This window comes from Lepisma saccharinum, chromosome 6 (genome assembly GCF_977018435.1).
Source record: "Lepisma saccharinum chromosome 6, izLepSacc3.1, whole genome shotgun sequence".
NCBI lineage: Eukaryota > Metazoa > Arthropoda > Insecta > Zygentoma > Lepismatidae > Lepisma > Lepisma saccharinum.
This window is the reverse complement of record NC_139234.1, coordinates 9,539,988-9,828,345: the sequence shown is the minus strand read 5'-3', so window position 1 is coordinate 9,828,345 and position 288,358 is coordinate 9,539,988. Positions and strand designations below refer to the sequence as shown.

General features: G+C 38.7%; 4 protein-coding genes and 9 non-coding genes across 15 annotated transcripts; 2 read left to right on the top strand and 11 right to left on the bottom strand.

Moving 5' to 3' along the window:
- Nucleotides 1-15,017: 15,017 nt before the first annotated feature.
- On the bottom strand, nt 15,018-68,033 carry LOC145988551 (piwi-like protein Siwi). The gene is made up of 18 exons (XM_083123484.1): nt 67,955-68,033; nt 60,448-60,581; nt 57,897-57,972; nt 54,905-55,021; nt 52,255-52,469; nt 45,724-46,080; nt 42,666-42,821; nt 38,538-38,680; nt 31,283-31,391; nt 29,949-30,111; nt 28,799-28,940; nt 27,743-27,897; nt 23,618-23,745; nt 21,131-21,299; nt 20,322-20,446; nt 18,610-18,755; nt 17,024-17,171; nt 15,018-16,013 (listed from the first exon to the last, which is right to left on the bottom strand). The coding sequence occupies exons 2-18, from the start codon at nt 60,544-60,546 to the stop codon at nt 15,897-15,899; spliced, it is 2,565 nt and encodes an 854-aa protein (XP_082979610.1). The 5' UTR covers nt 60,547-60,581; nt 67,955-68,033; the 3' UTR covers nt 15,018-15,896.
- A 52,239-nt stretch (nt 68,034-120,272) lies between these two features.
- On the top strand, nt 120,273-132,990 carry LOC145989228 (dynein regulatory complex subunit 10-like). 2 transcript variants are annotated; one of them, XM_083124535.1, is made up of 5 exons: nt 120,273-120,413; nt 122,675-123,742; nt 128,829-128,978; nt 130,466-130,595; nt 132,377-132,990. In XM_083124535.1, exons 2-5 carry the CDS (start codon nt 122,694-122,696, stop codon nt 132,593-132,595), a joined length of 1,548 nt encoding a protein of 515 aa, XP_082980661.1. In that variant the 5' UTR covers nt 120,273-120,413; nt 122,675-122,693; the 3' UTR covers nt 132,596-132,990. The 2 variants fall into 2 exon arrangements, with proteins under 2 accessions (XP_082980661.1, XP_082980662.1); XM_083124536.1 differs by lacking the exon at nt 128,829-128,978.
- A 7,152-nt stretch (nt 132,991-140,142) lies between these two features.
- Nucleotides 140,143-268,530, bottom strand: mip40 (Myb-interacting protein 40). The gene is made up of 8 exons (XM_083123483.1): nt 268,460-268,530; nt 260,764-260,880; nt 158,958-158,972; nt 147,957-148,098; nt 147,170-147,385; nt 145,901-146,090; nt 143,726-143,874; nt 140,143-140,278 (listed from the first exon to the last, which is right to left on the bottom strand). The coding sequence occupies exons 2-8, from the start codon at nt 260,834-260,836 to the stop codon at nt 140,257-140,259; spliced, it is 807 nt and encodes a 268-aa protein (XP_082979609.1). The 5' UTR covers nt 260,837-260,880; nt 268,460-268,530; the 3' UTR covers nt 140,143-140,256.
- On the top strand, nt 187,585-284,179 carry LOC145988549 (facilitated trehalose transporter Tret1-like). Of its 2 annotated transcripts, none has more exons than XM_083123481.1 (4): nt 187,585-187,691; nt 271,285-271,417; nt 272,550-272,716; nt 282,059-284,179. In XM_083123481.1, the coding sequence occupies exons 2-4, from the start codon at nt 271,387-271,389 to the stop codon at nt 283,433-283,435; spliced, it is 1,575 nt and encodes a 524-aa protein (XP_082979607.1). In that variant the 5' UTR covers nt 187,585-187,691; nt 271,285-271,386; the 3' UTR covers nt 283,436-284,179. The 2 variants fall into 2 exon arrangements, with proteins under 2 accessions (XP_082979607.1, XP_082979608.1); XM_083123482.1 differs by lacking the exon at nt 187,585-187,691 and adding an exon at nt 199,391-199,474.
- On the bottom strand, nt 209,658-209,866 carry LOC145989517 (small nucleolar RNA U3). The gene has a single exon (XR_014441878.1). It is a non-coding gene; the product is annotated as a small nucleolar RNA U3 (small nucleolar RNA).
- Nucleotides 212,737-212,945, bottom strand: LOC145989503 (small nucleolar RNA U3). Its single transcript, XR_014441864.1, has one exon. It is a non-coding gene; the product is annotated as a small nucleolar RNA U3 (small nucleolar RNA).
- Nucleotides 220,759-220,967, bottom strand: LOC145989504 (small nucleolar RNA U3). The gene has a single exon (XR_014441865.1). It is a non-coding gene; the product is annotated as a small nucleolar RNA U3 (small nucleolar RNA).
- Nucleotides 223,703-223,911, bottom strand: LOC145989500 (small nucleolar RNA U3). The gene has a single exon (XR_014441861.1). It is a non-coding gene; the product is annotated as a small nucleolar RNA U3 (small nucleolar RNA).
- On the bottom strand, nt 226,646-226,854 carry LOC145989499 (small nucleolar RNA U3). The gene has a single exon (XR_014441860.1). It is a non-coding gene; the product is annotated as a small nucleolar RNA U3 (small nucleolar RNA).
- On the bottom strand, nt 229,588-229,796 carry LOC145989518 (small nucleolar RNA U3). Its single transcript, XR_014441879.1, has one exon. It is a non-coding gene; the product is annotated as a small nucleolar RNA U3 (small nucleolar RNA).
- On the bottom strand, nt 232,532-232,740 carry LOC145989502 (small nucleolar RNA U3). Its single transcript, XR_014441863.1, has one exon. It is a non-coding gene; the product is annotated as a small nucleolar RNA U3 (small nucleolar RNA).
- LOC145989501 (small nucleolar RNA U3) lies at nt 235,468-235,676 on the bottom strand. Its single transcript, XR_014441862.1, has one exon. It is a non-coding gene; the product is annotated as a small nucleolar RNA U3 (small nucleolar RNA).
- On the bottom strand, nt 243,641-243,849 carry LOC145989516 (small nucleolar RNA U3). Its single transcript, XR_014441877.1, has one exon. It is a non-coding gene; the product is annotated as a small nucleolar RNA U3 (small nucleolar RNA).
- Nucleotides 284,180-288,358: the final 4,179 nt, after the last annotated feature.

Here is a 288,358-nt window from a genome sequence, read left to right as displayed (position 1 = left end):
GTAAATTGAGGAGTTTGTGCAATAAACGTTCCAGTGAAAAGTTGGTGATGCATCAAAAGAAACACTTTGAAGTGTTTTTGAGGATATTGTTCTGGAATGAGAGTGGATAGAGAATCTGCTAGTGTTTCTTGTGCTTTGTGATTTAAGTTAGGAATATATTCGTATAAACTGAGAGTTTAAAAGGTAATATATAATATAATAGTAAATTTCTCGTATCGGACAAATGGATTTCTTCAAATTTACAGGAGAAATTACTTACCGAATGCAGTTTCTTTAGACTTGTGGAAGTTCGGGGAAGTGTTTTCTCGCATCTTTCATTGATTTTTGCCGGTAAATCATCTATTTTTCGATATAAATGTGTGACCGATGCACGAAAGCTCTTGCATCCATTTCTTCCAGGTGGCTGTAGCCTGTGTGTGATGACGTAATCCCGGTCAGTGTTTCCAAACACGCGTTTTTGTAACTGAAGAAGGTACGTTTCCGCAAATGGTTTGTGGGGCTATGTGTCAATGGTTCGTGGGGCTATGTGTCAATGGTTCGTGGGGCTATGCGTCAATGGTTCGTGGGGCTATGCGTCAATGGTTCGTGGGGCTATGCGAGAATGGTGTGTGGGGCTACGCATATTTTTTTTCGAAACCAATTTTTAACTATTGTAACCTATAGTGACCATACTTAACCTAACATTACCGGATATGGTTCGTGGGGCTATGTATCAATGGTTCATGGGGCTATGCGTGAATGGTTTGTGGGGCTACGTAGGTATTTTTGGGTGCAGTGGGGTGGAGACACTGCATGCCGAGTACGGTAGTGAAACTGTGACCGCCATTTTGCGTGTTACCGAAGGCAAAAAGAAACAAAGAAAACTTACTAGATATGTTGCAAATAGAGCTTATTTCCGTGATATAAGCGAAGTGCCACATTCAGCAATGTTTCTCAATGCAGAATACGTAAGTACGAATATTCAAATTAAATGAACTAGCAAATTTCAGCCGTTTGTCCGATACGAGAAATTCACCAATATAATAATTGTATGAACAAAGTGAATTGATAGATTAAGTGAAGATAAAGAGATTAATATGATACCGTGCGTCCATTTCGATCTGCAGCCGAGAGATCGGGAGAAGCGTGGCGGGCAGCGCTGACGGAGGTGCCGACATTTGCGGCCTGTAATGCCCGCATATTTTTATGGACATATGCAGACATTTATATAAATATTGCAAAACTAGCACTAACCTGTGTTATAAGAGTTGTTCAAAGTGATGTCCACCTACATTCACACATTCCTGGCATCGTTTGATGAAATTTTGATTCACACGCAAAAGTTCTTCTTCCGTAATTCTTCCTAGTTCTGCCCTTATATTGTCTTTTAGTTCGTCGATGCTATGAGGGTTATTTCGGTAGACTCTATTTTTCAGTTCCCCACAAATAATAGTCACATACGGTAAGATCTGGCGAACGTGAAGGCCATAAACCTCTTGAAATTATTCTGTCATCAAACACCTCCCTTATAGCATCCAAAGAATCAGCGGCAGTATGGGCTGTGGCCGAATCTTGTTGAAAATACCCATATTGTCTCTCATTATCTGATAACAACTGAAAAAACGGCGCGAGTATTTGTGTGCGGTACCTCTCTGAATTTTGGCCGCAGTGGCTCAGTCGGTGACGCGTCTGACTACCATGCTCAAGGTCCCGGGTTCGATCCCCGGCCGGTTCAAATCCGAGAACTTTTCTAACGGTGGAAGCGGCCCCGGCGCCCACCCAGCGTCGAATAACATGGGTACCTGGGGGAAACCCTGGGGGGGTAAAGGCGGTCAGGGGCGCGATGCTGATCACATCACCTCCACTCACGACCGGATCAAGAAAGTGTGGGGTGTTACCCCCACACCCCCTATACGCCTTCATGGCGTGGTGCTATGCACAAGGGAACGCTTTACCTTTTTTTTTTTTACCTTTTTTACCTCTCTGAATTTATTGTGTCTTCAAAAAATATAGGCCCTATTATTCTATTGGCACTTACAGCACACCACACACCAATTTTTGCATCGTGTAACGGAACTTCGTGTATTATTCGGGGATTTTCAGTGCTCCAGTATCTATTGTTCTGTGAACAAACATGACCACGCAAGTGAAACCATGCCTCATCCGAAAAAAATATTAACTGTGGATCAACAATTCCATCTACAATTTTCTGCAAAACCCAATTACAGAAATTTACTCTACTTACGTTGTCAGAAAGCCGTAATTCTTGCACTATAGAAACTCTGTACGGTTTTAGTAGCTTAGTGGCTGTATGTGCTGATGATTTTGACACGCCCATCTCCTGTGAAACACGGCGTAGAGGTTTGTTTGGAGAACGTTCTAACGCTGCACCAATTTCATCGAGTTTTGCTTCGGTTAGGTTTTTGCTTAGGTGTTTTAAAATTTAACGATCCAGTTTCTCGTAATTTAAGGACAAGACGTCTAACCGTATCTCTATGTGGAGGTGAAACGCCTGGGAATTTCTGTACAAATTGCCTACACACGTCTCGACACGAGTCTGTTTTCACGTAAGTGTCATACATAAAAATTCTTTGTTCTAACGTGAACTTTGCGGCTGGCATTCCAATCGTCTGACTGACACAACACACATACACACTGCAATAACACAAACAAGTAACGGCAAGTAACCAAGAATAACACTCTTACGCACAGTACGAAATTAACACGCTCTTGGTTTACATCTGCCTGCCACTATATTCACAGCTCTGTAGTCGCGAAGGAACAAAAAACTTGAGCTAGGAGATTTCGGATTGCAAGGAAGCTCACGAACACCATTAGCTTTTAACGGTTCGTCTGCAGCGTAATCTTGATACAGTGTTGCACATTCGAAACCTCCAAATGATCCCCATCGACACAAAACTCTTTCAAGGATATAAACTTAAGCAGGACGTTACTGGTCAAAACTATGATTAAAATGTTTTACAGAGTATTATCTGTGGCTCTTAACATCATTTCTAAAGCGTATTTATTTGTGTATATAAGGGTGGAACTTGGAAGAATTACAGAAGAACTTTTGCGTGTTATAACACAGGTTAGTGCTCGTTTTGCAAGATGTCCACAAAAATAAGCGGGCATTACAGGCCTCAAATGTCGGCATCTCCGTCAGCGCCGCCCGCCACGTTTCTCCCGATCTTTCGGCTGCAGATCAAAATGGACACACTGTATAAGTGTTTAATATGGCTCGATGCCATTAAACAAAATGAATACCCAAGTAAGTGACACAGACACTTCGGAATGTATGGAAGTTTGGGTTCCTGCTAGTGTAGCTAGTCAAGACAAAAAGTGATGTCGCTCAGAAAAACCTGTCACAGGATACAGTAAATACATATCAAGTTAAAATATATAAAGATCATGAAACAATTACATACAAAAATACTCAATTGGTGCCTTATGATATATTTGCAAGAAGTGCAAATGAAATTAATGGAACAAATAGAAGAAATATTGGACAGCTACATATACTAAAATTAGGGAAAAAACTTCATGAAACCAAAATAGAAGGTCTAAAGACAATTGAGACTATGGGGAAAAATCTGGCGAAATTGGAATTCAAATCTGCGAAAAATGCTAACAACTTTCTCTCTCATCCAGTTCTAATGAACAATAACTGGTTTGCTTATGTACCAGCACATAAAGTGAGGAGAATGGGTGTAATTAAAGGAATAGATACCTCATTTACAGATGATGAGTTATTAGAAAACATGAAACGTAATGTTTTTAACGTACTCAAAGTGAGACGAATAATGAAATACAAAATTGACAAAAATGGAAGTCGAATTGCTGAGCCAACGAGATCAATAATATTGACATTTGATGCCCAAACCTTACCAGCATATGTAACTTTATATTATTCAAAGATTGATGTAGAGCATTACATTCCCATGGTAAAGCAATGCGCAAACTGCTACTATTATGGGCACTTCAAATTTAACTTTATAAGAGTAAATTGAAGTGTAAACGTTGTGGGCAAAATCATGAATTCTCAAGCTGTAATAATGATGTCATATGCATTCACTGTTCACAAGAACACTGGGCAACAGACAAGGACTGTCCAGAAAAACAGCGACAAAAGGATATAGTCAAGACTATGGCACTTGAGGGCATATCTTATCATGAAGCTGTGAAAAAATACCCAAAAGCTACTTTAACTACTGCATCAATAGTACCAGGCCCGTAGCTAGAATTGATCTCCAGGGGGGCTCACAGGTTATCAGGGGGGCTTTGTAAACCAAGACCATTTTTTTAAAAAAAATATTAAATTAAGGTAAATTATGTGTGTGGGGGGGGGGCCTCATTCATTTATAAATATCATATACTACACAAATACTACATTTTTCTACATCTTTTAAAACATCTCTTGAAGTGTTATTTGACTGATACTGAAATTATCCCTTACACACCCCACACTATTTTAGATGATACAGATATGTATATCACACACAAAGAAGCACAATATTTAATCACAGTGCCTACAGTATATTCCACCCCAGGCCGAAGCAATTAAACTCCTCTTCCTTCCCAAAACTTGGGAGCTGTTGTTGACCTTTGACGCAGATGCGGAGGGAACTTGCATGGTGACATCAAAGTCACAGATTTCTGTCTAAACGGGAGGTTGCAACAGGGACAGTGAAGGTACAGATAAAGAAGCTCCCATATGAAAGAAGTTTCTGAAGTCTAGAGAATATTCTAAATACTTGCAGCTACTTCTGCTCATAAACAAAATGAGCGAATGTAATAGATACTGTTAATATTCTGTGGATTTATCCTTTTGTGAGTTGTCTACATTTTCACTCTTCACTGCAAACAAATTATGCAAAATAGTTTACCTAATGTAAAGGGGGCTGATGGCAGTTCCAGGGGGGGCTGAGCCCACCCTTGCCCCTGCCTGGCTACTGGGCCTGAATAGTACCGAGTGAGAACAGAATATACAACATGTCCTACGCATCAACATGCAAGGAAACAACACAGACCCAATATAATATTAATGCAAATACTTATAAACAAGAAATCCAATACCAAACGCTTCATCACCAACTGCCTAACAAAAGAGCTTTTAATTACGCTCAACAAGTGGATCGTAACCAGGAAACAACAAATTTATCGCAGGGAAAACGTCCAAAATCATCAGAAACATCTCAAAATCGAGAACAAAAAGAAAGACAGAAACCAGCGACAATTGACAAAACAAAACCACATTGGAAAGAAAAGCAGCAGAGTGGTTCAATGAACTCGGCTATAGATCAAAAAGACAAATTACTTCCACTATCGCAGAAAGTGCAAGCGAGTTCAGATTGTGGATCATCAATGAATGGCCCTTTTTTAACAAATTTTTCTAAGTATCTAGCAGGAATATGCAACTTCGCCAATACCTCGTCATCACATAACATGAAACAGGATTGGTCTGTTGTAGCATCAAGTATAATAAATTATCTAATTCATCACTCAGAATGCCAGGCAGGATAAAGAGAATTATACAATGGAATATTAGAAGCATAATTCCAAATATACACAGTCTAGAAAACATTATCCACTTTTACCCAGGAGACATTTAATTCAAGAAACGTGGTTGAAACCTATGGATACCACTGGAAAAAGACACAACAGAGATGATGGATATGGTGGAGTGGCCATAGGGATTAAAAATAATTATAGGTATGAAGTAATACATTTAAGGAATATGCCTGATAATATTCAAATAGTTGGAGTAACAATAGATAGTACTACATTTGTTACACTATATAATCCACCTTCATCTAAATTACTGTATTCGTTCTGGTGTAATCTCTTCCAACAACTTCCGGCAAATACTTCTATTATAATCGGAGGGGATATTAACGCACATCATCCATTGTGGGGTTGTTATGATTCAGATATGTCAGGGAAATCTCTGTGCAGATACATTCAAGAGCCAAATGTAACAATACTAAACGATGGCACTCCCACATATATCTCGAGACCAAATGAAAATCCTAGTGCCCCTGACGTAACACTCGTGACAGAGAATATAGTTGCTGATATTAACTGGAGAGTTCTGCAAAATCCATATAATAGTAATCATCTTCCAATTTTGATATTGATTCAAATATAGATACAACACTTATATCTAGTAATCTTCCGGAAAGACCAACATGTCCATACTATTCTAAACTAAAATGAATTTTCAAGACAAATCAATCTCTCTACTGAAAATTACCAACAACAAAGTTTAGGGAAAGATTACGAAAACTATTCATCACTAATTAAAGAGAATTTGAACAGATCTACAATTCCCCGTCAACGTGACTCGAAAAGAAAGATTGATCCGTGGTGGACGACAAACTGCCAGAAATTGATAAACGCTAGACAAAATGCATTCATCAAATATAAAGAAAACCCAACAATGAACCATTTCTTGAAGTACAAAGAAACAGCAGCCAAAACTCAAAGGTACTTAAGGCAAATGAAGGCAGAGTTTTGGAAAAAGTTTTGTTCCTCATTAACAAATTAATCATCCTTAACCACAATGTGAAAAGTTATTAACAGAATGTCTAATGCCAATAATATTAGTAGATATCATGGAGGCGACATATGCAGTAAATGGATAACAGCATTTCATCAAACCCTAACACCAGACTCCAGCGACTGTGATTTTAATGCCATATTAAATTCAATGAATGAATCCACACCATCAACATTGGAATGTCCATATACCAGTGCAGAATTTAGAAAAGTTATAAGTGAAAGGAAACCTTCGTCGTCACCAGGAATGATAGCATATCATATGAATGTATACAAAACTTACCGCAACTAGGGATAGATAAATTATTAGAACTTTATAACGTGATATGGAATAGTGGATAAGTTCCCCTTCAATGGAAGGAAATTGTTATAATTCCAATCCTTAAACCAGGAAAAACACCAGGATGTTCTAAAAATTATCGTCCAATAGCACTAGCATCATGCTTATCAAAAATTTATGAACATCTTATACTTAATAGAATTACTTGATGGATTGAATATAACAATATATTACCAAAATGTCAAATGGGATTCAGAAGAGGAATGGGGACAATAGATGTTTTGACTACACTTATTTTAGACATATGGTTGTCATTTGTTTGTTGCGAATTTTGTATAGTTGTTTTTCTGGATCTTTCTAGTGCATATGATGCAGTCCTTATAGATTTGCTTGTTAAAAAACTAAAAAATCTCAATCTTGCTAAGCAATTTATTAAAAGTATAGTTGGATTATTACTACAGAGAAAAAATTATGTTTGTTACGGACATCAACTTTCGAATGCTCGCACAACTAGTCAAGGACTTCCGCAAGGTGCGGTGTTAAGTCCAACATTATTTAATTTGTATACTTATGATCTTGGTAAACAAGTATTGAAGTATGCTAGATTATTGCAATATGCAGATGATATTGTTATATACAAAAGCAGCAAGAATCTATCTGATGGTATAGAGAAAACACAACTGGCTTTAAACGAATTATGCACATGGTGTGATAACAATGGCATAAACATTAACGTAGAAAAATCATCTGTAATTGTGTTCCATAGAAAAAGATTGCAAACTCCAGTTGTGTTAGACATTAATGGATCACACATAAAACAAAGTAGGACACACAAATTTCTTGGTATTATGTTGGATGATAAATTGAAATGGAAAGCCCAAGTAGAACACATGGAACAAAAGGTGCTTAAGGCGTTTAACATTATAAAATGTCTCACAGTCAAGAAAAAGTGGGGAGCAGATCCTAGACTACTACACATTGTTCACAAGCAAATGCTAAACTCAAGATTAGAATATAGCTCTCTTGATTAACAATAATCTAAATTGGGCATTTGGGAAAATATCTTCAATACAATATCATAGTTTATGTAGAATCTTTGGTCTATGGAAAGGAACACCGAAACATGCTATGTTTGTTGAAGTAGGAGAACCACCATTTCATCTACGGGCACAATATCTTGCGAGAAAGTTCTTAATGAAAAATATGATTGATTGATATCACTTTTACAAGCCTTAATGTCATCAAACCGTACAGCTAAATATAAATTAAATCTTCCAATCCTATTCACAGCATACAGGTTGATTAAGGATATCATACCGAAAGTTATTAGATTTTCAACCTCTCCGTGCTTTACGACATACTATTTTAAATTAGCAACAATACTTCCCATTCACTTTCTTCCATATCCAGATAAAGATACACGAACGTCAATGCCAAGTATGGTGAATAACATATTCATGGAATATGTACACTCTGTAGTGCATGAAGATTTTTACATAGTATATACAAACGCATCAAAGTCCGCAACTGGTAACACTGGAACTGCAATATATTGCAATACTCTAAAGGAACACAAAATCTACCCATTACCAGCAGAATTTTCAATATTCACGGCGAAGCGTTTGCTATTCGTCAAGCATTGTTGTATATACAGGAGAAAAACCTCAAGAGGGTAGTAATCGCCACTGATTCAGCATCAGTCTTACACTCCCTGGGATCGATAACAGCTGATTACTATGTAGACTGGTACATTGTTAACATAAAAATTTTGTATCACAAACTAACCAACTCAGGATACAGTATTTCTTTTGTCTGGACTCCTGGGCATACATCCATAGAAGGGAACCACATAGCAGACACATTAGCCAAGTACGCAGCTGAAGAATCAAGTCACCGATCGCTTCGGATAAAATTTTCTGCAAAAGCGCTAGAGTCGCATGCTAAAACAGAATTGTTGAAAAGTTGGCAGAAACAATGGACAATTACAGGGAAGACTAATGGGAAAAAATATTATTCAATTCAACCACTTATACCTAAAGAACCTTGGTATCAAGACATTAACCTTTCAAGAAACTCTTTAACAAGTCTTCTTAGATGTCGGCTAAATTACACCCTAGCCCCTAAAGACCTGTACACTAGGAAGATTGTGCAATCCCCAATCTGTCAGTGTGGTGCAACTGAAGGAACACCTGATCATATTATATTTGAATGTCATCTTAATGCAACTACGCGTGATTATTTCTTTAGAGACCTAAAAGAAGCAGGATATAATGTCCCATACACCTTGTCAACACTTTTGAGGAACCCAACGAAGAAAATAATATATGTACTTACCAACTATATTGTGAGAGAAAATATTATATTATAAAATTATGAAATTGTAAAATTATGATATGTAAAACAAATGTAACTGGTGCATAGCAGCCAAGCTACAATCAAATACAGAAGGTTGTTCGCTTTATATCTGACCATTTTTGACGGGTACTCACCTTAAGAGATACTGCGCCGCCACCACCAATCATGTTCTATTGGACCCCCAGCATTGTGGACTATCGCCCGGCATCGCAGTTTCCATTGCAGCAAGCTCCGGCGCAGGACAGGCATGGGAATTCTGTTCCACTCCTCCCTGCAAGCTTTCCATAGACCATCCAGGGTGCACGGGCAGCGATGTTGAAGATGTCGTTTCAACAGTCCACATGCACAAATATCCATTGGACTGGCATCTGGGGGGCTTTTCGCAGAAATGTCTTCAAACGGAATGACATGAATTCCTAATTCCTCTGACATTTCCTGATAAAAATGTAGTGATGTTCTGGCAGTATGACTCGAAACCTTGTCCATATGGATCATCACCTGGTTCGCGTCCATTCCATACAATTGTGGGATGTCTCTCCGATAGATAGGTGTCAGAATGGAGTCTTGGAAGTATCTGGCATTCACCTTCACGTTTCTGTCCACCTTGCGTATCATCAACTTACCCTCATATCCGAATCCCGTCACAACCATAAAGCCATGAGGGAAACTTTCCCTGCACTGAGGAACAAAGTTGGTGCACTCCGTGCTGTCAATGTCACGGTATGTGACACTTTGCTTGCAGCCCTTCTCCTGGTGGTTTTCGTGGGTGAATGTTTCGCAAGGAGAGCCTGTTGTGTGTAACAGGCCACAATAGCTTTCGCAGTAGTCACCCGAGTGTTAACCCATTCTCCCTACACTGTTTCACAATGCATACGTATGAAAACTTAGCATGGAAAAGGACCATTATGTAACCCTACCAATACCGGTTGATTTTTGGCGCCATTTGATAACATTCACTACCAACACTCACGCACCTACAAGATCAGACACAACACTGCTCCCGCCAGCAGACCCATAGTTCCAGCATGATACGCCAGGTGGCAGCACCGAATCGAAAATGGTCGGATATAAAGCGAACAATCTCTGTATACATTAAAAAAAAAAATGTTTTTGAGAGATAGAAACAGATCCAGAAAAAAAGTTTATTGCTCAACAGTGGCATAGCAACATATCGCAAGGCTCTGGGCGAGATCAGAATGAGAGATCCCGACCAGCTTTTAAATTCGAAATCTCAATGTGAATTGATACAAAATCTTCAGTGATACCTCAGCGAATTATCATATTTAAACAATAATAAATTACTGAAGAAAATGATATTTAATAATTTCACTCACCCTAAAAACGTCTTTCTTTGTTTTCCGGGAACTGAAATATGAAGCTGTAGGAAGGAAGTTAGAACTGCTTATATTATCCATTCCCTTCTTGAGTTGCAAACCCAAGCATTTAAATGCCTCACACTTGCTTTGTAGCAGTTGTGGTTGCTTTATTGTTAACATATTAAAATCGAGAGTGCAAGGCTAAGAGAAAGAAGAAAAGACAAGACAAATTGCTTCTTATTCAAGAAAATAATAAATGGGTAAAAATGTCCACGCAAGAAAAAATGGTGATTTTTTTGCGTAAATGTTTCACATGAGAAATATGACAATAATTTTTACTTTTTCTGTGCCCCCTTAGGTTCATAGCCTGCCCGCCTGTTTGTTACACCTCTGATTTGACGTATTATAACGTTTAACTACAATTTAAAGCCAGATAAAAACATAATGTTTCATTTTATTGCTTACAAAAATTATCCTTTTCGATCTTTCTTCCCCCTCACTTCTATTTAATACATTTTTTGTATCAACCCAATGAGAGGCGGGGTCCTGGGCAGTCGCCCACTTCGCCAACACCTTGCTACGCCACTGTTGCTCAATGCAAGTAGTGGCCTATTCAAAGTATTTTTCCAAGTTTTTCATTTTTAGTATTATTATAGTTATTGGACAATTCACAAGAGCCACATCAACAAGAAAATAAAATACGAGGGTGGTTTGAAAAGTTCTCGGAATGGAATAGATAGAAACGACTTACAACAGTGATTTTTTTTTTTTTGATTTTTCAATGTAGTCTCCCTGTACACTAATGCACTTGGTTCAGCGATGTTCCAATGCCTTGATCCCATCTCGAAAATTAGATTCTTCCAGGCCTGTGAAATACGTGTCAACTTCGGCTATTAGTTCTTCCTTTGAAGAGAATCTCCGTCCACCGAGGAAACCTTTGAGTTTGGGGAAAAGATGGAAGTCTGAGGGAGCCAAATCAGGCGAATAAGGCGTATGTGGCAACAATTCGTAACCAAGTTCATGAATTTTTGCCATGGCAACGACACTTGTGTGAGGGTGCGCATTGTCCTGATGCAAGATGATTTTCTTTCTTGCCAAACCTGGCCTCTTTTCCCGTATCTTATGCTTTAGTTGGTCGAGGAGATTAGCGTAGTATTGTCCCGTAATTGTTTGACCAGTGGGAAGATAATCGATCAATAGAATCCCTTTCGCATCCCAAAACACTGACGCCATTACCTTTCCGGCCGACCATATTGCCTTTTTCTTTGGTGGTGGTGAATCAACATGTTTCCACTGCTTTGACTGTTGTTTTGTCTCTGGGGTATAGTAGTGGACCCACGTTTCATCTGTTGTCACAAACCGGCGCAAAAAATCTGTTTGATTTCTCTTAAAACGAGTCAAACATTGTTTGGAAATGTCCACTCTGATGCGTTTATGGTCCTGTGTTAAAAGTCGCGGCACCCATCTTGCAGATAATTTTCTTATATCCAATTCAACTGTTAAAATGTGATACGCCCGTTCGGATGACATTCCTATAGCTTCAGCAATTTCACGCACTTTCAGTCGGCGATCCTCCATGACCAATTTATGCACTTTTTCAATAATTTCTGGGGTAGTAGCACATTTTGGGCGACCACTACGTGGATCATCTTCTAAGCTGTCCCGACCAAATTTAAACTCGTTTGTCCACTTTGCAACAGTTGAATATGAAGGAGCAGAGTCCCCCAGTGTGTTCAGAAAATCGGCATGAATTTCCTTTGCTTTCATACCTTTCTTTACGAAGTACTTAATCACCGCTCGAATCTCGATTTTTTCCATCTTCACAAAGCACTGCAAGGGAACAACTACAAAGTGACGTCCGCACCACAGATCTCTACCCAGAACACTGACGCGCCATGTGTTTATTAATAAAGGATGGCCTATTACTATGCGGGAACCTCGTTGTCCTAGCACTGACATCTGGTGGTGATTCCAAGAACTTTTCAAACCACCCTCGTACAACAACATACTGTACTGTAGTGTATAAAATACTTATGTAGCAATAAAGAGCATATCTTAACCAACAGTACTCTACCATCAATGGCATTTGTTTCTTTAAGGCCGAGTCAACTGAAAGTGAGCCAACCTTCCTCTTTAGTGAATGGTTTTGTCGTCACATAGCATTACTATAGAAATTTTAAGGTAGAAATCTTTTGTACTTACCCTGAAACACTGATTTACATTACATAGATCCTCTTGCAAATATTGTGTGAATTTTTAGAACTGTATTAAATTTTTTTGACACAGAACAAACAAATAAGTACACCTTTATTAATGAATGATTTCTTACGATTAGTATCATAGAGGATAATTTTGCATGTTGTTTAGCTTATGCAACAAAGGTTCCTTAATGACTGTAGTACTAAACCAACCATTCAAGGGGTTCCTTTTAGGGCCAAGCCGATACCACTATTTGCCAATACTGATACCAATACCCTGACAGATTCCTACGGATACTGATGCTGATACCTGTATGCCAGTATAAAATAACAAAGGCTACTTACTGAGTCATACTAACTCATCACAACATCAGTCACAAATCAAGAAATATATTTGGGAGGGGTGGTCCAAAATAATAATACATTAATATATGTATTAGTTTTTCTTGTATGTACGCATTGCTTGCATGATAAAATTATTTTCCTGTAGTTTACGTAGTATCTTTAGTCAAAATGAAAATAAATGTCTGATGAAAGGAGCGTGTGTTCTCCTGAAACGTCACAAAGGAAAAAACTGTTTTTCTTATGCTTGTAATAACCGTAAACTACAGGAAAATAATTAATATATGTAAATGAATTAATATTGTCATTATTAAATGAAAAGTAAAAATTAGATATGACAGCAAACATTAATCATCTAGCTCTTGTCATGAAGATCTCAAACATTTGTACCAAGAACAATTGTCCTGGAAAGGAATGTTAAAAAAGTAAAAAAAATTGAATATTTATTGATTAAAAAAAAAATTGTTAGGTCCAGTTGATGAAAAGGAAAGCTCCAGATTAATATTTTATGCATATTATTGTAAGTAGTAGTGTGCATAATTTTCTTTGGTACTGTCATTCAAAGCTGTATCATCCCAATCTAATCTCGACAGAAATAAATAACCCTTGATTAGCAGCTAACAGCAGTCACACAAAACACTTACATAGAAGAGAAGAGCACAAGAAGAAATTGCTGAATCCAATTCCTGTTTGAAATTAGAAAGAACAAAGCTGATTTCTGCGTTAACGCAGCATGATAGTAATACTGGTTTAAAAACGTCCCTATCTTACTCCCATGAGTTTTCGAGTAAGAATTGGCAATGGATGGATTCTTTTATTTCCACATAGCATTTACAAGGCAGTTACATGCCCTCACAGTCATGTTTGGGTTCAGCTTTCACTTTTACCCCAGCCTTTGATCTCTCAACTGCTTCCCAGGGAGGTGGGGGTTTATTCAGTGTTTCTAGGAAAATTTTTGGAATTTCTAGTACTGGCCTCCCACCCAACCTGTTACAAGAGTAAACAAATTTTTGAAAAGGACAAATGTTGCTCTTGGCCGCTCTTCTAGCCACTCAAAATCCAGCGCTATTCCCAACATCAAGGTCTTTCTGCAACTATATGGATTCTGCCAGTCACAGAATGGCTTGGAATAAATGAATAGAAACAGAAATATCCTCTTCACAGTAAACGAGTTCGATAGATTTCTTTTTATCAAAAGTTTAGGAGGTTGAACCTGAAATACATTTGAGATACTTGAACATCATGAATAATCAAAGTAGCCCTTGTTTGGGGAAGAATGCCAGGCAGCTGATGGAAGCTGTGAGAAATAATGCCCTACCGTATAGTGTGCACCTCTTGTTTTCCTTGGAGCTTGAATTGATGTTTTAAGTCCACTTTATGCGCAGATAGGCTAATTGGGAATAGATCTACAGTTTAAAGTGGGATCCGAATCACTGTGCAATGTGCCTCCACCAGGAACCCGGGGCCCCTTGATTACAAGGGGACGACGTTACCACTATGCCATCTTTTGTTCCTGAAATGCTCAGGTATGTTTTTTGACTAATAAACACATGTAGCATAATGCTGGCTTTTATGGTTGTTTGTTCACTTTCTCTCCTGCACCTGGTACACATGAACTGCATTGTACACACATTTCGAAGTGCCATGTACTGCCACCTTCCATTTCAAAAAGTTTGAACTTTCATGAACATCCCACATTCTAGTGAAAAAAAAGTTTCCATGATTGTACCAGAAACACAAATAATGTTCAAATATGTATTTTATATTTGTATGTTCATTATTTGTTGTTGCTTTTCTGGAATCTTTTGCCTAATTGTGATAATGAGATTGAGTAATATAAATTGACGAAGGGACAATCACGAAGAACCCCCCCATCTCCAGACCAAGATCGAAAGTGACCACTTAACCTGCAAGCCAGTAAATAACATTCAAATATATAAAATTACAAATGTGCATGTGGGAAGTTAAGCATAAAGTAAAAACTTAATATTGGGGTAGAAAAACCTTCATTTTCTCATGAAAGTACATGTTTCTAAACAGACATTTCTCTAACTTTGTATTAAGAAGTCAACTTTGTATTGCACCCCTCCAATATAAAAAAAATACAAGTTATGACAGAAATAGATATTTTACTGGCACATTGTACCAAACAAATAAGCATTTTTTTAGTAAATCTAGAAAACTAACTGTTTCTAGGTCACCATTCTTAAAACAGCTTGTCTTTCTTTTTACCTTGGCTGTTATGCATTCATATAAACAGTGACTGTATCCTATAGAATAATACAAAAAAATAGTATAAAAATACAAATATAGCTAAACTTCCATCAGAGTCCAACACAACCATAAAACACTCATGCTTCTTTTTCTTGACATCTTCTCTTATACATAAAACAGTAATAAAATGTGAAAGATAAAAAGATAAATAATACTGCTAAAATGCCAGCAGGTGGTGCAATCTTTGCTCTCCTCTTACTGACTAGATTTAAAGTTTCCTCTTACTGACTAGATTTAAAGTTAGAGTACGAAAACAATAATAAAGCTACATAATGCACAACGTTCATTGTGCATGATCACTAAGTGACTTCCAATTTGTACTGACTTATATTTGTCTCTCGAGACTAACAAAACTCTTGACCAAGTAATTGTACATATATGTGAATTATTACTCTATAACAATTATAAACATGTAAAAAAAAATAATACATGTAGAAATGTTACCTGTACAATCTTAGTACATGCTGTCTCGCAATATGTTTTGGCACATTTCATGTACTGAAATATAAAAATTATTCAAACTATAAAACATACAAGGAACATTAAACCTTCTTGTCACATCTTCCATTGGACCTTCTTGACACATCATCAGGTTTAGAGAAAGTACAGAAGTTCTTCTAGCATAGTGCTAGGATTTCGGTGCAAGGACTGCCCAACCAAATATGCCAGCTTATGGGCATACTGGCAAGGTGCTGGTACTCGCACAGTTCCCTGAAATAAAAATTTACATTGTACAAACACATATAACTAAAAAAAATAATTGATTTCATAACACTTAGTTTGTAACTAGAGCCTGGACAAAAAACTGCCTAAAGAGCAGTAAAAATGCTAATAAAGTTTCTGTACCATTAACAATAGTAGCTGAAAAATTATACAACCACTCTCTTCTACAACACTCTGAAATAACAGAAAACTTGAAGGGTTTATCACGATTTCTGAAACCTTTGCAGTTATTAAACATTTGTGTTTGAATATGTGTGTTTCTCATTTGCATGACACTATAGCCTCATCTATGCTGAATGAAACAAGGTATCATATGTGACTACTATCCTAGTTTCCAAGACAAAAATTTTATTTAGACTAGAACATAATTTTAAATTTCGTGCTGACAACAGCCTTGCTAATGAGGCAAATGAAGAAATATAGCCTCTCCCATGTGTTAGCCTCTCAGGATGGAACTTTTTCAAGTGCGTGCTTTTCAAACATGCTGCGATGTACAAAAAAAAATCATACCTTGAGAAGTAATTGCCATAGAGAGATGAAATATATCTCCCCAGAATCACATGGCTTTTAGCAAAGGTGTAATTCATACATTGTACCTCCCAATAATGCATTGTACCTCCCTTACTATTTAAGGGAATAAAATTTATTCAACTTGAGTGTAAATAAATGGAGGAAAATAAACTATAAAAACTATTTATCTAGAATATCTCCCACCAAGAAGCTGGTTCAAGGAAATGGAATTGGTTTTCATTCCAAATCTTCGCAAGTACAGAAAACAATTTTCAGGTCAGTGGGGACCCTGCACATGCTGATCCACCACTGCATTTGGAGTCTGTCCCATATGTACAAAGATGGGGAGCAAGGGGAGCAATATGTACCTTTCAAGATGGGGAGCAAGGTTCAAATTTTGCGAATACACCACCAGCCTAAAAATAGGCCAATCTGGACATTCTATTTATAAACCCATCTGGAGTCAAAGAGAATGGTTGCATACTTACCGACCAGTTGTAGTAGAGGTGGGTGAGCTTGTATGTTAATCTCTGCAGCTTGTCAGGATCAAGTCCAACATTGTCAGCAATAACATTGTATGAGGTCGGGCTGACGGTCCCTTGGCGCACGGACTGGGAGACCAAATAGAAATCATATCTGAAAATAAAACAATGTACATCAGCTCAATGCAAATCATTATGATTACATATAATTGTATATCATTTCGTGCTTGCTAATTTAAAAGCAATAAATATAATAGGAAAGAATCTAGGTTCGCAATTATTAATATTTGGGACGGACTGATATGATTTTTTTGCAGATACCAATAAAGTACTAATATAAAATTTAGTGATATAAAATTTCAAAGTTGTTTAAAAAACATGAATGATTCATTAACCTCCTTAATTAATGTATTTAACCAGGTGACTGTAATGGGAACTATGTAAGTAGACATTTATTTTTCAAAACCACATGTGATATGTTCATATTCAAACAGTAATAAAATGACAAAAACTTCCATTAAAATACAAGTTATTTATGGGAATTATTAGTAAAGTTATCAGTGCTGGAGTGACGCAACAAGCTGCACGTGTAGCTTGTCACATGCATGTTACTTGGACTGATACAGATAAAATAATATGCAGTTATCGGCTAATAAGGACACAGTACCAATTAATCTATTCCATAATAATAAAACAAGAAAGGCCCAGTAGATAACGAAGGTTGATGGAAACCCCTGACAACAGTGCTTACGACTGATTAAGCATTAACAATACCTATTTTGAGGACAACTTTTGTTGCAATTAATACTTATATTCAGGGGTGATGGTGGAGAAAAGTGTTCCGAGGCAATTGTCTGTTTGGTACCACAATTTTATTATAGATATATATTACATAAGGAACTTCATACTAATGTATAAATAATGTGAAACATTAACGGTAAATAAGGATAACTTTTCTAGAAAGGGAGCTCTCTGATCGAAATGAAAAAGCAATGAATGAAGCAACAAGCGACATGCAACATGAAAGTTTTCACATCGAAGAAACGCACCTCCAATGTGTAAAGCATTTACTGAACATGTGTGACCAACAGACTTGAGGCACATTGTGGAGAAAACAGCCCAGCCCAAGTAACATGCATGTGACAAGATACACACGCAGCTTGTTACGTCACTCCAGTACCGAAGATAACCTTATTTCTGAGGATTCATTCCCACCTGACACATGTTGCTTGTTGTTTGTCACTTCAATCTGAAAGGTTCCTAAGTGAGTGGCATAGGTTTCTGATATCTAACTGATATAAGCCTTCTATGTGTATAAGACTCTAACAACAACACTAATAACACTTCAATCATTTTCACGCATAAGTAGGTACTTTATTCCAGAATATTAACATTACCAATATTATTAAATTATTAAAGTACCACTTATCTTTTGTTTTTTCTAAATCACTATTATTTTTGCATTGCTGTGTCTGCAAGTATTGGTTTAAAATTGCATCACCTTGGCCTAATCATTGCTGTAAAAGAAAAAAAAGAAATAGATTTTCCTCTTGACAAAATACAGTACAGAAATCACTTAATGTACACTGTACCTTTCTGGCAGAGTGATGCAGTCGTCAACAACGGTGCCTGGCAGTGGGTTTCTTCTATCCAGGAAGAATCGGGAGTTGATGCGTTTGGTCACAATGATGAAGGCCATCTTGCATTTGTCACCTCCATAGAGTTCCATCAGTTTTCCCTGCAAGGCACAGAAATTTTAGTATTGCTTTTAGTTTACAGTTTCATGTCTTCAGGATTCATAAGGTTTAATATCATAACAGAAAAACAGAACAGTGGCAGCGCCAGCCTGAAATAAGTGAGGGGGCTTCTAACTAATATCAGGTAAAAGTATTTACTAAATGCTTTACTATGGTTAAAGTTTACCAGTGACGTATTTTAGTCAGATGCAAAAATAAATCACCGAGATGTTGCATTTTGTTCCATCATAAACAAATGTATTTTTATGTCAAATAACATGCAATAATTATATTGTTCTCTTTTCCTAAAGTATCAGTAAGTGGAATAATATCACATACATACTATTCATATGAACAGTAAAAAATATGCATAAAAACTACATATAACAACAACCAGTAAATTCTAAACGGGTAATCCACAATATCCTTATTCAGACTAATGGCTAGTTACATAGTGCTCAATATCTTGAAACGTCCTCCCGGCCTGAATTGATCTCTCACTACCGTCGTCTCAAGTTTACCCATAATGCTAAACTTTTAACTGGTCAGGGCATGAGATTCCATTTATACTCAGGGTTTGGGTGTATGTTGCACATTGTAAGGCCTACCCAAGGTTAAGCCAGAGCGATACAGTGCGTACATCAGGGTTAGCCTATACATATCAAATTTTATTCATCACCAAGGCTTAGAAAGAAACTTAGACCATTACAGAAAGGTTATGAGTTTAAAGTACGGTTACAAAAGAAAAGTACAATACAATTGATAAACTTCGTCCATACTCAAATTACCATAATACATTTGAAAACCAACCCATTACTAAACTATCTCCTAAAATAATATTCCAATTAACGTTTCCTAAAATTCATAAGCTGGAGGTAAACATTCGAGTCTCGTTAAAGAGATAGGGTTCAAAAAGAAGGAATGAAGTGGGAAATGGGGGGAAGAAGAAGGAAAGCTGATTAGTCACTTCTCTCACTCGAAAGTGGAGCATGTTCTTAGCAGTGCCAAGTTCACTTCTCTCGTCCTAAGACGGAGCGTAACTTCTCTCATCCGAAGATGGAGCGAGGCTATCTCTCATCCGAAGATGGAGCGGATTCTCTGCCTAATGGACAGAGTCCAACCTCTTATCTCTCGTCCGGAAACAGAATTCAGCTTCTCTCATCCAAAGATGGAGCCATTTCTACTCTGGGTCTCTCGCTGGGAGGTCAGAGTGAGTCAGTCTCCTTATAGGTGCTTGGACTCTCGCCAGAGCGGAGCACACCTTCTCCCCTATAGGTGCTTTGACTCTCGCCTAAGTGGAGAGCACCTTCTCTCGCCCAAGGGCGGAGTGGAATTAAATTGCCAGCCAGGCTTTTGCCTTTATATGGGGACGGCGATGCTAGCGTATGCAAGCGGAGAAAAATAAACTATTAAAAGTATATTTTTAAAGTAAGTTTACCAATTTAGAGGTGGAACTCATTTTTAATTTTATACAATTCTCAAATTCTTAGTTTCTTAGAAAGGTCATAAAAATAGAGGTGTGACTCGTACAATTTGCGACGAGATGGGTTCATTACAATCTGAATTACCTGCAACAACTTCACTTCATGTTCAAACACATAGCTAATCTGGCCCTCTCCAACCCCATCACGGTACAGCACAATTCTCTGTGGCAGGGCACCTTCGTTGTACTCCTTGTATTTGTGAAGTGCCTCTGAAAGAAATCAAACAAAAATTACTAATGACCTACTGTAGATTAGTGTTTTCCTTAACATTAATAACAAAAACAACACATTTTGTGTTTGTGTTGCAATCACAATATTTCAACTATTGACAAGGATCATAAACCTGAAAATGCACCAGAAAAACTAATTAAGTGTAAAAATCATATTATTTATTCATGCTTCCACGGATATCTCTTCTCATATCACCCAACCAAAAATGCGCAAGTATGAGTTTTTGTTTAAGTCCACTTTATGCACAGATAGGCTAATTGGGACCAGACTTAGAAATTAAAGTGGGATCCGCACCATGTGTCTTCACTAGGTATCTTACCTGGGACCTCTTGATTACAAGTCGACAACGTTACCACTACTCATCAAGATTACTAATAATTCTTTTTCTAGCCATAATATGTGAAGAATAATTTTATGCTCAACATGAAAATACAGTGGAATCCCGATTTTTTTTATTTTCCCGCATTATAAAATCAGCCTGGGTGGTCCCAACATAGCAACATGTTATAAAATTTTCATAGATTTTACATTTTCACGTATATTAAGTTGGTCCTTGGTCCCCTGAAAAACATAAAATCGAGGTTTCAGTGAATGAATAATAATGATATAATATGTAATAACACATATTTAAGGTTACATTTTACGCAAATAAAGGAACTTACTGCAAATGTTGACTGACAGCTCATTGGAGAGCTCCTCTCCTGTCTTGTGATAGCTGACGGTGCTGAAGTATCTGGTCATGGGCTTATCCAAAGAAGCAACCAGGGCTCCAATAGACATTCCCTTTTGTGTGGTGTCATGGTACACATCAAACCCAACAACCATTAGACCCTAAACAGAAGAGAAATTTACTTCAGACTGTATATGGTATAGGTGAAAGTAATACAGTAATTAAGTTCCATCTGCAAATATTTCCGCTGCATGGCTGCAGTCAAGATGGTGTGACTGCATCCTGAAGTCCACCACATGTGAAATGCAGAATGTTATCTCTTTCTTGAATGAGAGGAACAAGAAACTGGCAAAATTTACTGTCAACTTCGTGAGGTCTATGGAAAACATGTGATGAGCAATTCAATGGTGCGAAAAGGGTGCAACTCTGTAATGAAGCATGCAGAATTGTGCATGACAATCCGTTAAATGCTTGTCATGCACTTGGGGTGCATAGAAGATCAGAGAGAGCAGACAATTCACCATTATGTCACTTCCCCTGCATTTCCAGCAAATTTCAGTCACTTCTTCAGGAAATTAAGTCTAATAAACTTACTGGAGGATGGTAATTCCATGACAACAACGAGGTGAAAGAAGTCATTACCAAATGAATTGCATTACAGGTGGCGTCATTCCATGATGAAGGGACATCAAAACTAGTGCCCCTTACGACAATAGTGGGTTAACTATGTTGAAAAGTAATGTGTACGGTATGTGCATCAAATGGAATGAGGTATGATTAAATGTAATTGATGGACAGACACTCCCAAAGGACCCCATGGCCAGGTCTTGACTCATACCTGGAAACAAGATCGAAAATTAATTACTTAATGTGCTCGACCACTAGCATTGTTAAGAACCATAGGATAGCTCTCATCTCAAAAGTCCAAGAACAGCTATGATGGGGCACTATACACTGACATGCATCATCCAACAAAAAAACAACTTAGGAGGCCTGCTGTGCCATAGAATTTGCATTACTAGATTTCTGTTCTTTACAGAAAGGTTTTACATCCTAATGAGCAACTGTATTGCTAATTCCCACTTGATGTAATGCTATCACATCAACAACAAATATGTGTTGTTCTTTGCACATTTCGCTCAAAGCAAAGTTGAATCCGTATAGGCTATTTAAATATTTTGGTTGTTGCTCAGAATTCAGCGCACATCCACCAAAACCAATAACTTTTCAATGGTGTAAAGCCATGGATACTTATAGATTGTGGCGATCTCCTTCACTCATAATAAAATCACTTACAACCCAGAAATGTATATGACTGTACAACTATCACTTCCCAACTCAAAATCAAGTTATAACAAAAAGTTCTGAATAATAAAAAATAACTATGACAGTACACACATTCTCAAAGAATCACCAATGAATGCCGGAAAAATATTCTACAACCAGCTGCCTCATGACATAAAACTGATATCTCCAAAAGATAAACAAATACAAACAATAAAAAAATATTTGACAGAGAGAGCTCTCTACAGTATCAGAGAATTCATGGAACAAGACAATACAAGGCCAATGTACTAAAAAATATGTATTTTAATTGTATTCCTATTTCAATCATGCAACAATGATAATGTGTTTTTATTTTTATTGTAGTGTAATGAAGTGTATTCTTTAATTTTTACTTTGTTGTAGTGATGTAATGAACTACACAATGTTTCTTCTTTTTTGTTATGATGTACTTAACTAATTATTATTTCATTATGTATCTTGACGTTTTCCATGCCCTTTAATCAAGGGTCAACGGAAGAAAAATAAAATTCAAATTCAAATGTACTGTTGCTAAATCCAGAGGGGAGGTGTAATTCAAACACTGGCTTCTTCATAAAATAAAGGCACAAAAAGAACACAAAACACCGTATTTCACCACATAATCGTTGCAGATATTATACCAATTCTTTTTTGTAAGAAAGTGGGGTGCACCCATTATGTGAAGCTTTTTTTCTGAAAAGAATGTACTGGCGTTACTGTTTACAGGTACTTAAAAATAATTTATTACTAGATAAACTGTCTTTGGTATAAAGATTACAATGCATGGAATACTCATGAATGTATGTTGACATTGAAAAGTCTAAATTGATGAACATCATTTCTTCGTGACAGTTTAGGGAACATTTGTCCAGTGTGGAAAAAAAATTAGCACATTAGTTGTTATTGATTCGTGCATTATAGTCAAAATATTGCACTTCATAAAATCAACTAGTGTTGAGAAATTCGGGCTTACAAAATTGAATCTTCTGTGTCCAAAGATTCTGCACCGCTATCATTGGTTTTGTTATCTGACATGCCGATGCGACTATTATGCGGTGACCGCACCTTCCTGTTGAAACGAAATTTGTTTTACGTCATAAAGTGGTATCCTAAGGGAATCATACTACAAAGGTAACAGCATAAAGGGATGATATTTAATGAAAACTGTACTTACCTGAAGAGGCATGTCAACTGTCCATGGAGCTCCTCCGATCTTGCAGTTCAGCTGAATTGCCACTTTCGTAGCAATGGACATCACCCCTTTGCTTGTCAAATTCTTCGCCAGTATCACTTGGGTGGGCACTGGAAAGAATCACAGAAAAAAAATCATAAATGTCCTCCCAATTATAAACATCACACACAATTATAATTCATTTGGTTTTTCTGCAATAATGAGGATGAATGTTAATCAGATGAAATTGATTAAGGCACTTGCAAAGTAACATCCACACACTCAAAATGCCCAACCCCTGAAGCAGTAATCTTCAAAGAGATATGGTATCAGAATTATTTATAACATCATATTTTTCTTTGAAAATATTACTCCCGCTGTCGCATAATTATTGTCCGGGACACCTTTGTTTGTTGTCCCATAATAATTGTCCGAGATTTAAACTGTGAAATTGGTGTATACAGAAGAAAATGAAACACGGGAATGAGTCATACAACTTTATTACTCAAGGATCAGTACAAATTGGCCGATCAAGTATCCAAAAGAACCTAAATAAAAAGTAATCAATACAAAGTGACCAAGAAGTTCGACTAAATAAATCATCAAGACGAAAGAGGTTGTCCAGGAAGGTTGTCATCCCATGAACGACCTAGATCTAGTGCTGCTGCAGCCTCGTCGTAAATGTTCCGAGGACACTCCAAACGAGATGGCAGGACGTTGCAGCGGTTCAAGTGTGCTTTTTGCATATGGGGAATCCTGTAGTTGTTCCCACCTTGGATGAGCATAATTTCAATGAGACAGGACTGCAAAGTGAGAAAGACGTTGTTGAGCTTGTCGCATGTCAGATCAGAGAAAGATGTTTCAACGGCGACGATCAACTCATCAATAGTTTGTGGAGCTGCCTGATGCTGGAGACTGAATTGCCCGGAAGTAGCCCAGATCTAAAACATTCATGTCCGGACTGTTTGGCAGTTGTCATACGAGATCCAAAGTGATCCCACTGGCCACTGCAGAATCCATCCAGGCACGGTCATTGGTAACAAAAACGATTCCTGCTGTTCCTCTTGGCAGGTTCCTTGCTGACGAACAGCCAAATGCCTAACTTACCATTAAATCACTGCTTGTGACCAAGATCCCAACGAGACAGGTCGACGGTAGCCAGAAACATGATCTTGGGAATAAACAATTTGCTTTTACATGTTTGCTGCGGGTCTGGTTCGTTGGGCAGGAAGTACAATTTCTGACCGTCCTTCATCAGGTTGAACCATTTTTCATCCACATGAACTGTCTCCATCATTATGTTGAACTTCGGATTTCCGCTTTCAGGACAAGTGACTGTGGTATGATCAGCATTGTCAAGGCAAATTTTAGACATTCCGTCTTGTTGCTATCAGTCAATAATGGCTTCAGCGCATTCGTATGCACTCTGATCTCTCCTGCCTTCACAAGCCTGTGTAGGGCACTCTTAGCAATGTTTAGCGCCACTGCCATTGAACAAATATTCTGCTGATTTCGCAGCGGTAGTTGCTGTAGTCCTTGTAGGGCGAGATCCTTCTTCTTTGGTCCGACTTTGCCTTTCATCCGAGATGCAACCGCAGCACAAATGGCCCCATTTTTCAATGATTTCCACCCGTTGCCAAATGTGACATGCTGTTCTCGTACTTACATGAAATTTCTCGGCCACACTTGTCATGGCACCTTTCTTCACTACGCCAGCCGTACTGTTTTCCAACAGAAACTCGTACACTGCCTATCGTTCACTGTCCGTGAGGTTCTTGCTACCCCTGTCACTTCCTATCATGGGTTGTGTGTTCATGGCTGTTCTTCTCACATGTACTCACTGAAGGAGTACTCTACTAACGATTTGCAGCGTGCCTTGCTAGACCGGTTTGCATACAGTGCCACACCGGTGTGTTGCAAACCCAATGCCCCCTTTTGGTAATCGTCTGGGTGGTATTTGTTGCTCGTTGCGATAAGGTCACGTTGTTCCTCTTCACAATCTTGACGACTGATCTACTGTGCCTCTCCTCATGCGTGTGCTTTCCATCTGCCTCTTCGTCTGTAATTCCTGCACTACCATTTTGGCATACCGGACTATAATAATGGGACAGAGAGAGTATTGGGCAGAGCCAATGCAGGATTCCCACTAATTTTGCAAAACCAAATTCCCTGATCTTCATGTTCTTCATGTGATTTAAATAATCTTCCAGACTCTATAATGAAATAACTTACTAATAGGTGTTATTTTTACAAAGAAATGACAAAAAAATGGTGGAAAGAGTAGATTGATTTTTCAATTTCCAATCTTGGTAAGGTTTTTGAACACTTTTACAAAATTTCATGACTTCCCAAGACCTCTTCACTTGATTTCCCTGATTTTTCCAGTTGTTTACACATTACTGAGAATCCTGTGTAACAAGAGCACTAGACTACATTTAGTAAAGGACTGCCCATACATTTCTCAGATATTAAATTCTATCCACCTGTTGTTCAACAAGAGAGCTTCCCCGACTATGTAGTGATAATGTGATCGCCTTATAATCAAGGAGTTCTGGGTCCAATACACAGTGGAGGCATATAGTGGTTCAGATAACTTTAAATTGTAGGTCCAGTTCTGATTAGGCTATCTGTGAATCAAGTGGACTTAAAAAGAAATTCAAACTTCAACAAAAAGATTCAAACCCATAACCGTTACTCTGTATGAGATCAAAATAAAGTGCAAAATTTAATTTCCGAGAAAACTGTATTTTATTTTTCATGCTCTTCAATGGAAAAATGAAATTTATATCAAAATGTAAGCTATTTAGAATTCGAAAAATATATTGTGCTTTTGATCTGATAACATATCGACTAACAACTCAAGAGTACAGTCAGGTAAAAAATCAAACGTGCACGTATGTGCATTTTTGGGTGCACTTTCTGACAAATTCTCTCCTGAAAAGTTTTCTGCGACTCAAAAAGTTTGGAAACCACTGCCTTGAGGTAACAATACCAATGAATCATCCCTATTTTGTAGAGCAGCAACCCTTTGAGAACCAAGGCTTGCAAAGTGATTTTCTGTTGGGTGGCTTGTGGAGTGGTCAGAAATCTCAATGTGTGAGAGAGGAGGCAGAGACTTTTCTTTAAATAAAAGCTGGGCTAAAAGCGTGGGTGGATAAATCCGACCCACATACCCTGTTGGGCACATTACTATTATTTGGCTTTCACAGCAGAATATTAACTTCTTACCTATATAAAAATATGTATACATAAAAATATTAAATTTTAAGTGAATACTCTATGCAATATGTCCTGCATACATATTATTAATAAAAAAAATAGGGATTGGACATATTAATTGGTAGTCTATCGTTATCAGCCAGTATAGGCATATCAGTACAATTACTGAATACTTTTACCAATCTGGTTGTCTACAAATAGCCTGTATCTTAGTTCAAAATGTTGCTATTTTCTTATTACTATTATTAAAGGAATAATTCCTTTCCCCTGGTTTTGTAAAGCAAACATCTGAATATGTTATTTCTCTTAGTTACCCACACTAATTAGAGAATTATAACATCATTAAGCCTTGTTTGCATGATATGAAATAAATTTCTGCCTTGTCAGCATATTGAGTTTTTCATAATTAGAGAAGTAAATGAACCAGTCAAGTTCTTCATGGAACATTTGCAATTAAAATTGGATTGGTAGAATATTGGTAAATTCTGTTTCTACTTTATCGGAACTGGTAAAAATTCAAAGTTTATTTCAAATCCACTTGATGCTCTGATAGGCTAATCGGGAATGCACTTTCAGTTTAAAGTGAGGTCCAAACCACTGTGCAATGTGCATCCACTGTGAACTGAACTGGATGCCCCTTGATTGAATTGTTGTTTTAAGCCCACTTTATACACAGATAGACTAATTGGGACGGGATCTACAATTTAAATTGGGATTTGAACCACTGTGCAATGACCTCCACCGGGTATCGAACCTGGGACCACTTGATTACAAGGCGACAACGTTACCACTATGCCATTGGAAGAGGGACGCCCCTTGAATACAAGACAACATCACCACTATATTATCAGGATGGTCCAGGGATTGTCACATATTTACGATGACATGCTGCATGGACACATTTCTTACCTGCTCTATCCACACAGCACTTCTTCTTGATGGCACTGTAGCGATCAAGCCTGTTGTTGGGAAGGATGCACATGATAAGCTGCGGGTTGACAGAGCAGATGACATTTTCAATTGCTTCAATGTAGTTGCCTAGGCGGTCTTCTCTGATTTCGACACTGAAGGGATAAGCAATCAATAAAATTAATGTGCACTGAAATTACATATTATACAAGGTGAAACTTGTTCTAATGGGTACCTTTAAATAACACAGTTTTAAATTCCCCAGCAGAAATACAAGGGAAGGTATGGAGAAATTACTTCTCAACAACAGACGTGGACACTTTATGCCACCATCAATTCAAAAAAAACTAACAACTGAACTGAACTCCAAGGTGGAACAGCTCTCTAAATGCCAGGGCCCATCAGAGTGGCTTTTTCATTGGGTGACATGCAGTCAGCTCATAAGAGTCCTATTGGGTGCATTGCCATCCAATTAGGAAATATCCACTTATCTAAAACCCTTACCGTAAAGTAAAAAAGGGGTGTAAAGAGCCGCTTAAGAAAGGTTACAAGTGCAAGGTTGTACAGGGACCTGCACAGGACATACACACTAAAAAGATAAGGAGAGACCAAAAACTTCCTCAGAAACATTGTAATGGGCCTAACTGCTCTTTAACAAATTACAAAAATACTCCATTGTTATCTCCATGATAATCGATTGTTAAGCAATGCCCAACCAATATGCATGTTCATAGCAAAAAATCTAGAGGATATAGAAAAGTTATAATACATAAGGAATGTTATTTTTATTAAAAAATAAAAGCTCATAAAATGAATCCTGTGGCAACAGCAACAGCATTTTTTTAAATAAAGATTTAAAGATTAATGAATATATTAATAAATATGGCTAAGTTCAACAACAGAAAACTAAGGAAGAAAAACTTATAATGACCCATTAAAATGCATTTTGAACTAGATTAGCTATTAGAATGTCTTACTGATACATGAGTCTCATAATTTCACTATTTTTCATTAGGTTAAAAAAAATCAAACTGAAATAAAAAAGACACCACTTACTATTGCGGGTTGGGGATGTTGAATTTCATAGAGCCACCGGATTTCTGCACAGCATTCACAAAAGACTGGACATCTCTGATGTTCTTGTTTGGAGTGATAACAGCCCACGTCTTCAGGACAGCAATCATCAACATTGAATTGTCTGGGGGAGGAACAAATAAATGTTCAGATTATTATAGAGAAAAAATGTTGTATGCGCACATTTATTTCATTAGAAGCAATTATACATTGGGTTGAGTTAATAAAGTGGCACATTTGGAGCATGTCCTCTATTCACTTAGAAAGACTGAGAACCTGGGCACAAAAGGAGCACAGGCTTCCTCAGCGAGCACATGCTTACATATGGCTGAAAAAGATGTTTGTCTCAGCAGCAGGTGCACAAATCTTACCACGTGAATGAAACACATAACACACAATATGCAGATACTATTTTGAACCGTCATGTCCCAGCTTTGCCTATGTGTGACTGATGAGTTTCAAATTTTGTTAAAAAATTAGAAACGTCCCGTGAAAAAATGCCTGGTTTTGCGGCCTACATTGAGTAAAATCAGCCATGGCAAGGGTTAAACACATGTGAAAGAAGGTCACTATATTTTAGCATCATACTTAGAATATCACTTAATGAGATATTAGAATACTCACTTTACAGTTAAAAATTAATAACAGCAAGATAGACTTATGGTTAACAAAAAATTATTTTTACAAGAAATCATAATTATACCAAAAATAATACATAATTATAGTAATAAACTCTGTATCTACCAAATGCAACCCAAAAATTGCAACAATAAAGTGGAGAATTCAAATAGTTACTTACTGTAGTATAGTTCAAAACATGGCCTTTTCCTAGAGTATTTAATATGCAGTTTTTACTGTAACCATCGGTAACAGCCAGTATATCGAACTGAAGTATAGTTTGTCCACAACAAATTTAAAAATTCTTGCGTCTCCTCTTTCCGTTGTTCAAAAACTTACTTTTAGTGTACTATTACACAAATGTTGATTTTTCTGTAAAGTAAATTACCCCTACATTTCTATGACTTTTCCAGAAAAATATAAATTCCATGACTTTTCCAGAAAGGACATTATTATCACCACCAGCACTATCCGTAAACTACTTACAAAGCATCAAAGGGTCTTAAGAACTTACTGCGCAGCTCTCTAGTCCAATCAGTGTTGGCTCCTGCATCATATTTCACTTCACACCCTGGCCTTCCTCCTTGGATGATCTTCTCCTGGGGGAGGATTCTTGCTGGAAACTGGACCAGTTCCTCTCCAAGTGTCATGTTCCATTCTTTGAGATCAGTTATGACCTGTGAAGCAGTTACAAGTTAGCTTTAGCGTTCGATTGTTGTGAAAGTTTCACTGATAGCAATGGAGTCCTGATATTATCAAAATTATATTAGCGTTCCACAAATAAGCTAAATAGCTCTTTCACTTACTAATTAATGTACGTAACCAAGTTACTACAATGGATATCACATGGGTAAAAGCTACTTTGTTCTTTTCCCTTATAAAACCAGGGTACATGAATAATAGGGATGGACCAATGCGAAAATTTTGCAAATTGTGATAAAATAATGATATAAAATTTACTAACATATTATGATACGACGTAAAATTGCCAACTGAATGGTACATTAAACTGCTTAATTAATGTTTGTAATTACATGACTACAATGTTTGTTACCTCTGAAAAACAAACTTAATGCATAGTTTTATTTTACCAAACCAGGGTATACAAATTATACATTGGCATTCACAGAAATAATTGCAAAACTAATAATTTCTTAAAGCTTCACATAACTGCAGCTTATAAATATTAAAAAAGCATAAGTTGCTTCCTACGTTGTGCCTGCAAGAAACATCACAATGAAGGATTAAAAGTCTGGGCCCTGAAGAGGTGGTCTGACACCTGTACTTTACACAACGTATTTGTTTTTGTTGGGAGTAATATAGTCAAAGAGAAGGGTCAACAATGCAAAATCCAGTATCCTCAATCTTAGCCAGTACATTTGTCCACTACATCGAAAAGGAGGCCCTATAGAGTATATATTATGAGGTAGTCATGTATAGGAGGTATGCAGATGACATCCTTGCATTTATAAAAATGAGCAGACTAAACACCAGGTCTTCTCAAAATTATATCAAGGTCAATTATCTTGACCTTGAAATAAGAATTCGTGACAATAAAGTAAAACTGGAGTGCTCCATAAACCTTTAAACAGCGAAGCCTTTATACACAAATGATCTGTGCATGAAGATAGAATAAAAAACAATTTTATATTGAGGGCCAAGAAGTTGTGTAATAGCCCAAAACAAGTTGAAATAAAAATAAATAAAATGGATGATTGATAAAGCAGAAAAGAGCAGATATTCAAAGGATAAGGTTATGGAAGTTGCAAAATCAGAATACCAAATGACATATGAGCTACAAAATACAGAAAAAATATAATGTGAAAACCAAATTAATGTAAGACTTACATTCTCTTCCTTGTGCAGCCTCTTGCTGAACTGATACAATCTCTCCATCCTCAGATCTGGGCTCAGACGAGTGTGGTCAGCCAAGGCCCTCATCAGAGAGAAGTTTCCTCTGTGAAGAAATAAGCCAATGATATCAATGAATCAATACCATATGTTGCCATATGTTGGAATATAAAGAAACCCACACAAACATTCATAGTTATCTTGAACACTATCTCTCAATTTGGTACATTATTTTATGTCCTGCATTCCAATCAACTACCGTCATGTTAGAAAAGTCTATTCTATGGTGATTGCACAGCAAAAGGTATTTATGAATTTCTGCCAGAAATATAAGAAAATCCCATACATGAATATATTAGACTGTATTAATTCTACAGATTGAATAAAGATTTCAATGTTTCTTAAGAACCCAAATGGTTCGTTTGCATTCTTAACTACCTCCAGCAGGCCACTATCCAGCACCATGTGACAGCAATTAACATGTAATTTTCCCAAAACAAGAGATGATATTGTGGTTCTACTATACCAAGAGAACGTAAACTGTCCTATGATGTTCATCCACTGAGACCAGCAACTTTATCCAGAATGCATATGGGTCAGTCCATACCAGGCGTGGTTGACTGTATAGCGCAAATGTGCAGTGAACCCCCAGTAATATACAAAATAAACAATAACTGAGATGTTCATAACCGTAGAGTGCCAGAAACCGTAGAAACCGCGGGCCAGAGCACTCAGCTCCCCTCTAGTTCCGTTTCGTGATAAGTCTCCGCTGAAACTCCGCAAGGCAACCCCTGCCATGCTAAAAGCATAGGACGGCTAGCAGAAGCTCGACACGTACATATGGCGAAAATACATGCAGTCTGATACTCCAGGAAGGTCGTCTCGTCAAAACGGACATGCGCAGTTCGTAGGATCACCAGCGAGCTGGAGTGAACCACACTCTTCTCTCTTCCAGTGTTGCACTATGTGTTTCAATTTGAATTCATTTGGCATTCTCTTTGTATTATTTATATTTTACAAGACTTATTAGATTAATGAAGAGGGTGTAATATAAATGTAGAGGTGACCCCAAACGAAAGCTAGAAGTAAAGATGATGGGATAAATAAGATAAATATGATAGAAAACAACTTGCCTACACATTCAGTTTTCTTCTTTAAGATGGAAACACTTCAGGTGGAAGGAGCCGAAAAGTCAAAAATAGGGCGAAGGATCGCTTATCGGACAAGACTTAAACAACCTTTTAGTCTTCTTACGTCAGACTAAAATGCTTTCGTTGACATGTTAGGCTTTTTAGGTTTAGTTGTCTTAGTATATATACACTGCAATTTTCGGGGCTTTACCGTGCTTGACCAAAAATGTAGTATTTACTCTTTATTCAAGCCTAACCTAACAATGAAGGCATTTCACACTTATGTCAGAAGACAACCAAAAAGTTGTTTGGGTTTCGTGCGATCAGTTATACTCTAGCGCGAGAGGGTGTTCGAGGGGACGCGTGCGACTGACTTTGTTACGTGTCATTGTCTCCATACTTGTTAGTTTGTTTTGAAGTGTGTGGCTGGTGATTGAAATATATTTGGCGTGGTGATATGTTGAGTGGAGTGAGGTGGATTGTGTATTGGAAAGAGTGTAGTTGTTGCTGTGTGAGAAGTTAACATATTGCATAGAATAGAATAGAATCGCTTTGATTTAGTGATATACTTTCTAATAGTTATATAGGAATTATTTTGTAATCAAGGGGTCTTGGGTTCGATTACTGATACATACTCATTTTAGCAGGCAGAGATTTGTATTTTTAACTGTAGGTTCAGGATCCAGTTCCAATAATATAGTCTATTTGACAGTGGTGGGACCAGAAAAGAGTGGAAGAGGCAAAATTGAGGCGAGAATATTTTCTGAATTCTGAGATACCCCTAAATACAATACCATACGAAAATCTTAAATTAAAATGATCGCCCCCTACACACACACTTCTTGGTGCTGTCACTGTTATCTGAACATAAAGCAAATTAACTTTGTCAGTAATCTACCGGCCAAAATTTGATAATTTTCCCAGTACTATCTCCACGAACCAAAGCGTGTAGTGTCTCAAAAGGTTTATATAAGTCCACTTTGATTAATTTTGGTGAAGCCCCAGGAAAACTATGCACGAGCCGCGCCTGGTCCATACCGAATGTTCCAGCACTGATTGCTTGACCACTTTAAAAATTTTCAATGTTTTTGTTGTTCTAACACCTATGCAGGAATAGTTCAAAGCAGGTATTATTTTTTTAAAACTTGACTTTGATTAAAAATGTTGGCCATTTTTTGTTTCATGACTACGGGTATTTTTGGTGTTTGCAGACATTTGCGATAATTATGATAACTCGGCTAAGAAAAATGATAGAAAGCTGTGGTAAACAACATTGTCTTCAGTACATTTCAAGCATTATTTATGTTCTGTGCCTTTTTGCACCATCTCTAATACCTGAAATTTAAGGCCAAAATTGGATTCCTCTTAGTAGGGAAGTAATATATCAGAGCTATATTTTTTTAGATGAAACATATGCATCCAAAGTTTTGGCAGGAAATATTTGAGCTTTGCTACTGGTTTCTTCATCTAACTAAAGCTCTTTGAAAATGCTCAATTTTCATTTTTTTAAGAATTTCAGCCCCTATATTCGAGACCTAAAAAAATTGACATTTAAAGTATACTCTGAGAAGTACCTGTAAAAAATTTTGAGATTGATATTTATTGGATAACAAAATTACAACAGGGGGAAATTCATCAAAATCCTTCAAATTTATGTTATTAGTTACAAAGAAATATTTACTTTTCAATAAACTATCATGTAATTATAATTATTGTATTTACTAATTACATAATGGAAATGGCATATTAAGTCTGTTAGTAGCTATTATGAATGAAAAGGTGTGTAGGGCAAAGGTCTTTTCTGAACAGGTTAAGACATTCAAGTTGAGACCATTAGTGGAAAGCTGCAACTACTCCAGTACCAGCCTTGATCCCTTGATTGATCTGAATTGTTCCAAGTGCAGTGAATTTCCAAATTAACGTTTTCGGCAGGACTAGCAAAACAAAAGTTAGGGTTTCGGGAAAAACTTGAAATCTGATATCTGAATTTTCACAAGATATCTTTGTGATTGTGTAAACAAACATATATCCTAAGAAAATACAAACTACATTTAATGACAAGAGAATTAATAACCCTTTACCGTCAATACCTGAACCTCAAATGGAATTCATTACCATGCCACTAGCTTTACGTCATCATTCAAAATGTCAATGCCACACAGCTTGGAAAGTAAGCAACACATCTACATCTCTGTGATATTTCTAGTTGTGAAAGGGATTCTCTCTTCAATTGTACACATTGCTTGTTTTAATACTTAATGGAATCTTTTGAAAGAAAATCAATGTGAAAACAAACAAAATTAGTTGTTTTCTTTTTGTTTTTTGGGAAATGTGGCTTTTCTAATGTAAAAAAAAAAGATTTATAAAAGAGAAAGGATGCTAGTTGGCACAAGAGGGAGAGAATGAAGCACTAATGGTATTACTCTTGCATGTCTAAACCTGTTGAGAAACCTCTGCCTTACACATATGTTCATTCAAAATAGCTACTAATGGACTTACTATGTAATTTGCATGATGTAATTAATAAATACAATAATTTTCATTGTATGATAGTTCATTAAAGGAAATATTTATTTGTAACCAATATCGTAAATTTGCTTTTTTCACAAATTCCCCATTATCCATGGAATATCAATCTCAATTTTTTTACAGGTACTTCTCACATTACACTTTACGCAGTAAATATCAATTTTTATAGGTCCCCCATCAGAGATACAGGGGCTCATTTTTTTTAAAAAAAATGAAAATGGAGCATTTTCAAAGAACTTTAACTAATAGAAGAAACCAGTAGCACAGCAAACCTTTTCTGCCAAAACTTTGAATGTATATTTTATCTTTAAAAAAATATAGCTCTGATATTATATTACTTCCCTTCTAAAACAATCCTAAACTTTGATTTGTGTTCAAAATTGAATATTTGTCCTTAAATTTCAGAAATTCTCATTCGAGATTATGAAGAAAAAAAAAGGCACAGAACACAAAATAAATCTTGAAATGTACTGAAAACAATGTTGTTTACCACAACTTTCTATTATTTTTATTAGCCAAGTTAACATAATTATCCCAACTGTCTGCAAAGGCCAAAAATGCCTGAAGTCATGAAACAAAAAATGACCACCATTTTTAAACAAACTCTAGTTTTAGAAAAATAATGCCTGCTTTGAACTATTCCTCCATAGGTGTTAGAACAACAAAAATATTGAAAACTTCAAAAGTGAGCAAGCAACAAGTGCTGGAACATTCGGTATGGAATGACCCATATCCATTCTGGATAAAAATGCTGGCCTTAGTGGATGAACATCATAGTAATGCTTCTCCCACTTATTCAACATTTCTAACAATACAGGGTGTCCATAAATTATCTTCACAACTTTAGACTTAAATAACTTGAAAACTATACTAGATAATGACAAACGGTTTTCAACATGTGACAAGAAAACTTCTAAAGTTTTATTATTTTCCAGGTGACACAGATTTGACGAAAAATGTGGACGCCACAGGAAAAAGCTCAGTGTGTAGCCTGGTTTATAGAGACAAAGTCCAATACCCAAGTGCAACGAAACTTTCGGACACAGTATGGAAGAGAACCACCGTCCCGACCCACCATTCGGGCTTGGCATACGTCACTCATGGAAACGGGTAGTGTTCTCCATAAACAGGGGGCGGGTCGGCCATCTGTGTCAGACGCCAACGTGGACAGGGTGCGGCAGGCATTTGCAAGGAGTCCGACAAAATCCGTGCATACAGCGGCCAGAGAGTTGGCAATGCCACGGGCAACAGTACACAAAGTCTTGTATAAGAGGTTAGGTCTGTGTGCCTACAAGGTGCAGCTGCTTCAGGCACTAAAGCCTACGGGCTTCATTTCTATAAACCAGGCTACATTGAGCTTTTTCCTGTGGCGTCCACATTTTTCGTCAAATCTGCGTCACCTGGGAAATAAAAAAAACTTTAGGAGTTTTCTTGTCACATGTTGAAAACCGTTTGGTCACTATCTAGTATAGTTTTCAAGTTATTCAAGTCTAAACTTGTAAAGATAATTTATGGACACCCTGTATTATATGTACTCATATTAGTGGTAATTTGAGAGTATTTTAGGGTCATTTGTGAAAAATATAGATGTATGCCAGTGGAAAATTGGTTCCTACACCCCATACTGAAACCTGTGATAATTTTACTATGAAAAATATTACTTTCTGATATTTTAATATTATGTTTGACATGTATTGATTATGCTGTGTAACAATTTTCATTGTGGTAAAACCTGGGACTCCCTATCAAACAATTACCCAAGGTGGAGTGTCGTCTTCATCACAAAATATTATTTTATTTAAATATTTTTTCTACTTTCTGAGTAGGTAAGAGTTGTAATGTAGTCATTTGCTGTTAGGACTGCCCTTCTCCTCTCCAACAATACCTAAATCATCACAATACTCCACATAGTTTCCGAGATATGACATGTTGTGTGTCACATGGTGCGTTCATTCGTCCACCAATTTCTGAAAATCTTCAAAAATTTGTAACTTTCAAAATATTTGTTGGACAAGTTACACATTTGTCATATTGGACCAAGCATCTATCAGTAAAGAACAAATTAAGGAAATCCATGACTATGAAGCAACTTTTTGTCTTTCAATTGGGTAATTTCACATGGAATGACCCTTCTACGAATCATAACCGTGGGCCACAGAAATTGACAGGCAATATATTAAATTTTTCTCAAAAGTTGAATGGAATTATTATATGGTTGTGTAAAAAGTAACTAGTTAGCTATTTGAAATGTAGCCTGTTACTTCTCAAGAGTGCATTAATACAGCTTTGATACTCTTTAACACACTAATAGCATGCATCGCGGTGGCTCAGTCGGTAACGCGTCTGACTACCATGCTCAAGGTCCCGGGTTCGATCCCCGGCCGGTTCAAATCCGGGAACTTTTCTAACGGTGGAAGCGGCCCCGGTGCCCACCCAGCGTCGAATAACATGGGTACCTGGGGGAAACCCTGGGGGGTAAAGGCAGTCAGGGGCATGATGCTGATCACATCACCCCCACTCACGACCGGATCAAGAAAGTGTGGGGCGTTACCCCCACAACCCCTATACGCCTTCATGGCGTGGTGCTATGCATAGGGGAACACTTTACCTTTACCTTTATGACAAAACCTTTAGATACAATTTCTGTCATGTAATTTGAATGTAAGTAAAACCACTGATTTTGTTACCAGAGCAAGCAGTTGTATTGTAGAATTACAAGAGAGACAGAGGCAAGAGGTTTCATTGGTCACATTTGTGCTGTGGGAAATCTCTCAACATATCATTCCCGAGTAACGGTGCTTTTTTTTATTTCTCAATGCACGCAGCTCCCTGCTCCTGTTGTTGCTTACTGACCTTGAGGTGCAGATGGGGAGTGCTTGCTAGCCTCCAAAACAAAAACTGCAAAACTTCATAAAAGTATGTAGGAAAAAGTCTGTTATGACTAGGGAGCGGAAGTTGATGACCTAAAAAATATACGTATATGACCTATAGAATGTCCTAAAAAATGGAAAAAAAATGACATAAAAATGACCATTAAATTTGTTAGTTTCAGGTTAAAATTTGAAATGAAAAGGAATAAACAAAATGCAATCTTGCTTTCAAGGCCCCCCCCCCCCCTCCCCTGCTCGACCATCGCAGCTTTCTCCAGAAAAATTTCCCTGTGGGTTTCACCGTCTGGCCAGGGTATTTCCAGCCTCTCCTTATCTGACCTAAAATTTGAGTTTGCCCCAGACAGGCACCTGGTGGTTTACCCCGACACAACAAAGACTGTCACCAGTTCAGCATTTCTTTTGCTCGTAAATTGCAATCCTGCGAGATATATATATAGGCCTATGTTCACCTTGGTGAAAAGACTCAAGAATATTACCAAAATGAAAGAAGTGAAAAAATATGACGAAACGATACACCAAATATTGCAAAAAATGCCGAAAATTGGGGGAAATGACCTGAAAATTGGCAAAAAATGCAAAAAAAAATGCACTTTAAAATTACCTTTTTTGGGTTCTAGACAAAGTGCAATATTGTGTATATTTAATGTCCCTAGTTGTGCCTGATGAGAAGTAAATTCATAATTTGCATCCTGCAAAACTCACCTCATATCGTCATTCAATCCTGTCATTCTGCAGAGTTCAGGAACAAGGTAGATGGGCTCCTTCACCCCTCGGCGACGGTCCCTCTCTTTTGGCATGGAAACCAACATTGGCTGGTCGTTATGCTTTATTTCAATTTCATAACGCTAGAAGATAAGAAAAAGCAGTTTGAAATGCATGCACTTGCATGGCATTGACAGTTTAACATGTTTGATGCTGAACAGTATCTGGGGCACAAATACATATTTCTGAAGCGGAAGTAGGAAAGAAACTCAATATTATAATTATATGCACAAATTACATGTTTTATTATTTTTTTGCCAATACTGATAAAGTACTGATATCAATAACCATCCATAATTGATTAGATTATTCAATTAAGTCCTAGAATGAGCTTTTATGGTGAGCTGGCAATTGTGATATTACACACGATTTACAAAAAATCACAGATAGAAGTTGTTGAACTATTTTCTATTAATGAAGCTCAATATATGTTCATACAGAACTGAATCTTATCAGTGTAACTCAATTTATTCAATAGCCAATGTCTCCCATTACTGACAATTCCTATTGTTTTTACATCTCTCTATGTTATTGTTTTACTATTTTAATAGATATAAGTATGTGTTAATTCCTTTGTATTCAAAATTAGACATTAATGTAATTGACCTATCCCACATCATTGCATGATCACTTGCATGATCAAGTGGATTGAAATAAATCAAATCAAACCAAACCAATATGTTACAGATCCAATACAAAATTACAGATATTTAAACAAATAACCTGAATTCTTCATTCACTCCCTTAATTAATGTATGTAATGAAGTGTCTGTAATGGGTTTACTAACTGCATATTTAACCATTTACTGAAAAAAATAGAGTATGTATGAAAATAATGGTATAATTGAGCATCTCGGGAGTAAAACTTGATAACCCACACTCCGTTCAAAATTGAGTTAACATTGGATTCATTTGCTACAGGGAACACAAGCTACAATGCAATGGACGAGCATTCACCTGCATTTTTCTCAGATACTTTCTGTGGGTTGAGTTTTCCTCAGAGATTATCAATTTTTCACTATAATGAAGCTATCTGTAGAAAGATCGGATTGGTGAAACAATTGACAATACCATTACTCTGCCTCCACTGCTGCGCCAGAGAAAAAATTCTGGTGCTGTTGTTGAGTTTTCATATCTATGGGAGTAGCAGAAGAGTAGACGATGCAATCAACTGCTGTCTCTGCATTACCAAAACGTGCAACATTCTCAAAAGCTCATAGCATTTACCTTTATTCAGTGTCAATTTATCCAGTTATTTATTTATTTACAAGGAAGGAGAGTTACAAATATCACACAGAAAAAGCTACAAACCATGCAGTGGGTTGAGTTCAAAAATTGGAAAGTTTTATCAAGAAAATCAGCTTCACCTTCGTGAAAGCCTGACATTATTAAGTGTTATGTCAGTCAGGGTTTTCCCCAATGGCACAGTGGTTCACACCCCACTTTAAACTGTAGCTCAAGTCTTGATTAACCTATCTTAGTGTAAAGTGGCCTTACAAAAGTCAACGAAACATAAAAACTGAGTTACTCATATTGCAAGGGGGATGAAAAATCTTACTTCCAAGTAAGATTCAAAGTCATATTGCATATTCAGACAAAACTGCATATTAAGATATGTGGCAGAAATTGCGTACATGTTTTGAGCCTGTTTTTTTTTCTTGAATGAACATGCTTTGTGTACACATCCAAAAAATATCCAACCAATATCAATCCAATTTAAATGCAAGTACTATCTTTAACAGACACAATAATGAAACAATTACATCCTAATTATCTCTATTTGCTACTTTCATATTCAGTCATCTGCTCCACATTTTTACAGAACTTAATAATCAATTCTACTCTTGATTCATCATTTAAGATAGAAATTTATGGCAATGCCTGTTTTGGTAATAATTATAGATGTTCACTATTCAACCAAATTATGCCTACCGGGAGGATTTTATAGTACCATAAAATAGCAGTTATAGCCTAATTTTGCCTTTTTAGGCTAAAATTTATTATACTTCTTTCTTCCTACCTATTCCTCTCCATGTAGCTAGAATTGCAAGTGTGGAAATTTTCCTCCTCCCCCCCATACACAGTACAGTAGTCAATGCTGAAGCCTCCTTCGATGACCAGCTTAAAAGGTTACTGTAGGCTTTGTGTCAACTGTTGTTTTGTGATGCCAACTAAGATTATACATGACAAATACTGCCTGCTGGCACTAACTTACATCATACTCTGTTGACAGATATTTTTGGCCTTTTAAAATGATTCTGACAGATAAAAGGTGCAGTTAACTGTGGAAAAAATTCTCACACTTCACTGTGTTGCTAATTAAGAAAACTAACAAGGAGTGAAATGAAATTGATGGATTTGCTTCTGAATTGCTGTAAAATGTTTTAATTTAAAATATGTTTGAAACATTAACATTTGTGTAAGAATAAAACTACACTTAATCTGTAATTTTTTAAAAATTACAACTTTATAACATTATGTAAAAAACACTGCTTCAGGGCCTAATTTGATATTTTTGAAGCCTAAAATTTCCAGGTCTACTTATTGTATATTTTTTTCATTATTATAACAGTACTATATTACGTACCATTATAAAAAATAATGCAATTCGTATAAAATCTGTTATTCGAACATATATATATCTATTGTTTAGAAATATTCAAATCTAAATTTAAACTTTCTATCTTTGTTTAAATAGGTGTACACATCTGTACTTCAAGTATTTAAAAATAGTAAAGCTTGGCGAAGTAATTTTAGCTGTGATAAATCACCTATGTACTTACGATAATATTGCAATGAATATAAAAAACATAGAAAAGTTTCATTTTACTAGGTTATTTGATATTATATGGGTACGCACACGGAATCCATACAATTTACTAACACACACAAGCAAAATTGAGATGTTTTAATATTGAAATGTGGTTAAAAATTACGATTAGATGTAAGAAGCGCCACAACTACTAATCTGAAATAGGTAAAGTTGATTAAAATTGCCAACTCTCGTAGGGAAAAACTAAAATCTACGGGAAAAAAAATTTGTGTTAATTTTCATGGCTCAGATAAGTATAATTTTTGATGTGCCAAAGAATAAAATATGTGATAGTAACATATTGAACATTTTGCATATCAATATTTGCACATATCAACTGAACTTTGATAAAGTATGTGGTATTGTTACTCATATACATTCATCCAGAATTATTTATTGAATTTATGGTCAAGCTATAGAAGCTAAACGATCGTACAAGTGAATGGATACGCATTTCGGAAAAGTTTTGTAAAGATGAAAGAATCATAAACTCATGTAAAAACTGAAAAATGTTGTAATATTTGACAATATTGCAAAGCATAAGGCTAATGGCCGCGGTGGCTCAGTCGGTAACGAGTCTGGGTTCGATCCCCGGCCAGTTCAAATCCGGGAACTTTTCTAACGATGGAAGCGGTCCCGGCGCCCACCCAGCGTCGAGTAACATGGGTACCTGGGGGAAACCCTGGGGGGTAACGGCGGTCAGGGGCGTGATGCTGATCACATCACCCCCACTCACGACCAGATCAAGAAAGTGTGGGGCGTTACCCCCACACCCTCTATATGCCTTCATGGCATAGTGCTATGCACAGGGGAGCACTTTACTTTTTTTTTTTTTTTGCAAAGCATAAGATGTATAAAACATAGATGTTATTTTCCAATGTAAATTACTTAGTTAATACATGATTGAATAGAGGTAATTACATATGGAATATTATTATTATTTGCATGATTTTTTTAAAAACTTGCTATTCCTAAAATATTAAATATTATTTGGTAATGCTGGATAATTCATGTTACTTATTGACGTAATTCATGTGATCTACAAGTATAAAATAATTTCTAATTTATTTTCATATTATTAATTTGCCACAATATTTTGCATTACAGTAGATTGAGTGCTGCAATTTTATCTAGAACAAGTAATATTCCACAAATCAATTTTTAAGTTGCATTCTGCTTTCTTGTGAAGTTAAAATTGTATCTGCTGTATTATCCGAGGGCCTTAAATTATTAATATATGAACTGTTATATATTACCTTTCTGTAATAAGCCTTGTATGTTATTGCATTTCCATCCTTCATGTCGAATCTGGAGTTGGGAGTCACACTGAAGTCGACATCATCAACTCTGTAGGTTTTGTTGCTGTAGTCAGTCAACACAATGGCTCCAAGGATGGACTGTTTGAACAATCTCTGCAATAAACAAGGTGTTGGCAGTTATTTCCAATATATAAATAAACATTACTTTCATAATAACACTTTTATATGTAAACCAATGATTATTCTGGTCTCCAAATAATCAATAATCATTGTTCATTTTTCTGGTATGATATTAAATATTAATATATATATATATATATATATATCAAAGAAGGTAAAAGGAAACACTCACCGGACAGTAGAAAAATTCAATACTGTCCAGTGAGTGTTTCCTTTTACCTTCTTTGATTTTTACTTAGCCCTTTTGGCCCTCCTTGCTTTTATCCATTATATACATTCCGGTATAATATAAGGCACCGTGACAATAGCACATGCCTCCAAATGTATGCAGGTCGAGGTATGCATTTTTCAGGGGTTTTAATATTAATAACAATACTCTAACATGGTAAGAAATACATCATTAAGAAATTTCCTGGACCGTCTCTGTACAAAATAAGATATGATACTGAACTTACTAACTAATGGCTTCTGCCCCCTTCAAAGTAGGTACCTACAGTGGCGAAGCGTCCTAAGAGGCCCGGAGGCTGAGCCTACCCTAATATATTTGTCTATTACGGATTATTTTATTACTTATAAATTTCATTAAACGACGCTTAATAAAAAAAAACAAATTCTAGGTCTTCTGATAATCACCGCAAGTTTGCAAACCTGCCTGGAACCGTATCTGCGCATTCAGCAAGGCCCGCCTGAGAGTGCCTCAGCTGGTCCCATAACAACCAATGTGATTCTTGCGGGGAAACATAATTTCAGGGGCGCGTTCGCCTGTAATGTAAACTGAGAGGCCGGCCTCTTTTCTCTCTCTCTCTCCCTCTCTCCCTGACTTCCGAAGAGTGCCGATCGTGTGTGAGCGCGTGACGAAGCAGGCAGTGGACGCACAGAGCTTGTTGAAGCAGTGTTTCCATGGAAGATTCAGAACTGTGCCGGGAGCGGAGCACACCCAGCTGCTAACACATTGCGAAAATGTGTTGCTAACACCTCTAAACCTATTAAAGTAGCCATTATTAGAATTCTAACTGCAAATAATGCGTGCAAGTTGGTTACCAGTGTTAAGTTTGGTGCTTTCAGCTCTTTTGAGGAACCGCTTTTCGCGAAGTGTTAGCTGCTGGATGTGTCCCACACCAATCTCGAATCAGAGAGGGATAGCATTTTATTTCTTTGAGGAAAGGGATATTGAGGCGAAATTTCCTTTCATGATTACTGACATAACTGAAAACGTGCTACTTTTAAAATGAGGCAAAGTACAATGCAAACGTATAGAGAAAATCCATGTTACTGAAATTTTTCTGGTCTGTGTGTTACACAGAAAGGTGTCCGTGTTCTCATTTAGCATTTCATCATTTTCTAAATCACATTATAATTTTTAAGAAAAGTCGCATGTTGAAGATGAATTATATGCATAAAAAAGTTAAAAAGAAATGATTGATAGATTTAGTTTATTTTACTTGGCTTTCTGCCATTTTTGGCTAATTGGGAAGATGAGAATGAGCAATAATATGATGACATTAACGAAGGGACACTCACAAAGAACTCCTATGCCCAGGTGGGGATTCAAACCTGAGGCCCTTGTCGTAGCACGCTGTTATAAGCAATCCGCCGTGGAGGTCAGCATTAATAAGAAATAAATGCTAAGTGACGCTCAAGTTATCCATTTCTCTAATGCGAGAAACATTTACAATACTGTTATTGAAGTAGCAAATATTTTTTACGAGCAGCTTTAATATAAGAAATGTAAGAGGGCTAGGGCCTCACAGAACGGCTTTTTCATTGGATGACACGTGGTCAGAACATCGAGTCCCATCGTCACTGTTTTCTGACCTTCGAGACAGAAGCGCCTTTATTCTCAGATATCTAATCGAGACTAGATTAAAGTAGAATCTGAACCAATGCCTCCAGGGGGAATCGAACCTTCTACTTCTTGATTATAAGGCGAGAGCGTTAATCACTACATTATCTTTTTCAATCCCTATCCCCAGTTTCTCGAACAGCAGAAGTTGAGATTCAGGCAATATGTTATATGTATTTTATTTTGTAGGGGCTATATTTTAATATACTACTGTTAAAAAAAATTACACCCCCCCCCCCCCCCCCGGCCACAATCCCTGCTCCGTTCTGTGCCTATCCTTCCAGAGACAGCATGCTTCACCACTGGGTACCTCCACTGTCTACATGCTGCTACCAGAGTCTCTGGAGCTTTTGGAAGCAACTGGAGAAAGCTTCTTTTAATGGGCTTAACTCATTTGTTGCTGCAACTTTGCTGAAATGTCACCAAGTTGCTTTCCTCTCAATGTATTTTTCAGTCGGGGAAACAGAACACAGATATTGATAAAAGTAAGAAGGCAAAATATTTATTTCTGGTTAATCCTAGAGATGGAAAGAGTTCTAGCTTGTTTGCACTGAATGTCAACACATTGGTACTTTTATCAGTATTGGAAAAAAATCATACTGTTCCATCCTTATATAATAATAGCCCAATGATGTAGCAGCCCATGAAGGCTTCTCACTCCCACCTCAGGGTGACGTGTGATCAGCACAACAAACCCCATAGTCATTGTTGTGACCAGTTTACGCTACTCATTTATAACTCTCCAATTTCTTCATGATGGTAGGTAGCCACCAGTCCCATACTCAGTCCGAAATCTCGAGAGAAATGTTGTCACGCTTTCCCTAGGAGACTCGAACCTGCGTACGTTCCATAGCCAGAGCCCAAAGCTTGATCCTTGGACTGTACGACCATGGTATGGGACTATATAATAATCACACATAATAAGCTGTGAGCAACCACGTACGAAACTAAACACATGTTTAATCTTAATTAAAAACACTACAAAATAAGAAAAAAAATTAATCAAAGGTACCAGTCATTGATGTCTCTTACCTGGAAATTCTCAGGAGACTTGTGCACACACTCAGTCAGCTGATCGAGCACAGAGTCTTGCCTCATCACCTTGTGAGTTATTTCAGAACAGAGCAGGATATCTTGTTCGTGCTGCCGAATGGACGTGATGTACCCGGGCCACAGTTCCAGCTTGAAGTCACTCACGTCGACTTTGTTTCGTGGATCAAAGTAGTTCCTTCCGACAAGCTGCAAATTCAGGTAATCAAGGCACTTTCTGAGCAGAATGTTGAAGAACTGAAGGTAATGGTGGTCGCCAGGTGCAAGATCACCTACAAGTCTGATGGTAATTCTGATCTTCAAGTCATCTGACTGTCTGGTGGTTATCACGTCGAGGGGCTGCAAATAACCATTTTTTACAATTAGAATCAATTCTTAGTGTACATAAATACAATCACAATAAAAGCAGAAGGATCACAATGTTGTTGCATAATTGAAAAATAAACCCAAAATGGCTGCAAATAAAGATAATCAGGGACAGAAAGATGAAATGTGAAATTAACAACTGTAGTGTTCAATTTATTGGGTTCCCACTTATTTCGGTAAAACAAATTCCCAGACTATTCCAGGTTTTTCAGAATATTTTAAAATGAATATCTCTACCATTCTGTAGTGAGCCTTAACCTTTAGCTGCCTGACGATCGAAATTCCAACCACCACATGTGAACCCCTTTAACACCGGATGGTCGACATTTTGACCAGCAGCGCGCGGCAGCAATTAGCATGCAATTTCTCAAAAACTACACACGATATTTCAGCTCTGTCTTTTTTTATCTTTAGTATACATATGAAGGTATGACATACTTGAATTACAAAACAATACATCCATTGTTACTACCTTTAACAGGCGAAGTTTGAAAAAGTACATTGTTTCCCTTTGTTACCACCATATTACTATGGGATAGATTTCTAAGTGTCTACACTACTGCATCTTGTTGAAAAAAAAAAATTCTACAAGCGAAAATGAGCAAAAAGCAACATGTTAAGCTATGTCCGACAATTAAAGATTCAGGGGGTAAGTGGGGGCAAAGGACAGATTGTCAAAATTTGCCCAGACTACGTGTTAGCACACGGCGAGCAATTACCACGTCATTTCTTGTAAACTATACAATTCATCCATTGGTACTATTATTAACAAGCACCGTTTGGAAAAGCCCTTTATTTCCCTTTTGTTACTAAAGGATAAATTTAAGATAAAAAGCTGTAACTGCTGAATGTTTTTCAATTTAAATTCAAAATGTAAGAATGAGTAGAAAGCAACATTTTAAATAACATCCGAAAATTAAGGAACCACGAGGGAAGTGGGGGCAAAGACCCAAAGCTCAAAATTTTCCATAACTGCACAAAATTTCCGAACCCCGTAATTTCCGCTTTGTTTTCAAAGTTGCGGCATGTGCATGACATATGCTTATAGAGTGGTCTTTTGTCGTGCTTTCCTCCAAATTTGGTCTAGCCAGCAGTGGCGTAGCATGGACATTTCGGGTGGGAACGCCAAGTTCGAAGTCGGCCCTTTCTTGCTTAATAATTTACTTATGGTATTAGTTGCCACGGGTATTGTTTATTTGCCTGAAGTCAGCTGGGTTTTCAATAAAACATCATCCATGCATGTTTTAGCTAGAAAATTAGATGCCTCACTATGCCACAAATGTTTTGAAGTCTGGTGTTTTATACCTATCTGCATGACGCAAGTCATTAAAAACCTACCTGAATCACAAGCGCCTCTGCACAACAGTAGACGTCATTGTTGTGGATGATCCAACACCAACTACTGATTGATTTGGTTTATTTTACTCCGCTTTTCTACCACTTTTGGTTAATTGCGAATATGAACATGAGTGATGATATTGATGAAGGGACACTGACAAAGAACACACGTGCTCATGCCGGGATTCGAACCAGGGACCTCTGTCGTCTTGGCGCACTGTGCAAAGCACTCTGACACGGAGGTGGGTGGATGATCCAAATATTGTACACTCTACTGACGTAACAGTGCTGATTAGTAATTCAGACCACTGTTTATTACATCTTGAGAATGCTGATAAACATTTTAAAATAATTTTGTCCAGAGACAATTAAGAGTTTTCAAATGAATGCTAAACATTTCCATTGACACAATATTAAACAGTTAGATAATAACGAAAAAATAATAACAATAAAAAAAAATAATACCTAGTTTTGTGGGTTAAGTGGTAGAGCAGCTACAGGCTGAATTTCTACCACGAGGACTTCACCAACTTATTTGACAAAAACTGTGTTGATCTTTTAGTTTCTAATGCACATCGCTGTTCGTGCGATAAATTATACAATGCAGTGGCCATTAAGAAGCGGTATATTTGAGATTGGTAAAGTTACGTCAGTCAATATTGCGTATTGTAGCATCACATAGCACGAGTAGCATGAGCGCGAAGAACCAGGTAGGAATTCTACCGCTGTCGTCTGCCTCAGAAGGCTGGAAGGGTCAAATGAACCAATCACGGTAGACCTCTGCTGCTCCGTACGCTGGCGTATGAGAGAGCATTTACGCGCGTGCTGTAGACATCGAAGCTTTCCCTCCAGATAGACAGCAAGGAATATAGAGTAGGAAAGGCATTGAAAAAAGATGCTAGAACGAGTGTTGAGAGTGGAGCCTTGCAAGCGGATCGCCAAAAATAGCTATTATAATGCCATGAAGGTCAAACATATATGGAATTAGTCAAGTTTTACTTTATATTCACAGCATTTACGCATTTTTGAAATGTTAATTCTGGGAACGCCGGGCGTACGGGCGTACTATAACGCTACACCACTGCTAGCCAGCGTCCATAGGGCCGATTCTAAAGTCGGAATCACGAACCTTCCGACCCTCTGTAAACAAAACGTCTCACTTCGAGTAACGTATCACTCTGCGTCAGCTGTTCGTGAATGCCATGGCCATCATATGTTGTTCACTGGCACTTCACCCGATCTTTAATTTTACATACCATGAAAAACCATTTCCTATTTTAACTTATACACATTGTAGTATAAGAAATTTTCGAGAAGTGATTAAATACGTGTTCTTGTTCAAGAATGAACATATTTTTCTACGCCAAAAGTTCCATTTATCTGACACTGGGTTAACAGTTCCCCTTCCCCCTCCTCTTTCAATATGACAGCACCAAAGTAAAACTTACAAAAGAGTGAGAGAATCGTTTCAGTAAATTGAAGCCTTTTGGTTTTGTTGCTGCCCCTTCCACCAAATTATTGCCCAACATTGTTGACGTACAGTGTATTGTTTTCTCCTATATGCAACAAATATACTGCCAGTTTTAGCGGAAGCTAAACAAAGATAAGTCGAGGAATAAAAAGAGATTGTTTATATTTATTTCTTTCTGTTTCTCGTGAACTGGAAAACAATAAGACAATAATTATCACATTATTTACCCACGTCTCATGCAAGTAATGTATTTTCTTACCTTGATTTAGCAGTTCCATTTTGAAGTGGAGGCATTTTCGGCACTAGACAACAATATCGTCCCTGTCAAATTTGCTTTCCCAAAACAAACTCAACGTGCCACAAAAGGCGATTTAACGTGGAACGGGAGATTGTCATCATCACTATTAACATCCACCAATATTTTCTTCACATTGGACAGCTCTTCGATTGAAAAAATACGAATGCACCTTGCGCCGTATTGCGCTTATCTCAAAATCGGTGTACTTGTTTATGCGAACAACAATGTGTTTCTTCACGGTATTCACAACTTGACCGGTGGTTTTCCTTTCTTACACCAGACCGAAAACAAAAGACGCAGACACACAACTACACTCAGACATTAACTTCACTGCTTTCTCGGGATACCAGCTATACACATTAAGATCAACCTGCTGCTCGCCACTTTTCAAATGGCTGTATATCCAAAAGAAACTCTGAGAACACGGAGACCTTCCTGCATGCATGGAAGTCAGCATGTTTGAAACTGGCGCTATTTTCTTGCTGCTCACGTGATCGGTTGTAATTTATACGATCATCATGTATTATTATTATTATAAAGAGAAACCTTAAATGAAAATATATTTTAAAATGTATATCCTATGTAATTTACACATTTTTCTTGCATTAGCGTACTTTTATAAAACGGACTACATGCTGCGGAAGAAATTAGTTATTAGGCTGTTGCCAACCTCAATACTTCTCACTAAGTACAAAAACGGAAGTGATATGTCGAATGTCAGCATGATAGTGTGATTTCACATTGTCAGCGAGGATGATGATGTGGGTGGGAAGGGGAAGGGACACAGAGGTGTTCACACTCCGGAATCCTTTTGCAGGGTGAAGGAGATTGAATTAAAAGGAACACCTCTCAACAAGGGAGAGAAAAAAGTGACAGTATTCAAGAATTCACCCCAGAATGTGCATCTTATTTTGTATGTAGGGTACAAGAAAATGTGACTGCCTCAAAATATTTGTGTATCTTATCGTCTTCTTTCCCCACTTTTTTTTTTTTTTTTGCCAGGGACAATGCTTCACTAAGTTGCCATTTAGTTTCCCTTGGTGTTTTTGCTGCATAAATCAGCATTTTCGAACGGGGTGACAAGGAAAGGACATACGAGTGTGTTTTTGGATGAGGTACACTCTGGAAGATACTGTAACGTGTGGCTTTGAGATGTAGATCGTCCACGTTGTGACATGCACATTTGTCATTAGTTGTATTTTGTATTTGATTTTTGTTATTTAGCGTCGCTTTTCTTCAATTTTTGGCTAATACCGACGATGAGGATGAGTGATCGTCAAATGAAATTGATGAAGAGGCACTCACAAATAACACCCATGCCGGGATTCGAACCAGGGAACTTCGATGGCGAGTCCGAAAGTCGGCCACCAGAGAAGATGTACATTTTGATTTTTCATTTTTTACATAAGTACATTTTTAACTCCTAACAGGTCATCAGTGAAACACTGCTTATTCCGCATCGTTTGACAAATGGTATATCTTTGAACCTTACGGCTATGTGGGGTATTTTGTTTTCATAAGTTGGCAACACTGTTAAGGTAGACATGCTTTTGTTTACAGAAGGTCTTAAGTTCTATGATTCCCACTTTACAAGTGAAATTCTGGACATTGTCCCGAAGCTGGCAACACTGCCACTTTATATAAGGTTATTATTTTTCTTACTCAAGAAGTATCAGTCTGATTTCAACGAAACCTTACACGATTGTAGGAATGTACCACCGCTACATACTACATTTTTTCATTCACTTCGATCTATTGAGGGGAGCACAATTCAACTTTGTTCTTTTCATCTTTGCTTAATACTAATTATTGGGATGCACAATGTATAAATTTTACCTCCGCTCAAAGTCCTCTCCTTTAGAAAGAAAACAAAAGCAATTTCATGTGTCTACGACAATTAGTTCTTGAGTTACAATTTTTTTTGTACTTCGCGGCAAGTTTGAAAAGCGTGTGCTTGAAAATGAGCTGGCGTGAATGAGAATACAGGTGCGCAAAAGCTCCGGCGGCTAAAGGCCATCCTGTTAAAATAAATTAACAATAACAGACTATAAAAATATTTTACATATGTTATCTCCCAACAAGATACTGGTTAAAAAAAAGAGTGGATTTTTTTTGAAAAACTAAAATATGCTGACCAAGGCAGTAATTTATTTTATTAAAAAACATAAACTAACGTAACGTAATTTTTTTTCATTCCCAAATCCTGGCAAGTGCAAAAAACATCTGATTATCCCCAAGTTTTTGAGGTGTTAGGATATATTTTCAAAATTACTTCACTTTTCCAGATTGTTTACAATTACCAGGTCAGTGGGATTGGTATCGGCTCAGCCCTATTAAATATATGAGTTTCCCATTTGAACTGTATTATATCCAGCTACCCAAGTTTTGTTTTAACCTTTAGGTGCCCAAGCATCTCGATCGAGATACCCAAAATAACCCTCAATTGCCCAAGCGTCTTGATCGAGACGCTGTGTCAAGGTCGTTTTGAGAGTTAGCCCCCTCCCCCCGCCACATATATGCCGAATTTGCAAAAAATTCATATAGTCTGAATCTCTGGTTCATTCCGCGTACAACAGTATATCACTCATCTCTCTAGGGCAATTAGCTTCCGAACTACACTCATTTAATTGAAACTCTGCATTTTGCTCAAAATCGGCTTGGGCAACCGAGGCTTACTATTGAAAAAGGGCTTGGGCATCAAAAGGTTAATATCACATAAGAAATATAATTACAATTATTACAAAATTCATGTCTTCCCACAATGCTGCCACAAAAATAAAGAAAATTATGCATTTTGAATATTTTCCAGGGGATTTAGACTATCGCGAAAATGGCATTTTGTAACTTATATACAAGCTTTATTTGCAAGTTTTTTAATGGAAGCAAAACAATAATCAGAGAATATGGTACATGCTTTGAAGATCTTCACAAAATCACAGCTCATTTATTTATAATAGTAAAAGCATCACATATATTTAACTTAAAAATGGGTGCAAAAGTACAGTTTGGCCTTCCAGGTATAAATTAAGAAAATACTTACATCCGGCTTGATTCTGTGAGAGGTGAACATCACTGTTCCATCAAAAATGTAGCCTCCTCCAATGCTCTGTCTGTGCTCCTTCAACAGAGCTCGCTTGACTGCTGTTCGGTCTTCCTCTGGTGCAAAGTCGACTCTGTACTGGTACAGGCACCAGTTGGTGTGGGTGAGGAGCTTGAAGTAGTTAGCAGTCAATGTGACAGGATGGCCTGAAGATCCTGAAAAAAGCAATACATGATTCTGTTAGCATGTATTTGGGGAAATCGAAGTTATATTGTACATAGTATTAAAATTTACACATCCGGCATATAATAAAAAAAATTGGAGTAAATATACAGAGATTGCGGTCGCTCATATCAAATCTTAGATGATGCAAGAGATTCCATCCAAACTAGTCCACCCTCCCTCGAGCGTATACATTCCAATATCATCTTAATGTGACAATAATCGTAGGGACATATGTGTAAAATATCCACCTTGGTAGTTTCAGTCCATAATCATCTATTTTGTTTTCATATCACTGTGTATTGGTAAGATAGACTAAACTACATTTTAATATTGAAATGATGACTATGTTCACATTATTTGAGGTCCCACTACCACAGACAAATTACGGTTATATGTGCACTACCAGGCTTCAAGTGTATACCGCTTGTTTTGACTGTTCGAGCGAAGAAACTCTAAATTTTGTACACTATCTTGCATCGTCCGCACAAACTGTTTGGCGCTCAAGCGAAATTCTCTCCCAGCAGCACGTGAGGATGTCACCAAATGTGGCAGTTAGCCTTAAATTACAGAGATAGCAGGTAAGTAAAATTTCTGGCTAATCAACAATATAAGCCATTACTGATAACTAGGGGTCGGAAGTTGAAGACCTATAAATTGCCAAAAAAAAGACCTATAAAAATACCTAACAATATCAAAAAAGGACCTAAAAATGGAAAAAAGGATGTTTAAATGTGATCCAAATTAATTAATAGCTTCAGTTTTAATTAGGCTACACATTTGATGAATAAAAAATACAAAATTCTGGTGGTTTGGAACACACAGTGCGAGAAAAATATATGAATGAAATGCATCTTCTTTCAAGACATTATATATTTTTTAGATTAACATAATGTGAAAATCATATTTGAAGAATCATATTTGGCCTAACCAAATATATTTCTCTCTTTTTTTATTTCCTTACTGCAGAAAGGATGTTTAAGAGGTGATGAACTGATGACGATTCGAAGTGTGAATGGGCAGTAAAAACATAGTCGAAAGAAGGTGAAGTTGCAAAAAAAAAAAAGCCATTAAGACCTAAAAAAAGGCTAAAAAAGGTCCAATAAGCCGAAAAAGGAAAAATAGGACAAATAAAATCCACCTTTTTCTGGCCTACAATGACCCGAAATGAACATATATTATGTTGGGCCTCATCTTTGGTCACTAGGGGAAAAAAAAGGATTTTTCCTCAACTTCCGAGCCTTACTGATAACACTTCGAGCAGGTATACAGTATTAGTATTGGCAAATTGTTCATAATTTTACCAATTCAAATGTTGGTTTCGTAAAATAAATGCCTAAACATACAGTCTCTTTTCCTAAGGCAAAAACCACTTGAGTCAAAAATATAATAAATAAAGATATGAACAAATCATCCAAGTTTTTTCACTGTGTTTGCCGCATCACACCGTCAAATGGAATGTTTAGCTTCAAGTTTTATTTGATGATTGATAGAAGCTAAGCTGCCAGTGCCATGAAGTTATGGAATACCCATTCAGAAAACACCCTCAATTCCACCTCAGAATGATTTTTCAAGGTCTTTCTACACATGTTGCAAATTATGTTTCTACCACAAATGTTTTCATATTCATGAAGAAAACACACTGATTCCACATGCCTCCTGTATACAAGTTCCTCTCAATTGGTCCCTGAATAAAATCAACTCAGGGCGAGTAAATACCATTTCAAAAGCAATTTTACTTCTCTAAAATAGCTTATCTGCCTGCATATGCTAATTGAAACAATGAGGATGACAACTAATGAGATAGTCACAAAGGAACACCCATGCCCAAGCTTCCATTCAAGTACATGCTGAGAAAAAACATGAATCAAACTGAGGTAAAGCTACACATTTGAAATGAGACCTTACGAGACACTTATTGAAAGAGCACATCAGTCAGCTCTCAATCATCCTTACGAAATTGCATAATGTGCGTGCATTTGATTTTCCACCAAAATACAGGAAAAACACAAACAAAAACATATACTGTACTCTGTCAGGGTCCTGAGGTCAAAACCCAGCCTGAGCATGAGTGTCCCTTCATCAATTTCATCTTGTCATCACTCATCCTCATCATCGAGATTAGTCAAAAGTGGCAAAAAACAAAGCAAAGTAAACCAAATCAAATACTGTACTCGTTATTTTTTAAAAAAATTCCAAACGCAAACTCGAAATATAAAAAAAATATTTTTAGAACTAAATTTGAAAATTTAGACACCAGGTAAAAATTTTCAGGTGAAATGGACACTGGTTGCTCTGTTTTTTTCTACCCTGCCTGGAACCATCAGTTGTGATATAGCATTTGGCCACCGAGAGTACCACATTTGCTTAATAAGTTAATGCAGTAAATCATGCAGAATGAAAAATAAAGATGAATAAAAAAAATTACCCTTCTTTGTCAACATCTGGCTCGGTTTTGTCTGCACCATCAAGACCTCTCTCTTCAAAGGTGTTCGTGGCACTGCTCCTGTGGATGTCGCTGCAGCACCAGAAGGACCTGCATCACCTGCAACAAGAAATTCAGCAAAAAGGCTGTGAGTTTCCTCAAATATCCTGTAAATTATGCATAAATCTATTTATTATTAAAATTTTCTACCAATATTGTGTGGAAAAACGGAATTTCATAATTTAATGAAACAAATATTTAAATAATTAAAACATTTTATTATATTCCAGCTTGTATTTCTTGTGTAATTCATCAAATATTTTAAAGAAAAATTCCTGTAGACTGATGCAGTTTAATTGGCCGTCAGTGCAACCCCGATTTTATGTTCCTGTTCATTATACATGCAATCCTGATGGTCTCAACATAGCCAAATGTTATAAAATGTTCCTCGATATTACATTTTTCCACATTTTAAGTTTTTCCAGCTTGGTCCCCTGAAAAACAAAAATCACTGTACTTATCAGTGGGAATCCCCCTGAAAAACAAAAATCGAGGTTCCACTGTACTTATCAGTGGGAATCACTAAGTGCTGCACTAAGTGCTGACATCACTTTAAAGTGGAATCAGATCAGGCCTAGTTTTTCCCTTTGTAAAATAAATATTTACACATATCCTTTACAAAGCTATGACACATAATTACACATTTATATTCATAAAGATAACAAAATTAACAAATTTTACTCTAAGTTTACTGGGCAACCTACATGAAACAAACACAAAATACATTACTGTTGATTGTTGATTTGGTGTTTTAAGTCCACTTTATGCACAGTAAGGCTAATCGGGACTGGACCTACAGTTTAAAGTGGGATCCGAACCACTTGTTCCTCCACCGGGTATCGAACCCGGTACCCCTTGATTACAAGGCAACGACGCTACCACTGCGCCATCGGGGAGGCCCCCAAAATACATTACAATGGTATGGAAGTACTGAAAGATATCCTAAAGTTAGATAGAACTCATCTCATCTCAAGAAACTAAAAATGTGGTCATCTCCCAACATGGATGACAGTGGTTGGGAAGTTCAAAATAAAAATTCTGGAGGACAAACTGTGAAAAACTTGCTTCAGGGCATTAATAAATATGTATAAATACAATGGGATTTGGATTAATAAAAGTTGCTATTTTTCACGGAGAAAAATTCATGCATATTCCCGTCAATAATTCATGCAGAATTCCTGGTGAGTAGTCACCCTGATTTATGAATAAAAATGTTCGTATTCACAGGGTGCAGAATATTCCAAAATAATATTTGTGGGTGTGGAACAGCTAACGCAAAGTATGCATCTTTACTGTTTCCTTCTTGCCAAAAGCTGAGATATGATTGCAGAATTAGGGGTGCTGTGCCATAAAGGGAACAAACAAAAGACTAACATGAAGCAAGCAATGTAGGTAAACATTTTCAGGGAAAGAAAAGAGTGAAGCAAAGCACAGTGTAGATACGAGCAAGGGAAGCTACAGTCAGTGGCGTAGCGTTATAGTACGCCCGGCGTTCCCAGATTTAAAATTTCAAAAATACTTAAATGCTGCGATTATAAAGTAAAACGTAACTAATTTCATATATGTTTGACCTTCATGGCATTATAATGGCTATTTTTCGCGATCCGCTTGCAACGCTCCACTATCAACACTCGTTCTAGCATCTCTTTTCAATGCCTTTCCAGGCCGGACGCCGAGCAGGTTCGGCGTACAGGACTCCTATATTCCTTGCTGCCTTTCTGGAGGGAAAGCTTCGATTTCTACAGCACGCGCGTAAATGCTCTCTCGTACGCCAGCGTACGGTACGGAGCAGAGAGGTCTACCGTAATTGGTTCATGTGACCCTTCCTGCCTTCTGAAGCAGACCACAGCGGCAGAATTCCTACCCGGTTCTTCGCTCTTCGCGCTCATGCAACTCGTGCTGTGTGATGCTACAACACGCAATATTGACTGACGTAACTTTACCAATCTCAAATATACTGCTCCTTAATGGCCACTGTATTGTATAATTTATCGCACGAACAGCGATGTGTATTAGAAACTAAAAGATCAACACAGTTTTTGTCAAATAAGTTGGTGAAGTCCTCGTGATAGAAATTCAGCCTGTGGCTGCTCTACCACTTAACCCGCAAAACTATTATTTTCTTATTGTACTTTTTCGTTATTATCTAACTACTTAACATTGTGTGAATGGAAATGTTTAGCATTCATTTGAAAACTCTTAACATCGAATGGTCTCTGGAGAAAATTATTTTAAAATGTTTATCAGCATTCTCAAGATGTAATAAACAGTGGTCTGAATTACTAATCGGCACTGTTACGTCAGTAGAGTGTACGATATTTGGATCATCCACTCTGCTTTTCACAGTGCGCCAAGACGACAGAGGTCCCTGGTTCGAATCCCAGCGTGAGCACGGGTGTTCTTTGTCAGTGTCCCTTCATCAATATCATCACTCATATTCAGATTCGCAATTAACCAAAAGTGGTAGAAAAGCGAAGTAAAATAAACCAAATCAATCAGTAGTTGGATCGCCTACAACAATGACGTCTGCTGTTGTGCAGAGCCGCTTGTGATTCAGGTAGGTTTCTGCATCATGCAGAAAGATATAAAAAAAGGTATAGAACACCAGAGTTCAAAACATCTGTGGCATAGTGAGGCATCTAATTTTCTAGCTAAAACATGCAATGATGATGTTTTATTGAAAACCCAGCTTACTTCAGGCAAATAATACCCGTGGCGACTAATACCATAAGTAAATTATTAAGCAAGAAAGGGCCAACTCTTCCTTCGGACTTGGCGTTCCCACCCGAAATGTCCATGCTACGCCACTGGCTACAGTGAGTACTGAGTGTTGCCAATATTAAGAATGCAGGAAAGAAGAACAACTTCTTCACACTTGCATCTCGGACATGTAAAAACCATGCATAAGAAGGACAATGGGATTTATAACACTTACGCAGACTCATTTTCTCCATTGCAGCCGTGGCATGAGGCTCACCAGCTTCTTCTCTTGGCACCCGCTGTCCAGATGCCTTAAAGAGAAAATAAGGATGCAGAAGAATTTCTAATCGTCAACAATATACATCACACAGCTCTCTATCTCTCTTAAAATTTAATGTAAGTAGCATGAAATCAATGTAACCAAAAACAAAAATTACCAAGTAAGAAGTAGCACAATGAACATTAATTACTCTTCTATTTTTATATATCTCACATATCTCATATAATGCCCACATTCAATGAAGAAGAAATACAGTTAACAACAATCAGGTACAAATTATAATATTATACACAATATCTATAAGTTCGAATGAAGAAAATGGATAAATCAGCAGTAATTGATTGATTGACTGAGTTGGTGTTTTAAGTCCACTTTATGCACATTAAGGCTTATCGGGACTGGACCTACAGTTTACGGTGGGATTCGAACCACTGTGTGCCTCCACCAGTTATCAAACCCGTGACCCCTTGATTACAAGTCAATGCAGCTACTGGGAGGCCCTAAATCAGCAGTTATTGTATGTATTCATTGATATAGATAACTAACTAACTAACTCTCTAGCCTTCTTAAACCCGAAGGTTCATGGCTGCAGCAACACAGGCCTTCCATCTGTCCCTATCTTGAGCAAGATCTATATACTCTTTTCCATCCCTACCGATTTCCCTTAGGTCCATCTCGACGTTGTCCCTCCATCTTCGTCTTGGCCTTCCTACAGGTCTCTTACCATCAGGTTTCCCAACAAGAATCCTGTAAACTCCTCTTTCCTCTCCCATTCGTGCCACATGGCCTGCCCACCTAAGTCTTCTTGATTTAATTATCTAATAATGTCTGGACGTGAATACAAATTATGTAGCCTTCTCCACTCACCTGTCTCCTCATCCCTTTTAGGTCCAAATATTTTCCTAAGGATCCTATTTTCAAATACTCTCAATTTATGTTCCTCTTTCAATGTAAGGGACCAAGTTTCACACCCATATAATACTACAGGCAAAATTACGGTTTTGTATATTTTAACTTTTAGTTTCTTAGATATTAAACGAGAAGACAAAAGTTTATGAAGAAAGTAGTAACATGCATTTCCTGAATTAAGCCTACTTTTTATTTCCTCTTTAATATAATTTTCATTTGTTAATATTACTCCTAAGTATTTGAATTTGGAAACTGGTTCAAACGAGTTGTTATCAATAATTAGATTTTGATTATTACCTAACACTTGGTTTCGGCCTGTAAGCATATATTTAGTTTTCTCTTTGTTAACTTCCAAACCTATCTCTTTAGCAGTTTTGAAAAATATTTTAGCATTATTCTTAATTGTATTCACATCATCCCCCAGTAAGTCTACATCATCTGCATATGCTAACAACTGAGTCACATATCTATATCATTGATATAGATATATTTTAAAAATATATAGACATGTAATTAAAAAACAACTAAATACGAAAAATGAAATACACATAAAATGATTAAAATGTAAAACTAATAAATGCATCCCTATGCCAAAACTATTCAACAAAAGAAATCATCACATAATATAAAATAATTTCAAATTGTCAAAACATGTGCAATCAAACAGAATAATCTATGCTCTGCAAAAATGTCAAAGAAAATCCACAGTTATTATATGTTTTTCTTTATATATATAAAAATGTCAAAAAGTAACTTTGCAGGTAATAAAATTCCATAAAAATATAGGTAGGTCAGCAGATACTACAAATAATGCATGTTTATTAGATTGTGAATAATGTATGTTGAATTAGATTACCGTATAAGCGAAACAATATAGAAAGTGTGTGATATACTCCAAAATACGAAAAATAAATAGTATAGTTATTGCGCATATAACTTTCAAAAGACATATTTTCAAAAATTGAATGATCTTTTGATTATATATATATTCTGCCCATGCCCTCCAAAATGTTACAGAAAAATCAGCTGCAATTATACGTATTCATTTCTTGAGATATACTTGAAAACCATAAATAAGCATGTAATTAAATCAAATTAATAAAATATATGAGAACAAATACAGGGTGCCACATGAAAAATAGCCCAGGTCAGCTACGTCTATGCTACATGAAAACTAAATATTTCAAGGAAAAAAAATACAAAAAGGAACTACAATAAATATAATGAATGTTGCATGTTCTGCCCCATATCCCATCCAAAAGACAATGAAAAATGCAGGAAGTTATTGCAAATATGCATATCTTCATATTTATTGAGCAAATAAGCATGTGATTAAATAATTTTAAAATGCAACATATGCTCATTCCCTCAAAATAGGTCACAGACAAATCAGCATTTATTATTGATACTAATTTCTTTAGACATATATTCAAACAGAAAAATAAGCATATGATTAAATACAAATAGCAAATAATAAAAATGTAATAAAAATGTTGCACTCTCGATCCCATCTAAAACGGGGGTTAAGTACACATATCAAACATGATAAAATACAAGTAAATGAGAAATGTAATAAAATATAACATAATAACAATACCTGTTGTGTTGCAGGAGCTTGACCTGGTCGCCTGACATCCTGCTGTGACTGGGATGATCGAACACGGCCTCTTGCTCTTGCACGTGGCTGATCAGCCATGATGACAAGCAATTACGAGTTTTCCAAGACTCAACCTAAAAAAAGGTTACCAAATTAGCTCTTTGTACCAGAATTCAGATACAGCCTGGAATGTTCAAAAATTTTCATGAAAACAGACTAGTATAAAGTTTACAGCTAGGTAACCAATAATCCACTGATTCAATAAAACAACGCAACTTTGACATTAAAAACTGGAATGGTTTATTCACATCCCTATTTAATGTATGTAACCATGTACTTAGTCTTAGAAAAAGATGTCTGTACAAAACCAGGACAAAATACATAAAAACACTAGGAAAATGTCATAATTTTGCAAAATGTTACAGAATCAGAAATCTTATGAAAAAGTAGGTCAATCCACTTTATGCTCAGATAAGACAATCAAAACTAGAGCTACAGTTTAAAGTGGAATCTGAAACAATATACACTGTGACTCCACTGAGGTTTGAACCCTTGACATCAAGGTGACAGCATTAGCCACTACACTACTGGAAACAGGGGCTTCCCTGATGGCGTAGTGGTAGTGTTGTCACTTTGGAATTAAAGGAGTCTCGGGTCTGATACCTGGAGGAGGCACATTGGACAGTGGTCTTGATTCCACTTTAAACTGGAGGTCCAGTCCCGATTAGCTTCTTTGTGCATAAAGTGGACTTAAAACAACTACCAGGAAGGCCATTAGTAAATTTATCAAATGATACATTTTTATGCTGAAATCAGTTGACACCAATTGATCTGTTCCCTCTCTACAAAACATACAGAGCATTCCCTGACATTCGCTAGGAGACTCGGCGGTAAGCGGCCCGGCATCAGCGCTTGTCTTTCCCGGTGAACGGGTCCGCGACAGTCGCTTATATTAAAACTCGTAAAAAACTTTAAGAGTAACAGGGTCAGTTCTGAATAAAAGTGGAAAGAAAAATTGGGAAATAAAGTATACAAAGACAATCCGCACACCATCCGTGAGTTAAAAGAGAGTATTGTATGAAAAATCGGGAGAATTACAGTAGACGAACTTGCACGTGTAAATGGCAATTTCCTTCGGAGATGCCAGGAATGTGTTGCAGCAGAGGGACATCATTTTCAACACCTTCTGTAGTCAAGGTTAGTACACAATATGAAAACTGTAATTTTAATAGCAGACTCTAGCGACTGTCGCTGACCTGTTCACCGGGAAAGACAAGCGCTGATGCCAGGCAGCTTGCCGCACAGTCTCGTAGTGAATGTCAGGGAATGCTCTGTATTATAAAACACCTAAAATAAAGACACACCAGAAAAATTCAAATCCACTTCTGCTTCTGTTTATCTTTGGACTAGTTGCAATAAGATGACATTGTTTGTAATGGCAGTACTACACAAAGTCATCTGCGTGTCCATGAAGTTTTAATTAAGATGAATTCGCAGAGTGAACGGATACCGAGGATGTCTCATAAGATATAGATTCAGAGAATTTATAAGATAAAACTTTTCACTTTCATTCAATTTTTATTTTACCTTGTCGCATACTATAAATATGTACAAATTGCACCAAGTAGTCTTCATGCTTACGTAGCACATCCATATGTGGAATTATATGACATGGACCAGATGTATGTGTAATGACAAGATTAGCATCCAGCAAACGGAAGTTGGCTTCAATCAAACACATGAACAATTACAACAAAAGTAAAATCACTGATTCATTAAATTGTGCAGGGAACACATGAGAAAATACTGTGTCCTCCTTGAATCTTTCACTTATCAAGTTCCTTAAGTTTAAAACTCAGAATTGTGACAAATAATTAAAGGTAACAGTTTTGTATGGGCACAACATATTTCTACGGAAATGAGTTTCTGTAGCATTTTCAAAGTTCGTGCCGGTATTTTCTTTCATCTTTGAATAAATTTCACCGGGAATTCATGTATTTTTCAAGAGAAATATCTCTCCGATGCACAATTGCCATTGCTTTCATCTCCTTCCTCTATGTGAACCGGATGTAACCCCCTGTCAGTGTTTCCAACCATGACATTGTTTCGCAAGAAGACGTAAAAACGAAATATACTTTACTGATATTACTATGACCCCAAATTTTAACTCTTTGCCTAACCGAACCTTACTGTTAATGGTTTATGGGGCATTTTTCAGTTAAGAAGGTTGGGAACACTGCATACCCACAACGCTAGTCAAGCTGTGCCCGTCATATTGTATGTTACACAAGCAAAAAAAGGAAGAACAATAATTACTCATAATGTGAAAAATTTAAATTATTTTCGTGAAAAAAGCATAATTCTACCTTGAAGAATCTTTCGCAATGCAGAATACGTAAGTACGAGTGAGAGGTGTTGTGTCCATACGAAACTGGTACCATAATTAAATTTCAGAAGTCAAACCAACAACTGCATGCAGTTAAAAGCATAACACAAAGGGCAGTATCTACCAACATGTGATCATGTTACCTCCAATTCAGGCATTATTTAGAAACTACAAATTTTTGCAAAATTCGTTTTTTGACTCTACTTCATGCAAAGAGACACTAATCAAAAGTAGGATGTGGCATAGGAGCACCTTCAACTCCCTCATCCTGCATATAACCAAATGTTTCTACATTTTTACTACAAAGAACAAATGTTTCTCACTTGTGTCTAAGAGGCAAAAAGTAATCTGATTCAAACTTTTTCCTTTTCATTTTTCTTGATGGAACTTACTGACAATGAATGAAATTACGCAGAAATTGCTTCAAAATTTAATGTATTACAATGAGAAAAACGTAACATTTCATAACACTATTGCCTTTAAAACAGTAGATCTTTACGACAAGATAACAATTTCCTGAAAATTCGAGGGAGGACCCTTGTGTACCGAACGCCAGAACTACATCCATAGACGTTTTAAATTCTCGAACTCACCAGGATGTCAGAGCATGTTTCATAAAATTTACAAAATATAGTAATTCTCTAGCTTATAGCGGTTACAGTCTGTACAGCCACAAAAAGGACCCAAAATGTTATCTTTGTGTACCGTGTTGAGTCGCCATTCGCTTCTTGAGAAGTCGCGGCGCGAACATTGGTCTGCATTTCGAAAAAGTTTTCTGTGATCTGAAGATTGTGGGTTCAAGCAAATTGGTGGACAAAAAATATGAATTGAGTAGATTGATGTTTATTCTGTCGATACATGTGTGCATCGTGTTTAGTCGATATCCGCTTCTTGAGAAATCGCGGCGCAAACAGTGGTCTGCTCATGTAGAAATCTTATGAACACGGAAAGATGTCTTACTTTCTAATTAGAAGAGAAAGTATTGACATTTTAATGTACAAATGTAAAACACATGTGCATGCATCGATATTTGTGATGAATTTAACTAATTACGCGTATTGCAAGCAAATTTTTGAATTTGAATTTGAGTTTAAAATTTTGGGTGCGTCAGCACTAAGGCTATTTTGCACCCGTCACATTATACGGTCCAGCCCCTTATCGTTACACAGAACAACTCTAACGTTGCATAAGTAAAATCATAAAATATTAAATAAAATCTTCTGACTTTCGTTAAAAGCTGAGGCTGTAAAGGAGCACTCAGCACAAATAAGGACAAAAGACAGGACAACACAAACAAAATTATACTCGCCAGAGCCTCGTTAGTCTGCAGTCCAGGGTGTACTACGTGGAAGGAGCACCCCTTACACCCCTAATGCAAGCAAATTAGTGATGGGTCGTTCGTGAACGAGTCGTTCCTTTTGAACGACTCCCTCTTGGGAACTGTGAACTTCTCGCTCCTTCGGAGTGAACGAGCAGTTCCTCTGTGGTCGTTCCTCGGAGTCGTGAGCTTTGAGTGTACGTTGTCAACCGCTCCTGCAGTTCCAGCTCCGTCGATGACTCATGACTGCGAGAGAGAGAGCGACTGTGTTTTGTTTTGTTTCTGCTGTGTACGTGCTCTGGTTTTCTTGTGGTAGGTGGAGTAGTAGGCGGAGTTCCCTCTCTCCTAATTCTTTTCACTCAAGCTAACTCCAGCAAGTCCTCCCCCACCCCCCTCACTTCAGCTGCACGAAACCAACATCGAGAGGAGTTGATCGTTCCTTTGAATGGCTGCTTGAGTGAGCGCGCTCCGGTGAACTGCCTCCCGAAAAGGAACTGCCATGACAAGTGGTAGTTCCTCAGGAGTCGTGAGCTTTGCTTGTATGCAGCCAATGGTTCCCAGTCGATGACTCACTCCTACGAACCTGCGCGAGAGGGGGAGAGAAAGAGAGAGAGCGAGCGAGGTCCCGTCTTTTGTTGCTGGTTGTTGATAGTGGCGGTTTTCCGCTTAGTTATGCGTGCAACTCTGTTTACAACAGCAATGCTGCAGTAGCTCAACAATGAGAGAGGGATGAGCAAGTAATTCACCTTTAACCCTTTTTCTGGCATGTTTTCGCAACTCGCATTGCAAGGAACTGTAGAAGGAATGACAGATTAGAACATCATTATATCAAACTTACGACAACATTCAGTTTCCGTGCTGTTACATTACCGTAAAGTAAAAGTGGGGTCGGGAGGCGGAGAGAGCTTGAAAAATACAATGAATGCTATTCTTCGTAGTCAAAGGTTTAGCGTCCTTTCTTTCATTCTCTTATGGGTGTTTGTTTCACCGTGTATCCATTTAATTGTATGAACGTTTGGAAAGTTGGGGAGGGGCTACGGCCACCCTAGAAAATAAATTTTAACCTAAAATTTGTACATTTTACACATTATAATTTCATTTCAATCTCAATATATGATACTTATTAGAAGGGCGTTACAGGTGCCGATATCTTCCGATACTGATACCACGGGTAAAAGTGTTGAGAGGTTGATTTAAGAGGTTCTTCAGTTACCAATTTGGTTTTCCTGATTTTTTTAAAAAATACTTTTAGTTGAAACTTTTGAATTTCTCAAAATTTCGGGAGGGAACTGCAGCCCCATGAGTCCCCCTCGACCCAATCACTCATTCAATATTACATAAATTCTGAATTCAACGAAAATTTCGGGATCTTACTAAACATTCTGTAGATACTCTTGTGAGGATATCAGTAAAACACACAATGTTCGTTCACTTCCAATCAATATATAATTCACTATTTGATATCGCTGTGTAGACAACAATGAAATTAATATAAACTATAAAGGATGGATAATATTGAGTAATCGGAACTCGACGTGCAATTTTAACTGGCGAGCAAAACGAAATATGCCACGACAAGTAACTGGACCCTAAACCTTGATTGCAGTGAGATGTTCATACGAACAGTCTCCACAATACCCCTAGAAAGAATTCTAACCCTCCGCAATAATTCCGAGTTTTCAGCTCATCGTCCCCCCCTTCCTTCGAGAGAATCCACTCCCACCCAAAAAGGCCAAGCACGGCGAAGCCGGTTGCCTAGGGGTAGCAAGCGAAAGCGTGGGTCTCCGCCTCCTTGCCTCTGCCTGAAATGCGAGCGAGCGAAGGGTGCATGTTGACAGGAAAAGATGTCCTGTAAGACTGGACAAAAAAAAAATCAGACTCTCAGACGTTTGGCAACACCGCTTTCGCCCCCCCTTTTCACACTACGCGCGAAGGCGGATTCCTCCCCTCTAATTCTTTCCAGTCCCTCCCCCGCCCAACGAAATCAACTTGGAGCTGTGTTGGTATGGTAGCTCCTGTGAACGACTCTTTCAATGAGCAAGCTCCAATGAACTGCCTTTCTAAAAGGAACTGCCTCGTCCGAGAGCATGCTCCGTGGCCTCGTCGTTCCTTTGAACGACTCCTGGTGAACGACTCCTTTCGGTGAGCGAGCTCCGGTGAACTGCCTCCCGAAAAGGAACTGTCATGACCCATCACTAAAGCAAATCAATGCCGTTGTCCCCCTTCGCGCTCCACGACACGCAGGAAAATCCCTCCCGCTGGTTTGCAACACTGTGCAGTAGAATCGCTGTCGCGCTCTTCTATTTACTCTTTCCTCCTACATTATCGCCCAAAGAGAATCGCCTTCCGATAATATCTCCTTTGCACGGCAACCAAAGATTAAAGATTCCAACCCTGTTGCCACCTGTTGTTGCCTTTCCCGCGCTCAGAAGTGTCGTCTGCTGGACAGCGAAAAAGCAGAGAAGCAGCTCTTGCGCGTGTGTTTTTGCACTGTGGTTTCATTCTCACTTTTTTATGTGTTATTAAAGCTCGTTTTGTAGGCACCGTTTTCATGAGTGGTTTGTTTGCTATGCATAAATCTGTACGTTCTCGCGTAGCTTATTCGCAGCCCGGCCAACTTTCGGCAAACGCGGAAGTAGCAACAGCTTGGCCCAAAAACGCTGTTTACGTTCAGATCAATCCCAGATTCAACAGGTAAAATACAGAGGCTGGGACAGCACGTACTGTATTTAACATATTTTTTTTCAAAAGCAATAATATAAATAATAAAAATAATCCTGAGTTACACTAAAGCAGTCTACCACACACGCAACTTGACAAACACGTAGCAATTAAAATCGTAACGAAGTTTAAAATTGTTAACATGAGACTTCGAAGGCAGGAGCGAAGTTTAAGCGCAGCTGATAACAAAAACTATAATTCCACTTTTGCCTCGCTATTTTACGTTTAAAATCTCAACTACATGCACGAAAGCTATTCTCAATTTTCCGCAACACGAAACCAGCGATACCTCCCTCTCAATAAAAATCAAAAAGCTTGTGAAGGTCTGTGTAATTTTTTTTAGAAACCTCCCAATGTCATTACTAGGTCTGAATAGCACAGAATTCACGCAAGAACAGGTTTAATTTATCTTCAATTATGTCAGCGATAATTTCGCAATGGAAACTAAATATTTGGTTTTGCTTAATTCGGATCGTGGACCCAACTATCACCCCTCCTTCCAAACCAATGAACCTACGTTGAGATATCGTGTCAAGCCAACCACGTGATCACGTCTGAAGAGCTTCGAGCTCCCATGTCTTAAAATTTCATCTATTTTCCATTATTAGCATTACACGTTCCGGAAAGAAGCACTGAAATTAAACAAACTATGAACAGAAACAAACTATCAACAACTGACTACAGTCCTTCCCTTCCATACTTCATATCATTTTGCACATCCTCTCCTTCCCCATTGGCTAATCGCGACGATGAGGATGAGTGGTGAAACCGGCGAAAGAACACCCAGGCCAGGATTCGAACTGAGAACCACTCAAGGCAACTTTCGGGTATGGCGTTAACGACTGAATTTTTAAAAAGTTTCTTAGCGAAAAAAAATTACACGAATCACTTGTGAATAATCAATGGAACTAATTTGTGTTGCCTTCGCTAACGTATTCGAGCCACAACCTCTTCGAAGTCCCAAATATACAAATGTCACCATTAAAAGTCGAATTTTCGATACCCAGTACATACATCTGCATATGTAAAACACAATTATCACTCGCACATGTAGAAAGGAGCCAGCGGAAAGGCAAATTTACCTTGCACAAAACGGACGACTGCAACTGCCCTTCCAAACGATGACAAATCCTGAGCAGAACTGCGCCAAGTGAAGCGTTTTCCTCCTACGTCTTAATTATCTACCAATCACACGAAGCGTCGGTGCCACGCAACAATCAAAATTCGTTTAACATTTATAGGGGTAGATGATGTAACAGCCAGCTTAATATGAAGAAGGAAAGAAAAAAGAATGGAAAAAGAGGGGAAGAAATTAAAAATATTAAATTCACTGCATTAACAGTGCTGATTACTATTGACATTTAATGTAAAATGAACAACTGAAGCACTAGGGTTTAAACTATGCTTACTGTTTTGTCGAAACTGGGAACGAATTACAGAGATTTACGAAAATTGATGTCAAGTTTTAAACTGCCATGTTTGTTCTATAAGTAACACTAGAATCGTAAGCTAATTTAAATTAATTTTGAAGGGAAAATCAAAACTTCCTTGAATCGATTTTTATTCTATTCAGTTGTGCGTGTGCATTCTCCTAGTTTGAGAAATGAAGAAATATAGTTACACAAAGACATAAAGACATATGATAAAACAATAAATTAAAAGCCATTCATACCATGCTGATTTTGGCCAAAATTCCTCTAATTACTGGTTTATATTGAGGAATTACAAGTAAAAATCGGATTATTTTTGTAAGTATTTTCAAATTCATTACATGTGACGTACATATTATTATTTTTTATTTCGGTAAAATCGTACACGGTTTTTAAAGGAAAAGAAAATCGGATTATTATTTGAGAGGAAAAATAATTATAATTTATAGTTTTTTACAAATACATATGGTTACCACCAAATATTTAAATGTAACATATATGATAGTGATATTGAATTTTTACCTATCTTATGACAAAGGCAATGTAAATCGATATATTCCTCTTGGTATAACATTAATTGTAATTTTCAGCCCATCCTCATTCAGGATTGATATACCTTAATATTTTATCGTAAAGGCAGCCATATTAATAAGTTGTTGTCCATGGATGATATTGAAATAAATGCAAACTGTACAGCAAACTTAATATTTATATCCTGTAAAAATATTTCTTGAGAAATTTAAGTTATTTCAAATCATAAAACAAGCTTGTAATTGTCAATAGAAGTGTAAATGTTAAATATATATCGGTATCATTACTTGATCTCGTGATCTCAAGGTCAGAGTACAGGACTTATTAATAATAAATATTGGAATAGCTATATCAAATATATAAATTACGAAAGTATAATAAGGTTATTCATTTTTCATTTTGTTTATTTATTGTCACATATTTCTAAAATTGGGTTAATATTTTGAAGGCAAAAGCAATTTACTCAAGAGGTAGAAAAACGATGTAAAATAACTTAAATAAAAAGAAATGAAAAGACAGGAGCTTTGTATTTAATTTAGCGGCGCTTTATGCTAATCGCGACCAATTCCAAAAGAACGGGAACGTCTATGCAGAAGCCGGGACTCGAACCCGTAACCTACGATGCCAAGATTGTAAGTCGGCCACCAAAGAGTCGAATTGTTTTATTTCCCTTTGGAAATGCGTCACGGATACTTACTTCTGAATTGTAACTTTCCCATTGAAACTCAATGAAAATGTTACAAGCAAGAAGGAAGGCCAGTACAGGAGGGAGCGTATACTGCTCGATAATAATGATAAATTATCGTTTCAGTTACATATCACCAAATGTAGTCGAGGGTATATGACGTTTATAATTATTTATGTAATTTGGCCGTAACTCCAGTGAGCTTATTGAGATCTGCCTTTCTTTTTATCAAATGCAATGCAGAAGTTTTTGACTTTACATGACTTGACATTTCGAAGTATCGAGTGAGTCACCTGCACTCTTGCTGCTTATCTTTTCGGCAACAATTGGCGGCGGACTATAAAGACTCTAACTGATAAACGCGATGCCCCTCCCACGTAGAGTAAGTCAGCAACACCGCCCTCCGTGGCGGAGTGGTTAGCACAGCGCGCTACGACGCCAGGGGTCCCGGGTTGGTCATGGGTGTTTGTGAGTGCCCCTTGATCAATTTCATTGTATCATCACTCATCCTCATTTTCGCGATTAGCCAAAAGTGGCAGAAAAGCGAAGTAAAATAAAACCAAATTAAGTAAGTCAGCAATAAAAGTTTCTTCCTGGAAATGTAAGTAATTACTTTGAATGCCTGGTTGAGTATACTTAGGGCTACGTGAACTAATTATCCGGAATCCGGATGGTAAAACCAGGGGATCCGCATTTCGGGTAAAATCCGGATTTCAAGTTGACTCCTATGTTTGCAGCAAAGTCCATTTCGTACTGGGAAAGAGTAGCAATTAGGTAACTGAAAATCAATTAGATATAGTGTTGTTATAACAGCATTGTGAAGCTACTACAGATGTTCTTTGTTTCGGCCAAACATGCCTACATTATTCGATATTGTTTTTAGATTCCTTGTTATATCAGCCATAGCTGTTGCAGAAGCAGAATTTTCATTGATTCGACAATTTCGCGCTGAATGAACACTCAACATCTAAAGCCAAAACAATATCATCACTTGCACCTGCTTCTTGCCCCAGAGCTCGAACAATGAAATGGCATACAACACAGATTGTCATATTTATTTGTTTTTCTTTTTCCACCAAACTGTTCCTGCTCTCACATGTCATACTTACAAACATTCAGATTTCATGTGATTGTTGCGAGACTGATACCAACTTTTTCTGTTAAGCTATGCCAATTATTGTTGGGAAAAACATAACATGTACGAGTACCAATAAACGTAATGCAATGAGCTAATTGAAGAAGGGAAATCAACTGTGTTGCTAAGCACAGCCGGCTTCCCTATAATTTCGTTATTAAAATATTAAAACAGGAAAGTAGGGTGGAACAGTTATACAAAGCTCCACTCCAAGAAATGCCATAAAATAGGTTAAGTGAAAACTTGAAGAAGTTAAAAGGGGGGAAAATGGTTTCGTTGGAAAAGAGAATTATCTGAAAGCAAGATTCGTGATAATTTCGTACGATTGTTCCTTGTCCATAATTCCATAATCTAGTATATTTATTCTCTGAAACGTGCGTTTAATTCTTGCTTATATCTATGTATCTTTGCTTCAAGTCCGCTTTAATGCTGGACTGCGCCTACTGTTCAGTGGCGTAGCAAGGGGTGGGCGAAGTGGGCAACCGCCAAGGGCCTCGGGTCCAATGGGGTTGATACGATTTTGGATTGATTGATTTGTTGTTTTAAGTCCACTTTATGCACAGTAAGGCTAATCCGGACTGGGCCTACAGTTTAAAGTGGGATCCAAACCACTATGTGCCTCCACCGGGAATCGAACCCGGAACCCTTTGATTACAAAGCGACGACAACTGGACCATCGGGGAGGCCAAGTGGTTGATACGAAAAATGTAATATAGAAGTGACAAAAATAGATGGAAAAGGCAAATTTTTGTGCGGAATAACGTTAAAATGTTTGTAGTAGTACAGTGTCCCCGGTTCAAGAACCGAAAATGAGGCTCGGTGAGGCTCGCCTTAATGGATTTCTCTCGTAAGGCATGAGCCTCATTTTCTCGCAGTGTTGCCAACTCGGGCGAGGCGTAGCCTTTTACGGTGTATGTTAACGGTTTGCTCTCGTAAGGCATGAGCCTTATTTTCTCGCAGTGTTGCCAACTCGGGCGAGGCGTAGCCTTTTACGGTGTATGTTAACGGTTTGCTCTCGTAAGGCATGAGCCCCTATTTTCTCGCAGTGTTGCCAACTCCTCACTCGAAAAAATCACCAAGGTTTTTTTTTTGGGTCTAACCTAACCTAAAGCAAGGAGCTGGCAACACTGCTTGAGGCTTGCCTTGCAGCGTTGCCAACATCTTACTCGAAAAAATCACCAAGGTTTTTATCTTGGTCTAACCTAACTAACTAACTAACTAACTCTCTAGCCTTCTTAAACCCGAAGGTTCATGGCTGCAGCAACACAGGCCTTCCACCTGTCCCTATCTTGAGCAAGATCAATATACTCTTTTCCATCCCTACCGATTTCCCTTAGGTCCATCTCGACGTTGTCCCTCCATCTTCGTCTTGGCCTTCCTACTGGTCTCTTACCATCAGGTTTCCCAACAAGAATCCTGTAAACTCCTCTTTCCTCTCCCATTCGTGCCACATGGCCTGCCCACCTAAGTCTTCGTGATTTAATTATTCTAATAATGTCTGGACATGAATACAAATTATGTAGTTCTAAATTATGTAACCTTCTCCACTCACCTGTCTCCCCATCCCTTTTAGGTCCAAATATTTTCCTAAGGATCCTATTTTCAAATACTCTCAATTTATGTTCCTCTTTCAATGTAAGGGACCAAGTTTCACACCCATATAATACTACAGGCAAAATTACTGTTTTGTATATTTTAACTTTTAGTTTCTTAGATATTAAACGAGAAGACAAAAGTTTATGAAGAGAGAAGTAACATGCATTTCCTGAATTAAGCCTACTTTTTATTTCCTCTTTAATATAATTTTCATTTGTTAATATTACTCCTAAGTATTTGAATTTGGAAACTGTTTCAAACGATTTGTTATCAATAATTAGATTTTGATTATTACCTAACACTTGGTTTCGGCCTGTAAGCATATATTTAGTTTTCTCTTTGTTAACTTCCAAACCTATCTCTTTAGCAGTTTTGAAAAATATTTTAGCATTATTCTTAATTGTATTCACATCATCCCCCAGTAAGTCTACATCATCTGCATATGCTAACAACTGAGTCACACCATTTAATTTTAGTCCTTCTTTAGTTTCGTTTACCTTCCTAACAGCATATTCTAAGGCAAAATTAAAGAGCAATGGAGATAATGCATCTCCTTGTTTTAACCCATCATGAATTGTAAATTTCTCAGACATATTAATACCCACACGAATTTTACTTTCTGTTTCACTAGTGCATATTTTTATCATACTAACAAGCTTCTTAGGTATTCCAAACTCTACTAATATATTATATAATTTATCTCTTTTGACCGAATCATATGCTTTTTTGAAATCAATGAATAGCTGATGGACATTTTGATTATATTCCCACTTTTTTTCAAGTGTCTGTCTGATGTGAAAAATTTGATCTGTAGTTGATCTGTTGCGTTTAAATCCACATTGATAATCACCTATAATTTCATTAGCATATGGGGTTAGTCTTGTTAAAAGAATGTTAGATAATATTTTATATGTTGTTGAGAGTAGAGAAATTCCACGGTAATTATTGCAGTTCATTTTATCACCTTTCTTAAACACAGGAACAATTATGGATTCTTTCCACTGTTGAGGGATTTCTTCTTTATTCCATATTAAACAAATTAATTTATGAATTTGACATATTAATGAATTTCCACCATATTTAATTAACTCAGCTGGTATTAAATCAATGCCAGGTGCTTTGTTGTTCTTTAGCCTTTTAATAGCATCTTTAACTTCAGTCAAGTTAGGTTCTGGAACTAAAGGTTCTGCTGTGTGTACTTCATTCACTTCTGATTTATCTCCTACATGGACATTTAAAAGGTCATTAAAGTAGTTCTTCCATCTATTTAGAATATCGCTTGGGTCAGCTAGAAAATCACCGTCTTTATCTTTTATCAAGTTTACTTTAGGTTGCCACCCCTTTCTAAACTCATTTACACCTTTATATAAATCTCTGATATTTTTATTTTTGCTGTTTGTTTCAATTTCGTTAATTTTGCTTTTCAAGTAATCTCTTTTTTTTACTTCTAAACGTGCGGTTAACTTCTCGCTTTATTCTATTATAATTGCTTAGATTTGTATCATCAGAGTTATTTAACCACCTACGTCTAGCCTGATTTCTTATTTCTATTAGGTTATGACATTCATTATCAAACCATGGCTTACTTTTTCTCGGTTTATGGTATCCTATACTTTCTTTAGCTGCTGATTCTATTGCATTACGTATGTGCTCCCAATTCTTATTTACGTCTGTTTCATTTATATTTTCATCATCATTTAAATCCTGCAAAACATCAAATCTATTTGACAGTTTAATTTGGTAATCTTTCTTAATTCTTTCATCAGTAAACTTTCCTGTATCAAATTTTAGAACTTTTAGATTTTGTTGCTTATGATTTATCACTGAGAGTCTTTCTCTTAATTTAGCAATTACTAAATAATGGTCACTGGCACAGTCAGCACCTCTATGTGTACGAACGTCAATTATACTAGTATGCCTTCTCTTATCAATGAGAATATGATCTATCTGATTATGAGTTTTACCATCTGGAGAACACCAGGTATATTTATGGATATCTTTATGTTTAAAAGTGGTACTTTTCACAATTAAATTCTTTGAGGTTGCAAAAGTAATCAATCTTATACCATTATCATTACTTAATTCATGAAGACTTTCTTTACCAATCGTGGGTTTAAATGTCTCTTCTTTGCCAATCTGTGCATTACAGTCACCTAACAGAATTTTCATATCATACTGAGAAAATTTATCAAAGACCTGTTCTAACTCTGTATAAAAATCATCTTTAGTATTATCATCTTTATCTTCCGTTGGTGCATGTATGTTTATTAAAATAATTTTACACCACCTACCCTGTAAAACTGCATATGATATCCTATCATTAATAAATTCTACTGTTTTAAGAGCTGAGATAATTCTATTATTTATGAAAAAGCCTGTTCCAAAATTATGATCTAACCTAATCTAAAGCAAGGAGCTGGCAATACTGCTTGAGGCTTGTTCTGCAGTATTGCCAACATCTTACTCGAAAAGTCACCAAGGTTTTTATTTGGTCTAACCTAACCTAAAGAGTAGGTCAGTGTCCCCGGTTGGCCAACCGAAAATGAGGCTCGGTGAGGCTCGCAGTGTTACTAGCTCCTCACTCGAAAAAATCACCAAGGTTTTTGTTTTTGGGTATAACCTAACCTCAAGCAAGGAGCTGGCAATATTGCTTGAGGCTTGTTTTGCAGTGTTGCCAACTCCTCACTCGAAAAAATCACCAAGGTTTTTGTTTTTGGGTCTAACCTAACCTAAAACAAGGAGCTGGCAACACCACTTAAGACTTGCCTTGCAGTGTTGCCAACTCCTCACTCGAAAAATTACCAAGGTTTTTGTTTTGGTCTAACCTAACCTAAAACAAGGAGCTGGCAATACTGCTTGAGGCTTGTTCTGCAGTATTGCCAACATTTTACTCGAAAAGTCACCAAGGTTTTTATTTTGGTCTAACCTAACCTAAAGCAAGGAGCTGGCAATACTGCTTGAGGCCTTACAGTGCATAAAGCAATTTGCCAACCTACTGGTACTTTTGCCATAACCTTTTACAAAAAAAAGAGAGGAGAGAGAGAGAGGGGGAAGAGTTAAACAACCGACAGTGTTGTCAACACCTACCTACAGCTTTTTTACTTGGCAAGGGTTTAGTCAATTTATACATTGGCGCAACATACACACACTGGGCAAGGAGAGCCAGCAACAAATATATACTGCTGTAAAAAAGAGAGATGGATGGATGGCAACACAGTATGTGTGTGCGTGTGTGTGTATAATATGTAGCATTATTAACTAGATTGTGTTGGCAACCCACTTGCAACTAAAAAAATAGAGATGCCAATGTTGCTGTAAGATAAAGAGAGAGACCTAGAGCTGGTATATCGTGACTTTTGTAAACCTCTCTCGCGGGAACGATGTGCTGCACACACGTGGGCGTGCTGGCGCCTCTCATTATTTTCGTATTGTGACGCAAACAAACAAATAAATAATTGTTGTTGTTTTTTTTTAGGATTCCTGGCCCCCTATAACCTCGCCAGGGTGCGTGGTGCCCAACCCAAAAAGGTTCTAACGGCTGCGGCTCTAGATAACCGCACCTCTGTAGAGTTTCACGTGTTTTTTTTTTCCCCCCAAACTTCCATGAAACCCTACAGAGGACCTCCGTAATGCATGCAACATGTACTAACGACTCTAGTGTTATTTTGATGTTGTAATATTTTTGGATATAGAGTTTTATTGTGTGATAGATAAAAATAATTATGTTTATTATAATATTTTTTGATGAAGATGGAGAATGTATGTGTGTGTGTTACAAATAAAGTTGCATGCTTATTTTTTAGTGTGTGTGTATGTGTTTTTGATGTTCGACAGCATCTGAAACGATAAAAAAAAATTTATTGTTAATTTTCTCGTGTAAAAACAACAAGAACAACAATTTTTTTGTGCAAATTTTCTGATTGTCTCGTGCTATAGTGCAAAAAACTGATGAGAAAAAAAGATATTGTAACTGATAACTAATGAAATTGACATTTGTAACTGATCTTGAACTAGTGAAATTTTCGTATTGTGCCATTGAAACTGATTGTGCTAGTACAAAAATTTCTTATTGTGCAAGAAAAAAAATGTTAAAAAACTTGTTAAAACTGCTCTGTGACCCTCTCGTTCTTCACGTCGTGGACGAAGGACTTCTCGGCGACCAGGATGACGCTGCATACGGTGTCCTCGGACAGCGGACTGTTGAACTCGCAGACGACCTTGATGTTGGTGCGATCGTTGACCACCACCTGCTTTCTCTTCGTGGTATTGATGACGGACATGGGTCTGTGGGTTATGAATTCGCTGGGCGTGTAGTACATGTCCACGTTTCCCTCGGTCACTCGTTTGAAAGAGGTGTAAGCTTCGTAAAGTTTGAGGTAATCGTCTTTGGTCATGTCGAGGTTGTAATTCTCGCGCGGGAAGACTTCGTTTCTTCCATTCTTCAGATAAACATTCTTGATCTTGCAGTTGTCGAATTTGCTGGAATTTTTTTCCTGATTCTTATCGCGCCCGGTCTGAAAGAGCACTACGACGAAATCTGGCATGTCGAACTGTATGTTGTTAAACTGTGTCGTCACGTCGAATTCCATGTGACTTCCCGACGCCATCTTCTGCACGCACTGGTAACCGTGAAAGTGAATCGGCACCTGCGGACTCTTCAAGATCTCTGCTTTGTACTTGAGGGCGTAGTTTGTTTCGTATTCCACGATCGGCATTCTCAACTCCATGCTCCGGATGACGCACTTGGCTGCTTCGGGTAATGTGTTGGCTATCGGCGTGCCGTCGGCGTTCAAGTTGGTGTATCGCATCAGTACGTCGTTGTCGTTGGCCGCTCTTCGAAATGTGACGCGCAATCCTCCCTTCCACATGATCTCCTTGTAGTCCGAGAAGAATCCCGGCAGCAGACGCATGGGAAAAAGCACCGTGTGACTTTTAGTCGATATTTTGGTCCCCGCTTCGAATCCTCCCGCCTGGTAGTATGCTGCGTCTGTTTTGGATAATTTTAATGTTCCCACTGCCGTCGACGTGATGCCTGGATAGTCTATTCTGTCGATGACGGTGTTGTGTTTCCTCACCTCCACCTGCGAGAACAGGTGAGGCACGAAGTTGTCCACGAGTATCAAATTTGCATTGGGCGGAAACGCGTCTCCGCTTTCCTTCTTCACCACGTCGAATTGAAGGTAGAGGTCCGCTCTGTGAGGATGAACAAACCCATCACCTACGTCCACGTCGTATTCGATCTCCCTGTTCGCCTCGTTGAGATTGGCGAACGTGCGACGGTTGGGAGGGAAAGATTGCAATTCGTAACTTTCGATTTGCTCCATTTTCACTATGCATGTTATTTATTATACGTTGATCTCCACGATGGCCGTTGTAGTGGCACCTGCGAAATCCACCACCTCTCCTTTCTCGTTTGTCACCACCAACTCTATGTCGTCTATGCGGTTGCGGCATACTGGAAAATAGATTGGCGAAGAGGGTGTGTAGATGATCGGTTCCATGAATTCGGAACTGGGTTTGAACGTAGCTATGATTCCTGTCTGCTTGTGACTTCCCAGCAACTCCCCGTCCGAAGATTTAGTGATCATTCCTTCCGCCACGTTGCAGTGAACGTTTAAAGTCTCTATGGCTAGAAATTTAGGAATGTTTGTCGCCGTGTGCTTGATGCCAGCTTCGAGTTTGGTGTTGTTCTCGAAACCTAAAAGTTCTCCCATGGTGCCCAGGTCCACGGTCTCCGTCGCCGACACGATTTCCACTCTGTGCGTGACCGAATTTTGAGAAAAATACGTGCCTTTGGGTAACTGAGCTTGCAAAGTGGAAAGATTGTATTGGCCTGGCGTGACGACGACGTGTTCGCTTCCGACGCTAATTTTGTTGTTGTGCTGCGTGACGTTAGGTATGAGGTACATGCTGTAGAATGCACGCAGAGCTACGGATATAGGATAGACGATGTCGTCGTGCAGCGTGAGTTTCAAGATTGAAGATTCGCTCGTGAGATGGAACACACCCATCGTGTTTAAGATTCCACAATGCTTTCTGAAAATGTTCCACCGACGGGTTATTTATTTTAGACATGTATGCGAGAACGGAAAGGCATAGGTGGCCGCAGTTAACATCGGTGAAACCCTGGATGCGTTTGTCATTGTAGTAGAGGTTGGCAACACTGAGATACTTTACCAACCTGGCAGGTGGTGTGCCACCGAATGAATCGAAAACAAATGCATTGTTATCGTCAATTTTGAGGTAACATATCCAATGTGTACCAGGATTTTTGTAACTGTCCAGGTTGACCACGCCATACTCTTTTTTCTTCACAGCAGAGGGTAGAGAATCGGACATGAAAACACCCCTGAAGTTTTTTATTCCCAACAGTTCGATCAGAGATTCAATATCGAAGTTGGACAGGGCTTCTTCTTTTTTTTATATTTTTTCAAAGCATCGAGGTTGCTTTTTTGTTTTTTGGTTATACCTTTCCCCTTCTTCTCCATAGCCAGGTTGTGACGTTTCTGTTCTTCCAATTCTGCCTTGTTCTTCTTCGAGTCGATGACGGTTTTCGCGAAGGCGGCACTTCCGCCGGCCAAACTTCCAACGGCCCCCAATGCTGCCAGGATGGCCGGGATGCTGAATATGAAACCTCCGATCTTTTGCTGTTTCCGCGAACGCTGCAAGCGTCTCAATTGAGGTGTGCTGAGAAGTAATTTCATTCCGTGTCCTTTTGTCAAGCAAGAACGTTTCTTCTCGCGTTGTTTCTTGGTGAGTAACCCATCGAGGGCACCTAGATTTTTCAGATTGGAGTATGGTATCTGGTACACGACACCCTTGGGCTTCATGTTGATGCTCTATATGTTATCTTCACGGTATGTTATTTATATATATGTTCTGAGATTTTTTTGTGTAATTTTTTTACGGTATGTTATTTATATAAATGTTCTGAGATTTTTTTTGTGTAATTTTTTTACGGTATGTTATTTATATATAAATGTTCTGAGATTTTTTTTGTTCCGTGTAATTTTTTTCAAGAATATACTCCGTGCAGAGCCGTTACACAAATTCTATTACGTGCTTTGTTTTTTTACCAAGAAGTTCCTTTGTACCCTTGTACACGATTCGAGTTTTGTTCTCGATTAAAATAGCTAGCTTCTCGTCGGATAACATGTTAGCGTATCGATCTGGTAAAAATAGACTGTATTGTGCGTTGAGCAACAGACGCGCCTTGGGACCATATTGGGTAGAAACAATTGAACCGGAAGTTATTGTGTAAGGTTTGTCCACTTCCAATTCCTGAATTTTTACATATTCGACTGATGAATTTAGCATTTGTTTTAATGCTTGGGCGTCTAGTGATTGTTTACTCATTTTTTTATATGGCAAACACAACTGGAGTTTTTTTTTTTTTTTACGTAGTGTTATTTATATACCGAAGAAATTTTTTTCACGGTTCGAGAAATTTTTTTATTTCTACACACCCCATCCAAATTTTTGTTTCGTGTTCATGGCGATGGTGGTGCCCAGTGCTGCAACTCTTTCTCCCAGCGAAGCGTCTCTGCTAACGAATCTTTCGAAAGCTGCGTGCTCTAACTTTCTGTCTGCTTCGTGACGTGCATCCAGATCGGTGCGAGTGGTGTTGTAAGCGATGTCGTGATCTTTGCATGCGGCGTCCAACGGATTCACACCCTTGTCTCCTCTCTCCAATCTTTTCTCGAGTTTGGTACCCGGTCCGCAGTACTGGTAGCCGGGTAAATGCATCTCGAAAGGTAACTTGTTGATGATGTTGTTCACGAGTCCTTTTCCTTCGGCCACGTTCCAGAATCTCGGAGGCAGCGTGTTGATGATTTTGATGAGGTAACCTATGCCCTTGTCGTTGTTTACGATGAAGTTGGAAAGTTTTGTGCTGATCATGTCCACGATGCCAACCTTTTCGTTGTAGAAATTATGATTGCCCGCATTCTCCTCTCCTGCAATAACCAACAACCTGTCTATGAGCTTGCGCACGTCATCCACCCACACAAACTCTTTGGGCAGGGTGTTGTAGAGTTTGACGCCGCTGCCTGTTTTGACCTGGTTCCATATCGGCTTGATGAGATTCCTGTACTTCTCGCCGCTGCTGGATTTGACCCTATTCTGCGTAGCGTCGTTGTTCTGGTATAAGGCATCCGTCATAATCAAAATTTCCTTGTAACTCTGGTAATCTTCGTCAGTGTAATCCTTCGGCTGCTTTTTGGCAACTAGTTCCCACAGTCCCACCGTACCCGGATACCTGTTCCAACTATCCTTATCGCCTAAATTAACTTTAATGTCGTTGCCTTCGAAGGTCACCTTCGATTTTCCAATCTTCCAAACCACACCGCCGCCTTCGTTGCTCTCCATGCTCGGATACAATCCGAACACTTCATCCTTGTCGAATTTCCCCGTGCTCAGGTAGTCTCGTGCCAAAAGTCCCAACTCGATCTTATCCAAAGACGACGTCGTGCTACCTATGGCTCGACGTCGTGCCGGTACGTCCTTCAGTTCGAACGGCGTCGAAGGAATGCTCGAAATGGGCGTGGGTACGGTGTAACTTTTAGCTGCAAGTGGTACGAGTTCGTTGATCAAATTTTTATTTTGTTCCGTGACGCCTTTAATTTCTTTACCTAGATCGCTGATGGCGTCGATCACAGGTTGATCTTGACGTTTCTTCTCTTCGTAGAATCCGCGATTCTCGGATTTCCAACCTTTGAAGCGTTTCGCGAGGTAATCGCGAAGCTTGAGATTTTCGTCTTCGGTTTTTCGTTTCGTCATAATGTTATTTATACACGTCGTTTCTCACAACGTTGCAACGTTTAGAAAGTCGTTGATTTTGTTTCTGTATTTTCCGTCGTTGGGTTTCCTCGTCATGTCGATCGTCGCGAATCCGAAATCGTCACTGTTCCAGCAAGAAGAGCAGCAGCGTTCCGAAAATTGATTGTAGTTCATGTCTCCGCCTACGTAGTCATCGTACGCGTGCTTGAGGTTGGTGTGATTTTGACGAAACAAACATATGAAATTAGCGTTGTCGCGTACTAACTGTTTTGGAATTTTGGAAAACGTTTGAGCTAGGTAAAAGCAATCTATTCCTTTGTGACGACCTTGCGTGAAAAAGTTGCGAATTTCATTTTGATTTTCCAGGATGACATCGTCGAACACAACAACTGAATTTTCACGACAATCGTCGAGTGGTTTTATTTCCGAAGCGAACGTTGCAATGTCCAGACCATCGTACAGTTTCATCAGTTGCTGGTATTTGGATTGCTCCAAACTTTTCGAGAACACGTACAGATGCCTGTTCTTCCAATCTAACCAATTAGGTGCAAGGAGAAAATTGTCCACGAGCAGTGTTGTTTTTCCACACCCTGAAGGACCTACGATTAGACAGCGGATGCTGTCGGGAAGCAACTCGCCGTTCTTTTTTTTCGTTTGACTTTCCGAATCCGGTAGACGCTTCACCACGTTCCACGTACTCACAAGATCACTTCGTTTGCGTCGATCCAACTTTTTTCCGGAAGTCCCAGCCATTTGACAAACAGTTTGTCACCTTTTCTACGCAATACTTTCTCGATGAGGTACGTGCCAGGATGTTTTGTTTTAGAGAGTTCCTCTTCGTAAAATCTTCCTTTCAAAATCTCGCCGCTACTATCTTTTATTATATACGTGTGTCGGTTTCCGGGTAAAACTCGAACCACCGTAAAAAGTTCCGTGCTCCAATTTTTTGTGAATCCCTTCTCGAAGGTGCGTTTGAATTTGCTGATCCTCACCTGGTCTCCAATTTTGAATTTTGATTTCTTAGTAGTCGTGGGAGTGTACTTTGGACAGTAAACTGTAGAAATTAAACGCTGCTCGTCAGATTTCGTAACGTCAGCTGGCTTCATGCCTATCGTTCTGTGTACCGTATCATTATAGGTGTCGACGAGTTCCGGCAGTATGTCGACCCATTTGTAATTTCCTCGAAGCGTGAATTGTTTCCACATGTGTGTTTTCAAGGTTCGATTAAATCTTTCCACGATGCTGGCTTTGATGTGACTGAAGGTTGAGTAATGTCGAACGTCGTGTTTTTGAATAAACTTTTGGAATACGGCATTGTAGAATTCTTTACCGTTGTCTGTTTGCAAAAACCGTGGTCGTCTGCCGCTTTCGCGAAAAATTGTCTTGAATGCTTCTGTGACGCATGCCCCCGTTTTGGCTTTCAAAGGTAGAGCCCATGCGAATTTCGAAAACGTGTCTATGACGGTGAGGAGGTACTTGTTGCCCTTGTTCAATTTATGCACATTTTTCAAATTGCCGCTGCTCATCTCCACAAGGTCACTTTGCCAGAGGTCGTCGATTCCCTTGGTCACCACCGCCAAACGTTCGTAGTTGCGCCGTGCAGGTTTATGCAATTCTTCGACGATGGCTTGCCTAGACATTTTTTAGAGATTACCTTTGAAGAGAAGCACCAGCGTGATGGGATTCAAAGAGGGTGGCACCTCACCAGTGTTTTGAATGATCAGCTTATCGCCGGCACTCACGTCAAAAACGGTGAGATCTTCGTCTTCGTGTATTTCATATATGTTGCGCGTTTCGTTCCAACGTGCCAGAGGAATGTTTCCTGCTTTCTGGACACCACGATTCGATATCAAGGTCATGGTGGGAACGCTAGCTTTTCTGCCGTGAGACCAGTACGAAAATTCATTTATCTGAATCGTGCCATCGAGGAGAAACTTGTAGTACGGATGATAAGGATGTAACATGTACAGTTTGTTACCTTCGACGAACGTGGAGATTCTCTGTTGATTGGGTACGCTGTTGATTTCGATGGCTTGCAGAGAATGCAGTTTAGCGAATTTAGTATCGACGCTAACGAGGTTGCTGTGAAGCTGTCCCAGTGTATTTTGTATGTTCAACAAATGTTCGACGATGGTATTTGTTACTGTAGAAAATGACGGTTTGATTTTCACTTCCACGTTCAACTGCTTGAAGTTTTCGTTGAGTTCTTGTAATTTGGCGCCGAAAGAGGCCAGCGTCGATTCCTGCGTGGATTCCAGCACTCCAACTTGATCTCTGATGTTGACGACGATACTCTGAAGGTTCTCGACTTGATTTAATTTCGAACTTTTCTCGGTAAGATCGTTCACGATGCTTCGCATCTCGGTAAACTGCGTGTGAAGGTCTGCGACGCTCTGCGAAGTGGGCAGCGTCGACACCAGCGAAGCAAGTTCGTCTCGAATCTGTTCCACGTTCGCTGTTTCCGTTTCCAGTCGTTTCAGCATACGTGATATGCTCCTTTTCAAAGCGTGTAATTCTTTTGAGGTGGGGAGATTGGACACTCTACTCTCGAGATCGCTCAATGAACTTTTGACGTCGCTCGAATCGGATAGTGCCGTCACCGCCGTTTTCAATTTTTCCAAATCTTCGCTCGAAGGTACGCTCGTCCGTAACGATTCCAAGTCACCCTGTATGTTGTCCAGTACGTGATGAAAATGAGCAAGATTCGTTTCGACGTTCAAATTTTCTAAATATTCGATCTTCTGCTGAACCGTGCTCAACGTGTCTTGTATGCTCGTCAACGCGCTCGCTTCAGCGTGAATATTTTTAATTTCTTCGTTGATCAACTCCAGAGACGCCTGAAGCGTAGCGATGGTGGTTTGAATGTGTTCGAAATCTTGATAAGCCTCCAATTGAATTTTTATGTTCGCGACGCTTTTGCCGATGACCTGCAGTTCGTCTGACGATGGTAGGTTCGTCATGGTATCTTCCAAAGTCTGTAACTTGGATTTAATTTCTTCCAACGTGCTGGCGAATTCTTCTTGTAATTTGGAAACAACAACATGCAAGCGTTCTACATCAATATCCTTCACGACGGTTTGAAGTTCAGAGAAATTCTTTTCGATTGCCGAAGTTCGTTCTTCGATTTCGAGTTTCAATTTTTCCAAATCTTCATTTTTCGATTGAAATTGCTGCAATTTGAGCAAATCATTTTGAAGCTTATCCACGCTCAACTGTATATTTTGAACGTTGTCGTAAGAAGGTATGTCGACATAATTTTTTATGAGCGTTTTCAGTTCGGAATCGATTTTTAGAATGGGGTCGAGACATTGCGTTTGGAGCGTAGCGATCTCCGACTCTAAACTTTTGTTTAAGGTCTCCTGCAAAGCGATCAAATCGCTCCTCAACTTTTTAATTCGGACGTCCAACATGAGAATCTCTTCTGCGTGGTCTACACGCTTAGTGTTGCCGAAAATATCGTTAGGCATTTTGGTTAACGGTTATTTATAATAGGATAGACGATTCGTAATTCTACGAAGAGAGGAATGAGTTTGTCGTAATCTCCTAGGAGTTCCACGTAAAGATAATCTCCTGCAGAAACATCGTACGTAATGTTAGAAAGCATCTTGTCGTGCTTGATTCGAAAAATGTTTTTGCCGGTAGATATTTTGATTTCGCCCACGTTTTCCGGATTCACGGTGATTTGAAGTTTTCCATCGATCGGAATTTTGTAGAAATATAAATTGTTGTTGAAGACGTAAAATATCTTGCCTACATCGTCATCCAATTTCGTCCAAATGCTGTTAAGGTGAACAATCAGTAGACCGTTGAGTTTAGTTAACATGGAAGGTAGAAATTTATGATCTGTCGTCGCACGGTGTGCAGTCTCCATGTTGGTTTGTTTTCGGAAACCAAAGAGATTCATAGGTATGCTGGTTATTTAATACGGTCAAAGTTTTTTGTAATGACAGTCAGTGGTTTTTTTTTGTAATGACTAACAAAATAATTTTTTTTGTTTTTTTTTGTTTTTTTTGTTTTGTTTTATGAATCTTCTGTTGAAGATGGGCATATGTTGCAGGTTTTGCTTTCTGCTAAGCGATAGTGCCCCCACGGCAGTGTGTGAATACCACACTCGAGGACGCACCTCTTGTCGTCGTTGGGATCCAGGGCAATCTTCCTCACCTTGTTGGTGGTCAACACATGGTCGACGCTCTGGATGCGCTGTTCTGCTCTTAGAACCGACGACCTGGTCTTGATGCAATCCACAAAGTCCTCGAATGTGAGATGCTCGCGAACCACCTGTCTGCCGACACCCTTGGCCTTCTTGGTAACGCTGCCCTCGGCTTTGATGGTATAGGCCTTGGCGCGAAGACCTGCAAACTCAAGAATCACGTCTCCGTCCTTCTCATCTTTGAGTTTGCCAGGCACCTTCTTGTTGCGGGCCAGGATACCGTACTGGTTCGGCTGAGGATAGCCTGAGGTGTCAAAGAGGTTAACCAAAGATGGAACTGTGACCATATCCCCGTATGCGTCGGCTGAGTGAGCGTGGTACACCAAGCTGTCCGTGTCCATGTAGAGAAGCGAGATGTTGTGGCCGTAGTGTGAACGTAATATGTCGTAGTACGTCTCGAACATGTGGAGCTTGCTCAGATCCAGAACCGTGGCTCCGACGTAGATGGGCTTGGTGAGTTTCACCACACCTTGCTTCATGTGAATCAGAGCCAGCTGCTCGTTATAGATTGTTCGAGACTTGAACAATGGACTCGCGACAAGCTGACGACATCGCTCTTTTCTCGTCACCAATTTTATGTCCACGCGATTCCGTACATTCTCCATGGTTTTGCCAAACACCGCATTATTCATAAGCTTGAAGAAATCCTTATCAAGCTCGGACGTGGCTGCGGTGCGGTGTTTGGTGTTGACTTCGATGTATGGGTGCAACCACGGAGAATGCTCGAACTTGAGGATGTGGTGAACTGCGTGGACTGTGACCCCTCGCTGCATCAACCACCGGAGATTCTGGTAGTGCAGGATGTAATTCTTCTTGGGTTCGAAATCCATGACGAGCTTCTTCTGGTTGGAATCGGGTGGACACTTGAACTCTGGTGCAGGGGGAAGATCGCAGAACAAATCCTGCAGCTTCTCGGAGAACTCAAGGTCCACCTCGGCGAAGAACCCATGTTCCGAATCGTCGAAGCTTTCGATGTCGAATTGGGAAGGATCAGCCCACTCAAACCCTCTAAAGGGGAGTTTTTGCATCATGGAGTGCCCGTACAAGTTATTCACGTCCGTGTGCATGATGTAGCTCGACGGTTGGGTGGAGTCGTAGCCAGTAGCCATGTGATGGTTGTTGGCGCGCGCGTGCCGTTGCGACACCTGGACCATTCCACCCCGCACGGCACGTTCTACAAACAGCATCATGTCCACGTCCGAAAGAAGTTCTAGCTCGATTTTCGTCACCAGAAACATGGCTGACCACGCCAGTCCGGGGAGACTATAGAAGAAGGCGGGATCCAGGTGGTAGATCTTCATTGCGGTCGCCCGGAACGTCTGGAACACGTCGGCGAGGAGCGTCACATCAAGTTTGAGGTAGGCGTCGTGGTAGTCTCCGAGAGTTCGACAACCCAGCTCGTGCCACATGGACTGGGCGTGGTGATATTCTTCGTCGGTGATGTTCGAGCCTCGTAGTTGGCTGTAGAACTTCGCCTGGGGAGGTAGCGACGTCTCCGCAAACTTGGTAGAGTCGGTGATGTATTCGTAGGGGTAGACCCCCTTACGCCTGAAGAGACCGGCGTCCAAGTTTTTAAAATTCGCAGAGGTAATGAGCATTTGCTCGTTGCTGAGTTTTTTCGCCAGGGCATCGAGGCTGGCCGGGAGGAACCTCAGGGAGTCGAGGAAGCGAAGCTCGACGGTAGAGTCTGCTCCCGGGATTCGAACCCATTTGCTCACACTGATGTAACGCTCCTCATTTTGTGCCAGGACGTTGATTCGCATGTCGTCGTACCCAAGATGCTTGATCAGGTGGTGAAAGTCGTACCCCGAGCCGTTGTGAAAAAACACAGGGGTGAAGCGCGGGTCCCGGGCCCTGCGGTTGCAATCGTTGCACCAAGGACCAACGTACCTACCATTAAAGTGATCGTGGTGACGGACTTTATGATTGTTGGCGGTGTACTCCTTGACGCAGACAGGGCAAGCGATGGTCTCGTCATGTCTACGTTGATCGTCGGGGGACAGTGGGAGCATAGACTTGGGGGTCAACAATACCTTCCCTATCTCGATGGCCTCGACAACCATCCTCTCGAGGAAGTGTTTGGCTGCGTCGGGACCACGGTACACATAGGGCTCGGGGGCGATGTGCTGGTCCCGACGCACCACAACGTATGCGAAACTGGATGCCTCGTGGAGTTGGTAAGGGGTGGTGGAGGAAACTTCGGGGTCGGGATCGCAAGTAGACAGGGGTTTGAGGAAGGCCTCGAAATCCGCGATGATGATAGCGGGGTGCTCCACCATGGCACCGTGCATGTGGAAACGCTCCACGGTGCCAGGTTTGGGCAAGACTGCCACCCCAGGCTCGTTGGCATTGCAGTAGAGCTTGTGGCGAGCGAGCTTCTCGACAGCGATGTTGGAACCTCTGATGCGCTGGTAATCCTGCCGTTCTCGATTATGAAATGTAGACAAGCACCTGCGACACACCTCGACGTGGTGACTATCACTGCTCCGTTGGCTCGAAACAAGTCGAGAGAGCAAGCGAATGAGGGTGTAGTGATGGCGAGTTTCATCTTTGATGAGCAGAAGGTGAATTTCCTGCGCACCGTCGTCGTCTACGTCGCTCACCCATATGGGGTACACCACATTTTCGTCAGTGAGGCCATAAACGTTGATGGTCAACCGAGGGTTGTGTGTACGGGCCTCGAACTTGCGAATATCCGAAAGCACCACCGGGTAGTCGATCCCAGCCATCGCATCTTCCAGCTCTGGCTCGTAGGGTAGGTAGTGGTTAACTCGGCGTGGTTGGTTTTTTGGCTCAACTGGGTGTAACGCCGCAAGCACCGACCAGAGAAAGCACTTGGCGTCACTGTTCTGAATGTTCAGGACGGCCTTCTTTTCCACAATCGCTTCTGGTAAGCGGACGTAGCTGGAGGCGGAGAGAGGCACAAACTTGCAAAGTTTGACGCGCAGTTCGTGAGGCTCGCCACACAGCGAACCCCCCGAGCCCTTGGCTTGATGTTCCTCCTGCTTTGCCACCAACTCCTCGGCAAACTTGTTGTAGATGACCTTTAGGTTTTCGACATCCGCCAGATGCAGCGTCTTCGCCTTGGTGTTGTGGCAGAAGCTGTAAATTTCACCAGACGGCTTTTTGTACCAGCAACAAAGCGATGCGTAGAATTTGGTGGAGTGCGTTGCAAGTGCATCGCCGAGGATGGAAATAATTTGGGCTTGCACGTTCTCCAAAAAGCTACGCACGTCGCATGAGCCCTCCGAAGTAAGGGGAAAATCCTCTAACAAACGCTGGAAAGCAGACTGGTTCGCTTTCGCCACAGTCTTGATGCGCTTGGCGGATGGTGGCGAGTCGGCTTTCGCTTTCCTCTTGGTTGAGCTGGTCGACGGTTGAGCCTCAGATGTACTTTCGCTTAAACAAGTAAGCTTATGCTTCCTGGCATACGCAATTGTGATATATTTATTGCATCCGGAACATAGTTCGGTAGCAGCCAAATGTTTGCCTGGCACGCAGGTGCGACAATGTCTTGTAAAATTTTTGCTTGATATAGTTCTTTTGCACACAGGGCAACTTTTCATGGAGCGCATTTTTTTTCGGGGTATGTTTATTTATATGTGATCTGTTGGTGGTAGTGTTTACAAAACAAAAAATGCCTTATGAGAAAAATTTTGTAAGCTAATTTTAATTGGTGTTAGTTTGAGGGGTTTATTTATATATGGGTAGTGCTGTCTTCCTCAAATATGTGCTTTAATCAACCCTATAAAAAAATTAAAAAAATATATAAGAAAAATATGATTGTAGATAGAAAAAAAAACACGTGAAAACCCTACAGAGGTGCGGTTATCTACAACCGCAGCTGTTAGAACCTTTTACTTTTTTGGTTGGGCACCACGCACCCTGGCGAGGTTATAGGGGGCCAGGAATCCTAAAAAAAAAAAAAACAATTATTTATTTGTTTGTTTGCGTCACAATACGAAAATAATGAGAGGCGCCAGCACGCCCACGTGTGTGCAGCACATCGTTCCCGCGAGAGAGGTTTACAAAAGTCACGATATACCAGCTCTAGGTCTCTCTCTTTATCTTACAGCAACATTGGCATCTCTATTTTTTTAGTTGCAAGTGGGTTGCCAACACAATCTAGTTAATAATGCTACATATTATACACACACACGCACACACATACTGTGTTGCCATCCATCCATCTCTCTTTTTTACAGCAGTATATATTTGTTGCTGGCTCTCCTTGCCCAGTGTGTGTATGTTGCGCCAGTGTATAAATTGACTAAACCCTTGCCAAGTAAAAAAAAGCTGTAGGTAGGTGTTGACAACACTGTCGGTTGTTTAACTCTTCCCCCTCTCTCTCTCTCCTCTCTTTTTTTTGTAAAAGGTTATGGCAAAAGTACCAGTAGGTTGGCAAATTGCTTTATGCACTGTAAGGCAAGCCTCAAGCAGTATTGCCAGCTCCTTGCTTTAGGTTAGGTTAGACCAAAATAAAAAACCTTGGTGACTTTTCGAGTAAAATGTTGGCAATACTGCAGAACAAGCCTCAAGCAGTATTGCCAGCTCCTTGTTTTAGGTTAGGTTAGACCAAAACAAAAACCTTGGTAATTTTTCGAGTGAGGAGTTGGCAACACTGCAAGGCAAGTCTTAAGTGGTGTTGCCAGCTCCTTGTTTTAGGTTAGGTTAGACCCAAAAACAAAAACCTTGGTGATTTTTTCGAGTGAGGAGTTGGCAACACTGCAAAACAAGCCTCAAGCAATATTGCCAGCTCCTTGCTTGAGGTTAGGTTATACCCAAAAACAAAAACCTTGGTGATTTTTTCGAGTGAGGAGCTAGTAACACTGCGAGCCTCACCGAGCCTCATTTTCGGTTGGCCAACCGGGGACACTGACCTACTCTTTAGGTTAGGTTAGACCAAATAAAAACCTTGGTGACTTTTCGAGTAAGATGTTGGCAATACTGCAGAACAAGCCTCAAGCAGTATTGCCAGCTCCTTGCTTTAGATTAGGTTAGACCAAGATAAAAACCTTGGTGATTTTTTCGAGTAAGATGTTGGCAACGCTGCAAGGCAAGCCTCAAGCAGTGTTGCCAGCTCCTTGCTTTAGGTTAGGTTAGACCCAAAAAAAACCTTGGTGATTTTTTCGAGTGAGGAGTTGGCAACACTGCGAGAAAATAGGGGCTCATGCCTTACGAGAGCAAACCGTTAACATACACCGTAAAAGGCTACGCCTCGCCCGAGTTGGCAACACTGCGAGAAAATAAGGCTCATGCCTTACGAGAGCAAACCGTTAACATACACCGTAAAAGGCTACGCCTCGCCCGAGTTGGCAACACTGCGAGAAAATGAGGCTCATGCCTTACGAGAGAAATCCATTAAGGCGAGCCTCACCGAGCCTCATTTTCGGTTCTTGAACCGGGGACACTGTACTACTAATGTTGTTTCTATCTGGCTTTAAATTCTAGTTTATCGTTATAATTTAAATGAATACGTCAAGTTAGAAGCGTAATATACAGGCGGGCGGGCCCTAATCCTAAGGGGGTCGGAAAAAAAAGTAAAAATCATTGTCGTATTTCTCATGTTAAACATTTACACAAAAAATCACTATAACTTTGCTTGAACATTATTATACTGAGTCCTCCAACTGCGAGCTTTAGAGTCGAATTACTTTCGGAACATCTCCAGCGGACTGCGCGAGTCTGTCTAGCGAGCCTAGTGGGCGTATAGAACCTGAGTAAGGGACCTAGCGATAGGTTCTGGATTGAGATGACGTCAGCGGCTCGCTTGGTTAATTGGCTGCTTCCAGAGTTGTGACTCGTCCCGAAGCTTCAAATGCATAACTGCCAAAGATGTTACGGAAATAATCTCCCTCTACCAAGCACAGACATTTTATGTGCGTCCTTTGATATTTTCTCCTTATTCCATTGGTTTGTGATATTTACATCCTACAACTTTTGAAAGAAAAACTCGTTAAAAGTAATATAGTTTATATTTAAAGATTTGTAGTTTGCATTTCTGATTAAAAAAAACAACGTTTAGCACATTTAAGGATATTTCAGTTGTTTTAGTACCTGAAGAACATCTTTTAATACGTACCATTACTACTACTTCGGTTAAAGAAAATTCCAGCAGTGTGTTACAAGAATATACTCTGCCAAGTGTAAATTTCTCTGTCGCATATTAATTAATAAATATCATGTTCGTCAGTAATTTATTATTATGCCGCGCATAATCATCACCCCCACTCACGACCGAATCAAGAAAGTGTGGGGCGTTACCCCCACACCCCCTATACACCTTCATGGCGTGGTGCTAAGCACAGTGGAACACTTTGCTTTCTTTTCAATGTTTAAATATGATCATTTGCTTACGTATCCTTGGAAGATTTTCTATCGATTCACATTGAAATTTCAAATTTACAGAACGGATGGGGGCCTCGCATTCTAATCTCGCCCAGGGCCTCGCGATATGTTGCTACGCCACAGCTACTGTTTAAAAATACGGAAACCATATTTTCCCCACAGATAATCCCATAATTATAAAGGTGGTACCGTTTACCCCTCCAGCATCAGGGGAGGACGACTTGTTGACATGCGATTCGACCAATTTTCATTTCACGGAGACATTTGTCAGTATTAGTTTATCGCCCCCACCCCCACGCAGGTAAAATTGGGACCCTTAGTAAAATTTAATCCACAATTACTGTAACCCTTTATCGACTTACGGGACATTAAAGGCCCACATCCTACAAATGCTTGCTACATGACACATTTGGTTTCTGTCTCGGCGGGATTTGTGTGTCCCTAAGTGTAGTGTTTACTACTCACAAGAAACAGCAGGCGCTGCTGGAAGTATATGCAAGGTCAGATATATATATATATATATATATATATATATATATATATATATATATATATATATATATATATATATATATATATATATATGTAAGCAATTTCTTAGACCTAAGCGTCAGTAATACAGCCATATTGACCTCATAAAAGTGAAGTGGTCTTAGATTTATTAAAATTTGATAGAATAACTGTAAGTTCCCCAGAATTTTTTATAACTTGTTCTTAGCTCGCATAAATATGGTTATAAAATAATTTTGGCCAAATATGATCGGAAAGTTGTTTTATGAGCAAAACATCCCTTGGCACTGTGCAGTGGTGTCAGGCTTCTGGTGTCTACTTTGCTCGAAAAAAATATCAATATATTTTCCGTACTTTTAAACTAGTGGCGTGCCGCACATTTTCAAAACTGGTGGTATATACACTTTTTCTTACCAGTCAGCCCTCATTTTGACATTTTTCCTAATTTTGACGTTATTTTTTTTGAGAATACTGGACGAAATGATGCTATGAGCCCCACCAACACCCCTCCTTGCACACCCCAATGTTCTAGACAGCTCTTTTTGGTGTTGTAGGGCTATGGCACAAATATCGATATTGATGAGGATATTGATAGGTGACTGGCAGAAAATCGCTCTGATGTAGAGACACCATTTGAGCATAATAGCGATGAATATAAGGTAGGGGCGTTCCCAAGGGGGGTGTTGGCCGGGGTAATAACACCCCTCCCCCTGCCCTTTGGCCTAGATTTTTTTTACAAAGACCGTCAAAAAGGGGGAAAAGACGGAAAATAAGGGTTGGATAATAAAAAAAGTATATATAACTTACCCCTTTACCAAAATCCAGGGCACGCCACTGTTGGGAGGTCAAGAGTGACGACTCTTTTTATTTACTCTTTCTTGCTCATTTGTCTTTTAATTTATATATTTGTCTTCTGGGGAGTATATTCTAAAATGTGTAACAGATAGGGATATTTTGCATGCAAGTGTTGAAGGTAAGCCCCGCGACAGGTTAACCTTGCAGCAACTTTTCGCATATATAGACCCAAACGTGCGCGCAGAAAATAGTTCCGCTGCAATACTGCGGATTTTCTCACTGTCTGTGATATGAACAGACTGGCACGTGTATGCTGAATGCCACTCTAGAGTGGATTGATACATAAAACCTGCTGCAAACTTAACTTGTCGCGGGGCTTAGTATATATTCCATAACTAAGCACCATATGATATACAAAACGTTAGTGGCCTGTCAGGACTTTCAGGTTCCATTAATTGTAATTACATTGTATTGTATTACAATGTCAGAAAAAAATGTCAATCCTGCCAAAGGAAGTCTTACCCATACAAATAAATGTTTCAAATTGCCATTTTGTTCCATAACAAAAATTCAGGTTATAAAGGGTTAAGAGAAGTGTTACTTCTTTGTCTTGTAATTTACAATGGATTACAGAAAACAATCATACAACCAGAGGCGTAACCACGATTTTTTGTCGGGGGGCGGCAAGTACCATGATAAATGCACCAATAATAATAATAACAATAGTGGCATTATTATTATTATTATCATTATTATTATTATTAATATTACTACTACTACTAGTAGTGGAATAGGCGTGCGCACGGGGGCCAAGGGATGGCAGTGGCCCCCCAATCATGGACATCCGCAGATTTTTTCAACGTAGGGACAAGTAAGGTATTTTTTCGTGAGGTATATTACCTCGATAATAGTGTTGCCCCCTCAAAAAAAAAAAACCACCACTTGAATTTTAAATTATCGCATTAATATAAATTACTGTGACTGAAATCAAATTATATGTGTGAAATATATATACTTTTAGCTTGACATTCGATTTCTAAGGGGCATGTGTGGCCATCCTTGCACCCCCTTCCAGACGTCCATGCCCCTACATTATTATACATTCACCTAGAAATTTAGTGTACAGGAATCTTATGGCCAGGCACGTATCCAGGAATTCCTTTCGGGGGAGGCTGAGCATATATCTTTTTAAGGGGTATAGATAGAACCTCACAATTGTATGTTTAAGGCCTTTGGTGGGGAGGGGGGGTGCAAGGAAAGTTTACTTTCTCTTGGTAGACAAGGCCTAGGATCAAGAGGCAAAAAAATGGGGAGCAACTATCCCCTAAATCGTTGCCACTGTTTAAGGCTGCCATTTTAATCAGAACGTGAAGTCGGAACTTTTTTACCACTCGACTCCCGTGTTCCCATGCATTAACATCGTGTGCCAGAACCATCTAACTGTGTGTGTTTGTCCATTTCTTCTAATCAGGTATCAACACATCTGTGGTGTCCAAGTATTTTTACGAAGCTGTTACACATGCACGGGATGGACAATCCACTCCACAACGCGAGATTCAAACTGTGGGCTGCGAGGTGGACGCAGAAAGTTCTCGAATATTTCTCTGATTTGAGCCTGAACACCACTAATGTGTCTTCATGTTTGCAGCTCTTATAAAAGCGGAAAACCACTAAATTGTTCATATTCAGGCCTCTGAAAACCCTTCCGTTCCCAACACATCTAATGTTTCGTCTCCCAATATGATCAAATGCTTACTTATTTATTTCTAGTGACGTTCCCAAGGGAGGATTGGTGGGGTCATAACCCTATTTGACCAATATTCCTTAAAATTGGAACATCAAAGACAGGAAAAGATGGCAAAATGAGGACTGACTACCAAAAATAGTATTCGTAACCCGTCTCCCTACCGATAATCCTGGGCACTCCATTCTTTATCTCGGACACAACTCACCAGAAGTTTTTATCATTTCGTATTCGAGACTTAGGTAAAATAAGTTCTTCCTGCAGGTTTGGATATTATCCTTTAGGGTGCTATCGCCTGCCTTCGCACCTAACCTTAACAAAGCCCTAATTTTCCATCCTTGTGACTTGGATCTTCAAGACTTAAGTAGATTTCAGACCGAAGTGATACGCGATACATGACGTATGTAATGAGCCAATCAACAAAAACGTTTCACACCGTAGCGACACAAAAGGCCTCACAAACCAACGTTCGACTTGTGAAATCCTCAGGCAACACAGTGTGAAATCTTATCGTCACCTCGAAGCGGCAGCTCGTGTTGACCACGGAAGAAAAATGTCTCCCCAAGCGGTGGGAATGCCCCTCAGTTTTCTTCTTTCTCCTTTATTTTCTGTGCTTGTTAATAAAACAGGTAACATCTTACAATTTGGCATACACAGAACATGTACTATGTAGCCTATCAGTGGCGTGCCCAGGATTTTCGAAAGGGAGGTGTTACGTACACTATTTTTGGTAGTCAGCCCTCATTTTGCCATCTTTTCCTACATTTTACGTTCTTCTTTTAGGAATACTGGGCCAAAGGGGGGGGGGTTATAACCCCCACCAACCCCCCTTGGGAACGCCACTGTAGCCTATACATTTTAGCGCAAACTCAGTCGAAGTCAAGGGTGGCTCAGTTGGTAGAGCAGATATGCCAGAGCCCTGATTCGGGTCCTGGTAGAGCCTGCAATTTCCGTTAAAATAACTACATATGCAATGCAACATCTTCTTGCTTTCTCTTCTCGACATTCATAAAATTTTCGGTTGTCCCTTCATGGTAGTTAAGTATTTGTGTGTATGCTAACCCAGTAAATTTATATCCTCATTATATTCTAGAACGTTCCGCAGATAAAACGGTTCATTAATATTGTCAGTAGTTCGACTCCTCTTATTCAAGAACGTTCCCTCTCACTCTTTCCAGAGATTAAAAATTACAACGAATCGTCCTACTTGTGGCGCTACCTTTGTTGTGCAACTTCCAAAAAGTTCGCTGCGACAACACCGAAAGTGCAAAAAAAGTTTACATGCAATATTATCAACAACAGGGTTATATAAAACATTCTCTTTATAATTATGAATCTCCTTAAATTATCGTCACAGCATTCAAGAAGACAAACATAATTTTATGTAGTGTAAACTGAAAATTTCCTGTTTGTGTGTGTGGGGGGGGGCCTCAAGCACCCTGATCCCCACCTTGGATGCATGCTACTGATAATAACAGGGTTATAGAACATTCTCCGTCTTGTCTTTATAATTATGTATGTATCTCCTTAAATTATCGTCACATTATTCAAGAAGGCAAAAACATAATTTTATGCAGTGTAAACTGAGAAATTTCCTGAAGGGTAGGTTCGAGCTCCCTGATCCCCATCTCGGATACGTGCTATTAACAATAACAAGGTTATAGAACATTCTCCGTCTTGCCTCGATAATTATTTATCTCCTTAAATTATCGTCACATTATTCAAGAAGCCAATAGCCTAATTTTATCTAGTGTAAACTGAAAAATTTCCTTAGGGGGGGGGGGGGGCTCGAGCCCCTGATCCTCACCTTGGATACGCGCTATTAACAATAACAGGGTTATAGAACATTCCCCGTATTGCCTCGATAATTATTTCTCTCCTTAAATAATTGTCACATTATTCAAGAAACCAAAAACGTAATTTTATCTAGTGTAAACTAAAAAAATTCCTGGGGGAGGGGGCTCGATCCCCCTGATTCCCAACTTGGATACGTGCTATTATCAATAATAAGGTTACAATGTGGATCTTAAAATTTTCTTGCTCGCTTCACTCCCAATTATGTTATTTTTTGTAATGCATTGTAAATTATCAGAGAGAGATGTTATAACTACTAAGTACTTCAGACTCTTGCTGCTAAACAGTTCTGTCTTAAATGCATGAACAAACACAAGGAAAAGGATCGCGGCACATTTCCGAGACAATTTATTTATTTGTTATGCTGCCTCTATGTTGCTGCCAGGGCCGCCTCTACCTTACGTGCAACACGTGCATTTGCACGGGGCGGTAAGCTCAAGGGGGCGGCAAAATGTATAAAAAATAGAAGCTGCATTATTTGAGGCAGAATGGTCTTCTTGGGGTGGAGAAAATTCAAATTACATCCATTTGCATATGCAGTATAAATCAGAAACTAATAAGAAAAGCAAAGAGTAACTGCGAAAGAAAGCGGTGCCGAAAGTTTATATTATAGTCGGGACGCGATAAGAAGCGGCGTGCAATCAGAAGCAGAACGCAGAACGGCAGAACGTGACCAAATTTTGTCTCCTCGTTGGCTGCCATGTGGCTGGGGGGTTTCTACGTTGCCACGTTCGCACAAACAGACGGACAGGTTAATCAGCTGTTGGCAAGCTCGGGAAAAATTAAGCGTCACGCGAAATTAAGCACGTACGCATCAGTATGCTAATATATGTTATTTCCGTCGTAAAGTGATAATTTAACGAATCTAGAAGTTTTAATCTGAAATTTCCTGTAGGTTAACGTTAACTTCCAGCGTGAATTTTACATTCTGGCAAGCATGAAACATTTTATCTTCCTGCTCTGCACAGCAACCGAAAACCTTCACTGAAAGAACCTCTGTTGTGTTTTTATTATGGTACATTGCATCAGTTACCGGCATATTTTTACTTGTGTTGTATCGTATCATAATTACCTATAAAGAAAATGCGTCTTGTGTTATGAACAACTGTGACAAATCGTTATCCTTTGATTTCATGCCACCTCACTTTGCCTTCTTTGTCACACCGCGACTTAAGTCTTTTTCGCAACTCAATACAGACCGCAGCTATGTCCGCCTATTGTTTTTGTATACGAAACTCGCCCTTTGTTTTGTAACGACATCGAATTTATATTTCTGTGACATAGTTGAAGCTTCAGAACGTACAAATGAAATGCATTTCTTGAAAATTAGGGCGAATTACGTATGAACAAATTACGTACAACTTGGTTTCGTTAACACGTTCTTAAATTATAAGTATTTTGTTGAACCTACAAAAATTTACCTTTTATACAGAATTTCACAGAACTGAGTTACTGTATTACAGAGAAGAATTTATCAAGAACAAATCAATTGTGTGTGAATTGATTGATTGATTGATTGAGTTGGTGTTTTAAAGTCCAACTTTATGCACACTACGGCTAATCTGGAATGGACCTACAGTTGGAAGTGGGATCCGAACCACTATGTGCCTCGACAGGGTATCGAACCCAGCACTTCTTGATTACAAGGCGACGACGCTTACCCTACCACTGTACCATCGGGGAGGCACATGTGGGTGTGTGAAGTGAGATAATTTGGGAAGCTAGAGTCCAGCACAGCTATTTCTGCCGTGCGATGCGCGAAACAACTAAAGAAGCAGTGTTGCTAATGGAGCAGATAGAAAAATCGCTGCAGTGCTCCGATGCACAGCTGTTACGTACAACAATAAAATTAGAGAATTCAGGTCTATCTAACGTTGAGTTTTAAACGTCATGCATTATACCAGGACTAGGATTAATATGTACTAACAAGTGGCTTTGTATGTAGCTACATGCATATGGACTAAAAATTCGCAAAATATGAACTAACACATAAGTACAATTACCAAAAATGCTGCAAAGAAGACTTCTTCATACGATTCCTTATTTGAGTGATTTCAAACAAAATAAAAAAAATATATACGTATATATTATTTTTCATTGCATTAATGCACTGGTGGCGTTCTAACTTTTCACTCCCAAAACCCGTATACACTGGTATGGAACTGCAACGGCAGATAATAACATGCCAACGTGTTAAACCGCTACAATTGCACCATAACACTCCTCCTCAAACAGTATTATTATTTCCTCTCTGAGATCTGCGACAGTCGGTTGCCTTTGTTGTACATTTACAAAGGATGCCGGCTTCGACAACAATAACAAGTACATATACTGCCACTAGACGATAAGCTGCGCGGCTTTTTCTTTTGTTATGAACCAGGGCCGGCGCTAGTCATTTTGCCTCCCTGGGAGGTGGCGGCAGATGCCGCTCTATTTCGACCCCCCCCCCCCCGGTCATTACGCAGCAACGGAAAATTGAAAATCAATATATTCCTAACTAAAACATCAAAATATAAAATAAATAATGAGACTTCTTATGCTATTTCAATACTATTCAGCGCAAAAAGAATATCTCGCTCGATCACAGTTTTCAATAGGCTTATTTTTTTCTTCTCTTCAAATTTTGCCGCTCGGTTCGCCCTCCCCTTCCGCCGGCCCTGCTATGAACTTGGTCACCCATCAAAGCATGACAATTTTAACACAGAAAACAATATGTATCGCATTAAGCAGCAAAAATGACAGCCTCCTCTATGCAATTTCTACAAGAACACCTGCCGGAGCCAGAGTTGAATTGCTTAGAATTTCCCGAGCTTGGCTATGCAAGGTTTTTGATTTCAACTTCGACAGAACTGGAGGCATTATGGAATTTAACGTTCATTAGCAAACACACACTTTTACATACACACACGCAATACACGCACACAACGTCAAACCGGTCAAATACTTAGTATAAAATAAAAATATGGTGCTTCCAATCCAACAAAACTCACCGCCACTTTACCTGCTTTCCCCTTCCGTGACAGAAATAGTGCTTCATTATTACAGTTGGCAACACTAGTTACTAGCTAGCCAATGAACATGCACTGCATAAAAGAAGCAACGACTACGCCGTGCTATATTGCCACATTGCCGTCCCTGCTGACCGGTGGGAACCGCGAGCTGGAGCGCTGTTCAATTGTTTTCAATGAAGTTTGCGCGAGTGTGTCCAGGAATGGAATGACAATATGGCAACAATAGCGAAGGTTTTCGAGCAGGGTAGAACACGTGATGCTAAGAGAGAGGGAGACGAAACGAAAATTCGTTTCTACGCAACGGCAAATTTACGTGTGTGGCACTCTACATGACAATACAGGCTCTGGCAATACAGAGTTCAATTAATTACAACGAAACGCTTGGCAATTGCTCGATTTCCTTAACATTAATGATACATTTGGTACATGTGTTATTAATGCTTCGATCTACCTGTATGTAAAAACATAAAAAATGAATGAAAGAACAGAAGTAGTAGTTAAAGAATCAGTTGCTTTTGCTGAGAATGAGAACAATGGAAGTGTCCCGTTGTTGACTGTTTAACCAGATGTTTAATCCTACACGTGTTTCTGTGAACTCGCGAAAATCCTGAAGTAGGTCAATCCGGCAACTGCGCGTCGCTACCAGAGCGGGTGGTTCCACGCCGGTTGCTAGCGCGTCCCGACTGTAGTTGTCTGTCCTCTTACAAAAGCAGCAATTATTGTTTTGTCTTTGAAAGTGCTAAGCAACGTCTACTGTTCGTGTGGGGTGCATGTTACAACGCTATCTATTGTTTGATCGCCCGCCAGTCCTCCGCCCCCGCCCCCTGTTATCGAGGTTTGAGTTAAACTGACGAGTCGCATTCGGTAGTCGGAAATAGAGCTGCATTGTTCTTTGGCGTGTTAGTAGGGCAGCTTATCATGAAAATGTGGACACACCGGACAAAGCACCAAATTTTTTCCAGGTACTACTTAGGTGCTTAGCTTTCAATTTTTGATAGGAACCAACTCTTCCGTCGGCCATCTTGCATTTTATAGGGGCCATTTTTAAATATAGGTATATTATCAATATCTCGGCTTCTAAATCACTTAGGACCACAAACTTTGTATCTATGTATACATATTTGGGGTCAGGGAATACAACTACACAATTTTTGAATGTATCAGACTATATATTTATTCACTAATATATGTACCAATTACAAACTATTCACCGATTAACAGTTTGGAAAATTATCAAATTTATGCAATCGTATGAGAGAAGTTTAAATGCGGTATTCACTACACATATTACTAATGATATGCTACCATTTACAAACTATTCACCAATTCAAATAATACATGAAAAATGACATAAAATACATAATTACACAATTAAAATACAATAAATCGTATTATGAAATCGTATATGAAAGATGTTGAATTATATGAAGGATTGCCGTTATATGAATTTCTTATGTCGTATTCAAACATTGACATTTGCACAGTTCAGTACAATTCCAACGAGCAGTTTTGCAAGCACACCTACCAGTGCACCCTCTTTGACTCTTACAATTACATTTAACCAATTCAGTACATGCCTTTGAAGCAATAGGTAATGTGTTCCATACAGGAACCCATGATGCACTGTCTACGTACTTTCTGAGTCCAGCCCCAGCCTTCCGGATTAGGAGCATGCTGTTGACTGTGCTCACTGGTACACCATACTCCTGCCTGATATACAGCCCGCTTGGAGTGTTGGAGTAGTGCGTCGTTCGTTGGTGGAAGTTTCTACATTGACTTACTCTTCTGACAAAACAGCTCCTTCCTGGCTTCATTCACATTGTGAAGCGTTCTAGTAGTTTAAAATTTTCATTATCAATATCAAGTTCTGTGTAAGGGTGAAGTGCCATGTAGGTAAAGGCATGTGTCATTTGAGGATAACAATTCCATGCCTTCGATGCAGATTTCTTGCCTCGTCCAAACAATGATGATGTGGTATCACATCCAGTGAAACTGTGGAATACAGGGAGGGCCAAGGATTTCCCTACACCCAGCTTCTCGTAGATAGCATTAATGTCAATATAAGTAAATGTTTTGCCTATACCAAAAGCAACGCAAATCTTCAAATCTGCACACAAGGTCATCAGGTGATGGAACTTGCCAATGAGGATCACCACTACGTCCGTGTCAACAGTACGCACCATACAGTTACTACAGCCATTCAAAAGTGCATCCTGTAAGTGGATAATCAATCTGGTGAACGCTTCCTCATGGTCACATGATGGCATGGACCTGTCAGTTCCTCGGAGAATAACTTCGGCATCACATGTGACGACAATTACCTTGCTTTCGGCACATTCAACATTTGCCAATTTGTTTGAAAGGAATGCAAAAAGTTCCTGTTTGTTGGTGGGTTCTTTTAAGAAATCTGTCCACTTAATTGGGAGCTTGTTCCTTCCTTCACACTTTCTCCTAACACTCTTACCTCGCTTTTCTCTAGTGGCTTCTTTGAGGCTTGTCGGAATGTATTTGTCCCACACTACATCAACTCGTTTGCAGCTTTCTAATGGTTTATTGATGTGTGGAATGAATACGTGATCAGCATAATCATCAAATGTGACAATGTTGGTAGTTAGGGGGAGGAAATGCACAACAGCGTCGAGAAGTTTCACATCAACATAATCAAGAGGATCATTTGGGGAATCCTTGTTCAGAATATTCATAAGATATGACTTCTTTCCGAAGCGCAGACTTCCATCGTCAGATAGTGAAGGGGGAAAATTATGATTCTCATGGCTGAAGAATGTAGTCATATCACTCTCCCTATGCTGCATCACTATGTACAGTTGAGAGAACAGAGAAACATCAGTCTTAAGTAATAATATGTTTCTCTTATCTTTTGTCTTTATCTTTTATATAGGAGTTCTGAATAAAGGAAGTGATTTTTTTTATTGGTTCATGAATGGAGCGAGTACAATCACTGATAACTGATTTGCAATACTTGTCATACCGATCCTGCCCTACACTCTGAACGGTCCGCACCGTATTTACTACACTTTCATCTAAAACATTTCGTGTGTCAAGAGTCAATAACTCGTCATTGTCATCCATAAAGGGATTTCCAAAGTCTTTTATGACTGTACCGTATATAGACTCAATGATTGATCCTTAAATGTTTTCTGTGTGGCAAATCCCTCTTCATGATGATGATAACTTTTGTCTTGATTGGGGATGTAGTTATCTTGAAACTCCTTCAATAACCTAGCTTGTTCAGGCCCTGAGACCATTCATTTTCTGAAGGCTGAAAGATTTTCGGTCAGACCAACAGCACCTCCTGAACCCTTGACGACCTTATTATTTTGCTCGTGTGCTTGGTCGATTGGTATACTTGAGAATCGGTTCTTGGTTTTGTGGATTATCCAGTGACCCTGCTGCTCAAACTCCTCAAGAATGGAAAGTAGAATATTCTCCAAATCTCGATGTGTATCGGGATCCATCGTGCATAATTCTGATGGTCGAGAGCAAAGAACCAAGGTGCCAGGGCCTTGAGGCTTTCCACATACAGATTTAAATTCCCCTCACGCTGCGATCTGATGAAAATGAGGCCCAGGAGCTCCATGTTAAGAATCGTGTCCCATTACTGGAATGTAGTACTCTTTTCTACCATTGCTTTTCTCCATGAAGCCTTGGTTTCATCATCGTGTGGTCCTTCAGTTAGTAAGAAAGCATCCTCCTGCAGTTTTTCTAAAGCCAATGCTGTCACTTGGTGAGAATGTCTTGTTCTAATCACATGCGAGGCCGAAAGGAAAGAGTCGGTTGTGCTTGATGAAGCAATACCAGCTTCAGCCAATGCGCAAGTCCATCCTGATCCCTCCAAGTAGTCACCAAACGTTTTCCACATCGCAATCTCAATATGCAAGCCACCCATCATTACTATGAACGTTTCCTCTCCATGAGTATGAGGCCACTTCCACTGTGTGAACTTGGCTAGTGCATACAATGGTGCATCAACTGCCAAAACTGGTATCTGTCCAGAGTTTACATATTCTGTAGCCCAACGCACCACATTTATCCCATGGTTCATCATGGAGGCCGTAGCTGGCTTCTCATAGAAAAGGTGAATAGTTTGTAATTGGTACATATATTAGTGAATAAATATATATAGTCTGATACGTTTAAAAAAATTGTGTAGTTGTATTCCCTGACCCCAAATATGTATACTTAGACACCAAGTTTGTGGTCCTAAGTGATTTAGAAGCCAAGATATTGATAATATACCTATATTTAAAAATGGCCGCTATAAAATCCAAGATGGCCGACGGAGGAGTTGGTTCCTATCAAAAATTGAAAGCTAAGCACCTAAGTAGTACCTGGAAAAAATTGGTGCTTTTGTCCGGTGTGTCCACATTATCGCGAAATTCGACGTTAAGCTGCCCCACTATGTTGATCGCGAAAGGTGGTGATGATAGGTATTGCCGAATCGCGCAAGACGCAATAGTAAGCACGAATATCAGCTCTTTTTTGTCGTTGCTAGTTGCACCTCATTTACGATCTTGACGGTGTAACGATAGTGCAGTTAGTGTATGTCTGTGTGAGAACGCGTTTGAGTGTGATAATGTATTGAGAGACTTGTGTATTTGTATTGTCATTAAAAAAAATGGTTTGTCAAGTCGTCGTACGAGATTTAAAAATTATTTGTTGCATTTGTAATTGTAAACTAAGGTATGTCTGATTAAAGGAAAAAACTCTCGGGTGCAGAATATCGTAAACGCAAACGAGAAAAACAGCGCAATTATGTTAAAACTTGGTTATACCATGTGGAATTGCCACGGATAACAAGCTTAGTTGCCCATACATTACGTTTTCTTTGTACGTATTTTGGGGTGGGGGCGGCAAGAAGTAAAATTGCACGGGGCGGCAAAATTCCTAGGGCCAGGGCTGGTTGCTGCAGTTTGTATATACACAGCCCATCAATGCAATGGAACTGAAACAGTGAGATAGAATAAGGTCTTTCTTTCCAGACTGAACTTTCATCAAGGCTTTTGCCCCCCCCCCTCCCCTAATCAGAGGGTCTGCTTACGCCTATGACTAGTAGTAGTATCAAAGATTTGAAACATTTTTTCAACACCGTCAATTTCACATTAACTAATAATGGAAAACAGGCAAACAAACTGTATTTTTGAATGGCAGAAAATGAATGATAAATGCATTCCGAAGATAATTCTTTTTGTACATATAACATGTATAACTTTCAAGTACAATATATGTTTTACACATATGTAGGGTGACCAGATATTTATTGACCAAAGAGGGTATAGTCGTGCGCATGCACAAAACATAAAAAGAAAACGAAAATAAGGGTGGCTATTTGTTATTGCTTCTGTTATAGCCCTTATAAAATAGGCCTACACTTTAAGATTCAAATTACTTATGGGTCGGGTCTAATGTAATTAGCTAATTACAAATACTTACTCACCAATGGCACCATCGTTCATACTTCTGGGATATTTTTTTTTACTTGAGTATGTTTAAATCGTACTTTATTGCCAGTCCAAACTCTTCACAGGTCATATCCACATTGAATTTCACTTTCATTACTTGTTCGAGTGTTCACACCAGGAGTGTACTTTTTTCCTCTCGCCAATAAGTTTTAGTAACACTGAAGAGTCTTTCACAACCAACATTTGTACCAGGGTGGGGGACAGTGGCGGCTGGCCAAGTGCAACAAGTGCAGATGTTTTCACCTAATTTTCAAATTAATATTGACATTTTTCATTTGCTTGTTAAATTAAACTATTTCTCAGCAGAACGTACGCGATAATACTCAAATTACGCCGCTCGGCGCTACGCACGTGAGTTCGTCGAAGAGCAAACCCCGCCAGGGTGCGGAAGACTTAGCCGGTTGTCATGGCAACGGTGACGTCACCTAGCGTTGGCCTTGAACATGGTGTCGCCCTCTACGTGAATCAGTTCTCTCGTCGGAGAAAACATTGCATCCAGTGGTTGTGACAAAATCTTTGCGTTCTCGCGAGATCTTGTTCCGCGTGTGTGTTTCGCGTTTCCTAATCGTGTGTTGTGTTCATGTGTTGAGCTGTGGTTTGTACAATGAACCCAGTAAATGACTTAGTGTGTAATTTGTTGCAGACACCATTTTCCAGATGGACGGATCAAGACAAAAAAGACGTTTTAAATTGTGGGCGGCCAACTGACATTCTTCAAATATCAGTTAAGCGAGAGAACAAAAAGGCAGGGAAATCATACAACATTAAGTGGTAGAGCAGCCACAGGCTGAACTTCGCCCATGAATAAAGAAATTCTAAATTCTAAAATTCTAAATTTAAAAGTTCCTGGTTTGTCGACTTTCCTTGGTTGTGTAGTAGTCGATATTTGCAATCGTTGTTCTGCTGGCTTTGTTTACTGTTTAGCAACAAATACAATGTGTGGAATAAAGAAGGGTATAACGATTTTGTCAATATAACGCGTTCTCTGCATAAGCACAATGATTCGGTGGAACATCTAAAGTGTAAATTACAATTCAAAGTTTTTGAAAAAAAAACAGGAATACCATAGCAGATGCCCTTCAAGAAAATAGTAGGCTTTTAAATGTACGGTTCAATGAAAATGTAAGATTAAATAGGCTTTTCCTACAATTAATAGTTGACGCAACGCTGTATTTATGTAAACAAGAACTTGCGTTCAGGGGTCACGACGAAAGCGTGTCTTCGCTTAATCGTGGGAATTTCAAAGAACTTGTTGCATTATTAATATCGAGAAGTTCGTTAGAAATACAGAACCATTACAAAAAAATAAAAAACGTATTCAGTGGTGACTCTAAGACATTACAAAACGAACTCATTGCATGCATTTCTGAGTACTTACAGGAATATGTTAGGAATGAAATTCAAGCTTCAGGTTTTTTTTCTGTTCAAGTGGATGACACCACAGATATTTGCCAGATATCACAGTGCTCCATTATTGTGAGATATGTTAATGAAGAGGGGAAACTGGTTGAACGATTTTTAGTTTTTTTTGACGTAAGTGCTGATAGGTCTGCAGAAACACTCTTCATTTGTTAGACGGTGTATTGAAAGAGTTTGATTATGAACATAAATTAGTTGCGCAATGCTACGATGGGGCAAGTGTAATGTCAGGGCACTTAAACGGACTGCAGAAAAGAATTAAGGATAAAGCACCTCAAGCAATGTTAGTCCATTGTTTAGCCCATCGGCTAAATATAGTTCTGAAACAAAGTTGCAATAGCAATTCAAAATGCCGCATATTTTTTGCGAGTATCAGTGGTTTTCCAAATTTTTTTCACAAATCTGCCAAACGAACGCATGTTCTTGATTCAGTTTTGGCCAAAAGAATTCCAACTTTAACTGAGACGAGGTGGAGTTCCCATTCCAGACTCATTCGTGTGATCATTGAAGACTGGGACAGGCTGAAACATGTATTTGAAATAATTATGGACGATCCAGAATCTGATGAAAAGGCCATTCGATCAAGCAAAGGTTTTCTTCATGAAATGAACAGTTTTCAGTTCACTTTCCTGGCCGTAGTTTTCAATGACATTTTTAGTATGACTGACGTTCTTTTCGATGTTCTTCAGAAAAAATCGTTGGACATCAGTTTCTGCGTGGCTAAAATCAAGAGTACGACTGATATTCTAACGGCAAGAAGGAACGAACAATATTTCGGTACATTGTTTGAAAACACAGCCAAACTCACGAGTGTGACTACCGGAAGAGAACAATCAGAAGTTTTCCTTAATTATAGAATCCTCTACTTTGAAATACTTGATAATATTTTGATGCAAATAAGTGTTCGGTTTCAAGACTGTGACAAATTGAAGTTCCTCTGTCTTGTAGACACATCGAAATTTCAGACACATTCCATTAATTTCCCCTCCGATGCACTATGCCAGCTACAACAGTGTTATCCCCAAATATTCAATAAGCCTCAGCGCCTTAAAAATGAGCTGTCTCTTTTTTACAATGATCATTTAAAGTACAAAAATTGCACACCTGAAGAAGTTCTTCATTCTTTGAGGGCAAATCGAGATGTATTCGAGGAAACTTACAAACTCTTCTCCCTGGTCGAAACAATACCCTCAACCAGTGCATCAGTGGAAAGGAGTTTTTCGTGCCTCAAGAGAATAAAAACCTACTCAAGAAGCGCTACATCACAGAACCGACTTTCATCTTTGGCGAACGTTTCAATCCAAAAGGAGCTCTTGAACGAACTTATTGAACGTCACCCCTTCCATGAAGACATTATCGATAGATTTGCAGCCCTGAAAGATAGAAGGATCGATTTGATCTACAAAACGTAGGTGAGTCAAGCATGATTCAGTTCAACTTACTATTTGTTTTTCATTGCCTATAAATGTACTTCTTCACCTGTTATTTTAGGCACGAGCCGCTACTGGTGGGGGAAGGTTGCGGTAGTTGCGGGATGAAAGCAACGAAGTGCTGTTTAGTGTAACGGCCCCTCCCCTCCGCGTTCATTGGACGAGGCGTGGCACACACCCGCAACCAGGGGTTTATACAGGATTTTTCCCTTGAGGGGGTGTAAGTTGGGGAATGTTAAGTGCACATTTTGGACTGTTTTAAAATGTTTGCCATAATTCAATTTGTTCATAGATGTTTTCAGAAATTAGCCCCCCCCCCCCTTCCCTAACCTTCACCTAACATTTCAGAAGAAAAAAATGTCAAATGCTGGAAAAGATGGAAAATATATTTTTGTGACAATGTTAACATTTCAGTCTACAGTTCAGTACTTGATTTAATCAATCGTTAGACAAACACAATAGATGACATTAAAAAAACACAAAATTTAAACATATTATTACCAGGGATCATTTCATGCAATTCTTAAGCTAGTTATAAAGAGATTAGGAACACTTGTGCAATATTTTTTTACTGTATTTGTATGGTGCTTATCGTAGGTGTAAATCAGATATTATCTTTGTGGGGTTCCCAATTGATCGATGAATATCGGTGAGAATGCATTGCATGGGTACGTACGCTGAAGTAGTAGTAATAAGTACATGTAACTGCAGATATATTATGACTGTTAAATAAATTAACACTGCGAGCGAAGCGAACAAGAAAATTTTTAGAACTATTTCTTTGCAAACTTATAATGCATATTATTAATTTAACCTAGCAACAATACTTTCATTTCACAGTATCCCACAATGTGTACTCTTTACAATCTTGCTTTGCTCGTTCGGTGTCCTCCTTACCTCAGCACATGCCCCCTGCCCCCTTCTGTTCTAGCTACAGTTAGAAAATATGCATATATATAATTTTAATAGTTCTATGTTGCGAGGGAGTTCCAAATGCTGCTGCTGTTTTCAAATCTCTGTTTAAACAATGATTCACAAACTGAAATAAAATAATGAAACTCTAGAGCAGTGGTTTCCAACTTCAAAAGGTCCGAGGGCCAAAATTATATCCAGCAGTTGATTGGTGGGCCGCATTTTTTTGGGGGGGGGGGGAGGATTAAAAATTACAAAAATTGTAACTACTGAACTGAGAATGTAGTACTTACCTTTGCATGACCTAAATTTCTAAAATGAGGCATTAAATACAATGGAATCACAAATCAAATTTGTATAATTACAATTTATTTCACAATACTTATGGATGAATTGAAAGAAATGAAAAACACACCATACAAATAAGAATCCTTCATAGTAAGTGTTCAATGTGAAAATTGAGGCCGATCTGCTTCTTGTATTAAAGTTGGAATGTCCACTTCAATTTCTGTATTTGAAAGTCTCGGAAGGTGAAGCAGTGAAGAATCTACCAATTGACTTCTGTAGCGGTTCTTGATGAACTTCATTGAAGAAAAAACACTTTCACACGTGTATGTGCTGCCGAACATCGATGTCATTCTTTGCCCAAAACTACGAAGGTTTGGAAAGCGTTCCATTGAAAGGTATTTGAAAAACTCTGACCCCTTTTCTTTGCTAGTTTGAAGGAGCACATCGCGTTGCAAATCATACAATTGAAGTTGGAGAGAGGCTTCTTGTTCTTCTATGTTAACGCCAAGAGGATTGCTAAATAGCTGGATGCTGTTTTTAAGTTCTTCAAAATCTTTAAATCTGGAGTCAAACACATACATTATTTCTTCAATATTTGCACTGAATTCAGAAAAGTCCGGTGTTTTTTAATCTTCTGCTAGCCGCCGACAGCTTGGAAAATGGACCAGGTTATTACTCTCCACAGTAACGTTGAAAATCTTCAGTTTATTACGAAACCCATTTATGTTTCCCATTAAATCTGACACCAGCTGGTTCCTTCCCTGCAGTTTCAAGTTCAGTTCGTTCAGATGACCTGTGATATCTGTTATAAACGCCAGTTGTTTAAGGAAGTCCATACTCTGAAACTGTTCCTTCACTAAAAATAGAACGTATTTTAATAAAAATACATAAAATGAATGTATTTTGCAAACTGGCTTCGCAGGGAGCAAAGAAAGGCATCGTGGGCTGCCAGTTGGAAATCCCTGCTCTAGAGCATGGCCATGAAGTCTTTAAAATATAGTGGGAAGTTGAGATGCACGTTTGATAGACACCTGGGGCCTCCCACACGTGCAGTGGTAGCGTCATCGCCTTGTAATCAAGGGGTACCGGGTTCGATACCCGGAGGTGGCTGATAGTGATTCGGATCCCACTTTAAACTGTAAGTCCAGTCTCGATTACCCTTACTGTGCATAAAGTGGACTGAAAACACCAACTCAATCAATCAATCAATTGATAGACACCTGGTATTGCTTTTGAATGAAATCGGTCAAGGAATTTCATATTGAAGTCTTTTTACTCTTACAAAACATTGGAAAATATGCTTGGCGCTGTTGGGAGTTTATCTTTCAAATACTGAACGAGCGATTCGAGGGAATTGTGCCTCTTTGTCTTCAAAGAAAACTAAATAACACGTGCAAATAAACGCATGGCATGTTTGCTGCAAGGGGAAGGCAAGGAATTTTCAATTCTAATTTGAGGTAATGCTTTATTTTAAATTATTTAAAAACTGAATAGCATTTGTTTCATTTTGCAACACAAAGAGCACAATGAAACAAGCGATTTTTTCTCTCTCCACGTTTTGCAGCAGGCAGTGGCATGCACCGTCGTGCCCCCCCCCCCCCCCCGCCCTGGTGCGCCTATGGTCAGATATAAATTTGGGACTTAATGTAAATAACATTTCTTTTTATGTTTAATTCCTTATACTTCCTTTGCTTCCTCTGAAAATTTGAAAAAAAAATTATAATATGTCATTATGTAAGGGAAGAGACTAGATAAAAAGAGGAAGACAATTTTTACTAAATCTATATCTTTGCAAACTGACAATAACTTTAATAGGGTGCCAGTAATTTCACAGGGCACCACGACGTTAACACTTTTCTATTTATATCTGTTTTGCTTGTTCGGCAGACAATTTGTCCTTTGCGCCCAGGCAAACCCCGCGCGACTCCCCCCCCCCCTCCCTTTTACAACTCTCTTTCTAATTTCTTATAAAATATAATTTTTTTTACAAAGGTAAGAACTCTTGGGGCACAAAAATTTGTCACACACATCAATTATAGACGTGAATGAATCACTTAGGTTCTTCATGAAATACCTGCCGTTAGTGTTGCCCACGGGACGAGACGGGACAGGCTTTTAAAAATTCGAGACGAGACGAGATTGATCATGTGTCCCTTTGACAAACGAATATTTTCGAGACGAGACAGCATTTCACAGCATTTCCACGAGACGAGACAGGCCAAAGTCTCGTCTCGTGGGCAACACTACCTGCCGTTTTATATCGAATACTCTGTCAGTAAATTTTATATTGGTACTTTATGAATGGTTGGCTGATTTGGTGTTGAAGTCCACTTTATGCACAGTAAGGCTAATCGGAACTCGACCTACAGTTTAAAGTGGGATCCGAACCACTATGTGTCTCCGCCGGGTATCGAACATGGGGGTACTTTATGAATATCCGTTGGAAGAAATTATGCCTACATAACATGTTATAGTGTCACTGCTTTTCCACTCGCCACTTTCGGTTTCTTTCTGTCTGGTTTCAATTTCTCTATCTTCTTCAGCCAATTTTGCAGTAAAGTTTTAGATATTGTTACACTAAGTAGAACAACAACACACGAACTGAGATGCTACACTGAGACTGACCTAAGGCATTTGACTGTTCTCTTGTCTACCACTCCAAAATCATCCATCTCGCCAAAGTTACAGAAAATAGCAAAGAGAATGGGATTATATGAGAGGGGAAAGTCCGCCCAAATGTGGAAATCGCACGTCGTCTGCTAGGAGGGGAAGTGAGGGGAAGTGGGGATCTCAGCGACACTGGCGGCATCTCGTCCATCTCCCCCAACTAACGTAGCGCTCCACTGTTGACAATTGAAGGTGGCTTTGGGCTGTACTCAGGTTTGAATTTCAAATTGATGGGTAACCGTCTATGTTCGTTCGCGTCGGTCGGACGCTGTTTTTTGTTCGTGTTCCGTGTTTGGCGTGTTGTTTTGATGCTTTCTGGCTGTTTTCTTTAGCCCACTAGCAACAGTTGAAGTGCATTTTAAAGCCCACTGTGCCTCGTACGAACGAATTACGAGTTCGTCTGATTTGCGGGAGAAATCAACACCATGTGAAGCTTTCGTTTCTCAGAATTCCGAAGAATCCAGACAGGTATGTACAATAAATCTTAACTCACATTAAGAAAATGTAGTTAGAAAATTATTAGTTTGTTAATAGTGTGATTGCCAAAAATAAATGTATATTATTACGTATGGGTGTGCGTATATGATTGTAGACATTCATAACTCGGATGCATGATACTTTGGTCCACCCTCTATTTTCACTTAATTTCACACTTTTGACCTGCGAGACGTGTTGGCTGAAGCTCGACGTAGGCAAAAAGAACGGATATCCGGTGATTTGATTTGGAGTCACCGTTTAATTTATGTTTTTTTTCTCCAATGTTAAGGAGACGTTTAGGAGTACTTTTAAGATACCAACCACCTTTGGAGGCAAAATTGTGAGTTCAACACTAGAAGATCAGTCTGTAAAACTCGAATATAGGTTTTTCTGCTTCAAAAGTAAATGCTTCCACAATACAATATGTTTGTAAAGCAGTACTGAAAAGCAATTTCTCAATGAAGAAATGAAGAAAACACATTGAAAGAAAGAGTGTGTGTACACACACACACACATACCTATGTCACAATGAAGCTAGCTTTTGAGCTATTTTCACCAGGGTTTGAACTGTGCATGCACATTATGTTCGATGTGGCCTGTTACACTGATGCATACACTCTTTAGTTGTTGACACATTTCAATATTACATCGGAATGCATTTTCTCTCGTGCGAGCAACCATTTTTGGTACTAATTTACTGTAGTTCAAACAGATTTCTTCATTTTTGCACAAGAAACTACTCACCGTAAGAAGTTCCTGTAGCATTGTCTAACATCTGGAAGGTGTTTTCTGTCATGTGTGAATGTATCATAGCGGAAATTGTTATTTTTGTTTAACTATGCCTAACTAAACCTAACCTAACCTTATGTAGTGTTCCTTGAGGATGGAATGAATATTACCAAGAAACATTATGTAACGTTAGGTTAGGCAAACATAGTTAAAATTTGTTCCATCCCCAAGAAACATTATGTAAGGTTAGGTTAGGTTTAGTTAGGTTAGGCAAACATAGTTTAAAAAAATAATTTCTGCTATGATACATTCAGACATGACAGAAAACACCTTCCATATGTTAGACAATGCTACAGGAACTTATTACGGTAAGTAGTTTCTTGTGTAAAAATGAAGAAATCTGTTTGAACTATAGTAAATTAGTACCTTCTCACCACCTGATGAAAGTAGTGGCAGCCAAGGCACACACTCATAGGGTAATTAGAGTACATAACAAATAAAATATAAAATTCTGATTTAGTACTCCAACATAAAGAATAAGCATCATGTGAACAAACTTTAAATTTTACAAATTCCAATTTCTTCAGATCTTGAATTCCATATGCACATGTGTGTGTGTGTGTGTGTGTTTAGATCACCTAGTTAGGGTGCATATGTGATTTTCATTACATGTGTGTACAACTATCAATTAAAAGTGAAAGTAATCTTAACTTTTCTTCTTTGTTTTACAGATGTTCCCATTGGTTGAATGCTGTTGTAAGACCAGTCCTGGAAGTGCGCAATGCGGAGAAATACTGTGCAGTGTCTATACATAACGTGAAAGTGGTGTCAGCTCAGATTAAGTGACAAGTGTGAAATGAAGTAAAAACTCATAAGATATTAATTTTACTGCCCCACTGTGCAAAGATGTCCTGTTGTGGAATATATTCTAATAGCTCAACCACAAATGCGTAAATATGTGTTTCCATGCTCCAAAATCTTCTGATCTTGAAATATTTTCTTGTTATATAGTTTACGTCAAGATAAAAGTAATTGGTGAGTGCTTTGATTCTTCAAAAGTTCAATTCTTGTTGTGGTAATTTGCTCATTTGTGTGTGTGTAGATATATATATGCGAGAAAGTGATATACTGTGAGGAATTGCATATTTTGCAGGTGCCTTTTTACCCTTTCCTTTATTAGATTTAATGTATCTTTATTGAATAAGGGGAGATAAGAAGAGTATTTCAGATTGGTACTTGAAAAACAAGGGTATATGTACTCTATAATGAATAGTGTCAGCGTTATGAAGGAAATTTCATGAAAATTAAAATAAAGTTCTTGTTTTGACAACCTGTTCTCATACTTTGATGGAGCTTGGGGTATAGATTCCCTACCTGATGGTAAGTTGCAAGACAACTATAGAAATGTTTGCTCTGTTGTCTAGTCCCAAGAGTTTTCAGGGAATTCTTGCTTCTTTTTAATTTAATAACCAAGACATATTCACTGCAATTCAGTCTTTTTAGAAGCGTACATTGTGAAATAAACCCATGTGTTATTTTTTTGCATTAAAAATAAAGTGACAATGAGCTGCATGAGTCTGCAAGTCAACTATTACATTATTATTATTATTAAAGTATTTCCAGTTTTCCGTGGCACATTTGTTTGTGACCCAGTATTTTTTGCATTTGGGCACGTAATAAAGAAAATGCTGCAACACAGTGTAGATACATGTTAGTAAGGGTTTCACTGAACAATCATTTTTTTTAGAATATTTTTAGTCCTATCTCTGTGTCCAATCACATGGAATGATCTCATAACCAAAGGGTCTGGGTCAGGGCATGGGTGTTTCCTTGCATATCCATTCATGTCAGAGAAGTTGCCCAAAATAGAAGGGACAGATTATTGATAGTTTATTGGTTTCAGCTGATATAGCAATGAACAATGTTTATCAATCCAATATAAGTATAGGTTCATATATCATAACAATCATAGGCTATAGGTTCAAATGTCATATCAATCTTCATTTGATCACAAATTACAAAATTAGGTGAGGTTTTGTTTCTGGTACTTTTGTTATCTTTACAAAGAGAAACAGTTACTCATATGTAATTTATATATTTTTTATTACATATTTCTGTACTGTTATGATGAATTAGAGACAATAATGAAATTTTGAGTATCCGTCTTTGTTTATATTATCCTTTTGTTTGCTTGCCTATTGTTACTGCATTTCTCCACAAAATACTTGCAGTGGTTGTAAGAAAAAGCAATAGTATTGTTAGTTTGCCTGTCAAGGGTCTTCTGCTATTTCTTAGATGTTGAATATTCTGCAGAAGTGGGCCAAATCAATGAAAAATGCTGCCCTTTAATGTAGCAATGGTTATGTGATCAATTTATCATCAGATAATATATATATATATATATATATATATATATATATATATATATATATAATATTTACCTGGGTTCAGTTTCATTCAAATTTTGATGAAAATAATTTCTTCCACATGTTCAACACTTCTTAACATGTACATCATGGACACTGCCGGCTTGTAACGATTCCATTGAAAGTCAGTGTATTCATTACAAGCCGGCAGTGTCCATGACGTACATCCACATAAACGATAATGAAAATTTGATTATTACATTTACTTCTTGCTGGAAAATAATTTATCATAAGAAGGATCTGATGGAATTAACTGATCACATAGTGTGGGTGAAGAGAATTGAATTCTTGCATTTTTTACTTAAGTGAACATGCAAGTTGTGATGAATGGGATTTCTATTTAATTGAATTGAATTTTGATTTTTTCTGTGGATGATGATGACTGATGCTTTTCCCCCCTTTCATTGAGTTTACATCAGTGGTGTATTCATCCATGTTATCTGGTTTACGCTGCTAATCCATCTTTTTTTCACATATGTGGAAATTGTCGTAATTCAATATTTGTTTTACTTGAATGCCTGCATTGATGTTTTATTTCTATTATATCTAATTAAATAATAAACGTAAAAAATAAGTAAAAATTATTGCAGTAAACCAGGTCAAATTTTCAGAATACACCACTGGTTTAGATTTGCCTCCTGCTATATGTCACAGGAAAAAGCGTGTTGGATTGGAATATTTACATGCTATGTGTGCTAAATCCAGGCAGTGCTTTTTTTCTGGTGGTATGTAACGGTACGCCATACCAATGTCTTTATGTAGGTGAAAATTAAAACTAATAACATTTTTTTTGTATTCTGGAAAGTTCTTATGATGAACACAATAAGAAATTTACTTTGAGAGTACTGGAGCCTTTCTTCCCAGAAAAAAGCACTGGTCCTAAGTAAGACCAGATTATTTTTTGTCAAAATTCGAGGTTTAAGAGGCCAATTTTGACAACCTAGAGTTTAAAATTTAAACCACTGCATTGAGCCTCCACCCATGACTCACCATTACAAGTATTACCACTACATCATTGGGAAAGCCCAGATTATCCTATTAAATGTAATTCTGGCACAATTTATTTGGGAGAGATTGAATTATTCATTGGTTGAGCTATTTACACATTTCCAGTAAGTAATGTGTCAGGTAAGGGTTTGAATTTTCTTAACGTGTAGTTTTTAATGCATTCATATTTTGTTTGGCAAAAACTTTCCCTCATATTTGAACAAAACAAGTACACAAGGTTTTTAGCAATGATCAAATCATCATGGGGTTAAATATGTGCATGGTCATCAGGAAGGGGGGGACACCCCCTACAAATTGAATGTCAACCTAAAAAATATATATATATATATATATATATATTGCACATTTTCATTAAGTAACAGTAATTTATGTTAATTTTTATAAGGTTTAATTGATTTGTTGTTTTAAGTCCACTTTATGCACAAGAAGGCTAATCGGGACTGGACCTACAGTTTAAAGTGGGATCCGAACCACTATGTGCCTCCACCGGGTATTGAACCCGGGACCCCTTGATTACAAGACGACTATGCAACCACTGCGCCATTGACATCCAGGAGGACCTAATTATTATAAGGATAAGGGCATTGCAGGAACATAACTGAAACTGAAGGACTAGTTTGTGTGAGGGTAACACTATTATGAGGGTGATATAGTTTGTTTGCTCCTGGGGAAAAAAATAAAGCTGTGGCTGTATTATCACTGATATGACGTCGGGTTTTTATTCTTGTTGTTTTTTGTGTTTCTTTCATCGCACCTGCATGACATGTATGAGTTTTTGGTACAATATTTCTCCCGTTCAACACAAGATACACATTCAAAGTTCGTGAATGACAAACGCATTTCAGAAAATGCTGTACACCGAAATTAGTAAGTTTTCCTTTTTTTTTACGTGTACTTTTCAAGATAAATTCTAATTTACGTGTATATTTCTGCACTTTTAAAATTACAATAGCCTGTACAATGAAACCTGAATTCCTAAGTACATTTGCTTAAATTATACATATTTTTTCCTTCGAAAGCTTATTACGTCGCTAATAGTGTTTAGTAGCCACGCAGCTTAATTTAAAGTGCCTAATTCGCCATCGAATTTTTCGAAATAGAAATGCGCGTTTCAGCGTAAAAGTTGAATAGGTTCTACCTGTACGCAAGCCGCGTTGCTTCCGGCGTTGCTATGGTAACCGCAGTAGTTCGGGGGAGATGCCGGTGGCGGCAGCACAGACTCTATACTTCTTCCTGATTGGCCAATCTCATTTAAATTTCTCATTCCGGATTGGCCGTCGGCTGCTGAAAAGTTTCCATTGTGAGTATAGGAACTTTCGTCTCTCTTGTAATCCCATTCTCTTTGGAAAATAGTGTTGCTAACCATAGTAACACAATTCACTACAAGAGTCAAACCTGTATCTTTGAATTTCTTCCCTTACTTTTATCGTACATTTTTCGCATGAAAGAATCATGGTCGTCCGCAGGATTTTTTCCAGCAAGAGACAAGGAAGTTATTTTTTTACAGGGAGGGGGGGGGGCAAACAAGGGACATTTGTTCCCTCAAAAAAACATTGCTTAAATTTGAATTTATCACATTCATGCAATAATTAACGCATATTATTATGCTGAAATGATATTATATGTGAAAACATATAATTTCTGGTTGACTTTCATTTTCCGGGGGGCGGGGGCCTTCCGGACGCCCATGGAAAGAATTGAAAAGAAAATGAAACGAAATGTAAATTTCATTGACTCAGGGGTTGAATTTACAAACCTGTAACGTATTTAAGAAATATTTATTTAGGTATTCAAACGCTGAACTGTCAACACTCTGTGCGGTATGTGCTCCCTGGAGGAGGGTTAGCGGTCAGTTTGACATTTTCCAGATGGCTGTGTCCCTTCCCTAGCGAAGCCTTGTCCATGTTGAACATTCTACCCTCCTCCTTTGACACTTTGGTTATAGTTGATCGAAATGTCCATTGGACTTCGCTTCTTGTAGAGCTACAAATGGTTCCTTTATGTTGAAGTATTGTCATTCTATTGTTGATATAAAAATCCATATTTATACCCCCCTGCAGGGGGGTGTTCATCAAAATTTGGGAGGGTGTTGGGGGTGTTAGGGGTGTGTGGATAAATCACTGCCCGCAACGTGCGTCCAGGACGCGTTCTCTTACTCCAGACATTCCGGAGAAGGAGTATAGATCGTTCGGCGTCCAGGGCGGACTCCCGCCGCCACCTATACCGCGTTTGGTAGAACCTGTCCCGCTTCCCGCGCTAGGGAGCGCTCAACAGTTTCCGTGCTGGGGAAAGTCAAAGCCAGGCAGCCAATTAAAATACGCAACGTCGCAACAGCGTCTACGTAAACGCCTCTCTTCTGGCTTTCATTCGCTCCTCGCTGCCCGGCAGACGATTTTTTCCTCGTTTCTCATTGACACCGAAACTGTTGAGCGCTCCCTAGCGCGGGAAGCGGGACAGGTTCTACCAAACGCGGTATAGCTACGGCTCTGAACTTGATAAAGACTAAAGCCCCTATCACACTGAACTGGATTTCTAGTAGGAATGCCCTAGTTGGCGATGAACTGACTGTCGAGGTAGAAATTATGGCCGCCTGGCTGACTGCTTGACTGGTTTTGAGGAATAGGACATGTTCTAATTGCTACTAACTTCTTCGACTAGATTCTGTGGAACAGCCAATCAGAGCAAAGTTTGGCCATGTGAAGATAATCTGTGAGTTTGCAAAGTAGCCTTTTTTGTCTGTGGTTTCCGAGTGCATACAGCGCGAAAGGCATGTTTACAATTGAAAAAGCTAAAATATTCTTCCGTACTTGTATAGTAAACGTTGTAAAGTATGTATTTTATCAGCGCCGTTCTTCTCTACCTAAAACCATTTAATACGAAGCGATATTCCTCTCGGTTGAATAGTTATCGTATTTTAAAAGTGTGAAGTGATATGTTGTTTACATCTCGCGCGGCCGCCATTATGGGAACGGAAGACTATCGGCAAGTACGGTATAACAAGTACCGTGTGAGGCGAAAACTATATTAGCAAATGGGTAACCAGTCCAGCGTCAACTAGAGCGTTCCTACTAGAAATCCAGTTCCGTGTGATAGGGGCTTAAAACAAGAGGGAACTCCCTTGCCGTTGACGAGACGCTGCGATTGCCAAAAGATGGAGTCAAATCGTTGCACACTTGCAGCTGAAAAATCAAGGTCACTCATTTCTCATTGCATTTTCTTGGCTTCGCCCATCCATTACCTTCGGCCAATTTCTCGCCGCAAGACCTGGTTCCTATCATTTCAAAACGGCCGAGTCTGCTGCCACGCACGTGTCAGCAGTAAGAATAAGAGTCAAATTTGCTCCTGCCACGTAATTCGTCTGCTAAAAGGATGTTACAAATCTTAAGAACAGATGAATACGAGAAAAATGCAAGTTTATGATTAGTGGGAATGAATGTACAGGTAATTTAGAACCTTTTTTCTTTAGAAAGCATTTAGCGATATTATTTTAATGCTAACGGAACCTAACCTAACTACGAGAGCGTAGAAGAATGCTAAGGAACCTAATCTTAAAACATTTATGTGAAAGTAATCGCTACAACTTCACAGTATGTGTTAAAGACGTAATTGCATACATAGCATGATGAAATCACGATAAAACAAAGACCGAGTTTGCTGCCACACTCATCTCTTTTGAGGTTCCAGCAGAAAAAGAACGTGGCAGCAGACACTACCTTTCAAAACACAGTGTCGCTTCTTTCAATGTTATTTTAGATAGCGCCCATTTATAAACAACGCCAGGGGTCCCGGGTTCGAATCCCGGCCTGGGCATGGGTATTTGTGAGTGTTCATTCATCAATTTCATCATGTCATCACTCATCCCCATTCCAGAAGAACCAAAACTAATGTCCTTCTTTGTTTTCACTCGAGTTGTTAAACTGTTGTGAACATTGGGTTTCCATGGTAGATGTCAACTGTTAGTTGTTTACAAACACTGGTGAAACGAGGCGCGACTCTAAAAGAAAGGAAATGTAGTATTTGCGCATTAATGAAGTTTCCCTGAATTACAGCTAAGACTGTGTCGTTTTGGTTGCCTGAGGTAAATTGTTGATTATTTTCAAGTATTTTATTGTATACATAACGCTTCTTGCATACGTTTCAGTTTATAATCTAACATCGTAACCAACATTAAAAAAAAATAAGGTAACACTTTACTATACCGGAGACGGATTTCTTCAAATTTACAGGAGGAGAAAGTACTTACGCAAATCATTTTCTGTAGCGTTGTTGATATTCGGGAATGTAGTTTTGATCCATTTTAATGCGAATGCATGTGGTTTTCTACGAAAATCAATTTCCGACGCGCTATTGCTGCTGCCGCCAATTGCTTTCTGCACGAGAGAACAATACGCGCTATTGCTGCTGCTACAAGCCGATGTTGTCTGTATATGCTAAATTGAACGAAAAGAGTGCTAATGGAACCTGGCCTAACCTAACCTAGTAGGCATACCTCGTCCCCATGATGGTTTGTGGGGCTATCGTGAATTTTTGGGGGCTACCCGTGGATGTTTTGTGGGAAATAAGGAACACCAGTAAGTACTCGTTAATGTAAGAAATAGACATTATTTTCGTTAGAAATTCATTATTTCACCTAAAGAAATGTTCTGCAATGCAGAATAGTACGCTAGCAATGTAAAAAATTGCGAATATATCATTGATAGGTGTCTCCGGTATAGTAAAGTAGTACCAAGAATATATATTGTATGTATTCATCAGATGTTAAATGAAAGCGATGATTTTAAATGAAACTATGAAGTGTTAGCAGTGCAGCCAGTACACGTTTCCCCCTCCACTCTTTCATTCTCTCTAACTCTCACTTGCTCTCGTATTGTTTGTAGACAGAGCATTTCGATGATCGATCACTTTAGTCCTAATGATGAAGCGAGTAATGATTATGAAATGAAATAAATACAGAAACAGATACAAAATAACACCAATTCCATATGAAACTATCGGGAATACGAATAACACACCTCCGTGAAAAGCCGGATTTGAGCTCTACCAGTACCGGTAGGGTGCAGTCATTTATCCATTTACCCCAAACTCGGTAACCTTCCATGAATGATTTGTTGGCTAATGATTACTTTCATTAACTCCACGAAATCCTAGTTTTGTAGCATGTAACCGCCGAAAAAATTTTCATCACTACAAAAGACGTAATTTTTCCTGAAATCAGCGGTGGAGTATATGTGTAGTTTTACGAACGAAATGTTATAACTATGCTTGCCTAACCTAACTGAACCTAACCTTCCTTGAATGGTTTGTGGGCCAATGATCACTTTCAATAAGGAATTCCTAGTTTTGTAGCACGTAACCGACGGACAATGTTTCATCACTACGGAACATGCCATTTTTCCTGAAATCTGTGGTGGAGTATATGCATAGTTTTACGAATGAAATATAATTATGCTTGCCTAACCTGAAATGGTTATCCGTGAATGATTCGTGGGCCAATGATCACTTTCAATAAGCAATTCCTAGTTTTGTAGCACGTAACTGACGAACAATGTTTCATCACTACGGAACACACCATTTTTCATGCAATTAACGGTGAAGCACTGTTGCCAAACTTACCTGTAATTGAAGCCTGCATTCCTCTCCCGCCTAACCTCAATCACTTTTTTATGACCAGTGCTCTGAACAGTGTTGCAATGCTGTAGACAGTGCAACGAATTTTGAACGTCATTTGTTCTTACATGAAAGATGGTGCCTGTGTTTCTTTATGGAGAATTATCGCAAACAACATGGTTTTCAGTACATTTAAAGCTTTATTTTATGTTCTGTGCCTTTTTTCACCATCTCTAATGAAAATGGCTGAAATTTAAGACCAAAATTGATGTTCAATTTTGAACATAAATCAAAGTGTGGGATTTTTTTTGTAGAGAAGTAATATATCATCACAGCTATATTTTTTAGAGGAAACATATATATATCCAAAGTTTTGGCCAAAAATATTTGAGCTTTGATACTGGTTTCCTCTTTTAGTTAAAGCTCTTTGAAAATTTTAGTTTTTCATTTTTTAAAAATTTGAATCCCTATATATCTGGTTGCACTGAATTCACCTAATAGAAATTTGATATTTACAACATAAAGTGTACTCTGAGAAGTAGCCAAATGACAGAAAATTGATGATAATCATCATTAATTACAATTAACAAAATTAAAATCAAATCAACAATTCATATGCTATGGTATGCAATCACTGAATTAATTTGTATCAGGTAAATTCAACCTTCTGAAATAGGTTACCTACTCTGTAGCTGTAATTTTTATGTTAATTGTCCTTTTTTCATGTTTCAGATTTCAGTGTTAGGTAACAATGGCAGGTGATCCAGAAGCTAATCTGCCTATTAAGGAAGATGATTCAGTAGATGAATGCAATACTCGTTATATCTTGGAAGTAGAATGCATATTAAATATCCTTGAGAGGACCGTGCAGAAACTTGAACTCGCTGCCTGTGTTCCTATTATGATACAACAGCCAGATATGGTGCAGGATATGCTCCCAGAGGAGACACAATCATTTCTGTTGTTTTGCAATAGGTACTACTCAGGCATTCCCCCTAAGGAGAGTGGCCTTAAAGTTCTGCAAGAAAGGCTGATTGTGCTCAACGAAGAGATCGAAAAAGGTCCCATGGTGAGAGCAATGGACATTGAAGGAGAATTTGTTGATCCCTCGGAGCTACCTAACCTTTCGGAAAATGGTGCTCGCAGGCAGACAGCTGCATCATATAAGGGTCTGAGTGAGTTATCAAAGGAACTTCTGAGCAAAGAGGAATGGTCTCTGAATGTGAATTCGTCTGAAGCAGATAAACAGTCACTGCACGTAGTTTATTCAGATTCGGAGCATGATGCGAAAAGTAAGACAAAATCAGTGGATTTCCATCGATCCGTGCTCGAACCTACTGGCAAAGCTAGGTCTGAGAGTGTGACTGCTTCGTTGTCTTTCTTAAGAACAGAGTTGGACGTGGGCATGGTGGAATTCAGGGAGGAACCAAATGTCTGCAGGTTGATCTATATGTTGGTCAACGATGAAGATGTTGTGGATTCAATTAAAGATGAACTTTTGCCTTTAATATCCCCCTCAGCAAACTCGTTAATCCACTTTGTGAAAGTCCTTAAGAAGTGGATAGAAACTCGGCTGATGGAAACTCCTAAGATGATAAGGGAGAGAAGCAAAGCCTCGAGTAAGCTGTTGAAGAGAAGTGAGGAAGAAAAGATGGAAATGGAGAATCTGGAGAAGGAACTGAAGGATGTTCAGGCCAAATTGAAGGAGAGGTTGGACAATAAGAACAATGAAATCAGGAACGAAGAGGCTCTATTGGAAAGGGTCAGAAGGAAGTGCAAGGATGATGTAAAAGCTATTAGGTAAGTGGTTGTGTTAATTCTAGTGAAACATTATGTTCTGTTATGGTAGGAATGCAACCACATAGAGTACACAATATAAGATGGTACAGCCACATAACCAACATTGTTGCCATCTCAGAACAAAGCTGTAATTTTAAGGTCGAACTTATTTTTATCACATCTTTCAACTGTACATTCAAAACTAAGAAAATTTGCTGAGCAGCATGAGGACTAACTTTAGTCATCAAAAACCAAATATAACTGAATTTGCACAGAGCAGGGATTACGAAACTGTGATTTGCGACCTACAATTATCTCATGTGAATATTTTTAGTGGTTCATAAATGGTTGGTTCTATTACATTCAAGGTGCTGGCGGTAATCTTCAGGGAAAATCTGGCATGCTGATTGCACAGCCTCCATAGAGAACTACCCAGGCTGTAGCCTGATCAATATTTAGATAAAGCAATACGTACAGCAATTCTCCAATACAGTGTAAATAATCTGAGTATCACTCACAACTATATCTTACCATTGACAAACATTTGCATATAATGCAATATAAAAATAATAGAGTTCTAGAGTACCCTTAAGCAGCAGTCAAGAGTACCTGGAGACCAGTAGTGTACACTGAAGAGAGGCGGGGCAAGCATATACAGTATGTAGGTTTGCTTCCATAGATTTTTCCTCATGATCATATGTCCATGCCAACTATTGGCATTCCACTAACTAGCAGATCCACAAAAATATTTGTGAACTTTTTGTCTTACCAAATTAGTTGCATAGTGGAACATAAATTAATTCAATTGACCTGAATTTTAAAACCAAGAATAGGTTACAAACAGCCATGATGCAAATATTTTGCCCCATGAACTGCTTCCCAAGAAAGAATCCTGACTGCCTCCTCTAAGAATGAAGCAGCGTGTGAAGACAACTACTCTGAACTGCTGCTTGATGTTTTTATTAGGGCTGAACCGTGGTATTAGTATCAGAAAGTATCAGTTGGAATTCATCTACCAATATCAGCCGATACTTTCCCAACATTTTGGTCTTTCACGGTGTTCACAAAAATGCTCCGCGACACTTTTGTGGTCTAATTATCCTGGAAATTATGTGAAATTCAAACTTTATTTATACTTTGCACCAATTTTACACAAAAATATTTTGTGATTATATAACATTTGTTTTAATATTCTGATGAAATTCTTGAATATTGTAAGGCAAACTTTTTGGTAAATTGAAGCATGTAATTGGAGAATAATATTTACATACCAATATTGATCTTTTGAACAAATTTTAATTATTGCAATTTTCAAGTATCGGTATTGGTGGAAATCTGTAAGAATATCGGTATCGGTTCAAGGTGGTATAGGCTCAGCCCTAGTTTTTATCCTTCTTTTTTTTTTTAGTGCAAGGAATTTGAAACTAACTGATAGTTAATCTCCAAAAAGGTAAAGTTTACAATCAAAATGCCATGAGTAATGGAATAGTGATGAAGTGTTTTAAGACATACTTAAACTCCTGAAGAAAGTATCAGTCGGTGTCAATAATTACATTTCAAACAATGCTTTTCGATACAGATACTGGGATTGGCCAATACTTATAACTAGGGCCAAGGACTTTATGTTATAACGTATTTTTCATATTTTTTATATAACATGGGATTGAATTCCGGAGTGAGATCTCGACGTATCTGGTGATAATAAACTGATTGATTGATTGATTTGCTTTATTTTACTTCGCTTCTTGTGCCACTTTTGGCTAATTTGCGAAGATGGGAATGAGTGATGATATGATGAAATAGATGAATGGACACTCACAAAAATCCATGCCCAGGCCAGGATTCGAACCCGGGACCCCTGGCATCGTAGCACGATGTGCTAACCACTCTGCCACAGGGGCCGGCGATAATAAACTGAAATTAGCAAATTTGATAGGACATAATTTGACATATTTTACGATTTTTTTGTTTTTACAACATATTTATTTTATTCCCTTTTCAGGCAAGATGACATATTTAGCTATCTATAATTTCCTAATTTTCCTACATACAAATAATTATTAAACATGTATCCGGATCTTTATTATCCACTTATTTTGAGACTCGAAACTGAAAACATCCGTGACACCTCTGTGCAGGCATGCCTGCAAGATTTTTTTTCCTGGAGGAGGGAAAGCGACCCCTTGTCCCCCTCCGGGCATCCATGCATCTGCGTTATTGTCTAAGCTTGCATGATGTGAACGAACTTTGCCCTTCATTGTTGTACGCATTCACAAGAATCGCCAGCGAGAAACGAAATGAATTTGAACTGTTGTATGACCTTCTTTTTTCCATTTTACAATAATTAAAAAAAATGAGTTACGTGCTCAAGTCGGCAGACTTTGATTTTACCAATAATGCGTGGACATGTGTAATTGTCGATAAGAAGTAAGAACAATGCTTCAAACGAGTGTTGGTTAACGCAGCGACTTCTCTTTCATGCCAAGTGAATATGGTTTGATGAGGCAATCTCGAATCAGTGGACGATTGGGAGGCACAATAGTATCAGAACGATGCCTCCTGTAAAGGAATCAGATTCGGTCAAATTGAGAGGTTACGTTAAAGAATTTGGTAGTGATGTTTTCTCGACAGATGACAAGATTTTGTTTTGCAAGCTATGTGATATTTCTGTTGGATATTCAGAGGTTTTCAGTGTTGCAGCATCTAGACATGGCCAAGCACATAAGAAACTTGCAAAGGAAGAAAACGAACGTAGCTCAGGCATTGCTTCCACATGCGGTGTCAGTCCAGGGCAGTCGGCAGTCTTCTTTCACCCAGGAACTGTGCAAAGCATTCATCGCAACTGGTATTCCTCTGTGCAAGTTGGAAGAACCAACACTTCGTAAGTTTCTTCAGAAGTACTGCGACAAGGAAATTCCTCATGAATCCACGCTAAGGAAGGCCTACGTGGAAAATATATACAGTGACACTATACGTGCCATCCGGCACAAAGTGAAACACATAAACTTGTGGCTATCAGTGAACGAAATGACAGACTGTTGCAGGCGTTACATGGCAAATCTTGTGGTAGGTGTTTTAGAAACGTAACAGGCAGGAGAAATATTCCATGTGCATGTTGATCAGCTGGAGAAGGCAAACCATTCAACAATCGCTAGTTTAATTGAAAACTCAATGCAGATACCATTTCCTGAAGGTATTCTGTTACTTGTAACCGATGCAGCTAGGTATATGTTGAAGGCAGGAAAAGCATTACGGGTTCTATATCCAAAAATGGTCCACATAACCTGCCTGGCACACGGACTTCATAGACTATGCAAAGAAATTCGATCAAGGTATCCCAATGTAGATCGATTTGTGTCAAACATGAAAAAAATCTTCTTGAAGTGCCCATCTTGACGCCAAGCGCTAAAGGAAGCTGCACCAGATATTCCTTCCGACACCACAGCTGGTGGTGACACGGTGGGGAACATGGCTCTCAGCAGTTCAATATTATTGCATCAGTCTTAATATTCTTTCCGAAGTAGTTTCTGGTTTTGAAAGTGAAGGTGCCGCATCTGTTAGTGTTGTTCAGCAATTACTTCAAAATACAGAACTGAAAGACGATATTGCTTACATTTCTGCGAATTTCATGTTTCTCGTGTCGTGCATTGAGCAATTGGAGAGAAATGGTATAAGTGTGCATTACTCACTTCAAATTATAGAAGACGTAAAAACGAAATTGTCAATAGTGAGGGGGCAAACAGCAGATTTGGTTAGAGAGAAATTCAGAACCATCTTGAACAACAATCCTGGATTCAGCACTTTCACCACCATCGCCGGTGTCGTGAGCGGTGACAAAAGATCAACTCTTGGAAAGTGTTGAGGAAGATTTGATACCTGCAGATGTAGCATTTTTTACGTTTGCTCCAGTTACATCGTGCTCAGTGGAACGTACATTCTCACGCTACAAAGTGCTGCTGGTAGATAACAGGCAAAGTTTCACAGTAGAGAACTTGAAGAGAATTTTCATTTCTCACTGCAATGCTTGAGGTTAGTAAAATTAAAAATTTGTGAACTTTCTTCATTTATATAAAAAAAGGTAAAAGGTAAAGTGTTCCCCTGCACATAGCACCACGCCATGAAGGTGTATAGGGGGTGTGGGGGTAACGCCCCACACTTTCTTGATCCGGTCGTGAGTGGGGGTGATGTGATCAGCATCACGCCCCTGACCACCTTTACCCCCCAGGGTTTCCCCCAGGTACCCATGTTATTCGACGTTGGGTGGGCGCCGGGGCCGCTTCCACCGTTAGAAAAGTTCCCGGATTTGAACCGGCCGGGGATCGAACCCGGGACCTTGAGCATGGTAGTCAGACGCGTTACCGACTGAGCCACCGCGGCCACCTCTTCATTTATATGCCTACGTATGATAATTTTTAAAAATATTTTTAAAACGTGTGAGGCACGTTTTAACAAAGATTTTGTATGCTGATTGAATACAGTATTTTTTTTTCTGAAAAACTCTGCCTTTTCTTGTATATAAATTCGAAAATCACACTTGCGACAAATAGGTAAAATGTGGCAGAATAGTAAATGCAACTGAGGATAATTGGACAATAAGCACCACGATTTTTCCAATGTTTCTCCATGCATTCTACGTACATGAAAGAGATTCGAATTTGATTTAATACATCATCCGAACTTTGTTGATATTGCGTGGAAAACCCAGAATTTAATTGTAAATGAAAAAAGGAAGTTCTGCTTTGTATATATTTGGGATTCACTGGATTTTTTTCATCTTTCTGACATATTTTTCAATTTTTAAGACATATTTTTAATTTTTTCTGACATATTTACATACATATTTTACACTTTTATAGGACATACATTCCCGGGCCCTACTTATAACCTATCAGCTCAGCCACACTGTACTCAAGGTTCATAAAATCTTTGTGTTGCCTTGATGGCTGAGTACATTGAGTGCTAAACTCACAATCTCACCACCAATACTCCTAGATTCGAGCCTCCTTCGGCAGTTCCATCTAATCATTCAACCTTCATCGCAATTGGCATAAAGAGGCAGAAAAGGTGATGTAACTTACAAGTGCAAAATTTTGAAATTTTCTTCCAGCCTAGAATCTGAAAGAAATATGGTAACAGAGTGGAAGAACAGTGAGTTTAGATTGAAAGGAACAAAGGAGGACATCAAAAAGGTTCAGCATGAGTTAGAGACCACATTGAAAAGTGACCTCAGAAGTGAATTGGAGAAAAGAAGTAAGAGGTGAGTTATATCTCTAATGTATCAGGTGCCGAGATCACTGACCATAACCTTCACATGTACTTGTATAACGACCTTAACAAATAGTCACTAAATTCGGAAAACTAAAGTTAGTCTTTTCCATATGGTTTCATGAAGTTTTACAGTTTAAATGTGCACTGAATTGTTTAAAAGTCTAGGCAAAAAAAAAGTATGAAAATAGCATTGGTGATTGGGCTAGGATTTTTATGACCTATAAATCACCATAATATGCAAAATAAAATCTACTCTTATGACCTAAAATTTTACAAACTAGGCACTATAATTCGAAAAATATACCCTTATAACGGGACTGTTTCGAACATCAATATCTAAATGCTGAGATATTTTCACATATGTACTATTTTTAGTTCACTTTATGGGCCCTAAGTTGCAATACACAATGAATACTTTCTTTAAATTTTCAAATAAAAATTAAAAAATTATGCTACAACGCAAAAAAAAAAAAAAACAACCTCTTGACTAAACATGGGAGTAAGAACGAATCCACTTCGAAAATGACTGTATATTTCTTTAAAATGCAAAAATATGCTGAATATGACCGAAAATCCATCAAAATATGCTCTATCATGTAGAAATGGCCAAATATGTCCTTAAAAAGCACCTTAATTTATTTAGTTTCTTCATAATATGAATTTCTACATGTTTAGGGAACACATTACCCTTACCTAAAAAAATATGCTGTAATGAAAATCCTATCCCTAGTGATCGGTATAGCCAGATATTGGCCTACGGGCCCCAAGCCTTTCAATATTCTGACTAATTTAATTGCTGCACAATGCAATTTGTACATGGAAAAGTATTAATTTTTTAATACATTTTGGAGTGCTGAATTAAAAAAAATTACAGTAACTATTCTCGATAAATTTTTGTTTTTCTTTTCGTGTTATGCAGGGAAGCTTTAAAAGTTAAGGTTCCCCATGTGACATGAAGACACATTTAGGGGATGTGGGGGGTAGGGCCCCACACATTCTCAATCTCGGCCATTATGGAGGTGATGTGATCAGCACCATGCTCCAGCCACCTTAACCTCAAACTTCCAGGGTTGCCGCCAGGTACCCATTGATTTGAGGCTGGATGAGCCCCAGAGCTGCTTTATGTGGGGTCAAGGCTGGAAAAATTTCGACCTTAGATCACACGCCCCAGAGTACTTCTCGATGAGTAGGAACAGAGCCTCAGTATGTATGAAATCGAAACAAAATACATGAGCAGATTTTAACTAGAAGTGAATACTGTTTGATTTGTGTGAATGAGTAATTTTTATCTTTTTTTTATGGTGTCATGTACTTAAATATTTAGTAGGGATAAATGTAATTGAATACTTCTACCTATCATAATAGTATATATTTTTTTATTATTGTACAAGTTATGTGGATTAAGTGGTAGAGCTGCCACATACTGAACTTGGCACGTGTATAAATAATTTCAAATTTCTAATCTTCTATTTTGAGGTTCAAAGTGGAATCAGAGCTCATGGCATTGATTAACAAATATGATAATGACATGGGTGAGAGGCAGGATGAGCTTGAAAAGACTGAAATAGAATATGCTGAATTGGAGAAAGAATTGGCAAGAATGCAGGTAAGGATTTTCTCCTTTATGCATGGTGCTGTGACCCAACAACTACATTTTCCCAAATTCCGTTTTTCACTCCATGTAATCATGTCAAATATAATGCTTATGTAGCATTTAAGTCAAAATTTTGTACGGATACAAACTTGCAATCTTGGCCACAGAAGAGATGATGTGGTCAACATGCTTCACCTGTGTTTACTCTGCATGTATTCATCGGTGAGGCCCCCCACAATTTCCACAATTTCACTTAGGTCAGTGATTCTCAAAGTGTGCTCCACCAAGCCCTGGTGCTTCACAAGAGCTCTGCAGGAGCTCCGTGATCTTTCTGTGAAAAATCAAACTTGCATATTAGCCGACATTTTCCAAAGAAAATAAATTTAACCTAGATCTGCAGGAAATCATGCTACTGTTTTTACGGCATCCAACAAATTTCATGCTTTCAGGAGGAAGGTGCAGTTCTGGGCTGAATGTTTTTGAAACCATGAGCTTGGTAGTTTCCAAACAGCAAGGACTTTATAGATCTTGAAGGAAGCATCAGTGAATCTGGCCAGATTTTTGTAGAATTAACTTTTCATTTGCAAAAAAATAAGCTATTCTTGAAGTGTTTCCCAAATACAATGCACGGCAATCTCGAAAATTATGCACAGGTAAAAGATCCATTTGCAGTTACAGACAAGCCTGCCTAGCAGTCTGATGGCACATGAATATGAAAATCTTATTGATCAATTATTTCACAATATTGTATTAAAGAAAATGGTCTTACAATTGTGTGGTATTCTATAATAATAAAAAACAGGTTTTAATTAATTACTTACGAATATTTACCACATAAGAGCCCAAAGCGTACACCACACGGTCACAATGTGGAACACAACCAACATTATTATTTGTAATACCACACATTGACTCTTAATTCACTTGCATTTATTCAGCGAAATTAATGACTAGCAAACAAACAAGCAATATTTATAATTGCTGGCTACATTAGAGCTCTTTATCATAGACGTACTATCAGGCCATAGTTGCGTATCAATTTGTGTTTGTGTTTTTGTTATCTAGCATTGCTTTTCTGACACTTTTGACTAATTGTGTTAATGAGGATGAATGATGATTAGATTAAATTGATGAAGGGCCACTCACAAATAACACCCATATCCAGGATGGAACTTTGGTGGCAAGATTGAAAGTCAACCACCCACCAAGCTGGCTATAGTTTTCATAATGAATAGCTACAAGATAACAATGATTTCTGTCTAACAGTGATAGTAGCAATGATACCTAAAACAACAAAACACATTTTAGCAAAGTGTTAACAGCACAGGAATTGGGTTCTCTTATCTCTCTTGCACCAATTTCATTTGGTATGCTCGTAAGTGTAACTTTTTCAGAGCCTTATGAGCAGATCCATGTAACTTATACTATTTCTTGTGGCATACCATTTGGTATATCAGAAGATCTTGATTCTGCAACTGCCATATCTCCACATACCCATCATACATTTCTGCCGAGTGGTTAGCACATCGTGCTACGATGCCAAGGGTGCCAGGTTCGAATCCCGCTCGGTTGTTTGTGAATGTCCATTCATCAATTTCATCACGCATACCCATCTTCGAAAATTAGCCAAGCGGCACAAAAATGGAAAGTAAATTAAACTAAATCAATCAACCATCATACATTTGCATCATGTTCGTCACAACTTCCAGAATATCAATCTGACACCATGCTTGTAACTTCATCGTAAGAGCATATCTTCTTCTGATACTAAAGCCCTCGCTCTCTCTGTGCAGGAAATATTTGATGAGCAAGAAGTGGAGTACAAGGAGCTGATGGCAGAGAAGCTCCAGTATGAGCAGGACGAACTCTGGCAGCAAGTGGCGGCCATGCGCATGAACAGGGCAGCACGACTCATCCAACGCTATTGGCGCAAGTACAAGTTCCAAAAAGCAGAGAGGTCAAAGATGAAGAAAGCACAGGCTAAGAAGAAAGGGAAAAAGGGGAAAAAGTAACGTGAGATTAGAAATGTTCCATGGAAACAAAAACATAGTGCAGGCATGCTTGTACTGTATTCTCAGGAAATCATCTTTATAATGTACAAATGCACAAGTCCCTGCTTTTCCAAGTATTTTCTTTGCATGTCAGTTGAATTCCAGTCCAATTAAGCTCTCCACAATATTTTAATATACATACGTATTTTCAGTTGCATGATTTTCTCAGTATTGAAATGATAAGTGTTAAACAGAAATTCGAATAAAAGCATTTGTTTTAAAACTTTTGCACTTCTTTTCCAAGTGGTAACAAATGCTTTACAAACTTGATTCAGGAAATGTTTCTGACTGTTTCAAGATGCATTAGCATGACAGTGATTGTTTAGCAAAAGTAACATTATTAACAGCTGCCAGTGTTGCACATAATGCATTTAAACCTTTGCTGTTTTGAATAAACATTGTTAAAAGTATCTAAATGTATTACTTGAAATGCAACGTAATAATACACTAGACTCTCGCTAATCCGGCCCTCAATAGTCTGCCCTCTCAGTAGTCCGGCCCACATCTGGCCTGTAGTTACTCAAGCAGAAATGACGTGCACAACAATGAATTATCGTGTTCAACAATGTTGTTAGTTAAAAATGTTAAACAATGCTATACATACGTACAGTATTTGAAATTGTGACTTTCTTACAGTAAAGTTCAGTACATACTATGGCTTCTAAAAGGAAACACGTAAAGTACAGCCTGTATAGTCCCTGTGTGTTTAAACTACATAGTAGTACGTAATTTCCGACCCTCTCAATAATCCGGCACTTCCGCAAATCCAGCACCCATATGTGCAAGGAATGGCCGGATTAGCGAGAGTCTAGTGTATAACCAGTAAGTGTAGTCTTACGAAGGAGGCTGGCAATGTTTCAGTACAACAAAACATGTAGTACAATGGCATGCCGAGAGGGGAAGGGGGGATTAAAGGTTTATAGCCTCATTTGCCCGGTCGCTGTATTTGTCAAAAATCATAATAAATGACGGTACTAAACATAAACCATATGATCCTCAAACATCACATCTACTTTCAAAATTCCAGGTAAGTTATTCATATGGTAGTCAACGTCTTACACATGCAAACTTGCCGCATATGACTAAAGGGGTACGGAATTTCGTACTTATTTATTAGTACCTTTATTTGTTCATTATTTTTTAATGTGGGCAAACGGTGACCAAAACGATTTAGGTAAAAAAGAAAAAAGTGGGACTCATTTGTTTATTTTACGCTGAGTGATTGTAATTAGGATTTGTGGGCACCCTAAAAACTGCATTCAGAGTCACTTAAACATTAAAATAAAAAGTTAAACACGAACATTAAACATTTCATTTCAAACCAAAGAAACATGTGCATACACGATGTACTCACCACAATAAATTCCAAACTCATTGCTCCATTGGAAGAATCTCGCCTTTAGTGACGATATTTGTACTCCATTCTGCTTTTCTTCTCTAGAAAAATGTTTAAGCAAACACTCGTAAAATTTAGTTTCATCCATTTTGAGTTCCTTTAGTAGTTTTCTTTCTCAATGGACAAATGAGTGCTGACAACCTTTCCTGGCCCATGCTGTTCTTGGCAAATGTCTTGATACGCTTCAGCATTGAAATCGATATTTCAACTGACGCTGTTGAGACTGGTAGACACCGTTTGTGGAGTTTGGGCATCACTTGTGGTAATTCGTTGCTTACAATGTACTTCAGGATGTCCTTTACACTCTTATTGTGGAAACAATCCCGAGAATAGACAATGCTGAGCTCGGTGTGCAAGGTTTTGTCCAAATGCTGGTTGTACAGTTGCATAAGCGATGAAAAGGCAGTTTCTGGAAATGTAGCAGCATATATGCGAAATTTCCCGCTATCAAGCAATTCAACAGATCTTAGGACTTCAAGGTTGTCAAAACGTGAAGACACTCCCACGCTCTTTCTGCAACTGGAAAGCATCCACGCAAGATCACTTTGAAAATCTCAAATGACAGAAAGTAATCCCAACCTATTTCCTTAATTTTATCCCTCATGGGAAGGAAAGATATATCAGTTTGGAGATAGAAATTACGAGGTGGAATCAGAATCATTACAGCAGAAAGAGTATATACCTACTCATATCAAAAATTCTGTTACAAAGTCAATAATGAACTACAGGCACAGTGAGCAAGCTAATGTATTAATATTTGGATGTTACAAAGGTAACATGCCAACACAGAGCACCAATCACTGTTCAAAATGGCCACCTCTGGCCTTCACACATGCCTGAAGTCTCTGAGGCCAGCACACACAGTCTCGAGGGAAAAGTCCGCCACTGCCTTCACAAGAGAATGCTTGAGACTCGCAAGGTTTGGATGCTTCTTCCTACAGATCATGCCCTCCAAAATGGACCACAACCTGTAGTCCAATGGGCTGAGGTTGGGGCTGCTGGAGGGCCAATCAGGCACATTTCTCTGAAGCCAATCCTGTGTGGTCTTTGCCTTGTGGGCCGGTGCTGAGTCCTGCTGGAGGCTCCACGGCTCATTGTTGAACATGGTGCGGGTCAACGATTAAACAAGTGGCTCTAACACTGTCTCTTGGTACACTTTTGCACATGTTTTCACACCATGTTCACAGAAGTGGAGGTCAGTTGTGCCATTGTACAAAACCCCGCACCAAACCATCACTGAGGTGGGATGATGGCCTCTGAGGATCCGTGGCATTTTTTCACGAGCTTCCTGGGATGTCGAGGCATAAACACTGTCATTTTGACGATTGTAAGACTCTTCAATTGTGAAGATTTTTTCGTCCATGAAAAGGATCCTCCTGTGGCCACCATTTGCGTAATGCTGAAGGAGTCTTTTTGTTTTCTGCTCCCTGTGGACCTTAAGCTGTGGAGTGAGGAAGTGACCAGTACTTCACCGATAAGCGTGGAGTCCTAGTTCACTTCGGAGCACACACGACATCAACATTTTCGAAATGTTCAACTCTCGAATCATCACTGCTTGTTTCCTGACAGAATTTTGTCTAATCCGCGCTGCCACTGCTTTCACAAGCTTCTGGCTCCTCATGCTGCGAGGTCTTCCTTTCTTGGGACGGTCCTCAATTGTCCCTGTCACAGTATCTGTTGATGGTCCGATGCACAAACATCCTCCTGATATTCAGCTTTTTCAGAGTGTTGAAAATGTCCGATGGTGATTTGCCAATTTTGTGCAGTGCGATTACTGCCACACTGTTCTCGTATACACCCCACTCCATTCGACTTGCAGTGAAATTCACCTTTCCGCTACCACAGCCAAACACACAATGATACTGGTTCTTGTTTGATCCAACATTGCAGGGTTACCTTGCCAATCAGTGTTGCCATCGCTGTTTAAACTTTGTAACAGAATTTATGATAAGACTAGGTACATAATATTTAAGTAATAAAGTGTCATACAGTGGCATGCCCTGGGGCCGGGGGAGGGTTGTTGGGAGACATATCCCCCCCCCTTTCACCCAGTATTCCTAAGAAAATGAATGTCAAAGGCAGGAAAAGATGACAAAATGAATACTGACTACTAAAAAATATCCTGGGAGCACCACTTGTGTCATAATAATAAAACTTAGAACATGTTCTTGTGTTCATAATTTGCACAATGTAGAACATGTTCTTGTGTTCATAATGTGCACAATGTATACAATTTACTTCTATGTTGTGTTGTGTACTACGAATATCAGTAGATAGTTCTTTTTCAGATAACTTTATTTTCACCCCAAGTTTTATTCAAAAGCCATCAATTTATTGAATGTGGTTGTAAAATTTGTGAAACAGCTCACTTGAATTACTGTGTAAATAATTTGGCAGTTATTACACTGGTAGCAGTCAACACTTGTGACGTAATTTGAGCTGAACCGAGCTGGGTCCGTCAAATCTTCCCTCCCTCCCTGGGGAGACTCTTCACGGGGGTGCAGACATTCCACTTCCTGGAAACACAAACGCTCGCTCGAACTCCCAATGTCAATTTTTTTTATGCTTTCTCCAATTAGCAAAATCTAAAATAATTTGTAATATAAAACTATATATATATATATATATATATATATATATATATAAAATTTAGAACAATGATAATAACTTCTTTTAGTTATTTTATGACTAAGAATTATTATTATATTCACGATCTTGTTTACATGTTCATCAAGACAAATATTCGTTACTAGTTTTTGCTGGCAATGTATCCTCCTGCTTTCGGTTGAGCTCTGCTATTTTCAGGAATCACGCAAGCTCAGAAAGCAGAGCTTTTTGTAGAAGCGTTGTGGATGGTCTCCACCCGAATTTCCCACTCCTTCGGGTGCGTTATTTTCCCTCAGAGCGACCGCAAGCATAGAAGCTGGTGCTTGCTACAGAGCTGCTGAGGGAGTTTGCGGCCGTAATTTTTTGCGAAATCAAGTGCGATGGAAAGTAAATAAGGCTAAACCATTAAGTACATTAAATGATATTCTAATAATGCAAGCAGTGCTTGCATTGGCTTGTACTATATCTTCGCCTTTGAATATAACTATCAAATAAATGGAATAATTCCAGTGGGATCCTAATCCTGAATGCAGTAACAGGGCAAGAAATTTACAGGAACGGCCATGAACATCAGGAGAGTGAGGATGTCTATCCACTCCCCCTCCTCCCTCACATGTGAAATTCAAGTTACAGAACAGCAGAATGCTTCTTATTTTTATTGTTAACAACAGAAATCAAGTTCAATTAGTACTCAAACAGTAACAAAAATAAAAATTGTGTATGATTGAAAAAAATTGAGTGTAATACAAGGGCAAATCGAAAAGCAACCGAGAGTTAACGCTGGGCCGTTCCAAGAGAAACCTATTGCATTGAATGTATATCTTGGTTTCTCAATCACACTTTCGGTTTTAAATAAAAATGAATGCAAACATTCCCTCATGTTTCTCGCTACTGAAACATATCTACTCAAATGCAGGCTTTTGTACTACTGTGGACAATGATTGTAACGTATGACCAAGTTTAAATTTGCAAATGGAAGTGGAGATCAGCTGAGGCACTTGAAATTCCAAGAAGTTTGTCTGCCCCCATGTGGAGCTTTTCACATGGACAGTACCTTTGTCTGTAGAGCCCTAAAGAGAGATTAGTACACAAAGAAAAAAGAAATTGGGCAGGGTTTGCAAATAATTCTCAAACTGACAACATGCAGACGTGGAGTCTAGGGCCAATGGGAATGAATGTACTTGGTTCTGGCACGGAGTATCATGTCGATGCAAAAGAGGTGTGCTTCACAGACAAAAATTGAAGTAAGAAGTCATTTGCCAGATTTCTAATCCTTTGTATTTGCCTTTCGAAGTAGTGACGAATTTGATCGTAATCATTGCTTGCTTGGACCACTTCACCTTTGAATGTAGGGGGTCCGAAACTTCTCCCGGGTCCGGACTCCCCGCTAGTTATGCCTATGCCCCTGAGGGAATAGTGATAACACTGTGGTCTTACAATCCTGAAGTCCAGGATTCTTTCCTGGTGGAAGCACATTGTGCAGTGATTCGGATCCCACTTTAAATTGTAGCCTATTTAAGCATAAAGTGGGCCACAATTCAAAATGATGGAAATCCTGATGGCAGACATGCAATTTGGATATCAGTAATTTCTGTTCGAAAGAGGCACAATGAAGGAAATTACTTCATTTATTTGGAGAAACAAAATTTCAACATTCATTATACACAAGTAGATTTTTTTAACAGTCACATTACCACATTTTTTCCTAGTATCAATTGATCATAAAGTGTCTTGTGGATATCCAAGAAGTCTGCTCAAGTTCACATCCAAATGTTCTTGACGTCCAGACATAAAGGGAGTTGAAATGAGCTGGATGACTGCCAGATTTTGTTTAGCTGAACATTTGGACAAGTTATTGGTTAAAGTCCTTTTTACCACTCTTTTATATTGTATTTTTCAGAAAGTCCACAACAGTTTTGGAAGACCGCACTTTGCACTTGAGACCTACAAATTGTCTATGAGTCGTCACTGCTGGAAGGTTGATGCTTGCTGAAACCATCTTCTTACACAGGTGGAGGGTCTCTGCTTCGAAGATTGTGACCGTGGGTTGGGGTGGCAGATTTCTTAGCTTCCTTGTTTGCGGTCCTCACTTCAGTGGCCAAGTCGAAGTAGGGCTTCTTCTGTTCCTCTGTCATGGCCTTCCACCGCTCGCTGGCCACCCTGGAGATCCCCACTATGGGGTCGATGTCCTGCCCTGCCATCTGCTTTCTCACTTCCTCACGGAAGATGATGAAGGGTTGTGAATAGCGGGGCTTCTCTTCAACTTTTTTGCCCTGTGCTGGGCTCGAAATTCGAGCTGCTTGCTTTCTTGTGTCGACCATGTTTTGATTTTAGTATCCTAGTGACAGGAATCTCAACAATAGCATTCCCAACAGAGTTCCAAAATAATGCAACAATACTATTAGACTGCAAAAGGGTATACAAATCTGAAGGAACACAGAAACATGTGCTAAACTAAACTGCTGTGGTCCAAACGTCAGAGCCTTGTTAGTCTGTAACAATGCAGTCGAGGGCTGTACTATGTGGAAGTGAGTTTGACACTTGAGTGCCCTCTGAAGAAGGAAAAATCTAGCCTCTGAAGAAGTCACTCCGTCCACCCCTAACTGCTCTGGATTTAATTTGTATGCATTCAGCTGTTTATTATCACTAATTTTTTACTAGTGACATTACTATACTCTAGGGAAGAAAGCTAGAAAGTGGAGCGAAGCAGTACATGGTGATAACTACAAATGCTTTTCCCTTCCATGCTATCCTGCCTGAACCTCGCACATGTTCATTGGTCGAGCCCTCTCGAGTTAGTACTTGCACAGAAGCTTACTTTTGTTAGCTCTCTCTCCAGAGATTTCCGAGACATACATATATACGTACAGCATAGGTCTCTACATATCTATATCAGAGAATGCAGAAGATTGCAGGTATCCACAATAACCATATATAAGTTGAAATAGACACATATAAATGCATGTTGTTATTTATCTATATTCTGACAGGCAGAATACCTTAATACACATATACATGTCTCTCTCTGTCTTTATCCTGGAAGGTAAAAATTCTCAGGCCTACAATTATTTTCACAATACATAACCCAACATTATAAGACACCTGTTGAATTTAAATATTTTTGTGCAAGAACTATTTTTATTTGTCATCTTAAAAACATTTTACCTGGTACACTTAGAAATAGTATGCAGACACACAGTGTTTCAACCCTAACCTTCATCGATATTAGCTAGAAAACTCTGTGATATTTACACCATTTTTTTTTCATCTTGAAGCCTCGTATTTTGCCATATATTATAATAGTTTACATTATCAACTTATTCTATGGAGGAAACTCCATAAACTAATTAATTTCTATAATTTCCCATGTAGAATGAACTGACAACCAAAAGTATTAAAAAACATCTCAACAGACAAAGCTTCACAACTGATAAAACTGGTGTGAATATCTTTCCTAGTTTCCATGTTACAAGCGACCAAAGTTAGGGTTGTGTGATCTTGAAATGCTCTGTGCAATGAGCATTATTACACGATTCCGTTCACACTATCTCCAGCCTACATACATGCATATTTCTACAAAAATAAAGTCCATTCCATCACTCTTTTCTTCATCTTGAATTTAGTGGAAAGACTTTTGTGCCCTGCAAGAAAAGAAATTTGAAATGAAACACAAAATAAAACTCACAAAATGTAATAATTCCAACAAATGACACATGCAATATTGTTTTACTCAGTTATGGTTGTGCAGGCACAACTCTATAAAATATAACAATTCATCAGTGTCCATACAGTACAGTTTCCAACATGATTTTCACCAGCCAGTTCTACAGAATCCATCATGGTTAATATTTACTAATTTATCTTTCAAATATTAGGTAAATTAAATGTCTGAAGTGTATGTAATGTTCAAACATTGACTATTAACCCCAGACTACATTCGTGGGATTCTGGGAGAGCACGTTACATACATGTTTACTGTTGAGTTACGCTTTCTCCTTGCATTTGTTTGGCATTGCTACACCAAGCTTTGTTTCAGTAACATGTGTATGAAATGGCAACACTGACACAGAATCATGCCAAATGAAAGGTGCGTTCTGTCATACAGTTTCTCAAAGCAAAATGTAAGTGTCCTGCAGAAATCCACAGACATGTTGTTGTTGTTCATAGGAACATTGTGCACCGACAAAATGTGACGTGCTGTGAATTTTTTGATCTCTGATGACTTCCTTCACAAAGCTGAAGAAGAAATTAAGCAAATCGGGATTTTACAACAGAAAACTGTGCATACATGGGGTGTCCAAAATGTTAACGGATGAACACAAAACCCATGACTAAAGATAAAACATGGATTTCCACCACTTGCCCTGAATCCAAGCAACAGTCACCAAAAGAACAAATTAAAAACTTAATTTTTAACCTCCAAGAAGAAAAAAAGAAAGTGGCTCCTCCCAGTTGACTTCATTATTCCTGGCACAACAATAAATGCTCCTTCATATTGTCAGACGCTGAAGAGGTTTCAGCGGTCCATTCAAAACAAAAGGGATAGAATTTGTTGACACATGATATCTGCCTGCTTTATGATGCTTTTTTATCAGATTGGGGCAGATCTTAATTTCATTTAACCTTCTTTCAAGCCATGCAAATTCAAACTGCAAAAATCAAGTTCTGCATGTATTTTGTTCTTCACTACTGACGTCACAAATAATCCTTGATGATTTTTGGAAAAGGGAGTACAGATCAGCAGGTTAGGCAGTTTCTAAGAAATCTACTTGAAACTAAAAAAATAGCACAGGAATAGAGGAATATTTTTTTAAACACATTTGAGGGATTTTTCCTGTATATTTCACATGCCCAGGGTACTTAAAATTTTGGGTCTTGGTTAACTAGAGACCAGATTTTAGAGGTACGTAATTCCTTTTCTATTTTTCAACACGGATCATGGAATAAATTACAACAGTGTTGATAATTATCTTCCACCAACAAGATTACATGGTTATGACTTGCCTTTCCCCCCCCTTTTTTCAGCCCACATTCCATTTTTCTTTTCTTTTTTAGAAACATTTTCCCTTCCGGTTCCTTAATCGACTAGTTTTTCAGCCTACATTTCCTTTTTTAAAAATAATCTTCCTTGATCTTTTTATTTACAAGATATCAAATATTTTGTACGATTGTATTTTCCCTAAACAAAACAATCAACAATTGTCTATTCGGTGCAGCTTAGAGGAGAGAAAGAGCAAGCACCTTCTACCTTCCCTTCCCTCCGTGAGTGTTGGGAGCACATTGCAGTGATTGTTGCAACAATGTGATCTGGGCTTAAACAGTAACAAACATATCGTAAGTGGCACTCCTGTTCAGTTGAAAGTGTACTCATCTGCTAGATTTAGACTTTTATTGTGAAGTTTTTTAGAATAGTTTTAACTTTACTGTGTGACAGTGACGACAGTATTGAGTGTCAGTGAAATGGAGAAGCAAGGGAGTGGCAGCAAGCTATGGAATGCGGTAAGTTGTTTCAAGGAAGATTTCATCGAAATGGAGGGTAAGATTATTCACTGTACTTTACCGTAAAAAAAAGGACTATAGTTTATTTTTTAACTGCACTAAAAATATTATTTTAAATGAAAGCACAATTTTGTGGTGTATAAGGCCTGCCAAGGTTCTATCGAGTTAGTTTCCTGTCTAGGGTTAACTCAGCATTTTACTGAAAGTGCCTGTCCCCCAACTTCCACCAACAGGTTATGGGTAAGAAATATATAGTGTGGTCGGGGGAGAGGAAAGCTCAGTTTTCACAGAACAGTTATGATGAACAGTTGATAAGAGAATTGCGAGACAGTTTGGTGATGGACAACTGCAGAAACAATTGCAATTTAGAAAACACATGCATGTGTCTGTGTGTGTGTGAGTGAGTGAGCAACAGCCCTAGGCAGGACAACACTGCAGGCCATTACACCAGGTATACGTTTCCAGGGGTTACATAACATATTCCAATAAATTAATGAAAAGGGTTTCAGCGTAGTGTTCTTTTGGCGGTGATAATTAGGATGGTCATTCAACAAGGGCTGTCCTAATTACCAATGTACAATATATACCATTCATATGTAAAAAGGGGATACATTAAATTTCGTATGAATTAAAGTAAAAAAAAAGCAAGAAATGAAATGTATTCATTTTTATACATGAATGGTATATATTGTGCTTTCATTTAAAATAATATTTTTAGTGGAGTGTAAAAATAAACTATAGTCCTTTTTCATTTCCTTTTTTTTTTGGCAAGAATTTCCCCCTACCCTTTTTTTGTTCTTTTTAAAGTAAAATTTTTCCCTTTAAAATTCTGTCTCTAGTAATAAAGCTTCACCTTGTTTGATTCCAGGTGAAGCCACATTATACAGAGATTTGGATCTGATTCTAAACTGTATGTCCAGTCCCGAGTAGCTCATCTAAGGGCAAAAAATTATAACGATTACATAACAATGATGAAGGGCCTCCCGGATGGCATAGTGGTAACGTCGTTGTCTTGTAATGAAGGGGTCCCGGGTTTGATATCCGGTGGAGATACATGGCACAGTGGTTCGTATCCCACTTTAAACTGTAAGTCCAGTCCCGATTAGCCTTCCTGTGCATAAAGTGGACTTAAAAAAACAAGTCAATCAACCAATGATAAAGGGTCACTCACAAAGGAACAATTGTGCAGGCCAGGACCTGAACCTGCTCAATGCTCTTTGCCAGCAAGGCAGCTGACCCAAAGGAGATGAAAGAAACCTGTTGTATTGAATCATGGTACAAACTGGTAATATGCATAACAGAAGCTCATTCAGTTTGTTTTATATTTTTCTATATTGCTACTTATCAGCTACTTTTGGTTAATCACAACAATGAGGATGAATGATGACTAGATGAACTGATGAAGCGACACTTCCAAAGAAACATCATGGCCAAGATCACTTCAAAGAGAACATGATGCCAGATTTGGTTTCTTGTTATAACCCATATGTCTGTTCTTCATTGGTACTAATTTTTCTGCAGATCCACCAGAAAACCCCCTCTGATATTACAATTAGAGTAGTGATTATATGCTTAGGTTAGCAACTCACTTAATGAACATGCTCTTCAGAGTCCGTCCACTCTCTGCGTATCTAGCTTCATTTAAGTGTGCCGAATTGTGCCACTTCTTCCTCACCTCTGACCATCGGGAGAGATGACCTTCGAGCAGGGTTTCCTTCGACAGAGACTGCTTTATATCCTGAAATATGTGGTTAGAACTTTACTGATTACAATCACAGTTGCACATTATTTACTAATAACTAGTGACATGAATATTTTGTTTTAAGGAATGTGAAATAAGATGCTGTAATGTTCATGTTTTTGAAAGACGCGAGGTATGTTTTTCTATCATGTTGGGTCACAAAATGAAACTGCAAACAAACCCTCAAACACAAAATTCAGTTTATGAGATCCGGAAATGTGTCTACACAGTGAATCAAACCTGAAGCCCTTTGAATGCAAGACAATATCGTTAACCTAATCCTACCAAATTGTGGGCCCTCCCCAATGGCACAGTGGTAATGTCATAGCTTTGTAGTCAAGGGGTCCTGGGTTTGATAACCAGTGGAGGCACATGGTAGTTCGGATCCCACTTTAAACTGTAGATATAGTCCCAATTAGCCTTTTTGTGCAAAGAGTGGACTTAAAAAACAAACTCAAACAAAATTATATACATTAATACAGGCAGTCAGCATCAAACAGTAGAATGATTAAAATTGAAAAGAAACATAACAAAACTTTTTTGAAGAAATGGAGGGCTCGAAAAATCCCAGTCACCAGGTCGCCATGGCGACTAAAAATTTCAGCCTGGCGACTGTGATCTTTTGCTGTAATATGTACGAAATTTTGATGATTCTAAGTTCAAATTGCAGTAGAGCGTAAGTTAGCAAATTATTTTTTTTCTTTTATCGACGTTGTGAACATTCCATAGTGTCAGTAACAATTTCTTACCCTTTGTCCCCCAACACCCTATTTCCTGCTCTCTCAAATAATTTAGCAATGTTTTGAATGCCGTGATGCTCAGCATCTTATACATGGTGTTTCCAAAGTCGCACAACACAAACTTTGGAAATGTATGTCATGAAAACCATAAGAGATATTTACACCGGGTTTTCTGCATTATAAAGCCTCATTCACTGAGATGTTTTTCAATGCTTAAAATTATCAGTTCACTTCGTACAGAAAATTATATAAATTAATAACTGATGGAAAGCAGCATTAAATTTTTTTTCCAGAAATAAACTTCTGAGCAAGAAAAATATGTAAGAAATGATCGAAGGGTCATAATTAGACATTTGATGACTCATGGCATGTCAGTCTGTCATTTGCAACAAATATTGGTCATGTGCAACATTTGATGAATTTTTGACTGGCGATTTTATGGGTTGAGTGAAAAGTGCCATTTTTGGGACATATCTCCGTATATGGCAACACTAGCAGGTCGAAATATTGCCAACAGTTGCATGCAACATTTGTATAAGTATTGGCTATATATTTACGTGAAAAATCATAAATCAAGATTTTGTGCCGAAATAAGACTTTTGAGAGAATCCTAGGCTGCCCCTGGTTACATTGAATTCTCTTCGCTCACTTTTGCCGCTACTGTGCCTGTTTTTTAAATTGATTCAGCATGACGTATTCATTGGAGCAGTGCGTGTGCATTGCTGAAGAGTATTTTACTACTCATTCTTACACTCATGTGCAAGAGGTTCTCCAATAAAAATGCCGTGCTTCTGTTGTACCTCACAAAGCAACTGTTTTACAACCAGTCAAACACCAACAAATGATCCCACAAATTGTTTCAGAGTTGGTATTTATTGTTGAAAATCGGCTCTCAGATGTTTTCAGCAAATTAACAATGTTTTTTTTTTAAATATTGTAATTGTATTTATTTATTTAGATAAATGCTAACATAAATTTATGAACCCAGTGATAGCCTACAGGATTAGTTTAGTGCAGAAAACCCCGTGTAAATATCTCTTACGATTTTTATGATATACATTTTCAAAGTTTGGACTGTGCGACTTTTGAAACATACTGTATGCAGAATTGCTAGTAGGTGGTTTCCTGGCACCTGATTTTCAGCTCTGAAGAAAATTTTTTGAGCACTGTGTATCAGTATATATTTATTATCTGTAATTAAATGTATGATGAAATTAAAGCAGCAACAGAAACAAGTTATGCATTTTGAGAGAACAGGGCACAATTTATAATAATATACTCACAAAATTCTGGTTAAGGCCCCGCTCGTGTGACACTGGAGAAGGAATTCGGAGATCATGTGTGGTTCCGTGGTCGTCCACCGGCTGGGGAAGAGGCGAAGGCAATTTGTATGTGTCTCGAATGTCTTGGTCTGACTCTGCATCTCCGTCAAAGTCCGTGATGGGTGGGGGCTCTGGCGTAGGAGTGCGGGACCTAAAGATGGATGAAAAGAGAATACTTTCATAATTGGGAAAAGAGAGACGCGGTAGTATATAAATACGGAGAAACTAGTACTCACTTTTATCCGCGAAGCTGTTTTTTTCTTCTTTTTCGATTAATTTCAGCAGCGCAGCAAGTTCCAACGAGGATGGTGGCAGTGGCCACTGAAATTAATCGAAAAAGAAGAAAAAACAGCTTCGCGGATAAAAGAGAATACTTTGTTAAAGACCTATTATCATAACTTTATTGTAACACATGGTATGATATGTAAAAGATAAATAATGTAATGTGTAGCAAATATGAGATACATGCCTTGATAAAAATGTATTGAAATATTACCAATTCAAGGAATAAATGCTTATTTACATAACATGTATGATTTATTACATTGCAATGTAATGCACACTATCAAGAAGTAAGCCTCAATTGTTTACTGTGTCATATTCACTGTATTCCTTTAAAATATACAGTGCATGTTTAACCTTTAAATGCCTCTAAGATGCTCATCATCATTTCTCCAGGACAACTCTTGATATCTCATTTCTGTTTTCCCTTCTCATTTACATGCATATGGTGTTCTTTAATTTCAATGCAATGCAAGAATTGCTGATTTGCTGGCAGCTGTTTTTATTATTGTTATATTTTAAAAAATACATTTATATTTAAAGTTTGGAATTTTCATATATGAGGATACAAACAGAAACACGTCATAGAATAACTGTGTGTCACAATAGGAGGGTGCTATGTATTATGGGTGAAACAGCAAGGGCTCTCACAGGGAGTAACATTCTGACATTCAATCTTCATACCCACACTATTAGATTTGGTTGGACCAAACTGACTCACCAAATCAACACTAATATTTGGACAAAATTTAATTTTTTCATCATTATCGTCTTCTATGCTTTCCACAACAGCAAGGTTTTTCATGAAAAATGAAATTTGAAAATGGTGCCGGAAAACCTCATGTCCTCTACAGGTTACCCAAAATTTCATTATACAAAATAAGCACAGCCCCATTAAATTATGATAAATTAGTTCCCAGTGATTTTCAATTCTCTGGGAGAAGATACCTTGGAGCCAGGTTTGTGTTTCTCGGCTGGTTGGCCATCCATGCCCTACATATAGGGTAGAGGGGAGCATTCTCGCTGAACTGTGCAAGGTCTACGCTGCGGTCGTACAGTTTCATCACGTAAGTGTGATGGTATGCTTGGTCCTTGATGGGGTCCCTCTTGCGACGTTTCCTCGGTGGCTTGATGCTCTTCCGCACTGCACACATGTTGGGCTCTCTGGAACATTAGTTACATACATAATTTTAAACTCTTATCAGCATAGGTAAACCTACAATAATAAAAGAATGCTAAGTGAATTTTCAAAAATTATATGGAAACCAAAGAGTAAATAAAAAATATATGCAAATGAACATACGTCTTCATGGAATTAGTTCATTTTACTTCCTTTCTTTATATTCTTCTGAAAGTTTTCCTTTTACATACAATTTTCATGATCGTATACATATAAATCGTACAACAAAATGTATTTTATTTACATCACTTTCTCCATGAATATTAAAGGTTCCATATGATAGGGCACCTGAAAACTTCTCTATATTTTCTAATAAGTGATGCACTGGAGTGAATCGTGTTAACAAATGCTCTGTTTTGTCTTTCGTAATACATATAATAAATAAAGCACTAAATAAAATCCATGCTTAAATTTGTACATTTGGGAGAGGAATCAGGTTTCAATCCAGACTTATTTATTTATTTACTTCTTATTTTGGATGGCCCAGAGGCATACAAGAAGTTGCTGCAAATCACATTCACTTACTGGAAACTGTCCACTACTTACACTACTTACATCTTTTTGTTGCCCATCTGCCTGAGAAAGGCTTCTGAGGATCCTTCATCCTGACTTTCTTCGGAGGACTCGTCACTCTGCTCCATGAGGAACTGCAGCACCCCCTTAAGTCGCCCCCGGGCACTGTTCACATCCCCTGAACCTGCAACAACACACAAAACATATAAGCACTTTTGTTGTTTTGAAGCACAGCAACACACATGGTTAGGGATGGTACCAAGACAAGACGAGACTGATTTGCAGAGAACAAGACAGACCTCTGTAAAGAAAGACATGGCCAAGACTCTTGGTGTCGTTTCAGGATATGGTGTGATATTTGGAGGAAAAAAAATCAAATTTACTTTATTATGTGACTTCTTCGGACACATCTGAAAATTTATAGATGTCATATATTGTGTTTATACAACACATTGTAGATGTAAATATGGTTAGGTGGAAGAAAAGGCTCCATAGCCTTAAGTTCACCACGAATAAAGACTTAATAAGCAAAATAAATAAACAGTAATTGCTAAGTCAATTAACTAGTGGTAAATGTTAACATGTTCTGCACTGGTGCATATATGTTCAGGATAAAATTTATTTTGGGGTTGGGGAGGCTCCTAGTGTCAAAATGATGTCAAACAAACACTTTATGGAGAGAAGTCGTTTGCTTTAATGACCTCTAGATGACCAAACCATTTGTACTGTGACACACTGTTTCAATTGTTTATACTATATATGTATTTCGAAATGATGCGTAGAACAAGACAAGACATTTACAACTCGAGCCAAGTTTGTTGTGTTTGCTTTTAACTCCACTGATACACAGAAAGGCTAATCAGGGCTGGACCTACAGTTTAAAGTGGTATCCAAACCACTATGTGCCTCAACAGGGTATTGAACCCAGGACCCCATAATTTCAAGGCGAACAACTGAGGCGAGACCAAGCTACTGTTCGAGACATGAGTTCCACTTGAAAAACTTGTAAACTTAAAATTTCACTCTTCTTCCACATATAGGGACAATTTCAGTCTTTTTGTAATTAAAGTACATTTTCACATTTTCTAAGGTATTTCGCTCTTTATCATAGCTTTGCTCAACACTCTTGAAGAATGGCAATTTTTCTACAAACGGGTGGGGCAGGAGGAGGGGGGGGGATGCCAGGAACCCACTCATCCAATAAAGGGAGTGATATGTTGGGGTGGGGGTGGGGATTGAAAACTACTGTATCTGACAACAGTGTTCAACATATTAAACATTTTCAAACCATTTGTACAGCCAATAGGCAATGATAATAGTAGGCAAACATCCTGTGTTGCTTTAAGGAAGGGAATTTTGTTGATTGAAAGCAGATTTTGATGTCTAGTTATTGACGTTTTTATTGCAATTCATTAACACTACATTGTTGAAAACAATCTGAAAGAAAATGGTGAGGGACAATTCACCTACTATTACTTTTACCGTTGGGTGTATACAATTTTCTTGGAATGGCGAGACGAGACAACAATTAGCATAGTTTCGGTCTCCTTTGGAGTTGCACATGCCTGTCTAGTCGACACTGTTGAACTGACTGACTGACGGACAAACTTTTGGGGATAGTATCCCCCCCTCCTCAAACCACATGGTGTGAAATCATTGAAAACTGGTGGAGGAGACAGACCTTAATTGCATGCAACACTCACAGACACATTACCCTCAGTAAAGTATATTTGGAGTCAACACTAATTGCTTATATTTCTTGTTACAACAGAAACTCGTCATCAAATTTTTTTGGGAGAGGGGATTTTTAGGACCAGATTCTTCGTGAGGAAGTGGCTGGCAAATACATTTTTTAGAAGTCGATGCCAACAATTTTACTACTTTTTCTACCTTTATACATTACTTATTGATATCTGATATTAATAAATAAATTATGGCATAATCATGAAGAGTAATATTTTGGTTATGTCTAGGCTTGTTGACATAGCCGTGTACGTATAAGGCGAGGGTTTAACGGGTACAGTGGGGTCCATGAATATTACCGTGCAAATTGTCCATCACCATGTTCGTGCACTTTAATTGACCCAAAAAAAGAGCTTCAATAATTAAAAGAGAACGCAAAACAAGCTGTTGACAACTTCTGAACCAGCATACATAAAAATCCATCGCTTAAAAAAAACAGGATGTATGAGAAAAAATAATGAAAACAGTCATGGACAATTTGCACGGTAATACTCATGGATCCCACTGTACCAGCCCTTCCTATTAGTTTCGTTAACATCTTGCACTAATTGTATAATCAAATGAACAACATTTCAAAATTATTAAAGACCCAAGACACTATATTGATTGAAAAGGTGTTATCAAATCAATCCAATATTTACATCCAAATTGTTTAAAGAAAATGTTATTGTTCATAACTGAAACGTTATTATTAATAACAATGAATATGTAATAAACAATTAAATTATTACTTTAAAATTTACTATTGTTAGGTTACTGGTAAGTTGAACCCCAAGTTGACAAATATAAATATTTGTTAATGAAAATTGCTACGTAAAAAATGTCAAATTTCGCAACTTCTCACGACCCGGTACCGGCCTACGGCCCGACGGTTGAGAACACTGCTCTATCGCATGATACAGATACTTTACGAAACCGCCGCTAGATGTCACTTGCCTGCACGTGTACAAAGATACCACGCACGAATGCAAGAAACCTCGTGTCGAGTGTGTTTGCAAACGATTTCGACGAAAGAAATAAAGCTGCGGCAACTTACAGGACTGCTTCATCGCCATGTATCCACCGGCACGTGTAGATCTCACACGAACTGCGTTAAGTGTGACTGAGCGAGAAAGCTTCCAAAACACGACGACACTGCACCCAAAAACACCGGAAGAACGAAAGGCAAGGGATTTTCCCCTCAAAACAAACCCACAATTTCCCTCCGAAGTACAGGAAACGCATCTCCCACTCCCAGTGTTGCCACATCCCACAATAAAAATTCCCCTGCAGCACATCAAAAATTTCTCTTTTGTCAGATTTCTTTATATTTTTTTAAAAAAACTTCATCATTACCTACGAATTTTAAATATTTGTAATTTATTTTCTAATGTTAAAGCCATCAAAAATTTCGCATGAACACGTGTTCCAAAAGTCGCTTTGCGTGAACAGAATGGGAGGAAGGTTCGATACGTAAAAATATCTGCAATTTTGTTAGTGCGGTGGCAGATGAACATCTCATCATGGGAGAGGATTGTCCAAAAATTAGAGACGATGCTGAGAATGAGATAAAACTCCCCCTAGGGTGTTCGGAAATCGGAAGTAACTATTTTTTTATTTTTTATTTTTTTTACGATTTGTTACTGTAACTAGCTACTATTTAAAGTAAGCTGGCTCAGTCGGTAACGCGTCTGACTACCATGCTAAAGGTCCCCGGTTCGATCCCCGGCCGGTTCAAATCCGGGAACTTTTCTAACGATGGAAGCGGCCCCGGCGCCCACCCAGCGTCGAATAACATGGGTACCTGGGGGAAACCCTGGGGGGTAAAGGCGGTCAGGGGCGTGATGCTGATCACATCACCCCCACTCACGACCGGATCAAGAAAGTGTGGGGCGTTACCCCCACACCCCCTATACGCCTTCATGGCGGGGTGCTAAGCACAGGGGAGCACTTTACCTTTACATGGACGTCCGGAAGGGGCCCTTGAAAATGAAAGTCAACCAAAAATTATATATTTCACACATAATTTCATTTCAGTCACAATAATATGTGTTAATTATTGCATTGAACATGATAAATTCAAATTTAAGCAATGTTTTTTGAAGGGACAACACTTTTATGGGGGAAAATGACTTATTTGCCCCTTCCTGGAAAAAAATCCTACGAACGTCCATGGCTACTTACTTTTCTTGCACAATAAATAAACTAATCAGTTACTTTACGACACTACAATGTTCATTTGAAAATTGTAAACGTGGGAAAACAGCTAAATTTGACAATTTGTTTCCAAATTGCAAATTCTATATTCTATATAACTGCGCCCAAAGACTTCCGTTTTTTGGTGGGTGGATTGCTGCATTCATTTGGAACGTGGTAGTCGAGCTAGGAAGAAGTGAATTGTCGAGAGAGTGGATCTTGTTGAGCTTGGAAGGAAACAGGTAAGTCGAATTGATGCCACCACCTGAAAAGATTTTCTAGATACGTGTCTGGATCCTACCTCCAAAGTACCTCCATAGCAGGGTGCAATACATTGCACAGAGCTTTACTTATTTAAGTGTTGCTACAAGTGCCGCAGATCCGCTTGGAATCCAATACCCATCCTGGGTATCAAACCCGGGACACTCTCGTGGCAGTCAGACGCCCCTCTGACTGCGATGCCGCGGTTCTACGAAAAAATTGCAAGAACAAAAATTCAAGAGGAAATGAACAAACATAGGCTAACGCAAATTCCCTCCTCTCTCTTTAGGAGAAACATTACTGGGTTAGAACCACTGTCTAACACGCTTTTAAATTGGAGTGTTCTTATCTCATTTTGCTGACTTTCAAGCAAAACTTGCAAATGCACGCAATCTCTCAAAATAAAACCTGCAGGCGATGAGTAATCTTATTGACATGGCCCCGTTAGCTGGTCAGTTTCCAACTTTTATTATTGACTAATTATTATCTAGTGCTGGGACGTTGGAGAAGTAGGTATCGGCTGCTACAGTGGCGACACTACAAGAGGAAGCGGGGAAGCCTATTCGGATTAAAAATTATAGATACTAGAGTTTGGGCTCCAATTAAAACTTAACGAGTAGAAATACATAAGAACGAGTTACACCAAAATTTAGCTTATTCAATTCTGTGTTAATCTATGCTAACCAAATTATTTTTCGAGTGTGCATTCTATTTCTTATCGTCGTGAGAACAAAACGAAAGTACCGTTCATTTTTTTTTTTTTCGAGTTTTGCAAACGATCGCTGTCTTTGAAATTCTATCAATAAAAAAGTGGCTAGTCCGATCGTGATGGAATTTTAGTATGGTGCAGGCAAAATGGTTTTAAACACAATACTTAATATTCAAAAATTTTACAATTTGTCAAAAAACTGCTCTTATCAATTTTGCGAAAAAATAATCTGAGTATTGGGTAGTGCTACAAATACAATATTGGTCTTGTTTTGAAGCTCTTCGCATCTGTTTTGAAAATCCATTATCAATGTCAATTCACATTGCGACTCCGATATTATACAGATTTTTATTCAATGGAGTCACGATGTAAGTGAAACGTGGCATCACCGTTCGCACTGACAGCCCGCAGTTTCCACGGTTCAAATCATCGTTGCGTGCGTTGTTGCTACGTTCGTTCCACTAACATCTTTACTCTTTCATCTTTACAAATTGTGCATACAAACCTCATGGAAGTGACGCAAACGTCGATAGCTGTAACTTCAAAATGTCGTAATTAACAAATGTAGAATCTGAAATACTACAACGAAGAAGAACGATTTCACGTGTTGCAAGGTAATCTTAACACGCGACAGTAAGTGGCAGGAAATGAAACTTCAAAGGGGAGAAGAAATACTAAGCCAAACGCCAGGTTAACCTTGCAGCAGGTTTTCGCATATGGAGATCCAAACGTGCGCGCAGAATATAGTTCCACTGAGACGGGTTCTATTCCGACACAACTGCATACTTGCAAGAAAACAGTTATTTAATTTGTAAAATACAGACAAAATAATACATCCATTAGCAGGTGTGGACTTGATCGGATGTAATCACTGTGCAGACGAACTTGGATCCGCAGATTCGCGAACTGGAGTTTGTATTGCGCTGAGGAATCGCTGAAGCCCAAGTGCGAGTCGAGCAAGACTGAATACGTTGCAGAGCGCGTGGAATCCGTGCTACCAGTGTTGCACATCCCCCTATTTTAACCTTATGTTTATTGTGATTAATAATCGTGCTATACAGCGGCGAGAGTGGCTGAATCAAGGTCTCCTGTTCAGCGAGTGTTATTGTGGGCTTCATCTAGGGTGACCAGATATTTGTTGACCAAAAAGAGTATAGTCGATAGGTTGAAGGCGCGCATGCATTTTGCTCTTTCACGGGGTTCGCAAAAATCCCGCGCGACGTCTTGACAGTCTATTTATCCTGGAAATTATGCAAAATTAAAACTTCCTTTTTATTTTACACTCATTTTGCACAAAAAAACTATATTTTGTGACTACATAATATCTATTTTAATATTCTAAAGCAAATTTTTTGGTATGTTGATGCATATAATTGGAGGATAATATTTACACACCAATATTGATCAATATTTTGAACAAATTTTAATTATTGCAATTTTCAAGTATCGGTATCGGTGGGAATCGGTAAGAGTATCTATCGGTATCGGTTCAAAGTGGTATCGGCTCAGCCCTAATCATTATCATTAAATTCCAATGAATTTGAAATATGTTTTGCTTGTTGATGGAATATGAAAATGACACTTGAAATTGTTCATAGGAAATTCTTGAGTCAAGGAGTAAATACTTCAGTTTGTTGACATCTTGACGTTTTCCGTTCTGTGGATTTTAACGCATATTTACGCGTAAAATAATGAATGAAATTAAATAGCAAGGAAAAGAGTATATTTGGGGATTTTTGCAAATTGAAAAGAGTATAGAGTATATGAACCTCTAAAAGAGTATAATACTCTTAAAAAGAGTATGTCTGGTCACCCTAGCTTCATCCGAAGGGAAAAGCTCTTCAAATCAAGCAAGTTGTTTAAAATGCATAATCCTCCTTGCGGAAACAAGATCAAAGTAAAACAGGGCGTGAGGTGATTTGCCGTCAATGTGCGCACGAACTGTATCCCGGGTGTTGAATGATTTGCGGTTTGAGTTTAGGAAGAGGAAACGATTGTTTGTTGTTTGACGACAAAAGAATGTCCCCGGTATTAAAAGATATCCCCGTGAGAAGAAACATGTTATTATTTGGACCAGACGTGCTTTAACTCTGGGAGGGGTGTGGGAGTTATATTGATTGTTTTTATATATACCACCGTGCAAAACCACCGCCAGGGCTGAAGAAACCGACGAGAAAGGGAGAGGGGAAGGGGGAGGTTTATTGTTTCACCCACTGGCGGCAATGACGTCTTTATTGAAGGCGCATATATTTACTGTTCCCTGCAAAGAAAGGGATGGATGATTAGCAAGAAATGGACAGACCAAGATTTGAATCCTGGTTTAGTGAAGTGATTCATAAATTGAAACCAGAGTAATAGCAGCAGACAATGCACCTGATTGTATATATCCCCAATAACAAATCATGCTTTTTTTTTTTTCTGGAATAACTTGAAGTGCGTGTGTCGTACAGTAACAAAGATTTTCATAAATGTATTTTTTTATAAACCAAAAACAATAATTTGTCATTAAATTCAAGAGGGCCTGTCGTTGTTCACTTATATCTTTGTTTATTTTTATTTTTGCGTGCTCGAAATATACACACATGCTCATAGCACACAGGCACTCCTTAAACGACAATTAATTACCGTAATATTTTCTGATAAACATTATGTGCTTCCAATGAAATCCAATATGGCCATATTGCGCAATTCTGACTTTCTTCGTTTAAAACCACCACCCAGTATACAACAATGGCGAGGTCCGATCAAACCATTAACTTAAATATTGACAGAAATCTGGTATGATGTGTTATTTACGTTGAGAAAAATAATCTGACGTTTTTGTTTTGACGCAGATCTTCCTTCAACTGATTCAACGCCCACACAGGTCAGAGGCGAATGACTGTTAGAAGCGGATGATTTCCCCACATCTCCAGACAACGGCAAGAGCAGCCAGCGAGCCTACCACCAGCGCGATACGTGCTGGTTTGAGATGGCGTCAGCGGTTCGAGTGTTGATTGGAGGTTTCGGAAGTCGTGGCTCGCTTCCAAGCTGCAAATGCAAAAGAGCCAGAGACGTTACGGAAATAATCTCACTCTACAACATTACTAACAATCGACCTGACGTAAAACGCCGAAAATATGATGGCTGTGCCATATTGAGCATACTTATGAAAGTTGTGCTTGTATCAGAAAAGGTGTGCTTGTATTAAAAAAGTTGTGCTTGTATTAAAATTACAACTAATGAGAGCTCTGCTGGACAGTGGCCAATTCCGAACCGGTGAACTCTAGATACTGCTACCAGCGAAAGTGACATTTTTTTTTCCACCCAGGTATCGGGAACAACGAAAAGCTGCAGAGTTTGAAACCTCCCCCAACCGCTTTACAGATGTATACACATACACGCACATATTCTCTCTCTCTCTCTCTCTCTCTACCATGAGTTGGCAGAGTGATTTGTCTAAAATTATTCCGGCCACCAAAGGTCACAGCTGTAGGATGGAGATAAGCGGGGGCCAGAGATCACCGAGATATTCTCAGTATAAATAATATTTTGCTTGGTCCGTTGATTTTGGCACGCTCAACCACTCTTACCAACAATGGTGCATTTTCACAATTTTATTTCGGTACAAAGGAAGCAATTTCCTCTAAATATTACTAGTAATAATTGTTGATGAAAGTCATTTGCGGTATTCTTATTCAAATCAGATTGTTTTATTTAAAGCGGATTTTTATTTAAATCACAGTTTACGATTTTATAAAAAGAAAACATGCATAAAGTTGATTGTATGTGTTTCGATACAGTACGTGTAAATACTTGTTTGTTTTACGATGTTTGTGTTTTTTTATCATATTTTACTAACTACAGTCTACACATACAGTGTTACGCTAGAACTTTGCATAATTATAAAAATTTCGGATGAAAACATTGTGAAAGTTTATTTTTATTTACTAATCTGTTGCTTGTGTTTAATTTGGAGTCATTTTGAGATCCACAAACGATTCTAAAAAATATTTCTTTAATCTGAAGTGATTTACATCGTAGGTAGATTTAAAAAAAAATCAGACATAAATCTTAATTTAAATCCATCAGATTTAAATCAAACATTGCTAGTAATAATAACAATGAATCACGAGGAAAAGTAGGCCCAGTCCCGATCAGACCTGCTGCAATAAAACAACAATTCCCTTCGACGTGTACGCGAAACTGATTATTATTTTTCCCGTATATAATTTTGTCTGCGTACACATTCAATTCCTGTTATCAATAATTTTATTACATTGGCATATAGCCCAGTATGCTAGATATACCCTGCCATTGCATTCTGTAATAGCTATGTAATTTGGGTTAAAAGCTGATAGTACATCAATTCAGTCCAATGTGTAAGCTTTAAAGTGTCATCTTACTGAAAACCAAAATGACTTTACAGTAGTAAAACAGCTATATATAGGGTGACCAGATATTTGTTGATCAAAAAGAGTATAGTCTATAGGATGAAGGTGCGCATGCACAGAACGTAAAAAGAAAACGAAAATAAGGGTGGCTATTTGTTATTGCTTCTATTACAGCCCCTATAAAATAGGCCTACACTTTACAGATTCAAATTACTTATGGATCTAATGTAATTAGCTAATTACAAATACTTACTCACCAATGGCACCATCGTTCATACTTCTGGGATGATTTTGCTTTCTTGAGTATGTTTAAATCGTACTTTATTGCCAGACCAAACTCTTCACAGGTCATGAATTTCGCTTTCATTACTTGTTCGAGTGTTGACACCAGGAGTGTACGTTTTTCCTCTCGCCAATAAATTTTAATAACACTGAAGAGTCTTTCACAACCAACATTTGTACCAGGCAGAGTAAACAAGAATTTTATAAGAGGCACAATCACTTTTAAATTTGACCCAGCCTGTACTAAATCTTTGCACACTGACCTCCACTTACCCATCATTGATTTTTTTCTTTTCCCCCAATCTTCAAGATGTTTTTCAACGGCTTTTGAAATTGTACAGTAAGTTTCAAAAATATCATTATTAGGGCTGAGCCGATACCGATGCCGATGTATCGGTATCGGCCGATACCAGTGGTATCGGTATTGTAAAGTATCGGTTGGAATTCAGCTACCGATACCAGCCGATACTTTCCGGCATTTTGGTCTTTCACGGGGTCTGCAAAAATCCCGCTCGACTTCTTGACAGTCTAATTATACTGGAAATTATGCAAAATTAAAACATCCTTTTAATTTTACACTAATTTTGCACGAAAAACTATATTTTGTGACTACATAATATGTATTTTAATATTCTGATGCAATTCTTGAATATTCTAAAGCAAATTTCTTGGTATGTTGATGCATATATTTTGAACAAATTTTAATTATTGCAATTTTCAAGTGTCGGTATCGGTATCAGTGAGAATCGGTAAGAGTATCGGCATCGGTATCGGTATCGTCTCAGCCCTAATCATTATCATTAAATTCCAATGAATTTGAAATATGTTTTGCTTGTTGATGGAATATGAAAATGACTCTTGAAATTGTTCATTTGAAATTCTTTAGTCAAGGAGTAAATACTTCCGTTTGTTGACATCTTGACGTTTTCCGTTCTGTGAATTTTAAGGCATTCATTCATTTAATGAATGAAATTAAATAGCAAGGAAAAGAGTATATTTGGGGATTTTTGCAAATTGAAAAGAGTATAGAGTATATGAACCTCTAAAAGAGTATAATACTCTTAAAAAGAGTATGTCTGGTCACCCTAGCTATATACCTTGTAATAATAAATATATACGGAGCGTTTCTTTCGACAAGACACCATAATAAGCCCCCAAACTAATTGCTGGCACGTCCCTCCTGCAGAGGGACCTGTTCTCTTAGTTTGGTTGGGGACGAGTCAAGCACCATCAATATAGCTGCATACTCTCATTTTTTTTTTTAAAAAAAAACAATCACATTTTTGTAATCTATGAACTGTTACGAAGGGAAAAATAATTAGCGCTGTTACTATCATTGCACGTATTATTATGGGATCCAGTGGAACGTACATTTGCTTATTCTGCAAGTGAATATCCTATGTAAAATTATTCTGAAACTTTATGGATTTTACGAGTACAATCATAGAAGTGAAACTGTCAAGTAAGAACGTAGTAAGTCTACTTGAACAATTAACTTACCGTTTGTTTCCGTTGCTGATGGAAGCGTGAAATGAAAAGAAAGTTAAAATTAGACAAACTCTAAAACTAGACACAGCTGTTATTTGCAATGCAGATACAAAGCCCCCAAGAAATTATTTATGGAAAGAATCAGAGTTGGGTAAGTTACTGGAAAAAGTAATGTTACCGTCGCTTTCCCGTTCGAGAGGTGCCCGAATCAAGTATTTCACATGTAATAAAAAAATAATAATAATAAAGACGTTTATAGTTAACAGTTTAAGGAAATGTCTATTAATAATAATATTAAAATAGGTAAATTATTAAAAAGAGTATTATTGTTATCACATGAACAGGTAAGCCGCCCGGGGTCCCGGGTTCGAATCCCGGCCTGGGCATGGATGTTTGTGAGTGTCCATTCATCAATTACACCATCTCATTACTCATCCCCATCTTCGCAAATTAGTTAAAAAGTGGCACAAAAAGCGAAGTAAAATAAAGCAAATCAATCAATCAACATGAACAGGTAAAAAAGATGATACAAGAACATGTACTCATTGCCTAGCTTATGTAGATAAAACCACTAAAATTTGTATAAAAACGGGTGTCCTACTAAAGAAATGAATGTAAAAAAATAAAGGGTTTATGTATTTAATATCAAAAATATTGTTAGGTCCAGCTGATTAAAAGTAAAGTTCCTGATTCTTATTTTAATGCGTGCGCATAAATAAATTTTCTGAGGCACTGTCAACGCAAGGCACTCTAATCCTTACTTTTCTAAGTAAATTAATCTAAGTAGTTTTAAGAATTGCATAATCATTGGTAACCAATATTAGGTAATATAATCTCGCAATTTTAAATGTTCCATTGAAAACCACGTAACTTTATTTGGTAGTATAGTGAAAGTATGGATTTTACTCTAAAGTTTGAGAACTCCTGCATTAGAGCAGCTTCAATTCGGAAACTTTATTTCACAGAATATGATTTTATCCCAATGGCACAACTGATCACGCACAGCTAAGCCATCCCCTTGCCACGAAGGGATAGAGAGATAGGCCTCCAAGCATTTTCTATCTGGGCCATAGTGGACCTCCAAGCTGGGTGAATCCCAGAGCCGCTAAAGCAGAAACATCACCCACTTCTCCGTAGTGTGAGATGACGTTGTCGCATTGTAATCCAGGTGTCCCCGTGGAGGTACATTGCAAGATGGTTCGGATTCCACTTCAAACTGTACGTCCAGTTCAGACTAGCCTAGCTGATCATAAAATGTGGCTACCTTCACCCTGCCGTGCTCCCTATCTCCAAAGGGAAACGGACCGTTGCAACCTTCGAACCATGAGTATATTACAAAGACGGGCTGCGGAACAAGGACGCATGTTGTCGCAAACCTCGGAACAAATCCAGTTGTCAGCACAACTGGCAACAGCGCGAATTCTTACATCCGTCTAATTGAGTTTCGCCGAACATAGTGGTCAACCTGGAAAAGTTCCCAACAGGAAGGAATACAAAACATGAGTTTATTAAAGAATCCTTACATAATGCAAGTCCTTTGCATCCACTATCTTCAGTAGTCCTCCCGAGATGAGAAACTGCAAAGTCACCCTGGCACCTCGCCAGCATCCGATGACAACAAACAAAGGACGCCGAGCGTCGCCACCAAAATACCCTACGTGTGATTTACACTCTCAGAGAGAATTAAGATGGAGACAGGGAAGAGTAAAGGAGAATAAGAGAGAGGAGACAAGATGAGGGAAAGAAAAAATACAAAGTAAGGAAGTCAAAACTGAAAAATTTATTATTGCACTTGATTCTTGTTATTTTACGTCGTTTTTCTGCCACTTTTGGTTAATCGCGTCGAGGATGAGTGATGCACATTAGTACATAGAACGGGACTCGAACCCGGGAACTTCGGTGGCAAGATCGAAAGTCGATCACTTCGTGTATTCTCGTTTCACCTAATTGCCTATCAGTACACGATAGTGTGATTTTACGATCCAACCGCCATTGCCTATTTCACGGATGTTGCCTAATATAAGCTGAAAGGGAAATATTTCAAATGAGGGAAATTTGAAGAAATTTGTATCAGTCGGTCTCTGCTACACATAATTAACGTAAACAAAAAAAAAAATTGACCACTTCCTTAGTTAGAACAGAAAATGAAATATGCTTATGTATACAGAAAATAATCTGTTTACCAAAATGATATAATAGCCAATAGCCTTCGGTTACTTTATGTTAAGTCATATTATCAATAGTTTAGTCAATAAATAAATGTGTGTGTGTGTGTGTGAGCTGTTTATGTAACCATAAGCACCGAACACGCAGGCACCTATTGGATCATTGACTTGTAATAAAACAAAAACAAATCAGTTACATTCTTAGTAAATGAATTAAGCCTATGCACATATTAACAGCATAGCACATTTTAAATATTTCCCTTTCAACTTGATTAGGCAAAATAGAAATTCTTGGTCCTGAGGAGATTGCTATACAGGGAGATTCATAATTTCCGCCGGGGTTTCGAACGTTTATAGTACAAGAACTACAACACATACAGCAAAAAGGTGCATATCAGTATCTAAAGGATCTCTCGTAATAGGCCTCATAACGTAATTGTAGATTTACCGGCTAGGTGGCAGTATAAAGCAGTTAACGCAAAAATAGAGTGCACAAAGGGTTCTGAGTATTAGAATTCGCTAAATGTGAGTCAGATGTGACGGTAGAACGGAGATTTCGTACGAATATCGAACATGCAGACAAGTCAATTCGTGCGTGGTACACCCAACGGCGAAAGAAACAGTAGACGAGTTATCCACCACAATTTTCATTCGGTCTGTATTGCACAATGTGATGACAATGAATTGAAATAATGACGTCAATAAGCAGAGAACAAGGCTTGCTTGGAACCAACATAGTTTTATTCCTTAAAACAACACAGAACGTAGAATAAAAAAGTAATGACAATAGTGGTGGACAATTTGCCTATTATCATCTTTGCTGTCGACTGTACAAGTTCAAGGAGACTGTCTGCCAGCGCGATGCAAGGGTTACACATATCGAGCACCTGTAAGGTACGTACCAAACTTGGAGAGATTCTTTGTGTAATGATATGCACCTTTTTGCTTTATCTGCCATAGTTCTTGTACCATAAACTTTCGAAATGCTGGAAATACATAGAAGTGACGTTACGCTATCCGCGCTGCCAGTAAGATGAGCACATAGGTGGAAAAAAAAGTGATAACTATGTGGCGAAATACAGTTCTCTTCAGCCATGAAGAAGTGGAGACGATACAAAGCGCGTCTGTTTATAGCAAGTACTGAAGCCGTGCGTCCTTCGAATGGAGGGAAGCGAAAACGTGGTCTTGACACTGAACTTCACGCTGCCTGCCAAACGCAAAAACTAGGCCGGAACGCATCCGGCACTTCCCCCACGTGTAAATGATTACGTGGAGGCAGGCTACTTTATGTCGCTTTCTTACCTCTCAAGATTTATCACGATGAACTAGCTGAGCCAAGCTTTACTTCTATTTTAGTACGCTTAAGGCTATTGATTCAAACCACTGTGTAATGTATAGTCACCGGTAATAAAATGGCACACCTGGACCCTTAAATATCTACTTCCCTGTTATGCGTCTTGCCTAACTCTATGGCACTCTATGGCGATGAGTAAACCTCAATATCAAGTTCTATTTTTGATGTATAATTAGGCAACACGCACAAGACACTGCACGTTTATTTCATGTGACTGTACCTCCACCGAGGATCGAACCCGCGATCCTTGATTACAAGGTGACATAGTTATCATTTGCAGTAGTCTAGTCGGTAGGACGTCTGACTGCCACGCGGGAGACCCGGGTTCGATTCCCTGAGTGGGTGACCTAAGGTCGGAATTTTTCCGGTCTTGTCCCCGCATAAAGCGACTCTGGGGCTCACCCAGCCTCAAATCGATGGGTACTCGGGGGCAACCCGGAGGGGTGGTGATCACATCACCTCCAAAATGGCAGAGATCGAGAATGTGTGGGGCCCTACCCTCACATCTCCTAAATGTGCCTTCATGGCACGGTTATATATGCACGAGGAACTTTACATTTACCATGGTGTCGAATTTTTGCCAGATGAATGATTACACTGGGGAACAAAAAAAAGATTTTATTTTGCGGCATAAAGTTTAATAACAGTTTCAGCACACAAAACAGCTGTTATTGCCAATTGTATGATTGGTTCAGTTGAATTGACTCCAGTTATAAAAATAAACACACCATGGAAAATATAAGAGGTAAAATTACTCTACGCTTTTCTCGGTAATATCAATATTTGATAATGGGCTGAAATTCCCATAATAAACTTATTTATTTATTTGTAAATTGTTGCTAGGCAACTTAAGAAGCATCGCTAGGCAATATATCGGACACTCAACAAACCTTAAGGAAGAATACCAAAACATAAAAATGGTTTTAGAAAAAAATTGAATATGCTGATCATAAGTGGCTCGTGTGTGTGGATTTGAAGATGGTGATTTTTTTACTAGGACAGCAAAGTGGGTACACAAAGTATCCCTGTTTCCTATGTTTGTGGGATAGTCGTGCTAGAGAAAAGCATTGGACGATAAAAGTTTGGCCCCAAGGGAAAATATTAGTAGGAAAAGCTAATATCATTCATGAACCGCTGATAGATAGGGACAAAATCATCCTTCCGTCACTGCATATTAAACTTGGGTTGATAAAACAGTTTGTCAAGGCCTTAGATACAAGCGTGATTGTTTCAAATATATATGCCACACTTTTCCAGGACTAAGTATTGAAAAATTGAAGGCAGGAATCTTTGAAGGACCACCACAAATTCGTACACTCATAAATGATGCCAATTTTACAACTACATGTCTTACATCGAATCTGAGGCCTGACTGAGCTTTGTGTCCGTCGTCAAAAACTTTTTGGGGAATCACAGAGCAGAAAAGTACCCCGATATAGTTGGAAATATGTTGAAAAATTTTGAGAAATTGGGAGCTAATATGAGTGTGAAGATACATTTTCTACATAGCCACATTGACAGATTCCCTGAGAATGTTCGTGATTTTAGTGAAGAACGGGGAGAAAGGTTCAATCAGGATATAAGGATAATGGAAGAAAGGTACCAGGGACGGTGGGATCGCCACGTGATGGCCGACTACTGTTGGAGCTTACAGAGGGATTGTCCTCAAAAGCTATACAGCAGGAAATCGTATAGAAAACGTTTCACATAGTTTGTTACTTCATTGTGTACATATTTTCTTAATTATTTTAATCATAGGCCTATATAAATTTATTTTTATAATAATGATTGTAATCACAAAAAGGAATATTAAATTGTTGTTGGAAGTTCATTTATATGTATGTCTTATGTTTCCGCCATTTTGGTTTAGTTGCATTTATTTCATAAATTAGAGCCAATTCAGGAAATATATTATTATATCATTATTCAGCATCATGAAATTGCCCTAAATTAGCTCTCAAACACTGTGCCGCAATTTCACTGTTCCCCAGTGTTATTAGTAGAGACCGGATGTTAGGCAAAATGCCTATTCTTTCCTGTTAGAGATATGATGAAAACGAATGTTTCGAAGGCCAGAGGGGAGGGATTAGCTTCATTTAAAGGCAATTTCATTTTGCCTATTTCATACGATATTGCCTATATTATTTCATAAATGCCAGATATTGCCTATTTTAGGCATTTTCTTTTAAATTGGGACATGACTGAACTCGGTGCATACAATTTCCTGTTCCCAGGATTAGTTTCCGATGCTTCCAAGAAATTTGAAAATAACAGTTAGCGAGTTATTGCAGCTAATAAGGACTTGGACAAATTAAGGGCAATTCAACAAGTTCTGAAAGGTGAAAATATACAAACTGAGTTAGATCCACATGTTCTCGCGTGGAGGTTGAAAGATCTTTTTCAATTCTAAAAAATGTGTTGTTCGATCGCAGACATAACTTGTCGGTTGATCACCTGAAGAAACACCTTGTTGTGATGTGCAACCACAATTACTGTTTCTTATTCAGAGACTGCCAAACCGTACAGTACAAACTTGAAATGCATTTAAACAGTTTCTTTGTTCGAACTGCTGTGTGGAATATATAGTGTAAACTTTTTAACTGAAATAACCCTGTGTGCAGTGATAAAGTGTATATTTAAATAATTTGCATACTGGTTTTAAGTAGCCACCAATTTCTTTTGTCAGACTATTGTGTGTAGCCATTATACAATGGAAAATTTTGGGCTGAAGTGGCTCCTGTTTACAGTGATTTATTAAGTACAATATTGGACTGCTGTCTCTAATGATGAGCTCCTGTTTTATTTTAAGCAACTATAAAGAATGTACTGGTATGTTTCTATATTTTTTAAACACCTATTTCTTTTTCTATGTCTATCTTCATTATTTTGAGTTAAATTTCAAGTAGTTGTATTTGTGGTATAACCAGCACCACTTACAAGTGTAGAAAAGGCGAGGCTATTTGATTGAACAATCAGATTTGCTTACACTTAAAACAATGCCAAGATGGGGCCTGTACCCCAATTCTTCAGGTGTGATATGCTCTGATTTTTAAGAAATTCTGAATTTCTAGTGTAGAAAAGGCGAGGGCTCAACAGATAGATTTACCCATACTTAAGACAATGGCAAGAGGGGCTTATACCCCAATTTTTCAGGTGTGGAGGTTCGGGTTTAAGTCCTCATAAAATATGAAGCCTCCCCTGATGGCAAAATGATAATATTGTTGTCTTGTAAACAAAAGGCTCGGGGTTCGAGTCCTGATAAAATATTTAAGATTGAAATACATGTGGCAAAATAATATGTCCACAAGTAAGATTTTGAGAATAATTACTGCTCGTTGATAGCCCCCAGATCTGAAAACCTCCTTTCTCCTCTGCTCAGACAGATTCGGCCATGTGTGTAAAAGTTATATCTGTATGATTGTTGTTTATAAACTTGTCAAAAATATGGCTTTTTTGTATGAAAACATGCAATCCTGAATACAATTCTGGTTTTGTCTTGTTCTGTTAATATAAACACAAGTGAGACTTACAGAATATTTATTGCACAGTTCAAAATCCAATTTTGAATTGTATTTAGTTGATATAGAGATGAGGTTTTAAACCTGGTGAAGTGTGTTGTACATCAGCAAAACTATCACCAAAACCTAGTTACTGCTGTTGTTTGGGTATAAAAGCACCAGCTCAGCCACTAACTGCTGAACCCAACTGATATTTTTTATTAAGTATAAAGTTTTGAATTGAAGCCCAGAAAATCTTATATAATAAACAACAAGAAAAAATGCCAAAACAAAAATATTGCAATCAGTGTAATAAAAATATATCTAGTTCTCATTGGGCCAGGCACCGGCATATTTGTGACCGTAAGAAATGCAGAAAAACCACAAAAATGTGTCCAAGATGCCATAAAATATTAAGCAAGGCATATTACAAATGGCATAAGTGTAATTCTTATGTACAGTCATCAATATTGCCCTCACAACCATCCACATCTGGTCTGAAAAGAAAGCATGAAGCACCTGTTAATGCTGGACCTGCAAAGCAGCCACGCTATGAACCACCTATCCATAGCAGTTTTAATGCCCAACTTAGGGATTATCGGTTTGTATCAGAGCCAAGATGTGGCATTAAGAATTTTTTGAACAGTAAAAAACCTGATATACAGGCAATTCTAAATGCACAAAATGGCTCTTATAAGCTGTCCCTCAAATTGTTTACACAATATAAGAAACCAAATGGCACAACATTTACACAGCCCCACATAACAGAAACTGTACCGGTATATTGAAATGCAAATTCAGACACAATAATAAGCAGGTTGAAAGAACAATTAAACATTAAACACTCTGAATTTGCAGCAAAAGAGTCTGGATGGAGCCTATGCGGATCCCCACACAAGTTATATGTTAATATTTCTGAATTCAGCCCATTACAAGGTTCTACATATCTGCCATTACCTGCCAATATTAAAAACAAAACAGCCGTGGTTAATATAAAAAATACCGACCAGAAATGCTTTTTGTGGTGTATATTAGCTGCTTTGTTTCCAGTTTCAAGAAATCCTCAGAGAATAAATTATTACAAACAACATGAACATGATTTTGATGAGGCAATGAAGGGCTTAGAATATCCAATGACTGTTCAGAATATTGATAAATTTGAAAAAAAGGCCAGGGATATTAATGGTAAACAATTATCTATTAATGTTTTTATTTGTTCCACTGGAAATTGCTTGATAGAACCTCTCAGAATCAGTACAATTGATGATGAATCTGCTATTCCGATTGATCTGCTCTTAATTGAAGGGGATGGCACATATCATTACACTCTGATACATAATCTTCAAGCTTTAGTGAGAACACAACTAGACAAATCCAATACAATATTCAAGTTGTGCAGAAGATGTTTAACTGTATTTGATGGTAGAAAAACAGTGAAGAGGGTTCCTGAAGAGAATGCAGAAATTGCTAGAAACAAGTTAATTGAGCATCTGAAATATTGTGGCAACCATAAACCTGTTCATATGGTGATGCCCAATCCAAGTGAGAATTGCAAATTCAAAAAATTTGAAGCCTTGTTGGAACACCCAGCATATATTGTCTGTGATTTTGAATCAAACCTCAAATCTCTTGCATTTTGTAGCCCAGATCCTGAAGAATCTTCAATTACACCATACCAGCTACATGAACCTTCTAGTTTTTGTTATGTGGTTGTACAGGATGGTGTTGTTAGTAAAGAATATTCATACATGGGACCAGATGCCATCAAAATATTTGCACATAGAATAGAAAATGAGTGCCGTGACATAGCATCTAATATTTTATTAAAATCAAAACCCATGTTGCCTTTAACAGAGAAACAGATTGAGGATTTCAACAATGCAGAAAAATGCCCGGTATGTGATTCTGAATTTTCAGATACAAATATCAAGGTGAAACACCATTCTCATACAGATGGTAAATTCAAAATGGCCCTGTGTAATAGCTGTAATATTAAGATCAAGAGACCAAAATTTGTCCCTATATTTTGCCATGGAGCATCCAATTATGATTTCCATCATCTAATCAGGTACGAGGGGTTTGAGAAGCAGAATTTAAATATTTTAGCTGAAAATGATGAGAAATATATATCTATTAGCAAAACAATTAAAGTTAATGGTGTTCCTATTCACATAAGATTTCTTGATTCTTACAGATTTTTATCTGCTAGCCTGGATACAGTGGCCACTCAATTATCTGATAATCAATTCAAAATCACACGTGCATTGTTTCCAAATCAGGACCTGAAATTAATTAGGCGGAAGGGTGTATATCCATATGATTATGTCACAGATTTTTCTAAATTTGATGAGTGTTCTTTGCCTCCACAAGAAGAGTTTTACAGCAAAATCAGAGGTTCTGGAATCACTGATGAGGATTATCACCATGCCCAATTGGTGTGGAACAATTTAAAATGCCAGACATTTGGTGAATATCACATGGCATATTTGAAACTTGATGTGACCATCTTTGCAGATATAATGCAGACATTCAGAAAATCTTGCATGCAAAATTATGGACTGGACCCAGTGTATTTTTTCAGTGCTCCGGGCCTAGCATGGGATGCAATGTTTTTAAATACCAAAATGCCATTGGATCTGATCCAGGATCAAGATATGTATCTGTTTGTGGAGGAAAATATAAAAGGAGGTATGGTGCAATGTTCTCAGAGATATGCCAGAGCAAATAACAAATATATGCCTGATTATGATCCAGCACTGCCATCAAATTATATATTGTATGTGGATGCAAATAGCCTCTATGGTCACGCAATGATGCAAAAACTGCCATATGCAGGGCTTGAATGGGTTGAAGATTTCAATATTGAGGATCTTCAGGACTTTGATGATAGTGACTATGGCCTCTTCTTAGAGGTTGATCTGACAATTCCTGATGATTTGCACAATAAATTTTCTGATCTGCCCCCAATTCCTGAGGTTCAGTGCTCACCTGGCTCTAAACAGAGGAAATTGATGATGACACTGGAGCCAAAACAGGGCTATGTTATATATTACAAAAACCTCCAGTTCCTGATAAAACATGGTGTTCAAGTGACCAAACTTGGAAAAGTTTTGAGGTTCAAACACTCAGAATGGTTGAAACCATACATTGATACAAACACGGAGCTTCGAACATCTGCAAAGAGCCAATTTGATAAATCTTTGTTTAAATTGATGGTCAATTCTGTATATGGCAAAACAATTGAAAATGTCAGAAAACATACCGATGTTAAAATAATTACTGACCCCAGCCTGAGCAAAAAATTGGTTGCAAAGCCTAATTTCAATTACAGAAGAATTTATGATGAAAATATGGCACTTTTCAACATGAAGAAAACAAAGATTAAGTTTGATAAACCTATTTATGTAGGGGCTGCAATATTGGAATTGGCCAAATTACATATGTTAATATTGTATTATGATGTGTTGAAACCTTTTTATGGTGATAATATAAAATTGATGTACATGGACACGGATAGTTTTATTCTTGATATTCAAACAGAAGATGTTTATCAAGATATGTCACAGCCTGCATTGCTTGAATATTTTGATACCAGTGAACATACAAGGATTCAACCCCACAACAAAAAAGTGCCTGGCAAGTTAAAAGATGAGACACTTGGTGATGTTATTGTGGAATTTGCTGGGTTAAGTGCCAAGATGTACAGTTTTAAAACATGTAATGCTGTTGTCAAAAAGGCCAAGGGTATTGGCAAAGTAACTGTGGAAAAAGAGCTTGAATTTGAAGATTATAAAAATTGTCTCAAATCCCAGAATTTAATCAGAACATCAGAATCCAGAATTCAGAGTGTGGATCACTTATTGACTTCAAATGTTGTAAGAAAAGTGGCTCTGGACCCACATGATGATAAGAGATGTGTTTTATCATGTGGCATACATACTTTACCATGGGGTCATTGTGATTTGAAAAATGGCAATCAATGCCCAATTACAGAGCATGATTTGAAATAAATAAACATGCCTATGAACTTATTTGGGTTCAAAAAACAGGCTATTATGGACCTGCCAACACCACAACCCTCTTCTGATATGATATCTAAACTGAGTGGCTTGTTAATTATTCATCTGAACAGCATACTTACAGATGTTGATGATGAAACAGGCAAAATATTGTACATATTTAACAATAATTTAAATCATTACCAATTACCTGTAGGTGGGCAATTGCAATTTATTACAACTCCTGAGCGTGATGTTAAAATTTCAGTAGGGAGAAATATTTACAGAATTAAGCACTCAAACATGATTTCTGGCACTGTTTATACTGTTTCTGCTGGTGACTGCTTATATATTGAGGTCCCTGGATCCTATGATAAGCTTATACCCTTTTTTATAGAATTAAGAATCAGATACTCTATAATAAATAACTACTAAATCAAAAATGCCTAATGATATTTTTGGCCATACAAGACATGAAGATCACAGTGATGAGATTTTGATGCTTGATGTCAGAGTCAAGAAATTAAGAAGTGATTTACAAGCTTTACAAACTACACTCAATGCCAGTCTTCAATTAGAAATTACAAATTTGCAATCACAATGCATGGACCCTCTTCTTAAAATCGATTCTGAACTCAAATTGTTGCTTCAGAAATATACCGACCTGGCCACATTAGATAATTTTCAAAGTTTGGAAGAAGCTGTTGCAGCTCTTCAAGCCAAATTTAAGACCCAGGCTAACAACTCTGAGCAATTGAAACAGCAATTGGAAGAGCAGATAAATAATGTCCAGACACAGCTCCAAACAATTGTCAAAAGCATAAAATCACAAGAAGATTTTGATCTAGTGATTTCCACTCTAAAAGAACAGATTCACTCACTCCAAATACCTAATCTGGACCCTCTGAACAATGCCATAGCCGAGGTTAAAGAAAAAATTGAGACACTTGAAAATTTTATGAACAATTTGCCATCTTCTGATGCTTTGAATGCAATAACTCGAAGTGTAGCAAATATTAAGCTGCAACTTGAAACATATGAAGATTTTGGAAAAATTCAAAGTTCCATAACCCATCTTGAAGGTACAATAGCAGCAGTGCAAAGTGATTTGGCAAATGTACTAGAATCCCGCCTGCCTGGGATTGTAGATACCCTTGTTAGTGTCCAGCAACAAATCACAAAGCTTGAAAACCTCAACACTGAATCTGAACTATCTCATTTTCATCATTTGATTGATGATATTCAAACAAAACTTGAAATTTTACAACAATCCACACCCTCTCAGGCAGATATAGCTCTGCTCCAAAATGCTATGCAAAATGTGGCTGATGCTTCTGAATTACACAATGTGAAATTGGCACTTGAATCTTTGCAAAATACAGTATCAAATCTTCCTACATCACAGGAACTTAAAAATATTAAGAGGGCAGTGAATAGGATATTGAAATCAGAAGATATCAAGAATATCCAGGCAGAGATCAAACATCTCACACAGACAGTGGCCACTCTTCCAACCAATCAACATATTAATGAATTGCATGCCCTGTTTGAGGATATCAGAAGACAGGTCCATGATCTTACAGCTCAAAATTCAAAATTGGCAATTGTTGAAAATTTGCAACAAATTGTAGCTAATATCAAGCAGCAGCTAGGGACCATGGAATCCAATCAAGCAAATGCTCTGTCTGTTTTTGCCACCCAGCTTCAAGATATTGTGCAACAATACAAGAGACTTGCTGTGGACATAAAAATAAAGCCGGGCCATGATGATGTTGTTAGAACTATCAATGAGCACCTTGAATCTGTAACAAGCAGATTGCTCACAGCAGAAAAGGAAATAACAGGCATAATCGAGAATCCAAAACATACAGTAATTCTTGAATTGTACAGCATCCCCAACAAAGAATATGATTCTCCATTTACACCAGGAGGCAAAATATATATGCTGTCCCCTGCACAATTTTATTACCAATTTTTTGTTGGGGGCACATTGAGACCAATCAAGATCAAATATTGGCTACAGCCACAGGCACACCACTACCCCACCTTATCAATAACAAATGCTGATAACAAAGTGAAAATCACCAGTGTGGAATTGGAGGATTTTACAGATCCCAATACATTAGAAACAGCCTATACTGAAGATGATGGCACTCTGGAATTTAAAATACAGATAGGGGACAAATTATATTTAGAAAATCCTGCAGTATCAGCTGCTGAACACCCCTTAGTTGCAATATTCTTGTTTACATATTATGTCTAGACAAATTATTGTTGATGAATTACACAGACAAGCCCGACATAATTATAAGAGACTCCCAGTAGTCACAAAGGGCATAGATGATTTATGGCAGGGGGACTTGATTGAAATGGCAAGTGGACAGTTGAAAAACTTAGACAAAATCAACAAGGGCTACAAGTATCTACTCACTGTAATAGACACATTTTCAAAATTTGCCTGGGCTGTGCCACTCAAATCCAAGACTGGGGCATGTGTTACAGAAGCTTTTAGAACAATTATCAATCAGAGTGGAAGATCCCCGCGCTATTTGCAAACAGATAATGGCAAAGAATTTTATAATTCAGTGTTTCAACAATTTATTAAAAGCCAGGCAATAAAACATTACTCGAGTTACAGTGACCTCAAAGCCTCAATTGTAGAGAGATTCAACAGAACCTTAAAAAATCTTATGTATAAACAATTTACACTGCAGGGTAATTATAAATGGATTAATATTCTTCCAGAACTTCTACATAAATATAACAACTCGGTCCATTCCACAATCAACATGAAACCCTCTGAAGTAACTTCATCTGATGAGCAAAAATTGATCAGCACTGTTTATTATCCTAAATATCAGCCAACAACAAGAAGAGCCAAATACAGAGTGGGTGAACAAGTAAGAATCAGCAAATATAAGCACTTATTCAAGAGAGGCTTTACAAGAAATTGGAGCACTGAATTATTTACAGTGGTTCAAGTTAAACCCGGGACCCTTAACACATATATAATAAAGGATCACCGAGGAGAAATTCTCAAAGGCAGGTTCTATGAACAAGAGCTCAGCAAAACTAAACAGCCTGACACATATCTCATAGAAAAAATTATCCGCAGAAAAGGCAACAAGTTACTTGTTAAATGGCTAGGACTTCCAGAACACAGCTGGATCGATGCAAACAAAATAATAATATGAGCACCTGGGATGTTATAAAAAGGCTGCCAGAACCTGAACAACAGAATAAGAGAAATGGCAAATTGCTACCTGATAATATTAGATGTCTTATTGTTGGGCCATCTGCTTGTGGTAAAACTACACTAATGGTTGATAATTTTTTATTGGCACCCAACTGGTTAGACTGGAAAAACAGGCACTTGTATGTCTTTTCTAAGAGCTTGGAACAATTAAAATATCAGCAGCTGATGAAGCTTTATGATGGATTGGATATTGCCACTTTTGAACCAGATGTTAAGCCACTTGATGAATGTCTCGATAATTCTGTTGTTGTGTTTGATGACATTATATTGGATAATCAAAACAAGGTTAGAAATTTTTTTACACAGGGCCGGCACAAAAACATTGATTGCTTCTACCTGGCACAGACATTTTCAAAAATACCCAAGCAACTGATCCGGGACAACAGCAATTTTATATGTGTATTTCATCAAGACCATACCAACCTCAAACACATACATGATGAATATGTAGGTGGGGACCTGAGCTACAATGATTTTTCCAAGTTTTGCAGCAGGTGCTGGAACCAGGACAGTTATGGGTTTGTCACAATTGATATGACAAGAACACCCAATAGTGGCAAATACAGAAATAAAATCAACAATTTTCTAGACATTGAAACATAAATAAATAACCATGAAAAGGCCAATCATTGATGATCTTAAATTAAGAGATTATCTTGTAAAAAGATTTAAGGGATGGAAATCAGAGAACCGAGGAATTTATGAAAAACACAAACAAACAGAACAGCCTGTAATTGATGCTATTAATAATTTAGGTAAGAATATCAAAACTGTTACAGAGCAAAATCAAAATTTGCTCACAGAGCTTGTACCTGTAGCTGCTAGGAACATATTAGATTATCCATTCACCCCACTTTCCAGTATTCATACACCTAGTCCTATTGCTCCTAGAAGAATTGAGGCTAGTCAGGATCCTATTGAATTGGGTCTTCTTGCTCAAAAATATTTAACCACACCTAAAGACAATAAAGATGAGGTTTTTGGCTTATATGCTGACACAGAGCTTGATGGTAGCATCATACATAGAATTGGCAATTTCAGAGTAACATTTATGGGAGATGATATAATTGTATATTCAGAATCTCGACTTGGAGAAAAAGGTGCTTTTGTTAAGTACACCGGCACACCTGGATTGTGGGAATTGATGACTAGGAAAAGGCCTGGCAGCTATACAGATCAAGATTATGAGGATTACAAAGAAATATTAATAAAATCAGATGCTCTATACCAGAACAATGATCCCACACAAAAAAGAGTCAAGTCGAGCAGTGGGGCAAAATACAACAATTTAATCAAACCCATATGGTCTCAAATCAAGACTGGTAGTGGAATCAAACAATACAACACCCTGCCTAAAGAATTTGTGTGGGTTGATGATGTCAGGAAACTTGTAGATAGGTTATTGGTGATAGCTGGGGAGGAAAATGCTGGGAACCACAATTTTTACAATGAAAAGGTTGGAATTATGGACATGATAAGCACCAAATTGTCTAATTTTATAGTGAATGACACTAAGGGGATTGGATATCTCATAAAAATTATTAATACTCTACCACCTAAATTTTGGAATATTTCTGAGGGTCGGGGCCTTGTTAATGATATTATAAACAAGTTGCCATTTGAACTACATATTCCAGGCTATCAGTATTGTGGTCCAGGCACAAAATTGGACCATAGATTAAACAGAGGTGATCCTGGTGTTAATCCTTTAGATGCTGCTTGTAGAGACCATGATATTGCATACAACACACATTCTGATCTTGATAAGAGACATGTTGCAGACAAGAAATTAGAAGAGGCTGCATTTGGCAGATTTGTAAGCAAAAATGCTTCTTTGAGTGAGAAAATAGCAGCATTGGGAACCACCATAGCTATGAGCACCAAACAAAAACTGGGGTGGGGGTTGTGAATATGTATATAATAAACCTACAATGAAGGCCAAGGGTGTTATGTATCAAATACCTTATGCAGGTCTCAAATCCCTTAAAACTATTGACAGTCTTTTGACCAAAAAGCAGCGCAAGAAAAAAAATTCTTGTATTGCAAAGGGCCATGGTATGAAATTGTTACTTAGTACCCCCCAATTAAAAAAATTACAGCAATCAAGAAAAAAATCACATGTGGGGGGGATTCATATTTACTATCCCTGCCATCTTAGCTGCTCTCGGGGCTGTGGGGAGCTTGGCTGCCATAGCAAAAACAGTAATAGATGCCAAGAAGAATAGGGCAGAATTAGATGAGCAGAAGCGCCATAACCTGGCAATGGAGAAACAAGGCAAAGGTGTTAAAAGAGCCATGAATAAGTTTAAAAAAAACAAGAGCCGCTTACAAACCAAGATATTGAAGCTTTAATCAAGCCACTGGGCATCAAACATTTTAGAGGTGTGTACATGTCTGATTCTTTGCCAGAACAACCACTCAACAAAGAGTGTGGCATTGTTAATTTGGATAAGTACAAAAATCAAGGCACTCACTGGATTTGTTATCTTAAATATTTAAAAGATGAGGCATTTGTATTTGATTCATTTGGAGGTGTTCCACCTGAAAATTTAATAAAATATCTAAAATCACCTAATCTTTATTACAATAATGCCCGTGTTCAAAATTTCAAAGATGTTAATTGCGGACATTTGTGTTTATCTGTTCTTAGATACATGTCTCAAATAAATAAACCATCAATTGAAGATTTTCAAAAAGCCTTGTGGTATTTAAAACATCATGGGGGTATTCCATCTCACCAGCCAAAATTCAATATTGAAACTCAAATTACATGATGATATTGTATATCCCAAAACAATAGCTCTCAGAGCATTTTATGGCATGTACCTAATCCCTAATATTACACACCACAACAACAAAATTGCAGTAGGGGATGAAAAAATTGTCATCACTCCAGGGCAATATAATCTATCTACTTTAAATGCTCAATTACCCAGAGGTATAGTGTTAAGTCAAAATTCTGTCACTCACAGAGTAGAAATTGTATCTGCCACAGAAACAGTGAATCTGGGTACTATAGGAGAGCTGTTGGGATTTGAGAACAACACAAAACTTGAACCAGGGATCAAACACACTGCTATGAATATACCTAAATTCTTGGCCATAGAGACTCTAAATATTCACTGTAATGTGGCTGAGGGTATGATCACCAAATCAAATGGCATAGGCACTCACAAACAAACAGGCATTATTGCAACATTCAAGCCTAATTCTGAATTCATGGAGCCCATCATCTACAATCCATCCCCAACATTATATTTTCCTGTGTGTCATAATAGAATAGATTATATTGAATTGATGGTCACTAATGAAAAAGAAGAATTAGTTGATTTTGCTGGAGCCACAACAACTGCAATCATAGAGATTAACATTTAAATAAAAATACATACAAGAAGAAAATGGAAAATATTGAGAGTTATGAGCTTCAATCATTCCCTCCAAACAGGAGGACATTTGCAAATTTAAATCAACCCAACACAGAAATTGAGGTTGATCTTGATGTAGGGGATGGCTTTATACACCCCCACAGAGCAGATTTATACATCAAATTTGATGTTGTAAAGCTCGATGGTACAGAATATCCGGCAAATTCAAATATAAGATTGGTGGACAATTTTGTGCCGCATCTATTCTCTGAAATTGAGATCAGAAAGCATGGCGTTGTTATAAACAGAGTGGATTATCCCGGCATTACCTCCACAGCTTTGGCCACATTAAAATTATCCAAAACCGAGGCTTCATACTACAAAATAGGCGGATTTGAAGCTGGTGATAAGATATTATCTAAGAACCACACAGTGCTGTTCCCGATGCGCCTGTTGCCAGGATTTTTCTCGGATTTCAAAGATATTATGTGGAAGGGTGGGTTAAGAATCACATTTAGAAGAGCTGCAAATGATAATAATGCTTTGATGAGGTACAGCACATTAAACTCTACAGGGGAAGCTCTGCCCAATACCCTACCTGATGCAGGCAAATGCATTATTCAGACTATGGAGTTAAGAATCCCTGTTGTTGAGTATGAGGCCAGTTATGCTCTTAAATACAAAGCTGATATAATAAAAAATCCACAAATTCCTCTGCAATTTTATACATATCAATGTGTACAGAAGCCAGCATCTGGTACATATTATGAGTTTGATGCCACAAATTCATTCTCCAGTATTCAATATGACATGCCTGATTTTGTGGTGGTACTGTTTCAGACTGGAAGACACAACAATCAGGAAAAAAATTCAAGCAAATTTGATAGCTGCAACATCAAGAACATATATCTTAAAAATGGCAGAAATGAGGTATTTCCTAGAGAAAATTACAATTTAGACATGTCCAAGGATGATTTCCTCAAATTATATGAGGCCTTTTCGGCTTTCAAGAGGGTCACTACTGGCAATACTGACATGTATTACACACCAGATGAATTCAAGGCACAGAGACCCATGTTTGTAATTAACACTTCAAAAAGGAAACAAGTTGTGGTGAATGACAGGACAAACATTAAAATTATCTGTGAATTCCATGAGGCATTACCTGATGACACCATATGTAGTGTTATTCTCATAGGAGAAAAATCATATGTTTATGATGTAAGAAATGAGAGGGTCACAGAGCAATTCTAGAAGATATTTGCTCTATTATCCTGTTGTACAACACACAAACCTCAACTGTATATCAGCTAACAGTGAATATCTTATGTGTGGGCAGTTGTATATATTTCAATCTTATACAGGACTCGAACCCAAAGCCCCTGATTACAATGCCACAATATTAGCACGTCTCCAAATGGAATATGCCCACATTTTACTGGCTTCTGAAGACCTTGATACAGACAAAATTGGATTTTGTTTCTGTCATAATATTTTCCAAGTCTTTGCCTAGGCTTATATTATCAGAACAGAATTGCTTTCAACATGAAGAGGGGCAATTCATTGCCTCTATGTCAGAAAATGTGTATCTTTATCTCAATAATCTTTGTTGCACTTTTACATGCTGCAGACATGTTACACGCACAGAAAGATTAATGGCCCCTTCAGTGAATCGCACAGAAAAATCATTATTATTCCCTTCTAGCGTGTAGATTTTATCTCTTGCGTGCCGGCAAGGCATGGAGGCAATTAATTATGCCTACCCACTATTCTTCTATTGTATTGAGCAAGTGGTTATAAAACATGAGAAAATAAGAAAATTGAGAAATTCAGTTTTTGTACAATATATTGTTGTAAAACATTTTTTTACCAGGTTTTCAGATCTGGGGGCTATCAACGAGCAGTAATTATTCTCAAAATCTCACTTGTGGACATATTATTTTGCCACATGTATTTCAATCTTAAATATTTTATCAGGACTCGAACCCCGAGCCTTTTGTTTACAAGACAACAATATTATCATTTTGCCATCAGGGGAGGCTTCATATTTTATGAGGACTTAAACCCGAACCTCCACACCTGAAAAATTGGGGTATAAGCCCCTCTTGCCATTGTCTTAAGTATGGGTAAATCTATCTGTTGAGCCCTCGCCTTTTCTACACTAGAAATTCAGAATTTCTTAAAAATCAGAGCATATCACACCTGAAGAATTGGGGTACAGGCCCCATCTTGGCATTGTTTTAAGTGTAAGCAAATCTGATTGTTCAATCAAATAGCCTCGCCTTTTCTACACTTGTAAGTGGTGATGGTTATACCACAAATACAACTACTATTTCATTGCCTTTTTATTGCCTATTTGTATTTTAATGCCTATTTTACTGCCTATTTTTAAATTATAAGTGCTTATTTGCCTGCCTATTTTATATGTTTTTAGTGCCTAAACATCCGGTCTCTAATTATTAGATTACAAGGAAGGGACACTCACAAAGAACATCTTCGCCTGGACTCGAACTCGGGAACTTCGGTAACCAAACTGGCTATCATCATTATGCAACTGTCGTAAAGTACTTTAATCACACAATATGTAACATGCATTTTCAATAGTTACATGAATTCTAAGCATATCCATATTTAGCATCTCATGGATGTAAAAACAAATGAGGACACGTTTTAGACATCTACATAAATGCCTATAAAAAATCGGATATCTAACGGATGTCCCTGGGATATTTATACTGCATGCGGACGAAGATGAAAGATGAACTGATCAAGTCGATAAGGACAAACACAAGATCCGAACCTGAGACTCCTCGAGTCTCTGCATCACAAAGGTCCACTCATCCCCGAGATTTGAACCATGGGCCCACAATTCAACTCCATCCGTAAGCCGCCAACAACAGCCAACCGTAAATCCTCTCATTAACCTTGCGCGAAACAACCGTGGCCTTCGTAAAAGGTACTATGACAGCATACGTGTCTGGGGAATTTGAGCACTGATACGATTTCGAAACCTAAAAAAATCCCATTGTTTTCAGACCAAAATACCCAAGAACAATTTATGGCGAAAATTCGTTATGCGTTTAGAAATGACAGCAACACTGCCAGCTAACTAAACATACTGTACAAAACACACGTACGTGCCGAAATGGCACAGAGCAACGTGATCTTTGTTGGAGAGCAACAACATATTTCTTAGCTTATGTTTTGTGTGCTGAATGAGATCTTAGTCGGCCTCGAAACAAGCAGAAACAGAAATACGCAAGTGCACATGCATAAATATAAACAAGGCGAATTCAAGGATAGAAGAAAATATCACAGTACGGGGTGACTCAAAAGTCGCGCTAAACCACACTTAAATGGACCATAACACTTACATATATCCATATTATTATTATTGGTAGTAGTATCATCAGTATTTAGAAGTAAAGTGTTAGGTGCTCTTGAGAGAAATGATAAAAATAATTTGCAAAAATGTAATAACTTAAAATCCATATTCAAAGTAAACGTGAAAAAACTTTTGTCTCCGGAAATAATTTACTGATTTTGATTAAACTTGCGGCATTCGAATGTCGTTTTTTTTTCAGAAGTCGTGAACGTAGTTACTTTTACTATTATATTACAGTGACCAAATGCTTCAGCGTGGTTGTTACTGGAGGAGGTAACTATTAGAGGTGGTGTCATCGTATGCTTCGTATAGTCATCTTGCACTGCAACAATTCCTTAAAGCAGATTATCGTGGCTAATGGCGGGGAGCCATTACTGCTTTACTACTTCGTGGCCTGATTATTTCGTTCCAAGAATTCCTAGAGGAGGGAGTCGCTCTATTACTTTGCGTCATGCTCGAATATTTAACCTCTGACAGTTCCTCGTGCACTTGCGCAAATCCACAGGTGTTCGCGGCGCTGCGGTGTCGGAAACGTCCGTCAAGCTGAAAAAGACTTAAACAAGGACGACCTTAAAATTAGCGAGAGGCCGAAACTGTAATGTACGATATTTAAAAACCACAATTATCTTGCTATGCGATTTATACAGATATACCAATCAGATATGGGTCATGTATGGTGTTTACTGTAATTCCAGGCAATCCATTAGTGTCACTTGGGAGCTTGGCTGCATAGAGTGAGGATATATATATATATATATATATATATATATATATATATATATATATATATATATATATATATATATTTCGAGGTATAACTATGGAGAAAATTATAAATGCGTGTGCGGTTACAAATACATAGTAGATCTGATCATCTTCTTCTGACTATTCTAGTTCTATTCGAATAAGAATACTTAATGATGTTTCCACAATCTCTGTTCACATTCCAAAGATTAAATATAATGTACGCTTTTAGAAGGAACATGAGTTCGGCCAATACCCAGCCAGTGCTACTGCGCTGTTGCCAAACTAACTGCTAGCGCAAGGAAAGGACAGAAGATTCGCGATGTGTCCATTATTTTTGATAATGCATGCACGGTATATATGAGAAGTGTGAAATAATATAGTGAATATTTCTACACAGGATTATAATATCATATCACTGTAGCACATACGAGAAACCCATACCTGAAAGAAGCTTGAAGGTATTTATTCATCACCGCTCTCGTCGTCTTCCTCGGTCTCCGCATGGACGTCCGCAGGATTTTTCCCAGGGAGGGGCAAGGAAGGTGTTTTTTCCAGGGGGGCAAACAAGGCACATTTTCCTCGATAATAGTGTTGTTTCCTCAAAAACATTGCTTAAATTTGAATATCATATTCATGCAATAATTAACACATATTATTGTGGCTGTAATGAAATTATATGTGAAAAATATATAATTTTATGTTGACTTTCATTTTCCATGGGGGGGGCACGGCCCCCTTCCCCCCCCCCTCCCGGACGCCCATGGGTCTCCGTGTCACTGACTTCACTCATTTCCGAGTCACTCTCCTGGAGGTTAATGATTAGATTTTGCACCCTTGGTGCCTGTACTACTGATGCTAAGTTTTGAGAGTGACATTATTTAAAATAAAAAGAACACACGGAACACACACTATCGCACGAAAGGGCTGTACTTAATCTTTTCACAAACTGTTCTTCGTGGCGCACGAGTGAACGATAAGCGAATAATTTTACACCGGCCTTGCTACGAAAACGCTGAACTCAAACTGACCCAGTCTTTCAATGTTCGAGAACGCCCAGAACAATGAAGGGTCATTGTTTATATCGAGGCGAATTTAACACCCACAGATTTCCCTAGACACAACAACTCAGCTGCGTCAACACGGTGGCAACGAAAAAACAGGCTGAAGGAAATGAAAGGTAATGTTTCCCTTGTTTCTTCAAGGAATGATAACTCCGGCTGTAGGCGACGGAAATTCATGGGACTTGGACAGTCAGGTTCAAAATGTCTTTCCCCATCTTATGATGAACCTTAAAGTGGAGAGTTTTATGAAAACTTTTTGCGCGCAAGAAAAATACAGAACACTGCTTTTAACTTCCGCGCCGCAGTCTCCTAACTATACAACGTTGCACTCCTGCCATTGGTTGATCGCCACGCACACCCTCTGCGTGGCCCCGCCCGATATCGCTTCTAAAAGCGTGCGTCGTATAGTAGAAAATAATCATCGTAGCAAGCGGTAGGATGGCTGAAAAGTACGTCATAAATTGTAACTGTGTTTACGAGTCGGTCGGAAGATTCTCCCATTAGTTGGTTTGGGCTTTGTCGTTAATATGTAATTTTGGACTGCATTTCGAGGTAATCCTTTTAACTCTGGCTTAGAAAGGCCATTAGTTTGAATTAACTTAAGGCCTTAACAGACTATGATGAGTCGGTGTCCGAAGATGGATAGGGAAATTATGACACTGGATATCAAACAGAAAAATGTTTTCTGAAAACTTACCACCCTTGATGATCACCATACGATGTGAAACTTTGTGCGGTAACTTTATTGCCACGCTTATTTAATTTAATTCGCTTTTCTGTCACTTGTGGCTAATCGGGAAGATGAGGATGAGTGGTGATAAAATGAAATCCATGAACGCACAATCACAAACACACATGGACAGAACACAATACAAGCCTCACAGAGGGTTGAGAGTTCAGACGCCAGAGCCTCGTTAGCCATTAAAATGCAGTGCAGGGTGTACCGTGTGGAAGACAGATTGACACTCCTGGGTTCGATCTCCGAACATAGCACAGTGGTTCGGATCCAACCTTAAACTAACATCCAGTCTGTTCATAAACTGGATTTAAAACTAACTTTTTAAAATTTGCATCTCCCGCGTGACAATCAGACGCGCATCCGACCAAATACAATATCCTACTTTATGGATCAACTGGTCAAACAATATAATTGACATTACATGCATTACATTACATTAAACCGAGATCTTACAACTTAAGGTGCAGGATAATTTTCTCTAAATCAACACTTATTCAGACACATCCAAAATCTGAGACAAGTTTGGTGTCTAATGTGCAGATGTTCAGTTAGTTTAATAAATATTTTAAAACATTTCTGTATCTGTTATTTGGAAGCTTGAGACTACATGGGGAGACGGAAACTATGGAAATGACGGAGCTGACATTCGTGGCCTTCAATGGGTAGGGGGGCATACTTTTTAATATTTATTATTATTATTAAGCAGTGTTGAAAACTGACCACACCAAGCATTCGTGAAGTGTGCAAGACAGGATGATTAGCAGGTCATCCAAAACAGGAATCAGCTCAAAAGAGGATCCAAAAAATCTTGGTCTGCTGTGTCGTAACACTTCCGCTGTTGAACCCTCGCGTTAGACTCGGGAGACAAACCCCGTAATCTTGATCTTGGAGAAAATTACAGACTATCGATGGCGCAATGGGAAGGGATGACGTTGCAGAATGCTCACAAGGTCTGTTGGCCACTGCACTGAGGATAAAAAAGAAGAAAATCCGATCCTTATCCTTAGGGTCTTTACCGAGAGGAGACTAATCTCGAGCTCGTCCCGAAATTAGAGATGGAGGCCTTGTAAAGATACAGAAGAGAACGAGACGGGCCGATGTAAAATCGAAATGAGACCGAGACTTAGTGTCCGAATCTCTTTGTCTCGTTAGCTTTACTTTTTCAGACATACATGATAATTTTTTACAGTATAGTTTGTTTATTTGAGCTTGTTTTTCAAGTCCACTTTATACACAGAAATGCTAATCGGAACTGGACCTAAAGTTTAAAGTGAGATCCGAACCACTAGGTGCCTCCCCCGGGTATCGAGCTCGAGACACTTTAATTATAAGGCAATAACGTTACCACTGCCCCTTTTGTTTATAGCAATTGCAATCAATCCATTGGTGGAAATTGCGAACCTGTGCGGTGCGGTTGCATACATCTAGGATAAAATTACTTTCCCGAGAGTTTGAAGTGTCGAAACGATCTGTCAAAGAGAAAAAAAAAGTTATTCACAAAGTTGTTTCCTTCTTACCCTGTGGGAGTGTGCATCGGTTGTTTACACAACATATTTCGAGACTTGAGAAAAGACGGGTGTTTATAAATCGAGACGAGCGAGAAGGGCACAAGTATTTAAAACTCAAGACAAGACTGAGATTGCCTATTATTCATTGGGTTACTTCGTTCAGGGTACCCCGAAGGGTCTGTCTGCTTATTGGTTTGTTTTTAGCACACATTGACCTCGGGAGTGCCATTGAAATGTCTTTTTCGAAAGCACTGCAATCGGGTCTCCGTGGCGGAATGGTCATCCTAACGCGATGACCGGCCCGGTTTTTTTAGTTTTGCAAACGATCGCTCTTTTTGCAATTATTTATATCAAAAACGGGTTGTTCGACAATGATGAAATTTTAGTATGGTGCAGGCAGAAAGGTTTTAAACACAAATCTGAATTTTCAGATTATTAAAATCTGTCAAAAAACAGTTATCGTCAATTTTGCGAAACAACTTTTTCTTGGTATTGGGTAGTCCTACAAATACAATATTAGTCTACCCGTTTTTGATATACAGAATTGCAAAAACAGCGATCGCTTGCAAAACTACAAAAAAAACGGCCTTTTTTTGTTCTCACGACGATAAAAAATATAAAGCATACTCGGAAAAAAAATTGGTTAGCATAGATTAACGCAGAATTGAATAAGCTAAATTTTGATGTAACTCGTTTTTATGTAGGTCTACTGGTTAATTTCTAATTACAGTCTAAATTCAAGAATCTATAATTTTTAATCCGATAGTAGTGTTGCTACGCAAAACAAAATTTAAAGTAAAAATTTCCCTGAAAACAATTAGTTTTTCGTAATAACAAAAGAGATTATTTTCCCAAGGCAACACTCATTAGAGGTATCTTTATCGGATATGATTTCCGAAGCGGTACGTCCCCTTCCACAGAAGCACTTATCGTCTCACCGTAGAAAATTGACGCATCATATTTACTCAAAGTAATTTTCTGAATTCGTGTTGCAGTAAGTGTAACCTTGGCGGACATTAACAGTAACTTGGTATAATGGAGTTGCACGCACGCAAGCATTAAATAGCTTTGCGTAACTCTTTTAGATAAATCTATTTGCAGCCTGTGGTTATGTGCAGACCCGACCCAGGGAGGGGCAACACGGGCGCTCGCCCGAGGGGCCGCGCAAGATAAAAATAATTGGTTGTGTACTGTTTACTACGAGTTTATAGGTCATTGATGCTTCCAATTAAGCAACTAATCTGATTTCTCTGACTACTGTTTTCATATACGTTGGTCTCGCACTTTAAAATATTCAAACTACTGAACTACAGAAATCACATCGAAAAAAATACTACACACAGAAAATAGTGTTAAAATATTTCAAAGAAAAATAGTTAATATGCACTGTTAGTTTAATTGTAGACTGAAATCATGATGTGAAAATATCATTTTATATGAAACAATGTAAATTTACTACAGCCTCAAAATTCAATGAAGAGTAAACAAAACACAATTCTGTTATTGGATAAAATTAAAAATTGTCACTTTGATAAGTAAATGAGAGTTTGATATTGAACACATCCAGTTTTGTGATTAAATATAATTAACATCGCACCAGAGGCACATCGGAAATGAAAAGAAACACTAATTTAGAAACTATTGTTAGCCTCCCATAATTCTCAGTTTTAACCTTCAACATTTTCTGCTTATTGCTGGTAGATTATAATACGAAACATGTACAATGTTCACATTATGATTATATAGGGCATCCATACTTCAGACTAAGGAACAAAAATCTGATTAATCAGACCTCTGACAAACATTTCTTATAGGCCCTGCGAATATTGTATGTCCCAGGTCTCGCACCCACGCAGAGCCGGCCCCGGTTGCATGGATAACAATACGAGGTGCTTTCACGGATCATGATAAAGAGTCCAAACAGATATAATAGTAGCCATAATGTTGTCATCTGTAAATCATTTCGTCCTCTTGCGTTTTAATTGTTGCTAAATTTCCTTGATTCGATCCTAGTGGATAGTAAGTGTAGACTACCGGATTCCTGTCTGAAAATTATTTATTTCTATGCAACACTAATGTCTAGATTATCCTTTACCAATTCAAACAATATCTGGGGTGGAAACGAGTCAAAAGGACCAAAATTACTGTCTTCATTTACCAAAATAATAAAAAAAAAAGAAGTTGAAAGGTGTAACCAAGGAACGGTTCTGAAAATCAGAGAGCGGCTCTGAAGACCTAAAAATAGTTTTGAAGACACAGAAAATGTTTGGAATACCTTTCTTTCTATTGTGGTTATTTTACGTCGGTTTTCTACCTCTTGGCCTCAGAAGTTTATCCGGGGTTTTCCATTGGAGGATAGAAGTAAATTTACCGATAAAATTACCAAAATTTAGGTTCGCTTTTCTGCCACTTTTGGCTTGGGTTAATCGCGACGAGGACGATGACTATACTGAACGGATCTCCAACTGGCGGTTGACCTTGACGGCTATTTCGGGCCCTTTGTCCCCCAATCGTCTTCAGGCAGGCCCGGATTTCCCAATAGGTCTCATAGGCGCGGGCCTAGAGCGGCACTTTGGTAGGGGCGGCACGATTCTTTGTTTTAAATTTATAAGGAATACCTAATTCACGGATTGTCTCTTTTTTCTCCGGAGACACGAATAGAATGACTTAATGTAGTTGTATTGTAAATATAAGTTAAATAAAGTAAAAATAAAAGTCTTCTCTGAAAAACAAGGTAAATGTTAACATGCAATTTAGGTGTATAATTTATGTCATATCCCTTTGTTACATTTCTTGCATGTAACTATCATTTAATTAATACTGCATGCCGTTAATAGTAAAAATAGCAATACAGAAAATTATGTTTTCTTTTTTATTCTTGATAAACCGTATGGGGGCGGCAGAGCTTGTTTGGCCTAGGGGCGGCAAAGAGGAAAATCCGGCCCTGCTTCAAGGGTGTCAACAAACTCAGTTGCGAAGTAAAAGCTGAAGGGGTCACATCGCTCTCCCGAAGCAACGTTGCCAAGCGTAGTTCGGTTTTTGCCAGTTGTCTACTTGCGTGTGAAACTCTCATCTAGGACCACGTGTGCAGTTGCATCATTAACACCCCGCTGATTTCTGGTGCTGGCAATATCGTTGCCCGAGAAGACTCTCTCGCGCTTTACGGTACGTTTGGCAACATGTGGTGGGCCCAACGCTCATTTGTTTCGTCCCGCGAACAACGTTCGGTACCTTGTGACTCGAAAATGCCCGATTTCAGTCGAAGATAATTCAACTGATCGCTGATTCGCTATTTCCCAGCCGCCAGTTGGAGTTGCGGTCAGTATAGTGAGCAGATAAAATCGATGATGTACGATAGGTGACCTAGAACCTGGGACCTATGGCTTCGTAACGCACTACCCAGAGCCAAATCACTCCGCCAACGGTTTCCATGAAATTTCACTTCTCGAAACTCGACTTGGCCGGGGCAAAGACTGGGCGATAACCCTTTGGCCTCCGGGGGGAGGGGTCAGACGGAAGGAAGAGCTTACTCTCAAGTGTAGCGAGGCACGCATCGTGCATGCGTCACAGACAACAAACTCGACTCGGCGGAAAGAAACGCCGCGGTCATTTGAGATCCACGGATTGTGACAGATGGACGGATGGATGGACGTCGCTTTCCCACGCGTCTGGTAAGCATTCGTTAGTTGTAGGCCTAAGGCAAAGAGGCACGTGTTGATGGATGCGGATGTCGACTGGTTTATTCCACGTTGCAATTCCGCAAACGGCCGGGAAGGGTGCCAGACTTCCACGTTGGGGACCGTGGTTCGATCCTCTGGGTGGGTGCCCTCACGCGAGATTTCTTCGGTGAAAGTCCCCTCGTAAGGGATTCTGAGGTTCGATAATGAGCATCTGGTAGCAGAGTTGGGAACGTTATTCAAAACACGTGTTGCCGTTTGTTTAAATGAAGACGAACTTTTTGTAAAATAAAGACAGATGAGACAAGAACTTAACCATTATGCTCGCGCTACGCTCCAAACATATACGTCATTGTCAGTCACGATGCTTATTGGTTTCTTCAATGTAAGGAAGGAATCTAGTTTTGTTGTGGCGAATAAACTAGCCAGTTCCCAATTTAGCATGGAAAGGTAAAGTAACTACTATTGTTACTTTCAAAAAGTAACACGTTACAGCTGTACACTTACACAGATTCGATAACGTGATACTAACGCAATTTTCGAAAAAGTAACGAATTCTTTCAGTTTTGTCTCTCCACAACTCCGTTGGGAGCGGATTAACCGCTGGTGGTGCTGATATCAAGAATGTGTGAAGTTCTACTTTCACACTTCCAGTGTGCTCTCGTGTAAGGGTGCCTTGCTCTTATACCCACTTCATTGGTGGCGGCGAAGTAACAGAGGAAGGCATCTTCAATAAAGGTACCATCCGGTCATTTGCCTGTAGTGACAGAGAAACTACAGCGTCTCTTGATTACAAGGCATTAAACGTGTCGCTGGACCAAATATATTTTTCGAATATTTCGTTTGGAAAAAAGGCTACGATATTACATCTGTTTAGAAATGTTTCTAGAGCAGTCAAGTAAATTTTCGTGATGTTTGCTTTCCCTTTGTCCAGATACTGTAAGTCTATCTTGTAACACGAGAGCACCTATCTCGAGAATAGAGCCCTGGTCTCCCATGTGGCAGTCAGACAATTTGCACAGTGAAAATGATTACTGAAATTTTAGCATTCCCGTTGAGCATTACAAAAACAGAGTGCCACGGAAATTATCATTCTGTGTAACAGTTAGTGATAAATTATGAGGTTTCAAAGATCCTAGGTTGGATCTCCAGGATTGTGTTCGAAATTTTCGGTACCGTGATAGAAAGCTACTATACTCCTTAATAACCTACCGTGGCACGTCGGAGGAATGATAAAGAGGATTCCATTTTTGTCTATAATACGTTTTAACACGTGCCTTGATCATCATGATATTTCTCATTAAACTTCTCCACGAAATGAGGTTCTAATGAATTGAATATTCCTCAATTTGAAGTCCACACGGAGACTTGCAAAAGCTTTAAACGTGCGAGGATAGTTTGTCCTACACTTTCAGGGCAAACTTATTTTACTTTATATTTACATTGCATGAGAGCTTATATCAATTTTGTGAGGCTAGAGTTTGATATAAAGTTTTGATTACAACATAGTGCAATCAGCTATTTATATAATATGAAACTTCATCTGTAGGCAAGAAATTGACACAAATTGCGACTTAAATATTGCAATACGTAAGAAGCAAATCCTTTATTTTTAGTACAACTGCTTCGAAGATATTTCGGGGGGGGGGGGGGTGTTTCCCAATACCGACCTCTCGGAACACCATTGCAACACACCGTACAAGTCAAAATACCCCCTCCCCCCAAATTCTTTACGCAATTATTAAACCACTCGCGGAATCAGGTAAAAACCGCTTGTTTATATTCTATTCCTTCTTTTTACTTGTTCCTTTACCATTTTATTTCCGTTGTTTCTAGATGGCCACCTTTCTAGGTCCTAGAACGTTACCCTTGTTTTTTCTTAGCTTGCCCTCCCTCCTCTCTCTTTCTGCCAAATCGTGGAAGAGTGCGTTGAGAGTGATCTCACGATCTCGCGGAGTAAGACCCCTCCACCTAGAACACCCTGGTGGACCTCATTGGCGTCGGCCACGCACTGCCAAAATACTCCTCTGCGGGGCTTTTCTGTCCACGTGTATGTTGCTGTCCTTTCATCAGTTTCATCTTATCACTATTCATCCTCGTCGTTGCTACTGGAAGAGTGGCTAAAGAACGACGTGAAACAACCAAATCAATCAATCACGATCTTGCCACCGAAGTTTCCGAGTTACAGTCCCGCCCTGGTCCTTAGCGTTCCTTTGTGAGTGTCCCTTCATCAATTCCATCTAACCTCACCGTTGTGATTACCCAAAAGTGATAGAAAAGGGACGCTGAATACCGTAATTAAAATCTCTCGCTCGCTTCTCTTATTACCTTATATTTCCCATCTGACGATTACCAGTAAAGGGGTGGGTTTTTCTGAAGGCACCCAAATGTCAACCACACTTCCACGTAGCACACCTTGACTGCATTTAGCAGACTACCGAAGCTCTGGCGTCTAGACTCCTATATAGGGCTTGTGTTGTGTGCTCTTCACGCGTGTGTGATTGCCCTTTTAAAAGTGGCAGAAAAGCGAAGTAAATCAAACAAATCAATCAATCGATTACTAGCAAACATCACGTCACATAGTCTCTCCCCTTTCAGAACAAAACTTCTCACTAAACCCCTTAGGGAATGTTCTGCGGGGTCAAGGAGTCTAAAAAGAGCAGCAGCCTCTGGTCGTCACCGATGCACCCTCGATTGACCACCCTGCATCAGATCCAGAAGCAAGCGTCCGCATTCCCTCACGCAGGGGACTCACAACGAAGAGTTTCCACATTATTTACATAGTTTCGGAGACGGAGAATCACTCCAACAACTCTCGCCCGTGAACAGGCGAGCGAGCACGCAGAACAGCACGTAGCGGGGGTCAAGGACGGGCTTTCTTCTTAAGTCTCCACGGAAGATTCAAAGACCTTCTAATGAACACACATCAGAGATCGCCAAGTCCACAGAGCTACTTCCGACATTCATGGATTGATTTTTTATTGATAATTTCTTGCTTCGTAAAAACTTGAATTTTGAACATTACAGATCGCCACTTTTATCTGTTACTGAAACATCGAGAAGGTGGTTGTTCTCATTGCCACTATTTGGTTGGAATTGATTTATTTCATTTCGCTTTTCTGCCACTTTTGGCTAATCGCGACGACGAGGATGAAAGGTGTTGAGATGAAATTGATGAAAGGACAACCACAAACACAACACAAGGCCCAGAGAGTGCTGCGAGTCCAAAAGGCAGAGCCTCGTTAGCCTGCAACACTACAGCTTAGGCTCTACTACGTGGAAGAGAGGTTGACATTTGGGTGCCTACCGAAATGGTCACCCCACCAACCCGTATGCATACATGTATGTAATCTCTCTCTCTCTCTCTCTCTTTCTGTGTGCGTGCGTATTTCGCTTTTTATCTTCCTTTCTTTTTCCTCTGTCTTCTTTTCTTTCTCCTTATTTCGCTTCTTTTCTTGCTCTACCTATCCTCATGCTCTCCTCCCACACCTTATCATTTCACAAAAATGTGAGTGAGTGAGTGATTTGCTTTATTTTACTTAGCTTTTTGTGCCACTTTTGGCTAATTTGCGAAGATGGAGATGAGTTATGATGTGATGAAACTGATGAATGGACACTCACAAACATCCACGCCCAGGCCGGGATTCGAACCCGTGACCCCTAGCGTCGTAGCGCGATGTGCTAACCACTCCGCCAAGGGGCCGGCTTTCACCCAAATGTAACATTATTGATCTCCTGGTTACTGAGATATCGTACATGACCGGCCGCACGACGATGGTTTTCAGTTATGCAGCTCAGTACCTTAAAATTAGTTATTTTTATCGATACGCGAGTGATCGTCAATGTTGTGCGTTGGCAGGAAATGGATAAGGCAAGGTAAAGTTCTCCGTGCATGTAGCACCGTACGATGAGGTATATATAGGGGGATATGGGGTTAGGGCCCCACACATTCTTGATCTCGACCATTTAAGAGGTGATGTGATCAGCACCAGGCTCCGGCCTCCTTTACCCGCTAGGGTTTCCCCCAGGTTGATTTGAGGCTGGATGAGCCCCCGAGCCACCTTATGCGGGGTCAGGCCGGAAAAATTCCGACCTTAGATCACCGGAATCGAAACTGGGTTTCCCGCGTGGCAGTCAGACGCCTTACCGGCTAGACCGCCGCGGTTGGTTGGAACGAAAGATACATTGAAAAAGTATCTTGTGAATATCGCTTCCTGCATCTGCAAATGTGGGCAGCCAACCATTCAAGAACCACGGACAATATCTCCACGTGGCAACCCCTGTGCTAGATCAGCAGACGGCGTGTATGCTACGTGAACGAACAACTGAACGTTAAAACGCAGACGGGCAAGATTGTAGCATTTTAAGGACAAATTATATTTCTGCAGGAACGAGGAACATCAGCAATACGTGTGAAAAAAAAATCATGGGTGGGTTCCATGCAAAAGAAAAAAAAATTAGGCATTCAGAGAAAAGAGTAAAATGGCCCGTAAGAGTGCGTCTAAATTGGGTCACAGAGAAACGCCCACGCGAGGACTCGAACCTGTGACCGTCGGTGGGAATGCCTTATTTGTAGGGTGTTTTTTTAGAGTGATAGAACTTTGAATTGAAATAAAACGCATAAAAAAATAAGTTTGAAGCCAATTGTGTTTTTATTTGAAAGATAACTTTGACATTTACTTTTTGAAAATAATTTCCGGCATATGTCCACCACGACTAGCTGTGATGAACCGGATTCGATCAGTCCAATTTTGAACCACTTTTTCAAGTAATTGGGGACGTATGTCGTTAATAACACGAGTTATGTTGGCTTCCAAAGCGTCAATTGTTGCTGGTTTATCAGCATAAACCAGAGACTTTAGATATCCCAAAGAAAATAATCCAGTGGCGTTAGGTCCCATGATCTTCTGAGGAAAATTCACTGACAGCACCGATATTTCCGAAGTGTTCTATACGTTTGGCGAACAGAACACTGATTTTGGAAATATATTTCCACAATTTGTAAACGTTGTTGAGGCGTCAGTTCTTCCATGATCATTTGCCAATGCTCACTGATATGAAATGACAAAACAACACGTCATCAAAACAAAACAAATGACAGCTATCCCTATCGAAAGCTCTATCACTCTTAAAAAAACACCCTTTAGTATTACACGCATCTAGACAACAGCGAATGCTATCAATATGATGTTTTAGATCGAATTGACAGTTCAGTCGCTTTCTTAGGGAGATTTCAGACGGAAACGACACACGTTTCTTGGAACAAAGCTTCAGAAATAAATGCAAGTTTACGAACCGAATCGCTTGTCGCTTGCGTGTCGCTCGGACTGGGCCGTTTTCTTAATATCTGCTGTTCGGTCTGATTTTCCTTAGGGAAATTTCGCAAACAAAGCGACACGTGCGATGAGGCAATGAGGATTTCACCAGTCATGAATTGAAACAGAAATTCAAACACGCAGAGGCGAATGTGTCTACTTCTGCATCAGCGCAATTTCCTTCTTTAAAACAATATAGAATGTAAATAAAAAACACGCGAAATAAACAGTGAACAATTTACCTAAGTCGCCGATAGTAAAGCTCCAATGACGATCACCTCGAAGACAAAGAGAACGCCTTTACCATTCCTTACTTCCAACTAACGAAGCTAAATCGCGATCTTCAATTTAAAAGTTCGTTAGATTCAAGGAAGCTTGAGAGAATGCTTTCAAGTTGCATGGAGCGTCGATTTAAGGGCGCGTTAAAATTTAACGCCGTGTTTAAACTTTCCACTCATTTTGCCACCCGGACATTTCTGTAATATTTCAACTCTGCTGTGTGAGTGGAGCGATTACCCGAGTAACAAAATTTAAGGTATTTATTTTCCATTATGAACATGTGCTGCATTAAACTAAGGCTTTCGATAATAAATAATAATAATAATAATAAGCCTATATTTCCTAGAAAGCACATTCAAAATTTCCTGACTTATTAGAAATTTGATTTTTCCTGACTTTTCCAGACCAGCGAGAACCAAGTTTAAACGATTAACGAAATTGGGGAAATTCAAGCATTTACGCTAACCTCTGAGTAAGTACTGTTAATAAAAAAATAGTAAATGATCTGTTTAATATGAAGAAACTGTGTGCGTGATGAAACTGTAAAGGAATTAGCTAAACTTACAAAGCTCACTAAACTTCATTTGTGCAGGTTAAAAATTAACGAAACGTTAAGATAATTTAACGGTTCGTTAAAAAAAAATTAACAAGAGTTTTGAGCATAAACTTTAGCTGAAGCTTTCGTACGCTTTGTTTTTCATTTTACGGTTCACTTCGATCGGCTTATCGGGAACTTCTGTCCCTCGCAGACTTTGAGCGGCCGCTTTCTAAGCAGGACTTGTCGAGTCATTCCGCTATCAGCTGGGCAAGCGCCAAGGGACCAGCTGTAAACTCTCCGTTACATTCATACAACCAGCCATATCAACCATTCACCTTGCACTACGTGACGTCATTGCTTTGCATCGGACTTCAGAATGCGCTGGATCAAAGTGACGTTTTCCGCGACGAAATTTTTGAAAAAATGTTACGTAAGAACGGATTTACTGCACTGTTATGAATTGCATCAGAAACAATGTTCCCAATGAGAAAGATTCGATCCTCGCTATTATGTATAATGCCTTAGACTTCAAAGCAAATTTCTGACACCCGAAAAATAAAAAATAAAATAAATAAACTCGGGAAACACCCTGTATTTGGCCAAGAATATAGGGTGATAAGTTAGCAATATTTGAATATGACGCTAATTCTTAATCTGTAGTAAATGAAGGTCACCACCACTCTTTGGCGACTCATTTTGATAATTATAAACACCCATGTTATCTTAAAACTTACCATAGCAAACACATGGCCTGATGTATTATAATCCGAAAACATAAACTAGTCTAAAAAGTATTGGTCAATATTATTTTTACTTTCGCCAACTTCGTACGACGTCCGGCTGCCATGCGGGAGATCCCGATTCGATTTCCGGAGGGGGTGATACCAGGTGGGTATTTCTCAGTGTTCGAAACCGAACTCCGATCTTTAGGCGCGATTTGGCTACTATTGTCTAACATTTCGACGCAAAAACTTATTTACGTGCTAAAATTTGGTTCAAGCGCATGAGACAAATTTTAAAACTACTGTATAGTATTTATACTCTTTTCAGCAGTAGAAAGGAGAATATATTTGAAGCAATTTAAATTTATTAGAAATAACAATTTCCTTTGGAATTGCACATATCTTGATAACTGGAACATCTTGGTAAAGATTAATGCTTGATTGCTGTTGCGAAACAGAAGTCCTGAATTGGAATCCAAATAAAACGTTCTTTATGTTTGTCCTCGTTCATTTAATCAAATTGCCAAAATACGATCAAGTAATACAAATGGGTTGGTCAAAGAAATAAAACAATTTCCAATTATGTGAAATTACCAAAAAGCACAAAATATCTATTGTTATTTCCCCCCATCGTGTTCATTCATAAAGTGTTTGCTGGTCACCCTGAACTAGAGACTGCCGGAGCTTGGTGCTGAACACACGACCTCCACTACGTTCGACATCGAAATTGTGAGAAGCCCCATTCCTACACTCTCTGTGTGTGACAGAGGGGATAACGTTACTTATATTATATATGTTTTTACTTCATGATAGAACGCCAATAAAGGATGCTTTGACCTGAAATCGAACCAAGGACCACTATGTTGGTAGCACCAATCAATTTGTGTTCCTTACGCCGTGAAATAAGAACGAAAAATTATTACGAATAATGATTATAGGCCTAATGGGTGTTTCTTGTGTGGCCCTATAGAAATGTTATTTTTTGGCATCTGATATTTTGCTACTGAATGGCACTTTGGCAATTCTCGCTTTGGGATCAGTCGCGAAATGACGCTAAAAGGAAGAGGGAGGAGCAACTGCAACCCTGATAACTTTACAACAGTGATATGCAAGTGATGTAATATGTGAAATCATCACATGTAGGTAATTAACTTTGCTCGGACTAAGGAAACAGTTCGGTTTAATTTCCTCACGAGTAATAAAAAAGTTCAAACATTGATGGAAATGAAATATGTCCAGGGTGAAGTGAGCTTTGACAGAGCTCTGATTGATACCTTTATACTTGTAATTTCAAATCGAAGTCACGAGAAATGTACTAACAGCGATGACATGCGCCAGTCGACAGTCGCTGGGTGTAATGCAATACAGCCTAATAATTTATAACGTGTTTCCCAACTTCACCCTCACTAATAATTTCCAGTAGGATTGGATCAGAAGTCTGTCTCCATGTCTAAAACTAATTCAGATGGTATCGAGACGAGACTTGGCAGTATCTCGGTCTCGTGCCGAGTTGTGAATACCTTTTCTCGGTCTCGAAATATACAGCATTGCTTGTTTGAATTTTGTTTCAAATCCGATTTATGGACAGACTGGATAATAGGAACTAGACTCGCATTTTAAAGTGATTCAGAACAGCTGAACAATGAGGCTTCACAGGAATCGAACCCGGGGCTCCTTGATTACAAGGCACGACCCGAAGCATGACTCCGTTATCAGAAGCCAGTCGACCAAGCCATTCAGGACGTTGATTTTCTGCCGGTTTTGGCTGTTCGCGGCGATGATAATCAAGGATGATTGAATGAAACTGACAAACGGACACTCGCAAAGAAACACTAGATGCCCTAGCTGTTTTATTAGCTTTTCTACTCCATTATTCATTGTAACGGTGGAAAATGAACTGGTGACATAAATGATGGGACAAGCACACGCAGAAATCGAACCCAGATCTCCGGCGTCGTAGCCAGCTACGATAACCCCGCACAGAGAGACCTACTTTTATATCCTTTACTATATTGGCCTCCCCGATGGCGCAGTGGTACCGTCGTCGTCTTGTAATAAAGGGGGTCCCGGGTTCGATATCCGGTGGAGGCACGGTGGTTCGGATCCCACTTTAAACTGCATGTCCAGTCCCGGTTAGCCTTACTGTGCATAAAGTGGACTTAAAACACCAACTCAAACCCAAAATATCCTTTACTAGCGGGGATGGCATCCAGACCAAGACGAGAACGAGCCCAGACCGAGCATTGGTGTCAGAGACTCCCGGTCTCGATCGAGACTTTGGTAGGACTTATTCAAACCAAATGTATGTTACCAAGCAACTTGTTCAGACATGCCAGGGGGACATCTACCTGATTGTTTATCGATGTCCCATATTGTTGTTTGGAGTAATTGCAAAGTAAATTCATTAGTGGCAATTGTAATCCCGCGCTGCACTCTTGCATACATATTCAGGATAAAATTCTGCTTTTCAACGGTTCGTAGTGTCGAAACGAGGCGGAAAACGAAAATAAGTTGTTTCCCTTAATTACAGCTATACGAGCCGTGAACGTTCGTGCAGTGATACGGTGTATATGTGGTTCATATTATACAGCTTGGTCATAAGTCTTTCTCTGATAAAAGAAAAGTGTATAGCGTGTGAACTACAAGAGCTAGTAACATGCGGTTTGAGACAATACGTAACGTAATGGTGCAAGTTTTTATTCCTTGTACATCGAATTGCATTGTCATTGAAGAAATTCGAAAACTATCACCCCGGAAGAAATAGTGTATAGAATTCCAGATTTTCATACAGATGCGCGTATGTACTGCCATCTGCGAACCGTGTTTGTGTCGCTGCAGTCACTAGCGTTCAAAATGGAGTCTGTTCAAATGTCTTCCCACAGCATCCCCGATCCTTGTGTTTAATGCTGAGATGCACCATGTCCTTAAGGCTCCGTTTGACCTTTGGCATGCGATTTTTTTTTTCAAATTTTCCTCCAACGAATTCTAAGCTGATGTAATTTTTCATATTTTGAAATATCCAAGAGGTTTTGCGAATGGAGGAAAAAATTTGAAAAAAAAAATCGCCTATTCGCATGCCAAAGGTCCAGCCGAGTCTTAACGTAATCCCACTTGTAGAAGTCGAATGGGGTTACATCAGGTTACCTGGGTGGCCAGGGTATCGAACCACCCCTCCCAATTCATCGGATTGGAAATTTGGTATCCAGATACTCACGAACAACTTGAACCCGGTGCGCCGGAGCCTTTTCCAATCGAAAAATCACGCTTTGTATACTTCTAACTTTTAATGCTCTTAATATCAGGTGTAGGTAGACCATAGTCTGCTTGAAACAAACGCTGCACTGCAACTGATGATTGGGCTTCGTGAAACCACAGCACACATTGTGATCTGTATGCCCAGACGCTTTTCGAACTGCAGGGTACCAAACGCGGTTCACAGATGGCAGCGATGTACAGGAATAAAAACATGCATTATTATACCCTGTCCCACCTATATCTGGAGCAAGGCCGCGCATAGTGTCAGAGAAAAGGGGGGGGGGGCTAGGGCGTCGCCAGAAATTTTCCTAGGGGGTTCGAATCGAAGATGTCGAGGGCACCCCTACTCCTCAAAAATATTTTGATACAGACCAGTGGCATATGCAGAAGTTTGTCAAAGAGGGGTTCATTTTTAAAATTATTGCATTATCGGCATTTTAAATTGTTGTTGTTGTTATTATTATTATTATTACTACTACCAGTAGTAGTAGTAGTAGTAGTAGCAGGTTTAGTTTAGTTTATTTTAGCATCCAATAAGTTTATTATACCCAGATATGAATAATAGTACTTGATACAACCAAGATTACATAATAGTTACTTCGAACATTAGTAGCAGTAGCAGCAGCAAACGCAGTAGTATAAGAAGCCTCAAAACGTGTGAAAGTTACAAATTAGCAAAGTTTCAGTGTTGCAAATTATGAAAGTTTCGTACCAAATTCGATATCTCAAGACCATTTTTAAACAATGACGCAAAATTAGGTGAAATAAAGTGCTTCGTTTATAAATTGCCATAAATTGAAATAAAGTACATTGAAATTTCCAGGGGGGTCGAGTGGGCAGAGCGAAGCAGTACACGCCGCTGCCAAGGCTGGTAACTGCATTCGCTTTCCTCTCCCCTGCACGCAATCCAGTTCCCTCTCACGTGTTCATTGGTGGAGCCGTCTCGCGTCACTACTTGCTCAGATACTTGTTTTCATTCGCCTGCTCTAGAGATAGCTGGGACAGGGTATACACGTTACGTACTGTTGCAAACTGCATGGTCCTACCTCCTGTAGTTTACACGCTATATTGTTTTCTTTATCAATTAAATATTTTATGATCACCCTATATATTTCAAGACTCGAGACAAGCATTCACACCTCGAGACGAGATAAACACACTGTGAAGTCTCGTCTGGAATTAATTTACTTCTTCAGCAGGACACAAAACTGTACTAAAACGGGTTCCGATTATCTTGAGAATGCCACGAGTTTTCACGTTGAAGTAATATCGCCAGGTTATGAAACTAAGTATACGCCTGTCGGCACCACATTATCTGTACACAAGAAAATCATGCAAATTTAAAGGCTGCGTGCCGAATTCGTACTCCGTGTACCCGAATTAAACTCATGAACTTCCGTGGTGTGGGAGACTCTATATGACTCCTTGTCCCGTTGCATAATACCGAGCGATTGGCACCGAGGTAGCCCAGTATCTGGGGACGCACTTGTTGCCACATTCCGACGTCTTCTGTCACTCCCGTGCCGTCAATGTCAGCCAACTGATTCACCGCTCTCTGGGTCTCTCATTCACGCACGGCGCGCCGGGGTCGACGCATGCAGCGAGTGTGGATCGGGAGAGTTGTTCGGTGGCTGCCTTCGAACCAAGGGTCCTCGCTTCGAGTAAAGGGTAAGACATTCAGCAGTACACTCTAAGGGCGGTTTCGCCTCGTGAATCAGGAAGTCGGTCCGATTCTCCGCCTCGGATGAGCTAATCGGGACCGGACCTACAGCTTAAGGCTACGAGGGACAGTTTCGCACCAGGTGGGCATTTATTTCAATAATGTCGAAATGTGAATTGCTACTGAAAAAAAAACGACAGAGGCAGAAGAGAGCATTAAGTTCTCCCCGTGCTGAAAGCGGTGGCGTTATTTTAAGTTGATTATTAAGCCAGATACGATCTATGAAACACACAATGAATAAGTATTTACAGCATCCAATATATTCCTCATGGAGAGGCAACTTCAAATTACGTCTAATGAAATGGACATTTCGACTTTTTCAACCGCACATGAATCTTGAACCTGTTCTCTTTCCGTTCATATGTTTTTCTATGCCATCGGAAGTTTGATATTCCCAAGAGAACAAGTAAAATAATACTCCCATAAGAGTAATGCTAAGTTTTCTCCTCCTCCTAAGGACCATCCAGCGCACAGACCTCTCTTTCCCCAGCTAGCCGCAGGGAAAGGTTGGTGGGGAGGAGCAGTTTAGGGGTCCTTGCGTCTAGAAACTGTTCCTCCTGCCCTTAAATAGGACCGGCAACCTGCCTCCACCGGAGATCGAACGCGGGACCCCTTGCCTCGATATCGTCTAGGCAATATATATAAAAAAAACACTAATCGTGAGTTGTCGCCTTGGGGTCCCGGGTACTGCATAGTGGTTCGGACCTTATCTAAACTGTAGGTCCATCCATGATTTGCATTTCTTAACATAAGGTGAACTTAAAACGCCATTCTATTTACTAGGACAGATCTCAGGTTTATTTAGCGCCAGAGCCTCGTCAGCCTGCAACACAGTGTCCAAGCAGCTTCCGATGAAGTCTCGTCTCCGTACCATCGTTACAGTATTATGACTACATAATATTATTATACCTCTGTCCAATCCTCCGGAAAAGGTCCCAAGTCAAAAACGTTCAGACAACAGCTCGAAAACTGGGAGTTATGATAAACAATGGACTTCATCCATATATCTCTGTAGTGAAGATCTCTATCTCTCAGTAGGACCTCCCCGATGGTGTAGTTGTAACGTCGTCGCCTTGTAATCAAGGACACTCGTTTTCGATACCCGTGGAGACAAATTGCACAGTGGCTCGGATCGCACTTTAAACTGAAGGTCCAGTCCCGCTTAGCCTATCTGTGCATAAAGTGGACAACAGTACAATATAAGGGCAGATTAAGAACTTCCCATACAGTAGGGAGAGGATTTTTTTTACAGCTGTCACATGGTCGAAACATTGAATGTTTTTATTGTAAGTTAATCGACGACTTGGTTTTGGATTTACATGTCTTTTGGGGAGATGATCACCCCCTTAGTTAGCCCATTGCACGAGCGTACCCAGACTTTTTTCAAGGGGGAAAGGCAAACAACCCCAAGAAAAACATTTTTTACTATTTAGAAATTCTGAAATATTATTATTTCCAGCCAGAAGCACGACTATAATTTTAATGTTTAATTTAACATGCTAATGAGCAGTCAAAATCATTCAAGCGGTATTAGAACTCTTGTCATTACACAAAATTTTGGGCAACAAATTTCCCATGTGGAGGGATGCTCCTCTTGCTCCCCGACGAATACCCCCCATGGTCCATTGTACTGTATTGTAAGTGCAACTGAATGCACAAAAATCATTTCAAAATTACAATACCAATAGTTGCAATAGACACAAAAATCCCACACACATCTTATAGCAAATGGTATTTTCAACAGGTTCCCTGCTGCTTTTAGTTTAAATGCGTTTTTTACTCTAACCTGATTATTTTTTATTCAACTTTCATACACTTCATTACATTTGTGACTACAGAGGACGGCAGTGTTACCGTATGCCTATTTCAATGTGGTTATCTTAGTTCGCTTTTCTGCCTCTTGGGTTAATCACAACAATGAGAACGTACGATGAAGCGGGATGACGAAAGGACCACATGCCTTAACCAAGATTCGAACCTGGGGTCTCGGTCGCGTGATGGTGACCACCCAGGTCGCCTAATGAAGTGTCGTTACGGCAGCCACGAAATTAAATGCGCGGTATGTAACTTGCCAAATCTTGAACTGACCTTCTATTCGTGCCTTACATTATACAAGCGAGTCAATTCTTAACGATGTATGTAGACTGTCAGGTGGTATTGAACAGTACAGTGAACAATGCAATCGGAAGACAATGATCGACTCTTCACTTTTAATCGCCTCCTCATCCAACTCTTACAATAGCTTCTAAAAGACGCTAATGGTACTCAATGTTTACTTCCGTTCACGAATCTTGTATTGCATCTTCCATCCTGGGTGAACCTTGCACCTAATGATCAAGGTTATTATGTAATTTCTATTGCCATACAGGGTGAACCAAAAGTCACGCGACCCTAGCTTTGATCGTCAATACCACATTCACAGAATTAAAAAAATAGTTCTCTCTCTCCCTGCAACGAAACAGTGTTGCTCGTTCTTCTTGAGTAATTATAAATTCACCAGGTACTGAAAAAATTAACTATGGGTGTAGACATTTCAGCGAAAAGTGAAAGTTAGGTCAGGAAACGAACCCGGGTCGCTAGCAAACAGTGCCGTTTCTGAATCAACTGAGCTAGTCGCGATACGTCTCTGTGCGTGCTTTCTACACCCTACGCAAAAATAAGGGCCACTGAACAGTAGGATTTTTTTTCAAGTTAATAGAAATTCTACTTATCTGAATTTAGACAGACAATGGATATACTAAATGTGGAGCATTTGTAATGCCAAAAGGGTACGTGGGGCTTTAACTGCCCCCACCAAAAATATAAAACGGATAATAAATTTGATATGTTAAGTTACTTAACAAAGTATGGGCCCAAGCATAGTGATGGTATGGTAGCGTGATCACGACACTACACCATTCGAGAAGAGATCGAGTCTCACCATCCGAGAATATATTCTCCTTGGAGACAATAAGCAAAGTCCTTCTCAGAGCCATGAAGGCATGGGTCCACACACTTTCGATCTCGGCCGTGGTTGATGTGACATGATCAGCATGTCCTCCGGGGGCACGATTACAGGTTGGGCGAACTTCACACACATTTTATGCAAAAACAAAAAACAAAAAATCTTACCAGAGATAGTCCACGCCGAAAATTGAAAACTTTTTTTTTTTGTAGTAATTTATGAAAATATCAGAAAATTTGAAGTTCTATTTAGTTCTGCAATTAAGTTCCATTAGGCTATTTCTTTCTAGAGTGCGCGTCAAATCTCCTGCATATGGCCTTGAACGGCTGAACATCACCAGCGAATCACATACGTGCGGCGTTGCCTTGTTCCGTGACAAGGCGTTTCGCTCAACCACGCTGTCTCTTTTCCGTATGAGATTTCAACATGGCACCGCTGCAGTGCGCTGCTATTGGCAATCGCCATATGCAGGAGATTTGACGCGCACTCTAGGACATTACATCACACACATTTAGTGCTTAAAATTTGTTAATGAAACACAAGGTATCTCTATTAATAAAATCCCGGGATTAAGAATTTGTTTTATCTGCAAAAACTCTTATGAGAACAATTTTTTTTAATACAACAATAGTGTAGAAGATGGACGCACGCCTCTTTCTCTGGTTTTTGTTCCGTAACACGAGTATCAGTAAAAATGCGCTTCATTATCTATATCTCAACAAATTGCAACATTTCAGCATATTCCCGGACGTAACTCTCGCAGAAAAAAACAAAAACTAGCTAGTTCTAGCTTCTAGCTCGGAACGGAAATGACTCCGATAAATCCCCAAGAATATTGAAGAGAAGCATCTACGCCCAATTGTTTATTCTTCGAGCACGAAGAAGGTAACTACCTGCCATTAGCTACGCCAAGGTTATGCAAGACCGACAAAAATTGCAGTTCTTGGCGAAATTTAACTCTGGTGACGTTAAAGCCACGCAGATTGATTGCTGGCCCAGGCTTCCAATTCGCAGGAAGGATAGCACTGCCATTACGGAGCACAATGACGTACATGTGAGTGGGCAACGGTGCATCCAGCCCGTGCAATTCCCAGTTTCGTCTCGTGTGGGGACGTTTTGTTCTTGATCTCCAAGAACAAACCTCGGTTTTGTCCCAAGTCTCGATACATATGTGTATGTATGTACGTATGTATACATGCCGCCGTACAAACGCATTCTTGTTTGACGCTACGAACTCTGGTAAAACGGAATTTTATCCTGGATGCATGATTGATTGATTGATTGATTTAGTTTATTTTACTTCGCGTTTTGTGCCTCTTGGTTAATTTGCGAAGATGGAGATGAGTGATGAAATGATGAAATTGATGAATGGACATTCACAAACAACCAAGCCCGAGCGGGATTCGAACCCGGGCTGGATGCATGCAACCACGTTGTACAGGTTAACGTACTTGCCATTAGCAAGTTTCGTTTTTCGATAAACAAAAGCAAATGCTTAACTATAATTTATCACGTATACCTACACAGTCCGTCCAGTAGGAAAGGTGACTGATTTTTTTGCCACGGAACCACCAGTGCTATCTATGGAGAAGTATATGTACTACATAGCGACATATTTCGACTTTCTTCCGGCAAAGTTGCAAAGCACTAGCGTCGACGGTCGACGCATACAGATCTTGTGACTGACAGTTGCTGAACGTCGGTCGGAAACGGAGCAATGTGCCAACATTAAATTCTGTTTCAAATTGGGTAAAAGTGCAACAGTGACGTTTCAAATGATTCAAACTGTTTACGATATTGAGGCACTTAGCCGTACGAACGTGTTTAAGTGGTATGCAAGATTTCATGATGGTCCAGGGTCCAGGCTCTCTAAAACCGAAGAAAGTGCGCATGCAGAAGAGCCGAATCAAAGCCCTGCTCACGGTTTTCTTCGACTCCAAAGGCATCATCCACAAGTAATTCACTTCGGACGGTCACACTGTGAACGCTGAGTATTACGTGGGTATTTTGCATCGTCTATTGGCCAAGATTCGTAAAGTTCGGCCTGAATATCGGGAACAGGGCTCATGGTCTCTGTTGCACAACAATGCACCCGTGCACAAGAGCAGGTTGGTACGCCAGTTTTTGGCCAAAAGAGGGATAGTGGAGCTCAATCACCCCCCATATTCTCCAGATTTAGCTCCATGCGAATTCTGGCTATTTCCAAAACTGAAATTGGTGTTGGAAGGAAGGCGTTTCGACATCATTCCAGACATCCAAAAGGCTTCGACCGCGATTTTGGAGGCAATTCCGAAACAGAAGTACCAAGACTTCTTCACAAAGTTCTACAACCGCTTCAGTGCATGTATTGACTCAAAAGGTGTCTATTTTGAATAAACGTTATTGTAAACTACCAGTCCACAACGTCTTGGCTTTCATTTCTCATTAGTCACCTTTCCCACTGGACGGACTGTGTATATTGTATATCTGAGTGTTTTAGCTTCACTTTGTACACAGAAAGGCTACTCGGTATTGGACTTACAGTTTAAAGTGGGATCCGAACCACTATGTCTCCCCCTGGTATGAACTCGGGACCTCGACGACGTTACCACTACGCCATCGATTTTGTACATCTAAATAAGCCATAATGGTAGAGTAATTTTGGATTAGGTTAAATTTTAGAATTCCATACAGCATAGTTTACCTAAACCTTTCTATTTTACAGGTGTAGCCTATGCCTCGTTCTCGACAAGGTTCTCTTCTCGATTGTTAAAAGGCCGTCTTGGTCTCGAATCTGTCTCGAATTTCGAATAAAAATACTCTCAGTGTTGGTTAATAACGGCTATGGCTTCATTTTTGCGTTCCATTATATTTAAACCTGACGCATAATTTTTGTAACGCTGTTCTATTAGAAATTCTATAGTTTACACGATGCAATGTATTCTGCAATAAGTGTTACGCCTTGTTATTTTTCCAAGAAAACAGTGTAATAAATATAACCAAATGCACGTCTTGAAGTATTTTTCGCAGGGCAATTGTGTCTTTGTAAAGGAACTATGATACAGTTGGAAGACTGAGTTCTTTGTTGACGAAACTAGTGACAGACTTCAGCCGTACATTTTCTACTGTACCCAGCGTCGTATAAAGTGGGTTCCTGGAGGAAACTCTGGGGGGTAAAGGCGGCCAGGGGCGTGGTTTTGATCACATCACCCCCAACTTCGGCCGTGATCAATAAAGTGTGGGGACCTAACCCCACACCTCCTATGCGCCTTCACGGCGAGGTGCATAGCACAGGGGAGCACTTTTTTTTACCGCCTCGCTGACAGTGGTGTAAAGGTGTGTAGAATAAGGCTTGTTCGCGTGACTCACGACCATTATCCAAGACTTCAGATCAGAAAGAATTGCTATCCCTCATCAGTTACGAATGCGGTGACTAATTTTCCTACTCATGCAGATGCTGACTGCTATAGTTCGTGTTTAATCGCCTTTTCCCGGTTCACCGGCGATAAATATGAACCGAACCAAAAATGTGTATTTTGTGTTCCATAATTTTCCGGACTTTACAGTTCCGCCCTTCCTTTTATATCAAATTTGGGCCTTGCCGATGGCGTCCCTTGTAATCTAGGGGCCCCGGGTTTAAACTGTAGGTCCAGTCCCGATTAGCCTTATTGTGCATAAAAGTGGACTTAAAACACCAACTCAAAGAAACAAACTCAAATTTGGAAGTGCGTAACGAGTTCTAAAAACAGCTTCTTGTGGCCCAGCGCGTTAAGTGGTCGACTAGCGATCTCGCCATCAAAGTTCCCTTGCTCGAGTTCCGACCCGAGCATGAGTGTTCTTTGGGAGTGTAACTTCATCAATTTCATATCACTACTCATCTTCGTCTCTATTGGCAAAAAGTGGCGGAAAAGACACGTCAAATAACAAAACTACAATTTCTAAAACAGTGTTTACTTATTTGATTGCGACGGGCAGCGGTGTCGTCCAGAGATTTTTCGTGCGATCAGGCTCGAAGGTGGACGTATTTGTATTTTCACGTGCGTCTGCTTGGGTGGCTGTGGCTGCTAAGATGTTTCTCGTTTCTCCTCTCCCTCTCTCTCTCTCTCTCTCTCTCTCTCTCTCCCTCTCTCTCTCTCTCTCTTTATTCGATTGCATTTATCTCTTTCTTCCTCTGTTTGCCCATCTTTCCCTCTAGGGATGGTATCGAGGCGAGACAAGACTCAGCAGCAACATTGATCTCGTCTCGAGTTGTTAATGTGTCTCGATTTCGCCTCGAGCATAAACAACATAAACAGCATGACACCGCGAATTTTCGCAGCAAACGTTTGGGATATCACTTTGATGAGGGGGTTCCTTACTAGGTATGCAGCCACGCACACAGGTTCACAATTGCCACGGATTGATTTGTAATTAAACGAAATATATTACTTTTCGATAAATAATCCGATAGATATCCACTTGGTGTATCTGAAAAAGTCGCACAGTAAAGAGATTTCGTTTAGGTAAACTTTTTCAGTATCATACCAAATCTCGACACTAAGTCTCGTTCTCGTCTCGATTTCCGCAAGCCAGTCTCGAATCCCCTGTTCCTCTTTCTTCTCTATCTTACTTTGTTTCTTTATCTATCTCCTCCCTCCTCCCTCTCTTTCTATATCTTCTCTTTTGCTTCTTGTGGTAGCGTCGCCGCCTTGTAATCAAAGGGTCCCGGGTTCGATACCCGGTGGGGGCACATAGTGGTTGGGATCCCACTTTAAACTGTAGGTCCAGTCCCAATTAGCCTTTCCGTGCATAAAGTGGACTTAAAACCTCAATCAATCAAATCAAATCTTTTGCTTCTCGATATCTATCTTCCTCCCCTATTTAAAATTTTCTCTCATTCGTTCTATCTTTATCACTTTTATTCGTCTGTGTGCGCGTGTGATTTTATGTACTAAAAATGGTTCTGAAAATCTAGATGGACAGGAGGGCGTGAAGCACCTAGGATGACCAATCTCCCGTATTAAGAGCTTTCTTTAGATCCTTCCGGCTCCCGTGTTGTCATTCTACTTCTTTCGTATATTTCATTAACAACCATCCAAATTTCAACTCATTCTGAGTTCGGAAAGCCATGCAAAACTTTAAGTCGACTGCAAGATCTTAACCTTTGGCGGACGGAAGTGACGTAATATCTTGCAGTTGATGATTCATGCTTAGTTCTGCAGCTCCAGTGGACAAGTACATTTGGGTTACGAATAAGAAACACGCGAATTTGTAAATTTTTTCATTCTCTGTTTCGATCTGTATATTATATAAAATGTAAATGAATTATTTTCTTTAATATTATCCATTGCATAAACATTTGCTGAAGTGATGCCGCGCCGCTAAAAATGTGCAAAATTTGTCACGACTAAATCTACCGTAAATTCAATGCCGAAAGTTGGTCAAATTCATGACCGAAAGTTGGTCACCCTAAGAGCCTCTCCCCTGTGGCGACGCCCGTTTAGAAGTGTCTCTCAATATCTCTGTAGGTGAGAGAGAGAGACTTTTCCTCTGTCATAAACGATCCTGAAATTCTAATCTGGGCGTGATAAGACTTCCATTTTTCTTCCCGTTGCCACTACAGGTTAGAAGTTTATTCCCGGTACAGTTCCCGCCACTGTCGTCTTCGGATCTTTGCCAAACGTGTGTTCGTTGCACACATGGTGACTGACCGAGAGTACTTGGAAATAAAAGGCAAATAATAACACTGAGACGGAAGCCCTTACAGTGCAAGTTTACGCTCGCCATCTGAAATACTTGTTTCGTGCGTGTCCGTTGCCTTCTCTTATCACAGGCTGTGAATGTGGCAACGGAGTGTTCAGATTTCCCGCTGAAATGGAAGGCGAGCTCTGCTTGGCAGAGAACAAATCACGTGCTGCCTCGAACGCCTAAGCGCTTATGTGACGTCCAGCTGACGACAGATCATCCAGTAGCGGGCAATAACCTACCCTCGAGGTATCGTTCCCGTAATCTTATTTTACGCTATTTTTCTCTTAATTTTAGCTAATCGCGACGATGATGATAATGGCACAGGGCTTCTCATTTAACCTTTAGGATGAATGATCAAATAAACTCGTAAACAAGACTGAAACCAACCGTAATGACATTATGATAGTCGAAAACTCAATGGTGCTGAATAGCGAAGATGCGTTATGATATAGTCAAGATATCTGTTATGTTAACTTAATGACCAAAGTTAGCTAGCACGTGCTCCTTTATTGGGTGAAGATGCAACGCACCCATGGTGACTCAACTGTTTCATCTCTTCTACAGTAAGACAAATTTGTTAGGAACTCGTTGACTTGATTTGACACTTGTTATTCAGCGTCGCTTTTCTGCCATTTTTTGATAATAACGACGATGATATGATGACTTAAATCAAAAACTTTAAAAATATTCTGTATCCTGTCTTTTCAAAAATATTAGAAATAATAATCCTTGCAGTTGGAAGGGGCGATCGCCACTGTCGCCCTCCCCGCCGATACGGACCTGAGCACAACTGTGATTCAATCACACGTAATTTTCAAACTGTCATTAACTCTAATTTCTCTCCTGTTTTTCAATATAGCAGAAATTAAAACTGTTTAGCTCTTTTCGCTGCGGATTGCCTAAGTTTTGTATTCGACACAATTTTCTTTTATTATTAGTCTATTACGTTACATTCATGAAAAAGTACAATATGATTTCTCACAAGGTATAGTGCTTTAACGGGGTCACTGCTTCCATCTTTTATGAATAATGTTAACTAAAATCTCACGGAGAGTCGAATCTAATGCACGAAGTTGATATTCCTAGATGAAGGGTGCGGTGCATATGCAAATTATTCTACATCAGGGGATGCTTTATGAAAATTTCCTCAACTGGAGAGATGGCATTCTCCGCGTTCCCTTACTTCGAGCACTGGACACAACCAACAGTCGGTTTTCGTGAAATGATTCAACCCGTATCTCCCTATGTGCAGTACAGGTGAAACAATCACAGAATGGTGGCAAATTTACTCTTCCTACACTAAAACTATCAATGACAGAAAATCTCAGTTAGAAAGATCTGCGATTTAACCACTACTTGTTTACCTCGTTGACTGAATGCAGCCGTTTTAATATTACTACATCAAAAGAGAGAGAGAGGAGAATTATCAGATCAGTTGCGCATTTCAATAAATATAATTTAGTTTCTATTAATTGAAAGGAACCACTCAGATTGCGTCTTTCTCCTCCCAAACCCAAAAATGGAGGTGGGTGCGATCATCAATGATCAGGAGATGGCATAAGCCACTTCTGATCCGCTTCACGCTCAGAGAAAGACGCTATGATTCTTCATCGTGGTTGAGTCGATTCCGTGTTTCGGGATCAACGTAAACCAATCATACTACAGAAATGATCCTGTGAAGTATGATCTTGGTGAAAACTGGTGGAGCACCTGTACTTACGCACATTTCCCAAACACATGCCTCTGGGAAGCAGCACAACAATTCCAGTAAATACAGCTTGTTCCTGCCTTCAATGAAGCAAATGCAGAATTCATTGCTCGTACAATTAACAGTAATTAGCTGTTTTACTTTTGACACAAAATTACTTGCCATAGAATTTTATTTTGACGATAATATTGAGAACCGCAAAGATTGTAGCACTGCCATCTGTTGGGGAATATTGGTATCCAGATACTCACGAACAACTTGAACCCGGTGCGCCGGAGCCTATTCCAATCGAAAAATCACGCTTTGTATACTTCGAACTTTTAATGCTCTTAATATCAGGTGTGCCTTTAGACCATAGTCTGCTTCAAACAAACGCTGCACTGCAACTGATGATTGGGCTTCGTGAAACCACAGCACACATTGTGATTTGTATGAACGGACGCTTTTCGAACTGCAGGGTACCAAACGCGGTTCACACATGGCAGCGATGTACAGGTCACGTTAGTTCACTCCGATTTCCGCGATGCATGTTTCAAGAACGGAAACAAAACGCGGGCTCCTACAACATCAGCACAATTCTATTCCTTGCCGATGGACAATTCGCCAACTATTATATTCGCCGCCAGCTGTACGGAGTAAACACAGTGACGGACAACTTGCGGGTGTGCATCACGATACAATTCTATGTCTCTGGGCACAAGGGTTAGATGTTACATAAAGAAATAGGTCAAGTACGAGCTTTATGTAACGTCCACTCTACTCTCTAACCTTCCGAAGCGCCACAAGCACTCTCGGGCTCTGGGTTCGAAAAACATCACCCACACCACTGTTTACAGGTCAACACACGCGCAATGGAATTAACTGTAATTTCTATAATTTCTTTAATTTCAAAGTTTATTTTCTCTACGTCACTTCTTTCCGACTAAGTTAATTTCGACGATGAAAAGCAAATAACATGTATTACAGGACGAATACAGAAAGGAGGATATCAATAGAAGATACCGACCAAACCAACATAACACCTGGAGTTCTTTTACAGGCACGACTTGGCGAGACAGCGGATGCTGATTATGTAGAAAAACTCTCCCCACTAACACCCCCGATTTAGCTTGAAATAAATAGAATCACTCTTCATAGGAACAAACCCAATGCTCAAATTACTACCTAACCCATCCTGACCAGAAGTAACCCGCTGTGGTAAACAATCTGGCACCAACTAGCACCTACAACCTGCTAAAAGAAACCATAATATATATATCCAGGTTTTCCCCCCTTCTTCGGGGAGTTTTTCCTCGGGTAAATAATCTAAAAGTATACCCGCACACGAATGTTGCGATTAGTTAAATTTGGAGGTTCTTACTGCCAATTTATGCATGCGGCAGGTTTTATCATATCACGCAAAAAGCTTCTTTTATCTTTCCTCTCTTCTATCTTCGCCCTCTAATTTTACTTCCGTTAAGTGCCACATCGGCAGACACCGTTTGATGCATACACACTAGGTGTGCATTATAGGTATTCCCTAACAAGCAATCTATGGAGGACTACGAGGGGGAAGGGTACACAATTCTGAAAACCGCAAACATTACGGGGACGCTTACGAGACGAGGCGAGGCGTTGCCGCAGACCTGTGCTGGGCCCCACTCATCCCGGCGGACTCCTTGGGGGCTGGGAAAACTTAAAATTTCTAATTTCTGGATGAAGGGTTAATTCATCAAATCAAACTGAGGACATCTGGACGCTCGCTCACTACATATTTCTTAAGTATCTCACTTGCATTGGTTGTTATATCTTAATAGGGGTCCAAGGCTACAATAGATTGTTGTTATTGTATGTCGTTATCATAATCCCCCATTGCCTCGGTAAACTGTACGATCAAATACTATGAAGTGCATAGTGAATAAAAAAATATATAAAATAAATTCTCTCAAGGGGTCTTGGGTTCAATCCCGTTTTGAGGCATATTGCTCAGTGGTTCGAATCCAAATTTAGACTCTAGGTCCAGTTCCGAATAGCCTATTCAGAGTATAAAGTGGACTTAAATCAAAAACTTTAAAAATATTCTGTATATGGTCTTTTCAAAAATATTAGAAATAATAATCCTTGCAGTTGGGAGGGGCGATCGCCCCTGTCGCCCTCCCCGCCGATACGGACCTGAGCACAACTGTGATTCAATCACACGTAATTTTCAAACTGTCATTAACTGTAATTTCTCTCCTGTTTTTCAATATAGCAGAAATTAAAACTGTTTAGCTCTTTTCGCTGCGGATTGCCTAAGTTTTGTATTCGACACAATTTTCTTTTATTATTAGTCTATTACGTTACATTCATGAAAAAGTACAATATGATTTCTCACAAGGTATAGTGCTTTAACGGGGTCACTGCTTCCATCTTTTATGAATAATGTTAACTAAAATCTCACGGAGAGTCGAATCTAATGCACGAAGTTGATATTCCTAGATGAAGGGTGCGGTGCATATGCAAATTATTCTACATCAGGGGATGCTTTATGAAAATTTCCTCAACTGGAGAGATGGCATTCTCCGCGTTCCCTTACTTCGAGCACTGGACACAACCAACAGTTGGTTTTCGTGAAATGATTCAACCCGTATCTCCCTATGTGCAGTACAGGTGAAACAATCACAGAATGGTGGCAAATTTACTCTTCCTACACTAAAACTATCAATGACAGAAAATCTCAGTTAGAAAGATCTGCGATTTAACCACTACTTGTTTACATCGTTGACTGAATGCAGCCATTTTAATATTACTACATCAAAAGAGAGAGAGAGGAGAATTATCAGATCAGTTGCGCATTTTAATAAATATAATTTAGTTTTTATTAATTGAAAGGAACCACTCAGATTGCGTCTTTTTCCTCCCAAACCCAAAAATGGAGGTGGGTGCGATCATCAATGACCAGGAGATGGCATAAGCCACTTCTGATCCGCTTCACGCTCAGAGAAAGACGCTATGATTCTTCATCGTGGTTGAGTCGATTCCGTGTTTCGGGATCAACGTAAACCAATCATACTACAGAAATGATCCTGTGAAGTATGATCTTGGTGAAAACTGGTGGAGCACCTGTACTTACGCACATTTCCCAAACACATGCCTCTGGGAAGCAGCACAACAATTCCAGTAAATACAGCTTGTTCCTGCCTTCAATGAAGCAAATGCAGAATTCATTGCTCGTACAATTAACAGTAATTAGCTGTTTGAACTTTTGACACAAAATTACTTGCCATAGAATTTTATTTTGACGATAATATTGAGAACCGCAAAGATTGTAGCACTGCCATCTGTTGGGGAATATTGGTATCCAGATACTCACGAACAACTTGAACCCAACTGATGATTGGGCTTCGTGAAACCACAGCACACATTGTGATTTGTATGAACGGATGCTTATCGAACTGCAGGGTACCAGTCACGTTAGTTCACTCCGATTTCCGCAATGCATGTTTCAAGAACGGAAACAATAACGCGGGCTTCTACAACATCAGCACAATTCTATTCCTTGCCGATGGACAATTCGCCAACTATTATATTCGCCGCCAGCTGTACGGAGTAAACACAGTGACGGACAACTTGCGGGTGTACATCACGATACAATTCTATGTCTCTGGGCACAAGGGTTAGATGTTACATAAAGAAATAGGTCAAGTACGAGCTTTATGTAACGTCCACTCTACTCTCTAACCTTCCGAAGCGCGACAAGCACTCTAGGGCTCTGGGTTCGAAAAATATCACCCACACCACTGTTTGCAGGTCAACACACGCGCAATTTCCATACTTCTTTAATTTTGAAGTTTATTTTCGCTACATCACTTCTCTCTGTCTCTAAGTTAATTTCGACGATGAGGATGAATGGTCAATTCATCAAATCGAACTGAGGACATCTGGGGCGCGTCAAGTATCTGAGCGCTCAGCGAGCAACGTGATCGCTCAGCATTTTGACGGCCAAATAGGCGTTGCTCCGGGAGCGCTGCTCGGTTGATCGCTGAGCGAACTTGAACCTTGCTCGCCACAGAATATAGCGTTTATCTGTTTCGATCTAGTGAGGCAAAGGGAAGAAGAGGAAAACTGTAAGGATGGCGGGGCGGCAAGCCGCGAGTGCCTGGCGATCAATGAGGAAATATTTATGATGAACGGCGAACGGCTTGCGATATAGCGTTATTAGAGATGAAGTTCAAGTAACAGACAGTGAACTAATATTCCATCTAGTTCTTGTAATGGTATTAAAAAAATGTTTCGTTTATTCCAAATATTAAATATACACCGTAGTTTTCGAAGGTTGTGCAAGGGTGTTAAAATTAAATTTTCGACAGTTTTGTTCACATCAATTATTCCATTTCCATAATTAACACCGAAATTTTGTCCATTCGACCCAGACACATTGATTACAGATTATTCAAAGGCACTGATATTTTGATTAATGAGCAAACAGCGTCAAGTAAATGATCTGTCTGTCTGCTCAACGAGCGGAAATCTTGCTCAGCGAGCGTCGCTCAGATACTTGACGACACGAACGCTGGCTCACTACATATTTCTTAAGTATCTCACTTGCATTGGTTGTTATATCTTAATAGGGGTCCAAGGCTACAATAGATTGTTGTTATTGTATGTCGTTATCATAATCCCCCATTGCCTCGGTAAACTGTACGATCAAATACTATGAGGTGCATACTGAATAAAAATATATATAAAATAAATTCTCTCAAGGGGTCTTGGGTTCAATCCCGTTTTGAGGCATATTGCACAGTGGTTCGAATCCAAATTTAGACTCTAGGTCCAGTTCCGAATAGCCTATTCAGAGTATAAAGTGGACTTAAATCAAAAACTTTAAAAATATTCTGTATTCTGTCTTTTCAAATATATTAGAAATAATAATCCTTGCAGTTGGAAGGGGCGATCGCCACTGTCGCCCTCCCCGCCGATACGGACCTGAGCACAACTGTGATTCAATCACACGTAATTTTCAAACTGTCATTAACTCTAATTTCTCTCCTGTTTTTCAATATAGCAGAAATTAAAACTGTTTAGCTCTTTTCGCTGCGGATTGCCTAAGTTTTGTATTCGACACAATTTTCTTTTATTATTAGTCTATTACGTTACATTCATGAAAAAGTACAATATGATTTCTCACAAGGTATAGTGCTTTAACGGGGTCACTGCTTCCATCTTTTATGAATAATGTTAACTAAAATCTCACGGAGAGTCGAATCTAATGCACGAAGTTGATATTCCTAGATGAAAGGTGTGGTGCATATGCAAATTATTCTACATCAGGGGATGCTTTATGAAAAGTTCCTCAACTGGAGAGATGGCATTCTCCGCGTTCCCTTACTTCGAGCACTGGACACAACCAACAGTTGGATTTCGTGACATGATCCAACCCGTATCTCCCTATGTGCAGTACAGGTGAAACAATCACAGAATGGTGGCAAATTTACTCTTCCTACACTAAAACTATCAATGACAGAAAATCTCAGTTAGAAAGATCTGCGATTTAACCACGACTTGTTTACTAGTGATGGGTCGTTCGTGAACGAGTCGTTCAAAAGTAACGACTCTCTCTTGTGAGCGGTGAACGACTCGTTCACCAGAATTGAACGACACGTTCAAAGAGTCGTATGTGTGCCACGACTCCTCCGCCCGCCAAGCAACTATTATTCCATTATTCCCTCTCCTTTCCACGAATTTTGCGAGGAAGGCGCATGCGCAAGTGTATACTCGCCTGGCGGCCGGAATTTTTTAAAGAAAGCAAGTCGATTCTGCGGGCAGCAAATGGGGACTGGAGAGGAGAGGGAGGGGGGGTCCTCTCTGTTCCTTTTCCCTGGTTGGAAACGTGCCGTGTACGATGAGAGGGGAAGGAGCATGCTCGCGAGTCGACTCTTTCCTTCGTTCAAAGAGTCGTGGCACACTTTAGCGACTCTTTGAACGAAGGAAAGAGTCGACTCGCGAGTGTTGTTTGCAGAGAGAGAGAGCGCGCAACCTCAGCCCATGACGGGCATCGAAGAACAGCCAACAAATTTGTCCTGTAGTTTCAAGTTCGGCCAAACCATTAGCGCTAAAATTACAAGAAATTAAATGTTAGTAAAAAATATTAGGGGAGTCTTGTAAAGATTTTGGGAAGGTGTTAGGCACAGACCTCTTGATTACAATATTCCGATTAGCCTATTTTGAGTTGTTATTGTTTAAGTCCACTTTATGTGCAGATAGGATAGTCGGGACTGGACCTACAGTTTAAAGTGGGATCCGAACCTCCACTTTGTATTGAACACGGTACCCCTTGATTACCGGCGACGTTATAATTACGCCATCGGGGAGACCCGATTAGCCTATTGGAGCATAAAAGTGGACTTATAACAATTTTTGCCAAGCAAACCATTTTAATACATGACAGCGTTAACCACTATGCTATTAAAGTGAATCAGAAAAGGGAGGCAGTAATTTATAATTTGCAACACAACATACTTCGTGTGGAAAGCGATTGTTACTTTTAATTATTTTCTAAAGCGCCGGCCTCCATGGTGGAGTGGTTAGTACACCTCATTACTCATCCTGATCTTCGCGATTACCCAAAAAAAAGTGACAGAAAGGCGAAGTAAAATAAACCAAATTAATCAACCAATCATTATTTTCTAAAGCAAGATCAAAGACAATAAACACCTTTTGTTTTATGTTACTCCAAATCCAAAAATGACGTAATACAAGCAGCAAGCACAAGTTCAAATGATAAACCTTTAGTGAAAATAACAAACATGCTAACTAACTAACTAACTAACTAACTCCCTAGCCTTCTTAAACCCGAAGGTTCATGGCTGCAGCAACACAGGCCTTCCATCTTTCCCTATCTTGAGCAAGTTCTATATACATAACAAACATGTATTAAAACAAAAATTATAACTTACAATTTTTTATATTCAGTTAAGAATTACCTAATAGAACAAACCACATGATAATGAATTAATTATAAGTGGACTCGTGAAATGAAGGTCTTTTTATATTTGAATACTACATTATGTTCTGTTTTTCTGATTTTTTAATAAAGAACCTGAGAAACAAACAAACACACGCTCACACACGCAGTTATACATAATTTCTTATAATCCGATCTATAATAGATATTCAATTTGTTATAACATTAATTTAATATATTTTGTGTAATACAAGGAACAAATTTGAAATTATGCGGGGAACGGTGGGGATTTCCCCTCTAACGATCATATGCAATTTCCCTCTCTTTCTCTCTGTATGCATGTGTACATACATATACTTATATATTATACACGTGAGATTAGAAGATTAAAATGTAAATCATATTGAAATGATAACGTTATTAGAGACGAATCACAAATTTACACCAATAGAAACACAGCATTATATACAAAATAAAAGTAAAACACAAATGAAAAGCAAAGATAAATATGAAAATTCAGTGCGCAAAATCATTGCAAAACAAAAATGCAATCAATAAAATTAATATTGACAAAACTAACTCAAGTATTCTATAATGTATGCCGGCGTGGTTAGCACATCAAGTGTCTCGAGAAATATAGTTTAAGGGATGTAAGGGATGATCCTTCCACGTAGTACACCCAATTGTCAACCTCAGTTCCACACAGTACACCCTGGACTGCATTTTGCAGACTAACGAGGCTCTGGCGTCTATACCTACGGCCAGTATAATTTTCGTAGGAATGTGTGTGTGTGTGTGTTGTCCTGTGTTTTGTCCTTATGTGTGCTGAGTGCCTTTACAGCCTCAGCTTTTAACCGGTCAGATTATTTTAATATTTTAGTTACTACAGGACATTACAGTTATGTTATTTTAGTTCTGGTAAGGGGCTGGATCCCGTATAAAGTGAAGTGTGCAAAATAGCCTAAGTGACGCACACAAAATTTTAAATTCATATTCAATCATAGCCTTTAGTATAAAACAGAGATGTGATGGGGAGGACCGGCCCCCGTGGCGGAGTGGTTAGCACATCGCGGCACGAGGGCAGGGAATCCTGAGGCCGATATTCGGTGGAAACACATAGCGGCTCGGGATACCACTTTTGCCCAGGCTTTGCTCTTCTGCCACTTTAGCTAATCGCGAACATGAAAATCAGTGATGATATAATGAAATTGATGAAGTGACACTCAATTCCGAGATTCCTCTTAGCGCACTGTTCTAACCACTCCTCCACAGAGGCGACTGAAATTGTTGGAAGTGAATCAGTTTCACAAGTAGCAGGGCATTACAAAATCGCAATGAAAACAGGGCCAACCCTTCCAAAGTTGGTGAGATGATGAGAGACACTCTGTGTAAAATGTACTGTCCGAGAATCTCGTCTCATTGGAGTAACGATACCGATTTATGCTTTGAAATCGATAAGCGAACAAGACCTGACAGGTGTTTTTAACTTGAAATCAAATCACGAACAAGATATGCATTCTCATTCACGAGTTGAAACGATGTGCCAAGTCATCTTGTCTCACCACGATACTCGATCGAGTTGCTCTTCCGCTTCGTGCACATGTAAACCTTTTAATTTACACGTTCAATTTTATTTATCCAAGAAAACAAATCTGTTAACATGAGAATGAACAGAAGAAATAAGCTACTAGTTATTTTCCCATTAAGGAACAAACAAATTTTAAAATGCTGTAATTTCTTATAAATTAGCATGCAGTAATTATATTTTATAATTTATTAATTCAGTTTTAATATTTTAACTGCCTAACACGCTTTGTTGTATTTTATGCATCTTTTATACCTAATTACTTAGTATTGACAGCGAGGATGAATGAATTTTACGTACAGATAAGCTAATCGGGACTGGATCTACAGTTTAAAGTGGGATCCACCAGGTATCGTTACAAGGCAACGACGGAGGATGGATGGTGATTAGAGTAATTGACAAGAGGTTAAATACAGATTACCACTCATCTCTGGGCTGGGGTTCGAACCCGGAACTTTCGGTGTCAATAGGCTTACTTTGAGGAGGGCGACACCACTTATCTGTCACTCCAAGATTATTTCAAGCTGGCCAACATAGAAACCAAGAAACAAAGAACATGCACCATGGAGTATGTTTTATTTATGTTATTCAGCCATCCTTTCATTCCTTGTTAAATCCTGGTAAGGAAATCGCTTCCTGTCTCGGATTCGATCCTCTGTGGAGGCACCTTGCCCAGTGATTTAGACCCCCAGTTTAAAATGTAGCTTCAATCCCGAGCATAAAGTGAACTTTAAACATTGTCTGACAAAATCGTTTTCATATGACGTGAAATATTTCATTAACATTAATGTGTAAATATTTTACTAATGAAAACAGCATTAAAGAATAAATATAGAAGTTTAATCATAAATCTCATCGTACATGATACTGCAAAAAAGCTTTTATTGAATGACTGCAGAATTAGGAACAACTACGTAAGATGGACATGGGTCATGTTCACGAGTGATATAAACAGCTGTTGGCCATCTGCGGTGAGCCTACGTGTTAAGGTGTTTTACTAGTAGAAAGCAACATTAAAAAAAAATACATACGTATAATTTGGCCCGCTTTATAGAAATTCGATCATACATTATGATATTGGCAGAAACTTATATTGAATGACTGTAGAACAACAAAAACATGGATAATGTTCAAGAGCGACAGCTGTTAGCCATCCGCGGAGAGCGAGCGGGTGGATCCTACTTTAAACGGTAGATCCAGTCTGCTGGCGAGACTGCCGCCGCCGCGCCTTGTGTAAGAGAGCTCGCTCGCGAGCGAACGATGAGTGAGGAGAAGAGTCGCTAAGGCGAGCGAGTCGTTAAGGTGCTTAATGACTCTTCGTGCCGACTCGCGAGTCGTGAACGATGAGGGAGGAGAAGAGTCGCTAAGGTGCTTAATGACTCTTCGTGCCGACTCGCGAGTCGTGAACGAATGATGGGGAAAGAGTCGTGGGACTGTGCTGTGACTCTTCGTGCTGTTTGAAGAGTCGTGAACGAGCGATGCTCGTGGAAATGCAAGCATGTGTCGCAGCGCAGATCTGGAGTGCATTTTGTTGCGATATTAAAACCAGTGATCGAATGCAAAAAAGGAAGAATATGTAAATGCACGTTATTACTAATAAAAGGTTGATATAATTATATAGCATTTCTGTGTATGCTATCGTACTGCATAATTTGCATTATCCGCAGCATGAAATGTAAACTGAAACAAGATACAAATATAGAAAATCTCACTCATGAGACAGAGTAATGAAAACAAGTATGCGCAATAAATTTTGTTTGTGTGTGTGTGTTTACTGTTTACACATATATGTATATCCACACACATACAGAATCGTATTTGTATTTTTCTTATTTTATGCCGCTTTTCTTCAAATTTTAAGTAATCGCGACGATGAGGATGATGCGTGATGATATAGATGAAGGGACACTCGTAAAGAATATCCTTGCCCAGACCGGGACTAGATCCCGGGAACTTCTGTGGCAAGATCAAATGTCGATTACTTCAGAATCTTGGCCATCTAGTCGGCTACACGCACACACACATACACAAAAATGCAATACAATTTATTAATCTTGAAGGACGTACGTTGTGTTCGTTTACTTAAATACAATCATCTGCTTCAACACCACCTACCCCCTTCCCCCTCTTCAGGCATGTGTTTCGAGAAAAAGAAGCTTGGCTACTCTTTTGAACGACTCTTCTCAGTGAGCGAGCGCTCATGAGTCGACTCGCACAAATGAACGGCTTGAACCCATCACTATTGTTTACATCGTTGAATGAATGCAGCCGTTTTAATATTACTACATCAAAAGAGAGAGAGAGGAGAATTATCAGATCAGTTGCGCATTTCAATAAATATAATTTAGTTTTTATTAATTGAAAGGAACCACTCAGATTGCGTCTTTCTCCTCCCAAACCCAAAAATGGAGGTGGGTGCGATCATCAATGACCAGGAGATGGCATAAGCCACTTCTGATCCGCTTCACGCTCAGAGAAAGACGCTATGATTCTTCATCGTGGTTGAGTCGATTCCGTGTTTCGGGATCAACGTAAACCAATCATACTACAGAAATGATCCTCTGAAGTATGATCTTGGTGAAAACTGGTGGAGCACCTGTACTTACGCACATTTCCCAAACACATGCCTCTGGGAAGCAGCACAACAATTCCAGTAAATACAGCTTGTTCCTGCCTTCAATGAAGCAAATGCAGAATTCATTGCTCGTACAATTAACAGTAATTAGCTGTTTGAACTTTTGACACAAAATTACTTGCCATAGAATTTTATTTTGACGATAATATTGAGACCCGCAAAGATTGTAGCACTGCCATCTGTTGGGGAATATTGGTATCCAGATACTCACGAACAACTTGAACCCGGTGCGCCGGAGCCTTTTCCAATCGAAAAATCACGCTTTGTATACTTCGAACTTTTAATGCTCTTAATATCAGGTGTGCCTTTAGACCATAGTCTGCCTGAAACAAACGCAGCACTGCAACTGATGATTGGGCTTCGTGAAACCACAGCACACATTGTGATTTGTATGCCCAGACGCTTTTCGAACTGCAGGGTACCAAACGCGGTTCACACATGGCAGCGATGTACAGGTCACGTTAGTTCACTCCGATTTCCGCAATGCATGTTTCAAGAACGGAAACAATAACGCGGGCTTCTACAACATCAGCACAATTCTATTCCTTGCCGATGGACAATTTGCCAACTATTATATTCGCCGCCAGCTGTACGGAGTAAACACAGTGACGGACAACTTGCGGGTGTACATCACGATACAATTCTATCTCTCTGGGCACAAGGGTTAGATGTTACATAAAGAAATAGGTCAAGTACGAGCTTTATGTAACGTCCACTCTACTCTCTAACCTTCCGAAGCGCGACAAGCACTCTAGGGCTCTGGGTTCGAAAAACATCACCCACACCACTGTTTGCAGGTCAACACACGCGCAATTTCCATACTTTCTTTAATTTTGAAGTTTATTTTCGCTACATCACTTCTCTCTGTCTCTAAGTTAATTTCGACGATGAGGATGAATGGTCAATTCATCAAATCGAACTGAGGACATCTGGGGCGCGTCAAGTATCTGAGCGCTCAGCGAGCAACGTGATCGCTCAGCATTTTGACGGCCAAATAGGCGTTGCTCCGGGAGCGCTGCTCGGTTGATCGCTGAGCGAACTTGAACCTTGCTCGCCACAGAATATAGCGTTTATCTGTTTCGATCTAGTGAGGCAAAGGGAAGAAGAGGAAAACTGTAAGGATGGCAGGGCGGCAAGCCGCGAGTGCCTGGCGATCAATGAGGAAATATTTATGATGAACGGCGAACGGCTTGCGATATAGCGTTATTAGAGATGAAGTTCAAGTAACAGACGGTGAACTAATATTCCATCCAGTTCTTGTAATGGTATTAAAAAAATGTTTCGTTTATTCCAAATATTAAATATACACCGTAGTTTTCGAAGGTTGTGCAAGGGTGTTAAAATTAAATTTTCGACAGTTTTGTTCACATCAACTATTCCATTTCCATAATTAACACCGAAATTTTGTCCATTCGACCCAGACACATTGATTACAGATTATTCAAAGGCACTGATATTTTGATCAATGAGCAAACAGCGTCAAGTAAATGATCTGTCTGTCTGCTCAACGAGCGGAAATCTTGCTCAGCGAGCGTCGCTCAGATACTTGACGACACGAACGCTGGCTCACTACATATTTCTTAAGTATCTCACTTGCATTGGTTGTTATATCTTAATAGGGGTCCAAGGCTACAATAGATTGTTGTTATTGTATGTCGTTATCATAATCCCCCATTGCCTCGGTAAACTGTACGATCAAATACTATGAGGTGCATACTGAATAAAAAAAATATATAAAATAAATTCTCTCAAGGGGTCTTGGGTTCAATCCCGTTTTGACGCATATTGCACAGTGGTTCGAATCCAAATTTAGACTCTAGGTCCAGTTCCGAATAGCCTATTCAGAGAATAAAGTGGACTTAAATCAAAAACTTTAAAAATATTCTGTATCCTGTCTTTTCAAAAATATTAGAAATAATAATCCTTGCAGTTGGAAGGGGCGATCGCCACTGTCGCCCTCCCCGCCGATACAGACCTGAGCACAACTGTGATTCAATCACACGTAATTTTCAAACTGTCATTAACTGTAATTTCTCTCCTGTTTTTCAATATAGCAGAAATTAAAACTGTTTAGCTCTTTTCGCTGCGGATTGCCTAAGTTTTGTATTCGACACAATTTTCTTTTATTATTAGTCTATTACGTTACATTCATGAAAAAGTACAATATGATTTCTCACAAGGTATAGTGCTTTAACGGGGTCACTGCTTCCATCTTCTATGAATAATGTTAACTAAAATCTCACCTAGAGTCGAATCTAATGCACGAAGTTGATATTCCTAGATGAAGGGTGCGGTGCATATGCAAATTATTCTACATCAGGGGATGCTTTATGAAAATTTCCTCAACTGGAGAGATGGCATTCTCCGCGTTCCCTTACTTCGAGCACTGGACACAACCAACAGTTGGTTTTCGTGAAATGATTCAACCCGTATCTCCCTATGTGCAGTACAGGTGAAACAATCACAGAATGGTGGCAAATTTACTCTTCCTACACTAAAACTATCAATGACTGAAAATCTCAGTTAGAAGGATCTGCGATTTAACCACTACTTGTTTACATCGTTGACTGAATGCAGCCGTTTTAATATTACTACATCAAAAGAGAGAGAGAGGAGAATTATCAGATCAGTTGCGCATTTTAATAAATATAATTTAGTTTTTATTAATTGAAACGAACCACTCAGATTGCGTCTTTCTCCTCCCAAACTCAAAAATGGAGGTGGGTGCGATCATCAATGACCAGGAGATGGCATAAGCCACTTCTGATCCGCTTCACGCTCAGAGAAAGACGCTATGATTCTTCATCGTGGTTGAGTCGATTCCGTGTTTCGGGATCAACGTAAACCAATCATACTACAGAAATGATCCTGTGAAGTATGATCTTGGTGAAAACTGGTGGAGCACCTGTACTTACGCACATTTCCCAAACACATGCCTCTGGGAAGCAGCACAACAATTCCAGTAAATACAGCTTGTTCCTGCCTTCAATGAAGCAAATGCAGAATTCATTGCTCGTACAATTAACAGTAATTAGCTGTTTGAACTTTTGACACAAAATTACTTGCCATAGAATTTTATTTTGACGATAATATTGAGAACCGCAAAGATTGTAGCACTGCCCTCTGTTGGGGAATATTGGTATCCAGATACTCACGAACAACTTGAACCCGGTGCGCCGGAGCCTTTTCCAATCGAAAAATCACGCTTTGTATACTTCGAACTTTTAATGCTCTTAATATCAGGTGTGCCTTTAGACCATAGTCTGCTTCAAACAAACGCAGCACTGCAACTGATGATTGGGCTTCGTGAAACCACAGCACACATTGTGATTTGTATGCCCAGACGCTTTTCGAACTGCAGGGTACCAAACGCGGTTCACACATGGCAGCGATGTACAGGTCAGGTTAGTTCACTCCGATTTCCGCAATGCATGTTTCAAGAACGGAAACAATAACGCGGGCTTCTACAACATCAGCACAATTCTATTCCTTGCCGATGGACAATTTGCCAACTATTATATTCGCCGCCAGCTGTACGGAGTAAACACAGTGACGGACAACTTGCGGGTGTACATCACGATACAATTCTATGTCTCTGGGCACAAGGGTTAGATGTTACATAAAGAAATAGGTCAAGTACGAGCTTTATGTAACGTCCACTCTACTCTCTAACCTTCCGAAGCGCGACAAGCACTCTAGGGCTCTGGGTTCGAAAAACATCACCCACACCACTGTTTGCAGGTCAACACACGCGCAATTTCCATACTTTCTTTAATTTTGAAGTTTATTTTCGCTACATCACTTCTCTCTGTCTCTAAGTTAATTTCGACGATGAGGATGAATGGTCAATTCATCAAATCGAACTGAGGACATCTGGGGCGCGTCAAGTATCTGAGCGCTCAGCGAGCAACGTGATCGCTCAGCATTTTGACGGCCAAATAGGCGTTGCTCCGGGAGCGCTGCTCGGTTGATCGCTGAGCGAACTTGAACCTTGCTCGCCACAGAATATAGCGTTTATCTGTTTCGATCTAGTGAGGCAAAGGGAAGAAGAGGAAAACTGTAAGGATGGCAGGGCGGCGAGCCGCGAGTGCCTGGCGATCAATGAGGAAATATTTATGATGAACGGCGAACGGCTTGCGATATAGCGTTATTAGAGATGAAGTTCAAGTAACAGACGGTGAACTAATATTCCATCCAGTTCTTGTAATGGTATTAAAAAAATGTTTCGTTTATTCCAAATATTAAATATACACCGTAGTTTTCGAAGGTTGTGCAAGGGTGTTAAAATTAAATTTTCGACAGTTTTGTTCACATCAACTATTCCATTTCCATAATTAACACCGAAATTTTGTCCATTCGACCCAGACACATTGATTACAGATTATTCAAAGGCACTGATATTTTGATCAATGAGCAAACAGCGTCAAGTAAATGATCTGTCTGTCTGCTCAACGAGCGGAAATCTTGCTCAGCGAGCGTCGCTCAGATACTTGACGACACGAACGCTGGCTCACTACATATTTCTTAAGTATCTCACTTGCATTGGTTGTTATATCTTAATAGGGGTCCAAGGCTACAATAGATTGTTGTTATTGTATGTCGTTATCATAATCCCCCATTGCCTCGGTAAACTGTACGATCAAATACTATGAGGTGCATACTGAATAAAAAAATATATAAAATAATTTCTCTCAAGGGGTCTTGGGTTCAATCCCGTTTTGACGCATATTGCACAGTGGTTCGAATCCAAATTTAGACTCTAGGTCCAGTTCCGAATAACCTATTCAGAGAATAAAGTGGACTTAAATCAAAAACTTTAAAAATATTCTGTATCCTGTCTTTTCAAAAATATTAGAAATAATAATCCTTGCAGTTGGAAGGGGCGATCGCCACTGTCGCCCTCCCCGCCGATACGGACCTGAGCACAACTGTGATTCAATCACACGTAATTTTCAAACTGTCATTAACTGTAATTTCTCTCCTGTTTTTCAATATAGCAGAAATTAAAACTGTTTAGCTCTTTTCGCTGCAGATTGCCTAAGTTTTGTATTCGACACAATTTTCTTTTATTATTAGTCTATTACGTTACATTCATGAAAAAGTACAATATGATTTCTCACAAGGTATAGTGCTTTAACGGGGTCACTGCTTCCATCTTTTATGAATAATGTTAACTAAAATCTCACGGAGAGTCGAATCTATTGCACGAAGTTGATATTCCTAGATGAAGGGTGCGGTGCATATGCAAATTATTCTACATCAGGGGATGCTTTATGAAAATTTCCTCAACTGGAGAGATGGCATTCTCCGCGTTCCCTTACTTCGAGCACTGGACACAACCAACAGTTGGTTTTCGTGAAATGATTCAACCCGTATCTCCCTATGTGCAGTACAGGTGAAACAATCACAGAATGGTGGCAAATTTACTCTTCCTACACTAAAACTATCAATGACAGAAAATCTCAGTTAGAAAGATCTGCGATTTAACCACTACTTGTTTACATCGTTGACTGAATGCAGCCGTTTTAATATTACTACATCAAAAGAGAGAGAGAGGAGAATTATCAGATCAGTTGCGCATTTTAATAAATATAATTTAGTTTTTATTAATTGAAACGAACCACTCAGATTGCGTCTTTCTCCTCCCAAACCCAAAAATGGAGGTGGGTGCGATCATCAATGACCAGGAGATGGCATAAGCCACTTCTGATCCGCTTCACGCTCAGAGAAAGACGCTATGATTCTTCATCGTGGTTGAGTTGATTCCGTGTTTCGGGATCAACGTAAACCAATCATACTACAGAAATGATCCTGTGAAGTATGATCTTGGTGAAAACTGGTGGAGCACCTGTACTTACGCACATTTCCCAAACACATGCCTCTGGGAAGCAGCACAACAATTCCAGTAAATACAGCTTGTTCCTGCCTTCAATGAAGCAAATGCAGAATTCATTGCTCGTACAATTAACAGTAATTAGCTGTTTTACTTTTGACACAAAATTACTTGCCATAGAATTTTATTTTGACGATAATATTGAGAACCGCAAAGATTGTAGCACTGCCATCTGTTGGGGAATATTGGTATCCAGATACTCACGAACAACTTGAACCCGGTGCGCCGGAGCCTTTTCCAATCGAAAAATCACGCTTTGTATACTTCGAACTTTTAATGCTCTTAATATCAGGTGTGCCTTTAGACCATAGTCTGCTTGAAACAAACGCAGCACTGCAACTGATGATTGGGCTTCGTGAAACCACAGCACACATTGTGATTTGTATGCCCAGACGCTTTTCGAACTGCAGGGTACCAAACGCGGTTCACACATGGCAGCGATGTACAGGTCACGTTAGTTCACTCCGATTTCCGCAATGCATGTTTCAAGAACGGAAACAATAACGCGGGCTTCTACAACATCAGCACAATTCTATTCCTTGCCGATGGACAATTTGCCAACTACTATATTCGCCGCCAGCTGTACGGAGTAAACACAGTGACGGACAACTTGCGGGTGTACATCACGATACAATTCTATGTCTCTGGGCACAAGGGTTAGATGTTACATAAAGAAATAGGTCAAGTACGAGCTTTATGTAACGTCCACTCTACTCTCTAACCTTCCGAAGCGCGACAAGCACTCTAGGGCTCTGGGTTCGAAAAACATCACCCACACCACTGTTTGCAGGTCAACACACGCGCAATTTCCATACTTTCTTTAATTTTGAAGTTTATTTTCGCTACATCACTTCTCTCTGTCTCTAAGTTAATTTCGACGATGAGGATGAATGGTCAATTCATCAAATCGAACTGAGGACATCTGGGGCGCGTCAAGTATCTGAGCGCTCAGCGAGCAACGTGATCGCTCAGCATTTTGACGGCCAAATAGGCGTTGCTCCGGGAGCGCTGCTCGGTTGATCGCTGAGCGAACTTGAACCTTGCTCGCCACAGAATATAGCGTTTATCTGTTTCGATCTAGTGAGGCAAAGGGAAGAAGAGGAAAACTGTAAGGATGGCAGGGCGGCGAGCCGCGAGTGCCTGGCGATCAATGAGGAAATATTTATGATGAACGGCGAACGGCTTGCGATATAGCGTTATTAGAGATGAAGTTCAAGTAACAGACGGTGAACTAATATTCCATCCAGTTCTTGTAATGGTATTACAAAAATTTTTCGTTTATTCCAAATATTAAATATACACCGTAGTTTTCGAAGGTTGTGCAAGGGTGTTAAAATTAAATTTTCGACAGTTTTGTTCACATCAACTATTCCATTTCCATAATTAACACCGAAATTTTGTCCATTCGACCCAGACACATTGATTACAGATTATTCAAAGGCACTGATATTTTGATCAATGAGCAAACAGCGTCAAGTAAATGATCTGTCTGTCTGCTCAACGAGCGGAAATCTTGCTCAGCGAGCGTCGCTCAGATACTTGACGACACGAACGCTGGCTCACTACATATTTCTTAAGTATCTCACTTGCATTGGTTGTTATATCTTAATAGGGGTCCAAGGCTACAATAGATTGTTGTTATTGTATGTCGTTATCATAATCCCCCATTGCCTCGGTAAACTGTACGATCAAATACTATGAGGTGCATACTGAATAAAAAAATATATAAAATAATTTCTCTCAAGGGGTCTTGGGTTCAATCCCGTTTTGACGCATATTGCACAGTGGTTCGAATCCAAATTTAGACTCTAGGTCCAGTTCCGAATAACCTATTCAGAGAATAAAGTGGACTTAAATCAAAAACTTTAAAAATATTCTGTATCCTGTCTTTTCAAAAATATTAGAAATAATAATCCTTGCAGTTGGAAGGGGCGATCGCCACTGTCGCCCTCCCCGCCGATACGGACCTGAGCACAACTGTGATTCAATCACACGTAATTTTCAAACTGTCATTAACTGTAATTTCTCTCCTGTTTTTCAATATAGCAGAAATTAAAACTGTTTAGCTCTTTTCGCTGCAGATTGCCTAAGTTTTGTATTCGACACAATTTTCTTTTATTATTAGTCTATTACGTTACATTCATGAAAAAGTACAATATGATTTCTCACAAGGTATAGTGCTTTAACGGGGTCACTGCTTCCATCTTTTATGAATAATGTTAACTAAAATCTCACGGAGAGTCGAATCTATTGCACGAAGTTGATATTCCTAGATGAAGGGTGCGGTGCATATGCAAATTATTCTACATCAGGGGATGCTTTATGAAAATTTCCTCAACTGGAGAGATGGCATTCTCCGCGTTCCCTTACTTCGAGCACTGGACACAACCAACAGTTGGTTTTCGTGAAATGATTCAACCCGTATCTCCCTATGTGCAGTACAGGTGAAACAATCACAGAATGGTGGCAAATTTACTCTTCCTACACTAAAACTATCAATGACAGAAAATCTCAGTTAGAAAGATCTGCGATTTAACCACTACTTGTTTACATCGTTGACTGAATGCAGCCGTTTTAATATTACTACATCAAAAGAGAGAGAGAGGAGAATTATCAGATCAGTTGCGCATTTTAATAAATATAATTTAGTTTTTATTAATTGAAACGAACCACTCAGATTGCGTCTTTCTCCTCCCAAACCCAAAAATGGAGGTGGGTGCGATCATCAATGACCAGGAGATGGCATAAGCCACTTCTGATCCGCTTCACGCTCAGAGAAAGACGCTATGATTCTTCATCGTGGTTGAGTTGATTCCGTGTTTCGGGATCAACGTAAACCAATCATACTACAGAAATGATCCTGTGAAGTATGATCTTGGTGAAAACTGGTGGAGCACCTGTACTTACGCACATTTCCCAAACACATGCCTCTGGGAAGCAGCACAACAATTCCAGTAAATACAGCTTGTTCCTGCCTTCAATGAAGCAAATGCAGAATTCATTGCTCGTACAATTAACAGTAATTAGCTGTTTTACTTTTGACACAAAATTACTTGCCATAGAATTTTATTTTGACGATAATATTGAGAACCGCAAAGATTGTAGCACTGCCATCTGTTGGGGAATATTGGTATCCAGATACTCACGAACAACTTGAACCCGGTGCGCCGGAGCCTTTTCCAATCGAAAAATCACGCTTTGTATACTTCGAACTTTTAATGCTCTTAATATCAGGTGTGCCTTTAGACCATAGTCTGCTTCAAACAAACGCAGCACTGCAACTGATGATTGGGCTTCGTGAAACCACAGCACACATTGTGATTTGTATGCCCAGACGCTTTTCGAACTGCAGGGTACCAAACGCGGTTCACACATGGCAGCGATGTACAGGTCACGTTAGTTCACTCCGATTTCCGCAATGCATGTTTCAAGAACGGAAACAATAACGCGGGCTTCTACAACATCAGCACAATTCTATTCCTTGCCGATGGACAATTTGCCAACTACTATATTCGCCGCCAGCTGTACGGAGTAAACACAGTGACGGACAACTTGCGGGTGTACATCACGATACAATTCTATGTCTCTGGGCACAAGGGTTAGATGTTACATAAAGAAATAGGTCAAGTACGAGCTTTATGTAACGTCCACTCTACTCTCTAACCTTCCGAAGCGCGACAAGCACTCTAGGGCTCTGGGTTCGAAAAACATCACCCACACCACTGTTTGCAGGTCAACACACGCGCAATTTCCATACTTTCTTTAATTTTGAAGTTTATTTTCGCTACATCACTTCTCTCTGTCTCTAAGTTAATTTCGACGATGAGGATGAATGGTCAATTCATCAAATCGAACTGAGGACATCTGGGGCGCGTCAAGTATCTGAGCGCTCAGCGAGCAACGTGATCGCTCAGCATTTTGACGGCCAAATAGGCGTTGCTCCGGGAGCGCTGCTCGGTTGATCGCTGAGCGAACTTGAACCTTGCTCGCCACAGAATATAGCGTTTATCTGTTTCGATCTAGTGAGGCAAAGGGAAGAAGAGGAAAACTGTAAGGATGGCAGGGCGGCGAGCCGCGAGTGCCTGGCGATCAATGAGGAAATATTTATGATGAACGGCGAACGGCTTGCGATATAGCGTTATTAGAGATGAAGTTCAAGTAACAGACGGTGAACTAATATTCCATCCAGTTCTTGTAATGGTATTACAAAAATTTTTCGTTTATTCCAAATATTAAATATACACCGTAGTTTTCGAAGGTTGTGCAAGGGTGTTAAAATTAAATTTTCGACAGTTTTGTTCACATCAACTATTCCATTTCCATAATTAACACCGAAATTTTGTCCATTCGACCCAGACACATTGATTACAGATTATTCAAAGGCACTGATATTTTGATCAATGAGCAAACAGCGTCAAGTAAATGATCTGTCTGTCTGCTCAACGAGCGGAAATCTTGCTCAGCGAGCGTCGCTCAGATACTTGACGACACGAACGCTGGCTCACTACATATTTCTTAAGTATCTCACTTGCATTGGTTGTTATATCTTAATAGGGGTCCAAGGCTACAATAGATTGTTGTTATTGTATGTCGTTATCATAATCCCCCATTGCCTCGGTAAACTGTACGATCAAATACTATGAGGTGCATACTGAATAAAAAAATATATAAAATAATTTCTCTCAAGGGGTCTTGGGTTCAATCCCGTTTTGACGCATATTGCACAGTGGTTCGAATCCAAATTTAGACTCTAGGTCCAGTTCCGAATAACCTATTCAGAGAATAAAGTGGACTTAAATCAAAAACTTTAAAAATATTCTGTATCCTGTCTTTTCAAAAATATTAGAAATAATAATCCTTGCAGTTGGAAGGGGCGATCGCCACTGTCGCCCTCCCCGCCGATACGGACCTGAGCACAACTGTGATTCAATCACACGTAATTTTCAAACTGTCATTAACTGTAATTTCTCTCCTGTTTTTCAATATAGCAGAAATTAAAACTGTTTAGCTCTTTTCGCTGCGGATTGCCTAAGTTTTGTATTCGACACAATTTTCTTTTATTATTAGTCTATTACGTTACATTCATGAAAAAGTACAATATGATTTCTCACAAGGTATAGTGCTTTAACGGGGTCACTGCTTCCATCTTTTATGAATAATGTTAACTAAAATCTCACGGAGAGTCGAATCTAATGCACGAAGTTGATATTCCTAGATGAAGGGTGCGGTGCATATGCAAATTATTCTACATCAGGGGATGCTTTATGAAAATTTCCTCAACTGGAGAGATGGCATTCTCCGCGTTCCCTTACTTCGAGCACTGGACACAACCAACAGTTGGTTTTCGTGAAATGATTCAACCCGTATCTCCCTATGTGCAGTACAGGTGAAACAATCACAGAATGGTGGCAAATTTACTCTTCCTACACTAAAACTATCAATGACAGAAAATCTCAGTTAGAAAGATCTGCGATTTAACCACTACTTGTTTACATCGTTGACTGAATGCAGCCGTTTTAATATTACTACATCAAAAGAGAGAGAGAGAGGAGAATTATCAGATCAGTTGCGCATTTTAATAAATATAATTTAGTTTTTATTAATTGAAACGAACCACTCAGATTGCGTCTTTCTCCTCCCAAACCCAAAAATGGAGGTGGGTGCGATCATCAATGACCAGGAGATGGCATAAGGCACTTCTGATCCGCTTCACGCTCAGAGAAAGACGCTATGATTCTTCATCGTGGTTGAGTCGATTCCGTGTTTCGGGATCAACGTAAACCAATCATACTACAGAAATGATCCTGTGAAGTATGATCTTGGTGAAAACTGGTGGAGCACCTGTACTTACGCACATTTCCCAAACACATGCCTCTGGGAAGCAGCACAACAATTCCAGTAAATACAGCTTGTTCCTGCCTTCAATGAAGCAAATGCAGAATTCATTGCTCGTACAATTAACAGTAATTAGCTGTTTTACTTTTGACACAAAATTACTTGCCATAGAATTTTATTTTGACGATAATATTGAGAACCGCAAAGATTGTAGCACTGCCATCTGTTGGGGAATATTGGTATCCAGATACTCACGAACAACTTGAACCCGGTGCGCCGGAGCCTTTTCCAATCGAAAAATCACGCTTTGTATACTTCGAACTTTTAATGCTCTTAATATCAGGTGTGCCTTTAGACCATAGTCTGCTTCAAACAAACGCAGCACTGCAACTGATGATTGGGCTTCGTGAAACCACAGCACACATTGTGATTTGTATGCCCAGACGCTTTTCGAACTGCAGGGTACCAAACGCGGTTCACACATGGCAGCGATGTACAGGTCACGTTAGTTCACTCCGATTTCCGCAATGCATGTTTCAAGAACGGAAACAATAACGCGGGCTTCTACAACATCAGCACAATTCTATTCCTTGCCGATGGACAATTTGCCAACTATTATATTCGCCGCCAGCTGTACGGAGTAAACACAGTGACGGACAACTTGCGGGTGTACATCACGATACAATTCTATGTCTCTGGGCACAAGGGTTAGATGTTACATAAAGAAATAGGTCAAGTACGAGCTTTATGTAACGTCCACTCTACTCTCTAACCTTCCGAAGCGCGACAAGCACTCTATGGCTCTGGGTTCGAAAAACATCACCCACACCACTGTTTGCAGGTCAACACACGCGCAATTTCCATACTTTCTTTAATTTTGAAGTTTATTTTCGCTACATCACTTCTCTCTGTCTCTAAGTTAATTTCGACGATGAGGATGAATGGTCAATTCATCAAATCGAACTGAGGACATCTGGGGCGCGTCAAGTATCTGAGCGCTCAGCGAGCAACGTGATCGCTCAGCATTTTGACGGCCAAATAGGCGTTGCTCCGGGAGCGCTGCTCGGTTGATCGCTGAGCGAACTTGAACCTTGCTCGCCACAGAATATAGCGTTTATCTGTTTCGATCTAGTGAGGCAAAGGGAAGAAGAGGAAAACTGTAAGGATGGCAGGGCGGCGAGCCGCGAGTGCCTGGCGATCAATGAGGAAATATTTATGATGAACGGCGAACGGCTTGCGATATAGCGTTATTAGAGATGAAGTTCAAGTAACAGACGGTGAACTAATATTCCATCCAGTTCTTGTAATGGTATTAAAAAAATGTTTCGTTTATTCCAAATATTAAATATACACCGTAGTTTTCGAAGGTTGTGCAAGGGTGTTAAAATTAAATTTTCGACAGTTTTGTTCACATCAACTATTCCATTTCCATAATTAACACCGAAATTTTGTCCATTCGACCCAGACACATTGATTACAGATTATTCAAAGGCACTGATATTTTGATCAATGAGCAAACAGCGTCAAGTAAATGATCTGTCTGTCTGCTCAACGAGCGGAAATCTTGCTCAGCGAGCGTCGCTCAGATACTTGACGACACGAACGCTGGCTCACTACATATTTCTTAAGTATCTCACTTGCATTGGTTGTTATATCTTAATAGGGGTCCAAGGCTACAATAGATTGTTGTTATTGTATGTCGTTATCATAATCCCCCATTGCCTCGGTAAACTGTACGATCAAATACTATGAGGTGCATAGTGAATAAAAATATATATAAAATAAATTCTCTCAAGGGGTCTTGGGTTCAATCCCGTTTTGAGGCATATTGCACAGTGGTTCGAATCCAAATTTAGACTCTAGGTCCAGTTCCGAATAGCCTATTCAGAGTATAAAGTGGACTTAAATCAAAAACTTTAAAAATATTCTGTATTCTGTCTTTTCAAATATATTAGAAATAATAATCCTTGCAGTTGGAAGGGGCGATCGCCCCTGTCGCCCTCCCCGCCGATACGGACCTGAGCACAACTGTGATTCAATCACACGTAATTTTCAAACTGTCATTAACTGTAATTTCTCTCCTGTTTTTCAATATAGCAGAAATTAAAACTGTTTAGCTCTTTTCGCTGCGGATTGCCTAAGTTTTGTATTCGACACAATTTTCTTTTATTATTAGTCTATTACGTTACATTCATGAAAAAGTACAATATGATTTCTCACAAGGTATAGTGCTTTAACGGGGTCACTGCTTCCATCTTTTATGAATAATGTTAACTAAAATCTCACGGAGAGTCGAATCTATTGCACGAAGTTGATATTCCTAGATGAAGGGTGCGGTGCATATGCAAATTATTCTACATCAGGGGATGCTTTATGAAAATTTCCTCAACTGGAGAGATGGCATTCTCCGCGTTCCCTTACTTCGAGCACTGGACACAACCAACAGTCGGTTTTCGTGAAATGATTCAACCCGTATCTCCCTATGTGCAGTACAGGTGAAATAATCACAGAATGGTGGCAAATTTACTCTTCCTACACTAAAACTATCAATGACAGAAAATCTCAGTTAGAAAGATCTGCGATTTAACCACTACTTGTTTACATCGTTGACTGAATGCAGCCGTTTTAATATTACTACATCAAAAGAGAGGAGAATTATCAGATCAGTTGCGCATTTTAATAAATATAATTTAGTTTTTATTAATTGAAACGAACCACTCAGATTGCGTCTTTCTCCTCCCAAACCCAAAAATGGAGGTGGGTGCGATCATCAATGACCAGGAGATGGCATAAGCTACTTCTGATCCGCTTCACGCTCAGAGAAAGACGCTATGATTCTTCATCGTGGTTGAGTCGATTCCGTGTTTCGGGATCAACGTAAACCAATCATACTACAGAAATGATCCTGTGAAGTATGATCTTGGTGAAAACTGGTGGAGCACCTGTACTTACGCACATTTCCCAAACACATGCCTCTGGGAAGCAGCACAACAATTCCAGTAAATACAGCTTGTTCCTGCCTTCAATGAAGCAAATGCAGAATTCATTGCTCGTACAATTAACAGTAATTAGCTGTTTTACTTTTGACACAAAATTACTTGCCATAGAATTTTATTTTGACGATAATATTGAGAACCGCAAAGATTGTAGCACTGCCATCTGTTGGGGAATATTGGTATCCAGATACTCACGAACAACTTGAACCCGGTGCGCCGGAGCCTTTTCCAATCGAAAAATCACGCTTTGTATACTTCGAACTTTTAATGCTCTTAATATCAGGTGTGCCTTTAGACCATAGTCTGCTTCAAACAAACGCAGCACTGCAACTGATGATTGGGCTTCGTGAAACCACAGCACACATTGTGATTTGTATGCCCAGACGCTTTTCGAACTGCAGGGTACCAAACGCGGTTCACACATGGCAGCGATGTACAGGTCACGTTAGTTCACTCCGATTTCCGCAATGCATGTTTCAAGAACGGAAACAATAACGCGGGCTTCTACAACATCAGCACAATTCTATTCCTTGCCGATGGACAATTTGCCAACTATTATATTCGCCGCCAGCTGTACGGAGTAAACACAGTGACGGACAACTTGCGGGTGTACATCACGATAGAATTCTGTGTCTCTGGGCACAAGGGTTAGATGTTACATAAAGAAATAGGTCAAGTACGAGCTTTATTTAACGTCCACTCTACTCTCTAACCTTCCGAAGCGCGACAAGCACTCTAGGGCTCTGGGTTCGAAAAACATCACCCACACCACTGTTTGCAGGTCAACACACGCGCAATTTCCATACTTTCTTTAATTTTGAAGTTTATTTTCGCTACATCACTTCTCTCTGTCTCTAAGTTAATTTCGACGATGAGGATGAATGGTCAATTCATCAAATCGAACTGAGGACATCTGGGGCGCGTCAAGTATCTGAGCGCTCAGCGAGCAACGTGATCGCTCAGCATTTTGACGGCCAAATAGGCGTTGCTCCGGGAGCGCTGCTCGGTTGATCGCTGAGCGAACTTGAACCTTGCTCGCCACAGAATATAGCGTTTATCTGTTTCGATCTAGTGAGGCAAAGGGAAGAAGAGGAAAACTGTAAGGATGGCAGGGCGGCGAGCCGCGAGTGCCTGGCGATCAATGAGGAAATATTTATGATGAACGGCGAACGGCTTGCGATATAGCGTTATTAGAGATGAAGTTCAAGTAACAGACGGTGAACTAATATTCCATCCAGTTCTTGTAATGGTATTAAAAAAATGTTTCGTTTATTCCAAATATTAAATATACACCGTAGTTTTCGAAGGTTGTGCAAGGGTGTTAAAATTAAATTTTCGACAGTTTTGTTCACATCAACTATTCCATTTCCATAATTAACACCGAAATTTTGTCCATTCGACCCAGACACATTGATTACAGATTATTCAAAGGCACTGATATTTTGATCAATGAGCAAACAGCGTCAAGTAAATGATCTGTCTGTCTGCTCAACGAGCGGAAATCTTGCTAAGCGAGCGTCGCTCAGATACTTGACGACACGAACGCTGGCTCACTACATATTTCTTAAGTATCTCACTTGCATTGGTTGTTATATCTTAATAGGGGTCCAAGGCTACAATAGATTGTTGTTATTGTATGTCGTTATCATAATCCCCCATTGCCTCGGTAAACTGTACGATCAAATACTATGAGGTGCATAGTGAATAAAAAAATATATAAAATAAATTCTCTCAAGGGGTCTTGGGTTCAATCCCGTTTTGACGCATATTGCACAGTGGTTCGAATCCAAATTTAGACTCTAGGTCCAGTTCCGAATAGCCTATTCAGAGAATAAAGTGGACTTAAATCAAAAACTTTAAAAATATTCTGTATCCTGTCTTTTCAAAAATATTAGAAATAATAATCCTTGCAGTTGGGAGGGGCGATCGCCCCTGTCGCCCTCCCCGCCGATACGGACCTGAGCACAACTGTGATTCAATCACACGTAATTTTCAAACTGTCATTAACTGTAATTTCTCTCCTGTTTTTCAATATAGCAGAAATTAAAACTGTTTAGCTCTTTTCGCTGCGGATTGCCTAAGTTTTGTATTCGACACAATTTTCTTTTATTATTAGTCTATTACGTTACATTCATGAAAAAGTACAATATGATTTCTCACAAGGTATAGTGCTTTAACGGGGTCACTGCTTCCATCTTTTATGAATAATGTTAACTAAAATCTCACGGAGAGTCGAATCTAATGCACGAAGTTGATATTCCTAGATGAAGGGTGCGGTGCATATGCAAATTATTCTACATCAGGGGATGCTTTATGAAAATTTCCTCAACTGGAGAGATGGCATTCTCCGCGTTCCCTTACTTCGAGCACTGGACACAACCAACAGTCGGTTTTCGTGAAATGATTCAACCCGTATCTCCCTATGTGCAGTACAGGTGAAACAATCACAGAATGGTGGCAAATTTACTCTTCCTACACTAAAACTATCAATGACAGAAAATCTGTTAGAAAGATCTGCGATTTAACCACTACTTGTTTACATCGTTGACTGAATGCAGCCGTTTTAATATTACTACATCAAAAGAGAGAGAGAGGAGTAGTGATGGGTCGTTCGTGAACGAGTCGTTCAAAAGTAACGACTCTCTCTTGTGAGCGGTGAACGACTCGTTCACCAGAATTGAACGACACGTTCAAAGAGTCGTATGTGTGCCACGACTCCTCCGCCCGCCAAGCAACTATTATTCCATTATTCCCTCTCCTTTCCACGAATTTTGCGAGGAAGGCGCATGCGCAAGTGTATACTCGCCTGGCGGCCGGAATTTTTTAAAGAAAGCAAGTCGATTCTGCGGGCAGCAAATGGGGACTGGAGAGGAGAGGGAGGGGGGGGGGGTCCTCTCTGTTCCTTTTCCCTGGTTGGAAACGTGCCGTGTACGATGAGAGGGGAAGGAGCATGCTCGCGAGTCGACTCTTTCCTTCGTTCAAAGAGTCGTGGCACACTTTAGCGACTCTTTGAACGAAGGAAAGAGTCGACTCGCGAGTGTTGTTTGCAGAGAGAGAGAGCGCGCAACCTCAGCCCATGACGGGCATCGAAGAACAGCCAACAAATTTGTCCTGTAGTTTCAAGTTCGGCCAAACCATTAGCGCTAAAATTACAAGAAATTAAATGTTAGTAAAAAATATTAGGGGAGTCTTGTAAAGATTTTGGGAAGGTGTTAGGCACAGACCTCTTGATTACAATATTCCGATTAGCCTATTTTGAGTTGTTATTGTTTAAGTCCACTTTATGTGCAGATAGGATAGTCGGGACTGGACCTACAGTTTAAAGTGGGATCCGAACCTCCACTTTGTATTGAACACGGTACCCCTTGATTACCGGCGACGTTATAATTACGCCATCGGGGAGATCCGATTAGCCTATTGGAGCATAAAAGTGGACTTATAACAATTTTTGCCAAGCAAACCATTTTAATACATGACAGCGTTAACCACTATGCTATTAAAGTGAATCAGAAAAGGGAGGCAGTAATTTATAATTTGCAACACAACATACTTCGTGTGGAAAGCGATTGTTACTTTTAATTATTTTCTAAAGCGCCGGCCTCCATGGTGGAGTGGTTAGTACACCTCATTACTCATCCTGATCTTCGCGATTACCCAAAAAAAAGTGACAGAAAGGCGAAGTAAAATAAACCAAATTAATCAACCAATCATTATTTTCTAAAGCAAGATCAAAGACAATAAACACCTTTTGTTTTATGTTACTCCAAATCCAAAAATGACGTAATACAAGCAGCAAGCACAAGTTCAAATGATAAACCTTTAGTGAAAATAACAAACATGCTAACTAACTAACTAACTAACTAACTCCCTAGCCTTCTTAAACCCGAAGGTTCATGGCTGCAGCAACACAGGCCTTCCATCTTTCCCTATCTTGAGCAAGTTCTATATACATAACAAACATGTATTAAAACAAAAATTATAACTTACAATTTTTTATATTCAGTTAAGAATTACCTAATAGAACAAACCACATGATAATGAATTAATTATAAGTGGACTCGTGAAATGAAGGTCTTTTTATATTTGAATACTACATTATGTTCTGTTTTTCTGATTTTTTAATAAAGAACCTGAGAAACAAACAAACACACGCTCACACACGCAGTTATACATAATTTCTTATAATCCGATCTATAATAGATATTCAATTTGTTATAACATTAATTTAATATATTTTGTGTAATACAAGGAACAAATTTGAAATTATGCGGGGAACGGTGGGGATTTCCCCTCTAACGATCATATGCAATTTCCCTCTCTTTCTCTCTGTATGCATGTGTACATACATATACTTATATATTATACACGTGAGATTAGAAGATTAAAATGTAAATCATATTGAAATGATAACGTTATTAGAGACGAATCACAAATTTACACCAATAGAAACACAGCATTATATACAAAATAAAAGTAAAACACAAATGAAAAGCAAAGATAAATATGAAAATTCAGTGCGCAAAATCATTGCAAAACAAAAATGCAATCAATAAAATTAATATTGACAAAACTAACTCAAGTATTCTATAATGTATGCCGGCGTGGTTAGCACATCAAGTGTCTCGAGAAATATAGTTTAAGGGATGTAAGGGATGATCCTTCCACGTAGTACACCCAATTGTCAACCTCAGTTCCACACAGTACACCCTGGACTGCATTTTGCAGACTAACGAGGCTCTGGCGTCTATACCTACGGCCAGTATAATTTTCGTAGGAATGTGTGTGTGTGTGTGTTGTCCTGTGTTTTGTCCTTATGTGTGCTGAGTGCCTTTACAGCCTCAGCTTTTAACCGGTCAGATTATTTTAATATTTTAGTTACTACAGGACATTACAGTTATGTTATTTTAGTTCTGGTAAGGGGCTGGATCCCGTATAAAGTGAAGTGTGCAAAATAGCCTAAGTGACGCACACAAAATTTTAAATTCATATTCAATCATAGCCTTTAGTATAAAACAGAGATGTGATGGGGAGGACCGGCCCCCGTGGCGGAGTGGTTAGCACATCGCGGCACGAGGGCAGGGAATCCTGAGGCCGATATTCGGTGGAAACACATAGCGGCTCGGGATACCACTTTTGCCCAGGCTTTGCTCTTCTGCCACTTTAGCTAATCGCGAACATGAAAATCAGTGATGATATAATGAAATTGATGAAGTGACACTCAATTCCGAGATTCCTCTTAGCGCACTGTTCTAACCACTCCTCCACAGAGGCGACTGAAATTGTTGGAAGTGAATCAGTTTCACAAGTAGCAGGGCATTACAAAATCGCAATGAAAACAGGGCCAACCCTTCCAAAGTTGGTGAGATGATGAGAGACACTCTGTGTAAAATGTACTGTCCGAGAATCTCGTCTCATTGGAGTAACGATACCGATTTATGCTTTGAAATCGATAAGCGAACAAGACCTGACAGGTGTTTTTAACTTGAAATCAAATCACGAACAAGATATGCATTCTCATTCACGAGTTGAAACGATGTGCCAAGTCATCTTGTCTCACCACGATACTCGATCGAGTTGCTCTTCCGCTTCGTGCACATGTAAACCTTTTAATTTACACGTTCAATTTTATTTATCCAAGAAAACAAATCTGTTAACATGAGAATGAACAGAAGAAATAAGCTACTAGTTATTTTCCCATTAAGGAACAAACAAATTTTAAAATGCTATAATTTCTTATAAATTAGCATGCAGTAATTATATTTTATAATTTATTAATTCAGTTTTAATATTTTAACTGCCTAACACGCTTTGTTGTATTTTATGCATCTTTTATACCTAATTACTTAGTATTGACAGCGAGGATGAATGAATTTTACGTACAGATAAGCTAATCGGGACTGGATCTACAGTTTAAAGTGGGATCCACCAGGTATCGTTACAAGGCAACGACGGAGGATGGATGGTGATTAGAGTAATTGACAAGAGGTTAAATACAGATTACCACTCATCTCTGGGCTGGGGTTCGAACCCGGAACTTTCGGTGTCAATAGGCTTACTTTGAGGAGGGCGACACCACTTATCTGTCACTCCAAGATTATTTCAAGCTGGCCAACATAGAAACCAAGAAACAAAGAACATGCACCATGGAGTATGTTTTATTTATGTTATTCAGCCATCCTTTCATTCCTTGTTAAATCCTGGTAAGGAAATCGCTTCCTGTCTCGGATTCGATCCTCTGTGGAGGCACCTTGCCCAGTGATTTAGACCCCCAGTTTAAAATGTAGCTTCAATCCCGAGCATAAAGTGAACTTTAAACATTGTCTGACAAAATCGTTTTCATATGACGTGAAATATTTCATTAACATTAATGTGTAAATATTTTACTAATGAAAACAGCATTAAAGAATAAATATAGAAGTTTAATCATAAATCTCATCGTACATGATACTGCAAAAAAGCTTTTATTGAATGACTGCAGAATTAGGAACAACTACGTAAGATGGACATGGGTCATGTTCACGAGTGATATAAACAGCTGTTGGCCATCTGCGGTGAGCCTACGTGTTAAGGTGTTTTACTAGTAGAAAGCAACATTAAAAAAAAATACATACGTATAATTTGGCCCGCTTTATAGAAATTCGATCATACATTATGATATTGGCAGAAACTTATATTGAATGACTGTAGAACAACAAAAACATGGATAATGTTCAAGAGCGACAGCTGTTAGCCATCCGCGGAGAGCGAGCGGGTGGATCCTACTTTAAACGGTAGATCCAGTCTGCTGGCGAGACTGCCGCCGCCGCGCCTTGTGTAAGAGAGCTCGCTCGCGAGCGAACGATGAGTGAGGAGAAGAGTCGCTAAGGCGAGCGAGTCGTTAAGGTGCTTAATGACTCTTCGTGCCGACTCGCGAGTCGTGAACGATGAGGGAGGAGAAGAGTCGCTAAGGTGCTTAATGACTCTTCGTGCCGACTCGCGAGTCGTGAACGAATGATGGGGAAAGAGTCGTGGGACTGTGCTGTGACTCTTCGTGCTGTTTGAAGAGTCGTGAACGAGCGATGCTCGTGGAAATGCAAGCATGTGTCGCAGCGCAGATCTGGAGTGCATTTTGTTGCGATATTAAAACCAGTGATCGAATGCAAAAAAGGAAGAATATGTAAATGCACGTTATTACTAATAAAAGGTTGATATAATTATATAGCATTTCTGTGTATGCTATCGTACTGCATAATTTGCATTATCCGCAGCATGAAATGTAAACTGAAACAAGATACAAATATAGAAAATCTCACTCATGAGACAGAGTAATGAAAACAAGTATGCGCAATAAATTTTGTTTGTGTGTGTGTGTTTACTGTTTACACATATATGTATATCCACACACATACAGAATCGTATTTGTATTTTTCTTATTTTATGCCGCTTTTCTTCAAATTTTAAGTAATCGCGACGATGAGGATGATGCGTGATGATATAGATGAAGGGACACTCGTAAAGAATATCCTTGCCCAGACCGGGACTAGATCCCGGGAACTTCTGTGGCAAGATCAAATGTCGATTACTTCAGAATCTTGGCCATCTAGTCGGCTACACGCACACACACATACACAAAAATGCAATACAATTTATTAATCTTGAAGGACGTACGTTGTGTTCGTTTACTTAAATACAATCATCTGCTTCAACACCACCTACCCCCTTCCCCCTCTTCAGGCATGTGTTTCGAGAAAAAGAAGCTTGGCGACTCTTTTGAACGACTCTTCTCAGTGAGCGAGCGCTCATGAGTCGACTCGCACAAATGAACGGCTTGAACCCATCACTAGAGAGGAGAATTATCAGATCAGTTGCGCATTTCAATAAATATAATTTAGTTTTTATTAATTGAAACGAACCACTCAGATTGCGTCTTTCTCCTCCCAAACCCAAAAATGGAGGTGGGTGCGATCATCAATGATCAGGAGATGGCATAAGCCACTTCTGATCCGCTTCACGCTCAGAGAAAGACGCTATGATTCTTCATCGTGGTTGAGTCGATTCCGTGTTTCGGGATCAACGTAAACCAATCATACTACAGAAATGATCCTGTGAAGTATGATCTTGGTGAAAACTGGTGGAGCACCTGTACTTACGCACATTTCCCAAACACATGCCTCTGGGAAGCAGCACAACAATTCCAGTAAATACAGCTTGTTCCTGCCTTCAATGAAGCAAATGCAGAATTCATTGCTCGTACAATTAACAGTAATTAGCTGTTTTACTTTTGACACAAAATTACTTGCCATAGAATTTTATTTTGACGATAATATTGAGAACCGCAAAGATTGTAGCACTGCCATCTGTTGGCGATATTTGAATTTCAATGTTTCACGTCTCGACTGTACAGATGGCAGTAGTGACAATTTTTAGACGGCCTTTTTTTCTATGCGTTTCAGTCGTCGCAAACTTTCGCGTTAAAAGTTTTAAAATATACGCTTCTTATTTCTCTATACCGCGGAGAACGCACTTATTTCTTTTGCAATTCTCATCTATATATTATATTTCTTGAAATGCACTGGCGTCACCGATTTTTTTATATATATAATTAAAATGAACAAAAAATAATACGCTATTTGCGTAAATGTAATATGGTTATATCCTTGAGGAGAGACTTCTACTCGATAGAAGACTTACATAAATATCCAAGACAACTGTTCTTTATGTTGTCATATTTCATGCCGTTAATAGACTGAAAATTGCTTTGAACTTCCATACGCCTCGTTCAAGAATAATGTGAAAGTTGCGGCCTCTCATGTAAAAATCTCATGTTTGGAATTTTTAACATTAACTGACCCAGTTCCTACATTTAGCACCAATGTTTTTCTGGAGAAGTTATTATTTTATTTTAGTTATTCTGCTGAAATATTAATCAACTGAACATTATTCCTGTTATGACTGTGAAATATATATATATATATGTTGGTTTCTTTTCTAATTTGAAATGAAATGATGCCAATTCCTATGGAGGACCTCCCTGACTGATACGACCCCCCTCCCCTTCTTGCGATGCCCATGTTGAGATCTTACCGTACAGATCCATCAGGACAAAAAGTGTACTGATTAAACGTACGCTTATTAAAGACCTCACATTTATTATATTTTACTGTAGTCCAGAACAGAAAGATTGACTCGCCAAAGTTAGGTAATGTAAATTACTTGGAAGTATAGTCGTACCAAGAAGCGAAATACAGTAGCCAAATCGCGAACTAGTGGAAAGTCACTTGTTTACTGTTCTCGCAGTCAGGGCAGACAAACATGTTCCATTTCGCTCGTGCCCAGTACACCCCGATATAACTTCTCTTCGTTGTCAAAAAAATTCAAGAACGTTAATTATTTCGACTCTTGCCTTCTCCGTATACGGTTGTCCCTTTCACTATGATACAAACACTTGGCACCAAATAAAGGTGGCAACGCAGGGGTACGATTACATGGTAAGCAGCTAATTGCATCCCCACACTCCCTTCTTCCGCTTAGCATTGAAAATTCGACGACATCGCCAGAGGATTTTACTCTTCTTGGAAGAGCAGTACCTAAGGATCATTGCACTTCCAATGTTTTTTGTTTACAGGGAGACTAGATAACAAAAGTCATTTTGTTCCACGATTATACACGTTTAGTTGCAGCTATCTCTGATGAATCTTTGAGGTAGAAAGACCAGACGTGTCTCCACTGCCTTCAGTCTAACGCTAGCTCCCATTAAAGTCCTTATCAATGGATTTCCAAACAAGCATGTTGATGGCACATCTCGAATATTTCAAGCGTTGCTTCACGACAGAAGCTGCCTTCCGACGAAGGCCAGACGTTTTGCGCAAAGCAATGGCTATTGCACAAGTTTCAACGCTATTTTAATTCTATGAGCATAAAAAGAGAGACGTTCGGTGGTGAAAAATAACTGTGCGGCGTCGTTGACATCAAAGGATTATTTGGAATTAAGTTGATCTATCAGTTATCGGTGAATGGTGTTTTTTTACTATTATTATTTAATGTGCTTATTGCTGCAGTCGACAACAGTCATGAAATGGATGAATGACAGGATTCGAACACAGAATCCCTCGTTTCCAACATGTTAAGCTGTATTCAACAAGACAGTCAAGCTGAACATATGACTATGGGTAAGTCTCGGATTTTCTTTACCATCACAAACCGTGTCTCTTCAGAGTGGCCAGCCACTCTAGGACCGTGATAAAATTAAAGTATAATTTCCAGTTTCCAAAGCAAACTTTCCAAAAATTCAAGGCTACAAGCAGATGTTTTCTCTATTTCAACCTTACGTATTATCGCCTCTCACCACGCACACACATACAAAGGCAAATATATTCACAATATAAAGTTTCCGTGTGATTCCAATGTATCCAAAAGTTCTAATTCAATTCAATTGATTGCCTTGCAATCAAGGGGTCCCGGGTTCGATACCCGGTGGAGGCACATAGTGGTTCGGATTCCACTTTAAACTGTAGGTCCAGTCCCCATTAGCCTTACTGTGCATAAAGTGGACTTAAAACAGCAAATCAATCAATCAATTCAATTGAACGGTGTGCATGTTTAAAATATTTAATGTAAGGTGCAAAGTTTACATTTGCCATTTCACATACTCAGGCTCGAAATACAACTACAAATACAAGTCGCAAATATAGATGGACAAATCTACGAAAAATTATTCATTGTATAAGAATTTCAAACTAAAAATTGCCTAATCAACTTCAAGATATCTTATCTAGTAATAATCTTCCGTCTGTCAGATATACTGTTCTGCAAAGGACACTAACAAAGTAAATGGATTTAGAGAATTATGTTTTCTTTCTCAAGGAAACTTTTCTTTCCTTTCCCTTCCTTGATAAAAATAAAACCTAAACTGTGAAAAAACCTGCCTCAGGGCATTTATAAATATGTATAAAATCAATGGGATTTGGATTAATAAAAGTTGCAATTTTGCACGTCTACAGAAAAAAAAAATTCACGCAGAATTGCCAGTAAGTAGCCACCCTGGTCTTGTTTCATCAGCAGAACTCTTATATCTAGTCAATAAATACTACCCTAATAGGCAGGCAAAAAGTCACTATAAAATTGTGATCCAGAAACTTCTATCAGGGTGTAAGGTCGCTTTTCAGGTGAGTGGAAAGATGAATTTAGCACCAAAATGACCATTAATTGAGCCATTGTTAAAATTTAGGGGAGGATTGGGTACTAAGGGTGTTGGGTTTTGTACATGCACCTGAATAAATTGCTGAAATTTTGCATGACGTGTTCAAGAAAAATCATTCAAGCTTAGGGGCAAGTTTGCCAAAATTTGTTTCCAGTCCGTTTTCTGTTCAGATAGGGTAATCAGACCCAATGGAACCACAGTTTAAAGAGTAATGTGAACCACTGTTATCGCGCCTCCAGGAATCAAACCTGGTGACATGGTAACCAGTACACTATTCGGTACCGTCCCTACTGGTTTTATTGTTTAACCGTTTAAAGAAAGTCTAATAAATCATGTATAGTTTCTATTTCTTTTTCTTTTCGGGGCTGGGCGTTACATTTACGTTTACATTAATTGATGATTCCGAGGGTTTTTCTTCCAATCCCTCTTCCCTCGAGAAATATCAATGTTGCAATAGTCTCATTGCAAAGACAGAAGGGCATGAAACGTGCTTTTCACAATTTACACACTAATCTTTGAACAGGTTTTAAAAATAAACATAGACACTATTAGTTCAAAGAGGTACCTTTAGCCTCAATAGTGATTGTTATACCGAGAAACTTCACTAGCCGTGCAGGAAACCTTTACAAGAGATGCCAAGTGGCAGATGGTTGTGGGTGGTGGATACATAAAAATTCTAACTAATTTGGAAGTTAATACAGAACATCATTTGTTGTAATAATTATGCTTACATGCATTGAGAGTCGACATATATTCTTCTGTCTTGGGGGGTATGGTCTTCCCTACCCCTCTTTTGCATCGTCATTGAGAAACGTATTTCTATGCTGAATAAGTTCGAATCAATTCAGGGGAGAAAACCCGCACTTTAGGGAATGATCCATGCTTTGAGGGAGCTTTCAGACCAGAGTGACATGTCACACGTGTAGACTGGAAAGAGAACTTCAGAAATGTATCCAATCTTTCGGATTGTTTGTTTACTAAAATTTGAAATGGGTGCATCTGCACTTTAGGCTATCTGCACCCGTCTCAAAATGTGAGGAGTAATCCTCTTAGAAAAAAACAGTGCGTAATGTTAAAAAAATCTCCCTGAAAGGTCAAGTGCAAGACTGTTTAGGGGTCTGCACAAGACAAACACATTAAAATATGGTTAAATGGGGTGCTAGACTCCTGTTCGATACAGAAATTCAAATACCTTCTTCAAGACATCACCCAACGGGGAGGTCAAATCATCTACCTTTCGAACCCAAGTGACACAAGCTGTATGTGTCGCTCACCTTGGACCGTTCTTCACCCATGCATGGTAGACTTTTTGCTTGTAGACTGCAGGGTCGATTGTCGCTTCGGTCTGAAAAATCCCTAAATCAGGGATAGCAAAACCATCGAGTAGCTTGCTGAGATATTTTAAAAGGCTTGTGAATGGTTTTCATGTGCTTCATAGCACCTCCAGCATAGGCAGCGGACAGCCTAGTCAGTCAAAATTTTAAGGAGCAAAAATAATCTTAAAACATGCTAAAGTCGTTTTCACGTTCAGAAGACACAACGGCGCTTATGGAGAAACCGTACAGTGTTGCCAATACAGCGCTAGCTCATGTCGCCGGGAAATGATGAGCTTCCTTCACAATGTAGGTGTTACATATTTTATATATATAATGATAATTATATGTAATTATTAATATTAATATTATACTGTGAACATTACAGTTCATTAGCATGTCATTTTCCCATTAGATTTAATTTAATACACAGGAACATTTAATATTCATTCGCCTTTCTCTGTAATTATTTCATAGAATAACATTGAGATATGGTAATGTGTTACATATATATATATATATATATAAATTCGTTATTGTCTATGAATTTATGTGTACGTTGGAAACTGAAAGGTGATCTTCATTTCAGTATTAATGTCGACAGTAATGTAAACAAAACAACGTGTATTTGCGACAGCACTAATGTTGCTCACAACAGCAGCATTGGAAATAATTGTCAATTATTAAATTAAAGTAATTGCAATTCTATTATAACAAACTGAATGAAGTTAATATTTTTACTGAATGGAAATAAAATAACAACTCAAAAACTTGGTGGTGATTAGCCGGAATACTGCGGTGAGTCGGCTCAAGATGACCAGACAACGTCCCCTTACTTCGCACGCGGTTCGGGTTAAAAAGAAACTCCAAATGCATGGAAGTAATATTTCTGGGAACCTTTGAGTGGTTATAAAAAATAATTTCATTATTTTCTTCACAACTTTGTCGCTGGAAGATTTTACTTGGAATTACAGAACAAAAAATGGCCAGCGATGACATTTTCTACTGCACGAATATAAAAAATCTCCACATACTTTATTTAAATATTTTTTAATGCGAATATGCTTTAAAGTATTGATAAATTCTGAGCACCACCATCAGCTATGACAATTAGAAAACAGTGTCAATTTTTTTTCATAATGAATGCTTCAATTTTACGGCATGTTTCAACGTTAGGAATGAAAACAATGTAAAAATTTTGTTTTCACAGAAAATTTGAGTTTTTAATTTATCTAAAAATATGTAAACAAGTTACCACTTTTTTGTGCTCACCATCGTATTCTCTACAAAATTTCCTGCAAAACTGCAGGTACCGATTTTACGCAAGCTAAATTTGTAAATCGAGAAATTTCACAACAGCGCGCTCGTATTTCCCATAAGAAAAGCATTGTCCATAAGAGCCCATTGTGTCTTCTGAACGTGAAAACGACTATAGAACAACTGTTATTACCTTTTCGTGCTGCAGATCGCCTGTAAATGTGTTTTCTTGCTGCTGATTTAACTCACAAGTATGTTAAATACTCATTTAAAGTTGATCATCAAGGAAATTTTATTGCAACTATACAATTTATTAAATAATCACATATTATTGTAATAACAAAATTAAGTTAAAGGAGGCCAGAAAACAAGTTTACACATAAGAATGCCATTTAAAAAAGGCACCACAACTTTCAGAGCTCTCTTTGATTGTTCCAGAAAGTGTTCTTATGAAGGACTTAACCTTGTATTGAAATTTCATAATAATTTCCCATGGACTATACTATACTTCTTGACAATCTGGAAATGTGGATTTTATATTAAGAAGTTCTATAATGTAAGCAACCTCTAATCTTAAAAAAATGAAAGTAAAAGTCACACTCTCATTCAACAAGTCACGGAAAATATTAATTTACATATTGGTGGTCTATTTTCCTCCAACCATAGTGACAATTATAAAAGGTTGTAAAACTTCTTTCAAGTCTTTGTGGGGGCATGGCAACCAATGACTGTCCTCGGACCACGCGTAATGAATGGAATTGTATTTTCAGATTCATATGCAACTAAACCTTGGCATTGACGATTGCTCACATACCAAGGTTTATAATCAGCAAAGCTTTATACACCAGTCATAAAGTGTTGATATACAGGGGTCGGCATAATCAAGTTTACCGAAAATGTATGTCATAGGGTGCAGCAGTAAACTGACTTATGCCGATCCCTGTATTTTCCTCAGAGCATGCCTTACCAGTCTTCCATCAAAACAAACACTGCTAAATAATATCATGTAGTTCCATCTTTGACTTACTATCTGTTGATCATAATTTCTGTTATTTATTTTTGTTTCTTTCATTGTTGATGATTTCAGCATAGAATGGCCATTTGCGCTGGATCTGGAATTTTCTCAATAAACCATCTGAACAATCAATATCTCAGATTTATAATGGTGAATTTTGGTGCACTGATAGACCTACCATACAGTAGCTTGAAGCAACACAAATTAGCTCAATCAGCCTGTCTGGTCTTGAGTGCCATTCTAAAAACTCATAAATATGAAGCCTTAAAGTTTTTAAAAGTTAAACAGCTTGCTGATAGAAAACTAACGCGTCATATTGTTTGGTTGCCCTATGCCTGTTTATCAAAAAGAATAATTCCTTAGCATGTGATTAATAATATCAACATGTTAAATGTTTTTAAGAACCAAGAAATTATAAATATTCAATCCACTGTTGGTAGCTTGCCACAAAGTAATTTTCCACCAGATGTGTGGGAGAGGGAATTCCAGCATTTCCCAATTGTGGAACAAATCCCTGTACATTACATGCAAAAGTTCAATTTTTGAGTTCCAAGTTATTTTTTGTCTTCATAATTACAACTCCACTTTTAACATCTCTTTCTGATGTATTATTAGCATTGTTTTCCTGTAGTTTACGGTTATTACAAGCATAAGAAAAACAGTTTTTTCCTTTGTGACGTTTCAGGAGAACACACGCTCCTTTCATCAGACATTTATTTTCATTTTGACTAAAGATACAGTTATAACAATGGTTAGTAATTTTTAAACAAAAAGAATCTGTTATATAATGGATGTTGTCAATGTTACATTGTTGTAATATAGCAACTTAACTGTGAAAAAAACAGTCTATTTTATTTTTATTTTAGATTTTTTAAAATTATGAATCCCAAATATCATCAGGTAATTCAAATTCATCATTGTTTTCACAAAGTCTCTTGATGTTTTCTGTTACATTAAATTTTAAAGATGGTGGCTTACTCCATTTGTGAAAAAGAAAACTCCACACTGGATCTATGTTACCATTTTCATTATTTAATTTATTCCAGTGTTCTTCTGCAATGAACGAGGCTTCCCAGACATTCAACTCTGTGTTTCCCGTTAATCTTTTTAAAACCCTTCTCTTTTTAATCAAATGCTTCTCTTCGATGATATGAGTTGACAAACCTGTTCTTGGGTTTAGATTTATAATGTCCAAATCGTGTTCGTGCCATCTTATTGCCATTTTCCTTGCTGTTTGTCCCACATAATCTTTTAAACATGAACAACTTATATTATATATTCCTGTGGTTTCCACATCTGGTAGCGAGTTCCTCATTTTGAATTCATTAAATGTACATTCCAAACTTCTTGGTGATTTAAAAACAATTTTGAAATTAAAACTTCTAAAAATTTTTGCAATTTTATGTGAGAATCCCTTGTGGAATGGAATGCACACAAATTTCTTTTCAACAGATTTTTCATCTTTGTCTGTATTTCTCTTTTCCTTTAGTTTTCTTGCGACTTGTTTTTTGATTTGGTTTATTCTGTTAGTGTGAAAGCCATTTTCTTTTGCTATATTAAAGAGCCTTTCTTCTTCATTTTTGATATCCTCATTATTAGAACATAGTCTTTGTGCTCTCAGGAAAAAATTTAAAAATATGTTATCCATTGTTATACGCGAATGTTCTGATTTGGCATGGATGTATTTTTCCCCCGCTAATTTTTTTCTATGGACTGATGTTTGAATTGTTGAGTCAGTTGTCTTAATTTGCAGATCAAGGAAAGAAATTACATTGTTATTCATGGGTTCGCAAGTGAATTTTATGCGACGATGTGATTCATTTAACGATTTAAATACGTCCATGATGGTGTTCTCATTTTTAGCAATAATTAGCACATCATCTACATATCTGATGTAGAGTTTGATATCCGCACCTATCGCATTAACAATTGGAGATTCTATGTAATGAAGGAAAATGCTGGAGATGATTCCGGATACTGGGTTTCCCATTGATAGACCATTACTTTGCTGATAGATTTTGCCATCAAATATAAAGTAATTGTAATTTGCACATACAGTAAACCATCGAACCATTTCCCATGATTCTACTGGGTTAACCTTCATCTCAATAAGCCATCTGTGTAATGCATCTGTGGCACCTTCTATTGGGACACTAGGATATAAATTTTCAACATCAAAACTTGCAATACGATACTCACTATTCCAAACAATATTTTTTAGTTTCTGTTTCACTTCATATGCATTTTTAACACTGAATGGTGTTTGTTGTTTAATTATAGCAAGTCTTTCAACTAAATATTTGGATAGTTTGTATGCAGGATGTGTGAAAGTTGCAATGATGGGTCGTATTGGAGTTCCCGGTTTGTGAGTTTTTGGTAGTCCAAAGGCAATCGGCAGGGTTGAATTTTTGACAATGAGTTTTTTCTTCATTTCTCTTGGTATCGTGATACTGCTTTCAATTACTTTCTTTACCTCATTTATTATTTTAGTTATAGGGTTTCGAGAGGTTTCTGTGAAATTGTTTAATTTGAAACATTCTTCCATTTTTTCTTTATAGTCCTTAATTCGGATAAGGACAGGTTTATTTTCCTTGTCCGATTTTATTAAGAAAATGTCGTTTTCTTTCAACCAGATCTTGAAACCATGAACTTTTTTTCCCAACCTTATATGCTCTTTCTCCCGTTCTGTGTATTTTGGACCTCTGTTAGTTCTTCTGTTGTATTCAAAACTTAAACGTTCATCAAGAGCATCATGTGTGAGACTTCGTAATTTTCTTTTTTCCTCCTCATCATCTAAGAAATTCAGTGCTTTCTCTATTGAAATCACGAAATCTTCCTTGTGTATATAAGCACTACCAACTGAAAATTTCATTCCGAATTGAAAAATTTCTATATACTCATCAGGTACCTCAATATCCGTAAGATTTATAAATAATCTGTTGTCAATGTTCTTAGTTTCTATTTTACCAGTGTCATTAACTGCTTCCCTTTTTTTAATTTCAAAATTGTTTTTAAATCACCAAGAAGTTTGGAATGTACATTTAATGAATTCAAAATGAGGAACTCGCTACCAGATGTGGAAACCACAGGAATATATAATATAAGTTGTTCATGTTTAAAAGATTATGTGGGACAAACAGCAAGGAAAATGGCAATAAGATGGCACGAACACGATTTGGACATTATAAATCTAAACCCAAGAACAGGTTTGTCAACTCATATCATCGAAGAGAAGCATTTGATTAAAAAGAGAAGGGTTTTAAAAAGATTAACGGGAAACACAGAGTTGAATGTCTGGGAAGCCTCGTTCATTGCAGAAGAACACTGGAATAAATTAAATAATGAAAATGGTAACATAGATCCAGTGTGGAGTTTTCTTTTTCACAAATGGAGTAAGCCACCATCTTTAAAATTTAATGTAACAGAAAACATCAAGAGACTTTGTGAAAACAATGATGAATTTGAATTACCTGATGATATTTGGGATTCATAATTTTAAAAAATCTAAAATAAAAATAAAATAGACTGTTTTTTTCACAGTTAAGTTGCTATATTACAACAATGTAACATTGACAACATCCATTATATAACAGATTCTTTTTGTTTAAAAATTACTAACCATTGTTATAACTGTATCTTTAGTCAAAATGAAAATAAATGTCTGATGAAAGGAGCGTGTGTTCTCCTGAAACGTCACAAAGGAAAAAACTGTTTTTCTTATGCTTGTAATAACCGTAAACTACAGGAAAATAATTTTATCATGCAAGCAATGCGTACATACAAGAAAAACTATTATTCATCTATTACGGGGAGAGAGGTACGTACATTCCAGAAATATCAAATCAAGATTCAAACGACACTTCAGAGAATCAGATTTTTGAGAAGATGCAAGTTAAACAATATAGTGCCAAATTTTTTGAAGTGGAAATTTCGAACTCGTAATACCTACACCAGTGATTTTAAAGCAAAGCTACAGATGTTAATGATAGGATGCCTAATCAGGGACTCGTACTCAGAATTGGACAGCCTTTCTCGAAAGACATATGATCTCCACATAACATTGTCAAATTCTTTGCACCCACTCATATGGGATAAAGTAAACAGAGCTACAGAACAAGTTGTAGAACACTACAGCAAGCTTTCAGAAAGGAGACTTGATAGGAAATTTTACCAGCTAATTCAAGAAGAACAAGTTATATACAACAACAATGAAAGAAGGGAAGCAGTTAATGACACTGGTAAAATAGAAACTAAGAACATTGACAACAGATTATTTATAAATCTTACGGATATTGAGGTACCTGATGAGTATATAGAAATTTTTCAATTCGGAATGAAATTTTCAGTTGGTAGTGCTTATATACACAAGGAAGATTTCGTGATTTCAATAGAGAAAGCACTGAATTTCTTAGATGATGAGGAGGAAAAAAGAAAATTACGAAGTCTCACACATGATGCTCTTGATGAACGTTTAAGTTTTGAATACAACAGAAGAACTAACAGAGGTCCAAAATACACAGAACGGGAGAAAGAGCATATAAGGTTGGGAAAAAAAGTTCATGGTTTCAAGATCTGGTTGAAAGAAAACGACATTTTCTTAATAAAATCGGACAAGGAAAATAAACCTGTCCTTATCCGAATTAAGGACTATAAAGAAAAAATGGAAGAATGTTTCAAATTAAACAATTTCACAGAAACCTCTCGAAACCCTATAACTAAAATAATAAATGAGGTAAAGAAAGTAATTGAAAGCAGTATCACGATACCAAGAGAAATGAAGAAAAAACTCATTGTCAAAAATTCAACCCTGCCGATTGCCTTTGGACTACCAAAAACTCACAAACCGGGAACTCCAATACGACCCATCATTGCAACTTTCACACATCCTGCATACAAACTATCCAAATATTTAGTTGAAAGACTTGCTATAATTAAACAACAAACACCATTCAGTGTTAAAAATGCATATGAAGTGAAACAGAAACTAAAAAATATTGTTTGGAATAGTGAGTATCGTATTGCAAGTTTTGATGTTGAAAATTTATATCCTAGTGTCCCAATAGAAGGTGCCACAGATGCATTACACAGATGGCTTATTGAGATGAAGGTTAACCCAGTAGAATCATGGGAAATGGTTCGATGGTTTACTGTATGTGCAAATTACAATTACTTTATATTTGATGGCAAAATCTATCAGCAAAGTAATGGTCTATCAATGGGAAACCCAGTATCCGGAATCATCTCCAGCATTTTCCTTCATTACATAGAATCTCCAATTGTTAATGCGATAGGTGCGGATATCAAACTCTACATCAGATATGTAGATGATGTGCTAATTATTGCTAAAAATGAGAACACCATCATGGACGTATTTAAATCGTTAAATGAATCACATCGTCGCATAAAATTCACTTGCGAACCCATGAATAACAATGTAATTTCTTTCCTTGATCTGCAAATTAAGACAACTGACTCAACAATTCAAACATCAGTCCATAGAAAAAAATTAGCGGGGGAAAAATACATCCATGCCAAATCAGAACATTCGCGTATAACAATGGATAACATATTTTTAAATTTTTTCCTGAGAGCACAAAGACTATGTTCTAATAATGAGGATATCAAAAATGAAGAAGAAAGGCTCTTTAATATAGCAAAAGAAAATGGCTTTCACACTAACAGAATAAACCAAATCAAAAAACAAGTCGCAAGAAAACTAAAGGAAAAGAGAAATACAGACAAAGATGAAAAATCTGTTGAAAAGAAATTTGTGTGCATTCCATTCCACAAGGGATTCTCACATAAAATTGCAAAAATTTTTAGAAGTTTTAATTTCAAAATTGTTTTTAAATCACCAAGAAGTTTGGAATGTACATTTAATGAATTCAAAATGAGGAACTCGCTACCAGATGTGGAAACCACAGGAATATATAATATAAGTTGTTCATGTTTAAAAGATTATGTGGGACAAACAGCAAGGAAAATGGCAATAAGATGGCACGAACACGATTTGGACATTATAAATCTAAACCCAAGAACAGGTTTGTCAACTCATATCATCGAAGAGAAGCATTTGATTAAAAAGAGAAGGGTTTTAAAAAGATTAACGGGAAACACAGAGTTGAATGTCTGGGAAGCCTCGTTCATTGCAGAAGAACACTGGAATAAATTAAATAATGAAAATGGTAACATAGATCCAGTGTGGAGTTTTCTTTTTCACAAATGGAGTAAGCCACCATCTTTAAAATTTAATGTAACAGAAAACATCAAGAGACTTTGTGAAAACAATGATGAATTTGAATTACCTGATGATATTTGGGATTCATAATTTTAAAAAATCTAAAATAAAAATAAAATAGACTGTTTTTTTTCACAGTTAAGTTGCTATATTACAACAATGTAACATTGACAACATCCATTATATAACAGATTCTTTTTGTTTAAAAATTACTAACCATTGTTATAACTGTATCTTTAGTCAAAATGAAAATAAATGTCTGATGAAAGGAGCGTGTGTTCTCCTGAAACGTCACAAAAAAAAAAACTGTTTTTCTTATGCTTGTAATAACCGTAAACTACAGGAAAATAATTTTATCATGCAAGCAATGCGTACATACAAGAAAAACTATTATTAGCATTGGTTATTAATTTAGTTTTCTTCATGCAAGGGCTCTTTGCATGTCCTGTAGACCCACTAAATATATCATGCTGCATAATATCAAATAATCTACAGGTTAAAAACATAAAACGGTACCTTTGTTTGGATGTGAAACATGGTCCCTTACACTAAAAGAGGAACTTACATTTCAAGAAAGATATATTGTACTTAAAACAGATGAAAAAGCAGGTGAGTGGACAAGAGTGCATAATACTGGACAGCATAATCTAAATTCATCCCCAGACATTATTGGATTAATTAAATCAAGATTAATTTGTTGGATAGGCCATGAAGCATACATGGAAAAGGATAATAAGTCTCCTTGTTCGGAAACCTGACGGCAAGAAAAAAATGGACCTCAAGGAAATGGTCATGAGTGGATAGATCTTACCCTGGAAGACATAGCTTGCAGCAGCAATAAACTTTCAGGTACAGGAATGCCAGAGACATAGTCAGGTGAAAAGAAATCCCAGCAAAGTTAAATTCATTAAATGCGATCATTGTGGCAAACTCCTTCAGAAAAACTGCAAAGAAACTTGATCAAAGCATCGAACTTCATCCACAGCACAGAGATAATGAGACTTAACCACTTCAGTCAAATAAAAACTGTTTGCGGAAATTGCTGGATGATCTGCTTACAATGAAAGAGAACTGTAAGGTTTCAACCCAAAAAAAGCAGCAAGATAATGATGTTGTGTCCAGCAGACATGCTTGTGACTTGCAGTACTATTCATGTTGATAGTCAGCTCATTGTTGGGCTTGGTGGGCAAGCACGTTAAGTGATTGACTTTCAGCTCGCCACCAAAGTTCACATGCTCAAATCCTACTGTTGGCATAGATGCTCTTTGAGAATATGCACGAATTTCATCATATTATCACTCACACTCATTCTTGCGATTAGCCAAAACTGGCTAAATAACAAAAATACAAGATACCCCATTTATCTGAAAACTATTTCCAAATCTTCCAATTATTAATAGGGTTAACATGGACTCCGGAGGAACAAATACTTTCCACGGACTGATTGTGCATCCAGTATGCTTAATCATGTTTGTGCCCATGATCCTCGCATATATATAAATACCAAAGCATATGGGCATGGACGTTCATTGTGTTTGTCGCATTGACTATGTCATCCATTCGTGTGACATCCTCATCATTACAATTAACCAAAGGGGTAGAAAAGCGATGTAAAATAACCAAAATAAAAGAGAAATTTAGAAGGGTTCCACCAGTGGCCACATCGTTGCCTGGGATATCTTGTCCACCATTACTGGCTACTCTCGTTGTATATCTTATTAATAAACTGTCAGATCAGATTTAAAAAATTCCCACAATGCCTTTTTACATTATCTTAGATGGAGGAAGAATCATGATTACAAGCAGGAACAAACCCATTCAGCCTGAGTTCCAACGCTGTAATGATCTTTACAAGCTGTACAGGAGGATGGTGAAGATGTTTGGAATACTGGAAGTTGAGTTGATTTTCTTTTTAAGTCCACTTTATGCAAAGACAGGCTAATCGGGATTGGACCTACAGTTTAAAGTTGGATCTAACTAACTGTGCAAGGTGGCAAATTACCACTGTACCACCGGGAAGTCCTTGGAAGTTAAGTTTGAAACCTAGATAATGTAATTTTATGCCATTTAAAAATGCACAGAATATTAACTTGGGAGTATTATGTTGCAAAAAGAAAGTTGGACAAGTACATTGCTATTACGTGAAGCAAGGAAATACTACAGCAATCAAACCTAAAAATTCTTACATGTAAGATATAGGAGCATCATTATGATGTTAAGAGCACCAGACTTCACCTGTGTAACCTACTCATGTAAACACATAGGAGCAGTACACAATTGAACTTGACTAGGATTTAACCAAGACTGGAGGAGTGTTTTTGAAAATACTAAGAAAAGTACTCATGTGAAGAGAATTGGAAAACCATGCCCGATATCAGAGTTTAGGCTATGTTAACACAGATATCAGACTACATATTTAATTGTACAAACAGTTGGTTTTCATACATCCAATATTACAATGCTCAACAATAAGTTGATTACAAATTATTTTAGTGGATTCTTACATTTTGTTTGGGGGGGGGGGGAGGTTCATTTTGAATTTGAAGATTTTGTATAGAGGACTTTTTTTTGTAACAGAAGTATTCAACACCTATCGCAGGGTAGCCACTCTAGGACAATGCTAAAATTCAAGTATAATTCCTGGTTTTCAAGGCGAAATTTCAATAAATTCAAGGGCACAAGCAGATGTTTTCTATATTTCAACCTTACGTATGTATTTTGTATTAAATATATTAAAATATAAAGAGTCTGTGTGATTGCAGTGTATCCAAAAATGTATAATTCAATTAAATGGTACAAAAATATTTAATTTATCAAATACTTACACTCGAAATACATCTACAAACACAAGTCACAAATATTACAGGATATACTACGGTAATCTATGAAAAATTGTTAATTGTATAAAAATTTCAAATTCAAATTTACTTAATCAACTTCAAGATATATCTTGCAATAATCTTCCATCTGTCAGACAGATTGTTCTCCAAAGGACATTAACAAAGTAAATGGATGGAGAGAATATTGTTTTATTTCCACCTGATTTCTTTTCCATCCTTGATAAAAATAAAAGCTAAACGGTGAAACACTTGCCTCAGGACATTTATAAATATGTATAAATTCAATGAGGTTTGGATTAATAAAAGTTGCAATTTTTCACGTCTACAGAGAAAATTTCCAGAGCCAATAATTCATGCACAATTCCCGGTGAGAAGCCACCCTGCCCTTGAAAGAATTTTGTTAACTGGAGTAGTGGATTAACATAGTAAATTGGTATCTTATTCAAATTCTAGGGAATACAGTATTATCGTCTATTACTTTCAAAATGACTGATTGGTTTATATAATTAAGTTTTGGTCACAAATTAAAAAAAAAGTACATCATGTTTGGTATCAAATTATAGGTTTTCAGTGTCAAGAAATTAAAAATACTTTTATTGCTATATACATTTTCTTCCTTGTAAATGGCAATGTGATCTATGATGGCAGCATGTTATGTTAGGTTAGAAAACTTGCATCTAGTGCAGTTTCTTATTATTATTATTATTATTATTATAAGTATGGCATACAATGCAGAATTTTTTCCAGGAAAACTGTGGCCTGTGGATTATATATTTTGTTGTAAAAGAAAGTTTGTTGAATGTTGTGGTCTGATATGGCAAATAGTATGTATAAAATGTTTTAAGTCTACTTCATGTACAGGTATGCTAATTTGAACTGGGTCTACAGTTTAAAGTAGCATCCGAACCACCATGCAATGTACCTCCATCAAGGTGACAGTGTTACCACTACTTCATCATGGAGGCCTATTCATAAATTGATCAGTTATCATTGCATGGTAATGAATTACTATTAAATATATATATATATATATATATATATATATATATATATATATATATATACTCATAAACTTGACAAACAGCACCAAAAACAGCACAATATCTGATCAATTTCACAAAAGTTTGTGAAGCAGTGTTAATAAAAGAACATTACAAGAGAAAGGACTCACTGGAAGGAGACTTCTCTTCTTTCACCTCCACCTTCAACCGGCTCCCGGTCGCCATCTTCCTTCGCTTCACCATCTTCTGAATTTGACACACACTGCTTTCAACACAACAGGCACCACCTGCAATAAACCATGAACATTAAAAATATTGGCAATCTACTCACATCTTGGGGTCGTTGACTCACTGCACCCCCTTCAGAATATTTAGTTTGTTATATCCAGGAATGAAAAAGTTATTTCCAAGTTTATACAAGGCACTGAGAGTTGCAAAGTACCTACCACTCACCTAATTGTTTTAGTATAGTGTTGCTTGGACTGTAACCCATGCTTCTAGGTTTTTTATACACCAAGATTTACGAGACTTGCTCAGTCTCCACCCTCACGGTAGCACATTGTATTATGTGATCCTACGTTGGCAATACCCAAACTCAGTGGCGGAGCGTGACCTTTCCAACAGTGTAAGCCTAGCATGACGAAGGCTATTTCCCGTTGTGCTTATTTTTAGGCTGACATGGTTAGTGATTTATCCACACACATCGACCCCCGCCCCCCCCCCCCCAATTTTTCAGAACACTTCCCTGGAATTTTTCACCAAATTAAAAATTCTGGATATCTGATAATTAAGTCAGTGTTATTCCTATCACAATGAGTAACGTAACGATAAAAAATATGCAAAGTTAGATAAAATTAATAATAATAATAATAATAAACAAACGAAAACAGAAGGAAACAGAAAAGTGCTGAATACTTTTTACAACCGCATAACCAAGTATCAGCTCCGTATCATTAATCGCAAAATCGGCGCACTTTATTTTTCGTTTCTGTTATTATGTCTGCTAGAGAAGGAAGGGGTGGGCCTACCTATATCCACAAGTTTCTTCTTGGCAGCAAAATCCTTGCTGGACAACGGCGTCTTCAACAAGTTCTCCACCCCACCGCACAATCACACTCATTTTATTCCATAATGCACTTCACTACTGTATTACACCACAGCACAGGGACGACAGTCCGCTTTTCAATAGATGGAATTCGCAAAAGCAATATCTCGATACTTTAACAAACACACAGCAAGAAGGGGAAAACAAAAAGAAACCAGATCCAAAATCGGTCACTGCTCAAAGCAGTGATCTTTCGGACTGTGAGGGGAATATCCCTTTCGGATATAAATAAATTTCCTCTCTTGCCTTAAAATTCCCTATATTTAGTAAAAAAAAAAAAAAAAAATACAATATAAAATATAAAATAAATGCTCACAAATTGTAGGGATATATCCAGAAATTTCTATCAAAGGACATGTAAGTGTTTTCTTAGGATAGTGTAAAAGCAAATCTAGCACCTAAAAGATCAGAAGCAGGCTTTTCGTACGTTGTTCGAAGAGTTTTTGAATCACGGACTATGTAATTAATAATATTTGGTTCACATTTGACATGAAATTTGTAAAATTGGTTCAATCTTCAGTTTTCATTAACATTTATTTATTTATTTACTTATTTATTTCACTTTTTAGCTCAATTATTACCAGCTGAGTTCATACATAAACGGAAAACAGTGTCTTAATATGTCTAATGTTTATGCTCTCCTACAAGCGAAAAACAGAAACAAGAATTTAGCACATCAATGTGTATCTAGTTTTTACGTATCCCGCTCATTTCTAGGTTTCTCCTTTTTCCCCTTCCTGTTAGTTTTTTGCTTCAGAATTCCCTGTTCCTGGAAAAAAAAACCTCCTTGAAGCACCACCGGCTCAAATTTCCTTTGCAGTCAACCATTCATACCCGACAACGCTGGATCCCCTCCTCTTGCAGGACCTGTGTCTCGCTGCCGCGTATTCAGTGAAGCCAACTCAAGCATAATGGTGCTAAATCTCGCACAAGTTTAAAAAGTCGTTTGTAAGTTGGAGATATAAATAAAACAACAGGGCCGCTTTTCGTTGAGGTTGAATTTTCTCAAACTTTTCACATAACGTGGAACCTATGTCGTTGCTTGAACCATTCAAATTTATATTTGTTTTTGTTATAAATTAATATTTATAATATGAAAATCCCAGAACAATTTAGTAGTATGTAGCATAATTTCGGAGTTTAAACGACACCATGGATGTCCAGAAGGGGCAAGGGGAGGAGGCACTTCCTGAAAAATGAATGTCAACCATTTTCACACATATAATTTCATTTCAGTCACATCAAATTGTTAATTATTGTAAGGGCGTTGCAGAAAAATGTTAACTTCAAATTGAATTAGTATATTTTGAGAAGGGAAATATACCTAGTTTACCCCAACCCCTGAAAAAATACTTTGCTTAATCCTCCCTGGTGGAAAGAAATACTGCGGACGTCCATGAACAACACTTTTTCTAAACATGAGGTTTGCAACGCTGCTGTAAGCCTCTGCCCGTAGGTTTACACACCTAGGGTTTCGACGCGCTCTTCTCCCTATATTCCCTGTTCTTCTCCTTCCAGATACGGTGGGCGACGGTAGGCACTGCTCCTTCGCGGTCAGAAATTTGTAAGGCAACATTCAGACGGCTTACAACTTTCCCCAAGCAAAAGGCGGGAGTTCTCATGTGCCATCTGGTGTGAAGTGTTGCAATCTAACAAACAGGATCTCGAAGACTGGTATCAGGCCGAGATAAACTTTGAAGTTTTTACGAATTTTGCCATATAATTACATACATTTTACTAGAATTAATAAAGTGTAAGCCCGGCTTACACGGCTTACATGGACGCTCCGCGCCTGCCCAAACTCACTGAAGTGTTTGTAAATATTAAAAAAAAAAAAAAAAAAACTACAATGGTCAAGTCAAAACAATTCATCATCAACTTTCAGAAAAATAATGTATAATTTTATGTCAATTGTTATTATAAGTGGAATATTACCTTTGGTTTTGTAAATTCCTACATGTCTATCTAAATTTCTTGAGGATGTCTAAATTACATAATAATTTATTTGCAACAGTAGACAATAAATATAAGAAAGAACAAATGCCAGTAGACAGTACATAACTGACGACATAGCTGTTCTACAGTGACCTTGATTGATTGATTGATTTAGTTTATTTTACTTCGCATTTTGTGCAACTTGGCTAATTTGCGAAGATTGGGATGAATGATGAATGGACATTCACAAACAACCAAGCCCGAGCGGGATTCGAACCCGGGACCCTTGGCATCGTAGCGGTATGTGCTAACCACTCGGCCACAGGGTCCGGCGACAGTGACCTTGAAAACAGCATTCATTGGGTTAAAGGAAGCAGAAAATTTCCCCCAGAATTTACAATTTGAAGGAATGTGGATGTAAGCTGAGCATCAAAATTATTATAAATTTAAATATGTTGTTAAAACTGAATTGGAAGAAGCAAATATGAATGTGCAGGGGACATTTTTTTCTTTGAGAAAAAAGTTCAAATACCCTTCATGAGTCACTTTGCTTTGGTGATACCAACAATATTGATGCAAAGTTAATTACAAGGGGTAATGAAAATACTGCAGTATATCCCTACATGATTGTACGTTTGTATATATTCACCTGCACTTCATTAATTAACACAAGTATTACCTCAGTATGAAAAAAAGAAAAAAAAGGAACAGCATACTGTTGCTTACCACCACACAAAAGGCACACACACAAATTACCAAATTCTTTCAAACATTGTATTGTACTGTACAAATTCTTGTTCTTCACTATTTTGATTAAAAATTAAAGCAAATTGTTTATTAAGCCTGTTAAACCACATATCTCCTTTAATAAGCCTACTAAATCTGACACGGATTCTTTATCAAATAAACAAAATTTCTACCAAAACTGAATAGTTATGACACGTATGTGAAAAACGCCACATTTTCTCCAGCCACAAATACTGGCAGTGTTTTTTTGGCGGCGTATATCTTTCTTACTTGTGGTAAGTCACGGTTTGAACTTTCTTTGGATGTGTTCCTTGATGTTTATTCTTTATTTTAAAATCATGAAATGAAACTTCCAAGCTTTCATTGTACCTGAAATGGTCATTTGTAACTGGGTCGCAAAGGAGTGGTTGGAGGAAATATTCATTTATTTACAGTCTTTTGTACTATACTGACATATTATTTGTTACAATTAATCATATATACATTACGTATGTGTGTAATCTTAGTTTACTTACCTTCTTCTACGAGAAAACATGCATTTTCCCATACACTGACATTTTCGATATTCGCGAATTGCAACCCTGTTGTTGAGGGCGTGGCCTGTATTTGTGGCTGGAGAAAATGTGGTGTTCTTCACATACATAGTTATGACTTGGGTTATTCAGATATTTTACACCCAATACTTCTACATCACATTACGTAGTGAGTAAACAATTTGACTACAAGGACATTAGTATACTAATTCATCTAACACAGCCCTAATTAATACTGCGGACAAACCATGTTTCCTAAACAAAACATTGAACCCTGGCCCAGAATGAGCATGAATATGCATGCTTTCTTAGCATTTACAATATGTACAACTTGAGTTTCTGCAAGTATTTTACTGCTTGTATGCATCATGGGAAGAGCAGTTAAAAACACTACAGAATAGATGCAACAGGTATTGGCCTGATCATTTTAGAAGATTTTCTTATGGCTTTGTCCATTTGCATATTCTACTTTTTAAAAAGCCATTTTCTGTGCCCATAGCATACATAGTGTAACCTTGAACATATCTCTGCCCAGAATTTTAAAATAAATATCCAACAAACCACCAATTTTTGCACCATAACGAATGCAGCAAATGCATATAGGTGTACTTTTTCAACTCAATATTCACTACAACTTACTGGCAGTCACAGTATTAAAAACTTGCTCTATTGCAAATATTCCTTGATTTTCTTGCAACATATCTTAAAATATGCTTCCCTTTTGGAAAACAATGACCATACTTCGAATATGGCAATGGTATGCTAATGTCCTCCTTCATATTACCTACTTTTTCAACACAAGAATGAGCTTAAACTTTTGTTTATGTATTTTTGGCCATGGTTTGGACTGTTTAATGAGTATTACAACTTGCACAGGAGGACAAAGAATGTATTTAGAATACTGGAAATACTTTTTAGTTTACAGAGACTAATTTTGTGAATTTTAGACTAAGAAAGTATTAATTTATTAGGAATTATATCGTGAAAAATAGGTTGTGTAAGTGGCTTGCATCAATAAGTTGTCATGTGAACAGTGATCAGGAAGCTACATTTACCAAAAAGTAGCTCGCTACGCTACTCATGTGCACTACTTTGGTGCCACTTCTGCATAAAAAAAAAAACAATTTGAAACCAGCACATGTATATTCAAAAGAAGCCCCAAGTAAATAGTTATACTTACTGGAAAATAGATTGGTTATTTATTATCTTAATTCCAGTAATTCGTTAGATGTTTGCTTTAACATTGCATATAGCTGGGGGATGATTCCTTGGTATAGTTAAATGAGCAACAGGTGGAGCGATGCTTTACATAAGTTTCCTGTGGAATGCTTCCCTGAAGAGACAGTGGAAAATTTGTCACCTTGTAATCAAAGGGCCCCAGGTTCGATACCTGGTAAAGGCACTAGTGATTCGGATCCAGTCTTGATTAGCTTATCTGTGCATAAATTGGACTCAAGACAAAAACTAGGAAAACTGCCTAGTTTGGAGGATGGATCCTCCTGCTCCTCCATTCCCCACACTGCTCATCATTCTTTATCATTCTCACAATTAGCCAAAATTGGCAGAAAGCGACTCTAAATAACAGAATAACAAAATAAACCATTCATCCTCATTGTCATGACTCAAAATTTACAGAAAAGCAACGTAAAAGTAGAAGAAACACATTCATTTGGATACTGTTAACTAAAGAAAAATTATCGTTTCTGCAGAAAAGTCAATAACTCGTACATACTTTTTACATCATCATAAAAATATGAAACTGATGTGTAAACCTGAGTGTTCTAAACATATTGCAATTTTAAAATTTGTGAACAAATATTATGATGAAAATAATAGTAATTCCAGAAAGTGTATGTCTATCATTCTTGTAACAATAATTTCTTGGTGGTGAAATCTTATGTACTAACAATGATCAATGCTGTTAACGTACTGAGCCATTGAATGCAGTCACTACAGCATTGTTATTGTGCATCAATTGATCGCTCATTTCTGCACTGCAAGATGTCTCTTACATAGTAAATAATGACATTTACCTTCTCTTACACCATGGATTTGTTGCTGGGGTGGCGCAAATGAGGCTTTCTTTTTTTCAGAGCCGCCGCAAACTAGGCATGTTTCTCCCCAAAACAGTGATGAAAACGTAGCTGTTAGCCAGAATATACATGTCATGCCAGTTCAGTTTAGTTATCTGGATATTAGATTTATTCTATACTAATGAAATAAATTAAGCAGATATCTGCAATATCAAAATATTTGTAATCTAGATTATAGCTACGTTATTTCCATTTAATAGACTTTGCCTTTATGAACCTCCTGCAAAAGTTAGCGTTATTGTAGATTTTTTTTTTTATGCTGTGGTCACATTCAAAATTTTCCTCGAAATGCACAGAAGAAAAGTAGCTGTAGCAAAATCTTTGCTACACAAAATGTAGAGCCGTTACAGCTACTGCTACAAATTTTGTAGCCAGCTACAGTAGCACCCTACTTCCGATCAATGCATTTGAAGCATATTTTTCACATGGAAAATAAGGTGTATGTGTATGTAAGAGATGAAAAAAAGTGCTGAAATGCCAAAGCAATCAAACCTAACAATAATAACCAGCTCAAAATTTACAACACAGGCATATTAATGCTACAAGCATCAACCTGACCTCACATCAGAGGAACAGCATGTTAAAAATTGGTACATGAACGAAAAGTAATCACAAAAGCTGGTGATGTGTATCATAATGATTTTGAAATTACACAATTGGCAAAAAAGGTAAAAAAGGTAAAGTGCTCCCCTGTGCATAGCACCACGCCATGAAGGCGTATAGGGGGTGTGGTGGTAACGCCCCACACTTTCTTGATCACTTGAGGCATTAAGTTATGTCTATCAAAATAATAAGTAAGAAATTCCTATAGTAAGTAGGTTAGGCAGTTATAGGTGGAATTCAACAGAATTTTCCATCTGGGGTAAGATTTTTTAAGGGGGGAGTAAGGCTAAAATTGAAGCCGTTGTGAAAAGTTTACGGGGTACTGAGGAAATTTGGAGGATGCTAGGGAAAAGGTCAGGTGTGGTTATCACTGAGATGGGTTCAATAAATCTCTCTACAACAAATAATATTTATTTCTCTACTGACCAATCCTTTATGAAATCGCGCGAGCGATGTAACTTATAAGTGACATTAAGTGAAATAACGAAAATTTAAAACACCGAAATTAAAGGTACGTTGTGCAAAAAACGTAATGTTTCTCATACTTATATGTCTGTTAACTTCGTAAACACATGTTTCTGGCTTCTCAATCCTTAGGAGAACCTCAAAATTTCCCAGCTTTCAACATAGGCTGGAACCAAGTGTCAAATAACCTTACAGACCACGCAAAGTACATACATAATGTGTTACAACATCATGTTAGTATGTCCTGTCATATCGAACGTAATTACGTTGCAATATTTACAGTTGCGAAACACCTAGTGAATTGATGACCAACCGAAATGAACAAATAGTGGAATAAACATATTGTTCTGTGTAGATGAAGTATGCTATCGATACCTATGCTTACCTACTTTTGTGTAAAAATAGGAGAAAATCAATCTTTCCTTAACTCTGACAGCATCACTCGCGCTGACAACTTTTAATTTTCGATGTTGCCAGATACTGAGTCCATTAATGTAGTTCCTGCATATTTCCAGGATTCCACCAAGGTACGTGTCAGACGTAACAGGAAAATCCAACTTTGTTGTGGCGGAAATTGTTCTCTCACGACAATAACATTTATCTTCTTCCCCTCTATTCAAATGTGATAACACTTGCACAAGAAATTAATGAATAACGATTCGGAAGCGCGAGGCCCTGTGCGGAGTCGCACTCGCACACCCCTTCTTAACGGCGGCCCTGGGCAAGCAAGCAATGATTTTGTTTCCTTTTGACCGATTTTAACTTAGGAATATTATTCTAAGGTAATGATAACCACTAAAAGTATATGAACATGTGTATTTGAATGTATTTTTCATAATAAAATCATGTCAACTTCTGACTCCTCCATATAGCCTAACGATTCAAGAAGGAAAGAATATAAAAAGGAAGAGACAAACTTTGGGGAATTTTTATGCGTTGTAGATGGAACCTTACATTTCTAAAGAATCTGTCATAACTCACGTGTTTCAATAAAATCAGAAAGAAAATTTACTTAGGATGTCAAGAAGAAATATCGTTCTTGTCAATAACATTTTGTTGTGTTCCCTTTATGGCCGTCGACGTGCGCAGGAAGGGGTGGACTAGAGTGCTAGGATTGCCTGGACACTCATTAATGTGTCCTAAGAAAAATGTAGATACTACAATTAAATAATGAAAACAATATCTGTATTTAAAAAGGTGATGAATTTCGTTTGATTTGAGATGTCCCGCTTTCATTCTCTGTGTCTCTCTCCAAAACAACGTGATATTGTTTCTATAATAGCTTGTGGCCTCCCCGATGGCGTAGTGGTAACGGTATCGTCTTGTCAAGGGATTACGGATACCCGGTGGAGGCATATTGCACGGTGGTTCAGATCGCACTTTAAACTGTAGGTTCATTTATTTATTTGGTGTTTTAAGTTCACTTTATGCACAGTAAGACTAATCGGGACTGGACCTAGAGTGTAAAGTGGGATTCGAACCACCATGTGCCTCAACCGGGTATGGAACACTGGCCCCTTTGATTACAAGCCGATGACTCTACCACTGCCACTGCGCCATCAAACTGTAGGTTCAGTCCAGATTAGCCACAGGTTAGTACTCGTTATTCAATATCAATATAATTGTCTGCATGCTAAAGATATGTGCGTAATAACACAGTCTGTGGTAATAATAAGCGGGACATCACGGGTCGAAATTGCCGGCATCCCCGACGTGCCGCGCCGTCTGCAGGCACGCGCTATCTCGGCCCAAAGCCATCACGAATAAAATTCCTTTATCGATAAATGGGCTAATAATAACTCACGCTTTTTTTTCTTTTTGGCAGTCAATTACATCGCCAAACTTGTTTGGGTGAACTCACTTCACAGATACACGAAATATTATCTGGTGAGATCTACATTAATCGTTCATCATGGCTGTCAGGATTCTATTTTCCCCTGCTTTGTTTCCTTATTTTTCTTTCTTTCTTCCTCTGTTCCTCCATCCCGTTCGTTTTTCTTTGTTTCTCTCTCTACCTTTCTTCCACTGTTTCCATTGTTGTGCGTCTTTCACAATTTTCTCTTCATTCCTGTCCTCCTTTATTTTTCTCTATCTCCTCTTTCTTTTTCTTCAATTCTATTTCTCCCTCTCTCTCCGTCTCTCTTTTCCTCTCTTTCTTTTATTGTTTTCTCTCTGTCTCTCAGTGACTTTGCTTTCTTTCGCTTTCTCTTTCTTCCTCTCTCTGTCTGTTTATCTGCATTTGAACACTATAATTTACAAGCAGTTTTTAAAGCCTGCACTTCCTTGTTTTGGTAACTCTTTCTACAAAATAAATAGCGTTAAATTTGTCTCGAAACGAAGCAATTCAAATATCTAACGAAAACAGTTCTATCTTGAATAGCGTCAGACTATGACCATACGAAGAAAAACTGGAAATTTTTATCTTCTTTTCAGTAGAAACGTTTGCATGCATTCAAAATGGGATTTCTAACCATGTCCTATTCTTCATCTGATAAGCTTCAAGTAAATATGTTTGTTTACACAATTTATTATCTCTCTTATGTTACAAATACGATTACACATCTTTGAGGAAACTTGTTTTGATTTATTAGGGTTTTCAACGTAAAAATATGGAAATACCATAGACTGAATAGAAAGGCGATTTTCCTTGTACACCTACCATGTGAAGTAAATTTAACTCTCTTAATCGGAAAATCTTCAAACTGATACTGGAAATATTGCGTCAGTAAATATTTTCCTTAAATTATTCGTTATAAAAGTCTAAAATTTGAAGTAGGGTTTCTTGTCCAGCATTTTGATCAGAACAGAGAAACTATTCACACGGACTGTTTGATCATCCTTTGGGAAAAGGTAAGCCATTTATAATTTTGTCTTTCTTGACGCTCTTATAATAACGCCAAGGAAAACTATATTATATATTCATTGTTCCGTACACAAAAATAATAATTAACAAATTCCGTCGCGTAAGAGATCTGTTAGTTCAGTACCTTCCAAAAGGTTTGTGCTTGGTGACACGCAGTCAGCTCATCGAGTATTGTGGAGGCTGATGTTTTGCCTTGGTGGTTCGGGTGCCACTTTAAACTGTAGATCAAGTCTCGATTAGCCTATCAGAGCATAAAGTGGACTTGAAAAACAAACTTATTTTTGTACAGAACACGTATATAATTTATTTAAGTGGAGAATTTGTGTAGCAACCCTTTCTCCTTGCAGATAATCTATCGCATGTTGGCTTGGACGACTGTAAATACTTTCTTGGGGACAACGTTCAGCGCCTCTGCCACGGAGCCACGAATCATGAACTGACAAAGGACCATGAGGAATGAACAAACAATGAAGGACAATAGTAGGTTGATTTCAATGTCTCTCGGAGGAAGAGAGTAAGATTTTAGAACTGCAAACACAATTCTTGGGTTATGTTTATATTGTCTACTATGTTATTATTATTATTATTATTATTATCCTCTCTGGACATAACCAATTTCATTTCAGCGTAAGACAGGAAATGAAACAGTTTTCAGCCAATTGTGTTAGGAAAGTTATTTCTTAAAATAAATGAATTCAAGTTACTTCATCCAAAATATAACTCAATTACAATTAATTATTTTGGAAAGTAACTAAATTACTTTATTCTATACAAAATATAGCTCCTAAAACATGCTTCATCATGAATCATAGCTAAGTGATCTGTTCTTTTTCACTGACGACATGGAGCTAATAACATTAATTTTCATTAAAGTATAATTAACTTAATATATATATCTTAATATAAAGTACAGAGGTAATAAGAATCAAGATAAAAATACTTCATTATGATCTTTGTTTTTTATTCATTTTGTAAAAAAAGAGTAAACTTCCCCGTCATTTTAACAAACCATAATTTTGCTATTTACTGTTGAATTAAGTATCTCTTCTCTTGCATGTTCAGGATGATAGTTAGGCTTCTAAAACATAAAAAAATGTAACTTGGCGGGGTTTAGGGAGCACAACTTATCTCTCCCCACAAAGTTAGTCTCCAAATTATGCTGCTGTTCTAAAATAAACGACCTTGGTGCGAATTCAGTGACGATTTTGGCGATAAAAGTATAACATTTTTCTCACAATTTTGATAGTCACGAAGTCTCTCATTCTTTCAGACATACCTATATTTGGTTCATGATATGCCAGAAATCTAGCTGAAGAAAATGTTTTTCCATGCTACAACGTAAAGTAACTCAAAACTTTGTCACTATACTAGTTACTTGTAAAATAACTGAGGTACAGTAATGAATTTCAAAAAGTAACAAGTTTCAGTTACTGTTTCTCGAAAAAAGAAACTGTGACTTCCAAAGAATTGATGAGACGGTGGTTTTACAGAGGTAAAAATTTCCATCCTCGAGGGCAAAATAACCTATTTAAAGAAAGTGCCTTTGTGACAACGGCGCTTTAAGTTTTATAGCAATCACCTTACAAACGAACATTCTCTCGTCTCTCCTCAGCCATCTCGAAGTTGTACGTGAGCAACCTGAGCCTCCAGAGCGCAGAGTTGACCATAGGGGTCTTGCCAGGTGACGAAGAGAAGGAGATCCCGTCTTGGGCAAATGTCAAGTCCAGCAGCAGTACGAACGAACTGATAGAGACCTCCAAACCACGACTCCTACCTCAGGTGAGGGCGCCAGAAAGTTTTCTATAGTAGACATTGTGTGAGAGCCTCTCTCTCTCTCTTTATGTTTCCCACGCTTGATTCTCTTCGTACTTCTTTTTTCCTATATACCCTCTGTTTTCCTTTCCGTCTATGCCTTCTGTGTTTATTTCTAGCAGTCATTCCCTGCTAAGCCTCGCGACAGGTTAAGTTTGCAGCAAGTTTTATGTATTTATCCACGCGAGAACGGCGCTCAGCATTTCCTGTGTCAATCTTACCTCAACCGTTGAGCTGTCATGTCACAGGCAGAAAGAAAATCGGCAGTATTGCAGCGGAACTATATTCTGCGCGCACGTTTGGGTCTACATGTGTGAAATGTTGCTGCAAACTTAACCTGTCGCGGGGCTTAGTGTTACCTGCCTCTCTGTGTCTTTTTCCTTTATTTCTTCAAACCTTTCTCTTAATTGATTTCTGGTCTTCAATCTCTTTTTCTGTATCGTTTCCACAATTTCTCTCACTTGTGTGTTTCTCTTTCCTTTTTCCTCCACTCTGTCTCTCAGTTTCTTTTAACCACTCGATGTGTACTCCTCTCCCAATTTTTCTGTACCATGAGGATATTAGGTTTTGTAAAATTTTGATAAATTTGTCTTATTCTTTTAATCTAAGAAGAATATCCTCTATATTTTACTATGCGAATAAAACATATTTAAGTACATTATATGCAGACAGATTGCTACACAGTGCTCGAAGTGGGGGGGGGGTTTGCGGGGGATGGTATCCTCCAGATAGCAACATTTTTGTAAAGTATCCCCCTAGCTGTCTCATTGTCACCATGCTAAACCATAGGAGCATCTCTTCAGATAAACCCTAGAAGCGACATACATCCCCAACTATAAATTTCCACTTCAAACGCTGTTGCTATGAAAATATCGAATAGATTGTTTATTAACGAAATTGAGTTTGAAAGTTACTAATTTGTAAGAAACTGTTTATACAATATGCTACGATAAATTACAATCATGTTATATACGCACGTCCAGAAAGTAAGTTCCGTTTGGTAATAAAATTAAATTGTGTACAGATACAGAAAAGTTATTTATTGCACTAAATTCTACAACTCTTAAACTACTTTTCCACATAACTGCCGAAATTTTGCAGGCATTTGTCATAGCGTGGCACAAGTTTTTGTATACCTTCTTCATAGAAATTTGCCGCTTGTGTCTTCAACCAGTTGGAAACAGTTTTTTTCAGCTCGTCGTCATTGTTGAAGTGTTGACCGCCAAGGAAAGACCTCGCTCCTAGCGACTTTCATCTGTTCTTACATCTCAAGTCTTTCCTACACGATATCTTAAAATGAAGTAAATTTGGCTTAAGTTTATCTACATTCTTTGCGAATTTCATCACAGTTTTTGCTTCCAGAGCAAGAAAAGCAAATAACAGATTTAGCAGTTGAATGAGTCTCAACTCAAATCGTATTTATCTTTAGCTATCAACAGGTACATTTGCATTGTGTATATGTGTATAGAGCCTATATATTCAATGACAATGATAGAATTTGTACTGTCACGGAAAACGGCGAAAATTTTTGTTTTGTTTTATTTTGCACATCTGCTAATTCAAAAGGATGCGGCCAAATACATACCTACCTACCTTTTATTGAATTATGAGTTTCCAAGTGAAAAGTAAGTTTTGCTTCTTCATTCAAGGTTAACAATCATCTTCTTTTTTTTTTTTTAACGCTATAGGCTTTTACTGTATTCAATTGCCAAGTGTACATATGTACCTTTGTATTAAAACTATTGTCTAATTAGGAACGTGTGAAATGTATTGAAAGCCAGATTTTATTGTTCAATCAGCATAATTTTTTTCTCAAATAAAAATGTGAATTTTGAAAAAAATAATTATTAGCAATCAAGTGATAAAGAAACAGATTCTGAACTCAGAGAACTTAGATGTCTTTCAAATTTTGTCCCGGAAGCCGGACATAAGTCCAAGATATAGGACACAGGCCCGTAACTAGAATTGATCTCCAGGGGGGGAGGGGGGCTCACGGGATATCAAGGGGAAGCTTTGTAAACCAACTCCATTTTTTTTAAAAAATAACAGTATTAAATTAAGGTAAATTATGTGTGTGTGTGTGTGTGCGGGGGTCATTAAGTTATATAATTTATAAATATCTTACAAATACTAAATTTTCATCTTTTAAAACATCTCTTGAAATGTAAATTGATTGATACTGAAATCATCCCTTACACACTCCACACTATATTAAATGATATAGATATTTATATCGCTCGCGCACCCCCCCCCACACACACACAAAAGCACTAGCTATAATATATTCAATCACAGTGCCTACAGGACCTACATTCCACCCCCCCCCCCCGAAGCAATGAAAATCCCCTTCGTTCCCAAAACTTCGGAGCTTTTGATCTTTGATGCAGATGCGAAGGGAATTTACATGATGACATCAAAGTCACAGATTTCTGTCTAAACGGGAAGTCGCAACAGACAGTAAAGGTACAGATAAAGAAGTTCCCCTATGAAAGAACTTACAAAGTCTAGATAATCTTCTAAATACACTGGGCCTCTCCGATGGCGTAGCGGTAACGTCGTCGCCTTGTAATCAAGGGTTCCCGGGTTCGAAACCCGGTGGAGGCACATGACACAGTGGTTCGGATCCCACTTTAAACTGTAGGTCCAGTTTAGCCTTTTATGCACAGTTAGCCTTCCTGTGCATAAAATTGACTTAAAACAATCAATCAATTCTAAATACACTTCATCTACTTATACTTGAGCTTGTAAACAAGATGAGCGAATGTAATAGCTGCTGTTCATGTTCTATGGATTTACCCTTAAAGTTGTGAGCTGTGTGTGTGTTCACTCTTCACTGCAAACAAATTATACAAAATAGTTTTACCTAATGTCAGGGGGGGGCTGAAAGCAGTGCCAGAGGGGGGTGATGGCAGTTGCCCTGCCTGGCTGCGGACCTGTCGGACATATCCAAGGACAAAAGAACCTCGGATAGCCACTTCGCATGCCTCCCTACCTACAACACCCTCTCCCCCGAATTTGACGCCTATGATTGTTAGGTCTTTTATACCATCATGAAAAATCTTGAACGATGAAAATTTGCACGTCATATCGTGTAATACGAGCTGCCGTCTTCCGCTGTGCAGGTGAGATGGCAGGAGCTTATGTTATTGTTTAGCGTCATCTGCCGAGAAAACACGAAACTTCTAAGAAAGCGGCATTGCCACTTGGAGCCATGAATAAAGAATGACGTGATTCATGACGAATATCATAGTACAGCGCCTTATCATAGTCAGACAAATTTGTTTTCTCGTAAATCGAATTCCTATATTCCTTCCTTCTGAAAATAAAATGACAATGTTGTAGGCAGGCTACTAGTACACTGTGCCATAACGGGACCCGCACAGTGATTTATAAGTTACACCCCCAACATCCCCCAGCACCCCCCCAACTTTTTTATGAACGCCACCATAAAATTTTAGACGATAATCCAAATTCCCATCAATTAAATCTGGTTTGAACTCCTTCAATCCCCCGCCGTGTGCGTGTCTAACACGTCATGCTTTGGTCTGGACCTGCAATAGTTCGAGTCTCCTGAGGAAGCGTAAAAACTTTTCTCCTGATATTTCGGCCAGTATGTGAGGAAATTTGGGAGACACGAATGTGTAGCATGAAAACCAACAACGACTGGGGGTTCGTCGTGCTGACCACACGTCACCCCGTAATTGGTTGGATGATCTTCTGCCTTAGAATGTGGAAGTGAAGCCGGCAATCGGTAGATAGGTCCTCACCCTCACGGGCTGTTGCACGACAGGTATACAAACCTGTATGTATCATCCATGTTTAAATTGAAGGGTTTGAAGGTTGTAAAGAAATATCCAGAAATGTTATTCTTTAGTTGGCAAGCCTGCCTTGAGGGGAAGGGGAAAAAATATGTCTACCTGTAGCTCAGTTGGTAGAGCAATGACACAATAGGCTCATTTCAAGTCCTGGTGGAGCCCATGATTTTCAATGAAATTTCTACAATAATACATATCCTGCGTGTACCAAAAGAAGGATCATTGTAGTTATTGGGTGAAGTGATGAGCAGAAAAAGCTTCACGAGACACCACAGCCTTGTCTTCAGTCTTGGGGAGCTGCGAATGTGTAGCGTAACCTACTGCCACTGGGGGCTCGTCTTGCTGACCAAACGGTACCCCGTAACTTGTAGTAGGATCGTCCACCTCTGCTGAGGCATATGGGAGTGAGACCCGCAGTCGGTAGGCAAGGGCGCCGACTTTCCAAAATTTCTGTGGGTGCACATCAATGGCGATTAGATCTCTAATTATCAAGTATTGTATACTTTAAACAACTTACATGCACAATGATTGCAAGAGGCAATGATATTATCAACACGTTACTAAAAGAAAATACCACATCATACAAATTAAAGTGAAAAATCTTCATAAATGCAAATAATTTTAATTGTATTGCAGAATGAACTATGCAAGGATTTTGTTGTGAACAGAAACTACAAAATGACTAACTTTATGTACCAAATAATAATAATAATAATTATGACATGTTAACTTTAAATATAAAACACATTCCTTCTTACGTCATTTGCACTCATGAATTTGTTTGCAATTTTGGTAATGTCAATATTTTTAGTCATTTCTTTATGAACATGCAAAATTGCCAAATCATTCAATCTTTTTTGGGTCATTGTTGACCGCAAAAACGTTTTCAATCGTCTAAGTGCTGAAAATGACCGCTCAGAGGTACAAGATGTAACAGGTATAATTAAAATCACCCGTACAAACTTCACAAATTCTGTGAGCATTTCACGCATGGGACCACTGTTTTCTCTACTTAAAATATTTGTAATGTCTGACAAGTTGGCCAATTTTTCTTTGTTCGTTCTGCACACAACTAGAAACATGTCCCTGTGAAATGTTAGCAATAGACTCCACTACAGATCTGACCTAACAATAGACCCGTTAATTGACATTAATGGCTTTCTTATTCATTTTCGAGGGGTGACGCTATTGTTAGGTCAGATCTGTAGTGGAGTCTACTGTTAGCTTGTCTTTATCAAAGTCTGTCCCATCTCAATGTTTTAATTGCTTATTATTTTTTTAAAATGGCAAGTGAGAAATATTTATTTTATTGTTTTTATCAAACTAAAAATCTTGTGGGTGCGGCGCACCCACAAGATTATTTATGTGGGTGCTTGAGCCCCGGAGCACCCACGTAGTCGGCGAGCATGTCGGTAGGTAGAACCTGGTCCTCAACGGCTGTTGCGTCACTATTATTATTAGAATTCCTTCTAGAGCATTCAAATGAATCTTCGTGAAGTTTACTTTCACAGTTTTTAGATTTCTGTGATAGCTTCGTTGCACCTCAAGCTATTTTCTGTCATAAATATCTAGACAACAACGAAAGTAAACCACACTTCTGTGCTCGAGCGAGCAATTAATTCAAAATTGGAATACTGTGACCACAGTGACTAATCCAAAACACAGTACCAAAAATGAAACACAAGTTGTAAGCAGAAGGTCATTCAGCAAACAAAATATTAATTATTTTCATTATTTATTAAGCAAAGAAACGTGGAGTGATATTCATGAGTCCAATGATACAGATGAAGCATATAAGTCATTTCTAAAAACGTTCACTTATTATTTCGAAATAGCTTTTCCCAAGAAACAAGTTAGAACTTCAGCAACCCAAAAGAACCACTGGATAACACCTGGAATTATTAAATCTAGTGAAAGAATGAGATATCTAAGCAGAATCAGAAAAGATGGAGATGCCACAGCTGATTTTGAAACATATTTCCACAAGTACAAGTCAATCTATAGGAAAATAATAAAAAAGGCTAAGCAAATGCACAATGAGAATACCATCATAAATTCCGAAAATAAAACTAAAACAATGTGGCAAATTGTAAACACAGAGCTACATGGAGGCAGCAAAAGAAAAGAATATTGCACTACAACATAATTCTGAGACTGTAAAGGAACCTCTCGAAGTTGCAACATTATTAAATGAATACTATGCAAATGTTGCGAAAATGTACTCCACCCCCAACACTAGTACCAGTCACAACACAAACAACTTAAAGAAATTAGGAACGTGCACCAAAACAATGTACTTGCATCCAGCAACTACTATGGAGGTTGAAAAAATCGTACAGAAACTCTGACCTACTTGGTCGTGTAGTGTAGATGAAATCCCCACTTATGTTGTCAAACAATGCAAAGAATATATAGCAATCCCACTGTGCCACATAATCAATTTGTCCTTCACCACAGGAGTTTTTCCACAAAAGCTGAAGGAAGCAAAAGTAATTCCAATATACAAGAAAGGAGATAGAAACAACTTAACCAACTACAGACCAATATCTCTCCTCTCCCCATTCTCGAAAATTTTAGAAGCTACCATGAACAATCGAATTGCATCATTTTTAGAAAAACAACAACTTATTTCAAATACTCAGCATGGCTTCCGCAAAGGGAAATAAACTGAATCTGCTGTGTTTCAATATTTGGAATATATAAGAGAAACATTAGACAAAACGGGACAATGCACGGGACTCTTTCTAGATCTAACAAAAGCCTTCGACCTAGTACCCCATGAAAAACTATTACAAAAAATAAAACATTATGGCATAAGAGGCATCGCACAATGTTGGCTCACATCCTATCTTAGCAATCGTATGCAAATAGTCCAGATTATACACAGAAAGGATGACGGTGTGCAATCTAGCTTTGTCTCAAAACCCTGCACAATATCAAGTGGAGTTCCACAAGGTTCTATTATTGGACCATTACTCTTCTTAATATATATATTAATGATTTGCCAATAAATTTAAATTCAGCAAAAACGACTCTTTATGCAGATGATACAAGTGTAGCCATCACCGGTGGTAAGGAACAAACCCTTAACTCTAATATCAAACATGTAACAATCAAACTCAGCAAATGGTTTTCTGACAATAATTTAGTATTAAACAGCAGCAAAACTGTGGCTGTCAATTTCCATCACACAAGGAATAAAATGATAAATGAACCAAATGCTACATTAGGTAATATGACAGTAAATCACTTTAAAACAGTCAAATTCCTGGAAGTATGGATTCATGAAAGCTTAAAATGGGACCCACACATAGATCACCTCTCCGCAAAACTAGGTAAAATTATATTTGGCATTAATACACTGAAAACAATATCAAACTTAGAAACATTGAAAATACTACATTACACCATGTTTCAATCTTTATTAACATACGGTATAATCTTCTGGGGAAATTCCACTAATAGTAATAACATTTTTGTGCTGCAAAAGAAAATTGTCAGAATAATAGCAGGAGATAAGAGAAATACACCCTGCAGAAGACTGTTTAAAAATTTAGGCATATTACCCTCACCATGCTTGTATATACTTCATCTGCTGATGTATGTAAAAACTGACTTAGATTCCTTCAAATGTAACAACTCCTCACATAAATATTATACAAGGAATGGCAGCAACCTCACAATACCATCACACAACACCACATTATTTGAGAAAGGACCTAAATACATGGCTGTTCACTGTTTCAATAACCTTCCAAGTGACATAAAAATAATACAATCAGCTACCTCATATAAAAAGTATGTAAAAAAATACCTACGAGGGGGTGCTGAAAAGTTCGTAGCCCAACCCAGAAGGAGTGCACATGGAATGATGAAATTTTACAGTTATTCTACATACTCCCCCCGAAGTGCAATACACTTCCTTGCATGGTGCTCCAATTTTTGCAGACCAGTGAAAAAAAATTCTGAAGGTTGTTCAACACACCACTGTTCCGTAGCGCTTATCACCTCCTTATCAGATCCAAAATGGCGTCCTTTCAAGTGTTGTTTGAGTTTGGGGAATAGGAAATAGTCTGACGGAGCTAGATCTGGGGAATAAGGGGGATGATCTAGACATTGAAACCCTAGATCATGCAATGTCAGTTGTGTTTGCAGTGCTCGATGGACATTGGCATTGTCCTGCAGGAACAGAATTCCTTTCTTCATTTTTCCGCGGAGTTCCACTTTCAATTTGTCTTTCAATTTTGTGAGTAATGCAGAGTAATACTCTGCATTAAATGTCTGACCCTTGGGCAGGTAGTCTACGAGTACAACTCCATCCTTATGCCAGAAGAATGTTGCAAACACTTTCCCAGCCGACTTCTGCATCTTGAACTTCTTGGGGCAAGGGGAACCTGAGTGCCGCCACTCCATTGACTGTTGTTTCGTTTCAGGATCGTAGTGGTAGAACCATGTTTCATCCATGGTTAATATTCGTGACAGAAATTGGTCGGTATTGCGTTCAAGATGTGCAATGACTTCCCTCGATGTCCTCACTCTTTCACGCTTTTGATCTGCTGACAGATTTTTGGGAACCCATTTTGCCGAGAGCTTGCGCATGTCCAAGTCATTATGAATTATGGTACCAACGCGTTCCCAAGAAATGCCCATAATCTCTGCCACACGTTTTGCTGAGATTCTGCGATTTTCAAGAATAAGGTCATGCATTTCATCCATGATTTTGGGGACAGTCACTGTTTTTGATCTTCCTGCACGTGGAGCATCATCTGTTGAAAAATCGTCACGTTTAAAATGTGCCACCCACTTCTTAACAACTGCATATGATGGAGGATAGTTCTGTAGTGTTCCACTGATTTCCTCATGAATTTGCTTTGACGACTTTCCTTGGTGGAACAAAAATTTGATGACGGCTCTGATCTCGATGTTTGTGAAAATCGCTGGCTGGGCACACATGATCACTTCCGGGGCCTGAAAACCACAATACCAATTCCGTTATTAATATGAAAATTTGCATGTGTACATGCCAAGATATGTTCCTTAAAACTATAAAGTTTCATCATTCCACGTGCACTCCTTCTGGGTTGGGCTACGAACTTTTCAGCACCCCCTCGTATTAGATCATTGTTTTATTCTGTTAAAGAGTACCTGACAATAAATTGCAAATTGTCACATCCTAAATGAACTCCTAGGACATGTATATGTATGTATTGATTTTATCTATTATATGTATGTAAATTAATGTAAACTTTGCAACTAACAGCAAGAACAAGGAGAATCAATTATAATGTAATCAATGTTTTTTAAATGTTATGTATAATATCTTCATACTTGTACCTATTTGAAGATAATTATTAACTGTAATGTGCTGACATGTTCCATACCATGTGTGGAAAACAACCACTGTACAATGGTCAAAGGAATGAAATAAATCATATCATATCATATCATATCATATAGGTTGACCCACTGATGAACTTCTCTTGTTGCTTTGCAGGTTGTGGCCGCTTCCTTGGCTTGCTGGTCAAGCCTTGCCAGCGGCGCGAGCGTCGGCTTCGTCACCCCAGCGATCCCTTCACTCATGGACAGCACATCCAGAATCTCCATCACAGAGGACCAAAGCTCCTGGGTGGCGAGTCTAGGGATGCTGGGGGCCTTGGTTGGAGGCTTACTAGCGGGGCCCAGCATCTCCACAGGGAGGAAGAGGGCACTGTGGGTGGCATCGATGCCCCTCCTGGTGTCCTGGCTTCTCATAGTCTTCGCTCAGAATATTTGGATGATCTACGCCGCCTGCTTGGTGTTCGGGGTGTTGATGGGAATCATATGCGACGCTGCTCAGCTGTACGTCTGCGAGACTTCGCACGCCAACTGGAGAGGTGCCATCGGGTGCATCCCGGTCGTCATGTTCAACATCGGCATCCTCTTGGCCTACGCTGCCGGTTCCTGTCTTCAGTGGGAGATGCTGGCAGTCTTTGGAGCCTGCATCACCTTCCCGGCCCTGCTTCTCCCGTGGGTGCTTCCGGAAACGCCCAGCTACCTCGTCGCGAAGGACAAGATCGAGGAGGCTTGTCGAGCGCTTCAGTGGCTTCGAGGACCTGACTACGACATCACGGGAGAGTACCAGGAACTATTAAGGTGCGAGAAGGGTCCTTCGCTCGTGGACAGATTGAAAGAATTGTCGCAGTTCGAGCTCCTCAAGCCAGTGTTCCTAACTGCCATGGTGAGGATCCTAAGCCGGTTCTGCGGGTTCAGAGCCATCCTATCTTACACCGATGAGATCTTCAAGGCCAGCAAGTCTCCCCTGAAGTCCACGGTCGGAGTGGTGATCACGGGTGTGGTTCAAGTGTTGGCTACCATAGCCGCCTGCGCCGTACTGGACAAATTGGGCCGGCGTATCTTGCTCATGGTGTCTCAGTTCGTCATGGCGGGAGCCCTGGTGGGCCTCGGATGCTACCTGTACTTCCAGGAGGATGCAGACGGGACCCACGCGACTCTAGGCTGGCTCCCGCTGGTCACCATCGTAATTTACATCGTTGCCAACTCAATGGGACTCGGTCCTATTTCAGGTATCATGATTGGGGAGTTGGTTCCTCAACGTCATCGCAGTATTGCCAGTTCATTGACTGGAGCCATCAGCTGGCTGAGTGCTTTCGCAGTTACCAAAACCTTCTTTAACCTCCTGGACACAATCCACTTGCAGGGAACCATGTGGTTGTATGGTGGAGTGTGTCTTTTCGGAGTTCTCTTCGTCTTTCTGTTCATCCCGGAAACAAGAGGCATTTCACAATACGGCATTGAAATTCTCTTCCAAAAAAAAGGACCAAGCAAGGCATTAGAAATTGCCGTTGAGATTGAACGAAGGAAGAGTACGTGAAAGAAGAGGCTACCTCAGCCCACAAACACACAGAAAACATCATGACAACACTACAACTGACTGTAAAGTGCTGTGAAACATATGAACATGTTATATACTAAGTTAGATATGTATAATCAATAAGATATGTACATACAGGCCAGTCAATCAGCCACCTCTTACACATGAGTAAGATGAATGTCTTTAAAACTTTTTCCCATTGTAGTGGAAAAAACTCTTAATGGCCTCTCTGTCTATAGGCATGTTGAGAATGTCATATGTTACTAATTTCCTTATTGACACATTGCTCTTTAGTTGTCTTATTTTTGTTTATCACAATCCATATACCTTTATGTCTCGAACAGACAACTATGTATGTAGCACAGTATATAAGATATCATTAGCAAAACATTACTGGAGAGAATCCTAAATCAGTGATAATGGAAGTTGCTACTATGTTCTAATTTATATGTGTATTTATTCTCAAATGAGGAAAGTGTCCTATCCCAGTGTGTGTATTTGATTATCATCAGAATTCCCAGGCAATAAAGTGGTCAGACAATAAGTGTAATTTACTTAGTTGGTAAAAGATATTACTTGGATATCTTAGAGTGATGTGATAATGCGTGTGTATATATTGAAAACAAACAATGCATTTGTGATATACGAAGATGAAATGGATCACTTCTTCGAACAATCGTGAAAGAAGATTTAGTTCCTTGAAGCAAAAAGATATAATCCTGAAGGAGTTACCAGTATTTTATATTCCACTTTAAGACATTAAATGATGTTTTTTAAAAAGAGAGTAATGTTTTGTTTGTATTTTCTATCATGAATGTTCCTTGTATATCCTCGTACCTCTCAGCTATCTCTTTCTTTCAAGAAGTAAATGCAGACATTAACTTTTCAATTTTCGTTAATTTTGTCCAAAGTAAATCGAAAGTAATCAAAGTGAGCCACGGAAACTCAGCCAAACAGAGAAACTATTTGCATGAATCAATGCCGGGAATTTGTCTGAAAGCTATTTTCCTAATGTAGTTTTTCCCTGTACATTATCTATGTTCTGGTCGAACACTACCGTGCAAACCACAAATATTCTGAATAATTTTAATAAAAAAAAAGGCTTTTTGGCGTTCACGCACTGGTCTCGTCACGTCACAAAGTTGCCCCCTACTCACTATGTCGGCGAAAAATAGAATTTCTTTCTCAGGGCTTCCTGAGATAAAACAATGCTGTTTCAAAGTCAAATAAAGTTTCATAATCACTTACTTAATCAGCTTGTAAACACACGTGGCTCTACAAAGACCCATCTAGATAACCTATGTACTGTATACTGTATATACACACCAATACTCCACCCACAGCAGGAAATCTGGTGTCGCCACTTTTTCAGGAGAGCATTTCCTTAAAATTATTGCAAAAATTCTGCTTGAAGAAAATTCCCTTCCATGCGAATACGAAAAGAAACATTAAAAGTATGTACGAGGGCCACAATTTATATTTTGAGCCTTGGCAATACTGATTGAAGTTAGGCGCGATTTGACGTTTGTACGGAATCGTCTGGCATTATTGACCATAACGTACTTCAAATGTTTTGTCAATAGCTTCATTTCTGTTGTTTATGTTGCCTTGGAGATTGCGCGACAACAATAAAATGGAATTAACTCGTGAACATTTTCGTGCGATGATTTTTTACGATTTTCGACGTGGATTATCAAGACGAGAGTGCATCGATCAACTTACTTCCACATTTGGCGATGAAGCCCCATCATTTGCCACTGTGAAACGCTGGTATAACGAATTTAATCGCTCACCGACGAGATTCGCGAAGGTCGTCCAAAATCAGTTGTTGTTCAAGAAAACATTGATGCTGTGCAAAACCTAATACTGCAAGATCGTCATGTGACATACTGTGAGATTGAGGCAACCATAGGCATTAGTTCCACCAGCATATATAAAATATTACATGATCATTTAGCTGTGAGAAAGGTACGTTCTCGTTGGATCCCACACAATTTGACAAAAACTCAAAAAGACGCTCGCGTCAATTGGTGCAAACAAATGCTCAATAAATACAATCGTGGTGCTTCAAAAGACGTATATAAGATTGTAACAGGTGACGAATCGTGGATATATGCATATGAGCCGGAACGTAAACAGCAGTCGACTGTATGGGTGTTTCAAGATGAACCCAATCCATCAAAAGTTGTTCGCGCTCGAAGCACATCGAAACAAATGGTCGCCTGTTTTTTCGGGAAAACTGGTCATGTGGCAACTGTGCCTTTAGAGGAACGTAGAACGGTCAACTCTGAATGGTACACAACAATTTGTTTGCCAGAGGTCTTCGGTCAAATACGGAAAACAAACAAACGCCGTTGGATCATTCTTCATCAAGACAATGCCAGCTGTCACACATCTCGTCTAACATCCGACTTTATGAACAGTCAAAAATCGAATTGATGGGTCATCCGCCGTACAATCCTGATTTGGCACCCAATGATTTCTTCTTGTTCCCGAATGTCAAGAATAAATTGCGTGGACAACGATTTTCGTCGGCGGAAGACGCCGTTGATGCGTTCAAAAACCATATTATGGAGGTGTCTCAAGAAGATTGGAAAAACTGCTTTGACAAATGGTTCGAACGAATGCAAAAGTGTATTGACCATAAAGGAGAATACTTCGAAAAACAATAAAGCAGTTTTCAATGCCAAATTCCTGTTTTTTCATTGTTAGGCTCAAAATATAAATAGTGACCCTCGTAACTCTTAATTTCGTTACTAGTTTCTGAAAACATTAACTGAGCTACGGGGACAGATAGGGTAAAGGGACTGGACCTACAGTTTAAAGTGGAATCCGAATTACTATGTGCCTCCACCTGTTATCGAACCGGGGAGACCCTTGATTGCAAGGCGACGACGTTGCCACTACTTCATCACGGAAGCAACGTGTAACATTTACTCCAAAACTAGCTGTTACGTCTGTTGTAGGTAACCAGTTACTTCCAAACTATGATTATATGAGTGCTATTTCATCTAATATGTTCATGATATTTGGAATTCTTTGAATAGAAAGATAATAAATGTAGACAGAAGAAAGTGAAGTTCCATCTACAGTAGCCTCCTGCTCCTGTGGATGCAGGGGTTCAATTTTGATCGAAAGGTTTAGGAGTGTAGTTAGTGTTGCCCACGAGACGAGACGAGACGAGACTTTGGTCTGTCCCGTCCCGTCTCGTGAAAATGCTGTCTCGTCTCGTGTCTCGTCTCGAAAATATTCGTTTGTCCCGTCTCGTGTCCCGTCTCGAAAGGTTCTGTCTCGTCTCGTCTCGTCCCGTCTCGTTTTGTCCCGTCTCGTCTCGTAAAAGTGATCCGGGATATCATGCCAACATAGTCAAAAGTAGCAGAAACACAAAATATTTTTCCGGAAAGTGGGATAAAGCTCCAAATATTTTACCCATTGCGTGGTGAGAATAAATAAGGTTCGTTAATAATGAGGACATTAATATTAAAAATGCAGTTTGTTGGTTACTGATTGCTAGGTATCTTATAAAATCTACCTTGTGGTTTTTCTGGCTTCCATACAAGAGTGCTCTTTTCATTACTGCTATACCTTTTGGAAGTTTTGAAATGTTTTCCACTAGACGTTCTTTCTTTCTGAATGTCGAACTTCCGTGCACTATGAAAATGTACATTTCTTCTTTAAATTCTAAGCTCGGCACTCGGGAGCAACAAAAAAGTTTTTAAATGTGTAGTACGAACACAATAGACTATTTAAAATTTCAATACTTAGTATGTTACATTTATTGTTCTTAACATTGTTAAACATCTTCTATGACATAAGTTTCAAAAATTGTTTCTTTGTGATATTGTGCTGTTTCTTATGCTCAGCTTATGACGCACATACTTCTTTGTTTTCTCTTTAGCCTCTAAGTCTGGTACCACCACCACTTGATCTAATTTATCCTTCGGCAGGCACGCATCTAGAAATATATGTCAGGGGAGGGTGTCCGAGCCAAGTGTTTCAGAAAAAGTGATAATAATAACATTAACGACAACAATTAAGCAAATGTGTAAATTAATACATTAATATAATTCATAGGTCTATTCATTTGAATATGTAAATTAATCAATTCTATTATTATTATTACATGAAATGTTACAAAGATTGTAGAAGAATAGTAATATAACAGCACGAATATTAGCTAATATCTAGCTTACGTGTAGTTCAGATCGCCAAAATTTGCATAAAAACAGCTGTCCTGGCAAGAAGTTTAATGTCAAAAAAGGTGATGAATTGAATATTTGCTGAATAACAAAAAAGGATGTTACATCCAGTTGACGAAAAATAAAGTTCCTCATTAATATTTTATGCTCATTATTTTAAGTAGTAGTGTACATAAATCTTCATTGATACTGTCATTCAAAGCCGTATGATCGCAATAAAATCCTTGTTCGGCAGGAAAAAGTAACCCTCGATTATGCTAAAAAATATATTTTTTTTGTTTAGCTAGAGCAAGGCCCCAGGAGGATGCAAGAAGCCGTTCCTGCAAAAGTGTATGTTGTACGAAGCGAAGAAACGTGACAAAACCACCACGTATGGAAGGCAAACCTGCATATATTTTATATCGCACATTTACAGAGCCGTGCCTCCTGAAGTTATAAAAATCCCAACTTAAATGATTCTTTTAGACAAGCTATAGTTGAAAAAAATATGTTTAGATGCACCAAAAGTGCATCATTATCAGATTATGCATATAACGTGTTATTGAAATCAAAAAATTGTGTAGATTGGGTGCCTCCCCGATGGCGTAGTAATAACGTCGAGGTCTTGTAATCAAGGGTCCCCGCGTTCGATACCCAATGGAGGCACAAAGTGGATCGGATCGCACTTTAAACTGTAGGTAGGTTCGCGATTTAGCCTATTTGTGAATCAAGTGGACTTAAATAA

Bases quoted from the DNA above. Each gene is read 5' to 3' on its own strand.
- mip40 (XM_083123483.1), bottom strand. From the start codon at position 260,836: ATGGTGAAGCGAAGGAAGATGGCGACCGGGAGCCGGTTGAAGGTGGAG. The intron at 146,091-147,169 runs GTATCTTCTCCC...ATCCATCTTTAG, and splicing joins AACACAAACCTGGCTCCAAG to GTCCCGCACTCCTACGCCAG. The intron at 143,875-145,900 runs GTGAGTATATTA...CACATATTTCAG, and splicing joins GGGGCCTTAACCAGAATTTT to GATATAAAGCAGTCTCTGTC.
- LOC145988549 (XM_083123481.1), top strand. From the start codon at position 271,387: ATGAGGAATGAACAAACAATGAAGGACAATA. The intron at 271,418-272,549 runs GTAGGTTGATTT...GTCTCTCCTCAG, and splicing joins ACAAACAATGAAGGACAATA to CCATCTCGAAGTTGTACGTG. The intron at 272,717-282,058 runs GTGAGGGCGCCA...GTTGCTTTGCAG, and splicing joins AACCACGACTCCTACCTCAG to GTTGTGGCCGCTTCCTTGGC.
- LOC145988551 (XM_083123484.1), bottom strand. From the start codon at position 60,546: ATGGCTGATCAGCCACGTGCAAGAGCAAGAGGCCGTGTTCGATCATCC. The intron at 30,112-31,282 runs GTAAGTCTTACA...ACTGCTTCACAG, and splicing joins GGCTGCACAAGGAAGAGAAT to GTCATAACTGATCTCAAAGA. The intron at 28,941-29,948 runs GTAAGTTCTTAA...TTCCTCCCCCAG, and splicing joins TTGGACTAGAGAGCTGCGCA to ACAATTCAATGTTGATGATT.
- LOC145989228 (XM_083124535.1), top strand. From the start codon at position 122,694: ATGGCAGGTGATCCAGAAGCTAATCTGCCTATTAAGGAAGATGATTCA. The intron at 123,743-128,828 runs GTAAGTGGTTGT...ATTTTCTTCCAG, and splicing joins GATGATGTAAAAGCTATTAG to CCTAGAATCTGAAAGAAATA. The intron at 128,979-130,465 runs GTGAGTTATATC...TTCTATTTTGAG, and splicing joins TTGGAGAAAAGAAGTAAGAG to GTTCAAAGTGGAATCAGAGC.